Below are 203323 nucleotides of genomic sequence, written 5' to 3' on the forward strand. Positions count from 1 at the left end.
ACAAGAAGAGGCAGTAGACGGAACATATTTACAGCAGAGCAGTGGGCAACGGTTACAAATCACTAGTGCAGAGAGTAAAAGGCTCCATTATGGAAATGTGTCTGTGGTCTTTCTCAATCATAATGATGTCATGTCAAATGAGGTTAACCAGGAAATTAAGTGACCACACACATTAATACAACACAACCACATGCACGGTAAAGGGTTGGATACAAGCAGCGGGAGCACTGAAATGCTCCACGTTTAAGTAGCACTATATTTTACCAGGGTTTCTGCAGGTTTAGTTAAATTTTTGATTTTTTAATACCCTTTTTTAGGCCCTAATCAATAAAATTAGATATCAAGGAATATCAGAGTCATAGAATTACTCACATTTCCCAATAACTGAAGATAGAGTGAAGCAGCCGAGTAGAGAATTACCCTGGAAACACCACATTATCTTTAAAACCACAGGCAGAGACAATAGGAATCCATAGTCTGTCCCACAGCCGAGCTGAGAGCAGTCGTCAGTTCCACATTGGTCTAGGAGACAGTTCACTTCAAAAAACTAATTTTAAAGGACAACAGGTAGCTTTAAAGGCTTAAATAATGAAGACCTGCCTAAAAGTACATAATATTTAAACACTTTTCCAGACTTTTTAAGACCCTTTGATGGGCCGATACCAGGTGTGTAGTTGCTTGGTAGATGAAAAGGTGTCTTGTTGTGATTACTTCTCATAAAGAGGACTTACTCCACACACAACATGAGAATGAAGCAGACCAGGTGCTGAAGTGAAACCAGAGGAGTGTCAGCGGAGATAACGGCTTCAAAGTTCTTGTGGGTCAAAAAGGTCAGTGACTGACTGATTTATTTGGTCTGAGGTGAAAATGCTCTGGACCCTGCTGTGAAGAGAGGAAACGAACTCTGAACAGAGCTGGAGCACGACGACCCAAATGTGTAGCGAGTGTTTGCAAGGAAATAACCCCGCTGCTAAAACTGTCTCAAGCATCGAAGTTTCAGTAACAAGTGCAGGGATATTATGTCAGAATCCAGTTTGATTTGTCTTTAATCAAACTGTCTTAAATTAAAAAAACTTGACGGCGACACTTGGCATATCTGCCAGCATACAGAGCATTTACCAGCATAGAGCAAAGCAATACAAGAGTCAGGCTAGTGATGATGTCAGTCTGAGCTCAGCACAGGATGGACCATTAGCACTAGCAGCTTGTGCCCCCTAGGGGACTGTTTATGTTTCTATGTGCACTACACTCATAATCCCATCAAATCTCACTCACATTATCTGTGTCCTCCAGGAATCCAAACCCTGATGTAACGGTAATTGACGGATGATAAATGCCAGAAATGCCTCTGAAACTGTGCTCGTCATTACTTTATATTTTAAAGACACCTTTTATGGCCCTGTAAAGCACTTTGTGACTCTTGTATGTGAAAACAGCAATAACAATAAACTTTACTTACTTCTATTCTGTTAGTGATTGTGTCTTAATGTTATTACAGCTGCATTAACAGTCCTGATTATTTAAAAACATTTTATTCACCCATGTTTGGGGTTTTGTAACTTTATAACTACAATCATTAGCAGTACTTCACGTTTGTAAAAATGTTATAATGTACAGCCAAAGCTAAGTATATGTTAGAAGCTGTTAGAACAGATTCAAAGGCTCAGTTGTCCCTCCTGTCACTGGCTTTTTAAATGAATCTATGTGATTTATTTATTGTATTTATTTGCATTTATTGATTGTCTGTTGTCATCCACTTGTTGCTGGCTTTACAACAAATGAAGTTGTACTTTCTACTGTTCCAAATGAACTGCTCCCCTGCCACATGGAATAAAAACAATAACTTTTATCCTGATTAGAGTAAACACTGTACATATTACTTACATGTAGCCCCACAGTAAAGCATCATATTGATCATTTAAAAATTGTACATTATCAAGTAATTATATATTTGCCATTAGTTACCATGATTGTGTTACCTCGAGACTCTGCTCAGAATTAGTTCAAGAATGACAGTAGCCACAGACAGTATAGCTTTATTTCTAAATTGAGAACTTACAATATTCTTTACTGTAACTTGTGTATTATAATGAGCAATAAATATAGTATACAATATCCTGCTATATCTTCTGTTGGTCTTATTAATGTCTATTAAATCAGAAAAGTCATGGCACAGTAGAAATACAAATTGAACAAATCCCCAAACATCCAATAACTAATACCTTACAATCATGTACAAAATAAATTTGATAAAGAAAAGTTGGATGGGAGAGGAATGTGTGTATATGGCATACAAATATAACATTAGCCCTGAAAGAAACACTTTTCTCGGTACAAAGAAACAGAACAAAGTCAAAATTGGACAGAAGGCTCAGAGGTCCAGTATGCAGGATTTCGGGGGATCTCTTAGGAGACATGGCGTCTGTCATGTAGCACCACCATGGTACGACAGGACAGAGGACCTCTTGCATTTATATGTCACCTGAAGGCCACCGTAGATCTTTAAACACAGTATGATAGGCTGACAAAGGGAGGGTGAAATGAGAGGTCGGGGTTGCAATATGCAACTTCACCTTTAGATGCCACTGAATCCAACTCAACCTTCAGCTAGGTGTCATGTGCTTGTCTCAGTACTGTTGTCTCCTTTACCAATTACTCAGTGCACAACTCTGCACCAGTGCCCCCCCCCCCCCCCCCCCACAGCACCTCATTTCCTCACTGACTGGGATCAGGGGCAGCCTCAGGTTCAGGGCTGAGGTCAGGATCAACACCACAGCAAGAGTTGTGGTCAAAGCCAACGATGCCATGATGACATTCGTCCTCCGAACTAGACGTCTGGTTTGTTTCTGAGGTTTCCTCAGAGACCTGTCTGCCCCTCGATCCTTAGCCTCCTGCGGCTGATCTTCTTCTGCAGCTGTAGCTTGCTGGTGAAGAAGATTTCGCGCCAGCCCTCCTCAAGAGCCAGGGACTCCACGTCAACTGGAACAGTGTTGCAGCACCGCCGCACCGCCTGCTCCCAAAACTCCTCTGACCCACATAGCTGGTGAGCAAAATAAGAACAAGAACAAAAGACCAGATTTTGTTGCATTGAAGAATACACACTACTTTAGATATAATAAAAATGATGTATTCACAGGAGACAGGGGTAAAATAAAAAATGTGCAGGAATGAAACCTTAAATAATAGACTTTCTTATCTCAGGATACAATTTACTTCTAGTAGCATTTGTTTTGTGTCTCCATAAACTCACCTTCCTGAACCTACGTGACGTTCGTGCGAGCTGACCCACATCCTCTAGTTCAAGATAATTTATTATCCGCAGAAGCAAGGAGTCGGGCAGCTTGTCCAGATAATCAAAATGGCCTTGGCACAAAGCCTTGGTGTACTGAAGGATCGGACGGCCGAAAACCAAACCGACCTCACCTGGGAAGAAGCCCGTTATTTTAGCTGTCATTCTTACACAAGGATTTGATTTGATCTGACATAAATTAATGACAAGTCTACAAATATAATCGGAATATAGAACACTATAAACCTAAAACACTGAATAATAAAAAGCATTGATTTCTGTACATTTCTACTGCAAACAGAACTTGCTAAAATGATGCTATGTATATTGTACTAGGCTTATTAAAGTCCAGGGTTATTAGAAACTAGACGATATGTATTTAGGAATAAATTATAGGCCATGTGCACTCTTGGCTAAGAACTAACTGATACACCTTTTTCACAGCAGATGTTTAGAATTTCCATATTTTAGGAAAAGCTAATAACATTACCAGTCTGTTAATTACTAATCTACAACCATGCACAGATGCAAATTGGGAGATTTGTGGGATGTAGTGAAAACACAGCTCAGACTGTTCCCTGAGGTCCTTACTCTGCAGCCAAGTGTTGTCCAGGAACTGCTGGTGAGACTCCCTCAGCTCCCCAGGCTTGGCGTACCTGTCCACAGCTCGCAGAGATATCGTCCACCATCTCCATTTCACCTGGAAATGACAAGACGAAGTGTACAGTCAGAAATAATTGAACAAGCTATGAAAAACCCACGGCAACCCAACAGTGTTCAGGTATACTGTTGTGAAAATAAATCCACACACAAGACCAGTTAGCATACTTAATGGGATTGGTTACAATCATTATAGGAGGTTGTCCTTATTGTAATGACGGGAAAAGCGTATTCACAGTGGTAACAGTTATCAGGGATCAAACTCTTTTTGAGAAATCATCTTCCAGGACATTTTGCACCATGTGAACATATTGTCCTGAAGATACCCACTGTAGCTGGAACCACAACTGTGTGTGTGTGTGTGTGTGTGTGTGTGTGTGTGTGTGTACTTGTACTTCTTTCTTTGTGACGATCATTTTGAGTATAGATCTTTCAACGTGAGGACGTTTTTGCCAGTCCTCACTTTTTCAAAGGCCTGTTGGAGGTCTTGCTTTTAAGGGTTAGGGCTAAAATTAGATTTAGACTAGATATTCCATGGTGATGGTTAAGATTAGGGCAAGGGGCCAGTCCAGTATAATATAAATAATATATAAATAATTAGTCATAAAGGTTAGGGGTGAGATTTTGGTTAGACTGTCCACAATGAATGAAAGTCAATGCAGTGTCCTAACAGGAAGTGTGTGTGTGTGTGTGTGTGTGTGTGTGTGTGTGTGTGTAGCTTCTATCCTCCAACTTAAAGTCGAGCTAACCAAGTTCACGCTAACCTTAACCCTGCTATGACTGTAGCAAGTACAGCTAACGTCAGTTGAGTTATAGTGTAAACGTCCTTCAGTGGCGCCACGTCCGCTGCACCAGATATAAAGATCACGTGTTTCCCTCCATCAATACTCACATCGGACTTGGTGACAGTTAAATAGTAGAAGTTCTTATTGGGAGCAGGTCCTCGGCCACAGATTTCCAGCAGAGGGTCCGTAAGAAGGGACGCCATGTTGAAGTCTGGGCGTTGTCATGGCAACAGGGCTTTCTCAGTCAAGAAGTCGGAAAGAAAGTTGGCATCTTTTTTTAAAGTCAAAATTAAAGTAAACAAATAAAACTATGTTTAAAAACACAACTTAAAAGCTTTTGAATGAATCTCCATGGTTTCATGATATAACTTCTATATATAAATAAAGATAAGGGAATACAGTTTTTTATTAATTGCACAATAAAAGTACTGCAGAGGATTACAGTGCTTTTTAAAAATATGTTCATATTGAAAGATTACTTTGAGTTATTGCTCAGTTTGTGGCATAGTGTTAAACTATATATTCTTTATTCTACACTCTTTAATAGAAATTACATTAAGAAGATATGGATAACACACTTAAAGGGGATTTAAGGTAACTTTCATTGAAAACACATTTTAAAAAATACTTTTAATAAAGGGAATTGATCAGTTTTTTTATCATTCTGAATGATTAAGAAAGTCACTTTAATAACAAGATATACAAAGTCATCAGTGTAGTTAAAAATCTTTTAATTTATTTATACATATATTTATATATGTACACATTTACTTACCTATTCTTGTAAAGACAAGAAACACATTGTCAAATTTATTGTTAGTCATTGGTGGCACAGTTAAGACCCGAGTTCTCCAGAGACACAGGAGGAACCAGTTAAGTAATAATCCATAGAATGAATCCGTTCTTTTCCTTTGCCTCATTTAAAGCAAACTGACAGGAGACCAATGTTTCTCCTCATTCTGTTCCTCTCTCCAAAGGCTTTTCAATGAGAAGGCAAAGAAGAAGACTGATTATCACAGGATTGTGGTGAATACAACATAACGTACATCCCGTAAGTGTCTTATCTTCAAATGTTGCACTTGTTTTTGTCTCAACAAAAACTTGTTTTAAGGGAAGAAACACCCACAACCCTGACGCTTTCCTTAAAAAAAAAAAAAGATTCCCCTTCACCTTTACCAAACTATTGAAATAAGAGTGAAAACTGGATATCTGCTCCTCTGACATCTTCAAACAGCAGCAGAGAGATCACTGAACAATCGTATCAATGTTTTAGAGAAATAAGTAGCAGGACAAAGAAATACTCATCTCAGCTTCTGGGCTTCATTCCTCTGTTTGTGCTCTAATAGACGCGTCTGTCCACATTCCCTGGTGGGCAGAGCATGTGATGCCTCTGCTACCTTCAAATTCAAAGAGCTGTCCCATTTTTTCACAATTTCATCAATATCTAAAAAGATGTCTACCATAATAGTCCAGGATTGCTTGGAGTCATATGAAGCTCTCTGAATCGGTAAGTTAATAAAAAAGGACAGTTTTGCACCTTAAGGCCAATATAGTAGCAATTACGCTAAAATAACAAATATAAATCCCTTTTTGATGATAAAATGCTTGGATCATCATTGCTGCTTCAAACAACAGATCATGGATTTGGATGGAACCCTGTTAATTATCTTAAAAGTGTATACCCTTACATAGCTTGTAGTGGTTTTTGTCTTCCACAAGGTGTGTGTATACTCACCTTTTTTAACTCTGTTATACGTAACATCTACTTAATTGCGATTACAAATGATATGCACAGAGCTTACAGTCATAAACAAAAATAAAAAGCATATAATGTATATAGTCCAAACAATAAACCCCGCATAACAGTCCATTAGGCTTCAATATAGTCCTTTGTACTCCTTCATAGTGTTGTAAACGTTTTTATGAGTCTTTTTTTTAAGAAATGTACTGCCACTATTGGTGTGGAACGGTGAGTTGAGTATGTGCTGCATGCTGCCCTCTGGTGGCGAGATCCTGGGGCTGTGCTACAGGAAAGGATTGGTGGATGAACCCCCTGAAGGAAATGCCCCTGGAGCTCCCGCCTGAAATAAGATTTAAAAAAAACACAAATGTTATAAGAAAATTATTACTTACAATCAAGTGTTATGATTAACAAAGTTTTCATTGTAATTCGTCAGTTCAGTTGTTTTCTTATGTTGATAAAGTTGCTTTACACAGTCTCGTCGTTTCATTTTCTCCTTTAACATTCTTGAAAAAGTTGGGAAAACAAAAGATCATGCGCGCTCACCATGAAGGGGTTATTGGACATGCCAGGGCCAGCCATGGGCTGCCCAAAGGGCATCATGGAGGGCTTGTTCTGACTGTAGACTGGGAATGCAGGGCCTAGGGGGGACGGAGGAAGACGGATTTGTAACAGGTTGGTTGTGTTCTCTCCAGCAGTTCAGTTATGTGTAATGAGAATGTGTAATTTTTTGTATTTCATTGCAACTTTATCTATCAACATGGTATGAAGAGAAGACCATAGAGATAAACAGTCATTTTACAGTAATTTATATTGAGTAATAGTTATTATTTTCTATTTGAATGTAAAGAGGAAAAATCAAATTTAGGGAATCAAGCCCCAGTGTCAGCTTACATTCAGAGGTCAGATTTTTTCATTGTTTTATTTGTGCTTTGTACAGAGCAGAGCCCCAAGGCTTTCTACCCTAAATGCAAACTTGTATCACTGTGCAGTAACTGCCATTGAAAGGTCACACTTTAAATTTACTGCAGCCAGACTGAAAATCATTTCACAGTGCAGAGGGTCATTGTCTAGATCTAAAAATGTTTATAAAATTCTTGCCGAGGGAGAAGCAGATGATCTTAAATCACTGACAGGTACTGCACAGGTGGAACATGGTATGAGAAAAGAGGGGTGTGGGAGGCCACTAACCATTAGACTGAGGATGGTAGGCCCCCGGTTGAGGGTAAGGGATGGGGACCTGGCCGGGGAATTGCTGCTGGAAGTTTCCACTGAAACTGGTCGGGAGGCAGTAGGAAGACGCATTCCCAAAGCCGGCGGGCATGCTCATAGAGCCAGTACCAAACGAGGCTACGAGACACACAGAGCATGTGTGTACAGTGAATGCATGCACATACACACACACCCACAAGATACACACAAGGGAGTACATTCTAAATACTAAAAAAAAAATCACAAGGCAACATGTCAATGTAACTTAGTTACATTAAAGCAACAGAAATCTCTGAGAAATAAAACTTGTCTTGTAGAAAAAAACTAATTTATGCACACCCACCCACCCCCACCCACCCACCCACCCACCCACCCACCCACCCACCCACACACACACACACACACACACACACACACACACACACACACACACACACACACACACACACACACACACACACACACACACACACACACACACACACACACACACACACACACACACACACACACACACACACACACCTGCAGCTGGAGCTCTGCCATTGGTCTGGAAAGGGTTGGTGGCCATCTCCGGGGCAACAGCTGCAGCAACAAAGGGATTTGTGGATGGGATGGCTGGATGAAATAAAGGAGGAAGTAAGAAAATGAGTCTTGGAACTAAATGAGCAAATGTTTTCATTACATTCTGTATGCATCACGTTCGGAGTATTCATTATTACCACCTCCAAAGCCAGGCTGCAGCGTGGGTAACACAGGTGCATTCTGGGCTGGCGATGAACCAAGCACCGGTCCAAAAATGTTCCTGTAAAGACAAAACCCAGATTAAATGTTTTTACATCCTTGGTAAATGTGCAGTACTTTAATAAATGATTCACTGACACGTTTCAGTGGAATTTGCTGACTGGATTGGAGAATTTTAGTTGTAATTTACGTTCATGCACAAGTAATATGATCAAACACCATCTCGCCCTGTGAATGTTATTCAAAAACACTGTGCATTCAGTTAATCAAATCAATCTAGTGTCTGCACATTAGATGCAGAGGAACCTCATGTGGGAAATAAACTGTCTCTGATGAACTGTCTCTCACCCACTGCCTGAGGACACAGAGGAGCCGAGCTTGTTGTCTAACTCAGCCAGAGCAGCATAGCGGTCCTCTGAGCAACTCCCTGTGTGGGACTGAGTAGGGACGGCACTAGACACTGATGGGATTGGCACACCTCCGCCTATCGACAGTTAAAAAAAAAAAAGGATACTCTATCAGAGCCGTAAACACAAACACAGGCACACTCAAATAATAAAAAGAGCAAATAACTGATGACTTAGAGAAAATGTATTTTGTAACATACTGTATTTGTCTAGATCCAAGGTTCCGAACTAAATGTCCACTGAGTGTCTCCCATCACAGTATTTCAGAATTTTTTTTTTTTCAAAGTGATTCAAGCTGAAAAGATGAAAGCAAAAACCTCTACATTTCTTAATTGCTCTTAAAACCTTTAAAATATCCATGGGAAATGTGCTCCAATCAACTTTTCAACAGTTATTTAGCTACAGCAGTATTGATGACCAGTACATGCTTGGAGTATCAGTACAGGGTTTCTCGATACAGAGAGGTTGTTCCCCAGTGGACACTGTGGAAACAAAATGGATACGAAAAATACCACGCTGAAGGTGAGTGTGTGTGGAGAAGGTGGAGTGAAGACAATGGGAGGGAGGGGGTACCTGATGAAAAGGACTTTGAGGGGGGTGACGTGCTCAGATGGGATGGAATTTCAGTGTTTCCAAATGCATCAAAGTTGGCAAAGTTGGTGTCTGAATTACCCTGAGGTGCTGCAGCCACACACAAGGAAAAATTACCACAGGCAATGGATGTGGAAATAATAACAATGGCAGGACAACGCATGGGATGATGACAAACCAAAGAGCACATACTGCTAAATATTAATACTGATCTATATTAGTCTGAGTGGAATTTTGAACGTTTTGGGACGTTTGAGAGAAATATTTTCTTACCTGACTGGCTTGGAAAATGTGCAAAGTTGGCAAAGTTTGTAGAGCTGGCATTTTGAGTGGGTGGAGCAGCGAAGATGTCTCCTCCCAGATCTGAGAGCAAGTCAAACTTCTTCTCCTGAGCGGCACTGTGAGCTTGCGAACGACTTAGCCCTGGAGACTGTGCGGCAATAGAAGTAGAAATAAAGGTTTCTGAACTCTTCTCCAACCAATTTCCCCCCAAAATATTAAAGGTGATATTAAATGGGCAGTTAAAAAAGGCTCATTGGGCACTCATGTTACCTGGCGTAGAGGTGTCTTGTTGAGCTGCAGGGTTTTGAGGGGTTTCACTTCTGGGGTGCTGCCAGTGCTGCTGGCCGAGGAGCCGGACACAGAGCCCTGGACGCTTGCTACTGCTCTTGCCTGGTCTGGAGGAACATACCTGGATGTTCAGGAAAGAGCATCGGCACAAATGTACAAACATAATTAGTCAAAAAAAAGATCAAGCTTTTGTGACATGATCTCACTAGGGCGGCTTTCAGACATGAACTGAACTCAAGAACTTCTCTGCATTTTCTCGGTGGCGTTACGAGCCGACAGCAGTGTGCTGTAAACAAAATCACATGATCTCCGCAGCAGAATTACTACGTTACTTCCTGGCTCTGCACCCAGCTGCACCTCGCCTGAAGAATGTAAAGGATTTGTTACTGTGAACGCGCCGGAGCAGAGCATTCTGCTGCATGAGTGAAATGCAAACCGCAGAAAAGTCTGGAGCATTGGGACAGGTCATGTCGGAAATCGGCTAAGGTGAATTAATTGCAAGATACACACTTTTTGGGTGTTTGTATTGATTTAACTAATGCTAGTTTCAATCTGATCAAATTGTACCTTCCTTTAAAAATAGAAGTGTTTAAAAGTTGTGCTTTTTTCCCTCCAACACTGCTCTCACAGGAAAGTGACACGCGAGCATAAAGAGTCCCAATGAAGAGCACGCTATCAAACTGAAAACATATGGTTAACCAAGTCCATAACTGCTAAATGTTTTTTGGCAGATGTGACACTTCGCTCTCAGAACTCTTTCCCGCTGCATCAAAGCTAATCGTAACACGCCAACTCAACTGGATGAAAAGATTTGACCTGCAGACGTTTTGTGACGTTGTCTTTTTAGTACTGGTTAGGAATTTATTACCTTTCCAACTGAATTATTTAAAGCAATGTGCACCCAAGTAAAAATAGGACTTAAATAAACCATATAGCCAATAATACAATGTGTCTCCATAGTATGAAGAACTGGAATAAGTGCAGTCATGAATGCTGATCGTGATTTGTACATTTAACATTGGGTTTTACTTTTGACAAAACTTATCTATCAAACAAACAAAAATATGTTACCATCTTTTCTTTTCGTATTTTTCCTGAAGGAACTCTTTTACTTTCTGTGGTTCTCGGAAATCTGGAACAACTGATGTCCTGTCGTCATAGAGGCCTAACCAGATGTGTTTACAGACCTACAGGGGGGCAAAGGAATGAGGAGAGTGGGTGGTAAGGAAGAGATTGGGGTGGGGGGTGGTAGAGAGAGGTGAGAGAAAGTGAAGGGGAAGGGGGGAGGGGATGACAAGAAATTGGAGAGAGAAAAAAGGGGAGAGAGGTATGCCAATAAAGTTGACTAAGCAGGACTGAAAAATGCCAAGATGCAAATTCTGAATAAAAGACAGACAGCTGTGAAAATAATGTTTCTCAAAGAGTCATTTCTTGGTAAAGGGTTCATGATACCTCATTGCTGTGTTTCTGTAGGAACTCAATTTCCTGCTGTGTGAATGTGGTCATAGAGATGGACTTCACTCTGTGTGGAGGATTCAGTCCTCGCCTGTAGGTAGAGGAGGCAAATGTTAGCTAAAAAACAAGAGAGGCAGGATGAAACAGTGATCCTCATATGACACATTTTCTTTTCAGAGTGAATACATGTATGACAAATTCATGTTTGGGGCACAGCCATTGTCTGCTAATACGAGCATTTCACAGACATCTGAAATATACAACAACCAACAGACACATTGAAAGTCACAAGTTTTTAGGCGGAATCTACATGTAACATATGTGAATTCATTTAATTCCACATAATCAAAATAAAAAAGCATTTCTACAATTTGAGAAAATATAACACTAAAATGATTTAAACTGTTTCAACAAAAACTCACATTATAGGTCATGGAGGTTGGATTTATTAAGGGGCTGTTGTGTTACACTGAATTACTTCTGTTAGATGTACCTAATAAACTGATCGGGGAAAATGAAAACCAAATCTCTACAGATTAATCTTTTTTTAATTACAGTTGTTAAACACTATTGGGAATGTAGTGTTCAAAACATGGAGCTACAGAGTTGCCCGATTGCAAACAACCAACAAGTGTTATTTCACCAGTTTATGGTAGATTGATTAAATCAAAACTGCGGCTGAGAAAGCAAACCTCATCCTATCAGGGTTAGTGCCAGAACAGGATGTGGGCAACTAAGAAAAAAAGTTAAATAAAGTTCCATGGTCTGATGAGATCAACACACACCATCCTCTGGAGTAGAGGATAAAATGAATTTAGATCAGTAAAGAGAAATCCTGGAGGAAAACCTGCTGCAATCTGTAACAGGAAAAAGGCTGAAAATGTCCTGGAGTGACCAATGGAGAATTTGTGGTAGTGCTATTCACTGCAACTTGAGAGTTTTAACAGTTTTACAAAGGAGAATGAAGAAAAACTAGAGTGTCCAGATGTGTAAAGCTGATAAAGACTATGTAGAACTGTTACCAAATGTGCTTCTATTAATACAAACTTTAAGAAGGGGAATACTCATACTCAATCATGTTTAAATTATACTTATATGTGTGATGTTTAAGTGGCACATTTGTTGATCAGTGTCAAAAAGGCCCATTTAATGCACTGTGATCTAATGTGGCAAAACAATACAATAAGGAAAAAGGTCCAATGGGATATTAACACTTTCTTATAAGCACTGTTAGGGAATTCATAAGGTACAACTTGTGCAATAACGTCCGTTTCTTAAAACACGTTTAACATACTCATGGCAAGATCAGCAGAATCGTTACCGTCCATGTGATCAACTGAGTGGACGTGAGTCATGAGGATATTGCATCAATCAGATTCCTTGCCTAAATCCTGGTTATGATTTCACAACAATCGGCGTTTCTTAGGAAGAAGTGGTTTCATCAGACGGCAGCTACAGCATGAGCCACTGCTCCCGCCTCTGCCTCTCAACTACCACCACCAAACTAAAGATATAAAGTATTACAGAAAAAACGAACTACACTGTAAATTAGGTTTGAAGTTTTCATTTAGAATCGTATATGTACTTGTACTATGTATGTATTGTGGCATGGAACTTGTGCTGGCGTAGTGAAACATCGAAACTCCCTTCTTTACATGGCTGATGGTGGAAGGATGGACTTTCAATTCTAAGGACCTTGCTCTGCTTGACATTCCTGCGATGACTGTGCGCTGGCAGAAGCGTTCCAAAGGGCCTTTGGGGTTTTAACTAGCTAAATAGTTGCAAATGCCCACCACCATCCCAGCCACATCACACACATGCAATTAGACATTCTTGTCTTCAATCGAAGCTCTGAAATGATAAAGATTTGGTTGAAAGCTAGTAGCATGGGGCCTTGTTAGGGGGTTTCTGATTACGGTGTCATTGCAGCCTCCTGTACATAGCGGATCAAAGACATTGAGAGGGATCTCACGAAATCGCCATTGCTGCGGACAAATGTAATCAGCCGTTCTCAGGGGCCCCACGCAATTTGCAACACCACTGCACACTGGGAAATGACACCTTTGGCCCTGTGGGGGTCTGACAATCTTGTAGTTGCTGTTTGTGACCAGCCCAAGGCACACACACAATGGTGCAATAGTCACGCTGTGTAAATACGCATCATGATATGCCACACCTCTCAGGTGGATCTGGTCAAACGAAGAAGTGCTCACTTGGACGAACAGAATCCCAGAGAAATCCACCTTTGAGTTCTTTAAAAAGTCTAAGATTTTGTTTCCCCTCAAATCAAAAGAGGAAAAACAATAGTGTTTAATTTATGTTTTAGTTCAATACACTTCCAAAGAATAGCCCCACCCTGCCACTGCTTATCTGGAGGTATGTGTGTTTGCGACATGCCTTTCCAGTTAAAGTTCAAACAGGAGGTCCCCCAGTGACATGTTTTGAAACAAGGTGATCAAATATTTGACAGGACGGTATATGAAGCGGACCTCGACCACACAGGCAACAACACGACTGAGACCCACACTGACAGACGCTGTTACATTATATGGAAACCCTGAAAATAGGTGAGGAGAAAGGGGCTCGTGTGGGCTGATGGAGGGTTCGATGAGAGTAGAAGTGTATCTGTAGTCCCAGTGACCTCCAGCCCCATCATCAGAACACCATGAGGGCACATCTCCCTCAGTCACACACTGACTGGAGGCTGCTGTGGGGGCTCCACACCTCACTAGCACACTTCATGTTGGTTTTCCCTTCAATGTTTCACCCGTCTGTGGGACATCTTATCGCACCGAGGTCAAACCTGTAAACAAAGCGAACTGCTGACACCACGGAGCCCAGCCCAGCGGCCTGGGGCTGAACCGGCTGCCGGGTCTACCTGTCCCGACTCGAACGCTAGCTAACGAGCTAACGGTACCGCGGGGTCAGAAATGGACCGGGACACCTCCGCGAAGCGACCGCGGCGCCTTGTCGCTCCCCGGCGGACACGGCGAGCGATACATACGACACTTTACCCCCAGGTTGTAACTCACAGGATGCCGGAGCAGGTGGTGCAGACGAAGGAGCCCACCGTCATGTTGACATAGGTCGGGCCGCGCTGGTCGCAGTCGAAGCATTTCCTATTCGCGGGCAGGCTGGTCATCTCCCGGAGCATCTTCAGATGAGTCTCCTCCTGCTTTCGCTTCGCGCTCGTCGCCATGGCCGAACACAGCGGGCCGAGAACACCAGGGGGTCGGGAAAGTTTTGGTCGAGGTACCCGGGGAAGGGAGGGTGTCTTCTGGGCAGACTTGCCGCGGTGGTGACCAGACACCTTCTATCAGAGGGAACTGACTGCTTCTTCTACACGGAGAAAGCGAGGAGCAGAGCAGCTCCACAGCCTCCTGCGCCACCTCTTGGTCTGGAGTGATAGCTCGAATTTTGATTGGAAATATTAGACGTAAAAATTGTTTTTCTTTATCTGAAAACATTTGACTGATTATTTTGTGTCTTCATCCAATTTTACTTTCAATAAAACACCTCACACAACTAAAAACACTTCAATGTTATTTTAATTAAAAGGGCAAACAGCATATGCAGATATCTTCTTAGAAAACATAATAACATATGATCTGTGTATACCAAGTCTTTTCAAAATAAAGCAAAACTATCTTCTTTTTGTGGATTTAAACATCTCACCATCTCTTTTTTCACACGTGATTCCACATTAGTGCATGTTTTAAAATTCTGGTCCCTGCCTTGGCATCCTTTGCAGAACAGGTGCTCATTGAATATCTAGTGATGAGACATCCCCCTGTCTCCAGTTTTGGCTCAGGGGAAGTCCTCCCTGACAGTGACCGCACTGTTCTCTTTCATTGCTGTCTGCCGCCTGCTCTGGCTTTTCAGGAAACTGCTGGATTCACTGAGGCTCTGCTCAGTGAACTACATTGTCGCAAACACTGCTGTTCAGACAAGATCAGATTATTGTATTGTCCGTGGAGGTAATTCTCCCATGGAGTGACATGAGTCTTGAAGTCAGTGTCTTGCAAGATGCTGGTTCTGGCTTCTTCTAACTGAACTAAAAGGGCACTTGGAAAAGCACATAATCCGACATAAGCGTAAACTGAAACAGTTGTGCTTTAAATTAAAACTGGTGCTGGATTTCCCTAAGCACAGGAATGTAGCATGATAGTATTTTAGTATAGTATAAAAACGATTTGCGAACCGTCTGTAAACTTGGAAAATAATTCTTGGAGAGATCTGGACATGGAGATGAATGAAAAATGTCCTTCCTTTGTCGGTGGAGACAAGCGGCAGCATTCTTATGTTGTCTTTGGTCTCTTTCTGTTGCTTTTTGAAGATTCTGCAGCTTCCACAGGCTGGAGGAAGAGAGACAGAGCAACTATTCAGACAGGTCCACACACCAGATATAAAACCACTGAAAAGTTTGTCTGGAATATAAATTATGATTAATCCAAACATTGTAATAGTCATTTTAATTTATCAAATTTACTCATCAGTTTTCAAGTCTTGAATTAAAATATTATTTTAAACGATGATCATTATGGTCACCTTGTCCCTCTTTCTGGTAACTCTAAAGAAGTCCTCCATTTGGGTTTGCCTGCTACGTCCTGCTGCTGTTTCCTTTTTCCGTTCCTCTCGCTTGCTTTCCCGTGTCTGACGGAACTTTTCCATTCGACGACGCACCCTCTCCTCCCTAAAAATATGAATACTTACTATTCATTCTAGTCTGTGACAGACAGAGAAGCATGAAAAAGTGGAAGCTGGGTTTGAGAAAAAAAACATGATGTGCACATACTTTACATGTTTGACTTGACAGAGAAACCCAACCAAGGCTTCCTCGTCTGGCTCCATCCAGACCAGTTCAGGAGCTACAGTCGCTGGTGCATCCAAAAATACTTTACGTGCTTCTTTGTACTTCCAGAAATGTGGAACAGGATGAGTCTGACGGGAAGCTGGTATCAGTATCTCTTTAGATCTTAATTTTTTTGGCAAAGCAATGCACAGAAAGAAAAAGAAAGACCACTTAAAATCCATTGAGTACCTGTCTGTTGATATGCAAGACCACATTCTCAATGGTACGGTGCTTCTGGATCAGTGTCAGAGCTCTTCTAGGACCCAAACCGGTTATCTTGTCACAGTAGTCACAGCCCAACAAAATACAGAGGTCAACAAACTGCGGGGAAATAAGAAAAAGAAGGAAAGTCAAAGTACCCGTTTGCGTAGAGTGCTTCCACGAGGTATGATGTTATATTCATCTCAAAGAATGTTTCAGTCTCACCTCTTCATGACTGATTTGGAGTTTTTCTAACAGCTTGGGTAAAGAATATTCAGTTACGTCACTGTAAAGAATTAGAAATGCAAAAATAGTGTTAAAAAAACAACCCAGTGCAACCTTCAATTCAGTTAAGAGATTAGATTTTTCTATCAAGAACTAAAAAGGCATGAAGGTAAAAATATTTACCAACCTAAATGTCTACAACGTGCACTGAAAAATTGCCAACATCAACATGCAATGGACAGTTGCTACCTGTCCTTCTTGGCGTTCAGCTGGCGAATTACAGTATTGGCTCCAAACGGCAGCGTGTCCATGTCCTCTGATGCCACCGCGTCCGCAGTCCCGTCTCTCACCAGCCGGGCGCACAGTGCCTCAGCGTCCCCTGGAGCCTGGAACCCATCAAAGAACAAGAGAGGGGTAAAAAATGAAAAGTGCAAGACAGAAAGGCAGAGACGAAAAGATAAACATGAATGAATATATACTGTATAGTCTATGTTTAACAGATAATACCTGGATGGACGGTACTCCAAGAAGCTTCAGGAGATGAAGACAATCATTGGTCTGGGCTGATGCTTCATTTAGCACAAAGGAGTCAAGATTTACTTAAAATAATATTTGCAGTTCACATGACATAACTCAGAACTGTAGGGAGGACTGTGACCAAGATTAAAGAACTTTTATACCTTTTCCTGTGCAGTTGGGAAATTTCCTACCAGAGGCTTCAGCTCGCTTCTCAAGCTGCAGGAAAGACAGGAGCTTGGATCAGTTGGGTCACTCTAATCCATCTGCATCACTCTACAGGTGCCTCTGTAGAGTACTGAACTGTATAATCACTTCCTTCTTTTTGATACTTTCTTCTGACAACACTTTAAGGACGACCAGTTCAATTGGTCGTATGAGCACAGAGAACAATTAGGATAAATCTCTCTCGGACCAGTGACCGTCTCACACACACCAGGAGGATATGTTCAGTATTAGGTTGGGTTAAAAAAAATACAGTGTCACTTACAACAGGTTTCTTTTCCTCAGGAGGCTTTCCATCGAACACAAAGACTGGTTTAATGTCGTGCTCCAGGAAGGTGAGTGTGCGGAAGAATAGACCGGTCAGTGGGCTAGAGAGGAAATAACGTTTTTTTTTTTTTTTACATAGAATGAGCAGATAAGTGACAAAAAGACCTGACAGAAATCCCTGTAAATCATAAGAAAACTGTGAAACGTTATTTTCCTTGTTTATGCAAGAGAAGGCTGGATTCGACTGTGTAGTGGAGTTGTGTTATATTACATTATTTGATAGCCTGTTTCTAATATTTACAATATTAACAGCACCACAGAAGCTTAAGAAGAGTGGATCATCCAGGAGCTCACCTTAGTGTTGGTGTCGCTGCACGAAACTGGTTCACCACAATCGAGGTATCCAGAGCGATTACTTTTCCTGTGGAGTGGAGCATATCATCAGCATTATAAGCACACACTTTTAATTAGGGATAAATGGCTTGTTAATGAAATCTATTCATGCTCATCGTGTCCACCTGAATGTTGACACCCAGGAACACTCCTCAAATAGATCTACACTCTGAAATACAGTTGCTTCTTTCAAACAGCTTGACCCCACTGTATTTCAGGGGGAAATATTAATATGTAGGCATCAGTCAAGTACATAAATACAAAACTAAGGTCACAATGCTTCATTTACAAGGCAGCAGATAGTCAGTTCAAATGACTTGAGCTCTTGTATCTTCTTACAATGATTGTAGCGGCAGTATAAAGTGCTTTAATTGTATTATTTTAAAACCAGTGTCAAGAGTATGCATGCGGAGTGGATGTTTTTTCAAAGAGTTTAAATGTTTTAGATACCGTTTCATTATTGTTATTAATGAAGCTGATCGAGGCGATGTTGACGTTAACTTATTTCCGTAGTTTTCCTCTTCTAAAGCTGATTATGATTTGTACGTAAAATCTATCAAAAGTCACGTGTATCAAGTTATTAATTGAAGTAGAAGTAGGAAGAAACAGACGCTAAATACAGCAACAAAATACATCAACACTATACTATTGTGCAGTTCTTAAATAAACAAGCTTTCACTACAGTAATGGTTCTGCTAAAACTACTCATACTAATAGTAATTTTACTTGAGTAGTGATACTTTTAATCAAGCTTGGTTTCAAGTAGCATAATTACCCTGAACATCAATGTTAGCTCCCGAAGCTATCAAGTGGCTGTATGCTAACGTTAGCAATTAGCCACAACCACTGTTGAGCATAACAAAAACAAACCGTGCGGATAAAACAAACACACAGGAAGCCAGTTACCTGTGTAGTCACTGATATCTTTGTGAGAAATGGCCCCAGGAGCATCGAGGCGGATCAAATCTGCCAGTTTCGTGATGCCCATCGTGTCGCACCACTGTTTTCCCCTGTTAGCAACACTTCCGGTGGACGAAGATGTAAACAACGATCAGATGTAAGGTTTCATCAGTTGCATTCTCTGGATGATGTTTGTTTTATAAACGACTTCCTGTCGGAGCTTCAACCACAACTATCTGCGATTAAAAAGGGGCTGGAGCAGCTTCCGTTGTTGCACATGAGCCAACACAACAGCAGGGGGCAGTGTTGTACAGAGACATGGGTCAACATCCATCATTTATTACAGCAAAAATATTTACAATGAATGTGTTCATATATTACAAAGAAAGTAAACAATAATAACTTAAAACTCCAGCTTCATGTGATAAGTACAGCGCGTGATAGAAAGAAATGGTCACTGCAACACTTTGCCGGTGCCTCTGCATCATGTGTGAGAAATACAAAATAAAAATAACACCACATTGTTCTTCAAAAATAATGACATCAATATCTCATATACATATTCGTCTATTACACATGATCTTACATTAGCTCTAAGATTTACATCACACTGTATGATGATAAAACCACAAAGTCCATGCTCTTGTTTTTAGTCTTGTAGGTAACTTAGTGGAAAACAAGGAGAGGTCAAATTCTCAGGAAAAACAAAGTCAAACTTTATAAACAGAATGGAAATACATAAATAATACACTGATAACTACCACCTCCAGTGCCCTGCCCTGAAGTTCTGCTGCCACTTCATAAAGCTCAGATGACAATCTCTGGGCACGGCACGGCCACAGAGGAGAATAATAAATAATGATTTCCAAGACTACAACGTTGCAACAATAGGCTATTCAAGTACTGTACACAAATGTTTTGGATAACAAGAAGGTCATGGGGCATTCAGGGTCAATGTTATGGCACCTCTAGATTTAGACATTTTATTTTGACACTTTGAGAATCATCACTTTTTTGACCAAACTGATGAACTTCAGGTCACGTGTGAGGTTTGGTCCTGTAACTCGGGGCTTGGTTCCCAAAATACTTGTTCCGCTCTAATCGTTCTTGTCCTAAAAAGACTCATGTCTGTTTGTTTGTTAACCGATTGGTTGGATTGTCTGTTTGTAAGCAAGATTACAGAAAAACTACTGAACGGATTTGCGAGAAAGTTGATGGAGGGATGGGATATTGTCCGAAAAACTCTTTACATTTGACGCAGATCCAGGGATATTTTTCCCACTTTCTTTACCAGTGTGAGATAGCTTTTTAAAAAAAATATTTTCACTGATTTCCCACAGATTAATTCATGTAGCTTGATGAACATTTTTTGGGAGCATATTTAGGAAACTGATATCTATGAGTGTGTGCAATTTGGTGCAGCTTGATTCAATTCAAGGGGATTGTTGGGCCTCGGCGGAGGTATGTGCTCTACCGAGTGCATACTACTCTCACAAAGATGGTAAGCATCACTGTAACACCTGTTGTTGCAGTATAAAGGGTTTATCAAGTTCAGACGTTGCCCATCACTTTACACAAAATCTCGAATAAATCGGTAAAGGTTTGTAATTTCTGCTGATTCATGTCAGACACTCCTTTTCCACTTTAGACCAATAACAAATAGTCTCCATATGACCTGTGTGACATTTAGTTTCTATTAAACACACGTGAACATCATAGATGTTCAGATCATCATCTTCAGATTCAGGGGTTGACATTCTCTTCAGCAGACAACAGTGTTGTAACAAAGTATATCTTACTACATCAGAGCAGATGCAGATGCAAACATTTTGGAGACTGTCAGTTGTTGTGTCATTGTCCTTGGTTTTACTCGTCCTTTACCAGTTTATACGGGAGTGAAATACAGAGACTTTACACTCTAAAGTTAAGTTTGTTCCCTGTGCTGTGGCAACAGTCTGTAGTTCCAGTCCGGCATTGTAAAATTTTGTAACATTGAGTAGATATAGTAAACATTGTTACATGCGCTGGCTCAGGTTTTATCTTGACAGTGTTCAGCTTGAATTTCAATATGGAATTTGCTATACAAACATACAGGGTTGTGGTTCAGGACATTACCAATGTTTATATAGTTTCCTGTGGTTACCTTTAAATTCTAGTAGCCCCCCTTGTTTTAATGGCTTCCAGTGTTTTGGGAGGCTCACCCTTGTTCTACCTCAGCGACGGAACCAGATCCAGGTGTTTATGAGCCAGAACGCCACAGTAGCAGAGTAGAGGATCACCTCTCGCTTGGAGCGCTCTTTGTTTTCTTCCTCAAGAAGCTGCAGACGCCGGTTCAGCTTCACAATCTGATTGATCACACAAAAATAAAGATGTTTTCTCAGTGTACAAGTGATGTTACTGTGTCCATGCTGGAGCTGGGTAAGATATGATTAAGTTTCTATCTATGATTGATGTTATTTAGGATTCAATTTAAATTCCAAGTATGAAACAATACACATTTTTCATGGGACTATCTGTTCTCAGATCAATTTATAACAAACCGCACAAGTACAAGAGTTAATGCTGTGGACTTTCTTCCCAGCCCATGATGTGAGAAGTTATCGTATTTTTTTGTTTACAGTCAAGTGTCTGAAAATGCCAACTGTCACTGATCTGCCACTATTCCTCCAAAGCAGCCTGACATGGGATTCATCAGCATACCAACACTGTCTGCACCCTCACAGTTGTAAAGAATAGACCTAACACAACACGAGAAAATACTCACAATGGAAACATTACCCACACCAAAGGAGTAGGGAAGGACAGCACATGTCACCTAAAGCAGACATTTCAGCCCATGAGACGAATTACCTGTCGTCGTAGTGAGGAGGCGTCCACTAAGCCAGACTCATCAGGGTTTATATCCAGGGCCAGGTCCAGGTGTGTCCTTTAGAGATAAACATATTTCAGTTTAAAATATCTCAACTTCATGAATTTCAACCACAGTAAGCAGCTCTTTTTTTCTGAGAAGCTTCGTGATCACAGCGAGTTCAGAGAATTTCAGTGACAAAGAACAGACACCTGCGGTGGCTGTCATCCAGGACCTCAAGGACCTGCTGGTACGCCCGGCGTGTTGTTGACTGGATGTAAGACAGGACCCCAGCAGCTGTGAACAGGTTGATGCTTGCATCCTCGGGGGAACAGAGGGGGGGACATAAGCGGACTGGGGGAACAGAGGTGGACGGGGTGACACTGGCAGTGAAGTGAGTGGGGGCAGAAAGATACAGAAATTAGATATTTTTTAAACTAACAAAGAGTGAAGGGGAAAAGTAACAGACAAGAAATTTTGAATGGAAATTGATCAGCATGGCCTCGTAACATTTCAGATGTAGAAGTTTTCTTACCTTATATCACTTCTGCTGGCCTGAACGCTATGGCGGCCAGATATGTGCTCACTCGCACTACGCTCCCTTCGAGAGCGAGCGTGAATGTGGCCCTGTGATTGATACAAACATTTAAAATTATGTCAGAATCAGGTTAAATGTTGACAAATTAAAACCGTATGCGTTAACAAGTAACTCCATGTCATAGCAGGATAGGTGACACACACGTGCAGCACAATCAGCTAGAACAAGTTAAAGCAGATTTTCTGGATTCTTAAATGCTGAATACCTTTCCACCAAAAACAAAAATAAATTATTTTCTCTGACCTACTGTTTCAGTTTTGTAAGCTGTCTTTCTTTAAACAGAAGTTTACTCATAAGTATAAGGCATGTTTTGAGATGTGATTCTATGTTCCCTTGACCAATCGATCGTGAAGACACTTTGGGAACCTGCTAATTGGCTCATTATGTTCACCTAAAAAGAGAGGAGGGCCAGAAGTGTGTAACATCCTTCTGTGTTTCCCATCATCCACTTTGTTTTGTGCACCTCCCGACCAGCAGACAAATTCTATTCACGTGTGTGATTTTTTTAAGAGAAAAACTTAAATGTCAGATGACTGTCACTTTACAAACCAACTTGATCTCCTCTTGTAACTAAAGCCCAGCACTTTTGCAGCAGGTATTTGTGCTTTTATATGATACCATAAAGAAAAGAGGTCAATAATTAAACTAATTTAAGGACACATCAATTTAGTACATACAACAATGCCTATTTGTATTTTTAAATACAATTTCCATATTGTTTTTTTATTGTCATCTTCAAAACAACTTTCTGCTCTGACTGCCTTACACACATCTCCACCTAATCTGATGAATTTCTAAATGTTATTATGTCTACAATATTTTAATGGACAAACTTACAGATGTGATTAATTAGTGACATTACAGAACAATACTATATACTATATATTTTGTAGTAGTGCACCACAATTTGCTCAAGTACAGTCAATTAAAGATGAGAAGTATAAGGAACATTGTAAAGAAGCCTTGACGTGAGCCTTACCATCTGGCTGGGATTGTTCTGTGAGGAGGCAGATTGCTCAGTCTCCAGAGAGTCCAGTGACTGCTCTGTGAGGGTGAGGACTCGCGGCGGGGCCTTCATGTTCAGGAGGTCCACAGGAGGGATGGACTGAATCAGGTCTAAATCTCTTGGACGAGAAAATCGAGGGTCAGCATCGTCACCTGTGGATGAAGTGACAAGGACATGCGATCACAGTTCCAGCTTTCAACGGGTGATAGTGGCTTAGTTGTGTGCTTGTTCTGGATTTAGTATTTAGCCCAGCACCAGGTCAAGATGCATTTTCAGGTGTGTTATTATGGAGAGATTATTTCTGATATGGAGCTAACATGTCCAGAACATTTATGTGCTTTATCCAGCACAATATATGGTGATGCATACATGGCCGAATATCACAAACTGTATTTCTACTATGGACCCTGTTACTGACGTCCTGTCTCTGGTCCTCACCTGCAACAATAATCCTCTCAGGAACCTGCATCATAGTTGTGTGAGTGAGCATGGGCAGCTCAAGCGGGAAGGACCCTGTCTGGTTCTCTGAGGCCACCTTCAGCGTGTCAGGGATCCGCATGCGCTGGCTGATGCCTTCTGTGTACTCCAGCTCATAGTGGATACGGTTTATCTCAGCCACCTCTGCAGAGGGGGGGGCGAAGTTTGGCCCACTCATCCAGCCTGTGAGGATATGGAAAAACACTTGAAATACACTAGAGATGGTGCTGTCACAGTGGCAGGTGTAAAAAAGAAGAAAAAAAAATCACAATAAGCTCATAAGTGTGAGATCTGCAGGTTTGCAGTATCTCTGGATTTATGTTTTCACTCATCACAACAAAGCAGTGTAACTGTGTTTAATTTAAAATTTACAAACATGCCGAATGTATTCCTTTCCAAATGGCTCAGTGGCAGGTGGTGCTGTCCACAACACGATCTCTGGCTCGTGTTGTAGGGCACTTCCCATAAATAACCGAGTAAGCCTGAGGACAGGAGGTTTGTGGTGCAGCAGCCAAAGCAAGTCAATGATATAAGAAATAACATTACAGGTTGTATTGCAATAAATCACATGACGCTGACATGAGGTGAGGCAGGTGTTGTCTCGTGGCTTTAATGTCACTGAATGAAATCCCACAGACAGAAGACGCCATGTCTAAGCATGTACGTTAGCTAATATCAAGCTAATGTTACTAGTCTGGTGTCTGAGAAGCGTTAGCTGCTACGATTAGCAGATGTTGACTTTACCACAACACGTTAGCTAGGCTGTCTGTAGTAGCAGGCGGGCTAACCACAGCTATTTACGGCTTTACTCGGCTTTAGCTTCTGCGGCTACTTACCGTTAGGGTTTTAACAGCAGGGTTTAAAATGTCATGTGTCAAAAGGTCGTTTATTCTGTAAAATTAGCGGCATTAACCGGGAAGTAGGACGAGCGACACGGAAACACGCACCGCTCCGGGCCAGTGTGAGGAGCTTCTGCCAACAAACACCCCGTGTGTCCGTAGGGGCGGAGGTTATGAGCTACGTAGTCAGTAAAAGGGAGGGACACCCCACAGGGACCGCTCGGGTTAAAAAACGAGCGCACATGAATGAAACGCTGAAACGAGTTTAAATAAACCTTTATTGATCACATTGCACGTGTCAAACAATTTCACAATAAAAATAAACTTTGGTTAACACACATATTTGCTGTTTTATGGCCTTGTTGTTGTTACAGGATTTAACCCTTTTAAATACTCTTTAAGATCTTCATGGAAAACAGATTTGACAGATTTTTGACTAGAACATTTGCATTTGTAACCTATATAGATTTTTGCAATGATAATTAATACATTTATGATAAAAAAAAAGCTTCTTCCTCAATGTTCAGTCATAGTTCAAGAACCCAAATATACCATGTTCATAAAATAAAGTAAAATCTTTGTACAAAGTTCAATACTACTTTTTTAGAATAAGGACAATACAAAAATATTAGTTTTAGTAGTTCCACAGACATTTAATGTAATTGAAATAATTACAAAGATATTACATTGGACTTTTTTGTTTATGTTTTTACTTTTATTATATATATTATCCATTATTTTTTATTTAAATATTTGCTTGTTGTGAAGCACGTTGTAACTGTGTTCTGACAAGTGCTATATAAATAAAGTTTATTGTTATTATTATTAAATAAGTAAATATTTGGTCGAAAATATCAGTAGCTGCAAACACATGAAGAAGAAATCTTGAGTTGGAGGCGCCTCATCGGAGATGTCAGTCTGGAAATACAACTCCCACAATCCTAACGTGTGCGCATGCGTCGTGCGTCTGGGCCATTATTTTGTCCTCCTCAAGCTTCAAATGAACAACAGGCGAAGCGTTCCTTGAAATGAATTAAATATTAATACGCGGAAGGAGCTTTCTTTCCTCCTCGTTCACCACCGCGGACGTTCATGGAGTCTCTCGGTCAGTAGCTCGCCGTGTCGCCGGGCTGTTCGCTCCTCGGTCGGACTCGAGGCCGAAAACAGTGCTCGGAGTGACAGCCCCGTTAAAGGCAGCAGATTGGGTGTTTATCTGGTTGACTAGCCACCTAGCTAGCTCCGTAGACAGCTAAGAAGGGGAGGAAGAGCCCGAGAGGAGCAGCAGGACACTTGAGGAGACAGAAGAGCTGTGGCTGACCCTGTTCCAACCTGCTGAGGGGATGGCTCACCTTCGAGACATGCAGAACCAGGTACACTAACCCTCTTTATACTGTCACCTCCCTTCCTCTGCTCCCAGACAGGGCGAGCCCCCATCACCGTCAGCTTTTCCATGAATAGGTGGGTGGGGGTCTGAGCCATCAAGTGAACATCCTTCTCATTACCAATATGAATTCATTTCACTGTTTTATCTTCCTGCCATTGTCAGCATCAACATTGGAAAAACACATGAGAAACTGTATATTTCATAGCATCACACATTTAAAGAGCCTCCATTGCTTTAGAGTTACAGTTGTCACATGCAGCTATGTATATATATATATATATATATATTGTGTGCTTCATACTCAGTGAAATCACGACTGATTTCCTGCTGGTCTAGAGACAGAAAACCACTTAACTTTCAAGTGTAATGCCTCTTGCATTACATCTCATCGCATTGGATCGAGAGTCCACATAATTATATGAGTAATTATGCGGACTCTCGACTGAATCATGGGCATTGACACAGTTAAGAAAGGTTAATCATCCAACATCTTTATATATCAGCAGTGGACTACAATATAATGTAGGACAACAGCTAGATCTAACTCCCAATTCAAAGTAAACTTTATACTAAGCAATCATATGTGAAACAAGTTGTTTCTGTGCTGTTTAAATGTTCAGCAACACTCTTACCTACAAGTCATACTACAAGAGATGTCCTCATGATATGCATTCTTTTCTGTCTCTGATCCAGAATACCCGGTTGGACCCTGAGGAGTACTTCACAAAGCAAGAGCGGATTGGGAAAGGCTCCTTTGGAGAGGTCTACAAAGGCATCAACAACCGCACAAAGGAAGTGGTGGCGATTAAAATCATAGACCTGGAGGAGGCCGAGGACGAGATCGAAGACATCCAGCAGGAGATCACAGTGCTGAGCCAGTGTGACAGTCCTTTTGTTACCAAGTATTATGGATCATACCTGAAGGTGGGTTGATAACACGAGTACTGGAGCGATGCATACGCAGGTTATCACAGCTACGACATGAAGAGACACACACAGTGCTGTACAAGTCTTTAATCAAATCTTTTTGTTCCCTCTCAGGGGACCAAGTTGTGGATTATCATGGAATATTTAGGTGGAGGATCTGCTCTGGATCTGGTACGAGGCTTCTTCATTTATTTGCTGCTTACAATGTTTTGTACAAATTTCACAGTAGTAGAAGCAAAATCTGACCTGCTCTTGTCATTGTCTCCCGATATATTTTGTGCCTTTATCACTCTAGCTCCGTCCAGGGCCTCTTGAAGAAACGTACATTGCAACAATACTGAGGGAAATACTAAAGGGGCTTGAGTATCTGCACTCTGAGAGGAAGATTCACAGAGATATTAAAGGTAATAAGCACTCTCTTCATGCATTGATGACTACACAGAAGTTACGACATATACACAAACATTCAGGTGGAAATAGTCACTAGCTGTCTCCTCTTTATCATCAGTTTATTTTGTTTTACAGTCTCATCCTTGTACAAAGCCTTAATGCAGAGCTAATTTGGAGTTTGCAGTATTGAGTATAGAGAGACTTAAACTTAACTTTAAAATGCCTTTAATAACCTGTATCAGCAAGTACAGATAATGCTGCACTATAGGGTGACTGAGCAATAGCATGAAGCAATGATCAAAGCTGCTGTGTAACAGTATGCACATCCAGTTTAACCAGATGCTGGACACACAGAATACGTCCACACATAGAAATATGCTAACAAGCTGCAAAAAAATGGTGTGTGTGTGTGTGTGTGTGTGTGTGTGTGTGTGTGTGTGTGTGTGTGTGTGTGTGTGTGTGTGTGTGTGTGTGTGTGTGTGTGTGTGTGTGTGTGTGTGTGTGTGTGTGTGTGTGTGTGTGTGTGTGTTTACATTTTACAAAAAAGAGAATTTGATGTTGATTTATGTTAAATATTAGAGAATCACAAAAGTAAAGCTGTCAAGTTGGCAGATCAACAAAGATAAATAATAAAACAGTGTGTGATGTATTATCCATAGAGAGTGAATGTGGTGTTTGCTACAATGAAACTAGAGAGAGTACTCTGTCATGTGTGTGTGTGTATATATAAGTATTCTGAGTCCATCTGTTCATCCATCTGCTACATGTAATGTGCTGAAAGCGGCTGATTACATTTTAAAAACACTTAATGAAGGATTTTCTGAAATTACACTTGATTGGCCTTAAAGCACCAACAAGGAGTTTTGAACCGGGATTTGAAACAGTCTTATTTTAATATTGCTGCCTCTTTATGGCCTACAAAATCAAATGAGACAATCAGGGAGAAAATTGCCTTTTTCTATAAACTACCCCTTCTGTCCACAGAGATGCCAAAATCAATGAAAATGAAAAGTTACTTGTAGGAGATTTAATAAGCAACAGCACCTTAAATACTGTTTATCATCCCATAATATTATCATCCCAAATGGGAGTACATTGTTTTTGAGCGGCCCGACAAGTTTATTGATGCTGTGTGTTTAACAAATCTAGTGAAACAAACACAGAAAACAAGCCTGTACTGATTCTTATTTGTTCTTGCCTTTTGACTTTTGCCTCTTTCTTTTTCTGCCTTTCTCCAAGCTGCCAATGTGCTCTTGTCGGAGCAGGGCGAAGTGAAGCTGGCAGATTTCGGGGTGGCAGGACAGCTGACAGACACCCAGATTAAAAGGAACACGTTTGTGGGCACACCTTTCTGGATGGCTCCAGAGGTTATCAAACAGTCGGCTTACGACTTCAAGGTGAGACCGCAGTGGACAAGAGACGACAGACAGTTTAACTGTACTTTGCTTAGGTTGTTAAAAGATGATTCACTTAAGCCAAGTTCACAATACAAGACTTGCTGTCTTGCGATCAGGAGTCACGCAGTCATTGAGAGTTCATGCTACATGCAGACTGACATCAGGGGGTCACACACTACACAATATTTCACCAGGAGAAACCCCCGACTAATATGACTGGTCTCTAAAGTATTTTTGATCATGAAAACACATGTGAGAGTCCGACTGATCCTTCTGCTTTTCAGTGACATCCTGCCCATTATGACACATCCAGCTGCAGGAGGTGAAACACTTCACTGGACGTCACCGTCGTCTCGTGCAGTCGGCTCACGTTTTTTCTGTCCGAACCCTTATTAGTCCAATGCAGTAAATGTGAGCTGCACTGAGTTTGTGTTACCCTGTCCCTCACACACATGTTTATTGTTTGTTTTCTTCAATCACAGACATGTGCAGTGTAAAAGGTCAGGGGGCATCTCATCAGTACATTTACCTTCACCCCGTCCAAGTCTAGTCAGAGTCTGTGATGTGCCGGCAAGCCCCTCAAGTCACGTCTTTGGAGATTTCACAGAGAGCGATTGGCGACAGCCGATTGAATGACGATTTGCCCCCGATGTGGGGCTTTTGTCAGTGAGTGGAAAATCTGGCTAAAAATGAACAAGGCTTTTCACTTTGGATTTCACTTTGGTAGAACATCAGGTGATAAGGTCTTGTCATTGGTGGTGGCACTGATGAGAAATTTTACGCATGGGGAAGAATGATTTGATACACATTTGAACTTCTATATTTTAAGGTCCTTTCACAACATCCAGTGTATATGAACTCACACCTTACTATCACATTTTCTCTCCCACTCAGGCTGACATCTGGTCCTTGGGCATCACTGCCATTGAGTTGGCCAAAGGGGAACCTCCCAACTCGGACCTACACCCCATGAGGGTCCTCTTCCTCATCCCCAAAAACACTCCTCCCACCCTGGAGGGGCCTTACAGCAAACCTTTCAAAGAGTTTGTGGAGGCTTGTCTAAATAAAGACCCACGTTTTGTAAGTAAAAACCTTGTGCAGGCGTTCAGACATGTTTGTTTGGGCTAAATGAAATTAGAAAATTGGAAAATAATTCCAGATTTGCACTGCTGTTCTGGTGTAAGTCCTACCACACTTTTTGTGATTTAGATTAGTTTGTCCAAGCTTTAATTGGAATAAGAATTTGTTCTGTACTTTTCCAAATATTCAAACAGGATCAAAATCACATTCTAGTAATGTTCTAATATGTTAAATCCAATTTATGTGATGGCAGACTTGCTCACTTCGCTTATGATGTAAATACTAGACAACTGATTCCAGCTAATTCTTCTTCCAGTCACAGAACCTACTGATGACACTCTCACTGAATGTTCATTTTTCTCTATTCTTCCTTCTCGGCAGAGGCCAACCGCCAAAGAGCTTGTGAAGCACAAGTTCATCACACGTTACACAAAGAAGACGGCCTACCTGACAGAGCTGATTGACCGCTACCGACGCTGGAAGTCAGAGGGACACGGGGAGGAATCCAGCTCTGATGACTCAGATATGTGAGTCTCAAGAAACCCACATTCTATATACATTCACTCTTTTTCAAGTATCTGTTCACACACAAGCAGTGTATATCATGTTTGACCGGTGAGTCTATACATGTGTTCCAGTGACTGTTAAAGGTGAAGTTATGGCTTTCTCATCATTCATGTAGACAGGAGGAAAAACATTCTTGGTCATGTGACCTCACAAAACATGTTTTTGGTCATAACAAAGTTCAAACCCTAGCTGTGACACAACACAAATGTCTAATCTGAAATTATGACATGACAACAGTTCAACTTCAGTGTGACATTATAATGTGACTTTCTGGCCATTATTAAACTCAAAAATATAAGCAGAGATTGTGATCATATTTCCTGCAATGTGATTGTTTGAGGTGAACAACCACGCCTTCAGCAAAGAAGAGACGATAATACACATGCGTATGAATACATATTGTCCGATATAGATACATTTTCTTAGTGGCTTGTTGATTCATTATATGTGAGATCATGTTGGTGCTGCTCATGTATGTAAATATTTGTGTCTCCTGTTAATTCCCCACCCTCACATCTTTTAGGGATGCTGATGGTGACGTGGATACATGTCCCATGTGGACCTTCCCCACGGTCAGACCCAACTCTATGAACAAGTTACAGAAGGGCTACACACACACAGATTCCGATGTAAGACACATCCAGCACATACATACATACACAGATTCATATCTATTGTTTAGTTTTTTTCCTAACACCCTTTTCTCCCCTTTGCAGTCAGGAGACTCAGTGAAACGACAACCTAAGTCACAATGCTTGTCTGCTTTGGTAACTCCCATTTTCAGAGAGGTATGTGTGAGTCTCGGCGGTGTGGATAATAAAATATTAAATGTAGTCATTTAATTGTATTTCTGCTGATTAACAGATAAACACATTGCAGCTTTAAGCTATCAGAACTTCACATTTCATCCTGGTGCATTAATAAAATGCATTAATAACTAGAACATCACTTTATAGATTTTAAATATCCGGCAATAATGGGAAATCGCTTAAAACGTAAAAAATCTCACATTGTTAAAGTAAGTGGTAAAGACTTCCTGGATCGGCCCTTTTGTTCTGGATCCAAGCCAAAATTTAATGTGTTCTTTCATCCACCAAGTTTTGTGGAAATCCATTTTGTAGTTATTGCATAAACCTGCTGACAATCAAACCAACAGACAGGGGTGAAAACATAACCTCCTTGGCAAAGGTAACAATGTGCGTCTGGGCTGCAACAGTGATTTGATCTGCACTGCATTTTTTTTTATCACGTGAAAACCATCACCGAGTTTTATCAGATTTACTGAGAGGCTTACTGATGTCATTACATGTCTGACTGGTTGGGTTTGTTGCTAATTTAGCTTTATTTGCTTCCAGAATGAATCTTTCTGCTCCTTCAGGAAACAAGTGAAGTTTCTTCAAGACTGTTTTCAAAACCACGTGTTTATTATACAAACTCAAAACCAGATCTTCATGATAAAAAAACGGGAACAAAACAGTTTACATTTGTATTCAACAGTAAAATTAAAACAGAAAAGAGAAGAGGAGCATGTAATTCTGAAGACAAATACAAACGTCACTTATTTACTCTGTACAATCCTTTCTACTTGATCTGTCTTGAACAACAGTTGAAGGAGAAGCGGCGGGCAAGTGGCGGAGGTGTAGGAGCTATCGAGGAGTTGGAGAACGCCTTCAACCTCGCGGAGGAGTCCTGTCCGGGCATCTCCGACCGCCTCGTCACACATATGATGGAGAGAGTGTGCAGGTGATTTGACAGCAGCTCTCACAGCCGTCAGATTTGGACGTTCACTAGGCGACAGAGAACGTGTCTTCATTATATTCTAACCATCTGCTTCCTGTCGTTCTTTCAGGTTTTCTTTAAATGGTAACACCACCCCGTCTTCGCGGTGAAACCCCCAGCTGGATGTAACTTAAACCTGTCACCCCTTTTTTCTGTCTCCCAGACCCCCCCCAATGTCTCAGATAAGGACCACAGAAGAACACCCCCCCCCCTCCACACACACCCTCCTCACTACCTTTTGCTCCCTTCCTAGTCCTGTCCCTGAAGAGATCTTTTAATTAGTTATAATTAAATATTTTTACAGTTTTTTCTTTAAGAGCGGAGAGTATTTAAGACAAAAAAAGCCACAACATTTAGAGCGTTGTGTATACCTGTTAGGTTGAGAAGAAAAAAAACTATAATAAAGTTTATGGAAAATGTCTCGTTGTCTTCAATGTGCTGTTTTAAAGGTCACTCAGACCAGAGCGCCACATTTTTCAGTCCCAACCCAACCTGAGCCCAATGCAGTTAATATAAGCTGCAGAGTTTATGTGACCCTGTCCCTGACACATGCATTTTTTCCTCTTATCACAGACTCGTGCAGTGTAAAAAAAAATCAGCCAAGCCAATGTGACTGACCCGACATCATCTCAAAATGTATGTCCTCACTCTAGTTCAGACATGTGAGTTTCATTATTATTCTGTAAAATGCAATGGTCAGTAATTAATACCTGGAGAAATAATTCATGTTAATAACTAGAATGGCCCTTAGTAGAGCACACACCTCCTCCAAGTCCCAACAGTCATTACATTCAATCAAGCTGCACCAAATTTCAGTTCCCTACATGTTTTTATTATTTTTTAATGTAATCTTGCTCACAAACCGACCAACAGACAGAGGAGAAATCCTAACCTCCTTGCTGGAGGCAATTTTGATATTCATGTAGCCAACAATTATAGAAGTTAAATCTGTCGAATTGTTCCTTTTTTTTTGGTGATTGTGAAACTATCATGTATTATATACATTTCTAAAAATAATGTGTGGTTTTTGTCTGTCTGAGGAAATCTCACTCTCACACACACACTCACACACTCACACACACACACACAGCTGATCTGTGTACACTCCCATGTGTTGAGCAGCTTCAGGCACTAATAACATTACCACTCCATCAAGAACAGCGTGTAACAAGACAATTTATTACAGGATTACGATGGAGCTTGAATTAACACACTGTCTCAGAATGTGTATAAGAAGGTAGATTAATGGTTATTAAAATTTTATTTACTGAGAAATCATAAAATTAACATTTTCTGGAAAGACTGTTCAAGTTTAATAAAACCTTTATTACAATATATGTATCAAGAACAATATTTGGTACTTTAATATTGGATAAAAACAGCACAAAGAGGAATGTCAAGAACATATCTTGGCTGGTGAGGGGGAAACCATTGGCTACATTGACCTCGTCGGGTCACCATTAACCTCTGTGGCCATGGAAACCACAAAGTAATCAGCAGTCGGGACACATGAAAGTTGATACTTCGTAAATCTCAATGAAACAAAATGCTCCCTGGCACAGGACTTCACTTTACAATAGAGAGGAGATATTAAGTAAATACATCCGATTCAAAGATGCACCAAACAGAGGTGTGTCACAGTAAAAAAAAAAAAACACCTCATTTGTCTGTCCTTCATTGGTCAGTTCTACAGGAAGACTAAGAGGTCAAGGGTTACAGGTTCTTTCAGATCAAACTCAACCAGAGCTTAACAACACTTCAGGGCAGTTGTACTTCATGACACTGATCTGAGAACTGCACTCGAGGGTAAAATAAGGGAGGAGCCGAGAGAGTTGCATGCATACGAGTGAGATAACATAACGCTGAGCAGAGTGAACCCTATATGATGGGAAGCTTGTGTGGTTATCTTAAAATCATGTTTGACAAAATGAATGTTGAAACAATGAAATGAAAAGCTGCTTCTGCTATGAGTTTTCACCATAGTTGTGTCTCCCAATGAAGCGCTCTCACAGCTAATGCTACTTAGCATGAGATGATTTTGGACTAAACGCACTGAATCCAAGCACCAATACTTTGGTTTTTCTCAATAGCAAAAAATAGGTAAGGACAAACTGGAGAAGTAACAGAAGATCCCAATGGATTTGTATTAAAAAATATACTTCACAATTTTTTTAAGATGGGTCACATGACTTCATTTGAGTAACTGGCATAAGTTTTAAAAAAACAAACAACAAAACATAAAAAAAAAAAGAAATAGAACCGTGTGTAAATATATAACCATAACACTGTTTGAATATATTTTACTGTATGTATATTTTTTTTTAAAACTCCAGATCCCATGTGGGACTGAATGAAGATAGTGGCAATCAGTACGAGTCAATCCTCTCTGGTCAGACATGAGCAGTGGCTCAAACACCTACAGTGGAAAAGAGAAAGAACTACAAATTATCTTTCAAATTTGTGAATATATTTTAACACTTTCGTTTAGATATTTAAGTCAAAAACGTAAGAAATGAGGCGTCCAATTGTTCAGGGAACACAGTGTAATTTGCAATGTCTGCATTAGGCCTAGTTCATGCTTGTTGTTCCTGCCCTTGAGCACCAATCCAAACATAACCACAGCTTTAATCTCAATGCTGAGCGTACACATGGATTAGGTTCCTACCATGGACTGTTCACACGTCCCCCTCGCCGTCTCCCTGCTTCTGCATCTGGGCCTGCATCTTGGCGATCATCTCCTGCATCCGTCTCAACTGTGGGAGAACATCACCGTTTATCACAGAGGGAAAAACAACTGCACTTAAAACAAGACCCATTCACTTAGACAGCTAATAGTTTCTTTAATTAATTTGATCTGTCAGTCTGGCTGAATGTACCATCACTAATATCTGTCTGCCAGTTGTAAATTATTGATTACAAACAACTGCTCCTCATTGACTGCTTGGACAGAAACCAACTGTGAACATGAATTATTTAGCAGCTTCACAGTATTGTGAGTTACAAAAATAAAACAGAAATCTTGTACTTGTTTGACAACAGCCAGCAGCCAGTTAGCTTGGCTTAGCATAAACAGGGAGAAACAGATGTTCAAAAAGTCTTCATACTAATCTACTTTATATTTATTATAGATGTCAAACTATTCCCTTCAGGAAACCTGGACAACTGAGGAAGATGAGGAGAAATGCATTTCTCAATACTAGCGTAGTGTCTGAAATGTCTCACCTCAGCCTCCTTCTCCTGCAGGATCATATCCTTGTCCATTTCCTCCGGCTCCGGTCCGTTTCTGTATCGATGGAACAAGTAATTACTTTCATGTTACCGTTTGTTGTAATATTTCTATAGAATAACTGCCAATTAATGAATCATTACAAGTCGGTTAAATGCACAACGAGAGAGGTTATAGCTGTGTATCTGTGTGTGTAGGCGTTAAAGCCTTATTAATCTAATCATTAGGCAAACTTGACAAAAGCCACATGGAGAAAGTGGAAGAAAAGGGTCAGTGGGTTAGTGGAGTTTTTCTTTGCAGGAAGAAGTAAGAAGTAAGAAAGTGGGCATCTACAACGAGTAACTACAGAGAGATGAATGCGGAAGATTCAAGAGAGAAACAGCTAGTGCAAGAGTCAGAGGAACAGTGTTACCTCCCCCAGAATGAAAACAAACAGTACCTCCAACAGTCCACTCATGGGATTGGACAAATCAAGACCAGCCATCGTTGGACAGATGGCGAGGCAATGTGAAGACAGTAAAACCACTCCCTTATCCTGGGTTGGCTTTGGAGGAAAAGTCTAAAAGAACCTTTTTGGTCTACTTGGGGGGGTTAAGTGATGATGTATCCACACTATGTTAAATGAAACATATAGAAATCCTGTTTACAATATCTACGTATCTCAAACTACACGTGCTACCGACTAACCAGGTAAAACCACAACCCACCACTACCCAAATACCACAACCTAACTGGTGTGGTTAACATGCAAACTGATGAGTTAGAGCTACTGCACTACAGAACCGACACAAGGTCAATATTATATGAATCAAATAAGGAAATGAATGACCGGAGATCCAATCATTATTCATCACTAAATGTTTAATGTAAATGTTTCTGTGGTGTGTGTGTGTGTGTGTGTGTGTGTGTGTGTGTGTGTGTGTGTGTGTGTGTGTGTGTGTGTGTGTGTGTGTGTGTGTGTGAGACTAGGCTTTTTCAATGCGTCTCTAACTAACTGTATTGGAAATATTATCATTTCTTATCTGAGGTTTGCTGTTTGAGCTAGAGGGGGGAGGTGCAGAGAAGCAAGCTGACAGACAAGTACGTACGCAGGAGACAGAGGCAGAATATAACCATGGGAGGACAACCTGCCACCCCGCTTGAGGCGGTCTGAGCGGAAGTTCTCATAGTGCAGGTCCTGGGTCACTTCCTGTAGGTCCTGCATGTGGGTTCTGTTGGGATGTGGAAAATTCAACAACTATTACATACTTGTGCACAGACGTTTTCGAAAACTGCAGACGTGGGGAATAGAGGCGGTCTGGTTATGGAGTTCACGTGAATTTTCAGGATAGTATTTATATTACCCAAGATTTTCTGAACCACATAATAATGCTAATGTTGGTAGACATTTGGACATGTGTGTTGCATCACTTTGGATATTACGTAATGTTTTATCCTTTCTTGCCTTAACTGCAGCGCAACTTAAAAGCTAAGATAGAACTTTACTAATCCCCAAGGAAACTCTTGTGCCAGATCTTGCTCCAAAGTTAAAAGTACAAAGAATAATATAACAATATCAACAAATAAGTTAAGTAACATAAAAGCTAGTGGCAGAGGTAGAATTTTTGTTATTGTGGATAATAAATACATTCTGGCAAAGCGTATTAATAATTTCACCTAACTAGCTCTTTCTTCTTCACACAGAATGTTTAGGAAAACAGAAAACACTTCAATTTCACAGAGTAAGGAAAAACTTGAGCCTCCTCTCGCTCCTGGACCACTCACATCAGCATGGTCCGCAGCTTGAGGAAGTCATTGTGTTCTGGGTTCTCCACCTCCACCACTCCCCAGGGGTACAGGCGGCCCCTCACCTTCTTCCCTTTGGCCTCAATCTGCTGGTTGGATCCTACAACTGCGAACGGGATGCTGGCCTGGAGAAGAGGAGAATCTCATGCGTCTTTTCCCACGGATGAACCGCCCACATAAATATTTATCATAATCAAATCACAAGAGTAATGGCCCTAATTGAATGGAACTCTATGGGAGGATACAGAACTGCTTATATTTCTGTGGCAACAAAAACATCAACTTATCTTTAGAGAGTTTACCTTCAGGATCCTAGTTTGCTCTTTGAAGTCTTCATCCTCATCCGACTCAGCATCAGGAAGGTGGTAAATCTTAATACCATGTTCATCGATCTCATCCAGAATCTTGCAAAGAAAACAGTGAAAAACACGGATTATCAGGACAAATAACCTATTCTTCTCTTTTTAGTGAAGACATCAGAGATATTACTAAAGACAACATAGTTAAGCTGCTTTCAGACATGTACTAAACTCCAGTCTTTTTCCAGAGGTCAAGTCATGTCTTGCCCCCTGCATGCTCTACCTATATGCCCCCCCTCGTCTGACAGTTCCGCACATTTTACCACAATTTCCTGCTGCGTTCTTCATATATTAAAAAGGTAAAGTCTGGAAAATGTCCAGCCCAATTTTCTGGAGAGTTCATGTCTGAAAATGGCTTTAATGTTATCACTGGAGTTGTACCTACAATACAGTATACAGTGAGCTACTGTTCATCTCAAAATGGAAACCCCCCTCAACAATGGACAGCTCATATTCTCACCCTGCGCTTGAGCCTCTCCCTCTCTCTGAGGGTCAGAGTGTCGGCCTTGGCGATGACAGGAACCACATTAACCTTGTTGTGAATGGCCTTCATGAACTGGACGTCCAGGGGCTTCAGGCTGCTCAGACAGGAAACAGACAGATGGAGGGTCAAAGAGAGACAATGGAATTTAAGTAAGGATTTAATGAAAAGCAGAGAGTGGAACTTCAGTGTATGAACTGAACTGTATTCAGTTTATGTGCGAGTTGTGGGGTAGGACTCACCCGTGGCCGAGCGGGGAGATGAAATAGAAGCAGCAGTGAACTCTATTGTCAACAATGTGTCTACGATTCAGACCGCTCTCGTCATGGAGGTAGCGTTCAAACTGGTCATCGATGTAGCTGATAATAGTGCTGAAACTGGACGAAAAAAATATATAGATCACATTAAATACACAGTATATCACAATGAACTCTACCAATAATATCTCAAAAGCCCAGATGGAGAAAACATTCTCCTCCTGCTATAATTTACAACATTAAACTTTTATTACTATTATTACTTTTATTACTATTTAAAAAAAACTGACAGAGATTGCAGCTGTGAAAAATACACTGACAGTGAGAACTTCATCTCTTCATCAGCCTACGGTCAAAAATGATTTCATACCAGTCCTGGCTGTTGATAGCATCTCCGTATCCTGGTGTGTCTACCACCGTGAGACGGAGCTTCACTCCTCGCTCCTCAATTTCTACAGTCGACGCCTCGATCTGAACCGTCCTTTCTATCTTTTCTGTTAGAAGGAAAATAGATAACAAAATATAAGAACACGGTACAGGATTTCTTACTAAATTGTTTGACCTTGTTCATTTTGTATTTTTAATACAAGTTGTTTACAGAAAACTCAAATAAGGCTGCAAATAAGGAGCATTTGGATAAAATAAAATCATCATTAAATCATCCATACACTGCAAGAAACAAAGCCTAGCATGGGTTTGTGCATAAATCAAATGTGTGAGGGTGTGTTTTACCTGCAGCTCCAGGTATGACCCTCTCGGGGTAAAGGTCAGTGAGAAAGAGGCTGTTGATCAGGGTGGATTTTCCAAGTCCAGACTCACCTTTTGACAACAGAGGACATTTTTTTTAAAGAACCATCACACAATAAACATCAGTCTGAGAAATCAGGATTAAAATCAGAGAAACTTAAAAAATATATATATTTATCTATTTTGAGATAACTTCTTCAAAATACAGATTTCAGTTTCAACCCCAAAAAAGAACAAAAACATCAGTTCGCTGCAGGAAACGAGACGTCAGCTTGACACGCACACTCGGCCTCTCACTGCACAGAACATTTGTATCAACATAGAACTGTTGGGACCTAGTTGAACAATAGACAACTAAATCTGACTTCACCATTATTCTTTAAAGAATAATGTCAGGTGGACGTTGATAATCAGCCAGTAGCAGAGAAAAGAGGAAGACGACTGCTTAGTTTCACTCATGTTAAAATGAACAGTGAGTACTTTGAGACTGATTATATTTGAATGTCTCTGCTGATATTTTCTGATTGTGAATGACCGAAACAAATCGTGACTGGCTGCACTCAAAAATCTTGAAAAATTTGGATATGACAATAAAAATAAAGGAAGATAAAAATCTCCAGAGTTTGTGAGTTGATGCTCATGAACACAAAAGGATAATTGTCCCACATTCAAGAGTGTCTTTAAAGTCATGATACTGCAGATACCTTAAAATTAGTTTTAGTCTTACAGTACAAATACTTTCTGCATAGAGAAGTCCTATTTTAGAACATAGGACATATCCCTTGTAAATTTGAAAGTCTTCCACACAAATTAAGTTACCAACTACCAGAGATGTTAGCAGGTGTCAGCGGCCAGCAGCAGATGTTCATATCTTCAGTTGGGTACCTTAGAGTCATCAGGTGTTCCGGGCTTTTAAACGCAGCAGCGTAACAAGCCGAACCTGAGGGTACGCTGAGGCTAAAGGTAAATCTGACTGGCTACTGGCTGGCAGTACTATCAAAGCCATGTGAACCGCTCAGTAGATAAAACATCATTACCTCTATGCCTTTTTAAACTGAACACCTACTGGCACAGTCAGCAGAGTCAAAAGCTGTCCCATTTGAAAACATAGGACAAGATGGAGAATATCCCCTTTCTGTTCTACTTCTCTAATTAACTCGGACTACAGCAGCGATGTAGCCCAAGCAACAGCAAACAGGAAACTAAAATGCAAAACATTGAAGGAAATATGTTCCTCAATTCTCATGCTCATGTTACAGATGCTAAATAATCTGCCTAAAGCTTGTGTGCTCTACCCAGGAATGCTGCTACTGTGATTCCCACCAGAGCCGTGGCAAAAGATTTACCGAAGTTTTTGGCAATTTGCCTAAGATGATGGAAAATCAAAGTTGACATATATTTATCACCCTACAGGAAGAAATCTTCATTTGTACATCATTTGTGTGTGTGTGTGTGGGGGGGGGGGGGGGGGGGGGGGGGGGGGGCTGCCACTATCTGAGTATGCAAGAAAACACTTATTTAAGAACATAGTAACAACAGGGACAGACAGAAGGTTTAGAAACACTCAATGAGTGTTCTTGCAGCAGCTGGACGAGCAGGCCTAGTCCACACTGTATGAATCAGTCCCTCGAGGCCCACAGGCCACATTCCACTCTGGTTTATTTTAAAGCAAAAGGATGAGCAGCGTTCAGGGGGCGCTCCTACCCTCCCCCCTATCAACAAGCACAGAGGTTCACACAGTCGCAGCACTCCCATCCAGCAGTTTACACTGCTGCTGTGCTGACAGCAGCTGAGCAACTACACTGATGTGACATCTGCCATTTTACACTGCCCACAATGCCTCTGTGCACAAGATACAGCTGAGTATTACTGAACACACCTTTAAAGACAGTACCACCAATGCGCTCTCAATATACAAATAAAAGCAGTTACAGAGGTGAAAGATTTTTTATTTAAACTAATGTAGAGGCCACTGCATAAAGAACAACCGCATACTGTATGTTCCACCTTAAATTCTTCCCAAATACAGATTCAAACGAGCCAAAGAAAGCGTTTCTCAGATGTCAAAGTTTACTGCAGATATCGAGCTTGAAACGTGTTATCACAGAGCAACACTATCTTTATATTATCCAAATATTCATAGTACCACAGAGTGTCACATAGTACCAAGAAGATTAGGACAAAATTAGTAATGGTAATAAAAACAGCAATCACCCACTCACCTACAACCATCAACGTAAACTCGAATCCTTTTTTTACTGACTTGCGATGAACCTGGTTAGGCAGGTTGGCGAATCCAACGTACCCTGGGGTCTCAGGGTTGGTGAACTGGCCCTGCTGTAGAAGGACACGTCGAGCACAAAGACATACGAGTAAAAATATAGTCATAATGTTTGATGACATTAAAAGTTCAGATAAAATACTGCACATAATTATTACTTCAGCCGAACATTGTTCTGATAATATCATAACTAATTATAGGTGCTGGAGTAGAGATCACTGAGGAGACATCTGTTCATGAACAACCATTTAGGGAGGGAAACAGTGACCTCTCTGCCGTCTGTTTGCCAAAGACCTTCCACCAATCACTCCAGTGTTTATGGCTATTTACTACAGACAGCGACTCAACAGACCCTGTGACTCTGCTACACAATGTGAAATTCAATCACAGACGTACCTGCTCCATGGTTAAGCTTGCTCGTTTTAAACCATACCGTTTTGTATTATTTATAAACCTTCCTTTCAGCAAAGGTCATGACTAATAAGACAGATAAGCACTGTGTTCCTGTTTTGCTTTTAGCCATTTCGACTCGCATGACGCCACATCAGTAAGTCATGTGGAGGAAGAGCAGCTCCACCAAGTAACTAATATTTGTGGTTGGAGCAAAGCAGAGAGAAGCAGCGAGGCACGGAATGTCCCAGTGAACCGAGCGGCAGCGTTGAGTTTCGAGAAGAAATCCTGGACTGAATCAAAAAGAGACATTCAGAGCAAAATCTTTACACCTCAAATTAAGTTTTAATCCCGAGAAAAGTGGCAAAACAGTAACACACCACCGTACTTTCTCGTCATTGTCAACGCTGAGCTGTTAAACTGGAAACACAGTCACTGAATCAGACACAGGAAGTTCAGATGAAGCATCTGTTTTGTCTGTTTCCCAGCACTCACCTTCATTTTGTCGGCCTGAGACATTTTGTTCTCCTTGTTCAACCTTAAAAGAAAACAGACGACATCAGAAACGGAGAAAAACACACAACAGCAGAGCAACAATCATCTTCATTTTACTACAATCCTCTCCTGTGTGAACCTTTTGTTTAAAGCCGGTAGTTCATGCAGCCACACACTCGCAGGCCTGACTGTGGGAGACAGGAAGTCTGGTTTTGTGTCACACATTCGATCTCACCACTGAACAAAAAAAAAAACTGCCTTGCTTTTCCTGCTTGCTGCATCACAGCTGTACAACACTATGATGTGAGGATTAGAGATTAAAAGATGTCTATGCCATTAATCCCAGCGTCTACACACTGGTGTCATATGTTTGCTGCTTTGTTACTAGTTGGTGTGTTGTGTGTGTGTGTGATTTTAAGTGTCTTCGATTCAAACACCCTGATTCACTGAAACTAGCACAAACACACCCACAGCAACTCACGGGTGTTACAATGAAAGAGACAATATAAACTGTTCTTACACAGGATGTGTCCCAGTTACTTTAGAAGCCAGTTTGAGGTAATTCGAGACGTACTGCTAACCCAGATCATCCAGGAAAATGTGAATGCTAACTGAAACTGACGCTGCTAATGTCCTTCCGTTCACTGGTATTGAAATGTAGACCAACCGGTTAATTAGCATCGGCTATTTTCATAACGGTAACAAGCCCGAGGGCGTAAAATTGGCTGATGCTACAGCAGTCAGGCGGAAAAAAAGACACTTCAGTTGTGATTTAGTTGTGGAAAAGCTAACAGAACTAGCTCAAATGCAAGCTACCACAGCAGCTAACAGCTAGCTGCTCAGAAACTTGGTATTAGCTTAGCGTTAACCACTAACTAGCCGAGTAGCTTCTCTTCCTGCAGGATGTTCACTTCAACGGAGCTAACGTTAGCGAGCCACACGCAACTCGGTGATGAATAAGAGATGAGCCAGAGGAGTCGGCGGCGTTACCTTTGCAGTCCCGACGGTGCACAGAGCTACAGACAGTCTGGAAGTTGTCGGTGAGCAGCAGAGACTTGGCGGACACCTCGAATTCTTCAGATTCCGCTGCTGCAGCTTCCTTTAGCTCACAGACCACAATGCACTGGGCGAGAAGAGGAGCAGCAGCAGCAGCTCAGCACTGACACCGATCTCTCACTGATATCACTATATCTGCAACTAAAACTTCACTGAAACACACTGATATCATTATAACTGCAACTGAAACACACTGTTTTCCTTATATCTGCAACTAAAACTCACTAAAACAGATTGTTATCATTATGTCAACTCTCTGTAACTCCAGGAAAAGCTGTTTACATCAATATATCAAATGGTGAGGATCACAGACAGAAGTGTCATTTCTACACACATAAAGTCTACGTTAAATCACACGTTTCTGTTTGTGAGGTGAAACTGTGGAATTATGCTGACAATGCTTTATAATGTTGCTCAAACAACATTCAATTAAAACAAATTTATAAAGAAAAATAAGGAAAAAGTATAATGAAGGCTAGTGAGAGAAAAGTAGATGACCAGGTGTGTTTATGTGAAAGGGGCAGGGACCAGTTTGGAACAGTAAATAAATTAGTTGTACATAATATGATATAATATAATCATCCACACATCACAATATGTCTTCTTTTTTTTTCTACATGCTCGTGCAATCATCCTGTGCCACTGCACTTTTCTTTATAACATTTCTATATACAAACCACTACAGTGGAAGGTGTATATTATCTACATACTCTGATTTTTTTAAATTTTATTCTTTTGCCTTTTTATATGTTTATTCTCTTGTCTACCTCATTCTGACCTGCTTGCTGCTGAAACAACTGAATTGTCCTGGTGTGTGGATCAAAAAAAGTGTTGTCTTATATTATATTCTTATAACACAATATAATATAATAATTTTTTTTCCTGTGTGTATTGATTGTTTTTGATTACACTGAAATTAACAATCTTTACTAAACTAAAGTAGACAAAAAAGGTAAAAAGAAAATGGGATACACAGCCAGTCCAAACTATGATATAAACCTTAAAATAACAATAATAAACCTTATTATCAAAATCTGGGTCATATTAACAACAGTGGTGTTTGAGGGGAATAGTGGAAGTTCTCAAAAAGCCTGCAACTCAAACTTTATCTTCATTTATCATTTAAATTTTTTGATGACTTCAGTGTTAGAATAGTTTGTAGTAGGGCTTGTGATGTGGCCGAAAATGGTATTAAGATAAAACATTTTCATATCATGCTGTATTGATGAATATAAGGATAAATGTCTCACTCTTATTTCTTCTAACAAACACTTTACAAATCTGTGGTCAATCAATTATGTGTTGTAACGCCTCACTGTGCTTCCACAATGCATAAGCATTATATCATTCTATTTCTTATGTCTCACTAACATGGACACATGTGCTCTCATGGCTATTAAAACACCCAATTAACTTCAATTACCTGCCATAATATGCTGTCCTAAAGTGTCCTCTTAGTATTTATTTACCATGAATACATAAAAAATGTAATACTCATACAGCAACACGATTACAATAGATGTGATTAAATGTTAATAATGACAGTTATTTAACACTGCAGTCTTAAAATAAAACAGACCATATCCTATATCAAGTAATAGTAAAGACCAGAGTATCATTTAAATATATAAATGTTGGTTCATTTTAACCTGCATTGATGATAAACGACCAGAAGAGGGTGCTAAGGCTCCTTGTGAAAGATTCAGGACGATTCCTTTGAACAATGTTAAAACAAATAAACCACCAGTGGGACCGCTGCTGTTCTGGGATAGCAACGAGATGAAGGCAGGTATGTTTACTACAGCTGGGCCCTTTGCTATTTTAAGCTAATTGAAAGCTGACAGGAACTTCCCCGTGCAGATTAAGCTAATGCTAGCTCTGACTAGACTAGCTAGCTAGAACTGCTAGTGAGGGAAATGCTCTCTACTCTGTCTTTCTGTTTAGAAATCCCTGCAGTCAATAAAAATATTGCTGGCCAGCGTTATATCGACTACATTTTGGACTACATGCATGTGGCTCGTTGGTCTAGGGGTATGATTCTCGCTTTGGGTGCGAGAGGTCCCGGGTTCAAATCCCGGACGAGCCCAATACTTTTCCACTTCTTCACCATGTGTATATCTTTTCTCTGGAGCTCTCCTGGGAGGTAGTTGCAATTTTGCTTTAATAACAATCAGAAATGATTGACCGAGCAATCTCCTCTGGACTTGCGGCAGCACTACAATTAGAAGATACTGTTTATTTTTTTAATATTTCTAGCTATACATGCTATTTTGTGCACAAGGGACATTTCCATGTACACTGCACAGATTAGGTCGTCTCTTAAATTCAAAAGTGAGCTTGAGTACGGTGTCCCACTTCTTAAAGTAGAAATATAGTGTCAGTGAGGTGCAGTTTGCCTGAGTACACGTTACCAGTTTGGATAAAAAATAGAAAAATAGTTCCTCAGCATCACCTGCGCTGAAGGGCAACTCATCCGAAATCCAAGAGCTGAAGAAACATGCTTACACATGTATTCAGTCATATGTTGTGGCTCTTAAGCATCTGCCTATCCTTATTATTCAGTACACAGGCTCACTCTCCAGCGGTGGCGGGGGAACATCAGACGACTTAAAAAATATGCTCACTTAATGCCTTTCTGTCTTCACCCAGTTGGGGCTTATCTGAGCTTGCTGTTGTGACAGCATCTCTGCCTCCCTCCCTCCAGTCTGGCTCAGGACGGCCACTGCTCTGCTTAACACGGGACCGGCAGATATCTCCGTAAATACCAGTCTCTTTCCCTTTCTGTTGCCGCAAGCATATCATCGCCCCAGGAGCTACACTACTCCCATTATTTCCATAAGCCTCTTAGTGGCACCACGCTCTGTCATTTGTAGAGGCTTCATACTATGAAGTGTGCAAGTTTCTATATATGTTAAAGGGCTTCTTTCCTGTACCCACGCTCTTAATATGGCAAAAGGGGCTCCTGTTCTGCTATGAATGAGAATAGTGGTTTTTGATCATTCCCAGTTTATTAAATGGATGCTGTAATCCTGTTTGTCAGAGAGAAGAAGCAAGGGAGAGTGATAACACTCCAGGACCATACCAGTGTTTTTTTTTAATGTCTTTTCGTGTTATTTCCACTTTCTGTGAAACCACATTTCTTTTCATTTCACACGCTACATTATAAGCGTCAACCGGAAGAAATTGCTGGCGGAAATTGGAAACATGCATGTGAATCAAGACCATACTCTGCCTTTATTTTATTATTCTCTTATTTTTTATGGGTCAATGCATTTACGATATAAACAGTTAAACCACACACAGATGGTGCATATGTGTAGAGGGTTTTTTAAAGGCTTGTTGCTAATGGTTTAAATTGTAAGTGCTCACCTTGTACTTCACTGAGAACTCAGTGGTCTCTTGTTAAAGTGCTTCAAGAGCTCTTATATAAGGCCCTGTAGAATCCTTTATTTCTTCTTTTTTTTTCAATAACAGCTTGGTCAAAGAAGATTCCAATCAAATTTCATGTCTCTGCAAAGTAAGAAACTCAAGAAAATGACGTAAATACTACAGCTGGCTTTGAAAAGAGTTAGATTGAATATGTGCAAAGACAATTCTATTAAACGTGGAGCTTGACAAGAGAGAGATGAGGGAGGGAAGAAAGGAATGAAGGAATAAAAGATGATAAAGGTTTGAGCTGTCACTGATTACTCAAGTAAAGCTAAATACTTGTTTATTTTGAAGATCAGTAATTAGCTTTTTCATAGATAAAAACACACACTGAGCTCCCAGCTTATGAGAACACACGTACAGTAAATTCCCAGAAATTTTGTGTTTCAGTTACAATTATGTTGTTGTGGTTATTATTATCATTATTATGTCAAAACCTTGTTTTTTTCTTGCTGTTTGTTTTTCTTTCCTGGTTTCTTCGCTGTGTTTTTTTGACTGTGCCATGGCTTCCAGTTCAATCATCTCTGGCCAATTCTCCCACACAACGAGGCTGACAACTATTTATCAAGACCTTGAAGACCCTGAAGTATATAAAGGTCTGTTCAATCACCAGGACTCAGATTAATGTTCCTCTTTGAGGTAGAAAACCTTGAGCTGACCTCTCTGCCTTTTATTTTTGGGGCAGAAGAGTTGACTTCCTGTCCGCCTGCAACTGACCTCTGTTGTCTTTCACCTGCGTCACTCAGCCATCCTCTACTGCCACACTTTCATGTTGAAACACCTACCTGCCTTTATGGTGTTGTTCTGTTTGAAACCTCTTCACTGCCACAACCTGTGACTCAGAACCATTTCTGTCAACGAACTTTAACATTAAACCCTTTTAAATCTACTCGAGCACAGCCACACTCAGAAACCCTACCACTTCTTACCCGGGTTCAGTTCCCCGCTGCCTCCATCACCACGCCATCATCACCCCGTCTGTCATTTAAAGTAAGCGGCCGCCTGCTTAGCCGGCACCTTTCACTTCTCCAGCAGCACTTAATTTACTGCAGGACATTTTAAATCTCCTGCCTCTGTCGCACTGAGTCGCTGACAAATGCCTGGTTGCAAATGTATCTCATTGACTGCTGACTCGGTTGTATCACAAGCTGGCTGATAATGTGCTCCTCAGGTTTTATCCTCAGATGTTGGAGGAAGTGTATTAATTTAGCCTAGATGGGGCCTTATGAAAGTGTAGAGGCAGGCAGAGACTAGCAGATCCCCCCCCCCCTCTCTCTCTCTCTCTCTCTCTCTCTCTCTCTCTCTCCCTCCCTCCCTCCCTCTCTTGCTCAGCTTCTCAGGATTGAAGCTATCTGCCACAGAGCCGCAGCATATTCCACCATCAATGTGTCAAGAGGAAAGCTATTAAAACTGCTTAACTTTTCCTAAGTATCACGAGAATAAGCACAAGATTTAGTGAAATCCCCCCGGAGCAATGAAAATCTCGGGGATTTTCCCCCTGAAATGTCTCCTAATGGAGTGTCAGAGACTCTTGTCAGACTTCAATGCGGGTTTTGGATTTCAGTGAATTTATTTGGAGCTGAAATGACAAAATTTGAAGTGTGAGTGCATCTGAACTTTCCACATAATCAGATAGAAAGCCATTCACCAGTTTATTATACAATAGCACAACTCCAGTGTAGACTTGGGGGTGGGAGAAGTTAGGTCGCTCAAATCAAAGTTCATGAGTAATTTAAAAAGGTATAATACATTCTGAATTCACGCTGGGATTTACCATGATGTGCAGAAAAGCCCAACATGCCAACCTGAGCCAGGGGCCACCATGAGGACCTGGGCCTCAGACTGGTACCGTGAACTTTTGTGACAGTTATGAGACTGTGACAAGTTTAAATTTATGTGTTGATATAGTTGATGCATTTTTTTTCTCACTCCTAGACTTGAATGAATATAGTAAACCAATATGTGGCTTTGCTTTGTTGTAAATGTGGGACATCTAATGAATATAGGACAACAATTTGATTTAATTTTTAACATTTTAAAAGCAAGACAATTTGAATATAAATGTATTTTATTTCACCATGACAATCTACTTAGGGTCAATATCACTTTCCAGAGATTCCTGGATTCCTGGATTATTTATTTATGTTAAAATGATCCACTCATGTCCATCTGAGAGGATGTAGATTGCTTCACATGTAGACCAGCTGAATGCACATAGTGGCGACATAATTAGGCAAGAACCCATGAAAAATGATTATGTTTACAATGACAGAGTTTCTAGTAATTCTTTTCTATGCATATTAAAATGCTAAATACTGTTTTTTTTTTACTATTTATTGTTTGGTCTATGAATTGTCATAAAATGGAGAAAAATAACCACAAGTGAGGAGCTGAAACTTATGTTTGTCTTTAGAATATTATGATTAAATAGAATATAAACCAATTTCTCCTGATGGACTAATCATTTCAGTTGGAGGCCGACTGGGCCTGTTCTGCAGCCTCCTCTGCTATACACCTAAAACAGCCAGTGTAACGTGGAGTCTTTTGTTGAGGTCTTTTGCATCGATGTAAGATGATATGCATATATTATCTATCTGTGATCTGCTCTAAGTGAGTTTTAATAATGGACACTGCTGCAGAGCTGACATCAAATCTAATATAACCTGAGTCCCTTTTACAGCAGTACACCTCAGCCATTTATAGAAAGAAAAGCCAATTCTAAAGATTAAGAGATGTAATCAGTAATTATATTTATCAATAATTATTCGGTTAATCAATGCAGTAAATGAGTAGGAACCATCAGCGTTTTTTTTTGTCTCCAGCATGTAGTAGATTCTTTTCTTGTCAAACGCTGGCACACTCCCCTGGCCTGAGCGACCGGTCTGCCTCTCTGTGTCATCTTTCATTTCCTTTTCACCCCCAGGTCTTTCTGTACCTGTCAATTTCTTTCTACAGTGTGACTCCTTAATCCACCTGAGTGCATGGAGGACAGTTTTGACATAAGAAGAAAAGATAGTCTCCTAAGGAGAGGACCAGTATCTTTAGAGCCCGGGGGATAACCGGATTACGACAGCCATTTTGTGCTGCTGGCAGTTTTTCTTATTACCCGTTTCTCCCCTCCCTCATCTCTCCAGAGTTGAAATGCTGCCCTTTCTTAGAAGTCAAACCAAACACTGACTAGTACACAAAAAAACACACATACCCTCTGTGCTTTCTCCTCAGCTAAATGGAAACAGCTAAAGTTTTTGTGCAATATGAAACAATAAATCTTGACAAAGGCAACAAGGAAACAGATCATTTCTCCAAATTGACCTTCATGTCCTCCACCTCTTGTGTTGTTGTTCTCAGACAGTTTTTCTCCTCACTGTTGAAAACTCTCTAGAACATGGTCCCTCTGTGGAAGTAATCATTGTCTCTGTGTGGTGGTGGGGGCCTCCTGTGTGCCAGGCCTGAACCTACAGCACAGGAGATAACAGCACAGCCACGAGGAGACAGATCAACTGTCTGACCCCTGCTGCCACTCACTTTATCCCTCCAGCCCGTCTGCTCTTAGGAAACCTGCAGAAAAAAACATTCTCTGAAAACGTCTTATCAGCGCCATCAATGACGCGGCGCGCGCCACTGGATCTTCAGTGTCCATTTATTTTGCCTTTGAAGAGGCCCACTGTGCCTTTGATTGTGGGGGGCAAATGAAATAAAGGCCTCCTCCGTGGCTGATATCTGAGTTTATCACCGCTACCAAAACATAAAAACCTATAAACCCGGGGCTTCAACCAACCGCCACAGGTCTTGTCTGCGAAGAAACACATCATGCTTCTGTCATGGTAATAATCCTTTTTGCAGAAGCCATTTTGGGTGCCTTTGAGGCAGCCTGGAAGCTCCCACTTAGACACCCAGAGAGTCGGTATTGAATTCCTCCTTGTAAAATGAGCTTCCTGTGTATATACTCCATAGAGTAATCCCCTCTTATTACCTATAAGCGCCTACATTTTCCACTGAGTACACACACACACACACACACACACACACACACACACACACACACACACACACACACACATAGTATACTGTATATAGTTCGTACTTAAGTTATTGCTCCGGCATTTCTCCATCAATGTCATTTCAATAACAGATGAGATGGCTAAAGCATATGTTTGATCAGATAAGGTTTAGTAATTATGAAAACTGTAACAATCAATGCAGTCAGCCGGGCCAGTGAATTATGGCTGTGATTAATATTGATTTTGTCGACTATGGAGGAGGGCGAGGTGAGACACTTGTGCACATATTAATATATAAGACACCTGCATGGCATCATGGGAAAGAATTTAAATTAGGCAATTTTGAAGGCAAGTTTTTAGATAGCAAGAGTGAAAACTGAGGAAGCCGAGCTTACACACACACCCACTGACCCGTGAACGTTTTCATTTAACTTTGTTTTAATGTAGAGACATGGTGTCTTCTGGGAATTTGGGAGTTTTAGCAACTGTGTGTGAGTTACATTCTGCAACCAAAAGCGTGAGAGGATTTTTTAGCCTGAGTCCATGATGCTTTTGCGTCCATTTTTCCACCAGGAGTTTAAATTCTTGTGGCCTGGAGAAAGCTTTGAAAACAACATTTGGGTGTAAACATTGGGGAATAACACTTTATTTTGCCGATCTGTAATTCCAAATAAAGATTCCAGGACTGTACTATATCGAAAATCCAATCTGAGACAGTTATTTTACCCCAGCGTGGTTGGGTTTCAGAGTATTTTCCTTGAAAGAATTATTTTATTTTAATAAACTTTTAGAATTATTACTAACTGAGAAAAATCTAAATAAAAACAAAAATGTATAGGCACATAACTAGGTGGCTGTAATGAATGTACATCAGCACTGTATTTCTATAACACTCTGTGCAGCCCTGCTGTAATTAGATGGTTTTAAATGTGTTAAACAGCAACTTTCTCTGAGTTCGTCTGAAATAGACTTCATTATTGAGCAAATGAGCCATGTAGGACTTCATAGGTCTCTGAGCAGCTGCAGTTAAAAATACCCTCCATGCTGCCCTATCCCAAAACCTTTTAATTTGTAGTTTTCTGCTTATGTTATGCAGCAGATTGCTTTCTCCCCTGGTTTCCTTGCTGCCTGTCTCAGCGGAGCTTTGGAGGGACTAAACTGTTTGGAGAGGAGGGAGTCCCTCAGAAATGTTGTACAGTCACTTTTTTGTGAGGGGATTACTCTGCTCCCTCTCATTCCCATTGGCTTGGCTCGCCGTGACAGTGGTGTGGTGATGAGTGGTTGACATGCCCAGCATCATCCATAACAAGCTTCCAACTTGGTCCCGTGTGACTCCCATTCATGCGCCCAGGCTTTGCGCCTTGTGCAGTTTTCAGTTCCACCTGGTGCAAAAGCGTCGGTCTGTTTGGAATTATAGTTTCAACTTTACAAAGAAACAGAAAATAATTCTCCAGTCAAATAATCTTTGATACTTCTTCCTTTTTACGCACGGGAGGAGCATGCGCTTTTTGGACAGGTGACTTATTTAAGAGCAGTAGGATCTGAGTGAACTTTTTAATTAATTAATGTGTCAACTCCTGAAATGGCAAAACCTTTAGATCACATCAAGAGACCCATGAACGCCTTCATGGTGTGGTCCAGAGGCCAGAGGAGAAAGATGGCCCAGGAGAACCCGAAGATGCACAACTCCGAGATCAGCAAGAGACTCGGCGCGGAGTGGAAGCTGCTCTCCGACTCCGAGAAACGTCCGTACATCGACGAGGCCAAGAGGCTGCGGGCTCAGCACATGAAGGAGCACCCGGACTACAAGTACAGACCCCGGCGCAAATCCAAGAGCCTCCTGAAGAGGGACCGCTTCCTGTTCCCGCTGCCGTCTTTACTCGGGGAGGCAGCGGAGCACCTGAAGGGATTTGCCATGGACTCCTTCCTCGTCCCCGGGGACAAAGCCCGGGCTCTCTTCGCGCCCGCCTGCTCCTCCTCCTCCTCCTCCTTCTCCCTGCTGGAGCCGGTGGCGCAGTTCAGCACCGGAGCTGTCCAGCGGGTGGCGGAGATCCCGCACTCTCTGGCCGCGGGCGCTCTGCCCTACGGCGCGCACACCTTCGGCTACCAGACCGGCGGGATTGGGGGACTGGCGTGTCCCGGACAGCACACCCACACCCACCCGTCACCCTCCAGCCCGGGATACGTGCTGCCGTGTAACTGTAGTGCCTGGTCTGCGGCCAGTTTACACCCTCAGGTGGCGTATATTCTCTTCCCCGGAGGGATGACCAAGAGCGGCATGGACTCGTATCCTTCCCCCGGCTCCAGCGTGCAGACTGGGTAGGAAGACGCACGTACACGACGGGGAACGTTTTACGCACAGGACCTTCCCATGCAATGCAACAGACGAGAAAGAACTGGGCTATAATAACACGTGTTTTCTATCTAATAAATATAACAGGAAAACTGTTGACATTTATTTGACATGCCATTGGAATATTCGAGTGTTTCCACAGCAATTAAAAACATTTCTAAAGGCCTGCTGTTTAATTAGCTCAGAGCTGTGCTATTTACCCTGTACGTTTCCATGTCAATACAGGGTAAAGATTATGGTGTGAAGATGCTGTTTTGTTACTCTTTTGACTAGAATATAAATTCAAAAGTGCTGCACTAGGCCCACGTATAACGGTTCAAACTGAGTCAGACGAACATCCAGCTGTTGTGGAAATAAGGGATATATGAGAGCCACTGTGGTTCATCTGTTTATCCAGGCCCCAAAACAACAGTAAGTCTAATATTGTATTTTTTAATGAATACATTCTTATATTTGGACAGTAACACCTGTATGTATGTCAGTATGTAGGTCTGCCTATATACTGTAGTCTGCAGCCTGTTTTGTTGTTGTTGTTGAAATACAGGTTTAAATAAAGTCTTATAATTGCAGTCTTATGTTTTTTTCAATGGAATTTCACAAATCTTTTTTTTTTAAACTATCTACATTTAAGAGTCAGTTGCTATTCAAGGAACAATATCGATGAGAAGTTGGACATTTAATTGACAGTACAGTTTGTTTTAAGGACGATCCGGACCACGACATGTTTCTACTGTCGCTGAGATGTCATCAGACATCAGCTGTAATAAAAAGTTACCAGGAATCAATAAAGATAATCTGGAGGAGGTTTATATGTTTTCATGTTTCTGACTGCTTGAGCTCTCTAACTTAATTCAACCACCTTAAAGTCTCCTGATGAGATGCATATAAGACTTAAGAAAAGATAAACACATTAATATGATGCAAAGAGCACAAGTCCAAAGAAAGTGGATGAACGTAACAGTTCTAAACTGACTTCCATCATCGTGTGAGGTGGCTACTGCGTGAGTTAGTAGTGTGTGTCCACTTGTGTGTTGGTGAGTGAGAGCGAGTCAGGCTGATGATAAGGGAAGAATAGAAACCAGCACAGTTGTTGACAAAGTGATAAGGTGAAAAACTGAATCATGGACATCATGAGGCACTGTTTGTTTCGGGAAATGAGTCTTCACACTGAAACTATTCATTCTCAGTGTGCGACAATTGGAATCAAACTAGTACTGACCCGACTGCTGTTTATGTATTTTACACCTTTTAACCTTCTCACAGAAGAATTCAACAAGTGTCACTGGCTGAACATAAATTGTGGATGTTGTAATCACATCAGCGTTCTATTCATCCTTGGTTTCCACTGGGCACTCTGCAGCTCCGGAAAAGAGACTGAAGGACGAACTGTCAAGTTTAAAGTCATCGGGTTGTTGAGATTTCATCTTCTTTCCGTGTCGTTGAGCAAAACACCAAATCTTTACCAGAGAAAAGTTGAATGTTGCTTGTTTCGCTTCAAATGTCTTATTCAGGATCATGGCCTGATTGAGAATCTGCTGTAATCATGTGCTGTTTTCAGTCCTGTGTATGTCATCCATTATTTATAAAGTGACACATTTGGTGATGCATCAGTTTTAGTTTGTGTTTGAGGGTCAGCGCGGCAAATCAGCATCAACTCACTGACCAACAGTTATCAGCTCTCTGAAAGCCCTACATGGAGTCGATGATTCAGTTTCCCGTATTTACATTAAAACGGTTAGTTCTCATTTAGGTGCCAGGTGCGCCTATCACCACTGTGTCCACACGTCTCAACACAAGGTAGCCCTGCCCATACACGGCTGTATCACCCACTGGGTGAAACCCAACCGCCTCCACCCACCAACACCACCGTGACTACAAAGCGCCCCTTTGCCCAGTTTCATTCTTTATCCGCACGCGACATACCTGCTCACTTTTGGCTCGTTCGCTAAATGCATTCACATAAATAGCTATACTTTAAGTATTAGGATTTCTATCTTTTAAACCAAACACAAACCTACACTGCACACACTCGCTGTGCCAGGTATATTTTCTGATTTCTGAAGGAGAAGACCACAATGGCGCCTTCGGTTCTGCAGAACGGTGGATTCGTTTTGGGCCTGATCGGGGCCGCAGCCCTGATCGCAGCCACAGCCATGAACAAGTGGAGTGTGAAGGACAGGCAGGGGGAGGTGGTGACATCTCTTTACACCTACAAGGGTCTGTGGCAGGACTGTGAGACGGCCTCCTCTGGACTCACCGAATGTCGTCCGCTCTACGGCCTCCTGGGCTTCTCAGGTAAGACAAGACTCCTCTATGTATCCAACAGTAGTTTCATTTCCTTGATGTCCTACCAATGGAACTGATTCAACCTGGGTCTCCTTCACTGTCAAGGCCACGAACTCATGACATTTCCTTACTTACAGTCTGGACTCTCCCTTATGAGATCTCGTTGGATGTGATTCTCTGATCACACTAACAATGACGCAGTGACAACATTTTATAAAGTAATAGCTGAACCGTTTAAAACATTTTGCAGTTTTGCAAAAAGAAGGAAGTAGGAGCAAGTTCTCTCACTTCCTGGTAAGATTCAAGATGGCCTAAACTATTGTTCTTCTGAAATGACGAGGCAGGAGGAATTTAAGGCGCCAAGATGTGTCTCATTCAGGTTCATGATGACAACTTCTAGAACATACTAATATGTTATATTGTCATGAAGGGTTGACGTATTTTAAGATTTGAGTCTAAAAGGTTAATTAAACACTTTGATTTGGTGCATCAGGCAAATTGAGGCTAATGGTGTTAAAAAGATCAAAAGGAAAATTAGAAAGAACAGGAAGTGACCTTACAGGACACAAGAGATAACTCTGATGATGTCAGACAACATGTAAAGTGCATCAGATTTCTCCTTTTTCAAATTTTTTTAAACAGATGTTGTATTTAAATAATTACTCAGTTACTCTGAGTTTCTGTTGCCATCATACAAACTCTTGTTCCTAAGTCAAGTCCACTCCTATCAGTGTTTGCTCTGCTCCGCAGTGCATTCTGGACCGTGTAATGGACGGCCAGGCCGAGAGTCGGTCAATACAGTTATCAGAAAGAGAACAAACAAAATGCAAAGGGCAGGTTCCTACAACACACCTACTGCAGGAGCATACTCACCACATTATTAAGACATTATTAAGAATATGAGGTTTCAAATGAATACACAGGTCAGAGTGCAGGTTATCACACAACAGTACAAAACGCATTATCAAGGCGTCTTTTCAAATGAGGACCTGACAGAAAATGTATGAATATTTATTTTTGCTAAAGTTGGACATTAATTGATTCTGGGGGGGGGGGGGGATTTATACTCAACAATAAAAAATAATAGATTCGGATTTTTATTTAGTATTTTAGTCTTTTAGTATTTTAGTAGACACAAATTTATTTAAATGTTAGGACTTTTAGGATACCAGAAAATAAATATGACATTTTTACCCCACAGAGCTTCATTTTTGGCCAAGTGTGAAATGAAGATTACGGAACATTGAATTAAACTCTAAAGAGTATTAATATGATGTGAGAAATTAGTATAATTTTGATGATTAGTTAAATTTTTGGAGAATTTAGAGTCATGACCTCTGTATTTCTAAATTCCTGGGTATTGCCTCTGCACCTTGAATCTACCAACGCGTGCGTTGTAAATAAAATGACCTTGCTTTGCCTCAATAACATCCATCTTAAATGTACAACTGTAAAGTCTCTGATTCTGAGTTTTCTGTCATCTGCAGGGGCCTTCCAGGCTGTGCGGGCCCTGATGATAGTGGGCGTGGTGCTGAGTATACTCGGGGCGGTGATATCAGTTTTCTCCCTCACCTGCCTCACGATGACCAGCATGGAGGACACCACCAAGGCCAAGATGAGCCTCACCGCTGGCATCATGTTCATCATCGCGGGTACGGGCACAATGTGGATGAACATGAGTCAAGCTGAAGAGGAATATGTGTAAAAGAAATCACCGACATGAATCTCTTCATTTCACTTGTGTCATTCTGTGCCCTCTTTCAGCTGTGTGCGGCATTGCAGGTGCATCCATCTACGCCAACCAGATCGTGGCCAGTTTCCGGATGGCCACCTACCCCAGCTATGGTGGAGGAGGAATGATGGGGGGAGGGATGGGAAACGGTGCAATGGGAGGAATGGGAGGAGGAATGCCAACGTAGGATATTAAGTTTATTATTTTCGCTTCTGTTCCCACAATAATCCATATTGTTCACATGTTGGACCTATACATACTTTGTGTTATCTGTATTTCCCAGATACACGTTTGGCCCTGCACTGTTTATCGCCTGGATTGGAGGCGGCGTGCTGCTTATTGGCGGCGTCCTGAAGTCACTGGCTTTCAGGGAAATGGTGAAAGATGAAAAACCCCAGTGAGTCCAACACAGATTTATATTAGTAGTAAATGATAAGCCTCTTAAATTCTGTATATCTGAATGATTTATCATGTCTGTGAATTTGTTTTGGACCAAATTCTATTATGATGTTATCAGTTATATGCTCACTTGTGACTTATTTTAGTCGTTTCCATGTGTTTTGACAGCAGATACACCTTTACAACAGTTACCTTAATGCTATGTGTGTTGTCGCTTGTCTTTCAGCTACCCAGGGGTTGTTTACAAACCTCAGTCCCGCACCAAAACCGACCCGGGTGATCATCACTCAGAGGACGGCAAGAAAACCCAATATGTGTGACTTTAAGCAGCCTCAGCACTGACAAGTGGTTTATGCTCAGATTTGTGCTTTTCAGCCTTCGTGCAGCAGGCTTTGTGTGATTTTTTTTATTTTCATATACACATTTAATACTGCATCTTATTGTCTGGTGATGGTCTATCATGCCTCACATCCAAACAGAAGTCCAACAGGTGTAATAATAATTTTAAAAAAGAAGGCATTATTGGCAAATTATGTAGTTTTCACATGCACATCTAGTGGTTATGAGATATTTATAAATGTGGGGGTACACTGTGTAATTGAAGCTTTTTTTTTACTTGAGTTTTGTTAAATCACTTTATTTTTATGTTTGAAAATAAAACACTGATTTCTGATATATGGTGTTCCAGTTTCTCTGAAAGTGTCGTTAATGACGGAATGTGAATGTGACATCATTTCCTGAGCACTGACAGGAAATCATGGGTGGATTTAGGACTCAAGTGAGAACAAGGCCTTTCTAACAGCACGTATCCATCTGCCAACGTACTTCATGTGTGCAGCAATGATCAAATGCATTTAAACAGCTTATAACACTTGTTAGATAGGATCTGTCAACATGGAGAATAAAATCGGAATAGTCTGGATGTTTGACTTTGCTTATGGAGGCGTGTTGCTGTAAGAACAGGCTGACAAACCCTACGGATGTTGAAGCTTTGCCCATGTGTCTCTTAAGGCGATTCAGTGGTTTTATTGTGTATCCTGTATTTTCATGCTGTACATTTACTGCGAAAGAAAAATCTGATGGTTTTTACTTTAGCTGGAAGAGAAATACATGACTGATCTATATTGTTGCAAATTAAAATATAACAGGATCTTTAATAAAGGAAGAATTTCAAAAGCTTTACGTTATTGTTATTTTAAAGAGAACAGGGGTTTCAGAAAGCTAACAGCCACTTTTTTCACTAATCTCAAGACTTGTACACATAAGGTATATCTATGACCTAGTTTTAGAAATGTGATTTGAAATTTAAGTTCACCCTCCCTGAGAAACATGCTTTCCTTATTGTTACTTCACTTGGATCTTTCACCTCCAATTTACATAATGATGTGAAACTCCGAGTTATGTGTGGGAGGTTCTGTTTTTAGTTTTTAGATACAATATAGAGAACTTGAAATAACTAATTCTTAGGTCCTTTTCTGCAGAGGCAATACCCTTAGTAACCACTAGATGCCAGCAAATTCATGTCTTCAGCCCAGTCTGAAGCCAGGCACTCCCCCGGCAGTTATTGAATAATAACGGTGATTAAAACACACACTATTGGCAGATAAACCTCCAGAGACTTTATTTATTGTTGCATATTTCAACCTCCACCTCAAAAAACAATAAACATCCAAAATAAATCCAGTTTCTCTCCGAAGCAAAAGATGCAGAAAAACACAAAAGGTACATCAGAGCTCACAACCCAACACTGGTTTACTGTGAGCTCTTCACAAACATGTGCCTCTACATAAGACATCTGCATTTGGAAAAGCAACTGGGATTAATTCAGTCATGTTGAGCGTTATAAAAAATTATTATACAAGAATATCAGACAGACAGGGACAACGAAACAGGTCCTGATGTACGAATGTCTTCTCAAACCAAAGAAAGAAAATATCATTTATGATTTATCTGGGATTTAGATCATTATTTCAGGGTGTGCTGCTCCTCTGGACTCTGTGATATCGTTTCACACACTCATAGAAGATATTTGGTCAAATTTAGACAAGATATTCATTCTTCAGATACAAAAACTGTCATATAACAGTTATTCAACAACCATCTATCAAGGCCCAGTTCAGTACAAATTGGTAGATAATTACGTTCGGATCCCTCAAAGTACAAGAAAGCTTTTCCAACTTGCTCCTTTAGTCTCAAACCAAGCAGATACATTTTCCATTTAATTTGCTCAAGCTTTTAAAGATCTGTCTCTTTATTACATTTATGGCCGCAGAGATTTCCAGAAACTGTTTCTCTGCTTCTCAGTTTTCATTTGGACCATTTTATTTAGTATAAATTAGTTCAAATGAATGCTGCTGACAGGGCGGGAGGTGGTTGATCAGCAGTAATCAGGAGACAGCTTCAGCAAAGACGAGTTGCTGGTGAATATTTTAGATGTACCTTTTCTGCCCTGTGAGCGCCACAAACAAAATTTCATTCGACCCGAGCAGAAGAGGCACAAACTTACAGCCTCAGCACATAAAAGACAAACTATCTGCAGTTTTATAAAAGAGCAAGTAGTGAAATATGTTTTTCTTTGTACTTTGGAGGATTTCCTTTCACTCAAGACTTCAAATTAAAAAAGAAAGTTGGAGTTGTGTCTATATCCGGTCTAATTTCTCACTTAGGAACTCCTCCACGCTGTCTGTGTTCCACTTGAGGATGCTGAGTTCTTCAGCGATGTTCCCATTATCGTCCAAAAGCTTTAGTACAGGATCTGAGCCTCTGACATACTGCAGAGAAGGAGGGAGTGAAAAAGAGTGTTAGAGAAATGTTTATGACTCATCTGATTAATATAACCTGATTTCTTACAAATTACTTTCCCCCTCCAGATGACGTTTATTGTGTCTAATCATGATGATGCTGGTGTGTACATAATCAACACAACGCATAATCCCTACCTTGATCTGAAGACCCTTGAACATCTTTGGCTTATCGCTCCTGACAAAAGCTGTGAAGATTAAAAAAACAGTGGTGAGACAAATGTCGGGGTAATGACTCAGCCTTTCTATTTCAGTCCCGACGCCTGTAATTAGCGACAACTGTGAAACCGCCTGAGAAGGCGGCGTTAATGGTGGAGGAGACAGTTGAGAACACAAGGCCGCTACAGCTGAAGTAAACAAACAGCAGCCATATGGCACAGACAGGGCTCCAGACGTCTCGCCCCACACTGAGGCGAGCGGCAATAAGTCCATCAACGTAACCCGACACCAAATTATCCAAATGGTACGCTGAGCAGAGATGGGAGGTCTGCTCCCAAGACGCAGGGGAAGAAACACGAAAAACTTCAAAAGCTTGTTTGAAAACCGGCCCCGCAGGCACTTTAGACCACCTACTGCAAAAAGTGATTTTACAAGGAAATATTTTACACTCTTCCGCACTGATTAAGACACAGAATTAGAAAGACAGGTGAATTTTTGAAAATAAGGTAACTATCAGAGTATAATCATGTCGAGAGAAAACTCACCTTGGACTTGGGGGAACCTCCCCAATTTTCATCCACACACCTCGAGGATGGCTCCAGCGTAAAGCTGTGTGCAAAGAAACACAGCTTAAGGATCCCACCACACACAGAGAAAGAGAATAGACTGAGGCCCTGCTGGTGTTAGGACGCCTGCCTGGCCTGGAGCAGTAATTTGATTCAGGCAGACTGATTCATAAACGTATCTGTGCGACTCCTTGGGGGTCATTAAACTGTGAGCCTGTGCATATGGATCAGGGCTGATGGATGGTGGTTTGTGCAGATCTCACTTGTAATCAAACCTCCAGCACCAATATACAATAAGTTAGAGGAAATTGGAGTGTCACAGCAGTATCTCAAGACCATGCTCCGCTCGCCGGCTTCAGTGGGGAGGAGGGAGCAATGGTAAATGTCCTGCTCGGCTGGCTCACACAGCAAATTAAATTAAGCATGCAAAGCTAAGATCCTCTCTTCCTTCTCTTGCTCGCTTCCACCCGTGAGTTTCTCTAAACAATCTGGCACTGCTGAATTTTAATTTCCATGCTTTTCATTTTATCGCACACAGCAGATCAGGGACAAGTCACATCTCTGTTGAGAACTGGGAGCTTGGAAGGAAACGATAGGACGACTCAACTTTGACTCATTTGAGAATTTAGACAATGCGAATGAATGAATGAATGAATTATCTGGTCATCCAGTCCATCAGTGATTTCAATACAAAATACATTCATTAGAAGGAGGACTTTTCACTTTCACAAATCCATCCATGTATCATCTTAATCTGTCTGGTTCTCTGCCAAGCTTGCACACAGAGGCAGAGATCAACTACAGCCTGAAATGATCAAACAGAAATGATGTTGTATTGTCAATGAAAGAATTAGACAAAAGGTCGACAAGAATCAAAATGTGATTGCAAAATATGATCAGCAGCTTTTGCCCTGTAAAGCCTGTAATAATTAAGACAGGTATGCACTGCAGTCCACTGTTTCATTTATAGTTTGTAGATGCATACTGTTTCAAATAGCCTGCAGCCACATCTTTAAAAAAAATCATGTATATGATACAATAATATCCTTTTTAAAGGAAACTGAGTTTTAAGTATTTCAAGAATAAGACCTACGGATACCCTGTAAAACTGTTCTTACAGCTGGGAACAGTGTGACTCAGAAGTAAATGGTGCATTTTGTAAAGACGCTTTTCAGATGCAGAGCTGTTTCTCGATAGTGTTGTTTTTTTTTTTATATAAAAAACAAAAAAGAGGAGCTCAACAGCACAGACAAATAAGACACTGGGCTTTAGCCCCACAGACAACACTTGTTAGTATGTCTTTTCGTGGGGTTTGTCAGACTGATCCGGACTTAAAGACCTGCAATGTAGGTTTCTCATGTTATTGTCATTAGCAGTATGGTTGTTCTGCTGTATAGAGACGCACTGTCTAGTGACACCCAAGGGAGCTGAGGTGCTGCTTTGTGCGGGTGTTCTGCAGAGAGGCACACGTTTCAAAATGAGTATCTCAAATGCCCTCCATGCTCAGTGAATCTTGCTAATCGACTGGGCTGCAGAATTAGCCATTTCTCAAAGGGTTTAATGACTTGGCACTAATGTCAATTGCGAGACTCAAAGAATTCTTAGGGCAGATAATTGTTCCCGTCTGAGGAGAAAATGTGCTTAGAGACACGGCCATTTCTACTGGTCCGCAATTGGTCTTCTACGTGACATTTTCACTCAAATCGCGAGCAGCAGGTCTACGAGCCTGTCTGTCTGAAACACACTTATCATCGAGAGGTGTAATGAGGTGTGCGCTACACTTTTCCAAGGTGCTGTTGCTAGGATACTACCCACACGTTCTAGGGGCTTTGCTTATTAAAGGAAAATTACATTGTTTTTCCACCATCGCTTCAGTCTGTGTTTATCCATCACTGAGCACAGCAGGGGCTCCTTTTGAATGTCCTGTAATCACTGGAAACACAAGCGCCTGACAACGCATCCGAACAGGTTACAGAGAGGTTGTTACTGCATAACTTGACATTTTGACCCCATGGGGAGTGTCGAGCTGGGGTTAAGGAGCCTCGACTCTGAACATCACACAGACAAATTGAGACGGACAGCGAGTGACAGAGCTTGTGGGTGGAGGCTCAGATCTGATGCACAGCTGCAAACAGTGTCAACAGACCCAGCAACAGGGAGACTAAAACTAGGTTGTTTTTATTAGCACACCAAACGCTGAGGGATGTGATCATCACACGTTCTGACTCAGAGGTTCCCAGAGTGCTAATACTATCCACTGGGTAGCCCACTGCTTCTGCAAAACTATAGTGAATCACAAATGACAACATACGCATCAGCTCCAGACTCCACAATTAATGAACGATCTGTTGCACATCATCAGATTTAACTGTCTCAGTCCTCCATCACAAACAGTCAGTACATTTCATTTATGATTCCACTGCAGGAACTTTAGCTCACCCTCATTACACTTCTATTTTGACTGAGTCCCCCTTTGAGATTTTAGCAACCCGTTCCATGTCGTGACTGAACCTAAACAGACAATCGCTTTATGTTTTGTCTGTTTCGGGAGCTCGTTGTTCCCTTTACCTTGCGCGCTTCCATCTGGGCCTCCTGCTGGCAGCACTGTTGGCAGTCAGGCTGGAGCTTGGTGAGGCTGAACTCCCCGAGCAGGTCACAGGAGCTGCACAGCAGGTTGCTGGAGAAGCCCAGCTCCCTGCATCCCTCTGACGACAGGTCGGCCCCGTACGCCGACACCTGGGGAGGGGAGAGAGGAGATTAAGAGGATTCGAATGGAAGGGAAACGAAAAAGGCTATGTTTTAGTAAAGTGCTTGCTTGGGTGTTAGACACAAAAGCACAGCACTAAAGCAAAATTAAGATGAAGGAGTTTGAAATTAAAGATGAATATAGTCTATAGTTTTGTTTTTACAAGTGCAATAAAACAGTTTGTAAACAGTGCATAAAAGTTAAAACAAACAGCCAAGAAAACAACAATGATATATTGAATAAATAAATAAAACACATAACATAGTAAAGTAACATAAAACAACATAAATAGAAGCATCAACTTGTTTTAAAAGCCATGAGTAAAAATTGGTTTTCAGGCCAGTATAATGTCAAGGGATCATGAGATCATAATGCAGCTACTGCAAAAACCTGATCTCCTAAATCCAATCTGGACTAAAACGTGCATCTTATTTTGTTAAGTGGCCTAACGGGCAGTGACGCTGCAACTACAATATCATAATCTATCAAACTATCTGATTTAGTATTCTTTTAATAAAAACAGTCATCTTGAACAAACAAGTGGCACAATTCACTGAATCTCTCACCTGTTTAAAAGGTTCTTTTGATTGATTTGATTGATTGATTGATTGATTTGGCCCACAACCACAAGGAAGTAAATATTCATTTGATTTAAAATAGTGGGGAAAAACACACGTGATGCTTTTCAAATATACATACAATGGTGGTATTTGGTTGATGATGCATCAATAGTTTCAGTCTTTAAGTAACTTTTGCTGTTGGACTATAAATCAGTGAATTCAACCCAATTAATTGGTACGGTGGCATTAATTAAGTTGACTGGCTCGTGGGCAAACAGGAAGAGCATCTACCCGGATGGCTGTGGTGTGTTCATCCTCTTTGCTACTGACCCACAAAGCGTAAAGCTGCTTTTAACATCGATCCGAATGACAACAGAGGACCCAGCTTTCCACTGACGCATGACTATAAAGATGCTAACAGGCAACGCTAATGTTTAAGCCCAGTTTCGCTTTTCAGGATTCAGGAAATAAGTTCTCAGTTACGAATGGGCCCAATAAGAATCTCCATGATACAGCTAATCTATGGCTGCCGCTTTGTGGGCAAGTAGTATCCACACGACAGGAGTTTAAGGTCCACTTAGCTGAACAGGTTTTCACAGGAATGAATAAAGTCGGTTTCTTGGGGACAACCCGGGAAGGCTTCACTTCCATCACGGCTCAGGTTGAGCCACGTCATTTAGAGGCAGCGGGAGCAGCAGGATGCGGTTCACAAAACTGCGGCTAACAACTAACACCAACTAACGTCAGTGAGGCTAACACGGGACCACTGACCGCGTCGTTACCCGTTTGTGTTTCTCACTAAACACTCGAAGAAGCGGCGACAACATTTCCAGTGTGGATAAACTCACCGTTTTTAGGAGCGAGAGGAGCCACAGGAGATACACCTCCCCCGACATTTTGGATCCTGCTTTGTGAGCGAAACTCACTCACAGGACCCCTGTGCTTAATGAAGGGCAGCCCTGCCGCGCCTGAACGTTAAACTTAGAAATTTACGTATTTAAAAAATGTTAAATAGCAAGTGCTGTTGAAATAAATCACGTATGTTGTCCTAAAAACACGCGTTTACGGACATGTTAAAGATTGGGATACGTTTAATTTATTTGTCATGTTTCTTGAATGTTGGCACATGCAGAGGTCGACTTGTGATTTCTTCCTCGCCTTTGATGTCGGTCCTGGCTGCAGAGAGAACAGCGACACCTGCCGGCTTTGTTCAGGAGCGTTTGTTGAACGGGTCCAATCGGCGTTGAACAGGCAGTGAGCAGACAGCCAATAGGAAGGCTCGGCTTCCTGGTGGACTGCTCACCCGTCCAATGGGCGGAGCGGTAGTAGCCGTGTGTCCGTACGGCGATCACACTGGATGGGACAGTACAGCGCTACATGGGGGACGCAGGCGACAGCGGCTGGTACCACCGCTCCGACACCCCGGGGGCTCAGACCCGCGCTCTGGAGACATCTGTAGGGCTTCACGACGCTCCGCTGGCGGGGATCCACCTGATCGAATAACCGAGCCGAGTATGAACACTTCGCATTTGAGGTAACCAGAAGATTTGAGTTCCAGACACTGGGAGATCCACACACACAGAGAGAGAGAGAGAGAGAGAGAGAGAGAGAGAGAGAGGGCCATGCACACACACTCAGCCGCTTTGTAATCACCGTCGTCCCTACGTGTGTGTGTGTGTGTGTGTGTGTGTGTGTGTGTGTGTTTTCAGTGTCTCCTCCTCCTCCTCCGGGCATGGACTGACCGAATCCCTCTCCGGATGATTTGATGGGGCTGCTCAGAGTCATGATGCCGCCCAAGTTGCAGCTGCTGGCGCTGCTGGCGTTCGCAGTGGCCATGTTCTTCCTGGAGAACCAGATCCAGAAGCTGGAGGAGTCCCGGGGAAAGCTCGGTAAGTGCGTGGCGAACCCCCCCACCCCCCCCTATAAGCCTCCCCGCATCCAGACAGGAGCACACCGCAGAGTGTGTCAGATCTCTGGTCACCCCCCCCACCCCCGTTGTTGTGCACTTGGGTCAATAGTAAGTGGCGGTGTGCAGAGAGAGCAGCTCCTCATCCACTACACATGCCTCATCACGTTGATCAGAGACAATGGCACACACACACACACACACACACACGGGCATGACATGTGGGAGCTGCGTTTCTGAACTTTGCACGACTGTGGAGAGACTGAGATGTTCCCAGTTATTGAATACCTACAGACAGCATCTGCCTCTCAGCCTGAGCTGTGCAAAGCAGTGTGAGATTGAGGAGGTGCTGCTGCCTTCAGTCTGTGTGGGAGTGTTACTGTAGTGTGTGTGTGATTTATTTTCAGACAGAAACAAAGGATTTTCTGGATGAAATACAGGTTAATGTAAACCGGAGGTTTCTAAAGATCAGTGTGATCTCATCAGATGTCTTGGTTTCTCATAGATAGATGGATAGATACTTTTTTGATCTTGAGGAAAATTTAGGAATCAAAATCTCCAGCTGAGATTGAGGAATATTTTGCATTTTTACTTAAATGTCTTGAACCATTAACTGAACCACCTAACAGGTTCAGCTTGCAAATGAAATGAGCTAATGTAGAAATGTATAAGATTAAGTGGGGCAGGGTCAGGGTGGAGATTCTTGAGTGGGACTGTAAGGTGGGACGGTCGGTGGAGAATACATTGCAGTAGAAAGCACCTTTTTTTGTTGTTGCTCAGAGTCATTTTTAGCAGTATCCTCTATCCTGCGGGATGGGGACACCATGCTGCTGCAAATCCCCGTCTGCCCCTTTCCCAAACTCTTTCCTCTGGGTGAAACGTGGCCGACGCTGTGTGTTCAAATATCGTTGCTGAGCTCCCATCAGGGGCTCAGTCCCAATAAAGATCTGGGACATTGTAGGATTATCTCCCCGGTGCCTCCACCACGGTGGGGATTTTTTTTAAGGAACAGCAAAGTGAAGCCGGGCACCCTGAGGGTGCAGCCCCTGCACCGCAGGGGTTCACACACCACCCCCTGTTTGATTTTATGAGAGTGAGAGACTGGCACTAAAGAGAGGACAGCTGATAGACTCTGTGCACAGCCGATAGTTTGACATGGTAAAACAGGAAAAGCACAGGTGGTGATTAATAACATGAACAATGGCTGCAGTAAATTCCATTTAGGTGAAGCAGTCCCAGGGTCCTGCTGTTATGTGCACTGGTCCGCTCACATGGTTTACAGGGACACAGAAATCATCAGTGCAGAAAATGACTTGGGAACTATTTTGATAATCAAGTAATTGTTCTTGTAAATATATTTGCTTCTTATCTTCCCCTTCCATGATAGTAAATATTTGAAAACATATTCTGGGACTGTTGGTTGCACCAGAAAATGAATTTAAATGCCAGCCTTACTTGCTAAATTTGTATTTTTTACTATTTTTTGACATTGTGTGGACAAATTGAATAATTATTGGTTTAAAACCATCAATCCTGTGGCTTGTAGATAGGCGATCAATAGACGGACTTTGTCAGATGACTCAGACATGAGGCTGTGTGGTGTCCAGAGCAGTTTGTGAATTAAATGATGAACAGTCGTCTTAATTGAATAAAGTTTCCCTGCTGAGTTCTCATGTGTTGGAACAGGAGTCCTGTATAGATGGCTATATTGGCCTGTGACAGGGTTTACTGCTGCTGTAAAGGGCTATACTTTACACTCAGTGAAAACCCAAACTGTGCACACACACACACACACCCACAAAGAAAGAGAACCTGAGAGGCCTTTCCCCCGACTGCCCACCACCACGAGAATCTGTTGACTTGGCAGAAAGCGCTGTGATGGATGGATGACCGGGCTGAGCAGACGTCTGTATACTGGAGCTCTGAATTATGTGCTGCATAGCCAAATAGTTGTGACTGAGGCTTTCACGGGCACGATGCTGACAGACCGCCGCAGGGCTGGTCACATTACCAGGTATACGCCTGCTGCAGGTCCATCTGTGCCACAATAAACAATCAGCATGACGACCACAGATGGTGTCCACCATCCAAATCGAGATATCAAGAATAACTCTGATGTGATAATTAGGAGAACCACTTATAGGAGATGCAGTGTGATGCGTCACTTTCCTCTATCATGTTTTCACATGTTCCCAATTAACTTCATGTGAGCTGAAAGGACCAGGGCGGCACCGTCTCCTCACAGTGTGGGATCTCTATTGCCCGACACGCAGGTTGAATTATTTCCCCCCATTAGGCACCTCCCACAGTGCAGACAAGCTGTGATTTGCTTCCAAGCTAATCGTCATCCCAAGGTTTCACTGAGAAGTCTCCTGCATTACAATCATGCAGCGATGCAGCTGTGTGTCCTACTGGGGGCCTAATCCATTATTCTGACAGTATTTCTCTCCGGCTGCTCACTGGCACTGCTGCCGGCTGGGTCAACAGTAATGTAGTCTGCGGAGGGACGGGAGGATGGATAGATGGATGGAAATGAAGTTCCGTTAATAAAGAGCCAGGAACGGGGGATTCAAGGCCACTTTTCATGTCAGAGCTGCCATTAACTCTCCCTCTTGCTCAGTTCTGATAATTTCAGACCCTCACCTTGAAGAATCTCATGCTACTTTATAATAAAGTCAGAGAATTGACATTCCAGCATATTGCTTCACTGACATCGAACATGAGACAATCGCCTGTATTAGAGCAGCAGCAATAAGATCTTCTTAACCAGTCGAGAAAATCTGATCTGTTGGTTAAATGTGAAGTCACCACAGATGTTAAAACAGGACTGGACAGTTGAAAACAGCGATCATATCAAAGTAAAAGCCTGTCTCTTTCAATTTGTACAAAAAAGATCAACATCATGTAAAATATGTGTTTTCTTTGTTTGCAGATTGATTTGTCACTGATTCTTTTTTTTATGTACAAAGCTTATGGACTCAGACAAAAATGTCCCTTCTCCAAAACTGCTATAAAGCACCATATAAATCATATTTTTCACTTTCAATGACATCAGTTCTGGTCTCAATAACCCTTTAAATGACAGTTTTTATAACATAATTCCGTTAAAATGTTGTAAATCCCCCGAGAAGAAGCTCAATAAAACAAGGACGTGAAAGCTTGAGACAGATGAACAACAAAGATGAACAGATACCAGCACCTTCTCACACTAGTGGATTTTTGTTTCCAGTTTTTTTTCCTGCCTGACAGCACATTTATTACACAGCCCAGTGCCTCACTATTTGTATTACACCTGTCCTTGCTACCTGCTTTTATAGATTCAAGCTATGCTGAAATTATTTCCTCAGGGAAAAACCTTACTTTCTTTTGAGGTGTCTCAGCTTTTCTGACGCTTTAAAAACCAATTTCCAAATAGAGCTTGTACTAATAGAGTAAAAGTAAATTTCCCAATTACTTTTCAGAGAACACTTAATATTTTTTGCCTGGAATCAGGCCGACCAGCGACGAGATTAATCGTGACTATAAAACATTTGATTCGGAACAAAAATGTAATATTGGAAAACGGGAAAAAAAAGGTTCAAAACTCTACATAATTATATTAAGAGTGAAGGAACTACGACTTCCCCTACACCATTGCACATGATCCCTTTCCAATGCCTCCCAGCGTGCCTCTTCTTGAATTTAACCGTGTAGTCATTTTCACCTTCTCGGTTGTTTGACTTTTTGGATTGTGGGTAGTGGAGTATTTCTCCCTGACATCGCAAATGAAACATGTGTTTATCATATGGACTTGTGGCTTCCACAGGAGCAGTAACACTGTTTCACATTCTCGTAGCTTCTGGTAAGTCTACCCTGGACGGTTAACATATAACATATTATGGCTGATCATCAGAGTCCATATTCAGAAAGTGAATTTTGGAGTGATGGTATATAGAGAGCTGTGTAAATAGACATTGCTTATAAAAATGTCACCTCGTGGCCCCTTTGCAACAGGAGAAAATGACCTCTTCACCTTTTCCCCCCCGCCGACCATGTGAGGGCTGCGTGTCGCCCAGCAGGACTCGCATTCAGAGACTTTCCCCCCCTCTCGGCAACATCATCGTCTTTTAATCTCCTGGTAGTTATTCAGGCTGATTAAAGGAATTCAATTTCCATCTGTTGCACGGTGATATTTAGTTCCAGACACATGCTGCCCTGTGATGAGCTCTGAAAGAGAAGAGGAGAGATGCTGTTGAATGCAGAAGAAGGAGGAGATGCGTGTGCTTTGCAGTGTTTGCTGAGCTGACCCAAGGATTCATTTATTACTTCTCCACAGGCCTGCGTTTTTTGAATTTGATTTAAATTGTCATGCCAGACACTCGCAGCCTCTCGTCTGCCAGTCTCGCTGCCGTCAATGGACCTCGGGATCTGGTCCGGAATTTGCTCTTGAAAGGAAATCCATCAGCCATCGCCACGTGTGGACTTTTGCCCACTTTATACCTTGCAGCTTCCCCCGATGCTGCTCAGGCCCCCGCTGCACATCTTTCATCCTGTCGCCGATGAGGCCTGAGCTGCAGTTGTGTTTTGAATTTTTACTTTACCGTTGATCCAAGCATCTACCTGGTCTCTTTAGCTGCTTTCAGACATGCAGATCCTCCATATTCTCTCTGGAGGAGGTGCATGTGTGAACGCAAAAGTCCAAGTCAGAGGCTCCGGATTATCTGCGGACTTTCTCCACCTGGCACCGTACTAGAAAGCCAGGAGAATTCAATGTGTTAAGGTCCACAGCAGGGGACCCCCCCCCCCCGCAGGATTCACAGTGAGTGAGTTTTGGGGTTGATGATGCTTCTAACACATGACAGATGCAAAAATTCAAAAACAAATATCTCCCGGTGAAAAGGCAGTGACACACACAAAGAAGACACAGACGGAGATGTGAAGAGAGCTTGTGGTAATCAGAGCTGACGACGGTGTCGGTGCTGTAAACATGATCACTTGATCTGCTCCACCTCTCGCCTGAATAACATTTTATGCTGCTGTGACGCATCTGTGCAGGAGACCTCCTGCGGTGTTGGAGGGTACAGTCTGCACCCAATTCTCCGGATTTTAGCTGCAGGTCAAATTTGAAAACAGCTTTTTGAGTCATATGTATTTGTCAAGTGAGTGTCAACTGGTGTCTGTGCCTGCGGCTGCAGCACCAAATGGTGGCTTTCGTTACAAGGTAATTGGTGACACATTGGAAGCACTCGACTTAACTGAGTCCTATTTCTTTCCAACTGCACATCTCAACCTCCTGGTGTGAAACCGCCAGCGTTTCCTCTTCTCGTTGTAGTTCTCTTTTCCTATCTATTGACACCGTACTCAGATTCACTCTGAACTCTTTGCGCTTCCCCAAGGAACATAAAGGATGCATGAGCCATTTGCTTTCACTCTGCACGTTGGCATCTGCTAATGTAAACAGCCGGTAGCATCTATCGCCTGGACCAGTCCCTCTCTGAAACATGCCATTTGAGTGGCTAATGAAGGGGAGCCCACTGCGGAGATGGGCGTAGGTGTTGGTGAAGGGATTTGTGGTGGGAGGTGGGAAGGCAGAGTGCTAATGGTCATACAGGGCTTTCAGTGTGTTGTTAGAAACAGGCTCTTGATTGGGACTGAGGATTTATGGCCCTGGACACAAACTTTGTCTGACATGTTCCTGCAAAGGTGGCAACTGGAGCCAGCTATGCACATTTGCTGCTGTAGCAGGATGACAGACGGGCTAATCAGGGTGTTATGGAGGGTTTCACACCCTGGATGTAATTGGAGGATGTTCTAGAAGAACACCCGGCTCCAAAACCCCCTCAGCTAATCTCTATAAACAGATTCTGCCTGTGCATTTGCTAAATCTGTAGGCGGGGGTCAAGATTTTGGGGCTGGAAGCTTTCTTGTTTCCATTTCTAGTTGGAGCAGACTTTGGTTGCCCACAGTTAAACAGTCTGTGTGGAGAACACAAGAGGCAAAGCACACTGTTATTGGCTTTTTAATTGATCTGCATTCATATGCAGCTGTTAAATAGCTGTTAATAGATTTTAATAAAATGTTGCCTGGACCTAAAACGCCTTAAACATTGGACTTGGAATAGTCTTGGCCTGGATATTCACTCTCTACACCGGAAGCCCTAAAATATTGTCTGTTGCCCTTAGAGTCTAATTCATCATCAGAGGGTTGCCAATGGGCTCCGAGGTTGCCCCTAAGATGGCAACTCCTCAATATTCCCACCCTGGCTTCACACAGACACACTTTGCCCTCCTCGCTATCTCCTCTCCATCTTCATCTCCTGCCACGTTAGAGAAGTTCGCTCACTCAACTCAAAGAAATGGTCTGCAACGATCACGTGGCACCGAATTCCTGCAGAACCGAGGATATTGACTGAATTGGTGGGGGAGCTCTGGACAGCTCATGATATATTTGCTAAGTGATAAATCACAAGCAGGTAAACAAACTGTCCTGCAGATCCGCTCTGGGTGCTGGGCCTATGTGACTTTTCATACCTGCACTTTAAGAAAGAGATAAATAGTCTTTCATTCTCCGTGCTCCATTTTAATGATCACACAAGCAACACGCTCAAATTTAGACTCTCTGGGGCCCACACGTCGCCATTCCTGCTTAAAGGCTGTGGGTTTTTGACACGTATAGTGCCGTGTGTGGTTTTAAATACGCGACAGCAGGTGTCTTCCCATAGTGCTACCTCTGCTCTGCAGAATTACCCGTCTCCTCCCTCTGACAGCGGCTGATAAACCTCTGTCGTGATAATCAGTTAAAATGACAGTACCCTCATCCAGCTCCTTCCGGATCAATTGTTGTAAACAGCTTCTTTATTTGTGTGCACAGTCTCCTTTGTGATATCCAAATCCTTCTTGTGTTGTCACTAACCCCATTGGATGAGCGCCTGAAAGGAGAATATCCGCCGCTGGCTTTTCGGAAATAAGGGGCTAACGAAAGGAGGAGGAAACGTGGGGGGAGGAGGGGGGTGTTAGTGGAGAAGTAAAGAAATGAAAGAGATGATTTAATTTTCCTTGCGACACAGAAATATTTAAAGCCCCGGCTGGTTAAAATCATCTGCTCTTATACAGGAGGGAAAAAACGGGAATGAGGAGAGCACGCCTGCAGCAATTTTACAACCAATTTCATCAGTGCACAGAGGGATAAAGAAATGAGGAAGAGCGCTGGCCTTCTTCCTCAGCCCCTGGTTCAACTTTGGCTCCTGTTCATCGTAGAGTTGGCTTAAAACTGCCTAGACCTCGTTTTCCTGTAACATGGTGAGCAGCCCGTGCCCTCAGGGATGAACTCTTCACATGGGAATCCTACACTGTTATCAGTCAGGCCTCTACATCTCTTCTATCCATGTCTGTGCTTCTCTTTCTTTATTTCTTTCTATTCTTTGGTTTCTCCCTCTCTTTCCTCGGTGCAATGAATAGTGTGAGCAGCCTTGCCAGATCGCCTGAAATTCAGCCTGTAGTTAATTAGACAGAATACAAATAGGTTCATTGCAAACACCTGTGTGTGTGTGCATGTGTGTGCGTGCGTGCATGCACTTCATTAAAGAGGTATCTGGGTTGCTGAATATTCAGCTCCCACGCTCAGACCGTCTCCTGCTGAGTGTGGATCAGTAAATCTGCATCTCTTTCTGTGGCGTTCATGTTTGTTTCCTCAAACGCTTTCTATCGACCTCTGCTCTGTCAGTATTTATCAGGTTTCCCACCGTTCTCCCTCCGGAGACACACAAGGTTTTATACAACTGTTATTCACATACTGTTTATGCAGTAGTCATCCCCAAAACCTGTTAAAAGACTTCAGTGGGAAAACAGATGAAATATCCTTTAATATTGCTGTGGCTGTGATGTAGATGCAGCGTATCAAACATATCTTTATCACCTCAGAGTCTCTCTCCTCTGGATTATTTGTGGCAAGAGAATAAGAGTCACATTTTTACGAGTAAATCAATTTGAAACTGGTTCGTTCTGACAGCCTCACGTGACCTTACACACAGAGGAATCATCCAAATCCAATATCACGTCGTAAAACTTCATCCATACATCCATTATACTGCTTATCCTTTGAGGTTTGCTGGGGGGCAGGAGCTAATCCAAGCTGACATTGGGTGAGAGGCAGCATACACCCTGGACTGGACATTATGGGTTGTTTTTTTTTTTGTCCGAACCCGAACCCGACCCCAGCCCGACGTTGTCACAGATTACAGGCACGTGTAAAAAAAAAAGAAAGTACATAGTCCAGCCCATGTGATCGAACCTGACCCAGGCCCAAATTTCATTTCAATATGTTTGTCCTGCCTGACAAAACATCCAGGCTCAAATCGTTCGTATTCAGGATATTTTGATTTCATTTCAGGGAGGGAAGGGGAGACGTGTCGACCATCTTTATTTATAGTCTGTGGTTCAAACCCAGAACCTTCTTGCTGTAAAAGTACAAAACACTGTACCACCATGCCACGCCATTTTAGCACTTACAGATTTTAAACTGGAAAACTCGGTATCGACTAAGACGATTCTGTATTGAAATGTTGGTATCTGGGGAGTAAAAGTGGGGCCTGTTCATCCTACATAGTACAACGTCCTCGCCGGATAGAGAGCCTGCAGATGACAAATATAATTCAGATGAAAGAGGAGAACAAGGAGATGAAGGAGGCTGATAATCCTGCAGAGATGAGGAGAAGTGATAAGTTGAGCGGAGTGGAGATTGCCCCCCCCCCCCCACTTATCATTAAACATATGAATAGCTGTCGTCTGCTCTGTCTAATAGAGTGTGGAGTTTTCCCCGGACTCCCATACATGCATTATTAATTATCTGTTACAGGGCCCAGAGACACAGAGGGAGAGCCTACATCAGATATCTGGGTTGTAACTTGCAACCAGATCTGCACTATTACACAAACATTGTTGTGGGGATGCGATGAGCAGAAGTGAGTCATATTTCCTGGTGGATCCATATGCATTCAGCTACAGTTTCACTTGCCTCTCACAGATTTGATTGCAGCGTTTTCCAGGCTGTGACAGCGACGGACACTTTTCCTGCTCTGGTTTCTCTTCCTCCTTCTTCTTCTGCACGACCAGACTTGTGCAGATTTTTCCCCCTTCGTTTGAAGTGCAAAATGCCTCTGAAAAGCTAATTCCCACTGCTTAGTCATTGACAATCTGTGCCAAGATGAGATCTGTTCCAATCAAACGCCTCCCCTCCCCTCCCCTCCGCAACCTGCCAGACACGCCTTTACTTAACAAGGCAGGGGAATGATGGGATCTGCCATCTGTGTAAATTGTGCCATAATCTCGTCTGACTGGCTGTTTTTGATGAAGCAGACCGTACGTAGCCCCCTTTTTTTAACTCTCTGTTTCTTCCAGACATTATTGCTCACCTGTCAGACGGCACTCCGCTTTCGATCGCACAAAAAAGACATATTAGGGGAGAAAGTGGCAGCTTGAACCATGATGATTATCACCTCCATCTACCCCTGATTGTTATCATTAGCACAGAGACGTGGCTTGCATTTAGATTTAGTCGGGGAATTATAAATGGGCTGCGTGTGGCTGGATCTTATACTGTACTCTAACAGCTTGTGTTTTATCTATAGTTCATGAACTCCTGAAAGCAAAAAGCTGCACCAGCCTCAGCTGTGGCTGACACACTTTCTGTGTCTCTCCTCCAAAAAAAAGATCTTGTGTTAACATCTTGCTTCTCTATATGACGCTCAATGGAGTAATTCTGGTCTCAAGACCCGTACCCCCAACCACTTAACCACTTTAAACTGTCTCTGCTCTGTGTTGCCCTGGTAAGCACTGACAGACAAGTTTTGTCTTCTCCTTATAACTGAGGAATGCTTTGTCGGCATTCTCGGACAAAAACACACTTGTTTTCAACTGGTTTCTCTGTCACGGAGGAAAGAAATGATTTCCAGGCTTGAGGATGTCATTCGCGTTGCGTGGAAATCCAGCTCATGACCTTAGCAACATGCCTTCCCCCCCTCAGTACTTTCCTCACCTTCCTACCTCCTCTCCGCACCTTATTGTAAAAAACACACCTCCAATGAAAAACTCTTTATGATTTATGGAGCCTAGCAAAGCCGCGCTGCCAAGTTCAGAGCAGGAAATATCACATCGCTGTGCAAACGTTTTATTTATTAGGATCTGCAGCGCAGCCCGACATTTTATTTTCTCTAATTCACCTCACCGGGTGCATCTGTTGATTTGAATTTTAACGGTGGAGCCTTTTGTTGCTCGTGTCTGACTTTGATACAGCACCGTTCCCCATGAGCTTGTCCTCCTTTTATGATAAATTTAAAGGAGAAAACAAAATAGAAGCTATTTACATATTACTGCAGACATTTTTTAATGCTCCTGTTCTGTGCTGTTTGTTGTTACTCACTTTATTCAGGTGGATTAACACTAGGAGCCAAAAAGGTCCAGTTGACCTGAATAGAAAATTAAATGAATTGGTCTCTTAAAAGGTCTAAGAAACAATTATTTTAATTATTGTTTAATCCATTTTCCTTGACGTATGTTAGTGTCTCAAAATGCTGTGAAAACACTACGATAGGATGTCGTAATGTGATGTCTTCATAATCCAACTACTCCACATGTCTTAATTTTATTTTATGCTCATTCAGAGTATGACCTTACTCTGGTTAAAGGTAATCAGAAAATGTTGTTTTAAATGGCAGTGTCTGATTCAGTATATTCTCTTAATATAGTTAATATCAGAATATTGGTTTCCATTTAAACATCTCTAATTTCCCAGTTTAAAATATTAGTAAACAGAGGAAAGAGAAACGTTCTCAGATGTAAGAAGCTGGAAATGTGTGTTTGGACCCGGTGTCAAAACCTAGTTTTAAGAGCTGTAGTATATTGGAGTCTATTGGGGAAAGTATTGGCACCGGTGCTGATCTTAGTGAGCGGATCTGGTGTTCTGCCACAATGTGATAAATCAACTTTAAATACAGTTTGATGAAGAATAATCTTCTGCACAGATGTCTGACGAGAGATGATTTTGTAGTCTGTGTTCGCAGTGATGAAGTAAATGATTCACTTGATGAGCCTCAGTTGTCAACACTTGAACATATGATTTGACCACAACACAGATCTGTAGACAGAGAAGCACAATGGAAACATCTCAGTATTCTACCATAAGGGAGGGAGCAGATAACTAGTCTGGGTCGTAACAAGACCACTATTATTTCCTTCAGAATGGAGAGTGTCTCAGGGTTCATCTTATCCCAAAGCCAGACAGGATGGTGACTCCTTGCACAAATCGTAAAACATCTAATCCTTTTCACTTATTAATGTTTCTCAAACACAGTATTAAAGGTATTAAAATATGTATTAGCTGCTTATTCCCTGACACAGTTTCCTCGACAATGTCTTTATGAAATTCAGTCTTTCCACTAGTTGCATTAGTATTTTTCCCACAACATTCCCAGGCCTCTCTTATGACTCACATAGAAATGATCCAAGTGAGCTCCAGACAGAATGATGTAACAACATTAAATGTGCACTGGTAGTGGTATCAAATGTGTACTCTGTGTTGGCAGACATCTTGAATGGAGGTATGGAAATAAGCATCAGGAGAGAAAAAGTTGGATTGGTGCTTAGCTATAAATATTAAAAAGTGTTAAAGAGGCTAGGTGGTGTTATTCTGGCATTTAGGATACATGTTAATAATGATTAATGCTAATAATGAAGCTGCTGTGTATTGCCAGATGTGTCAGAGTCAAAGTTAAATATTTAGTTTAAAACTTTTACCCCAGACCCCAGGTTAACACTGCCTTGCTCCAGCTCTTCTAAACAGTCCTCATCACTTCCCATCTGAACTCAGACCTGTCTGGTCCTCGTCCCCCTCTTCTTCTTCTTCTTCCTCTCCCTCCACTCCCCCACCCTCTCCCCTCTCTCTCCCAGCTGTACTGGTGATTGAATGAGACCTTTCATTGAGCGTCAATGTCACACTTGTGTGTCAAAGCCAGTGGGGAAAAAATGCCTCAGCTTTAGCCATGACTCCTCCTTTCCAAAAATGACTCACCTCAACAATTGCACTTTGGATCAAATCAAATGTGTTTCCATCTTCCTCTTGAACAAGTGTGAATGGGAAATACTGCATGCAGCTGGGAAGTGCATGAATGTCTAGTGAAAAGTTTAAGGAGTGTTGCCTTGTATCTGGAGGTGTATGTCTGTTCTTTTACACTGAGCTTGTTTGAAAGCTCTGAGAAGGTTTTTAAATGTACCAGACACCTTCAGAATCACATCATGAAAGCGCTCTCGTTTATCTGTCTCCTTCCTCAGTTCTCTGCAGCTGCCAGCAGCGCTTAAAAGATTCCTCGCACAGGATGTTTCCTATTCCTTGTCATCGCCTAAATGACAATGTTAATGCAAGTTCTGCTCTGTGAAGTCTGGCCCAAAACTTCCCGTCAGCCTGACTTTCATCCGTTTCCTCCGATGATCCACTCTCAGATAAACGAATCCAAAGACTGAATTACAATAATTAGAAATATGATGGTGTACAGTCCGTACAAATGTTCGGTTAGTGCTGCAGTGGTCACATAACTGTCCCCCTCGGAAACTTGGCACAGCAAAACAGCGAGCGTCCAAGACTATATAGAGAGAAGAGGCAGAAGCAGCAGACAAACTCGATTTTCATACAGCAACAACCTAGATCTCCTCCCTGTCATCCTTCATTGATTTTGCAATCCAGTGGCATCCAAGCAGAACCATACAAGCCGTACACCTCAGTCTGCCACTGATAGCCAATCTCTATCACTCACCTAGGCCAAGGCTTTGGTTCGAGGGGCTAGCCCTCTCAGGGGAAGCCGAGAGAAAGGCGAGAGCTCCTACTGGCGGATCGGAGCAATGATGGATTTATGAGCTGCTTGGAGAACGGATCATCCCCCCCCCCCCCCCCCCCCCCCTCGCTTTTATTATCCCATCAGATCTGACGTGATGGCAATAATACACGACGGCCTGTCACATTTTGCAGATCTGGCAGTGAATATGAATGATGATTTCGAATGCTTGCGTCTAATCAGCCGCGAAATTGCTTCAGTAAATATGTTGAACTACCAGTGCTCTGTCTTCCTGCTGTCTCTCACTCTGAATGGAACTCGGAGTAATAGGCTTGTAGTTGTCACAATGTTTAAGACCCGTGTTGGCTTCACGGTTCATAATTAGCTTTTAATGCACAGAGACAGCTAGAGGGGAGAAAACCGACGGAAATGAGGAATGAAAAGAGGCTTGTTGTGTGGCCATAGTAATTCAGGTTTTTGTTCTCTAATTAAATGACCTCATAAGGGAGCGCTAGCTTAAGTTTGTATGTGTGGCGCCCTCTGATATGGAGGTTTGTGCCAAGAGTGTTCAGTGCCGCAATGAATAGGGCGTCCCCTACAAAGCCTAAGAAGCCCTCTCTGTGCCCGCTCGGCCTCCTTGTTGGTTGTTGGAAATTTGGCACATAACACCATGTCTTTAACAAGTGGTTTCTGGGCCCCTTCGCATAGTTCAGGACGTTGTAGTTAAGGACACGGTAGCTCCCGGTCTTTTCTCACTCCCTCCCACCTGTTTGAAAAGAAATTGAAAGACTGGCAGTCTTCTTTGAAAGCTGCTCCGCACTAAAGATTACTTATTGTGTTTATGCCACAGTAAAACAAAAGAAATACATGAGGATGTTTGGTGCTATATAGATGTCAGCTTTTTCAAAAATGAACACACCACTAGACGAGTATTTTTTATTTTTATACCTTAATATAAGATATAATATTAAAATCACTCAAAGTTGAACCTTATTAATTGAGGTTTAATGGTAGTTCTCCATTTCCAGAACTGGCAGAAAATGTTGTGTTGCTCTAAGACCCTATCGCTCACAGTGAGAAGAACCTGATTGAGGGTCTTTAAGAGCCTGTTCTCAACACACCTGCCACTACATACCAGACCAAAGGCACCCAGTATTTATGACCTGCATTGTCGCGGGTTGCAGTCGGCTCTTTTCTCTTGTCTGCCACTGTACTCCATCATAAAAATAATCCTGAAAGGACATTTGAGCTGAGGCGATAAAGTTCCAACATAGCAACTGTTATTGCTGTTGTTGTTGGCTAATGCATGCTTCGGATGGACGCGCAAAGGCATGTCTCCATTACAGTTGTCCTGCATGCTGACAGCCTGCGCTTATTACAGCCACATGGCACGTCTCCACTCCATCAGTCCGGAGCAGCAGGCGCGAGCGTGGGGAAGCGGCAGGGCCCTGTCCGTAACCAGATCCAGCTTTGATGACTGGAACATTAACAGCTGCTCAGGAGAGTGTAAGAGAGGGAGGGGGGAGAGGGGGGGGGGCAATGAGAGTACTTCTGTGAGAGTGTTGTTGTGTGGATGCCCCGTGTTCGCACAAATGAAAGAGAAGGCGGCAGAATCACAGATGACATCTTAATTGGCCTGTGGTGCCAGATGCCAGGCTCTAAATCCAGGCCAGGCTAGGCCAGGCTAGGCCAGGCCAGGCTGAAACAGTGTCTCAGTAGCCTGGCAGGGCTTTCAGCAGGGTTTTAGGAGCCCGCTGGCTTCGCTGAGAGCTCCCACGGGTATTAGGTGCTCTAGTGTTGTGCTGCCTCCCGTCTTCAATCTCTCTCTCTCACACACACACACACACACACACACACACACACACACACACACACACCCTTCTTCCTGCGGAGCGCTCTGAGGCATTGTCAATCTGAGGCAAATTCAGACGAAGAAAAAGCCAGAGGGCGACAAAAGGCTGGGGCGTCTTTGTGTTTGAATCTATTCTTCACACTGAGGTCTGGCGCTCTCTGCAGCTTCACGCAGGGTTTGGATTGAGATGCCCCCCACCCCACCCCCCCACCCCCCAACCACTAACACAGCCCTCCGCCCTCCTCATTTATAGCGTATTGAAGTAAATGCCCCTCTGAGCTATCAAATAACTGTTGCCTTCTAACTACCGACCTCTAACCCCCCAAGCCTGTCACCTCTCACTCTTCACCTTCTCGCCCCCTTTGACACATGATTCTTTTCCCCCAGAGGAGCAGAAAACCAGGTTAGATTATAAATCATCCCACATAATATCTGGAGGCACAGAGGACGTGAACTCGCCCACTTGATGGTACATTTGATTCAAGACACTCTGTAGTCAGAATAAGGAGAGGCAAAGTAAAGTTTGGGGGCTGATATTAAAGCTGAATCTGATTAGCGAACAAGAGATGTGGTACCGCAGCGTGAAATAGGCTGCTCGCGAGATGATTAACTAATATTCCTGTTTGACATTATTCTTTATCTTGGATGTGAAGCGGGAAAAGAGTTTTAGCTTTCCGCTCTTCAAAAAAGAGATGAAATGTACATCGATTTATAATGAAGTTACAGTCGAGTCTCTCATGGCGGCGTTTCCTCTGACAAGGACGAAATGATAAGATTCAAGGTCTAAGTGGATGAAGGTTTAAGTCTAAGAGTCTTCGTAGCAGGTTTCAAATATGCAGCTGAGTGGTACTGGAACATAGTTATGAGACATGTTAAAGGTGGAGATGGTCGTGCTCTAGCTTTGAAAACCCCTGCGACACCTAAGAATTTAACTTTCTTGCCATCCTTCTTCAGTTTAATATTAGTATGGAATATTTTACAGCAGTTTTTTTATTCCCTTATTCTCCAGGGAGGTCGGAGGTCATATTCAGCACTCCTGGAGCTGGTTGGCACCCAACTCCCTGAAGGACGTTTCAGCTTCCTCTTCTTTATCGCAGCCAACTCTCTTAAAAACCTCATGCCGTGTGTCCTGAACTCACCTGTATCTGATTTCCTGTTGTCCCCTTCCAGAACGAGCCATCGCAAGACACGAGGTACGAGAGATCGAGCAGCGGCACACGCAGGACAACCTGCGGGAACGGGACTCGTCGGCCTCGTCGCAATCAGCCGTCAATGAAGACGATTTGGTCATCATCTACAACCGCGTGCCCAAGACGGCCAGCACCTCCTTCACCAACATCGCCTACGACCTGTGCGGGAAGAACCACTACCACGTGCTGCACATCAACACGACCAAGAACAACCCGGTCATGTCCATACAGGACCAGGTCAGAGCAATTTCTGGCTCTTACACACTTCTTTTTACAAGATAAAAATGAATCCCCCCCTCCATTATAATATATAATTCTCAATTATTTTCACTCTTTGATAAACTGTGTGTATTGAGTTATGATTATTTTCATTTGTTCAGGTACGGTTTGTAAAGAATGTGACTGAATGGAGGGAAATGAAACCGGCCTTCTACCACGGACATGTCTCTTTCCTGGACTTCACCAAGTAAAGACATATTTATTAAACATGTTTATACTTTAAATGGCTTTGTGCAGTTGACTCCATCTTGTGGTCATTTAATGCTCTTCACTTGCACGGTGTAATGTTAGGATCAGAGTGCAGGATTATGTTTAACATTGCTGTCACTGAAAGTCAGAATGTTTCAATATTTACAGCCATTTATTAGAATTATTATTAAACCTGTTATCTGTGTGTTGATTGTTTTTTCTCACCCAATCCCGTTGATTTCAGGTTTGGGGTGAAGAGGAAGCCGATCTATATAAACGTGATCCGGGACCCCATTGAAAGGCTGGTGTCCTATTATTACTTCTTACGTTTCGGGGACGACTACCGCCCCGGCCTGAGACGCAGGAAACAAGGAGACAAGAAGGTTAAAACCCATAAATAATCATTTTCTTTGATTCTGTCTATAATATATAGTCAGTGCCCATGTGAGCAGTGATACTTGACATTATGAGATCCCTTCTTAAAACACTGTCAATGTAACTGATGCGGGACAAAATCTACTGTCTGTTTTATGTCTTCAAATATTGACACAAAGATGGAATTTCTCACTCAAGCACTGAAACTGAAGAAGAGGCTCCCTTGATTTGAATAACACAGAATACTGGAGGCTCATCTTGGCTCCAAGTAAACTTTGCAATACATAGTTTCTACAAAACAAGGACTGTAGATCTTGTTCACCATCTCATCAAGGATAGATAGAAGAGTCCAGAAAGAGAGTCTCTTAATATGAACATTATCCCAGCAAGCAAAACCCTTATCAGTGTTCACAAAGGAAGCCCCGACTATTTTATTCAGGCAGCCTTGAATCTTTGAACCTTTAATTCATTCTGCAATTTAATGTTTTCTTCAAATGCACTGCCTTTTCCTTTCAGACATTTGATGAATGTGTATCGGCCGGCGGCTCAGACTGTGCCCCCGAGAAGCTCTGGCTCCAGATTCCTTTTTTCTGCGGTCACTACTCTGAATGCTGGTGCGTACTGAAACACCTCACCCTCATTCACATTCACACAGTGTGTTGAACAGGCACATTACAACCAGGCACATCACATTTCTTTTATTGAAATTTGAATTAAAGAAGGAAACCTTGATCCATCTTCACTCAGGTTTCCTCCTATGTTTAAAGGATTAGTCTTGTGATATTTCAACCAAAACCAACAATGAATAGATCCTAGTAATTTCTATGTAACCAAGGCCTGATGTCCAGTAACTTATATCTCCGTGCCAACAGCTCACTAAACTAAAAAGAAATGTACACTATGAACCACATTGTTGCGCTGGCTGACTTAGTGCATGAGTCAAGGATTCACTTGTTAATTTTCACATCGTTTTCTTGTAATATTTCCATTTTGAGTTGTACCTTTTTAGATTTTATAATAATAAAAGTAAAGTAATCATACATGGATGAATATTTCTTTATTGATTAGGTTATTTCAGCCCTTTTTCTGGTCAGTAAACAGGCTCATTTACTCAGTTGAGCTGTAAAACAGGAATCGAGATGAGCTGTGGAGTCATACGGTTTTAATACGCATCATCTCATGTTTAGTTACATATCGTAGAAGTGTCAGTGGATTTCTCCTGCTTGTGACCCGGACTGAGCAATACAACAATAATAATTATTAATTATCGCCATATATTTGTTATTATATTTTATTTGACAATTATCAATATTGACTGATATGAATTTTTGTATCTTTTTAGTTTGACCACATTGCCCAGCCCTACTTGTGACATGTGTAGAATAAAAGTTGTTCTATATTTTCAAACTTAACAATGGAAGCAGAATAAAAGTTATTATGGAACTTAAATTTATATTTCCATGACATTTTTATGGTTTTACATTTTAAGTCTAAATTAATAGTGAGCAATGGGTTTAGTACCACAAGTTGGTTGCATTGGAATAACACTTTGGTTTTGGTCTTTCAATGGGATTGTTGACAATAACCTATAGATAAAATATATATATTATCATATATAGTATCATCATTTCCTGCCTTCAGGCGGTTAAAACAGGAGGACTTCTGTATTAGTTTAGTTTCACAGTGTGGCACGTTAAATCTCGTACTCCTCTTCTATCCCTTCTGCTTCACATCCTCTCAAGGTCTCTGATATCTCTTGGCCATGATCTGTTCTCTCTACATGATGATCTGTATCAATCTCTCACTCTCTGCCTTTACTCATCCCTCTCACCCTCCTTCACGTCTCCTCGACTCTGCCCTCCGTCTTTTAACCAGCCGCCCTTCTGAAGCAGGGGACTGACAGATAGTACTGAGTGTAAAGCAGCAGCGGACGTACCTTGAAAACATTAAATAAATACTGAAGACACTGGATGAAGGTGCTGCCAGTCTCCTAATGCTTTGCCAAAAACTTTACTTTATAGGTTTACATAATCCCCTTCCTCCCTTATTTTCTGATCATGACAACACCTGCCACCTCCTTTCCATTGTTTTCTTTCCCATATCACCCTGCCGTTCTGCTCGGTCCTCTGCTCTGCTCTGTTTCTCCTGGACACAGTTCACAACGCACATCTAACTCAACCTTTCTGTTTTTGTTCCTTTCAGCTCCTTTGCTACTCCTCTGCTCCTCTCTAGAGCCATTCCTTCCCCCCATTTCTGCTCTTTCAAAGTGCTGTAAGCAGAATACCAAGAAAGATAACGGCTTACAACGTCCATTGTCTCTTTGCAGGAACGTGGGCAGCCAGTGGGCTCTGGAGCAGGCGAAATACAACCTGGTGAACGAGTACATGCTGGTCGGCGTGACGGAGGAGCTGGAGGACTTTGTCATGATGCTGGAGGCTGCGCTGCCACGCTTCTTCAGAGGAGCCACTGACCTGTACAAAACAGGTGCCATGTCCGCTAAATGGATATAAACTAGTTTGTTGTTGCCCTGTTTATTCTGCTTCCCCTCAGCAATATTGTATACGCTGCAAGGCAACATAATGACTCACTCACTTGGAAAGCGTGCGTGCGTGCGTGCGTGCGTGTGTGTGTGTGTGTGTTAATTGCTCCACTGAGGATTGAATTGTGATCAATACACAGTCATCCCTCTGTCTGATTAGGATACAGATTAGTCACAGTGAGTGCAGCCGGGATGAATAATGGATGGAAAAGAAGAATTAAATCCTGACTGTAATATACGCAGATGTACTATGACTCAACTACAAGATTCGTAATCTTTAGCAGCAGATGAGCTGAAAGACTGAAATTAATCTGGTGTTTTTTTAATGAATCTGATAACTGAATTTCAGAAGTCAAGTCTGCTCTTTCTTAACCCCTCCAAAAAACAAGAGGAAAAAGAAATTAGAACTCTAATCTTCATAGTCGGACTTGTACCTTTGCAGGGGCATAGTTGATGTTTACCGATTACTTATTTATTAGCAGGGAAGTCAGGTTGCTGAGTGTTCTCTCACTGCAAGTTTTAAGAGATGCTCTTGCCTTTTAATTTGAAGATAAATCGGAAGAGACATAAATACACTGTGGACCCCATCAGACAGGATTTATGTAGTGGATTTTATTCCACTACATACATGAGTGGATATCTGTAATTTCTACTCTTCTATATAAAATTCTATGTTTTTACATTGCACTGTATGACATGTTCACATTGATTACTTTCATATTCTTAAAAGTAAACTAACGACGGGGGAATTTATGATCCAATCAGAGAGGGCAGGTAACATTAGACCCCGCCTCCTGCAGCACCAGCAGCATCACTGGTGAAAAAAGACATAAAATGGAGACTCAATTATTAAATAAAATTACAATACAAGTGTTTTCAGTAACATCCCCTGCAGCATTTTTTTTATTAATGTGACAGTCTGTATTATTCTATTAAACCAAGTATACAGTAGGCACAGTGAATGGTATAGTAGTCTGTTGCATTAGGAAATAAGCTGCTCTCAGCAGGTTCTTTACTTTCAGTATATTTAAAAGCAAGTACTTACTTACTGTAACTCAAGTAGGTAAGTTATTGTGGTATTCGTACTTTTACTTATTAACATGTGGTTAGTTTTTTTTATGATGCTACAATGACAGGTCCTTGTTGTTGATTTATATCAGGTTAACCTAATAACTTCAATAATTTATTGATCAGGGCTCATATTGTAAAGAATCAATCAATTTCAAGGTATGCTGTGAAAAGTGTCAATGACATTTTTAACAATATATAATATAACAATGCCATTATAATATCCTCAGTAATATTAAACCTTTTTGATCATATGTGCTTATACATGTTACCGGAAAACCTTTAACCTCCCTCTCTCCTCATCACAGGAAAGAAATCCCACCTGAGGAAGACCAGTGAAAAGAAGGCGCCCACGAGGGAGTCCATCGCCAAGCTGCAGCAGTCGGCCATCTGGAAGATGGAGAACGAGTTCTATGAGTTTGCACTGGAGCAGTTCCAGTTTGTCCGGGCACATGCTGTCAGAGAAAAGGACGGGGAACTCTACCTGCTGGCACAAAACTTCTTCTATGAGAAAATCTACCCCAAAAACTAAGAGACATACGTCAAACAGAGGATCTAAGGAGAAGGACAGATTCTTTGTGCAGACTCAGATGTTCAGTCTGGGACTAAAGAGAAGAAGGAAAGTGAGAGTGAGTGTAACAGACTACTGATGAGTAATGTGGCTGGTTTGTGTGTGACTGAGCTGCAGGAACAGGCTGCCTGTGACGCAGCGATCGGACAGCTCTGTTTTTTCACATCTGTGCCAGCAAACTGGATGAAGAGCTCGCGTCTCGTCAGCAGGTGGTGTTCCCAGAAGTCCGCGGGCCTCCAATCCCTTTCACTTCCATGTCAAAGGTCATCCAAGCAGAGGGGCCTCTGCTGGCACGTGGTCATGGGGGACGTTTTCGCGCTCAGCTGATCGGATGTCGACTACGTTTGGCTTCACCACTCTGATCCTGACGAACATTTTCATTGGCTCTGTTGTGTTTAGTTGTATTTTAACACTTTACTATGGTCGTCTTTTGTATGTAAAGACATTTTTCAAGGTGAAACTTCATCGTCATGCCTCACCACCACCACCACTACTAACTTAAAGAGATTTTCAGTGTAAGAAACTGACTACTGTGCTGTATTATTGGACTTGAATGAGACATTTTGAGGTTTTTATGAAATAAAAATCCTGTGACCATGGACTACTCATTGAGGCAAGTGTGTGTTTTGTTAGATGACTCTTGTTGTGTTGTCAATATTTGCCTTTTCCTGGGCTACGTGGAAGCTTTTCTCTTAATATTATTGACGTGTGTAAGAACACAAAGTTGAAGATGCTGCTGCTGTAAATATTTACTACAGTTTAATTTCCAAGTTGATTGCTCACACTACTATATTTTAACCTTTTTTTTCTTACTTCAAACACCTTATTCGAGGTAACATTTGGCGTATTTTCAGTTTGTAAATATCTCTCAGCTCCTTCGTTTCACTTTTTGTTTGCATTTCATTCAGTTTTTTCCTTTTATTGTAAAACCAGACAAACATGGTTGTCCACCAATATAATTCTATCCTGCTTTAAGGATTAGTTATTATGGAAAATATGTGTATTTACTTTCTTGCCGAGAGTGCGATGCAAAGTTCTCATATTAGTCTTTTGAGTATAACGTTATAAGCATTAACTCTTTAGCTGAGCTAACGGCCTGCAGCATTAATACCTACGCCATGGAGGTTAAGTTTTCACTCCTGTCCATTTGTTCGTTAGTTAGCAGCATTACACAGAAACATCCTTCCATGAAACTTGGTGGAATAATGTGGTATAGGTCTGAGAAGATCCCTTTAAATTTTGGTGCAGAGAACAATCTTTGTTGATGAAAGAACATCAAACACATTTAGGAACTCATGTTTACAAGTGTATGAAATTTGGGACAGCTTGATTGAATTTAAGGGGACTTTTTGGCCTTGGCAGAGGAATACGCTCTACTCGGTGCCACTCTATATTGTAGTGCATCAACCAAATATCAATTTCTCCCAAAATGTCCAACTATTCCTTTTAAATCTGTGCTTTTGTCTTAGCAGTTGTCCACATAATAGGAGTTGGCAAGGTTATTTATAACTTGCTTTTGAAGTTTTCATCTCCTTTTTTTTGTAAGGTTGGGTTTATCTTCGATTTTTATCCATAACACTGGAAAAAGTCACCTGTCTGATCATTAATGTTGAATGGTGTGAAGGCAGAAGTACTTGTTCATGTGGAGGAGCTGCTCTGACTTTCACACCACAGTATTTTCACAAACCGATAAATATATCCTCAGTTTCCTCTGAGAACATGCTGTAGATTATACTGTAGTTTACTGCTTAGTTGTGTGCCTTCTCTATGCCCAATTCTACTTGTGTTGTGGCTCTGTTTGATGGAACCATGGCTGTTGTCCTCCATTGATTGCCAAACAAATATACAGAAAATTGAAAAAACATCTGTCACAGCAGCGTGTGTGTTTCTTAACTCAATGCAAATGTTTGTGCATCTTCACCATCACCAGGTAGAAGGGAGCTGGGAATGGTAAAGTCAGATAAAACTGTTTCAGTGAAAATTCAAGCTGGATTATTTCAGCGCTGGCATCCTGCAGAGGGAGATAAAGAGCTGCCAGGTCCTGCTACCTCTGACTGAGTGAGAGTGTTTATCCATTTCCACATCCTTTCCTCTCCGCATCCTCCCACAGCATCTTTTCACTGTTTGATAAAATGATTACAGAGCCACGTGTTTATTACTTCGTATAAAAGATCAAAAATGTTTTCATATATTTTAGCCACTCTAAAACATATATTATCAACATGTTCTCCTGTTGTGGTCGTCCCTACGTGGCTCCTGAGGAAGATAAATGGAGGAATACAGTGAGGTGATGTGAGAGTAGTCACCAGAGGCCAGAGAAAGTTTATATGAGTCAATGGTGCCACTCAGTTACTTATCACTGCTCTCACATAATCCCTGGACAGCCTCATCCCCATTAATCTCAAAACATTTTTCCACTTACAGCTTCCTGGTTTTGGCCCTTTGACCCAGATAAACATGGAGGGATTCACTCCCTCTCCTCTGGATCCTCACTCACAGGCCTCCTTTTTAAAGTCTCACATTAGGGTTTAGGACTGAGCATTAACCCCTCGGAGGCCTTTTATGAGGTAATAACAGGGAACATCCAACATGGCTGCTGCAGAAAACTGTCTGAACACCCACACTCCACATTTAAAAATCTCAGCATACTTTACATCTCTTGGAGGTTATTTATAAATATGTGGCTTCCATTATATATTTGTATAATTAGCTCTTATTCCGTTAGGTAGAATGTCATGAGCTAGTAAACTGCCCAAAATTATTTCCCAGCAAAACTGGCATCCACCCTCTGAATGTGTAAAACTACCTGGGAACAAATTATATGATACTTTTACAGTATCAAAGTACTTAAACAGTAAACACCCACTCCTGTGGATCCCTTGAATGTGTGTGGGGTTGTGAAACCTTAGATCTGGTTAAATTCTGCTAAACCTCACATCACCCACTACTCTGATTGTTTTTTTCTTCACTTGGATGTTTGACCTTGACTGTGCACAATGATGTATGTGCTGAGGTTGACACTTTCACATTCATCTGCTGCAGGGTTCTTTGCTTGTCCGTTCAACGTGTTCACTGTGTTTGTGAAGTGGATGGTGCCACATCACAGATCATTTGAAAGACAATTGTGATTCAATATATAAGGTAATTAATCTTTCTTGGGAAACGGTATCAGACACAAAATGTTCACTGAATAGTAATTTTATTTGTGTTAAAACATGCCATCAAGTAGTTTAGTGTGTCTATTGTGGGTAATCATATACCCACAGATCAATATAGTGTTTACTCAACTGAAATAGAACAGGGAAAAGAGAAAGATAACACTGATGTGAATGTCTCTGATAAAGTCAGACATTAACAGATCATCTCCATGACTTCTTCCCACACCACTACACCCATCCAGTACAGGCTGTGAATGTTGTTGACAGGCTGCACTGATCTACATTTGAAACTCAGCACCATAACATCTTGTCTGAAGCACCTGTCCTCTGTCAGTCTCTGGAGGACGTCACCTTGGGGACAGAAAAAACAAAGTGGTTCTCCTCATGGATTTTAACAGGAGCACATCATTCATTAATGTTTCTCAACAAGGCCTCTGCGACTCTCAAGTGGACAATGCTCGGTTTAGGAATGTGGAGCTAGTGTTGTCGTGCACACCGATAAATATCTGAGACATGTCCTTGTGGGTTATGTAACGCAGCAGTAAGTCTTCTGACTGAGATGTGACATGTTGTGCACCAGTCCCACTGGAGAAGTGTTTGCCTTCATAACACAGCTCCTCCCTCCCGATCTGCCTGGATTGGCCACTCAAAGTAAACTCTTTTATTTAGAGTGGCAGCGTAACGTGTTTGCTCTGCAGCTCTGGTGGTCAACACGTTTTCACAGCATCTGCATGATACTTTTGATTTTAATGACCCTCTCTTATACAGCTTAATGATCAGTATAGGATACTAAATTGTTGAGCGTCTTCCTGGGGTGTACCTTCCGCCAAGTAACTACAAGTTCAACTCAACTCAACTTGTGCTTCATTTGAGTTTTTCTACTTTATGCCACTTTATAAATTTCAGAAGCACAATTGTAATTTTTACTCCACTGCATATGTTTCACAGCTAAAGTTGTCAGATCAAAATATATGAGTAATTTATAATGATCAGCTACATTATTAAAAGAGATCTTCATAGACCTGAGATTCGACTGTAAATAAAGATGGACGACATGACAGCTGTCCAAAAGTGAAGCCAAAACCTCTCAATCTCCACCCGGTGGCTGGCTACAGTATAGGACATAAATCCCATCTCCTCCTTTTGATGTTATAAAAACATGATTGACAGCTGAGACTGACTCGTGATTGGAACTCACAGCTCCATCCCCCAATCGCTACTGTACAGACTCTTGCTCCAAATGTGCAAGATGCCAGCTTTCCTATCAGGAGTATTTCAGCTTCACATCTGGATAGTGGGAACAAGTGGAGAATGAGATGTGTCCTTATTCTTTTTATGCAGTCCATGGATCTGAAACATTAAAGTTAACTAACCAGTGATGGTGAGTATGCTTAAAACTCAAACTTTTTACAGTGACTTCTGTGGTTTGCTATAATAAACCAAATGATGTAATTATAACACAAAGTCTATGTTACAAGCTGAGGGCATTGAGTTGATAAGGTGCTGAGCATTTACCAGGTGGATTATGGGAAATGTAGGATCTTGGCACTAAGGAAATTTCGCCCTTGGCTGCTTTGCTTTTAAATGTTATGTTTGTAATCTCTGAACACATATGGAAGCACAGTAACAACTCACTGGAGTACCATCGTAAAATGTGTTTACGTGCATTCTGTAGATTCCCATGATTCTTTCAAGATTTTTCTTTATTGTCATATTCTCATGCACAAGCGTAAAGTCAAAAATGAAACATGGTTCCTCCTCAGCCAACAGTTTCACATAAATAAGAAGAGAATGAAAGAGAATCTAACTAAGAAACATTAAGCCCAAAAAAACGGCACAGTGCAAAAAACACAGAACACGTATGCATCTGTAATAATAATAAACATAAACGGGAACGGCGAATAGATTTACAAATGTTTTGTACCTAAGTACAATTGTGAGGTACACGCACTTTGTTTGTGTATTTTACTGTTGTTATAAGTACACTGCGCAAAATGAAACAAGGGAAATATTGTACTTTTTACTTGATTGCATTAATTTAAGTCTTTGTCTGAAGTATAGTTTCTTGTCAATTTGAAGACTTCGATTTTTACATTCATTCAAATAACGATTGCTTATTGTACATGATTGTGATGCTGCACTTTAACTTGTCACTAGATAATGTCACGGTGTGGTGTTGTTGATCTTGCAGGAGGCCAGCCCACATAATGATCGCTTTGATGCCCTAATGACCCTGTGGCTGCGAGCTGTGACACATGTCAGGATGATTCCATGTTGTTAGTATGAGCCTGTGTGCAGAAGTTGGGAGTCACATGTGTTGTTGGCGCTAAGAGTCCCAGCGCCGAGCAGCAGGAGCAGCTGTGTGCCTGCAGCTCCTCTGGGCGGACACCTCCACTGTAACCACCGCCTCTTTCTCCAACTGCACTGGGACAGATTTATGCCTCGGCTTTTCTTTTCTTTTTTTTTATTAATATAATTTATGACCGCCAGTCCACCCTCCAGGACCCCTCCGGGACTGTGTGGCCGCGTCGGAGAAGCGTGAAGACGACATGGGAAGCCCCGGGTGTCCGCGACGAGCGACGCTTTGGTGGAAGTAGATCCCGTCTTCGAGCCGCCGGAGAGGGAAACTTTAAAACGAGGCTTGTTTTCGGAGCTCCTGCCTCCGCTCCCCTCCTCTCTCTCCCCGTAGGATTTGATTCAAAGGCGAAAACCAAGATGGCCGCCGACTCCGTGCAGGTAGGAAAAGTTGACAACGGCTGCGGGAAAGTGCGCAAACTTGCTCCGAACTTGCTCCTCAGAAGTTAGCAAGCACTTTTGTATTAACTTGATAAAAGTTGCGTCCGCTGCGGGTGTGCGGCGTTGTGTGGAAGTGAAGGGGCCTGTGCTGGGAGCCCACAGGCTTGTCTGGGAATCATCCATGGATCGAGGCCTGGGAAACAATTATCCAAAGTTAACTTCTCCTGAATGATCCCAGTTTCTCCCCGGTGCTGTGGTGCGGAGGCTGCGGGGCTTTGATGAAGGCAGCGGCCATTGTAGGGAACGTGTTTAACGTCAGGGTTTGTTTTTAATTCACGTTAAATGAAGCTTCTGAAACTTCTTGTAGCCTCACGTAAAGTTAACCTGAGTTACTGCTGGGAAATAAACAGTCTTCCGCGTATTCACACACAGACACACACACACACACAACTATTCTTTAGTTGTATTACGTGCCTCGGTAATGTGTAATGAAACTGTAAAGTATCACTCATCTTATGTTGTGTTAGCTCGTTGTCTTGACGTAAAGTTTTTATCAAACCGGATGATGTTCAAACTATGTCACCAACAAAGTAGGATACTCAGGAAAATGCCTATCATAACATTCACATGCACAATTTTGAACGTTACGAAGGAGTGTAAGTTGAAGTTAGCCTCCCAGTCAGGTCCCATTATTGTCCATGAGCAGTCATGACTCATTGATTAATGTGGTTTCACTTGAGTGACGTCAGACTTGAAATAGATTCAAATATATTGTGCAAGTGTTTCAGCTCATCCACAACTTTCATCTTGATCGAAAGTGCAGTCAGGCGTCACTGCAGCAATATCCTCCTACATGTTGATCACCCACACTGTTATTCATCTCTATGGAGAGCAGGGAGGAGGTTACAGCTGATAACAAAGCTGACACCTCATTGAAAAGGAAGTCTTTTTTTTTTTATTAATAATGTTTCCCAGGGTTGGTGCAGACTGAAACTGATCACTGAAGCAACAGGTGGCGATGACCTGCAGCCATGTCACTGATGCTGCTTTATTCATAAGCATTAGCATTCATTTTATTCACTCGCCATAGGTGTTTGCTCTATGGCGTTGCGTTATTAGTAACGTGGATGGATGACCTGGGCTTGGGTTTATGAAATTAAATTGCCATACTCGCCCATATTAAACTGTCTGAAAACAGTAATGGAAGCAGGGGTGTAGGCTTGATCCACCAGTTTCCTCCTGAGTTTGAGCACATAAATGGATAAATACGTCGTTTTTTGGGGGAGCTCATCATAAAAGTGATTATGATATTTAAGTTAATCACCAAGCCAGACTGGAGGATGTAAGCTAAACAATTTTACCATTATAGATGTTTGTGATGTTTGAGTTGGTTGCAAACTTGCATTTATATCTAGAATGGCACTTAGTAGAGAACGTTGCTCTGCCAAGGCCTAATAGTCCCCTAATGAAACCACATTTTATATTCACTAGATTCAAATAGTTATTCTGATCTTCAAATTATTCAGTCATAAATATCAGTCCCCGACACGTGCCTGACTTTTTCCCTCATCAAGATCCATGAATTAGTCTCAGAGAAAATAACAAAAACTCTATCTCACAATTTTAACAAGAGTGTTAAGATATTCATAGATTTGCCCCCTGATCTGGATCCACACTAATATTCATCGCATCCTTCCACCAAGTTTCATGAAAATCTGGTCAGTGGTTTTTGTGTAATTTTGCCTACAAACATACAAACAAGCGCACAGGCTTCAGTGAAGAAATTTGTTGACTTAAAAAAAAAGTACAATTTGCAATAGGATTTTATAAAACATTTGCACAATGTGATCATTATATTATTTGTTTAGTGAAATCATGGCATCATTTCACCCAAAGTTGTTCAAGATAAAAAAAATATTGTTCAGTCCTTATCACAATACCCGAGGAGAACCTTCTGTGTATAATATTTATTTAGGTGCAAAAAGGATCATTTATTACTTACATTCTATTTTTCAGTTAATATTTATAGTATGGACTAATCTGAAATACTTGTCCCTCTATGGATCTTTATTTAATGTTAAAAAAGGAAATGTATGTGAAGTTAACACCCATCCATTTGTTTTTGATCTACCTGTCAGTTTCAGCTGACGTACTCAATACGTAACGACTAGCAAAATCAAACTGACAGTGTTTGGTCTGTCAGGATTATCATTCGTCAGTGACAGTTTGTCAGTGACAGATGATAAATTACTCACCAACACACACAATAACACAAGCCCGGACTTGTGTTATGTTCCTAAAGATTGTTGTTAAGTTTGCATATTTCTAAAGTTAAAAAAAGATACCAAAACTACATCTGGAAGTCATGTTTTCACTGTTAAAAGACGTCTCTATGTTTTAACCAGGGTACACCAAACCAGCTTAACAACATATATAACTGTTGTGGTTTAAATGGAGTGCATCCAGATCACCTCAACACAGCAAACAGTGCTTTAGTAGTTTGTTCTCCTTTTGTTACATTGCAGCATCCCAGAATAAATCTTTTGTCTGCCCAGCTCAGGAATGACCATTAACATTGACCTGATGGTGTGAAATGTTACCCACAGTTGACGTGCGTGGGACGCGTGTGCGACTCATGCAAAAGCTGCATTTGTAGATCTACGTTTATTAGCCTGTGTTGCTATTTCTGGTTGCAGCAGGGCACCAGGCTGTGGCCAGTTCTCTGCCAGCCATCTGTGGGGTAAGACTGCCGGGTGTCAGGTTGTAGGCTGAGATGGCAAGGGCTTGATTTTTTTTTTGGTCTTTACTTTAAAAAAAACAAAAAAACACAGGCGAGTCTGAATAGTGGCCTCAACTTTTCCATTGTCCTATTGTCTGAATGGAGCTCCTGTTTTAGGACTTGGAGCTTTCAGGCTTAAATACTAAGTTGACCTGCTTACACTTGAGGTTTAGACCTAATGTTTGCTTTTACCTCACAGTTTCCTTTCATGTCGTGTACTGAAAGAGTTCCTAAAAGGTTTAGCATGAGTAGCTATCAACTGTAGGTAACCTTTGTAAGAATATTATCAACTGACTATTTAATCAGTTGATAATAAGTCTTAGATAGGCAGTCTGTTAGCAATACATGTAATAGTTTTTATATGCAGATTAACATCCCTTATTTTGCCTTTTATATAAGTTAAGCAGTCCTTTTGGATTCCTTACATGTTTGAGATTGTCTTTTCATTTGTTGCGAGCCTTGAACATTACACAGAGCAGCGAGCAGTGCCACACTGACGAGAACAAGTTTCCTCCATCCATCATAATCCCTGTGCATTGTGCTATGTGTGGAAACCTTTGCTTACAATTCCTGCTTTACTTGTCTTTGATCCAAAAAAGTCCATAGTCCCCTGAGTAGCGTCATTGACCCCCCGACTAGGTGATACATTCAAGCAGCGAGAAATGATAAGGCTGTACAGGTAAAAGAACAACTCGAGGAAGTATTTCAGTAACAGAGAAACCAGAGGTGAAACCAATCCTGCAAATGAGCGCCCACTCGCTTTCTTTGAATATAGTTTCTTTTGTTTGATCTCAAATTCAAACGCAGCCCCTGTGGGTGCACTAGCTGATTTATTTCCACCTTATCTGATTGGCCTTTCATGGATTTCCTTGTATTGTTGCACAGTGAAATAGGCCCTTTTGGGTGTCCTCATGCTGTCCTCACACCACATTAGTTTCGCAGGGTAGTGAGCTGAAGAAGAGAGCAGATTATTAACTATTAATATTTTTTACTCCACACTCCATTCTTCCACTTCCAGGAGTTGTGACCTCCATTTTACCTATGAGTCATCAAGGAGGCTCTGGACCGGGATATGTGAAAACTATAGCTTCCTCTAAAGTGAGCACCTATAGAAAGGAGAGCGGGGGGGGGGTTTCTTGAGGGCTTGGTGAGTGACTCAGCCAATGGAAATCTCTTCTCACTAAATATGATGTAATTTCCCAACATAAACCTGTCAGTCAGAAGTAGAGGAGATACTATGAGGGTTTCCTTCAGGTAACTGTTAAGCTGAGGTAGTTTTCCACCTAGGTGCTGATGCAACTCATCTTATGATCAATTGAATTCGTAGATGACAGTTCAAATAATATCCAAACTAAATCTGAAAGCCTTTGCTGTGTTAAATTTGGCCTCTTCTCTTGGAGAGGAAGTGTAGGTGGTCTTTGATTGACGCTAGGTGGCCAACCTCCAAAATACCTGGATGCTTTGTGAAACTGTAGCATGCATAAAAGATAATGCATCCTATATGGTGCGCTACCGACATGTGTCTTAAAGGGATAGCAATAGCGGTAAATAACAATTCACTCATTATCTGCCCTAGTGGGAACCTTTTGGAGTCTCAGGGGTAAACAGTGTTGCAGCCAAATCCAATACAATTGAAGAAATTAGTGAACTATCTTCAGACGTAACAGAACAACAGAAAAAAACATAACATGCCTCCATACTGTGTGTGTGTGGTGTCATTAAATTGTCCGGAAGCACGACATTCAAATTCGACTCGAAACGCCGTCATTTACACAAAGTTTTAAGCCGAAATTTCCGCTGATATCATCTGACCAGGTGCATTCAGGGACCGTCGGAAATGCTGTTGTCTGCTAGCTTATCCATTTCTGGTGGACTTTTAGGCTTAAAACACAGTGGAAATGAACTCGTTTAGAGTGGAATATGAATGTCGTGGCTTGTGGACACTTTGATGACACCACACGAGCAGCATGTTATGTTTTTTCTGTTGATAGGTCTGATAGGTCACTAATGTCTTCAATTGTATTGGATTCGGCTGCCTCACTGTTTACCCCTAAAACTCCTGAAGTGTTTTGTGGACTCAAACACTTCCCCCACCCCTCCATCGGCATAGGGGTGAGTAGATAATGAGTGAATTTTCATTTCTGGGTGAACTATCCCTTTAAGCTACTTTAAGGCATTCACTGATCCCAGGACATTTTCCCGGAAATTTTCAGAGGGGCTGTAAGTGAGAACGCAAATGTCTGATTTAGATTCTCTGGAAATTTTCTTGAACATTTCCTGCCAGGCAGCCACCCAGTAAAATGTGTGAAATATGTATGAATGAGCCCATGTGAAAATACATCAGGACAGTGTCTAGAAAATTCACAGCGAGCTGGCGTGTAGGTGACATTTTGAACACATGATGGACTGAAAGAAAACAAATTTCTCAGGATGAAAAAGAAGTGCCATAAAGTCCAGAGTTTGTCTGAATATGGCTTTACAGTGACAATAATTGATTTGTGTGTATATTTAAGTCTTGTTTTCACTGCTCGACAAAAAGCACCATCAAACCATTTTTATCTCTAATTACAATAGCTTGAAGAGGAGACGTCATTGTGCTGGTTTCGCATGTTTACACTGATCTAAACCAAGCCAGCATAATGCCCTGCCAGTGTTATTTTAGATAGCAGAGACATGACGTATAACAGAACAGCGTCTGCGCTTGTCCTGCAGGATTTCCTCTTCACACACACACACACACACACACACACACACACACACACACACACACACACACACACACACACACACACACACACACACACACACACACACACACACACACGTCAATCAGCCTCTGAAACTATCTCCACTGCCGGCTTATTGCCAGAACGACAATGTGTTGTGTTCTTAAGTTCAAGACCTGAACTCTTTACAGTACTTGGCACCTTCTTGTAGTTGTTGCGGTGTCGTTACAGAGCCTCTCCTCCGCTACACAAGTTGCTTTCCAGGGGAGTTGAGGCCACAATGGACAGCCAGCATTATGTTTTTAACTGGAGTTAATTTTAGACACAGTCCTCTCCCTGGAGTGAGATTAGGTCCCTTCTGGGCTGCTCTGACCTCACAGAGTGAGACACTAAGAGGGATTTGGCTGTCGCTGCTCAGACAGTTTATCTTCGCTGTTGATGTCAATGGGTTGGGTGAGAAAGAGAGCGTAAAATGAGTGAGCTGGAGAAAATTGCGTCGTAGCAGAGTGAATGAGCGTGGCTCTCAGCAGAGCCCCTATCAGTTATGGTGTAGCTTAACCTCTGTGACCGAGGATAGTACTGCTCCAACATGGCAACAGAACGTCGGTGGAGTTTGTGTGCTGATAGTGTAGCTGGTCAGGAGAACATGCATGGACTGGATTGTTCAACTGATCTAGAGATGGAGTTGAATGAAACCGATGAAGTTATGGTAAGGCACAAGGATTAGTAAAACCTCGAGTTTTTGAATCAGTCCCATCTGTTTCCCCGTAGGTAGCTGTGATTTAACATTAAATGGAAGCAAATAGCACTAAGCCTAAATATATGAATATGTGGATGAAAATATGTGTTTTTCTTTTTTCGTATCAGAATCATGACGAGTTAAATGCAACAAGAAGATCTCGTGATAGTCAGTGTGATGATGCTGTTTTTCACGTCCCTGTATGCCCTCGTTTTATGAATGGAATAAGTTCATTTTCTCACACTTGCAGCAAACTTGGCACAATTTCAGAGACTTTAGACTTTCCGAGTTCTGGTATAACTTTTACAATATATACATTGAGGGCAGGGAGTTGTTTCTGTTATCTGGAACAATGTGTATGCTTAACTAATGTAGCGATTCTAATTTCCAGAGTGAGGGCAGGGTTCATATCATGGTTTGTAATCTGGCTCGTTAAAGCTATGGTGACTCATAGGTTAAAGTTAAGTGTTGGTAATTTCATAGTTGTGACATGTAACTAAATTAACACCTCATGTTGTCAATATTAAATAATAAGTTAGAAGATATTTTTAAACCGAACAACTTAGATTGATGAACTGTATAATGAAATGGAATAAACAGACTATTTACAATCCTCAGATAGTCACAGAAATATTCTGTGATTAGTAAGTGGAGCTTCACCAGTGCAACACTAAATTCATCACGACCTTTAAAGCCATTCAGGAAGTAACTTTTAATCCCGCTTTAGTTAAGGTGACGGCTTTGAGGATGCAGGTCAATGGTGACTGACGGCAGCAGTGAAAACACAGCATACAGAGGCTAGCTGAAGTTCAAACCACACCATTACACTGGGTTGACCTCAGATCGCACAGGTTGAGCAACCAGTTTAAAATCCCTGATCATCAGAAATTAATATTCAGTGGATTTCAATCATTAGAACAATGAAATGCATTAGTTAGATGATTGTTCATTGAAAATGAGTAATAGTAGAAAAATGTTATTGATCAATTCAAATCACAATCGGATCACACAGGTTTTGAATTAAATTCACTGGTTATTATGAGAAACTCAGTGGCCTCTGAGGTGAAACTGTCTGAAGCTCTTCTTCTCTTATCACTTCTTTACTGGTGGAAATGCATGCTGCTGAAATATTGCAAGTTGGTGCATCGTTTTAGTCAACACTCTATATTGATATGGTCTGTTGGTTTAATGCAACACAGAAAATGCCAGTGTGCAAAGAAGTTGTTGACGTATCCACTGACCTCCCTATGTCCTCTCCTCCTCTTTCTCTGGCATCCCATTTTCCTCTGCCTCCTTCTTTTCCTCCCTCATTGACCTCTAAATCACATTCCACATCTTCCTCCTATCGCCTCTTCTTCCTTGTCCTCCACTCCTGTCCTCCAGGGGGATGCCAGGGGCCAGCTGGTGGCGGAGCGACTGGGTCTGGGACATAACCTGGACTTATCCGACACCATGGTCCAACAAAAACTAGACGAGATCAAGGAGCAGATCCGCCGTGAGATCCGCAAGGAGCTGAAGATCAAGGAGGGTGCAGAGAACCTGCGCAAGGTAAAACCACAGATGTTGTTTGATAGTGGACAGGCTTTATGTCAAAGGGGTAATCCAGTGATTTAGTTTTGCACGTCTATGACAATAGAGGCGAAGTCAGCTGAAATGTATGACAGTAGAGCAGGTCAAGCTTCAGAAATACTCTCCGATACTCTTGTCAAAATCAAATCCACATCTTCATCAGATTCTCTTTGTCAGGGAAATGCACACGTCTTTCAAACTCCACCAATACAAAGTGTCTCCAGAACCTGAGAAAGCATGGTTTTCTCTTACTCTGCACCCCTTGCTGTGACTAATAAACTGACTGTTATGATTAAAAAGTTGTGGAATTTCCTTATTATTTGAGAAAACTGTCTTAATTCTTTTCTGTCTCCTCCACTCTCCTCTCCTCAGGTCACCACAGACAAGAAGAGTTTGGCCTATGTGGATAACATGCTGAAAAAATCGAATAAGAAGGTTGAGGAGCTTCACCAGGAGCTACAAGAGCTTAACGCCCACATTGTGGTCAAAGATCCTGAAGAACTGCTAGGTAACAGCAGAAGCACCACACTGAAACACCGCAAGAGGATTTACTAAACATTAACCAAGTAGTCAAGACAGTAAACACAAATTAATTCTACACCATTACATTGTTATGAACCATGTGCTTTTGTTTTGTGGTTAGATTGCCAAGTCATTTGTCAAGCAAGACAACATTTAATGGTTTCAGCTTATCAGTGTGCTTTGGTTTGGTAATTTGTCATATACCAAACAAGTAATGGAATAATTGAGAAAATTATCAGCGGATTAAACATAATGCAAAGTTCCAGCCATAATGGAAACCAAAACAAAAAATTGTTTTGCTAAATGGGTGCATTTACACAGGGAACATATGCTTTAGAGGAACAGGGTCATTTAGAGACATGTAATGTGTTTACAGTACATGGTCAACTTTTCCAGTATTTCAGGTATTGTTCATGTTGTGATCTGAAGATATAAAGGTCAATTCTCCATAGTCTGACTCTGAACTGTACAGACTGAGTTGCAGTCCAGTTTGCAGGTTTGACTGCAGCCATTTCCATTTGATGACTTTCTTGCTAGCAGCACAAACTATTTCATTTTTAAGACTATTTCACAGAACAATATCAACTTCTGAGTGTTTCATATCTTTAACAACTTCCTACCCAGATACTGTTTTTATTATAACTGCAAAGTATCACTGAGTAAATAATTTTGGCAGTGTTGTGTTAGAGCAACACCTTTATAAACACACACACACACACACACACACACACACACACACACACACACACACACAGAGCACATTGCTGGTTTGGAGGTGACTCACTCTCCAGAGGCTGACATTGTTGCATTCCACATTCCAGCGACAGTTACAATGAGCTGCCGATTGTTCCCCTTCGAGGCTGTTGAAAGCCTGCTCCTGTGTGTTTTTCGACAACAATGGAATTTGTAGAGGGTTTACCACAAGAGTGATGTGCGCTCAGCATGGTTTTGTTACACTGGTTGCTTTACGGAGTTTTTTGCTGGTGGCGAGTGTTCGGGTGAACTCGGGAAGAGTAGGAACTGCATTTGTCTGCCTGTTGCCATCATGTCCCCTGGTACAATTGACATTAGGAAGTAGATGAGGAGGGGTGTGTGAGTGTTTGGGGAGGGAAGGGAAGGGAGGTTGTCTTGGTAAATGGTTATCTTAAGTGCTAACAAATTTAGCCTGACTCTGCGACCCTGTATCTGATGAACGAGGGCTTTCTTTTTTAGTGATGCGACGCCAGAGGAATGTTGCTGGCAGTTGCTAAATGATGGAGAGGGACTGAGTGTAGCATGAGGCAACGTCTTCAAGTATGTTGAGCTCCTGAATCTGCGAGAGACGGTACTTGTTTCCTCTGAATTCATTGGAAGGACTTGCTCAACCTCTGCAAGCAGTCCAGAATGTGTTTTTGTTCCAGGAGAGATTTAAGGGGGCTCTGGATATTCTCAGCTGAGTCTAGAAATGGACCAACTCTCTCTCAGGTACTGTCTGTGAGCAGCAGCAGCCGCTCAGACACAGGGTCACCATTCCCTCTGTCACATACTGTATGATATCATTCTCATGATCTCATTCTCATCTCGTAAAGAGACCTGCCCCAAGATCAGCAGTTTACTCCCTGAATACAAGCTCAGTCAGTTTTCCTTCTAGTCATCATATTACATCTCGCATGACAACCAGGTTTTTTTTTTAGGTCAGTTTCAAGTCCAGTTCTCCAAGTCATGATGTAATTGTTTAGAGCGTTTTGTTAACATGTTTCCCATTAGACACAGATGGGGTTAATCTGAGGGCGGGTTCCCCTTGTCAGCTGTCCAGCAGTGACATCAGCTATTCAGTAGCTGGCTGTCTTGTCCTCCGGCCCCCGCGTGGGTTGCACCACGCTCAGGAGGAGGGGTGGGGTGTAGGGGTCCTTGAATTCTTGGCTCGATGTGAACTTGACCAAGCCCCGATAGTAGACTGGTTGACATACGCAGCACTTTTTCACATCTGTTTCTGAGCATGCATTTGTCATTTTCACTAACAGCTTTCACATGACACTACAGACCCTCATTATGCAATGTGAATTTTCAGTTTCGCCCCGAGCCCCTGTTCAATTCTCATTGTGTTTCTGCAGACATGTGGTTTGGAAGAGAAGCGGCAAGTGCTCACTCCATTTTTCCTATCTTACCCTGCCTCTTGGTGAATGGGAGGGTTGCCCCATAGAGGCTAATGTCCTTCCCTCCTGCACGCTAACAGAAACCTCTGCAGTGACGCTCTCTCAGCTTGTTAAGGATCATTAGATGACTCATTTTCAGGCTTTCATGCTTCCCTTTTTCCATTTCCCACAGGTGTTCAAAACTCATTAGACAGTGTTTTGATGAAAAATTCTGAGTGAATGAATCACAGAGCTGCCTGCTGGTCATTGTTATCTGTGTTTGGCATCGTCTGCGAGAATTACTGATGTTGCCAGTCGGGTCCACTTGAATGGACTCAACACCTTCAGTGAAATCAGATTTTTATTTGCAGTCACATTTCTAAGATGAGCTCCTTTATGACACCATAAATGAAACTTGCAAGTCAAGTCAGGAGAAGTCAGGCAGGTTTTTTGCCCACCTCACATGTGTGTGAGAATGTTTTGCTTTGTGCAGCAGAGATTAGTCTGGGGAGGGGTTTACTCCTCACCTTTCGAGTCCAGACATGAAAAAAAAAACACAACAAACCAGTGAGCTCATGACACAAAACTGTGGGGAGGAGGTACCTGTTTTTGTTTTCTCTTCATCATGAATATATTATTCTTATTTGCATACACTGTAATGTCACAATGGTATTGGCCACGGACACCACTATTCTGGTATTAACACAAGTAGGACAATAGTCTGATTAAGTCATTGCCATGTAATAGTGCTGCATGGTATACAGATACTAGAAACATAACGTGATACTCAGCCGTTAAAAACAAATTTGTATTAGTATCGGTACTTTGCGAATGAGACCCGGAGCACACCAGCTGCGGAACGGCTGCTCCGAGGAACGGCTGCTCCGAGGAACGGCTGCTGGAAGCGGTTGTCAGTTGTTCACACTGGCTGTGGTTCGGCCTCGGTTCTACAGCCAAGCCGCTACTGTCAAAGCTGTTTTTACACGGGGTTTATACTGAGTGAGTGAGTGAGTGTGTGTGTGTGTGTGTGAGAGAGAGACTACTGCCCATCGCTTGAAGTTCATTAACTTTTAATATAACTACAGCCTTTCTGAGGTTTCTTGTATAACTACAGTATTTCCTTGTTTAAAAGTAGTCCTGTGTGCTCAAACAAATCCCAGTGCTCTACAGTATGAAGCCATGAATCTTCCGCTCATGCAAATATTTCACATAAAACTTAAAAGAAATTCAGTCAACAGAAACGCTGGACTGCTTTTATTTTGAAAAGGTTAGGCTACAGGAAGTGTTGTGTGACATATTGGACAGATAAATATTGAGACTGTGCCGCAGAACACAGGAAAAAATTGTTGAGGAGAGCACCTCTGAACAGCAGCTGTTCCAGGACCTTTCCGCAGCCGTTGTGCTCCTGGTGACAGTGTTTCAATAAGGCGTGCTGAGTGCCCCCCTTTAGACATGCGGTTTTTCTCTCTCACTGCAGCAGCTGTCACACATGTCACATGTGCGTCTATAATAAGACTTTGTTATTAAAGATAACAAGTTATGATCTTGATCTTTACAATAACCCACATTTTATATAGCCTAATGCGATAAAAAGTAAGGCTATTTATCCATTTTCAAACCCCACCAATATGCATTAATACAAACAAACAAGAAAACACTTAACAGATAAATTACAACTTTATTGAGAATGGAAATAATGAGCATAAATGACATTGTAAGTCTGGCATTTCATGGAGATGAAGCGCAAACCCAGGATTAGCTTTCACACTACTGGTAGCCTCACAAACTACTTTGGCCCTAAATTTAAATTTATCATTTTTCTAACCCTTTTTGTTGTACTTCAGAAGTCTGGTGCCACTGGCTCAGATAGAGCAACTCTGTCTTTTAATGAAAAGTATCGAAAAAGTATTAAAATTCATTATTTGGTATCGAAACCAACATTTTGGTATCGTGACAACACTACCATGTAAACAGTATTTTCTGACCTTACCTTTACCTGAATAAGGTCATACTATGAGAATAAGCAATAAACGTATTAAGACATAGATTAGTCTGGCTGTAGTCACATAATGTAGACGTCATTTTGCGACACCGACATACGGCATTTACCAACTGCTTGACGACGCATGCCCTGGGTTCGAGTGTAATGTCCATGTGAGTTGGAACAGAGAAGAGAGCCAATTACTTTTTCTTCTTCTTTGTTCAGTTTATTGGCGTTTGGCAACCAACGTCAAGGTGCATTACCGCCATCTACTGTGTTCATCTCCTCAGCCCTAATTCTTCTTCCTCCTCTCTGTTAGGTCCAGTCAAATGGAGTCTTGTGCTAACAAATCTCATTAAATTATAAACAGCAGCTCTCTGTAGATGCACTATGTGACAGCTGAAGTTGCTACCTGATGTGTTTTTAGTTTGCAAAGCTCTAGGTCACTTTCCAGAGCTGGCAGGACTGTTTAGCTAACTTCAAAATGGCTGACAGCCAAAAATAGCACTTGCGTGTGAGTTTCTATTTACAGTGAGTGTATATTTGTGGCAGACTCCAGCAGCACATAGTCATATATCTGTGAACCATAAGGTGTTAACTTGTATTTTCTTTCCCATCTTTACCCAGAATGCCCTCTGACCCCAGACACCCCTAACAGTGAGGCCAGAATGCACACAAGCAGTAGCCGCCTCGCCGCCCTGAAGAGACAGAACGACATTGAGCTCAAGGTCAAACAGGGCGCAGAGAACATGATTCAGATGTACTCCAACGGCCCCTCCAAGGTAAGGATTCAACAGGAGAAGGGCGGATTCACCTGACATTCAGGTTTTCGCTGCTTCATGTCAGGCAGCCAAGTGTGTGAAGTCACACACATCACTTATACTGTTTCTAATCTCGCTTGTTTAGTTTTCATTGTGTTCTATTAACATTGGACTCAACTAAAGCATGTGGAATCATCACCCATAAATTCACACAAGACACAAGCAGTCAGATGATCGAAAAGGTTCTGAACATAAGCATCATTAACATGTTAGCTCAGCTTAAAGGTGAACAGTAAAATCCCTAAATAAATATCCATCTGTTTACAGTCACAGTCTACAAATCAATTGCATGGTTCAACTTTGAACTGTTGTATTTGCATTAGTTGTGTGCACACAGTTTACTGTACAGAAAGTGATTATTGGCAACATTTCAAGAAAGCGCTCACTTTCCGTTGTAAATCCAAATACAATGTTTTAGTGTTGCCCAAACTTTAGGGTTGTGATCACATTCAAACACAGTAACCCACTGGTTGTGACCAGTTTAAGCAAAAATAGTGTTTTTACATGAGGTAATTGAAGCTGTAAAAATATCCAGAAATTATTGCGGGAAAACAATTGACTGGATAAGAAAATAATATGAATTTGCATAGCAAAAATGTGTTCTTTTTTTTCTGGGTTACTCATTAACTGACCTCTTAGATGTACTGTACTGTACTTTCAACACCGAGTTGGGCATCCTGACCCACAGGTGGGAGCCACTGATTATTAAAGTATCTTTTTCACAAGCTGACAGCTCGTGTTTCTCCCCCTCGTGGTCCCTATTATAGCGATTGTATCGTTTTCCCATAACCCATAGAAATGATGCTAAAGACTCAATACGGAATAAACCAGAATTATCACTGATGTGAGCTTTTTTTTTTTCCCATCAAGAGTCAGAGAAACCAAGACCACATCACTTCATCAGGTTTTATTTACCTACGAGATTCTACATGACATACTAGATTTATTTTAACAGCTCAAAAGTAAGCTTGCCATTAAATGTCCAGTTGCTACACTGAATTTACGATCGCCACTACTTCTGGAAATACTTTTACTTAAATACTTCTTTATCATGCGGTTCTTACTACTTCACTAATGTCACTTCAGGCTGTCTTGCTAATTAGACCTGGTACATGTGTTGCGCTTTTGCAAAACACCACTGAGGACAAACACACAAGCTACATGACTGAGTTGTATCATGAACCATAGACTGAATGATTTCTAGACTCATCATCACCAGAACTGAGCTTTTGAAACTTGAGGTAGCAGAAGTGGGTTATTTATTTATTTATGAAGGTGCCATGGTCATTATCATTTCCAGTTTGAAAGCCAGCCTCTACTCTTGAAGATGGCTGAATGATACATGGCAGGTTTGCGTTTACAGCTTCACTGTAGGGGAGGAGGAAACTGACAAGGAGCTGACACACACTGTGTCATACATAGTGTTTGTGAACAAACACAGGGGTAAAAAATAACCCTTGGGTCACTGAGTGGAAAGAAAAAGGAGTTTCCCTAAGGTAGAGACTGCTTTTTGAGGAGGAATTAAAATAGTTTTTGTTTGGGTGAGATATTCAGTTGTGATGTTTTGTGTTGACTAATGTGAACTGCTTCCTGAAGTACATTTGGCTTCATCAATAGTAATAGAAGCCACTTTGTAGTAGACAGTTCAGTATAGTGTAAGGTTTCAGTGGTGTCATCTCTACTTGACTGGTGATATAATTCTGTGTAATTTAATACCGCATCCATTTGTCATATTTGTGATGCCTTGAAAGTTCTTTTTTAAAGGAGCGGTTTAACATTTTGGGAAATATGCTCATTTGATTTCAAGCTGAGAGGGTCAGTGGGTGACTGATGCCACCCTCTAGTCTGTATGGTAACTAAGAAGCTGCAGGTGATTAGTTCATCTTAGCAGTGGAAACAAGGGGAAACCTTTAGCCTGGCTCTGTCCAGACTGTCCCTACGAAGCTCTGCCTACCAGCACCTTGAACACTCCCTCATTATGTGCACATCTGTTTCTCGACGGCATCCAAGAAATGGTCCAGGGAGCCTCTGTGCCTGGCCAAGTATTAGTCCTGCACATGAACCCCCCCCCCCCCCCATTTAACAAAAACACTGCTTTGACAGATTTCTTGCTCTGAAAGTGTTTTATTTTAAAGAATCATAACTCTTGTGTATGTGTGCACTTTCTAAATTTAACTTCACACGCTCAATTTCTGTGTAATGGAAATTTGTGCTGAATTGTAAAAAAAAAGAAGCAATCAGACATTACTACTTGAATTACACCTAGCCAGACCCTGAAGGCCTTTGGTTTCAGTACTTTGTGCAAGTGAGTTTGGTTTAAAAAGAGTAGGCACCTGCAGAGCCTTTGTCTGTAACTGTAGTACAGTAATAAGGGCTGAAAACTGCCACACCACCCCGACCGTCTGTCTGGCCGGGGGAGGTCAGTGTTTTATGTGACCTTCCCCCCCGGTCAGACAGACTGAGAGAGGCACCTTCCAGCTGGAAATAGTCTTGTCCTGATGTCACAGAGGAAATGCCTGCTGGACAGAGGTCTTTCCTGTGCGCGCCGCCATCAACAACTAGGATTTTCACTTCAGAGGAATTCTGGGTGGAGTTTGATAACTGCACTCTGTGTGTATGTGTGTGCACGTTTGCATGTATGAGAAGCAATTACAACACAATGAGATTCCACTTTCTGTTTTGTGAATAAAATGTTCCATGTGGTCACTAGTACTTTGACTCCAATTTAGGGCATAATCTGGCTTCCTGGCTGTTTGTGTTAAGTGCTCACAACAACATAACACAATCATCAAGTGATGATAGATGTGGAGCATTTGTCCTGATGTTGAAAGTTATTTGAAGAGAAGAGAAAACATTATTAGAACTTTTGAGACAGTCATTAGTTTACATAATGTGGCAATATTAACGGTTTCCTCTTCACTCATAGGATCGTAAGTTGCTAGCGACAGCCCAGCAGATGCTTCAGGACAGCAAGACGAAGATAGAGTTCATCAGGATGCAGATCCTTAAAGCCAGCCAGACCAGCGAGTTGAGCTTTGAGAACAATGATATGATGGGTGAGTCATTGCTTTCCTTCTGTCATTGATTACAGCAGCAAGGCCTCTGAGGAGAGATGCCCATAGTATATTAATACAGAAAGATTCATCAAAATAAAGAATTAACATCCGTCCTTGTCCTCCAGAAAAGCCCATCATCAGCCCGTTAGACCTGCGGGTGGAGGAGCTGTGTCACCACGCCAGGATAGAGTCTGCTGTCGCAGAGGGAGCCAAGAATGTCATGAAACTTCTGGGTTCAGGAAAAGTCACAGAAAAAAAAGCGCATTCAGAGGTAAGTCTGCGTGCACGCGTGTTTGTGTACTTATTTAAAACAAGAACACGCAAAAAAGCTTCTCTTCACTGTTGTGTTGACTTCAAATTAAACTGATCCCTGCACTGCTGGTTTGCGCCAATAAAGTAAAATGGACCATGTAATTGATGTTTTTCTCTCTTTGTATCCTTCCTTCAACTTACCCCACACCCCTCTTTCTTTTTCTCTCACCAGGCCCAGGCTCGTTTTAATGAATCCAATCAAAAACTGGACCTCCTGCGATACTCCTTGGAGCAACGCCTCAATGAGTTACCTAAAAATCACCCCCGCAGCAGCAGCATCCTAGAGGAGTTGTCCCTGCTGTCGTCACCGGCCCTCAGTCCCAGATCTAGCCTCATCTCCACACAGAACCAGTACAGCACAGTCACCAAGCCCGCTGCACTCACAGGTGACTGGACCAAGGACATAATAATGGTTGCTGTTAACATTGTTCTGAACACAATATAACAGATGTTATTAGGTTTGGGTATTGAAAAACAAACTTGTTTTGCAGTCATAATTACTTCAGTGTTAATTTTGGCTCAATTTGCACGGTGATATAACACAGACATTTCATTCGTCATCCTGTTTTGTCTGATGTGTGCTTGACTCCAGAACACAAGTTTAATTTAAGCCAACAGACTTTGTTTGTGTAACGTTCCTTTAGTCACAAAGGAACAAACAGCCTTATTGGACGATGATAAATACTTCCTGTAAATTAGATTTAACAGTGGATTAGTTGTGCTAAATTGTCTAGTTTTATCCTCTTAAGCAGGACTGATTCGCCATGAATTCTGATACTTTTTCAGACCAAAAACAAGGCTCATTTTCTGCTGAGCTTTTTCAGCTCCATTTCATCCTTTTGAAAAGACGTGAATAGTATATTTTAATGGGTTTAACGTGTCTCTTTTAAAACTCTTCCTGTCTCACTGGTTTTCATACATTGTTGGCAGGTAGAGGACACGTATCATTCATAATTATCCTCATATAAACAGGTCTTAGGTCTGAGATGGTCTGTAAGTATGGTGGCCTAAGATAAGTTATTCTTTATATTTTAAACCTGAATCAGACTAGTCTAACAGAAGAACTTTGTAATCAACATATCTTAATGAAAGCAACCACAAGTAGCTTCTCCTGATAAAGTTTGAAAGTATTTCAGGAGCAGTTACAATGTGGGACAACTGATCTTGGTGACAGATTGTGTGACTAACGGAATGTTTGTCATCCTGCCTGACTTCCAGGCACGTTAGACGTCAGGCTCATGGGCTGTCAGGACCTTCTGGAAAATGTCCCGGGTCGTTCCAAAGCTGCGTCTGTCCCGCTGCCCGGCTGGAGCCCCAGCGAGACGCGCTCCTCCTTCATCAGCAGAGCAAATCGAAACCGCGGCGTGAGCTCAAGGAACCTGACAAAGAGCGAGGAGCTCTCCAGTAAGTCGGCCGCACGTCATACTCTTTCTGAAAACCATGAACGTTGATGAAAAGTAATTCTGTGATTCCATGAAACTTCACAAGTAACCAGTGAACATTAAGATTGGCCAGAAGAGTAACCTTATCTGTGATACCAGCTCGATTACACTCTCAAATCCCACATTGTTAATACACTTGTGTTTAACAAATGGAGCCTGTGTGTGTTGTGTTAGATGAGATCAGCGCAGTGTTGAAGCTGGACAACACGGTAGTCGGTCAGACAAGCTGGAGGCCAGCCAGCAACCAGGCCTGGGACCAGAAGTTTACATTGGAATTGGACCGGGTAAAACACACACATACACATCTGCCCTTGACCCGCATCTGTGCTGTTGACTCAGTGTTGTGTTTGTGCAGCAGAGTCTAATTTTCACATCTGTTTGATGTTATGTGTGTGTGTTTGTGTGGCTCTGTTGTGTAGTCTCGTGAGCTGGAGATCTCCGTGTACTGGCGTGACTGGCGATCGCTCTGTGCCGTCAAGTTCCTTCGGCTGGAAGACTTCCTGGACAATCAGCGTCATGGGATGTGTCTGTACCTTGAGCCACAAGGGATGCTGTTTGCTGAGGTACACACACACACCCACACACACACACTAGGTAGTTCCATATAAGGATACACCTTGTGTCATTAAAACAACATACAGCCTCTGGTGGGCTGATACTTTTGATACAGTGAGTGAGTAAAATCAAAAACAAACATGGTGAAATATCTTGTTATTGGTAGTTCTCCTTATTGATCTTTTGACAATCTCTTATCATTTCCTATTTTGACAAGAGCAAGGGAAATTTGTCCTCTATAAAAAGAAACATTTTCATTGGTCCTGTGAGTTTCATTGTAACATTTTGCTGCACGTGTCATGATCATATCTCAAACGTCCTATGAAATTGGATCATTTTTTAGCTGCATTTCTCACCTGAATGGAACTCCATTCATTCTAGTTCATTTTAGTTCAAGGTTAGTCTCTTATCTTTCTTATTTATGACATTTTATTGATGCACCAAAGTCTCATCAGTGTCTCATGCATTTCTTCATCCACATTATCTGTGCAATATTAAACTGTAATCCCTTAACTATATATATATATATATATATATATATATATATATATACACACATACATCCACACACATATACACACACAAATGTCTGCAGCTTTTCACTGTTCTCATGATTTTGTTTTGTTTAGGTAACATTTTTCAACCCCGTCATTGAGAGACGACCAAAGTTACAAAGACAGAAGAAGATTTTCTCGAAGCAGCAAGGTGAGACATTGCTGTCAGCACATCACACTTTATCAAGGTGCACTCTTGTTATTCTCAGACATCAGTGATTAGATTTGTTAAAACAGGGATGGGTAGTTATTAAATATGGTCTAACTACCGTGTTATTTTTCCTGTTTTTACCACAAATCAGTTGTTAGGTAGCTAAAAGAAAGAAGAGATTTTTTGGGTTATTCAGAGACACCACTCTTTTCGTAGTTGTTGTTCTACTGTTTTTCACTGCTCCGGAGAAACATCATGACCTTTTGTCTCTTTCACTTTGTCTTTGTCAGGTAAAACGTTCCTGCGAGCCCCTCAGATGAACATCAACATTGCCACCTGGGGCCGCCTGGTGAGAAGAGCCATACCAACTGTCAGCACAAACTCCTTCAGCCCGCATGCCGCTGAGACTGGACACAGCAGTCTGCCTGGTTCACCTACACCTTGCAGGTACAAGAAACACACATGCACACAGATGTGGACAGTGCAAAGATGTTTTTAACTCATTGTAAAACTAGAAGGGCCCTCAGAAGAGCATATGCCTTAAATTCCATCAAGCTGCACCAAATTGCACACACTCATAGATCTAAGTTCTCTAAATGTGCCTTATTTTTTCATGTGTATCCATAAATTATTCCCATGGAGATAGGAAACAATTTCTAAAAACAATGTTAAAGATGAAACAATTCCTGGATCCGCCCCTTTGTCCAGATCCACGCCAAAATGTATTCTACCCATCCTTCCATGTTCCATCCTTTTAGTTTTTGTGTTATCCTGTTGACGAACAGAAATGGACAGGGGTGAAAACTTAGCCTCCTTGAATAAAAAATATATATTCAGCAACACTTACTATCTCTGAGCTGTTACTAAATTAACTCACACACTGTGGTTTCAAGAGCAAATGTGTGTGGCCGTCTTATTTTCTATAGGAAGTTGAAAAGGACAAAAAGTATTTAAGTGCCGCAGTCTCAGTAGCATTGGTGTCTGTACTAAACTGTACCTCTGTCCTGTCACAGTGACCCACTGGTGACCAAACTGGACTTTGACAAAGATCCCACACCGGTACCCAAACACTACCCAGTGCCCGATGACATCAGAGAACCACTGGTGCAGGACAAGATGCCCGACAAGGAGGAGGTACAGGTACAGGTACAACCAGTAGTGTTGATAAGGCAGCGAAGAACTGATGTAAACACAGACTAAAATGACAACCGAAGCAGCAGCTGAGCTCGTTTTCTGTTAAAAACAGAGCTTCACTCCTGTAGAGGTATCTTCTCTAATGCTTCACACTGAGCCCTGGAAGATGAGAAAAACCTGAGTAGTGATTCTGTAGCATCAACGACCAGATTCTCAAATAAAGTCAGTTAATGCAAAAGGAGACAAAACACATTTTTCAGGTACTGTTCACATTACCATCTCTATTGTCTGTGAACATCTGTCAGGCTTTGACTAAAGAAGTCGAGTAATAATGTCGAGAGTTAACAAGATTTACATTGTTTCTTCAAAATAGTTATGTCCCTGCAGATGAACACTGCATCTCTCATATAGATGTATAGATCTTTTATTATAACAATATTAACTTTATTTGTATAGTGTATATATAGTATATTACATAAGAACATAGTTTTAGTTCTCAGTTATCATTTTTTGTTGACCAAAAGCCCAATTAAATTAGTCTATTTTATCTACTCTTATCTATTTTCCCCATATCTCTCACATTTATTTCTGTTCTCCTGTTTAATTTCTTCTGTGCAGGATGCGCTCGCCTCATTTGACTTCTTGAACAAGAGAAACAGTATGGTGGTGAAGGGAGATCTGGATGGAGGGGTGGAGCAGGACATCCAGCACCCGGACCTGGAGCTCACGGCCTTCCAGAAGGACCCAGAGATAAGGTGAGAGAGACACATGCCTGGTGGGTTTGTGTTACTTGTAAAGCGTCAAGGGAATTTCATACGAAACAGGAATAAGGAACTATTTCCAATAATATTGCTTTTAGCATCAGTGTTGGTCTGTTAATGATTTACAGACTCTAAGAATCAGGAAACAATAATGTGACACAGAAAGATCGTTAATGCTCACACTTTTTCGGGAACCTGCCTCTAGGTTTTCTACTGTACAGTTTTATTTTCATGCTGTGGACCTTGCAGATATAAAAAAGTAACCATTGAAATAGTTGCATGAGGAGAAACGCTGCCCTCTGGCTTTGACTTATTGTTGTTATTTTTTGTATTTTTACTTTTCATGCTGCAGTAAAAAAAATGACTTGTGTTGTCTGCTGCAGCCTGTTTCCTTTTATTCTAAACACCATCTTTATGCAGGTGAGTCTACACTGGATTCTTTATTCTTCTTCTTTACTGATGTTAACACTTATTTCTTCCAGGGAAGAAGAGCAGTTCCACTTCAGCCTCCAAGACTTTAAATGCGTGGCGGTCCTCGGACGTGGTCACTTTGGAAAGGTACATTTCATTTGATCATCAACAGAGGGCTGCAGCCAACGATCATGTTTAATGTTGACTGATCTGTTCTGTTTCTGTGAAGTATTGAAAAAGCTGAGGTGAAGGGGCATATTTATATTTAAATCACATTTACATGTTTGCTGAGTTTTTAATCTTATATGACAAATCCTCATGTTTTAAGAAGTTGGAACTGGAAAATGTTGTTTCAGAATGTATCGAAATAGTTGATTCATCTTCTGTTGGTTGCCATTCGGATTCATGTTCTGATCCTTTAAGCTCTAACACAGCAAAGTAAGGATTAAACATAAGATGTTAATGTCTGTTCTCTGCAGGTGTTGTTAGCAGAGTATAAAAGCACCGGTGAGATGTTCGCCATTAAAGCTCTGAAGAAAGGGGACATTGTGGCTCGCGATGAGGTGGACAGGTAAATATTTCAAATTGATGCTCAAACTCCAAAATAGGAGGTTGAAAGACGTTCTTTTCTTAAGTTACACATTTCATCCCCCTCTGCTGCTGCAACTTCTCACGCGATCTTTCCATCTTTTTCTAGTCTCATGTGTGAGAAGAGGATTTTCGAAACGGTCAACAGCGTCCGCCACCCGTTCCTGGTCAACCTGTTTGCGTGCTTCCAGACACAGGAACATGTCTGTTTTGTCATGGAGTACGCGGCGGGAGGCGACCTGATGATGCACATCCACGCCGATGTGTTCTCTGAGCCCCGGGCTGTGTGAGTTACCAGAGCTCTAACTACGTAGTGGACAAGTTCTCACTGTAAATGATCCTAAAGTGAAGTGTAAATGATTCATGATTGTCTCTGTACATGTATCATGTATCAGATTGGCTCATGGGTGCCTTCGTCGTTTATGGGCAGTAATATAGTTTTTACTTTGTATATGTGATTTTAAAGTTAGACCTGCATATGACCTGCATCCACATACTGTAAGGAGCATTTTAATGTAAATTCTGAGCCAAAATACCTTTTGCATTTCCTGTTTAAACTTGCACACTTAGCTTGGTTCCCTCAGTTTAAAAATATCTTTCAGTAAAGCTCATGTAATAAAAGTTTGATTCGATTTCCTCTGTACTACACTAAATCTGGGATATCACTCCTGCGAGGCCTGACATCCCATACTTTATGTGTTTGTACCTCGTTCCTCTCCTTCGGGGAATATTAAATAGAAGTCATAACATTTTGTTCTGTCCCTTAACAGATTCTATGCAGCCTGCGTTGTTCTCGGATTACAGTTCTTACATGAACACAAGATTGTCTACAGGTAACAGTTTGCATCATTTTTAATAAACTATTTATTTCTATAAGACGCATTCAAGTCTCATAAATAATGTTGGTTCTTGCTTGTTTAAATTTGCAGAGATTTGAAGCTGGACAACCTGCTCCTGGACACAGAGGGCTACGTGAAGATCGCCGACTTTGGACTTTGCAAAGAAGGTAAATGTGGAGAAGACGCAGAATTGAAAAGATTCAGACTGTTGTTGTTGAATTGAATCCAGAGGCTCCAGATGTTTTATTTTCATCGATTTTAAAGAGGAACATTTCTGAACATTAGCAGTTGGTCATCTGTATCTCTATTAAAGATGAAATTGTAAAACCTATCAAAAAGACATTGAGATCAATATTATGACTTTTATTACGATTGTATTGTATTATCACTAAAAGACACGTTTAACAATTCTAAATTATATTCTAAGTACTGTCAACATATGTTATTAAAGTGACCACACCAGGGTCAAAGGCCAGATGACAGAGGACAGATTATTCTTTTGTCTTAGCTGAGTAGGGTTTGTTGTTAAACTGCGTTTGTGTTGTGTTCAGGAATGGGTTTCAGGGACCGCACCAGCACCTTCTGTGGCACCCCCGAGTTTTTAGCCCCTGAGGTTTTGACTGAAACATCGTACACCCGCGCTGTGGACTGGTGGGGACTGGGCGTCCTCATCTTTGAGATGCTGGTTGGAGAGGTGAGTCCATTCTTTCCTTATTAGACACTGAATATTAATGTCCTACTACTCCGCCCTTTGACCCACACAATCCCCTGAGATAACGGTGATTCATCTTTTTCATTTCGCCACGTCTCGTTCAGTCGCCTTTCCCCGGCGACGATGAGGAGGAGGTGTTTGACAGCATCGTCAACGATGAAGTCCGCTACCCACGATTCCTCTCAACTGAGGCCATCTCCATCATGAGGAGGGTGGGTAGATACGACTGTGAATGATTTCTAATGAATATTTTTTTATAGTGCAAGAGGATTCACATAGTAAATAACCAATACGTGTGTTTTCCCGGGAGTTAATCAGTTTTAATATGGTTTATTCTTCTTGTGTTCAGCTTTTGAGGAGGAGTCCAGAGCGACGCCTGGGAGCAGGAGAAAAGGACGCAGAGGAGGTTAAGAAACATCTATTCTTCAGGGTAAGAGACAAAGAAATGAAATGCTCTGCTTTGGTTTTTTCCATTTTTTATGTTGTAGGAATAGTTTGACATTTTAATTTGAAGAGATCTAGGCTATATGTTCCTCCCTTTTCCAGTCTTAATGCTGAGCTGAACTAAACAGTTGCTGCTACTTTGTGTCTCTTGGCAGCACATGGATTGGAACGGACTGCTGGCAAAGAAGGTGAAACCGCCGTTCGTGCCGACCATCCAGGGCTCTAGCGACGTCAGCAACTTCGACGATGAATTTACCTCAGAGGCTCCGATCTTAACCCCCCCCAGGGAACCCAGAGTGCTGCGCTCTGAGGAGCAGAACATGTTCTCTGACTTTGATTACATTGCTGACTGGTGTTAGCTTCACATGACTCCTCTCTCTCCACACACACACACACACACACACACACACACGCACACTGTGAACCAACCAACACAGCAGTGACTGTAGCTCATGTGTTTTTAAAACTCTTCCTCCTCCTCCTCCCTGCCCAAAACGTTGAGGAGGAGCAGCGGACATGGCTCCTCGAGCCTTCGGGCAAAAACCTTGTGCCATTGAGAAGAAAATTAAGTTGCCTCCTGAGGACCCCCACTTATTTTTTTAATCCACATGAAGAACTTTTTTTTAAAAGAAACAAGAACAAAAGAAACTCTGTTGTTGGAGAGTGAAGGAGGAGGGATGCTGTGTCCGTTGTCTGACCACTGAGAATGTTTTTCATATGAACTCTGAGAAGACGACAACAAATCACAATCCTGTTATTCAGTGTCACTGTCTTCAGTTTGTTTTGTTTTTTTTGATCTGTACAGATTATATTCAGTCGTATATTTTATTGTCATGTCTTGTTTTATTTGCAAAGCCCTCGCCGTAGCTTTAGGACATTTTTCTCTCACTGTAAAGTTTGACATTTCTGCCGCCATCATGTGTGAGACTGGTGTTCAGTGAATTTTTCAAAAGTGCTCAAAGCATCATCGCTGAACTGCAACAAGCATCTTGACTACTACTGCTGCTCCTCGACTTGAAAACGAAGTAAACACTTCATTTCCCTGTGGCCCGGCCCTTGTTCACAAACCAGTTTAACACCTGGTTTTCTCACTTTGCAAGTTTGCATGTGTGCTGAGAAGATCCCACACAATAATAATAATACTCTAATGTAAAACAGCAGTCATGCTTCCTAAGCTGTTCAATAAGTGACCGTCACAGAGTTTCATTTGGAAACGATAAACACTCTGAACCTTTGGGCCAGAACAAACAATGCAGAATATTTAAATGTCTCTGACGCCCTCTAGTGGCTCTTCAGCTGAACTCAGTTCTAAAGATGCAAGTACCTCATTGGATCTCAGCACCTTTGAGGAATAAAAATCCAAACTTGATATTAGATTAATAATTCTTTGTCAGAACTGAGTTCAGCCGGCTCCTGTTTTTTTCTTTCCTTCCACATCGAAAGGTCAGGTGTGGATCTCAAATCATTTTTTTTCTCATTACCTCATTAGTGAACGTGAGTCTCATCGTTACAGCTACATGACCAAATCCCTCCTGTTCCTTTTACAGCAGCAAACAAAATCTTTGATCGACTGAAAGTGAACCTTTTGACAGATTATTTCTTTGGCCGGGGGCGGCACAGATTAAAGTTGATTTAGGTCTAAACGCCATTTAAATGCTCCCCTGACTGTTTCTGTGACATTTTTTTAAGCTGGAACAGTGAAACCAGCAGACGACTCTTGTCAGTTTGCATGTTGAATATGAATTGACTCTAATGTTGCAGACCTGTTGATATGAAACACTACAGGGAAGGGCAGGGTATATTATATATACATACTGTATGTACACAATTAAGCTGAAAGCACTAATTTTATCAATAGTTTTAATTATCTACGTTTCTTAATGATGAAAATAGATTGTACAAAGTTTTTTCCTTTTTTAAAAAATTCTTTGCTTGTGCTCGCCAGAGCGGAACCCTATGGATGGTACACACCGATACCTGAGTCACAACAGTCGCTGTTCACCCTGGTGTAAAATAGGCATTTTCGCAGTCTGTTGCCTATCATGAATGCACAAATTAAACATTTGTAATAGTTCCTTCGCTTCTATTTGTAGTCAAAACTCCTAACACATCCTGTGTTTACATTGAGTATTTACTTTTTACGATCTTATGTCAGATGTTTTCTTTCCTGCGGCGACACTTAATCGATTAAGTGAAAGATTTTATGTAAAGACATTTATTTAAACCATGAGCGGATTACCATGCTTTACTGAAAAACCTTTTTAATGATTTTTTTATTATTTAGAACAATTCAAACAAACTAACAAAATAGAGACTGGTCCTTTTTCTACAGAAACATTATTTTTATGTATACAGTATGAAACCAGCCTAAAATTTGCAAGCATCAAGTTACACATTCCCACTTGGACATATATACAGTACAGTATATACACACAAATGAAATACTGTAAGTGCAGTCTGCAAGCTAGTTTCTTTCAGCACTGGAATGTGTCCGTTTTATTCCTGTGAGAGCGCCTCGATAAAGGGCCTGAAGTCTTTAGAAGAGACAAAGAGAAATCGCCCAAATTCAACACAAATAGGATTTTCTTTTTTTAAAGCATGAAAAAAACAGTGTAGGCAGCGTCTTCACAGCTGGGGCAGCGTCTTCACAGCTGGGGCAGCTTGTCCACGGGCGTGTCGAATTTGAAGTCTGCAGGGAAAAGTTCGGCAGCTCGCGGGTAGATGAGTCGGTACGACTGTCTGATTGTGACGTCTGCGACCCCGGCGATATCTCCGATTTCTGTGGAAAGTTCAGAGACAAAGCTGAAATGTTTGAACAGCAGGAAATCTACTGACATCTAATGCATTTCCAACGATAAATAAGTGGAGAAGCATCATTTAGAGCTAGGGTCTGGATCTTCTTATAACCTCACACAGTTACCAATGCCCACAACTTTCTTTCTTATTAACAATAACATGTACTTACATATACTTTACAGTGTTTCCTGAACCTGTTCACCCTTTATTTGGACCATTCCCACTTTCAGGCTGGGACCAACCTTTTATTTGATCTATGAATTGTACAGATATGTCTGTTCCACCTCTAGTCTAAACTCAGATCATCAATCACCTTTCTGGGTCTTCTTCTCTGCGGAGGCCTGGGAGGCCATGTAAATAGCTGCCGCGGCCACAGAGATCGGGCTCCTGCCGGGCACCAGGTCCAGCTCCACGGCCTTCCTGGCGATATAGGTGGCCGCCATCTGCACATGCTTGGGCAGCCCGAGGTTTGAGCAGAAGCGGGACATGAAGTCTCCCGTGGTGATTAGGTCCACGCTGGTCTCCAGCGCCTTCAGGATCAGCTTGAAGCATCTACCGATCTCCTTCTTGGAGATTCTAGAGACGGCGCAGATCTCTGTATAGAGGAAACGAGGAGATCGGGGGAAGAGAATTTAAAGTTAGAAGATTATTAAATTCTCAAGCATCTTTTAGAATTGTGGAGACCTGTTTACATACATGAAGTAGAAGCAGAATTTATTCTAGTGTTGAGAAATGTCATTCTTCAAGAGCAGCTGGGACTTTAACAATCTAACCGATGTTACAGGAAATCAAAACAATGATTCTGACCTTTAAAAGTTCTTGGTACGCCTTCTTGTCTGCAGGCGATGTAGAGACAGGCCGAAGCAATGGCATCGTTGGCTCGTCCCTTCAGACTCTTCTGTTCATACACTTGCTTGAATAAGTTGTTGGTTCTGTCCTGCAGAGCAAGAAGATTATTAACAGCAAACTCATTACTAGCAATTATTGGCAAAAGCCGTAACGACAATCTTCTTGTATTCAATTGTGTTTTCTTATGAAACCCAAAATAAGAATTTCAATCGAGCAAAAACAGTCACGATATCACAACATGCGTCTCTACACATATCCACTTGTCTTTTTTATTTCAATTTAAAATCACAATATCCTTCACATCATTAATGTATATTTTTTTACATTATATATGTAAACCCGGAGACTTACACCCCAGAACACACATATGAGAATAAACCCTTCATGAGACACGAACCCCAGATTAAACTGTTTTTGTCACTTCCAGCAGAGACTCCAGTCTGCAGTGCGTGTATACACATACATTCCTTCACAGATTTACATAATAACCACGAGTTTCTGTTTCATTTCTCTTGTTCGCCATGTTTCTTCCAGGTGGCTTTCGTTTCTCTCTCTAGCTGCTTTGTAAGACATACACTTAAGTCGGGGGATGCCCCAGGGGATTCACCGCGAGCTAGTGTTGTTGGTTGTTGACGCTTCCGACGCCCGACTGCAGCAAACATGAAAACCAATAGATCCCAGTGAAATAGCATACAGGTAGAAGACACAGATATACTGACTCTTTCTGCTGCAGCCGGCTGCTCCACCTCTCGCCTGAATAATGCAGACGATTTGCCGCTGACCTTGAACATGCCTGTCGCTAACAGAGACGTGTGTTGTGGTATCGTCTGAACCAAACCAGGTAGAGAGAACAGTGACATGAACTTACTATGATGTTTCTTGGAAGGTTGATGCGATCTGCCATGGTGCTGATCTCTTTAAAGGCGTTGAGCATGGCCCGGTCTGAGCTGCTCATGGTTCGCCGGTTCTGGTACTTTGAGTTTCCAAACTCATCAAAACTAGCTGCACCAGTTCCCTGGGGTGGAAACAAAGAAAGTTACAAAAATGTTTCACAGCTAGGAGACTTGAGTCCTGTAATTAAAATCACTGGACATTTTCTCACATCCTTCCAATGATTAAACTTGCAAACTTGTTATATAGTGTATATACCTCTTAGTGTATTTTTACTACTTCCCTCCTGCCATAATGAAAAATGTTATCACTGGTCTCAAATAATTGGCTGTACATATGAACATAGTGTATATACCTATAGATTGTTTATATTTAACTGTTCCTGTATCCAACCCATTCGTTCTTAACTGCTCCCATATCTTAACCTTCCCATTGCACTTCTTATTTACTGTTATATGTATTATATATGTATAAAATTACTGATTGCACGTCTGGTTAGACCCACCTAATTTGGTTGCATTGTGCCTGGCCTGTGTAATGACAATAAAGTGAATCTAATCTAATCTAAACACAGAGGTCATGGAGCAACTGGAACTGGAACTCTCACCTTGCTGATCATGGTGGTTAGGTCTCCTCCATTGAGCAGTGGGTTCTGGGCGTCTCCCACTCTGGAGGGGTCTTTAAGGGCTTTCTCATTCGAAAACGTCCGCCACTCTGAGCCCACATCAATTACACGGTCACCTGAGGAGGAACAATTTGGTCAGATGAAATAAAAGAATAAGAATAAGATCACAAGAATAAGAATTCTGAAGTTTAAGGAGGCACAAGTTAAATGTAAACCTGAATTCTAAGCAGCTTTGATTTGCAGATTTGCTGGATGATTATAATGAAAGTGTGACAATTATGAGTGACATTTTAGTTCTGTAATAATATCCAGAAACATCTTCACTCTGGATTAACACATTTTCCCTTTGCAAACACTATCCTGAGTCTTTAATACATCAGTACTTGACTTTGGGTTAAACACAAAACGTCAGTCTTGTTTGTCTCCTTTCAGTCTTTTGTATCGATGGCTACGGTGTTGATCAGAAACTGATACTTTTTTTTTCCCTTGATGAAAACAAGGGATGAGGTTTCAACTTCACAGATGGAACAAGGTAACTGATGAAAAGAACAGATTGTGTTCAAGTTCCACAAAACACTGGCACAATTCCCTTCTGTGAATAGGTGAGCAGTGGTCCGAGGTCTCAAAAGCTCTAAATACTGTGTCGATCCTCCTGTATTCTGTCTTCTGCTCGTTTCACTACAATGCTGTTTACACGTTAAAACTGTATCACACATGCACACCACCCTCTTCTTTCTCAATTCTCTTATCACGGTCTGTCGTTGGATCTAAGCAAATGTTTATTCAAAGGAAAAAGGGGCGGCACAGACCGGACACACTCTCTGAACGGGGCCAATATTTTCTCTCACTTATCATGACTGTCTGTTCCTGGAACCATGTAGCAGGGTTGAGGATTAGATTTGATATTTTATTCCTGTTTTACAATTCATCAGTCTTTCTAACATCTAGAGGCAAAGTAACATTCATCTCCTTAGCGATAGAGCTATGGGAGCAGGAACAGTACAGAGGGCACTTAAGCTCTCATAAGAGAGAAGCTGGCGTCTCTCGATTCCCCGTCTGACCTGGTCTGTGCTCAGGGGGCTCGTTAGAGGGGAGCTGTGTTCCCTACAGCCTCGTCTTCAGTCTACATCACATGTTCAAAGATTTTTATATGCTGTACCTTTCATGCAAGTTCATGCCTTGATGGTAAATTTATTAATTCAAATTCATAGCTTTTGTTGGATCTCAGTGTTTTTCTGCTCTTACATGTAGAAGTGTTTCTTCACATTACGTTTAAAAAAATATTCTCGCCTCTGGTTTAAGTGACACATTACATCGTCAGATCACTTATATTGCAAAGAACTTTTTACTCTAAATGTGACAGAAGATTAAACAAAATGTCAATAATGATGTGCATTTATTATCCAAAATAATGTTAACGTTCTCTCTTAGAGAAGACACTACTGTTGAGTTTTCGCTGCTTTGAAATTAAACAAATATGTAGAGGAAGACTGACTTGTCTTGATTTGTCTATGACAGACAGGAAGTAGTTGAGTACAGGAAATCAAAATGGAAGGGAAGGAGGTGTTACGCTGAGCGCTCTCTGATTCAAATACAAACGTGCATGAGGTCAACACTGACCTACTACAAGGCCGCATTCGGGGCATATCATGTCCCCTGCTCTGTAGTCCTCCACCAGGATGGCATCAGGGTGGTTAGGACACTGAACTCTGGGAAGGGCCAGAGCGTCTCCGCTGGAGGAGGAACACAAACAAAAATCTCTCAATGTAAGAAAAATACACGAAATAGTGGAAAATGAAAGGATGTGGTAGAGAAAGATTACTGATAAGAGAAAAACTAAAGTAAAACCACCATGGTAGTTTTGATTAACCACAAGAGGGTAAATTCAAAGTGTTGAAATGTCCAGATGTGTTTCACTTTCCTTTTCCCTTTTTCTTACTGATAACAAATGTGTGAATATGCATCACCAACCACCCTTTACAAAACCACTGCTTTATAACATAATCAAACATATAAACATATATTTACAACTGTCTAATTCGACTCCTTGTACATACAGATTTTTACATATATTTCAATAGCTTCTATTTCGTGCTTTATCCTTCACTTTATTGAAAATGTGTGTGTGTTACCTAATTAAGCATTTATAGGCTTGATCCACACCCAATTTCATTGTTCCTTTACAGTGACAAGAAAGATATCTTGAATAATGAGTCTATTGGAACAGCTCATGGTCTGAAGCTGGAATGAGAATCCAGATCTAAAGGAAAGTGTTATAATAATAAATAATAATTCCTTTCTGGATCAATATATCCTAGATAAACATGTGAAAGTGCAACAAAGCCTTAAAATCAGATTAGAAGACAAACTCCCATCAATACAATATACATCAACATATCTAAGATGCTCATTAGTGTTTCTAACAACTTTGAACTACAAAGATATAAAATGAAATACACAAATCCTCACAATACATAAGCCGATGAGAAAATATTGAGACTTTAACCTTTAACAACTACTTAAAATAAAATCTCTAATAATTAGCTGCCGATGGACGGATCGATTTATCAACTAATCGCTTGATGTATAATCCTGATGTGGTAATAGAGACTAAATTCAACAATAACAGATGATGTCACTATTTAACGTCAAACTAAGGACATCCCGACATTATTTCCTCTCCTTGATAATTAATAATTAGAGACTCATTGACAGTAAGTTGGTGGCAACATAAAACAACATGACATGTAAACATAATTAGTTATTGTATATAATTAAAGTCAGAGTCTCCACAGAGGACTGACGTTGACGACACGTAAACAAAGTGCCCAGATCCAGAGGAAGCTAATGTCGCTGGTACCGTTATTTCATACGTTTCCGCTTCAAACTCCATTAGCTTGACATGCTAAAGAGCAACATTACGTTGGAATAGAAGAGGCTATGAAGCCACTGGACGTTCTGGGGATGATACAGTGAAGCTATTGTTAGCCGGGGCAGAGCAGTGAGGATGTGACGGTGGACACACACAGTGATTTCTGGCAACATCTCACCGGCTGGCTAAGCTAACTAGCTGCTAGCTGCTACCTATCACAATACACCAAGTGACCGAGCGTGTGGATTTCACGAGCAACGCTAGTGACTCTCCTTCTGTCATAAACAACAGAGTGAGGGCCGCGGACAAACACAGCGGGAGCTTTGTGATTGAGAAACGTTGCTACTCACCGACTTGTCGACGCCATGTCACTGCTCACTGCGTCTGTGTGGTAGAGAAACAAATGACTGTGGTACCCCTATATATAACTTTCTCTGGTCACGTGTCTGACAGAGTACGGGAAGCCAAGGAGACCAAACTACACGCCATGCGCTTCAGTGCTTTGTTTCCAGTTCATTGTTGTAAAAGCAGGATGTTAAATGACAGGAACACATCACTTGTGGTAAACATAGTTATTGGTTGATATAATTACACGAGGGATTGATACATAGTGGTATTGTGACATATATTTATGGATTCATGCTGATTTAAATGTGTCTGTGTCCAAAACACCTGAGGCTGCACAGACAACAAAAGATTAACAATGAAACACATCAATTCATACACGATGACGCACAATAGAACAAATAAATACAATAATAATTTGTAACATAAATAAAATATACACCTTCTATACACATACAAATTTATTTGCTAAATTATCAGCTGTACTGTTTTTACAGTATATTTAAATTTCTTCTACCTCATATACACTTTCTTATTGCACCTTTTTACATTTTTATGCTGTTTTTTAATTTATATTATGCACCTTAAAGGTTGCTGCTAAATTGCTTGGTGGACTGTGCAATGACAATAATAGGATTCTATTCTATTCTATTCTATTCTATATAAATGAGTACATTTGCATCAATTATGTCAGTAATGACCGAGTAATGATCATTGATGAAAAAGAAAACTTCCATAAATAAAAGCAACTACACCCAACTGGAGTCATTCGTAATCATTTATTTATTATTTCAAACTGAACTTTAATTATGTTTTGAATTGTATGTGTGAAAAGAGACATGGTTCACAATTTTTCATGTTCCGTTGACCTGCTGTACAATGACTGAAAGAATCTCTGGTTACAGTAACAATCAATAGAAATTACATTAATATTGACTGACATGAACCAATTGTTATTTCTAGGAAAAAATGTTAAGTAGCAATTTGCAAATAACAGACCTGTAAAAGAAAGTGTTAACTGCCAATCAAAGCAGAACTTTGCAAGTACAAACCTTAATGTGTATTGTCAGTGTGGTTACCGCATAGCTACTAGGGAACACCCGACCATGATCAGCTGACAATATTACAAAGTGCTGCACAAAAGAATAAACAACCAAAGACAGGATTTAGGGGCAGTGACAGATCTAAGAACGTCTGCACTGCAGCATGGAATCTCTAAACTGGACAGATTCACACCCAAACAGGCCAACTGACATAACAGACTTGTGGTGTTGCTGTCTGACTGTGCCAGCCTGTGTCTGACTCTGTACCAGTCTCTGACTGCACTGCTCCTCGGCTCCACACTGAGGGTCTGTGAGAAAAACCACCGGTGCCACAAACAGCAGCTTGACTTGGTCACCAGAACATCAAATCCACATCTGTCTGTAAATGAAATATCAATAACATAAACTACTTGCTTTGTGTGGCAACATGAATGCATTCAATAAGATTTTTTCAAAAATCCATGCTCTGTTTTGGAAACTGACTTAAATGACTGTAATACATTTTAACAATAGTATCAGTCAAATGGGAAAGTACAGCAAGACAACAGCAGGTGGAGCCGAATAAAAGAGTGCACTAGGTTTGGATAACACTTTACTTGCCCTGCAGCAATACTCATTGGCATTTATGGACAAATAACTAATTCATGTTATAACCATCAACTTTAAGATTATATTTATTGAATAGTAAAACTAAATTACATCTGAGCTGAACAACTCATCCAGCATATGGCAAGTGTTGGCAGCTCATGGGGAAGTGGATGTCTGAGTCCAACGTGAAACATTGTGATTTTACAGCCTTGATATGACCTTGAATGTGCAACAACCAAATGAATACCCAGCACATCCAACAGATGCTCCATGTGATGAGATACAGAGTATTTGAAGTCCAAGTCAACAGCTTGAACTCTTTGTCATGTTGCTCTGACCATTCAGACACATTTTTATCTGGGCATGCGACAAGGCCTCCGTCTTCCATCACTCCATGGTCCAGTTGTGATGCCTATATTCCCCCATTGCAGGTGTTTTCGGTGGTGGACATGGGACAGCATTAACACTCAGACCCCACACGTTGCAATGCACTGTGTATTCTGACACATTTCTGTTTATAACCAGCATTAATTTGCTTTTTAGCAAATTGTGCTACTGTAGCTCTACTGCCACTGGTCACCTAGTTGTCCTTCCTTGTATCACTTTTGGTAGATACTGACCACTACACACTGGGCACGTCCCATAGGATCTACAGTTGTAGAGATACTTTGACCCAGTTGTACAGCCATCACAATTTGTCACTCTTTTGCCCATTTTCCTGCTCTCAACGCGTTGACTTCAAGAACTGACTGTCGCTCTAACATGAATACATGGCAATGTTTGACAGATGCCAGTGTAACAAGATGATCAACAGTGTTTACTTCATCTGTAAGTGGTTTTAACTGGTTTATACCTGAGAATCTTCTATTGAGTACATTCAATCCCTCGTCCTCTCCTCCACACGCCCAACACTAATCCTAATTTAATCCTGAGTTTCCAAACCCATTGTGTTGGTGGGTGAGAGACCTCTGTGTTTACCATGCATAGAGTTAATTAGTTACCATAGAAACTGGTTTATTTGTGTGTGTTTGTGTAGACAATCTGAATTGACTTTGCTACCTCAAAACTTAATTTGTGTGATTGTGAGGCACAGTTCAACCACTTGACTTTATGACTGCCATACTGCCCAGTGCATTCTTTGCAAATCAGTGAGGGAGACCCATATTAAATAATTTACACCTCACCGAGCCAATTATGCACACACTGAACTGGTTGCCATGGCAATCTGGGCCCCTCAGCTGTCGGCCCCATTACCTTCACCGACAGGAAACCCAATACTGCCCGACCATTGTCCCCACTGCCACCCAGTATGACAACGCAGTCCATTGGGATATCTTTCAACTCTTTTCCTCACCCTTACCACACAAACCAAATGCATGGAGATACAGTGTGACGTAGACAAGACAGTGTGTTCCACAGCCAGGGTCATTATGGGTCAGTGCACAAATTTATATCACGTATCACATGTCTGATTTTAGTGGAAATCACCAAAGACTGTATGAAAATAATTTATACGATGAAAGCCAGAATGTGTAGTGAGTTTACACACAAACACACACACACATATCTTTGTCTTTGTATTGGGACTTTTTAAAGGTCCATGCACTATAACTATCACAAGACTCCACTCTGAGCAAACATCAGGCCCCATGACATAAACAGGACACCTGATATATTGTGCTGCTTGCATTTTACCTGCTGTCTGCTGACTAAATCAATCATCGGTGTTACCAGTCTACGCGTGTCTATGTTCTGTCTACACACGTGATTTTGTAACCTGACAGGCTTACTTCACGCCCCAGTGGCTGCTTGTCTTTCTTTTCTTTTTCTTTTTTCCTTTCTTACATACAAAGTACAGGAACAGCATGAGTGAGAGCAGAGTGGCAGCAGCCGGCAGCCAGCAGCCCAGGACCGGTTAAAACCTGTATGGATTGCAAGTGAGGAGACACTTCCTCCACCCAGTGCATCATGCGAGCTGTAAAGTGATGTTCAGCATTCTGGGTCCTATCGACTGTTGAGTTTTCCAGTTCCTGAAGCACATGTAGATTTAGATATAGATAGCAGAACAAAGACCAAACAGTACTGCCATGTGCATGTTTGTTTTAATAAGAGTTTAAGTTTGAGCGTTACGACACAGTGTAGCGTGCCAGAGATGTGTCCAGTCGACAAAAGGAACATGTGAGAGGTTTTAATTAGTCAGCAAAGTTATTTCAGACCACACCAAGAAGCACTTTGTGGTGTCTGGGCCTGAAAGACAGAGGGGGAAGCTGGTGTAACATTCAAGTTGCGTTGGAAATATGGTTCACACTTGGTGTCCTTATAAAAACGGAATTTAAACACTCATCTCCACTTCTCAGTCTGTAAAATATATACTTAGTTGTGGTTTTTTTCATTTGCTGAATACCCACAGAATTTATTATAGGTAACTATAGCTATATTGACTACATACTCTTGTTGGAGTAGGAGCTAATAACAGTGGCCATGCAAAAAAACATTCTCACTATGAAACTGAACTGAATAGTGAAGTTGTGGTGCAGGCAGTTACCTTTAGGGCTGGATAATAGAACAATAACAATAATCATCGCACTATAATTTTCATCAGCAGCAATGTAACAAAGGTCCAGTGTGTATCAGTTTATTGCTCTTGCATTGTGCAAACCTAAAACCACAACCTTCACTCAGGAGCATTAAACTTAAAAGAAAAAATAATGTGACATTTCTTGCGATAATAATCGATATCGATGGATAGGGAAATCTTTATTTTGATAACTTCTTTGGCCTGTATCGCCCTGTGGTTAAAACAATGAGCGAATCTTCAGTATAAACGGAGCTACACACTAAGGTGATAACTCTCTGTAGGTTCATCACCCTTTGTAGAATTGTCTTACATCATCTCTATAAGTGTGAAAAAGATTTGAATGTCTCGAATGTAAATGTGAACTTTGACACCGGCGCCTTGCCATTTGTTTCCCCCACACGCAGTGAACGCAGCAGGAGATAAAGTGGCAGGCGGTGTCTTGGGGAGTTCGCCGTTATGTCATCCTCCAATCAGAGGCGGCGGCTGCGGCCACAACAATAGGTCAGTGCGGCGCCATATTGGATATTCCTCCTCTTACTGGTTCTCCCCGGACGTCTGCCTGCTCCTTTCGTCCAGCCTCCGGCAGGCTCTGCTCCGCGGACTCAGGTATGAGGGATGTTAGCGACGCAACGCGCTGTCACCGACGTACGCTCCGCACCGCTTTGTTCCTCAGGGCAGCGGCACCTCGTTACCGGGCGGAGGAATCCGGTTAGAGACGCACCTGAGGAGCGGAGGTGAGGAAGTGGCATGCAGGTTGAGGAAGAAATAATTGGATTGAGATAAACTCCACCGAGGCAGTGAGTATATTTCTCTTACTTGTGTCTTAGAGGATGTAACAAAGCACATCAACAACTTTGACTTTGTGTGTGTGGTTCTCGTGGCTGAGTGGGGGGGTTACAAGTGATCACCTGGTGTGGACGTTTAACGCGGGGACACATGATAATTCTCAGTTTCACGTGTTTCGCTGGTAAACTGACTCCCACACCACCGGACCAGTCACTGCGCAAGAGCTCCGCGAGGAAAACAGTGTAATGTTTCACCATGCTGCGGTACACATGTTGTCCTCCTACTGTACACTGCGTGTCCCCCACAGTCTGTGGCTCGTCTCCTCCCTGTGTGTTTACTCCAAACTGCCTGTTACCCTTCTTCGAAACTACTGTCGTGTTTATCTAAGCCTGAAACTTAACATTCAGCACAGTACAGCGTGTAGATGTGTTACTATACAGTCTTAGTCTACAGTAATATCTACTATTCAGTAATATGTATCTATGTCTTGCTATGAAGTAAAACTATACAGTAATATATAGATGTGTTACTTTTTAGTAATATATACTGTTTGCCTTGCTATATAGTAATAAACTATACAGTAATATATAGATGTCCTACAACAGTGTTATTATGCAGTAATGTATAAATGTCTTGCTATACAGTAATATATGTATTAATTTATATAAATAAAATACACAGCATATTAAAGATATCTTACTACATGGTAATATACAATACAGTAATATATAGAAGTCTTACTAAATAGTAATATACAATACAGTAATATATATATCCAACTATAAAGTAATATGTATAGATGTGTTACTCTACTGTAGTATACACGCAGTACAGTGGCTTTTATCATGTGGTTCAGTTCTTTAATCCACTGTCAGAGGAACAGCGCTATATACTCATGACACTGTCCCTGCTGCCTGGGCCCTCCCCTGTGGCTCTGGGCCCCTCCCTGTCCTGGGGCCTTCCAAAGCACAAAGGCCTTTATGGCTCCATGTTGCCGGCAGCTGTGGTCGGAGGTGTCGGCAATCCCATCCTCCTGAAGGTGTTAGCTCATTAGCACCTTGATGAAAATTCTCCAAATTTCACTTGGAACCCATTGTAATTAAGCAGTCAAACGTCAGTGGTCTCACAGATCACAGTTTTGGCCAGGGGTCAAGCATGTATGTGTTAATTAGGACCAACTTTCACACAAATGTCTAATTGGATATTTTTGGGATTCATTTTATATCTAAAAGTCAAAGGTCCACTTTACTCCAGAACTCCAGAACAGAAGGGGAGACTACGGCCATGCCACTTAAATGGTTGACAGTATAGAAGGAGGCCCTCCAAAGCAAAATTCAACTGCAAAACGTTCAAGAAGCCCAGCGATGCAAACCCATGATTTGAGGAGGAGCAGTATCAACCACTCTTGACTGATAAAATCTAGCCGGCGGTTTGGGCCGTCTTCATGGCAGACAGTCTGTTACAAGAGGAAAGGCACAGGTTGTTAATAATAACATTAGCAATGACTCAGTTCTATTCAGGTGTCCCTGTAAGCCCTGACAACTGGACAGTGAGCCAGCCTGAACAACACCAGGAGTCAGAAACTGAAGCAGCCTCATGGAATTCAGCCATTGTTCATTTTATTATTTACACCCGTGCCTTCCCCACTGTGACATGTCCGATGTCTTCTTAGAAAAATGCCTGTTGTATACTATTTCTGAACTATGAGAATATTATATTTAGTAATATATAGATGTGTTAATAGACAGGGAAATAGCAGTTTTCAGGGCTTAACTAAAGGATACTTGTGTGTGCCAAACATCTAGGTGAGTGAGAACAGTTGGTGGACTCACACTCAGCCTGCACTGTTCCAGTAACAACAGGTTGTTGTAAGTCTTAATATAGCACAGTCTTGGCTCAGTGCTTAAACCAAATTAAAATCTAACTGAATGAAACTAGACAGGAAAGTAAGGGGAAGTGAGAGCTGACTTTAGTACACCATGTAAAAAATGATGGTGCACACTCAGCTGTGCCCTCACAAAGTTACACATTCACATTTTGTACAGCTGGGGGTTGAACAGGTTACTCCAACTGCTTTAGCAGGGTAGTATGACATGGATCTCCACTTTAGGCTGGTTGCTTTTGGATGTGTCATAGAAAGTTAGACTTCCTGGTGTAAGTTTGTGATCCAGAGGGTTGAGTTGTTATTTGTACAACATCTTTTTTTTGTTTCCTGAAATTCTATCCACTGCAAAAGGTCACAGTGTTGAAAGTAATCACAAAGGAATGTTTATGTCTCGATGTTAACAGTCTAAATAGAGGACTTAACAACAAAGTAAAATATGGTTGCATTTAACCATTATGAATACAGATAAATTATTTGTATATTTGTTTGTTCTGTAAAATGTCATAAAACTGAGAAAAATTTCCAACCAACCATGTAAAACAATGTGAGGATATTCCATCTAAAGGGAGATAAAACAGAGAAAATGTTTGTAATTATACGGTAAAATAATTACTTCGACGATTGATTTATTATTTTGCATGTTAATGTAATATACAGTTAATTTAAGTGCAGAATGCTCATACTACATTAACTGACCTCACTCTGTGTGTTGTAGAGATGTTCACGCTCACGGAGGTTGCGTCCTTGAATGACATTCAGCCGACGTACCGCATCCTAAAGCCATGGTGGGACGTCTTCATGGACTACCTGGGACTGGTCATGCTCATGCTTGCCATATTCGCCATGACCATGCAGATCACTAAGGACCAGGTGGCGTGCCTTCCTTGTCTGGAGGACCCAGACGAGACGCCAGGAGCTAAACCTGGCTCGTTCGCCCAGCAGCCCGGACAAGAAACAGCCTCAACTGCATCCACCGGGGCCCCAGTGATGTCATCCAATCCCTATATTACCAAGGATTTACCGGACGAAGTAGCCCACGAGATCCACGTCACACAACAACACACTGCAGCGTTGAAAGAGAATTATGTCAATCAACCTCAACCAACTGGAATCAAGACCAATCTGGACTATCAACAGTATATCTTCGTCAACCAAATATGTTACCACGTTGCCTTGCCCTGGTACTCCAAGTACTTTCCATACCTCACTCTCATCCACACTCTTGTTCTCATGGTCAGTAGCAACTTCTGGTTCAAATACCCCAAAACAAGCTCGAAGATCGAGCATTTTGTTTCCATTCTAGGCAGATGCTTTGAGTCTCCCTGGACAACCAAGGCTTTGTCTGAAACCGCTTGTGAGGACTCTGAGGAGAACAAGCAGAGGCTGACCGGCACCTCCTCAGTACCAAAACAGGTATCTTTAGAGGGGAAGGACGAGAGCGTCACCTCGTCCACCCCCATGCTTGGGGTGAAGTTTTCCGCAGATAAGCCCATAGGGGAGGTCCCTAGTAGTATGACAATCCTGGACAAAAAAGATGGGGAGCAGGCCAAAGCCTTATTTGAGAAAGTGAGAAAATTCAGAGCTCACGTGGAGGACAGCGATTTCATCTACAAGCTTTATGTAGCACAGACCATTGTCAAAACTGTCAAGTTTATTTTGATATTGTCCTACACTTCAACCTTTATGGCTAAGATCAATTTTAAGCACAGTTGTGAGCCTGATATCAAACAGCTCACAGGATACAGAATGTTCTTCTGTACACACAACATGGCGTTCATGCTGAACAAGCTGCTGATCAGCTACATGGCTTTGATTTTGATATATGGCATGGCGTGCTTGTACTCACTCTTCTGGGTGTTTCGGCGACCCCTGAAAGAGTACTCGTTCGAGAAGGTCAGGGAGGAGAGCAGCTTTAGTGACATTCCTGATGTCAAGAACGACTTTGCATTCCTCTTACACATGGTTGACCAGTATGACCAACTCTACTCCAAGCGCTTCGGTGTCTTCTTGTCTGAAGTCAGTGAAAACAAGCTGAGGGAGATCAGCCTCAATCATGAGTGGACCTTTGAAAAGTTGAGGCAGCTTGTGAGCCGTAACACACAGGACCAGCAGGAGCTGTACCTTTTCATGATCTCCGGACTCCCCAACGCGGTGTTTGACCTCACCGACTTGGAGGTTCTTAAACTGGAGCTGATTCCTGAGGTGCGGTTCACGGCAAAAGTCTCTCAGATGACCAGCCTGCAGGAGCTGCATCTCTGCCACTGTCCCGCCAAAGTAGAGCAGACAGGCTTCGCTTTCCTCCGCGACCATCTTCGCTGCCTTCACGTCAAGTTCACCGATGTTGCAGAGATCCCAGCTTGGGTGTATCTGCTAAGGAGTTTGAGGGAGCTAAACCTCATCGGCAACTTGAGCTCGGAAAATAATAAAATGATCGGTCTTGAGTCCATGCGAGATTTGAGGCATTTAAAGACATTATGCCTGAAGAGCAACCTCTCTAAAATGCCCACAAACATCACAGAGCTTTCGCCACACTTAATTAAATTAGTCGTGCACAACGATGGTACGAAACTGCTTGTACTCAATAGTCTGAAAAAGATGACAAATCTGATTGAACTGGAGCTGCACAGCTGCGAACTAGAGAGGATTCCCCACGCTATTTTCAGCCTGACCAACTTGCAGGAGCTTGACCTGAAGTCTAACAACATCCGCACCATTGAGGAGATCATCAGCTTCCAGCACATCAAGAGGCTGACGTGCCTGAAACTGTGGCACAACAAAATAATCACCATCCCATCCTCAATCGTGCAGGTCAAATCCCTGGAGTCTCTCCACCTCTCGCACAATAAGCTGGAGTCTTTGCCTCCGGCCTTGTTCTTACTACCCAAACTGCGGCACGTGGATGTCAGCCACAACTCCATCTCGGTGCTGCCTCCAGATGTCGGCCTCCTCCACAACCTCCAGCACCTGGCCATCAACTCCAACAAGCTGGAGGTGCTGCCCAAGCCTCTGTTCAGGTGCACCAAGCTAAAGGTGCTATGTCTGGGGCAAAACGCGCTCACCGTGCTGCCGGAGACTGTGGGTCAGCTGGTGCAGCTCACGCAGCTGGAGCTCAGAGGGAACTGTCTGGACAGGCTGCCCGCCCTGCTCGGAAACTGCCGCCTGCTGCGCAAAAACGGCCTGGTTGTGGAGGACCACCTCTTTGACACACTGCCTGTGGAAGTCAAGGAGAGCATCAGCCGAGAGACCAACGTGTCCTTCACGAGCGGCTTATAGCACAGAAACACAGACAGGCCTGCAGCTCTCGTGGTTCTTAAAATGTCTGTGTAACGGAAAGAAAATACTTTTTATCATTGTAACATCAACCCAAATTAATGCATTTTCTTGATTGTTTTTAATGGGTTGTATTTGCTTATGTAGAACAATACAAATTCCATTTTTTTGTTGCTGAGTATGTGTTTAATTCAGCAGTTTGTTTTTGCCTTTAGCTTTTTCATAGCATTAATAGAAGATTTGAAATTTAGCTCCTTTATAGACCAAAACTGTTGGCTCCAGTGACACAGTATGTAGACGTATCATTGTTTTAGGTACTCAGGTATAATTGTTACCATGGGGAACAATCTTTTGCCTTACCTGCTGCTACACACGCTTAAGGCCAAATAGAAATATTTCATTTTTCTTAGTTGTTTTTTTTCCATATAACAATTTCTTTATGTTGGGGAAGCAGACACAATGCAGTGGTCTTTTCTTGGTTTCATATAACCTTTGTTGAATTGATACAACCTTTATTTTCCTTGATGTCTTATAGCGAATTGAATGAGCATAGAGTTATAAACCTCAGGTGGAGACTAAGCACCAGAAATTAACCTTTACTGATGTAGAGATTGTATACTAAGGCCTGTAGCACAACAAAATAATCACCCTCCCGTCCTCCATCGGGCAGGTCAAGTCCCTGGAGTCTCTCCACCGCTCCCACAATAAGCTGGAGTCTTTGCCTCCGGCCTTGTTCACTCTGCCCAAACTGCGGCACTTGGATGTCAGCCACAACTCCATCTCGGTGCTGCCTCAAGATACCGGCCTCCTCCACAACCTCCAGCCCCTGGCCATTAGGTGCACCAAGCTAAAGGTGCTGTGTCTGGGGCACAACGCGCTCACCGTGCTGCAAGAGACTGGGTCAGCTGGTGCAGCTCACGCAGCTGGAGCTCAGAGGGAACTGTCTGGACAGGCTGCCCGCCCTGCTCGGAAACTGCCCCCTGCTGCGCAAAACGGCCTGGTTGTGGGGGACCACCTCTTTGACACACTGCCTGTGGAAGTCAAGGAGAGCATCAGCCGAGAGACCAACGTGTCCTTCACGAGCGGCTTATAGCACAGAAACACAGACAGGCCTGCAGCTCTGAAGGTTCTTAACATGTCTGTGTAATGGATAGAAAATACTTTTTATTATTGTAATATCAACCCAAATTAATGCATTTTCTTGATGTTTTAATTGGTTGTATTTGCTTATGTAGAACAATACAAATTCCATATTTTTGTTGCTGATACTGTATTAGGGCTTGGCGATATGACTTCAAATAAATATCACGATATTTCAAACTTTTACCTCAATTACGATTAATGAACGATTATTTAACCCCCATTAGGCGAATTACTCTGCCCCAGTCAACAAATGCTTCTGCACGGAATGTAGCGGTACCTGATAGTTAATGACCGAATTAACCGACAGAAGCAAAATTACGTCGGTTAGAGGTTATAAATGTTTGTTTGGATACATTTTCGGTTAATTGCCCAGCCCTAGTATGTGTCTAATTCAGCAGTTTGTTTTTGCATTTAGCTTTTTCATAGCTTTAATCGAAAATTTGAAATTTTGCTCCTTTATAGACCAAAACTGTTCGCTCCAGTGACACAGTATATAGACGTATCTTTGTTTTAGGTACTCAGGTATAATTGTTACCATGGGGAACAATCTTTTGCCTTAACTGCTGCTATTTTGTAAAGTGAAAGCTTTCACACACTTAAGGCCAAATAGAAATATTTCATTTCATTCTTGTCAATTTTTATCCACATTATAATTTCTTTATGTTGTGGAAGCAGACATAATGCAGTGGTCTTTTCTTGGTTTTATTTAACTTTTGTTGAATTGATACAACCTTTATTTTCCGTGATGTCTTATAGCGAATAGAATGAGCTTAGAGTTGTAAACCTCAGGTGGAGACTAAGCACCAGAAATGAACCTTTACAGTTGTAGAGATTGTATACTAAGGCCTGTAGTACTTTTTTTGCCCAATGAGAACACGATGATTTAAAGATCAGTGACTTTCTTTTGTGAACAGGTTCTACGACCAATGTCAGCTGATTAAAGGGAAATCTGTAAACCACCTTTTGATGCTTTAAAATTTGAAATGTGAGACAAAACCACTCACTGGCATGTCTGACTATCCCACATGTCAGAAGTGTGTAATTACAATAAACATGTCTGCCTTCTTTCTTCACAATGTATTTCTGTGTAGGCTTACATATGTGCTCCTCTGAGCTGCTGTACCACCTCGGTGATCCTTTACTCAAAGTTCACAAGTTTATGGCACAATAAAACAAGATTTCAGATGAACGTCTAATCATTATTCATCCACTTCAAGCGCACGCCACCGAAAAATACTGGTTAGCATCATGCTGCTAACCTGCTAATTACCTCTGCCAAGTTTCTTTGTTTGTCTGTTAGCCAGCAGCATTGCACTAAAACCACTGGACAGATTACCATGAAACTTAGTGGAAGGATGGGACAAGAGAGAACATATAACATTTTTGCGAGGATTCGATTAAGGGGGTTCGATTAATTTTCCCAGATTTCCCAGAGAATAACTCGTGTTCTATATGGTCCTAGATCTACAATGTTAGTTAAACCAGTCCATATAATGTATTTCAAGTTCTCTGATCGTAAAGACGCCTTAGTCTTTATCTTGATCTTCTGGTTTGTGAGACTTAACCCACATGATCCATAATCTTTTGCACCAGATGTGCTCTGAGTTCATCCATCCGTATATGATCCTATAGATTCTGAAGTTTAAGAATTCCATTAGACCAGTCAGTTCTCCAATACGTGTGTTGGATTTGACCAGGAACTCGTGATGTTCCTGTGCAAACCAGTGGCACTGTTTATGTGAGTGAGGGAAAATATCCTCATTGTTACTGAGTAGTTATTGACCAGGTCAGAGAGGTCATGCCTGTGTCACTGTGTGTGTAGCCTTCTGTTCGACACTCTAACTGATGACCTTGCAGAAATATTCGGAATAATTGAACTTTTCAGAGATTTTGCATCACAATGTGGTCGTTCTTAGTGATATCCTACTCTGGCTCTAGAGGTGTCAGCACATACTGTGGCTTATTCTGTCTGACTGTTTACACTCATTCACTTTGTTATCAGCAGTTTGTGAAATTATACTTTAAACATTCAGGTGTGTGCCTTTATTAAGCAATAGTCCGTTTATTTATAGATTTTAACATAATAGTGCATTTTTGTTCTAACTGGGCATGTATAATACTTCATTTGCAGTCGTTTCCAAAGCTGGGTCAGTGTCAGCTTGGCCAGGAATGAATCTGTTATCCATGGTTGGATCAACCCTCTGGGGGGTCAAGGGTAAAAAAACAACAACCCCAGCAACAGCTGTTCAAGATCATTTAGAGAAGCGCAAATGTATTTAGGAAAATGCAAATGTGACACAAGTTGTCAAGATACAGAAGTCACTTTAAGGCCTTTGTACTTTTGTATTTTTAAACCTTGTCAATAAAATGACCCAATACCAACAGACTGACGATCAATGAAGAGCCCGAGGCCCAGGGTTACAGCAAGCAAGCCAGCAAGCCTCACTCTTATCCCACTAAGAGCATGGTAGCATGTATGTTTATAAAGTTCTGAATACAGTGTGATTACACATAGAATGGACATTTTTATCCTGTCCATTCTTTAAGGAATACAAAATTCTGATTGTCACTGCTTTGGGTGTGTTCATGCTACAGTCAGGGCCGGATAATAAGGATAGCTGTGCAAACCTGTGTGTAAGTGTGTGTTAAATGTAGCTGCTAAAAGACCTCCCAAAATAATTCAGATCACATGTGTCCTTAGTGGCCCTGACCACAGTCCAGTTTCAATTAATTATTAATGAATTATCAATTATTAATTTCAGCCCTACTCTAAAATAACTAACTACATAAACTATGTAATAAGGGGAAACCCTGCTATTATTGCACTGAAGTGACATTTATAGACTTGGAAACCAGTGATGTTATTTAGTCATTGACTGTAAAATAAAGTGAGTATCAGTCTGTAGTGTCCACACAGGGGGTGTGGTCCCCCATGTGCTGCAGAGTGCTGCCACCTGCCGGCAGGTGTGAGTATCCGTTCAGCAGCTTCACTAGCTTCACTCCACACACATGCTAACCCCTGAGCTGCTGGAACGCTGCTAAACGATGAACCGTCACAGCAATGTCCCGTTCAGCGGCTCCGCGGCTCCTCCAGCAGCTGCTCCACCACCCAAACACAAGCCCGGAAGGTAAATGTCTAAGCTCTGCGCACTCGTTCACTCGTGTCAACTCTCTCTTTGGCCAGCTAGGTAGCTACAGCTAATAGCAAAACATAGTCAAGCTAGGTCCGTGTGCTTTGCTGTTAGCACAGATAAAGCAACATTGTGTCTTTGTTCGGCCCATCTGATGTTTGTTTTTCTGTGGAGAACAGAATACCCAAAGACTTCATGGAGGCTATGAAACGTGTCCCGGTGAAGGCAGCAGACAATTCAAACATCAGGCCGCCGCCTAACGAGGCTGCTGAGACGCAACCGACCAAGAAAAGAGCAGGTAAATAAACATTTTAAAGAACCAGGCTCCTGTGTTATCTCCCCTGTCCAAGGCATCCCCACACTTCCGTTATTTCTGTGGGATGTGAAGGTTTATTCTTTGCAGACAGTTATCCAACAAACCTGTTATTTATTTTAGAATCTCAGTACATTTTTTGACTTTATTAGAAAGTTAGCAGTAGAAAGATGACAGGAGAGACGTGCAACAAAGATAACCCCCTGGACTACAATCAGATCCTGCAGTTCATTTTCTGCACCTGAGGCCCAAGTCTGTGTTATCTGCAAAGTCTAAGTTCCAACATTGCTGAAAGATAATATTGTGAAGTCTATACGGATCAGGAGGAAAGACCCCAACTGGGCCACAAGATGTTAGGGACACACACCCAGGGTCTGATCAATCTGTGGTGGGCCCCCCGTAGAAGAGGTGGTCTTGTCTTGGCCAAAACAAGTCTCAAGTCTATTTATGTCATTCCAGGTGTATCTGCAAAACATACAGTGGAAGAAAATGGCGTTTCTCGGGACCCGTGTGTGTATGAACAGTTAAAGGACAATACAAAAGAAGCAGCAACGTATGATAATCATAAAGTGCAATCAAGTACCTGTTAAATGATTTTAATATGCGTAATAAATGCTGGGCAAATACAGAGAGAGTTAAGCAATCTTTTGACCTGTGGGAAGAATCTGTTGAAACACCCGATGATTAAAAACCCAAGCTGCTTTAGCATGCAACAATAATGTAATGCTGTAAAGAATAATACAGTTTTCACTTAGCAAGTTTCACGAGTCTGCTGACTGAGTTTGACTACCCAAAGAAATCAAAGTAAATGTATCTCCTCCTAAAACTAGAGGCAAAATCTGTTTATGTTTTCATTGTTCCAGATCAGTATTAGGTATTATTGTATTAATTGTTGTCATAGTAACTTATAAAGACAAAAGAAAATAACCAAACACAACCTGCTACGCTGCATTGTTAGTACATAATTACTTTAGATTCCATATCTAAATGTATTAAGTTTGTGATTTGTATTGCACAGGAAAACCTTCTGGCTTCAAATGGAAGTCTTCATTCACACCATTAGGAGGAGAAGAAGAAGAAGAAGAGGACTGCTCTCCAGACAAAAGCACAACCAATTCAGAAATGTAAGTCAGGATTTCTGGAGTCTTTCAGTGGCGACACTACCGCCCTCTAGAGGCTCGACATCTCTCACTCACTGACCTCATGAGCCTCTAAATCCATAGTTGTGGGATCTTCTTCCAGTTCTACAGAAGCCTCTGACAAAGGCTCAGGTAGTGAGTAACGTCTGTTGCCGTCACAATCCAGGACGTCCCACAGTCGAGCCTTAAAACGTTAAAAGCTGTTTGAAGATGACGATAAAATGCTAACAATTAAAATTGCAATATAATTTCCTTTAATGGCTATATAACAAATGTTCAATACACAATGATATCATGTTAATGGGTTTTGGCGAGCACGGTGAGAGGTATAACATGAATAATTATTTTGAGTGTTCTACTTCAGATTTGTGAAATATTTCACTGTTAAGCAGGTGTCATTTTCTGCCCAAAAAGAACCACAATTACCGTTGTTTTTTTTTTCACTTAGAAAAAATTATGATTTATCATGATAATTATTGATATCGACTGAAATGGACATTTTTATTTGAATATTTTTGTCCTACCTCCTTGTATATTCTACCTGGACTTATGAGGTAAAAGAATAGATGCCTGTCTAAATGACTGCTTAAACTAACGGACTGATTTCACTAAATGTACAAAGCATCTAAATTGCATGTAACACTCAGAGTGATCCTTCTTCCTTCTCCCTCAGGGTTGAGCTTTACGACCCTTATGAACCTGGCTTTTCAGACTCTGAATTCGAGTTGGCACAGAGCAAAGCTCAACATCACTCCTCACTCGATCAGGACGACAACATGGAAAGCCAACGTTTGTCTCCAGGTAGAGGCTGCCGTGACAAAGGGCGCTGGGACTCGCCCTACCATAAGTCAGGGAACCGACTCTTTGACAGACCTGAGTTCATACCCGATGACAATGAAGGTCTCGGTTCTCACTCACTGCCTGAGCAAGAAGCTTATAGCCCGCACAGTGAACCATTTGACCAACAGGAGTATGACTCCATAAGCAGTCCCCTGGACCACAGGGTGTGCAGCCCTGAGAGGATCATTGTCAGATCCTCCAGCCAAGAGTTCCCTGCATCTTATGGAGGACAGGAGAGCAATGGGGAGGAGAGGATGAGAATGCCAGAACACAGGAGAGAGGTACTATCAATAAAAGTCGAAGTGTGACGGTTGAACTTCACTCTCTTAATCATAGTCACAGTCTAAAATCCTGTCAAACAGTATGTGATTCAAAGGAAAGAAAGATAATGTCGGGTTAGTTGTTACATTCAATCTTGAGTTGTAGACTTTAGCAGGATAACGAGCCTGGATATAGAAAAGACTTAGTTGTTTTGCAATGTATTGACATGTATGTGTCTGTAAATTAGGGATGCCTTGTAATCCCGAAAAGGGGATTTGCCCAATGCATTGGCATGTTTTCTTTTTTTATGTAAAGTGACAACACAGCTTTCTCTCTCCTATAGATGACCACTACTGTCAGATTATCCCCGCCCAAGTTACGGCAAAATTCTAAACATCATTCGGGGCATATGGAAAAAGGTATGTTGGTGTATTCATGATGTAATGACAGCTTTCTTTCTATTCAAAAAATCGAACATGACTGCATGCACAACACACCTGATAATATCGTTTGAAAGGGTAAATATCAACAAACCACTGTGCGCTTGTGTATTTCCACTGTGGACCTAAGTTATCCTGTGTATAATGTTCTGCAGATCTGGACCCAATCATGCCTGTCAAAGAAAGGACAAGAAACAGGACCAAAATGGTTATAATGGACAAGTAAGCACCGGCCATACTGATGCCCCATTATTTAAAGATGTAGAGTATAAATCAGATTCTATGTGATAATGTAGTAAAGTTATTATAGCAATGAAAAGGAATCACATGTTCCTGTTGTGATACAGTATAGCTACGATTGTGCAGAATCAACTAATATAGAAAGTCACGAACTAGATGTGCAGCATTAACGGTTCTGTTTTTTTTAAGATACTAAAGTCTGGAGTTATTCATCATGAAGTGCTCAGAAGAAATTATTAACACAAGAGGAAGTTACATGATTATCATTTGCTATCATTGGCTAAGCTGCCTTCAGTATACAGCCTTCTGTATACATTCATGTTAACTCTCTGCAGTCGCTACAAAGGAGCCACAGGTTGTGAGTTGCGGTGGGAACAATTATCAAATAACACTAACAAGCTCTTAAGTAAAAAAAAAACATTGGAAAAGTGCACTTGAACGCACATTTACCTTTTTACCATATGTAACGCGAAGAAAATCACCCAATGAACCACTTCTCAGAAATAGTTTATTTCAAACACAGCTTTTAGGCCAAAAACCATCAATAAGGATGTTTTAACTTCACTCTTGTGACTCTAATGTCAGAGTCTGTGTTGATCTGTATTAAGACGTCACTTTAACCCCATATGAAGACCGTAAGCTGTTAAAAGCTCTGCTATTTACCCCTTAGTTGATGAATATTCTGCAACACTCAATATCTCAACATTTCTCTGGTAGGGAACCCATCACCTGTGACCTTTGTGATGTGGAGCTCGCCAATGGGCAGGAGCTGGAGGATCACTTGGACAGCAGAGGCCACTGGGGGACACTGGAGTACATTCAACAGAATAATAATTACGATGATCTGGAGATAGCTTTCCTGCAGGTAAGACAATACATTGTATGGCTCAGTACGTCCTATTGATTCTCTGCAATTAAAAACCTCTTCCTATTTTTTTGATTGTATAACCATGATGTATATTAGATACATAATCAAATGTTTGTTTGTTTGTTTGTGTGTTGTAATTGACCTACAGGACGTCATGCTGTACAAAAGCCGCCAGTGTAGCCGAGCCATAGAGCAAAGCGTTGTTTTTGGTAACTGACTTTTAATATTCACAAATTGGGGATGGTGTAAGTAACCTCGTCTAAATGCAGTGTGACTGTTGCAGCTCTGCAGGAAAACGACCACATGGCAAAGGTGGAAATGTTCCACTGTGCAGCCTGCGACGTCTTTGTATCCACATCTGCGTCCTCGGTGCAGACCCACATTACCTCTCTGGACCACCTCTCCAACATAAAGGTAACACTGCTGCGAGGCTATTTAACGCAAATAAATGAATACATATTGGGTTTGCTGTACATGGATTCAAAACTGGTCCTTGAAGGAACGAGCTGCAGTGGTGACTGATTGATTTCTTTCCTGAAGGAGTTTGAAGTGCACCAGAGACGTAGCTGCCTCGACAAAGCAGGAACTATAATGAATGCGCTGAAACCTCAGTTTGCACACTTCGTCAAGGTATCTGCTTATACTTCAACAACGTGATGTGTGTGATTCCTGACGGCATAAAGCTGTGGAATCTTGTGATAACCTGTGGGTAATAGTTGCTATGTGAAGATAGAATTTACTAAAAGAAACTGAATAAACTGGTTACCAACTGACTCGCTTGGCTAAAACAAATAAAAAGCTACGTGCCTTTGGCCAAACACATCAATCATAAAAGCAAGCGTCATAAAATAATCAGATTCTATCAAGTAATTGGCTGTGAAAGTATGAAGCTGTTATGTAGGTTGTAAATCAACATTTTCAACACAAGCAGTCGCGTTCATAAAGAAATGCAATATTTCATCTTCTGAGAAAAGTATTGTATACATTATACCACGTAAATGAATTTATTTTAACTGAGGAGACATTGCATTACTTTTTGTCTTTAGCCTGATTGTGATTAATAGCTCAAGCAAAAAAATTATTATAATAATCACTACTATTTGTTTCTGTTGATGTTCATACGCAGCTATGAGGATACCCAACTGATTCTTCTCTTTCAGGGTGACAGCACGTTTTAATGACCGAGTCTTCAAAAATCCTGGAAACAGATAACGTTCACTTCAGATGAGGAGAAATGGACCTGAAACAGCAGCTCACTTTGAACCACAACCACATAAATGCTGCATCAATTCTCCCCTCAGCTTTTTGCTCAGAGAACTCACTCTTCATGTACTCGATGGATATTTTTTCACACGTTCTTTCACATTTTGTACATGTTAAATACAAAACTCCAATCATCACCATGTGGTCACTTAAAGAAGATGAAGCATGTGATTTTTTTTTTTCACATTCACACAACAGTTTATCGTTTCTGTGCAAAAAAAAAGAAGGTAGACAGTCAACTTGTTTCTTTGCATTTTTTTTATTTAGAACACAAATGTTTTTAAGCTTTGTATCTGTGTGATATAGTACATTTAAAATTAAATTATTTCAAAACAGTATATTTAAACATTAAATATAGGTGACATGTATGAAGGGCATTGCCAGCACAGGCTGTGCATGATAGGTCTTTTTCTTCACCACCTTTACTTTTAATTTCATCTTTGTATTAGAAACAATGCAGTTACTGAAATTCTATAAAACACTTTCTATGCATAACAAGTTTGCAGACATTTCTCTTTTTTGTTCTTGAGAAGCAGATCACTTCTTCCACTTGTGATTCTTGGAACTGTCTTTAGAGAGAACGTTTCATCTCAGTAACTCTATGGCCTGAAAACAGTGAGGGCTTGGATTTCATCATTTTGTTGTACAAAAGAAACATGATTATATGCATCTTACGAATGTGAATATTGATATAGGAGAGGTGTGCTCTCAAACTTTGACAAAAACAGACTCAAACCATGAGAAATCTGAGGTAAAAGTTGTTTTCATTAGAAATGGATTTCCACACAACATTACTGCATAAACAAGAAAACAGTCCATCCATTTGGAATTGTTTTCCAACAATGGACTAAGTAAAAACAGAAAAAGGTAACAATATCCAAAATAATTAGATTTCATCGGTCCAAATGTCCAGACATGTACAACACCTCCAGCACTGAGCAGTATTGTACTTTTGGCCAGTATTTCATTGACTAAAAAAAAGTGACGGAACATCCAATGCACATACACATACAGTCTAGTGAAATCTAAAAGGATCCCCAGTGACTTCATGAGGCAGCATGTGTGGCTGTCAAAGAGCTGTCGAGGGCTTGGGGGTCCTTGGGCAGCGAGGTGATCTCGACCATGCTCAGCCCAGTGTGGGGGACACTAGTGTTCATAATGTGTCTCTGTAAATGTTTAATCCAGTCCTCCTGGACCGACAAGGGACCCTGGAAGACGAGGTCGCAGAACCTGTAAAGAGATGGAAAGACTGATGAAGATACAGCAACACAAAGTGTGTTAAACAAAAGTCGCACATTTCCACTTTAAACTTGTTAATTTGTAAAAACAAATACATTAACAATAAACTTGAGGTGCATCATGGTGTTAAGCTCCTTACCATTGGTGCACTTGAATAAAATTGCTTATTAAAAAAAATAAAAATAAACCAACAGGAAATGAATCACAATTTTGATAAATGATTAATTATTTAATTTCTGAGCATAAAAGCCAAATATTGGCTGTTTCCACCTTCTAAAAAGGGATGATTTACTTGAATGTGGACTGTTGGTCGGACAAAAGACATCAGATGTCTTCATCTCTATTCTTATTTGTTTTTTTATTGATAGATCTTCATTGATCTCAGTGTTGCCATGCCTGTCCAGGGGTCTCATTTATAAAACAGTGCGTGGGATTCATACTAAAAGTGTGCGTGCGCACAAAAGCCAGAAATGGCGTACGCAAAAGAAAATTGTGATTTATAAAACCATGCGCCTGAACACCTGAACGCAATGTTCACTTTATAAATCACAATCCACCTGGAAACGTTCGTATGTGGATCTGCCTTCAAGTCCGCCCTCCACACGCCCACTTTCAACCATAAATGGTCAATGCAAAGCACCTCATGAATATTAAATTATGCTGCTGACCAATGGGTTTCCACGGTGAGTCATGACAGAGTCACGGCATCAAGCGATGAGAAGAGGAAGTGAAACGGACATCGAGGCGTTTGTTAGTGAGGTGGAGGGGAAGAGTGATTTTATGGGAAAGCAGTGACGTGACTAATAAAGAAAATACACTGATACTCTGCTGCTGCTGTGGATAACACAATGTGTGAGAGTGAGGACGATAGAAAGAACTGAGCCTGAAATTAAAAAAGATCCAATCCAAAGGTGGAGGCGAAAAAAACACACAATCAGAATCTCATGTTCCTATTTTAAATCATCCAAAACTGCAGGATTATTAAATTCAGAGACAGCTGTGATGTCCTCAATCTATAGAATTTAACAGAATTATTATTATATGCTCGTGTTTGTTCTGGGATGGTTCGGTTCCGTCGGTCGATCTGTGTGATACTGGACTCAGTTCAGCAAAAAGATCACCGATCACAGATCAATAGAATCTCTATCAGCTGATCAGACATCGCTGAACCCTCGTTTCCTCCTCATCCTTCAATTCGCGTGCACCCATCACGCAGCAGTGTCACGGCATTATTTATATATTTAGAGCAACTGGACCGATTACCTCACATCCTGGATCCTAACCTCCACTCTGGGATATTATTTGGGAAGTGAATAGTTTTTCTTCATTTCTTGTAAGAGATCTCCTGTGCGCTCTGTGCGCCTGATGGCACAGTCACGTTCACTGCAGCGATTTGATGATACACGCACAGTGTTAGAAGATATTGTTAAAAACTGTTAATGACTCGGCTCTGTAACTCCACTGTTTAATGGAATCTGAATGTAGTTTGCTGTAAGGTGTTCTATATATTTTTCAATTAAAAGGTTTGTGTGGAACAGATATGTAGCGCGAGCAAAGCTGTTGGTTTTAATGTAAATGATGAAGCGGATCAATAATCTGGCTTCAGTTCACCACCTCACGTCTGCGTCGCCACTTTCCCGTCTCCAAAATGTTCGTACGCATGGGTCAGAGTTTGCGTGGAAATACTCGAATTTTCCCGTCAAGTTTGTTTTTTTATGGATCCCAACATTTGCGTGAGAAGTGGCGTACGTTTTTTTTACAGACCAAATTTAAGAAATCCTTTCAAAAATGGTTGTTGCATCATTTTTTTCTGACATTTGGTAAAATGCAAATACCGGCTGATTTATTATTATTAAATCTTCAAACAACTAGTCTGATGATACTGAATTCAACAAAACACTAAAGCATTCCACTTCCTGCTTAACCTATGTGGTGACTACTATCTGAAATGTGCTTACCGCATATTGAGTTTGGCAGTGAGTCTGAAGTGTGCTCACTGTTTGAACAAAGCGTTGTGTTTTTTGACATCTGATTGGATCCCCTTAGTCTGCCGTCTTCCTGACACTTTCTCTTCTTCAGGATTCCTATCAAGGCAGTTGTGCCTTGGAGTGAATTTTTAACATCCCACTTTGACTCTAGTTGACTTTCTTCAGACTCCATTTCCGCTAAAGAAAACGTTTTATGGATCCCAACATTTGCGTGAGAAGTGGCGTACGTACGTTTCAGGCCCCGTTTTGTGCGTACGCAACGGTTATAAATGAGACCCCCTGGTTATTCTACAAAGCTGGATTTTGTATTGTGATTTATCAGTCCCGTTATTTTTTTGGAGCACATCAATGACAACACATCTCGTTCATCGGAGCAGATTTACTGACAGAAGCCAAACAGACCACAAAAAATGATCAATGGCCCAAATTTGGTTGCCTGGGGCAACTGAACAGCTGCAGCCTTTTGAACTGCAAATGTAATGATTTCTTTTGTTTCAAGAGTGTAACAGTGTGTGCTCATTAAATATGAAAACAAACTACAGTACCTGCAGGTGAGTCTGTACATTTCCTCTGGAGTTTGTGTGTGTAAGGGCAGTATCTTCTTCTTGGAGCCAGGCCTCGAGCGCTGCCTCCTCACTTTACAGTCAAATGCTAAAAAAAAAGCAGACATTACTTTTCACACTTACAGCACTATCTTTGAGATTACATCACCGCCTTGCTAAGTAAACATTTTAAAGGATAAAAGTCCATCATAACTACCGACTAGTTTTAATCTTGTTTAGTGATATTCAACGATACCATTAGTTTGGTAAATCGAGACATGTGCCACAAAACAGTCCAGTTAGAATTTCACAGCTAGTTATGGATAATCTGCTGGGACTCTCAGGTCAAATCGACACGTAGAATGTATTTACTGTCCACCTGATCTGATTAAAATTCCTTATCACATAGAGCAAGTGAGGCTAAAGGTATTCCTCATTTGTTCAGATTGTAATAAAAATACTGATGTAATGATAAGCATGTTTATATATTATATATATAAATAATAATGCCAGTTGTATAATGTGTTGTGCCTAAAAGCTGGTCTATATGCATTTCACACTGTCACACAGATTTTTCCAGTCTGAGAAGAATTTGGGTCAACGGACTGTTTTGAAAACTCCTTATTGCGAGAGCATTGATCCTTTTTAATGCAAGGAAGTACGAACCAGTATGACTTGCTAGTTCAGCGACATGTATGTATATTGATAAATAATTGTAACAAGCTGAAATCAACTAATAAAAACACTTGTAGGAGAATGTATATTCCAGGCGGTTACTTTGCCCTTGGAGGGGATATTTTCTCTTTGTTTAGTCACTTACCGCTTCCCTCGAGTAAGGCATTCCTCTTTCGTTTTGCATAAGCCCGCAGGTGATTGGACAAGCTGACTCCACTGTGGAAAGTTGCATTGCAATGCTCACACACCTTCCTGTTGAATTCACCTTTCTCTGCAACCAGACAAAATAATACATAGACATATGTGAAAACATAAATGCGAGTATATTTTTGTTAGCAGTAAGAAGGAACAGGTCATAATAAACAACTGGTTTCCTTTCTGAAATGAGCCACTATACATTACTTTGAAAGTGGATTATTCAAACCATTGAATAGTTTAATTGAAGTATATGTTATATTAGGAATTTAGTTAGATTAGGAAACAAGTTCTTAGCAGTGAAGGAAGAGAGCTATTACAGTGACTACATACTGTAATTTCCTGTTAAGAGCTAGGGTCAATTAATCCAATTAAAATTTATTAAAGAGTTAATTTGGAGTCTTAAATGTAAGGTGTACCGGTCATTTCTTCAAAACATGAGGCTTTACATTTGATATGTTTTTCTAACTTCGGTTTTTTTTTTACAAACCAAATTGAAGATATCCCTTCACAAATGTTTGTTGCATCATTTTTTTCTGACTTGTGGTAAAATGAAAATACTGGCTGATTTATTATTATTATTATCAAACAACTAGTCTGATGATACTGAATTCAACAAAACACTATAGCATTCCACTTCCTGTTTAACCTATGTGGTGACTACTATCTGAAATGTGCTTACCGCATATTGAGTTTGGCAGTGAGTCTGAAGTGTGCTCACTGTTTGAACAAAGCGTGGTGTTTTTTGACATCTGATTGGATCCCCTTAGTCTGCCGTCTTCCTGACACTTTCTCTTCTTCAGGATTCCTATCAAGGCAGTTGTGCCTTGGAGTGAATTTTTAACATCCCACTTTGACTCTAGTGGACTTTCTTCAGACTCCATTTCCGCTAAAGAAAACGTGGACATCAGTGGTTCGGCATCATTGCAAACTCTTGGAATAGAATGACTTTTTGGGAATCCAATGGGGGGTGGCGTGAGACGATCATCACTGGACAGCTTTGGCGAAGCACCATATTGGTAATGGATCCGTCTCTTTCCCAAAATTTGAATTGCCCGCTGGAATTCCTTCTTGTCACGCATCAACTCCCGGAGTAAAATTAAAGGGGATTTGGTCTTTGATGAAAAGCTTCTACCAAGCTTTTTGAGGTGGCCTCTTATGTGGTTGGACTGCCCAGTCCTGTTATCAAATGAATCTCCACATAATGGACAGGAGTGAATACTCCTCACAGTCCCAGAATCCGACTCCATCTGTAATGCTGAAATAATAATACAAAAAATGTCATGAATATAGTACAATATGATAAATGTATACATTGGAAGTACATAAAAAGTAGGAAATATAAAGTATTACATATAGGTAAACATAATGGAAAACTATAGTTTAAACCCAGTTCGAAACATGTTTAACTGGATCTACCAGTTGTGAGAAAACGGAATTCACCAAAAAATAAATCCAGAGATCTTGGTGGTAGATGCATTTCTACAATAGGCCTAAACAAGGCGAATAAATAAGCTAACATTTCCCCCCAGAGTAGTTGCAAAGAGAAAAAAAAAAGACATCCGATTATGAAAATGTATATATACCGAAGCCATCTAATACATGATTTCTTGTGTGGGCCTAGGCTGACGCATTGACTGCACTGCATGATGGACATGACATACTGATATACTGTAGAGAGTGGTTTGCACTCTGAAAATCACTGTTTGGAAATACTTCAGTTTTTGGTCAGTTGACGGAAAACTTGTGGATGGTCGTTCAGTTAACCTGTGTTTAAAGCACCAGCAACCAGAGGGCACATCTCCAAAATAAGCACCAAAATGAGCATGGCTTGATGTCCGTTACAGAAAGCCATGTCATGACTAATTTTTGAGCACTGATGCAACTTTTGTGTCTGTTTCCAAGGAAATAATTGTGTAAGTGCATGCAACTGTTACTATTTTCTGTTCGTTTTCAACAGAAATTTGACTAATCTCTTGTTTTTTTACAAGGATGACCAACTGAGCCCTTATTTTGAGTTGCCCCAGAGGATTTTCCTCAGCAGTGGTACCACATTCCAAGATCTCAGCAAGCTCAAGGCTTTACAAAAACCGATTCAGAGCCACAAAATAAAAGCTGAATTGTTATAAAAACCAATGATTTCTTACAATAGAAGAAGAACATGTAATAAGTATGGAATTACCCTTTTTCAATCTCCGGAATGCTGTGATCTTCCGTCGAATTCGTGGCCTCCTATCTTGAGAAGCCACCTGCTCAGGGGGCACTACATGGCGTGCATTGTAGGTCAATCCAACCCTATGCAGATGTCCTCTGACATGATTGGATAATCCAACACCTGACTCAAAGACAGCGGGACAGTATGGACAATTCTTTTGGTCCGATTCCGACTCTGATAAATCTTCTGAGAAGGATTCACTCAGTGGTATTTGGTGGGATTCAAAGGTTTCTTCACATACTTCTGTTTCTATGCATTCTTCTTTGATTTCAGGGTCCGTTTGGTCTTGCTCCTCAGTCTTTATTTTTTCAAACAACCTTTTAGATGCCTGCAGAGCACCCCTCATGGACATTCTTCTGCTATAGGTATAAATGATGTTTTGTTTTTCTTCCTTGCCAACATTGTCAAAGGAGTTCATGTCGTTGTCATTAAACTGGAGAATGTCGAAGTCGTCATATTCGTCGTCTTCTTCTTCTTGGTTTATATTGTTGGGACTCTGCAATGGTTTTGGTAAGATGAAGCACGAGTCTTGATCTGAGGTGTTGCGATATGGGGTGGACATCTTCCGCTTTGATGGTGACCTTCTCATAGTTGAATGATGCACATTCAATTTGGGTTCACGCATGCTTTGGAAGTGCTTTTCAGCTGCACCTGATGGCAAACTATGTCCATTTGGGGATAAAGACGAATCTTCAACCTTGACAGTGAATGTTTCTGGAAACTGATCAGAGTCATCGTTGCTGCAATTATTGGTTTCCTCATTTTGCTCAGCGGACTTCTTTCCACGTTGCTGTCTGGACAGGAGAACGTTAATGGATTTGTCAAGCTTTGATTCCATCAGTTGAGACTTGAGACCTCTCTTAATCTTGCTATTTTTGAATAGGTCTGAAATGTCATTGGATTCACTCGGTGAACAGGCTCTTCTAGAAGAGATCCGATTTTTTATTGAGATTTTAGACATGAATTCAGCATCTTCTACAGGACTTTTACGAGTGGGCACATACTGCTCCTTCGATGGTTGCCCGTTTTTTTGACTCAGCTGTATAGCTTCATATTCCTCAAAAGTTTGTTGATGACGTCGCAGAAGGTGATTCTTCATTACATTTTTGCTAAAAGCTCTGTAAGAACAAATGTTACAGGAGTACGTTTCAGAGTCATGATTCTGGATCTGTGAATATTTCTCACAAGGCTGTGTAGCTTCGTATTCCTGTGCACTTGTCTGAATAGGCTGTGTAGCTTTGTATTCCTCAAAGGTTTGTTGATGACGCCGCAGAAGGTGATTCTTAAAAATATTTTTGCTAAAAGCTCTGTAAGAACAAATGTTACAGGAAAATGAGTCAGGGTCATGATTCTGGATCTGTTTTCTAACCGTTATAACAGTGTGCTGCATAACATTATGTCTCCTAAGATCATTCTCATTGAAAGTCCTGAAGCTACATTTGTCACATCGAAACTTTCTCTTGTCTTTCTCATGTGTTTTCGCATGTTGAACAAACGTGTTTGGGTAGTATGCTACAAATGGGCACTGAGGGCAGAAAAGCTTTTTCATTTCAACATTTTTATCCTCTTTCTTCTTATAATTTGTGCCTCTGATCTCTTCAGTGAGTCTTGCTCTCTTACCCTGGTGGATGGACATGTGCTCAATAAGTGAACCACTTTTTCTGAAGGAGAGTCCACATTCACGGCATATAAAAGGCTTTTGCGAAATATTCGACTGTGATTTGGAGAGCTTCCTTCCCTCAGATGACGTTTGGCTCAGATCAGGGTAAAGGTCTTCTGAGGGATCCACCATGACAACCATGTCCATTTTCCGCTTCCTTCTCCTTTGGCTGTTATTCGGAAGGACATCAGCTTTCGCCTCCTCATCTGAAGAATCACCATTGTTTTCCCACAGAAACTGCATAAACTCTTTGTGAGGGTCCCAATGAAGATCACCGGCACCGCTAAAACTATCCAACGAGTTCTCAGGTGAGTCTGAGTCAAAACCCCAAATTCCTGCAGAGTCAATTTCCTGGACAGTTTTTAATGGGGTGATGCTCTTTTCTTCCTCTTTCTCTGTGGAAATGCTATTGAGTTCATTGGCTTGAGTAGCCTGATGCGAAGAAGGTCCATTTCCCAGGCCAACTGGAGACAACATATCTGTGTTTGATAGAACATCTAGGACACTGTTCTGTTTTAGAGAAAGCTTGCCAAAAGAATCAGAGGAAGAGGCTGACTCTTGGGCCATTCTTACAGGCTCTTGCAGTAGTGAGAGGGCATTGATCTCAGGTTCGGCATCTTTGTCATCTTCATCAACACCTGTCAGACATGACATTTCTGCTGCCATGACCTGAAAAAGACAAGTAAAGCCTTTTAGATATTCCAGGGTCACATTCCATGCTTTTTTATATATTTTTTTTGGGGGGGGGGGTGTATTGCCTCTATTGTATAGGACAGAGAGTAAGCTTGTGAAGGGGGGACAGAGAGAGAGTGGGGGAGGACATGCATAAATGCCAGCAGGCTGGAATCAAAACTTTGGCCTCTGCGGGTTGAGGCCTTGCCTCGTTGGGGCGGCAGCTCTACCAGGTGAGCTATAACATTATCCTTTACTGGTGACTATGTTTGATCTGTACGGATCAACTCCCATGGTTCGGAAACACATGTGGACCACCAATTAATTGTAAAATTTACATATTAGTGTAACTTTTAGGTTTACTATTGGGTCACCTTTTTCAGTAATAATTGTATACATTTCAATCCAAAAAGAAGCCATGGCAAATGGAGGAGTGGAAGAATTGGAGCCTACCACATCATTTAAGGATCTGTCCATACTACTACTTTTTCACTTGAAAACACATCAACTCTGCTCCAGATATGCTGGCATCCAAACTACTCTGGAGTTTTAGAGCCGCTAAAACCGAGAGGTCTAGAAACGCTGCTGGCCCTGTTTGAGTTTGAAAACTATAGGGCAGGATTTTAGTCTGGACGGGTGGAAACAGAGTTGTTTGGAAACTATGACATCAACCGCTTGCTGATTGGGTCTTTTCAGTCATGCCTGCTGATTCGTCAGGCTCCTATAGCATGACCACATTCTGGTAAGAAACAACCGGCATTAGCCGTGGCTACCACTGTATAGTACAACATGGATAATCCAATAATCCAAAACAATTGTTGCTGACCCGGTTGTCTTTGCTAACAGCTGTATTTAACAATGCTACAACTGCTTACATGCATAGATAAAATAAACTAAATAAAATACTTTAGTTTAAATCTTTATTTAAACATTGAACACTTGGAAAGTTGTAAAAATTCATTTTTTAGAATTTTTTTTAAAGTTCTTTGATAAATAGAAAGCAAAGATATATTTGTCTCCCTTCTTTTGCTTAACCTGAAAAATCATCAGATTTGTGACTGAACACCGTCGTCTGATCTGAACCATGGGTGTTGGGATCGGTTGCACCTCTACCATCAGTTGGTTACATTCAAACTACTATGTTTTAGTTTTAAAATTAATCACTGATGCTACATTTGTGCCTGTTATCCAAACTACTCCAGAGTTTGAGGGCCTGGAAGTTTTGAAACGCTTCTGCCCCTGTTTTAGTTTGAAACTCCAGGGTTGCGATGTAGTATTGGTAAGCAGAAACTGAGACATTTGGAAATGATGATGTTGTTACCCGCATTAGCTTCCTGATTGGTTCTTATCAGTCGAAGCTCAACTACCACCAGTGAAGGCAAAACATTGTAAACACTTACAGTTCCACCACATCATTGGTTTAAATCCTTCGTCTTACTTTTCACCTCTGTCGTTTCTCGTTTGTAGCATTTTCTCGAAGTAAGCAACCACTTGCAGAGTTGAAAATCTGCTTCCTGCCTGTGCGCTTGTTACAGATGTGTAAATAGTAGCCACTACAGTATAACAAAACAACAACAAATCCTGCACAAACAAAACACATGGAATGTTGGAGCACGCAACGGAAAATTTGATCTAAAACAGCCCTGTTAGAACAGAACAAAGGGCCGCAACAATGAGGGTTGACCAGTGAGACTGTAAAATACAACAAGTCTAGCTGGAGTCTAGCTTTAGCTTTGCCTCTCTGGAAAGTTGATTCATTGTTCGGCTCAGTATGTAACCCCTTCATTTTTGCATTTCCTAATTGTGTTGTAATCATATTTGCCTTTTACAGTCCTGGTAAAATGAAGGTTTGTACTTTAAGTAGCTTTGCTGGATAACAAAAGACAATAGCTAGCTACAAAAAGAAGCTCATTGCATTGGGCAAAATGCAATAGGAACTAGAAATCACAAAAAAATAAATTTGTCTAGTTCCACATTTCTCGTGATTATCAAGAACAGTTCTTCAAGTCTCCACGTAGGCCTGGTGGTGACGACATTGAGGCTACATTCATTCTTCAGCTCTGGTATGGATACGCCTGGAATCCACAATACTCCAGAGTTTTAGAGCAGCTAAAACAGAGTGTGGAAACGCTGCTGGATCTGTTTTAGTTTGAAAACTCCTGGGCAGCATTTTAGTCTAGACAGGTAGAAACAGAGATGTTTGGAAACTGTGACGTGGACACTCATAAGTACTTGCTGATTGTGTCTTTTCGGTCACAACGTAGCCTTCGCTCATTCGTCGGGCTCCTATCACATGACGCCCTTCCATAAGAAAACAACCAGCATTAGCCTCGGCTACAAGTGTAGAACACAACATGGATAATCAATCACAAGCAAAGCTGACCCTATTCTCTTGGCTTACAGATGCAGTGTAGTTAAATTCTATATTTTAACACTACAACTGCTTACATACGAGATGAGCTATTGTTCGAGGTAACTGTGTACACCGGCATGTGCATGCTAGTGGTCACCTGACATGCGTTTTCAGGCGTGTTAGTTGGGACAGGAATTGAGACTGATACTGAGTCACAGCTCTCATGTGGAGAGAGAGGATTTTAGTTTTAAAACACAATTTTTAAACTAAAACACAGTAGTAAGGACGTAGCCGTAGTCAAAATTTGGAGTCGATACTAGCTGACGATTACTATTTACACTAAATGAACAATGCAGCCAGTAGGAGGTGCTACAATGGCTTAAACATTTGAGTCATACTTAAAATGCAAATAGTGCTAAAACGATTAGTCGATTGCCAGAAATTACTATGCAGCTTTTTTAAGGGAATGTTTAAGTCTCTTCTGGAGATCGTTAGGTTTAGGGTTCTACTTTTTTGTCTTGATTGTAGCCTTAGATATTGTATTGTTCTGTACGTGATTTCATGGATTTAGGACATTTAAACGATTATCTTTCATATTTCATACATTAGTTACGTCAGAAATCAATTGGTAGATAATTCCATAGTGAAAATAAACACGCAGTCGTAAATGCAAATCTAAAGCAGCGATGGTTACGCGTATTTGTACGTCTGGTTCGGTTGGTCAATACTTTTGGAAACCTTTGCCAAATGTCAGCGTAGTAAGACTCATTCAGAATTTTACAAATCTAATACTTAACCTTGTGTTTTACTAATTTAAAGTTAAGTGTGTGGAATTTAGTGACATCTAGTGGTAAAGTTGCAGGTGGCAGCTGAATATCCCTCACCTCACCCTCCCCCTCCAAACATGAAAGTGAACCTGTGGTATCCTTCAGTTGTCATAAAAACTCAAACAGTGTTTAGTCTGTCCAGTTTGGATGACTGTAAAAAACATGGCGGCCTCCGTAGAGAGGAACCGCGACAGATGTAATTATAAAAGGTTTTAGGATAGAGAAAACACAATTTGTACAATTTGGATGATTACACACAAGTGAAATCACCACTAGGATTATTTTATACTCCATTTCTGCTAATAGATCCCTTTCACCTAAATCTTACACACTGAACCTTTAAGTTTTCCACAATAGTCTCGCTTGTTCCAATGTGCTTCTGTGATGTGAAAAGTAAACAGTATGGCTACTTGCAGGGACACCACAGTTACATCCCCGACGCGATCGACACAAAAACAAATATGGCTTAATACAAAATATACCTGACATTGCGCTCGGGTGATTAATTGTGGCCATTAACAACGCCACAAGGTCGCAGGGGTGAGATCACTCGCATTTGAAGGGCAATAGAAGTGTCACACCAGGTGATCGCTGCTGTGGCGAAAGGTGTTTGTCACATCTACACAGCGGCAGCGAAACTGCACAGGGATGAACCTCGTAACAAGGCTTTCGATGAGCGGCGCTGGCTTTTGTACAGAGCCCAAACTTTGCGCACAGTTGTCCGGCAATAAGCCATCCAACAGTAGTTTGAACGGGATTCCAAAGGGTACCTACTTTCACAGCAGATCGGGGTTATTCGCACTTGGTCCCGCGCGGATCTCGTTGCATTTCCTCGGCGTTTGTATCACGCTGGCTCGCTGGATGCTGCTTGCAGGAGCTGCAGACCATTCTGTTCCAGACCCAAGCCTATTCCTCAGGCTAAACTATCGCCGGTGACAGCCATTACTCGCTGCTCGCGACGCGGATATCGGTGAAACGACGATGAACCACCGACTTTACCTCCGAGCGGCGCGGATGGTGACGGGGCGCAATTTGTACGCTGCATTGAATAATTTCTTACTTTCGTCTTCCATCTATTTCTCAGTCGCCATTTTCCGTGGTGGTCTGGTGAGGGACGGAGCATTTCCTATTGTAAGGGTAACCGCGCTGACATTTTGCTCTTCCGTGACAGAGCAAAAACAAATTCCCCGATAATTATATCATATTACACACTGGATATATTAACAGTTACAGGTGATTAGGCTGTTTTAAGTTATTGTCTCGCATAATTCCGGAACGTAATGTTACAAGTCGGCGCCGCGTCCCCCCCTGCGAAAGGTTCCCAATGGTTCAGTCCAGATAGGAGGCATAAAAAAACCTGAGTGAATGACCATTTCTTTTGGGTAGTAGTTTTTTTTTAGATGGATGGCGGCTAATCACCGTTTTAATTGATCAAATGAATCTAAACTCTAGTTATCGTTTGGTTTGTGTTCTTTAAAAAAAAGAACTCGCTTGTCTCTGCTGCTCAAAGTTGTCCCTGCCGCACAGAGCAGGTTTGTGCGGCAGCAGAGGAGAGATGTGACCATCTATCCCCCCACGGTTGTCTCCTCTCAGCTCTTTGTTACTCCCCGAGCCGCTGATTAGCCGCTTCACTCATTCACAGCCTCCGTCCATGTTAAAGAGAAAACACACTGGGCCCGATCACCCAAAGTAAGGAAATGAATTAACACAGGGATCGTGTGTCCGAGCTGCCCTACTTTACATCTGAGGATATTTAGCCGTAGCTTTTTTTTTTTACTATGAATAATTAAGTCTCACTTACAGTCCTGGTAGTGTTGATGATGAACGTGCCATGTTATGGGACCTGACTAAACCTAGTCTTAATATGTGTAGGGTACGTGTATTCATTATTAGAAGTGGGTACACAATGATAAAATAGTGCATTTAACTTAGAAAACAACACATTTTCTTGCTAATTACACAGCTAATGCTAACTGATAGCTTGTTTTTGAATGTTGCTAGCTTGTTTTGTCCACTCTGCTAAAGCTAGCAAAGCCTAGTTAACTCTGAAAATGGCCTCCTAATTTAGTATTTTACAAGGAGACTCTTAACTGTATTCCACGTAATGTAGAAAAAAAAACATTTAACATCGTGCAGCAGGTGGATATTTAGAAAATATTCAGTTCTGTCATGTTTTGTGTATTAATAATGAAGCCAAATTGGCAGCCACATCGCTAAACACATAGCTATTGCAGTATTTTCATTATTTCTGTCCCAAATTGTCATGTACGTATGATTTTCACTTCATTTACTCCAATGGTTTGAATCCATACACTTGTTTATGAACTAAAAATGGCACCGAAGACAGCGTGTATGTCCGCCAAGGCCCAACATTCCCCTTAAATTCAATCAAGCTCCTCCATAGATATCAGTCCCTTAAATATGACTGATTGCTTTAATTAAGATCCACAAATTATTGCCAGGGGAAATTGGTAATAATATAAGAAAAAGATAAGGCCTTATTTCACAATGTCAAAGAAAGTGGTTTGTCCCCTTTGTCCAGATCAGTGCCAACGTTTAATGGGTTCTTTCTTGGCCCACGTCCCATCCTTCCACCAAGTTTCAATAAAATTGGTAGTAGTTGTTGTGTAATCATGCGTACAAACAAACCAACCAATGAACAAACAGACAGGGGTGAAAACAACCTCCTTGGCGGAGGTAATTATGATGTAACTAGCTGCATGATTAGGATGCTTGACTTTTGCATTCTAGGACATATGATTGAAAAATGAAAAGATGGTTAGCTAACCCCTTGTTGCCACAGGCCAAAGCTGATCTAGGATGAACCCCTCAAGTTGGATAAAGATGGATGTCCCCAATTAAAATCCATCCATCCATGATCCGATGAGATGTTGGACTCCAGTGACTGCCCCTTGTCCCTGGACAATCTGTTTTTTGAGAAACCCATTGTCCACAAAGTGTGAGTGCAAATAGATACCACACACACCCTCCCCCCCGCTTGTTTCTCTCTTAGCAGCTCATCAATGTTCTTCCCTCTGGTTTGTATTCAACAGAAAGCCTCTGCACCAGGAGACAAGTCCATGGCACCTGGATGTGCCTCCATCCCTTTCTCAGATTCCAGCTACGCATGATATGCAGGAGGAGGCAGAGTCACTCCCTACCCGATACAGTATGTTGTAAAGGGTGAATTCCTTTTCACTTGACTTGAGTAAACTGCTCAGTATCTAGCCTATTGAAGCCCTACTAAATTTAACTTTGTGACTCACAGACACGATAGCTCACAAGCTTTCCAAATTTCCCTTGACTTGTGCAAACAAACTGGGATCTGGGTCATATGATATATTCTCATAGTTATTTGTGTCAGTGGAATGGTAAATTTCCTGCTGTAAATTCTTTAATATTTTCTGCTTTTCTTCTCATCTTTCCAAATCCTTGTCAAATCATTGCAGAATCTACAAAATAATTTACAGCCACCAACAGCTTGATTTGAGGAAAAAATCTCTGTCTCTTCTTTATTTCTCACAGGTTTCTCAGTGAAACCTGTTCCGGCCTCAAGGTCCCTTCCTCCTTTTAAAGTAACAGCTGGCCTTAAAGTCTTATCACAAATCAACAGCTCTTATGGTTTCAACCATGACGAAAAAGAGTTTGAGGAGACTCAGTGTGGCAGCAACAGTAACAGCATCAGCAGATGTGATGGCCTTTGGGGAGGTGAAGGGTTCAGGGATTACTCTCAGGGTGCCTGTCAGAGTGGCAGAGGTGGAGATGAAACCCTGCAGGACTCTGGTCATGTGGCCGTCAGCAGGAGGTGTTTTTCTCTGGACTGCAGCAAAAGCCCACTTCTACGGAGAAGGCAAGTGTCAAGACAGCATTTACATGATTGGATTAAAGAGTCCCTGCACATTGTTTTCAAAGTCTACATGTTTTGAAAGATGTGAAAATCTACACTAGGGGACAGAAATGTTTTTTTAAATTTTACAGCATTTTACTGCTTAAGTTTGACATGTGGCCTGAAGTACAAAATGGTAAGAAGTTAAGGCAGTCAAAATCAGGTCAGCAAAGTCAGCAAGAGGTGGATGCAGAGCTTGATATGAAAAACCATTTAGATCAGGATTTATGTTATCCGCTGTCCAAATATGTAATGTCGCACTGATTCACTCTTTAATCCCCGAAAATGTTGGAACATGTGATTTGCTTAGTTAAAATTTGTATCATAGCGAATCACAAGGAGCCTTGATTTTTGAATCGATGGACAGTTCATAACAAGAACATGAAAAGATGCTTAACCATCCCCCATCTTCGCCTTGTTGCCACAGGCCAGAATGTCTAGCTTCCTCACACAAGCCTCCAACCTTCATATCCTTCCCTTCATTCCACAACAGCTTGTTCAAGGTTCAGGTGTCGAACAGTGGAGGTGACTCGTCACACACAGACGACCTCAGTATCCGCGGCAGCAGCAGCCAGACAGCTTCCAGACCTCAAACTTTTCTCAGTCAGGTTGCCATGGCGACAGTACCTCCTCCTCTTCAGCCGCCATGGGCGACAGTTTGCAAAGCAGCTCCTCCTTTCCCTCCAAAGCCCCTCTTTTCACCCCCTCTCCTGGGCTCATCTGCAGCAAGTGGCCGACCCCCACAGCAGGCAACACACTCAGAGATGCCGGACAGGGCCACAAAGAGAGCCTTCGTTCCGCCCATGACGCCTCAGCCGCTCTGCATACAAGGTGCTGCACTGCGCTGACACAGTCTCAGACAGGCGTGTACTCGTTGTCTATGACTGGTTTACCAAACACCACTCATATAGCTTATGTAAAATGTTGCAGCTAATGAGTATGCTTCCGCCTAGCAGTGGCAGCAGCTGCCACAGTGTGTTAGGGTGTGATGAGGTAAAATGAGGTGAGCTCTCCCCATTGACCGCTCCAGTGTAATGACACATGCTGGTCACTAGGTGGCTGATAGAGGCAGGAGGCAGTAAAAGTAGAAGCCATTTTTGAAGTTTTGTTTTAAGCAGAAAACACAATTCCTTACTGTTATACCTCAAATAAAGACTTAAATTGAATATCATAAAACGGGCAAGCGGTCAGAAAGAATGTGAGGGAAAATAAACATTTGATTGTGTTTGAACTCTGCACATTTTAGGTTCTTCTGGGTCTGAACTTTTGCGACCTGTCTCTGAAATCCGTATCCTTTTTTCTTATGCTTGTAATGTAGTTTGACGTCTGATGTTTTTCCTAAAATTCTTAAATTCCTTAACAATGCAAACACAGCATCAAAGTTCAGATCCGTCTTCAGCGAATTCCCATTTTTCAACTACGTTCAGTCCAAAGCGCTGGATGACGTAAGCTTTACTTGAAAGCCTTTATAAACAGTGTACTGAGGATTAAGAATAACGTGACACTCTTCATTATGTTGTCGCAGCCTGTGAACATGTGACTGGGTGGGTCTCCTGGAGTGTGATTATGTTTGCTTTGTTCGCAGGTTCTTTACACAGGTAAAAACTTTGTGGCATGTGCACCCACTGGATCTGGTAAGACAGTGCTGTTTGAGCTGGCAATCATCCGCATGCTAATGGGGACGTCAGAGCCCTGGAGAGATGTCAAAGCTGTCTATAGTGAGTGCAGCTAAGGCCACAACCCGAGGAGACACAACATAGTAGTTCTAGTTGAAAAGTTGTATTTTCTATTCACAGTTTTTTGGAAACTTTCTCCTCCTCGGGGAAGTTCGTTTGTTTTATGTCGTGTCACTTACAACTGATTTAAAACACAGATCTGATTTGATTTATTGTTTAAACCCCATGTCCACGTAAACAAAGCTTGTGATGATACATACTGACAGCTCTTTGTATCAACAGCTGGAAGTAAGTAAAAATGATATGCACAATAAATCCGAATTTATTAAGGGACATTGTTTTGACACAATACACCTGACTTCACACACTGGGGCTTTAAAACATTTTTTCCCGACTCACTGTGTGTACATATATCTCCAGTGTTTTGTTTTTTAATTCTGTCATTGATTGTTTTTGCCAGTTGCACCCATCAAAGCTCTGTGCAGTCAGTGCTTCGAGAGCTGGAGGAAGAAGTTTGGTCCTCTGGGTGTGATCTGTAAGGAGCTTACAGGCGACACAGAGATTGATGACTTCTTTGAGATTCAGGACTCACACATCATCCTGACCACGCCCGTGTGTGACACTACACTGCATTTCAACTGAACCATTGCAATATAAGTGGAACGGGTATACAGATCGGTGCTACCTGAATATATAATGTTGCATTTATCACTCTTTCAGGAAAAATGGGACAGCATGACAAGAAAATGGAAGGATAACTGTCTGCTGCAGCTCGTCAGGCTCCTCCTTATCGATGAGGTCAGTGTGTTTGTCAGATATTTCTTTCAACGGCCCATTAATCAGTTTTAATAGTATCTCAAAGTCAGCCTGGATTAATGTGGATGCTCACCGTGCACTGAGGTGACAGAAGATGTGCTGTTCACATAGTGTTTTATTTTGCCACTATGCATGATCAGTACCCTCAGCCCTCAGCGCTGTATCTCACTTGAGATTAATAATAATACTACATTTTATTTATAGGGGCCTTTCAGAGCACTCAAGGTCACCTTACACAGCAGAGATAAAAACACAACAAAAAACAATGTCATAATCAATTCAATAAATAAAATTAACAGAGAATGAAACATGTAGTTTTGAAAAAATGGAACACAATCAAACTGAATAATAATAGATATATATAAGTAATAATAGATTAGCCATTTAAAAGTTATAGCACATCATGTTCTGGGCCTGTGTGTGATGAAAGTGCTCACAACCTGTCTAATGCTTCTAGAAATCCCTTATCTTAATAATAGAAAACAACGATCAAGAATTTATTTTATCAATATAACATTTTATTTTATTTTTCCTTTATTCCAACACCCCCTTTGAACCTCTGAGATGTTTCTGAAATCGACTGTAAGATGAAACATTTCTATCCTTCAGGTGCATGTGGTGAAAGATAAGACCCGTGGTGCCACGTTGGAAGTGGTGGTGAGCAGGATGAAGGCAGTGAACACATACAGGACAGCTCAGAATCCAGAGTCGGGCCTCTCAATCAGGTTTATGGCTGTTTCAGCCACCATACCCAACATATCTGATGTAAGTGGCTGACACAAACATCCTGTATATGTTTGCTCTGTATCTGCTTTATAAATCAGTAGCCTGTGACTAATTCTTGAACTGCCTGTTGTTAGATAGCAGACTGGCTGTCGAATGAGAGCGGTCCAGCCACATATCTGGAAATGGATGAAAGCCATCGTCCAGTGAAGCTCAGGAGGGTGGTGCTGGGATTCCCCTGCAACCAAAACCAAACAGAGTTTAAGTTTGATCTGTCACTCAACTACAAGATGGCCAACATCATTCAGACTTACTCTGACCAGAAGCCTGCTTTAGTGGTGAGTAGGAAAATGGGGGAAACTGTCTTGCATGTATTTGGTGTGCCTTTTCATTTCTGATTTGTTTAATACAAAATGTCTCCGTAGTTTTGCTCTACCAGGAAAGGAGCCCAGCAGTCAGCTGCAGTTCTGGCCAAGGACGCTCGGTTCATCATGAGCATTGAGCACAAGCAGAGGTATGTTGCCGCCTTTTTTACATTAAAATGTTCATATGCAACTCTTCATCAATATATTTTCTCATTGTTCATTTTCGTTCATTTCACTGAAAGCTTGATCTTCTGCACTCTCTAGGTTGTTAAAATATGCAAACTCTATTCTGGATTCCAAACTGAGAGGTGAGTCTTTATAGCAGCCCATAAGCCCCATTTGAAATCGTAATATTTAGATCCCACCTGCTACAGACTCTGAAACCGTTTCAATCCAGACAAAGTAGGAAAGCATGTGTTCATTTAAGTGTGCATCTAACTATCAGCTGTTTAACACATAACCTTGTTTGTGGTCCAGAACTGGTGATGTTTGGAGTTGGTTTCCACCATGCAGGAGTTGAACTGTCTGACAGGAAGTTGATAGAAGAGGCCTTCACTCTGGGAGACCTGCCTGTCCTCTGTGAGTCTTTGTCCCCGTACACAGTTTTATCCTGTACTGTGAACTGATATGACACAATAGAAGTATGCCACATGATCCTGTGTTTTTTATCTGAAAAAAAAACAAAGTGTCACGTTGCAACACCTGAGTTCCTATCCACAGAGATGTCAAATTTAAATCTAAATGCCTTTTTAATGGTGAGGTAATATGTTATATTAAAATGACCTATACTTGTATGTTTTTAAATGAATAAGAATATCAATCAATCAATATCTAATATTTCTTAAGAAAACATAAGTAACAAATGAGTCTGTGAAACTTGAATTCAGTTTTTAATTTATGAGATACTTATGAGAGACAAACAATAAAACTGGCATTTCCACTTATCACGCACCATTAATTAAACATATACCAGGAACCACACACCAAATAATCAGAGTATTGGTGCAAAACAGTCAGGTTCTTTCGGGACTTGCTGGTGTGGTTTTATTGTATCTCCCTGGCACTGAATTTAAATCTGAGTTCCTAACTCTTATTATTTCCCAGTTACCACCAGGACTCTGGCCATGGGGGTGAACCTGCCAGCTCATCTGGTGGTGATCAAATCCACCATGCAGTACGTTGCAGGCTCCTGTGAAGAGTGCAGCGAGGCTGACCTGCTGCAGATGATAGGCCGAGCTGGAAGACCACAGGTAACCACAGAACGATACATTTCTTTTAACCACTATTTGGGCAAATGTTTCAACTTTTATACAATAACATTAGCTGCATTTTTAGATCCCTTTATTTTAATTTTTCCTTTCTAGTTTGACACATCAGCGACTGCAGTGATCATGACCAAAGTTCAGACCAGAGACAAGTATATGAAGCTTATGAATGGGATGGAAATCATTGAGAGCAGGTATTATGGATTGTAGCTGTGTCACTTACTCCTCTCAGTTCTTCAGTCTTTCTGTCATTCTCTCTCACATGAATACATAGAGGAGTTAGCTCATGCAGTAGAAGTTGTCGAAGTAACAGTGTCTCTTATTTCCCCAGCCTACACGGTCACCTGGTGGAGCACCTGAATGCTGAGATTGTTCTCCAAACCATCAGTGATGTCAACATGGCTCTCGACTGGATACGCTCCACCTTCCTCTACATCCGAGCCCTCAAGAACCCCGCGCACTACGGTGAGAGCTCAAAGCACAAATAAAAATAATGTGACAGGATCATTGTCCAACTTCTTTGTTCTTATTGTAAATTAAACCATTTCAGGGTTTTCTGCCGGCTTAGACAGACATGGAATTGAAGCAAAATTGCAAGGTGGGAGAAAACTATTACTACTCTAACTGATTATTTAGTTGATGAATTTAAACCACTATACTGAAGCCACCTTTAGTTCCAGCTGTCTTTAACTGGGTAAATTGCATTCACAAGTAAACCTACTCCACTATTGTAGTTTTAAGGGGACAACTGTTTCTCATCTCCTCTTTAGCTCTGTGCCTGAAGAACCTCACCTCTCTGTCCTCCATCGGTCTGATTGACATGGATGAAGATATCAATATCAAACCAACAGGTAGAGAGAACATTTGGCATCAAAATGTTTAATGTTTTCCTCTTTAATATCTTTTAGGTTATTATCAGTGGCATCCAGGTCATTTACATTTGACTACACTCTTCTTTTTCAATTATATTATATAAAATACCTTGTTAAGTAGTTTTTTTTTGTTCTTCACAGAGGCCGGCAGGTTGATGGCGAGGTACTGTGTTGCTTTTGACACTATGACACAGTTCTGCAAAGTGGCTGGCACCGAGAACCTGTCTGACCTGGTAGGTTTCCTGATAAGCAGGTGGTGTTAAGCAGGTGGTGTTAAACAGGTTTCCTGCAAAAGGAACCTGTGTATTGCATGGCATTGCAAAAGCATAGTATTTAGATCTAAAGTGCTTGTATGTACAGATCGAGCTGTTGTCAAAGAGCAGAGAGTTCAGTGACATTCAGTTGAGAGTGAATGAGAAGAGGCCCCTGAACACTTTGAACAGGGACAAGAACAGGATCACCATCAGGTTAGCAACAATTATGGAACAGTTGCATTTACAGTCTCATAATCTCTATTTTCTTTGTGCATCATATTTTAACTTTTGGTTGGGAAAGACATACGGATGGAGGTAGACACCAGCCATAATAAACGAGTTCTTTATGTATGTTGCTAGGTTTCCCATTGAGGGAAAGATCAAAACCAGTGAGATGAAAGTGAACTGGTACGTTTTCTCATTCCATTCTCTCCCTGTGGAAAAGCATTGTTGAATAAAAAATGAATAATGGTTCATGATTTATTTTTGTCTTAATCCATTTATCTTGCATTCGTCGGCTTGGTTTCAGCTTGATTCAGGCTCAGCTTGGTTCTATTTCAATTCAAGAGTTTGGACTCACACAGGACACAGCAAAGATCTTCAGGAATGGGATGCGTATCAGCAAATGTATGTTGCTTAAATCAGGGTAGACAAAAAAATCTAAATGTCTGCCAACATTTGATTTTTAAACATTTGTTTTTTGATCTTCATCAGGTCTGACAGAGTTTCTGAGTCAGCGATCTAAAGCAGGTTTCTCTGCTCTGCTCAACTCCCTGATTCTGGCCAAGTGCTTCAGATCAAAGCTTTGGGAGAACTCGCCCTATGTTTCCAGACAGATGGAGAAGATAGGTGGGTTCTTTGCTATGTCAATGTGCTATATATAGTGTATTAATGTTTATTTATTTGATCGGGACAGTACTCATTAATCAGACAAAACACTGTAAATGAGCCAGAGTTAGCTGTTCAATCTAATTAGTATGTTTTCCCTTTCCGGTTCTTTCAAGTCAACCTGAAATTAAATAAAACCTGTCTTATATAATTCATGGATAATTCATGTGTGTTATGCATACCATAGACTGATACAAACAAGCAATTAATAATAATTTATCTAAGCAATGTAAATATGGTAATGAAGAATAGCTATATACATGGTTCTTAAACATATACTGGTATATTTCAGACCAAACTTACTCTGCCACTGTTGCTTTCTATTAAATGTAAAGGTAATTTCCTAACATGTGATACTACCTGTGTGTTTCAGGTCAGACTCTGTCGACTGCCATGGTGAACGCTGGACTCACCACTTTGAGCAAAATCGAGCAAATCAACCCAAGAGAGCTTGAGCTGGTCTGTCTGTGAAATATTTAAAATTAAAAAACGCTTCCTGATAATTGCAAGCATTTGATGTAACTTAATTTCTCCCGTTCAGATTCTCAACAGACATCCACCATTTGGAAACCAGATCAGAGAATCTGTCATAAATCTTCCAAAGTATGAAGTTACTTTGGAGCAGGTAAACAACGCAGCAGAACGATATTATCACAGGGTCAAGTGCACTAGATTCAATAATTTTTTTTTTACTAGATAGTTCTGTTATTCTTCAATGTCTTTCTTTTAAGTTGTTGTTGTGTTTCATAGCTTCCCAGATACAGCTGTGCTACAGCAGAGATTGTGGTGAAGGTGAACCTAAAAAACCAGGCACAGCTGCTGTCCAGGAGAACAGCTCCAGACCACCACTACGTCTCAATGATCATCGGAGACTCTGACAACAATGTGGTCTCCATACAGAAACTCACGTAAGAAAAAAATATTTACATAACAAACTTCACTTTGTTTGACTTGTCCTCTTTTGTCTCCAAATCAAAAAACACAGACCTTTCACCATTATGTAAAAAAAAACTAAACTTGTTTTAAAACTTTGCAATTGATTTTCAGCAGGTAACCTCCATCTTTGTTTTTCCAGGGACTTGGTGCTGTTGCGGTGCGGTAGCTGGTCGAAGAAGATTGAGGTGGCAAAGGCCTCGAAAGGAGAGGAGATCAGTGTCAATCTCATCAGCTCAGAATATGGTAACTAAGACAGTGGAATTATTATATAGTGTGGGAATATAAATTTACAGTTTCATTTACCGTAATCATCAGTTTATTTTATTGTATAATATTTTTGAAATATGCAATTGAAATATTATAAAGGGGAGTAACAATATCTCCTGTTGTACAGTACAAGATTAATTTGTTATGCAGAGTATACGCTGTGATACCTCTCAGGTTGTTTTATATTTTACAGCACTAGTTTTTTTATATATCTTTTGAAAAACAAGTTTACATATTTCAAGCTAAATTATATAGTCATTCAATTGTTATGTTTTTGTAAAGGTGAAAATTGTAATAGATTTAAAATCTAGACATTTGTCATTTTTTGTCGAAACATTCAAATTCCTCAAATCAAACCATAGATTCTGCAGCGGTTGTACATCATGTCTAGTGTCTTGCACTGTCTAAGTACTTACTTCCTTTTCCTGTCTTGTAGTGGGCTTCGACATCCAGCAGAAGTTCAACGTGTACTTCTCTGGAGCCAGGAGCTTTGGTACTGATAATCCATGTCACATATCGTATGATCCTACGGGACACAGAGCGCAGCACTCTGCTCTGAAACCACAGTCAGCTGATCCGGCTACACATCAGAGGGAAAATACCACATCTGTGACAGACCGAGGCACGACACTGTAGCTTTCTTACTCATGATTTTGATGATGCTGAAATATGAAATGGTTTATTTATTTGTAGTTTTGTTTCTCTGTTAAAATGTGACAACTTTGTAATCAGACTCAGGCAACAAAAGACAGTGCAACCACTTCTGCAAGAATAAGGATCTCTGTGGCCACGACTGCTGTGAGTACAATCACAGAAGGGATTTAGGGTCTTTTTGTTTATTTATGTATTGACCTGTGCATAACTTTGTTTGCCTGTCAAGATCCTTCAGTCTGTCATATGTGCACATGTGTCCCTCCCCCTAAGGTAAAGTAGGAGTAAATGTGGCAAAGAAGAGGTCAACAAATCAAGAATATGGTTTCTCTTCCCATTTGAAAGACCTCAGGAGCAGATGTGACACACTGCCACAGACTCCTGTCAAACGACTCAAGGTGAGGAAGACAACAGATATGATTTATAACAATAGAACAGAAGGGCACATATTCAAAATCATGAAGATCTTGTGTGAAAGAAAGTGAAAGAAATATGTCCCTTTGTCTGGATCTGCGCCAAAATGTAATAGTTTCTTTCCTTGCCCATGTCCCATCCTCCCATCAAGTTTTGTGGAAATCCATTTAGTAGTTTTTGCGTAATACTGCCGATCAAACAAACAGACAGGGTCCAGGACATAACCTATTAAGCAGATCTTTCAGTATGAATAAGCTGAATAAGTTTGTGTTTGCTGTTCTGTTGTATTTCCTCAGATGAAAATGAGTGAGGAGTCTGTGTCTGTCAACATGCAGAGCTTTGCTTACAAACCCAAAGAGAGCCTTCCAACCGTTTCCTGGTATTCACAGTTACACAGTTTAGAGTTTGAATGGGTCCCAACACAATTGCTGCAATTTAGATTGTTGAAAAGTGTGACAGTAAAATGTGTGAGACCAATTGGGACTGATTATTCATTATTTAAATCTTTTGTGATCTGAAGGTATGGAGTAAATGACTATGGAGCCTCAGAGAGACCTCACACTGAGACCGTGGATCTGACAGGAGAAGACCGCACTGAACTCACAGACACGATTCATCTGGACGATTTTGACAGTGGTACATGACATAAAGACGATGACTCTGAACTCTACACCTTTCCATTGATTCCATCATTGAATCATCACATGATCTGTGACAGTGTGTTTCTCTGCCTCTCCTACTTAGATTATAACGACTACGTTGGGGACATGTACATGGAAGAGACAGTCCGAACCCCTGCTGCATCTCATACCCACAATCAAAGTATCGTAACAAAAACAATTCACTCAAACCCTTTAGTAGACTAGTGTAGCTCATTAACTACAAATCTCATTTACTTTACATACTGCCAGTCACTTATCAGTGCATACTACATAGGTTTAGGTTTTCCAGCTTCATTTCAGTTTATAAGCAGTAAATCATGGAATTAACATTCACAGCGCAGTACAGTTCAGTGTTCTCAGATGAACAGATACAGACATTGATTAAAGGATATGTGGTTAATGGAAAAGGCTCTTTGGCTGCAGACTTTTATCTTTGGGGGCCAGAGCCTCCATGGATGCAATAACAAAGAGAGTGCATTTGAATAAGATGAAAATAGTCTTAGGGTGTTAATATTATACTGACAAGAGGTGAAATCAGAAGCTGTCTAGAAGACCAGATAGTCAGTTAGAACATCACAGTACAAAGTGTTAATGGTTATGTGGAACTTTTGGGCAAATTGATAAATGTATTTATGTATTTATTTCTTCTATACAGATATTTGTCCGTATGAAAATAACAACTTTGCACAATCATGGGTTTTCTTCATTTCAGTATTTCAGTACTCACAAACAATCCTGCTTCTCCACACATTATGGACTGAACACTGAAGGATGCAAGCCTAAACAAAAAATAAGCAGAGAGAAAAATGCAAATTGTGTTTTCCATTAACATTTATTTAAAATTAAAAATGTGTGTCAACACAGTTTTTTCATTTTTCAGTATTTAAGTATTTAGAATTTATCATTTGCCCAGGATAATCGTTTACCACTGACAACTTTGAAGAACTTGGTTATTAAAAAAATGAATGTTGGAGAACATGCAAAGCGCCAATGTGGTCTTTACGAAAACAAAACAAATCTGACACAGCCACTTTTTTCAGACTGAATAAAAATCTCTATAGCACAGAAACAATTAATGGTGTTGTCCGCTGTGTGCAGGTTCCTCAGTGTGGATGAACCCAGGAACAAGTGTTTGGAGTCAGAACTCTAAACTGCATCTAAACCGGACCAATACAACCACCTCAGCTCATTCTGAGAGGCCCACTGCGGTAACAAGCCAAGGCTCATACTGTGAAACTGCTTTATCCGCACAAATACCAACTGTCACCTTTGACCTCGGAAATGAATGGGACGACTTTGATGATGAGCACTTGGTGCATGCCAGCGAGACGTCATTTGCTTCGTGCACAACTAATGCTAAACCTCAAACCCAGCAGCCTGTTGAGTGCAACACGCCAGGTAAAGTCCAAGTTTCATTAGCTCAGGAGATGTGATAATAATGACACTTGTTTTGTGTATTTTTCAGCTGTATATACATCTCATTTATATGTCATCATAACATGTTTTAATCATCTTAGAATAAACTACAACATCATTGCACCACCATTGTTATGTCTTTGATATCAGTACATATATTTCATGTTTAGGCTTTGGGGCTACATCAGCACCTCCACTCTTCTTCAGTCCCTCACAAGTCAAACCCTGTACAACCCCTGCCAAGACACCACTGAGGTAAAGCCAGCCCCTAATTAAGTCTTATTTTCTGTTTCATACACGACTAATCAAATAATATCCAATTATGTAAAATATCTCAGGAGATACAGAGGTTTTATGTGATATTTAAGACAGTATTTTTGTGTTTCAGATTGATTTCACCCAATCTAAGTTCTGAAATCAGAAAACCAGGACCCTCACTAGTCACAGTCAGGCCACAGAATCGAGTCACACTTGACTTTAATAAAAAGGTGAATGTGTGTGTATACAAAGATCTGTGAATGTGATGCTTTTGCCTTTAGATGGCCACATTTACAAAACACAGGTAGTTGGCACTTATGACATTTGCCTCTTACTCCTATTTGCGCAGAGACCAGGCATCTTCAGTGAAGAGATCCGAGTAAAAACACCGGAAAATCTCCCAAAACAGAAGCAGTCGGCCCCGGAGACCAGAAGGTTTGATTTCTTCTCAACAGTGAGAGTCCAAACCAACACCAGCACCAGCTCATCTATCAACAGAAGGTACCGGCTTTTATTTTGACTAATGTTATCCTTCAATAAATAATGAAACTAATCTAAATGGAATTCACTTTTATTGAAGTAAACCTAATTAATAAATACTCTTTCCCTCTTTTACTACATACTGCATCTTCAGCATCAACAGCCAAGAGGAGGAAGCTTACATTGGGATATTTGATGGCATATTTTAGAAGTCGTTGATGTGTTTGTGTTCATCTTTATTTAACATGTGAGTTACCGACTGTTTCAAAGTCGTGTTATTATACATTCACGTTGTAACTGAAACAAGTTCTTCCTGTGAGTTCCGACTGTTACAGATGTAATTTATTTATTGATGTGTTTATTTAATAAAGTCTGTTCATTGGTTGATACAGTGCAGTGTCTGTCAATTCTCAACGTGTAAATCAGCTTATTTTTTTGTGTTATAAATATGTTTGTGACAGTTGATAGATGTTGGTAAGTTATTAAAACTACCCATCTCTTACAGTTATGGGTCTATTACCATTAATATTACCAAAGATATTCATTTCAGCTGCACTCATGTGGCGATCAGCTTCAGTAAAGCACAGACTAAGAGCATCATCAGACAGAGGTTGAAGGAAAGGTGGAAGAAGCAATGGGAGGAAGACAGGAAAACCATTGTCCTGATGGTTTTACCAAATTCAAAGGAAAGTGGGAGAAATGAGACGGGCAATAATAATATCAAGACTCAGATTTGGACACAGGACTAAAGAGTACTTTGCAAAAAATAGGAAAACATGATACAGGACAATGCGATTATTGTGGGCAAGAGGAAACAGTTCATCATGTCATAGTACACTGTGCGAAATATGAGCAAGAAAGAATGCAGCTAATTGTAAACCTTGGCAAGATTAAAGTACATTTTGATTTAATAAAGCAGCTTCATAAAGCCAGTGTTATGGAATACTGTTTGATTATCTTAGAAAAAACCAATATATTTTTTTAATCAATACAATAGATTATATAAGACATTCTGATCCACACTCCAACCGCCAATAAAACAAAAGAAGAAGAAGAAGAAGAAGAAGAAGAAGAAGAAGAAGAAGAAGAAAGAGGCAGGTTTGAGATCACATGATACCACGTGACTTGTGCTGCAGTCACCGCGAGACTCTGACGTCACTTTTAGCGCGGAGTTTGTTGTAGGCGGAAAAGCTTCAGTGTTGAAGTCTCCTTGTTGAAGTCTGCTTGTTGAAGTCTCCTTGTTGAGTTGTTTTACGGAGTCAGTGCCACTTGGTGACTGTTTCACGGCTGGAACATTGACTTGACACGACATTGCGCTTCTATAACATGCTCCTCTGAGAAACTACGAGCAACTGAAGCGGTGAGTTCCTGTTGGTTTCCACACGGACTGTACTCGGCTAGCTTGACAGATGGTAGCTAGCAACATGCTAGCTCAGTTGTATTGACAACACAAACAGCGCGTAGCTAGTTTAGCATCAGCTGTATTTACATTTTAATCTGCCTGACAGTTCAACCAGATAGTTTGCTAATAAATAACCACAGGTTTTATGAAGTGGATGCAGTTCTTCAGAGTTTGCTTTAACTCTTAAAGCTAGTGTGACAGGGGCAGTCTAATCCAGTTGTTCTTAAATGAGGGGGTCCATGAAAAGTTTCCAGATTAATAAATACATTAAAAGTGTTCTGATACATGTGTGTTGACTCGGTGGAAATGTTTTTAATCTCTCTAAGACATTCTTCATGTGTTGCTCTTTCACATAACTTTGAAGAAATGTGGGAGAATGCGTTATGTTATATTATTTGTACACGATGGGCTCCTTGGAAGTATTTCTTGTCCCATAGAAGGTCCTTTGCTGAGGAAAAATTGAGAATATCTAATCCAACCGTATGGTAACAATGAAAAACATTTCCAGCCTATTAAAGCTTCTGTCCATTGTCTTTCAGATGGAGCTGTCTCCTGTGTGCACTGAAGGCCTCAGCACAGACGGATGTATCATCAAGTCTGACAGAGCTCAGAGGAAAAGCAAAGTCCCAAGTGAGTTTGACGCTTTATGACATAACTGTGATATGAACGAAAAAAGATTATGCGCATTTGATTGTAGATACTCCAGTATATTAACATTTTGGCTAATATCAGTTTGAAAAGCAATATTGTTGGTCCAAGATGATTATATCTACTGCCAGTATTTGTCAAGCTGCCACTTTGTTCAGATGTTACAGTCAAAATATAAAAATATAGCCCTTTTCTTAAAATAAGACCTATTACAAAGGTATCCATGTAACGTTTGCCCTTGTACACCAACACACACTGTTCATGACTTATCTGAAACTTGTGAATGTATGAATGTAAACATTTTGTGTGTTATTTTTCCAGGAGATGTGGAGGTGGACATTGAGTTCCTCTATAAAGCCGTTCCTCAGCTGGCCAAGGTTTTCCGCATCGTAGACAAAATTGGAGAAGGTACATGCTCTAGATAACCGTATCTATGCTCTTGGAATGTATATACTGTCTGCTGAATACAAACTTGTGTTAGAGATTCATAGTCAGTTGTTATGCCCACTGGATTTATTTCTCATGACGTGTGTATATCTGTGCACCAGGAACCTTCAGCTCCGTGTACCTGGGTGAGGCTCAGATGCGTGACGGAAGGAAAGAGAGGTTTGCTCTGAAGCACCTCATTCCAACCAGCCATCCTACACGCATTGCTGCTGAGCTTCAGTGTCTCACGGTTGCTGGGTGAGTCTGAATTGATGATTTGTACTCTGAACAAGGACTGGTGATTAGAATCAATAACAAAACAGAAAAACATATCTCCACTACAACTTTCCTTAAAGCCATAGCAATTTGGTGTGTGGTTTGGTTTCCTCATTTATCTAGCGTTGCGTGATTTAGCAGAACCTAAGCATGTTAATATATGTAATTGCTGGTTCGGTCGGATGCAGCAGAAAGAGCACTGATTTGAATATAGGGGTTTGCAATCATCCGTGTTTTTTGGGGGAATTTTTGAAGTAACAGGTAAAGATTCACGTCATCACTTGTAGAGAAGTCTCAGAAATAGCCTCTGTAATCTCACTGTCCCTTTTTCTGTTTTCAGAGGCAAAGAGAATGTGATGGGGGCGTCTTACTGCTTCAGGAAGGAGGACCATGTTGTGATTGTCATGCCGTATATGGAGCATCAAGCTATTGTGGTATATATATTTGTTTTGAGCACATGGCGACTACTTTTCAGCGACATACTGATTCTTGCATGGGAACAATCTGTAGTATATCTACCAAACTTTAATCAGGTATTATTCTTTTTAGTTCTTGTCATGTAGATTAAAACTTTTGATCCAATCCCAATGTATTTATCAGGACATCATCAGCTCACTGACCTTCGAAGAGGTTCGTCTGTACATCTATCACCTGTTGAAATCCCTGAAACACATCCACCAGTTTGGAATCATTCACAGAGACATCAAACCAAACAACTTCCTCTACAACAGGAACAGCAAAATGTGAGTAGTTGCACTTCTCTATGTAATTAAAGGAAGTGCTGATGATTCTACAAGCGACTGTGTCTATTTTAGCTACTTATTTGGCATTTCATCCATTAATGTGGACATTTTTGAGTACCCTGGTTAGTTGGGATGTGGGATGGAATGTATGGGGGTTCCAGGGTCAGCTGTCTTGCAGTACAGACACAGCACATGAAACACTCATATGAAATGTGTATTTGTGTGTGTAGGTATGCTCTGGTGGACTTTGGCCTGGCTCAGGGAACAGCGGACACACAGATTGAGCTGTTGAAGGTGGTGAGGCAGAGGCCAACACAAAAAGGTGGAGGGTCCACGGGGAAACAAGACACCACACAGCGGAGCAAAGCACAATCCAGACTCCATCCAAAAAGCACAGCAAACACCACAGCCTCAACCTCACTACCTGTGCCCCCAAGGCAATCCACGGCCCTGCCACCTTCCTCCTCCTCTTCTTCAACTACCACTACCACACCTTCCTCAGCCTCTCGGAGAGCACTTGTTAAAAAAGCACGTTCTGTCACCACCACCGTCACCACCTCCACACCTCGCACAAAGCACACAAAGGTGCACATTTACTGGTCTCTTCTCTGAGTCGTTTCTTTGTTCTCTAAGGGGATACTTGTTCTGTATGTTTGTATGATCAAAATTAACTGGGTATTGGGCTGAGGAATTTCCTGGATAGAAGTATCTGCACTTGTTTGTGATCCGTTTCTGCACTGATGTGTTAGTTTTTGCTAAACTCTGGCATCCGTGTTTGTTTTTCTCCAGGATTTGACAAGACTGAGCAAAGTGCCACGGCCGGTTTTTGGGGAGAAGAACCTCAACAGCTGCCTTCCAGCTTCCTCCTCCACCAAACAGGCTGCCATTATGACAGAGGTAAGCAAGATGCAAATAAAATGTTTTACATCTTTTCAGTAATGGCTGATGGAAGTGGACAGATCACAGCAAACACGACAGTACTCATTCAACATTTCTCTGACATGCATTTAAAAATGAAAACGTTTTTAGTAATTTAGCCCAAACAAGTGTCTATTACATATCACATATCAGTTTTAAGATCAACATTTATTCATAGGTGCTGCTTTTCTCATTTTAGTCATGTATTTTTCCTCTATAAAATCTCACTTTCCATTTTTGTTTTTGTTTAGCTGGTAAAACCCATCAAAACAGAGGACCCTGCCAGCAGGAGGTACTCCTCAGCCATCCGTGGGCCCCTGGCTGTCAGGAGCCAGACCCAGAAGCCTCAGAGGACTTTACAGCAGGGCCTCACCTGTAACTGCTACCTGACCGACCGCGTCTGCAACATCTGCCTGTCCAGGTAACAACAAACATATCAAAACACTGAAGCACTCTTTATTTAAGATAGAACAGCAATAGAGCTCAACCTCAGGCCCTCCTTTCACCACTGGTCATATTTAGGTCCGCAATTTAAATGATGTAGCATCTATGTTCAACTTCAAGTTTCATTGTCAGCTATAAAGGAGCCGTCAGGAATCTATAAAATGAAATTGTCAAAACTTCAAAACCTTATAAATCCTTGTTCTGACCATAAATGTCTCTTTAATGTCCCTGTTGTGACTGAAGGAAGCAGCAGGTGGCAGCCAGGGCTGGAACTCCAGGCTTCAGGGCACCAGAAGTCCTCACTAAGTGTCCCAACCAAGGGACAGGTCGGTATCACAAACCATTATTGATATATGTAAACTCAACTTTTCTCGTGCCCCCATTCATACTCCTACTACTATTTTTTTCCCCCTCACAAGGGAGGAATTTGACTCTCACTAATATTTATAATCACACCCTCTCCTGTCTTTTTATCCATTATGCATTGTAGCCATAGACGTGTGGTCAGCTGGTGTGATTCTGCTCTCGCTGCTCAGTGGTCGTTACCCGTTCTTCAAAGCCAGCGATGACCTGATTGCTCTCACTCAGATTATGACCATACGAGGCTCCAGGGAGACCGTACAGGCTGCCAAGTCGTTTGGTGAGTATTAGAAACAGAGGCCTCTGCTTCTATATTGTGAATTATCCAGTAGCATCATTTATCACCATAGTTAAGTTAACAATTCAGCTGTACTGTGTTGATTATAAACTTGTCTTGGTTTGAACAGGTAAGGCGGTTGTGTGCAGTAAGGACCTACCAAGGCAGGATCTCAGAACCCTGTGTGAGACATTGAGAGGACGAAGACCATCACCTGGTGATGAAGTCACACCCCTCAATGGAGCAAGTAAAGACGCTGCTCACCATCCAAAGACCCCAGATGATACACCTACACATCGTCCCACTGAGGGAACATTGAAGCAACATGAAAGTGGAGTAGGTCAAACTCTCCCAAACCATCCTGAGCACTCAGGCAGCAAAGACGCCTCCCCCCTCCTTGATAAACAGACGTCAGAGGTGGAGAGCAGTGAGCGAGGCTGGGACAGAGTCCCCGACGAAGCCTACAACTTGCTGGACCGGCTGATGGATCTGAACCCCACCACCAGGATCACAGCTGCACAGGCACTGCAGCACCCGCTGTTCAAAGACTTGTGACGGAACCTGAAACGGGACTTCAGCATATGAGTCAGATGTAGAAAAGAGTGAAATCGACTGGAACAAAGTTCAAATCCTTTTGTGGAGGCATTATCTTAACAAAATGAGATGTGGTTAATCTGTTTCTGTGTGTCTCCACACAGATTAAATATTAATGCTGGTTTGACGTTGGGGGTCACAGGCCTGTATTTAAGAGTTAGCATGAGTTATATTCATGGCAGCTACTGTGTAGACGAGGGAATTGTGAGGATTCAGTATTGACTGGAGGAAATACATTAGCTGTTGTGTGAATGGACGAACAATTTTAAATTTAGAGAACGGATATCTAATATTCTTTGTCTCTTGTCTTGTAAAGGGAATTGTCAGTATGTTGTTTACTCTTGTTACTGCCTAAGACCACTGTATGAGCTGAGTGTTCCTTAGGTATGAATGTGTCTTAATTTGAAGGTGTTCAGTGTCCATCAGTATTTTATATATGAATGATGTTTATTTATACCACTGAACACTGTAGTCTGCCTCATTGTACTTTTTAAATAAAGACAAACAAAGTGATTGTCATTTGGAGATTTGTCTATTACAAATTTAAAATGGCAGTAAACCAATGAAATAGAATACACACATACATGGAAATTGTCAATAGCAACAAAGTTTGCAAAACCCCTAAAAACGGATGTATTAATTAGGAGAGTCGTTACTTGTTAAGATGTATAGCACTTCTGTTTACTTAGAACTTTGCAGTTGTTACGAAGTAAATTTAATTAATGACCAACTAAATATCAATGTTAACACTTTATGCCAAATTGAGCTGGAGCTGCCATCTCCAGAATTACAGCAAATCACAACTTTAGAGTTTTTTACCGTAGAAAATGTTGCACTTAGAATAAAGAGTACAGAAGTTTATTTAACCTTTTTGCATGAATACAAAAGTTTGAATACATATAACAGACGGAATAAAACCTTCCTGTCTATTTGGTTTGTTTTAGAAACAGAGTTTGAGACACTTTACCGTTACATTTCCAAATACCCAGCAGACCTGCTGACAACTTGAAACATTTGGATGGTTTAACACTTTCAAATAATTCATCCATTTAATTTAAACAAAGTAAATCAACAGGAGAATTGACAGGTTGACGATGTTGTAGCGGTTGAACCTGGACGCTACAGATTTTCCCTCGGATCGACGAGTTCCTCTATCCGCACCAACACGCTCTCGATCATGTCAAACGTGTGCAGTGCCGAGTGCAGAGCCTGAGAGGACACAGTAACATTAGAACTGTACAAACACAATCAAATGCTATTTATATATGTGATATATATGAAACCGTTGCTGACCTGAATCTGGGACTCTGACGTCATGTTTGGCAGCTTCTCGTCACCAACACTCACAGAGAGCTTCGACTCCTCTGTGGAAAACATGACATGAAGAACATTATTTCTCATTTATGATGGATGTGTATTTCGTACAGGTGGATTGAAAAACAATGACCAAGGTTATATTGTTTTAGGGCAGAATATGTGGGGAAAAAAGCCACCTTTAAGACCATGAAATATGAGGCAGCAATATTTTCTGTCCTCATGCATGTGCGTAGTTTTTAAGAAAAAGCGGAGAAGTAGTTTGAGAAAGGTGGATCTGATAAAGACATCAGTATGAATGAGGAAACCCTGGTCTGACCTTTGGCCCTGCTCTTCTTGGTGTCCGTGGTGTGCAGCTCCCTCTCATAGTGAGCTCTCGACATGTTCACACCAACACGCAGAGGCTTCAGGAACGTGTCCTCGATTTTATACAGTTCTGTCCAGATCCCCGTCTGCAACAACACAAGATCATCATGAGAGTAGTTCATGTAAAACTCCATCCACCTGGTGCTGATACACACTTGGAATCATAATTATGTTAGTGAATAAATGTGAAAGGCTGAAAAAATCTCTTTTTGGTTGTTCAGTGTCCAGTTATACTTTTCTCTTTGCATCCCTTTGTGTGCATCTATTTTTGTTTTGATGCTTGGTTGATTTGCATCTCTTTTTTCTGTCCATTTAAATCTATTTCCATTTTGTTTTGCATCTGTGGTGTTTTTGCAGATCAGAATCAGAAGGATTTATTGCCTGAAATAGTCATTGCATGAAATAGTACAACAGAATTTGCTGTGCATCACCTAAAAATCTATTTATTCATACATACATAATACACACACACACATCTGTCCACATTCATTAATAAAAAGAGTAAAAAAGATACATTGGAGTCATATTGTGTGTATCCTCATTTTTTGTCTATTTTTTTTAAAAACTTGTTTTAGTCTCCTTTTAATAATTTTGTGTTTTGTTGTAGTTTTCTGTCTAGTTTAACTGATTTTGTGTCGCTTTTTGATAATTTTGCGTAATTCGTTTTTTCATTGTGCTAGTTTTCCATCTCTTTATAGTCATTTCAAAAAGAACTGTTATCATACAGAGGTTCTGATCCCTGTTTCTGTGCCCAGCAGATTAATTCAGATATCCATCCATGACCATAAGATCCTGCAAATCAACCATCAGCCCTATCTGTGACTCAGGTGTGAAACAGATCCACTCTCTTGTTCTCACCTGGTTCTCAGTCACTTTATCTCTGATGACCAGGTAACGCAGCAGGTTCAGAGACTCCATGACTCTGAAGAGAACAACGAGAATAAGACGAGCAAGAAAGTTAATACGAGAACCAAAACTGAATCCTCTGCTGTTTCATTCTGAAGCAACATCCTTCAAAACATGAGCATTATGGAAACGTTAGAGTTGTGTCTATCTCATTAAACATAGTACAGTTCACATTTCAGTGATTCAATTAATCAAATAACATTATCTTCCATTTTTACTTTCTTGCAGTAGAGAGAAACACACTAACTCGCAGCAAACGCTTATTATTTCACCTGCCTCTTGCCCAGTGCATGCTGGGACAGGCTCCATCTACCTGTGCAGTTTATAAAACAGACGAGGAGTGTTAGAGTGTGTGTGTGTGTGTGTGTGCTGACCTGTCCAGGTACTGCAGGAGGTCGGTCTCTGGTCCGTCTGGGAGAATGAGGACCTTACGCAGCAGAGGGAGCAGGTGATCCCCCTGAAACCAGGTGTTACTGTTTCCCGGCTGAGGACAGAGACAAAGACAGACGTCACCGGGACTGACCACACTGACGTTTAGCTCAGAGTTACTGCACCAAACCAATCTAACAGACACCATCACATCTAAAGTGGCTGAACTCACCTGCAGGGCGAAGTCTATCTGGTTCTTGATGTTTTTGATGATGTAGCCTTCGAGTCCTGAGTGTTTACTGGTCTTCAGCATGTACCTGAGAAAACATTACCGGTTAAAGTCTTTATATCGAGGGGTGGAACAGAGAGAGACTTCACTGATGAGTTCAAAGGAGGGAAGGTGGACACTTACTGGAAGAAATTATACTTGGCTTCAGTGTCAAATTTATCAATGCTCAGCTGTAACACCTTAAGACCTTTAGTTCTCTGTCGACAAGAAGGAAAAATGAATATATCGATTTTCAAAGAGGGCTTAAATTACATTTAATACACAAGTAGAAAAAAAGGGTCACTGTTAAAACCAATATCTGCAGTTACAAATGTTAAGACTTACCAAATCGTTCCTTGGACATATTGTCATAACCTTCAACAAGTTCTGAAAATGAAAACTGAAGTTAATAACGCACACAATACTAATCGCATCAGAGCAGAAGCTGAGGTTTGAATGAGTGATGTGAGTGGACAACTGTGTTCACCTGAGGGACTGTGAGGAAGGATTTGATCTCCAGCAGATCAGCAGACAAGCTGCTGTCCTCTACCCGCACCAGAGTCTTCTCATACAGCTCCTGCGTGACAGGAAACACACTTGATTCAAACTCACACTTCCAACACTGATGACTGACGTCCTCCTACTCACTGTACAGAGGACGGAGTCTTTTGATACAGATAAAACGTGGCCTTCATTCTGTTTCCACCCTCAGTGGTAAAGGTCAAGGAACAACACATTCTCTATCCACTTCTTTTCTATCCATTGATTCTCACCGATGCTGTACTAGCATTACAGCCTTGTGAGGCGGCTGCTGAGGCCACGTGTTCTGAACAACACAAAAACAGCTGGAAAGGTATGTAGGATGCTACAAGATACTTTTAACCTCTGCCAAGGTTTTCTTTTTCATTTCCATTGTCGTTTGTACATTTGTTTGTGTGTCTGTTAGCAGGATTACACAAAAGCTACCCAGCCCATTTTCTTGAAACCTGGTGAAGGTCGGGTAAGAACCAAGAAATCATTAACTTTTGGGGCGGATTTGATTAAGGGGGCAGATCCATGACATTTTTTCATGTTCAACATTGCAAGACATCTTTATGAAAAAACAGGCATGTGTAGAGTGCTAATATCTATGAACGGTGCAGATCCGGATGCATCTGATCTCAATACATGTACTCTATGTGCAAATGGTGATAATGTTACTTTCCTAAAACTTGGAAACCACAGAGAGTTCGAGAAATGTCGCACCACTGAAAACAAAAAACAACAACCCTCATCTTTGATTCAGTGTTTCAGGTTGACTCACCAGTCCTTTCTGAATCCTGGTCTCCTCAGTTCTGACACAAAAAAAACATAAAAAATGTTCATGTCTATTTATTTAGAAGGGACTTAAATAACACGTGTACTTAAGTTAGATTTAGCGATGCAGGCTAGTTTTCATCCGCAGTCCCTGGCAGATTTATGGTTAAGAAAAAAACATACAAATAATAATACACATAAAAAAACTAAACAGAATCACATACACAGACACTTAATAATCAATGTCATCAAAACAGATTATACTGTGTCAATCTCCAGGAAACAAATCTCCTACTTCAAACACGTATAAATGTAGTAACTCAGTATAGCAGTCATAGTCTGTATTCTATATATGTAGATATATTGTAAATGTTATATTTAAAATCTGAGATTTGATATGGTTGTGAGTCGTAGTTACATTTTTGTCATCTGTCACATAATGGTGTTTCTAAGGACATTTCAACGTGTAAAGGAAACTAAATTTGAGAGAAATTCTTTGTCTAACTTTATTCCTGTGACCAGTTTTTGCTAAATTATGGCATTGTACAGATATAATGTAACAATATGTCATAATATAAATTATATTCACCTGGACAAGAGGAGGCAGATGTGCTCCATGTTGCACCGAAGAGAGAACACGGGACTGGAGAGACACAGAGGGAGTTAGGAAACAATCCATCCACTCACACAGTGTGAACTTTCATCTGTGTTGTCCAGCCCGACTTTTCAGCCAAGTCTGAAGAAACTAATACATTCACCAACTTACCTGAAGACACAGGGGAACGTATCTGCAGCCAGGTGATGGACGAACACCAGGTGAGTGAGGCTCGCCAAAGACTCTTTAGGATAACACACCTCCTCCTCCAGAAAACCCAGAACCTGTTTCCTCCTCAGCAGAGGCTGGTACACGAGGCTGGATAGGGGCTCTCCGATAGCACTGAGGGTGTTCTGCACAAAACACACACACGTGACCCGTCGCACCATTTACACTGAAGTGACAGAACGACGTCAACTCTTTCCAGAGTATTATAGTAAATATGTTTTCGGTTCATGTGATGTTTTATACCATAATCTCTGAGGCAAAACTCCTGAGAGGAGACACGGGCAGAGTGTCAGGATCCTTGAGTTGTGCCTCCAACAACGGGTGACTCAGACTCTTCATGCAGCTGCAGAGCAGAAAAACACATTTATTTAACCTGGACACCATTATGATATTTATGCACCTTCTTATAATGTATTTTGAGATAATGTATTTTCTTTGAAAGTCTGAATGTGTGAAACATTTCAAATTTCTCCCTCACAACTTCAGAAGCTCTGTGCGCAGCTCGTCTTCTTTATCGGTGTCTTGCCCGATCGTCAGCTTGTTCGTGCTCTCGCTCAGCTCGTCGTTCAACAGGTTTTGTTTGGCCTCGAGGACAAAGGGTCTGACAAAGGCTGTCAGGTCGGTGCAGCAGCGGCAAAGCGAGAAGACGTCATCCTCCTCCTGCTCCTTGGTGTGAGGTATAGGCAGTTTGGCCACCTGGTCCAGCACAGAGGACAGGGTCATGCCCAGGGACGAGGCCTTACGGTCGCCCAGGCACAGCAGCACTAAGAAGAAGGGAGGTGGAGGTGGTGGATCCATGAAATTGATTCCGTACGAGCTGACGTTTGATCACATGTATATTGAAGTGTATATCTAAAGAAATGTTTCCTACCTTTCTGTAGAGGGGTCAGCAGCAGATGGAGACTTTCTGCAATGGTGACAGGATCGTCCTGCTCCAGCAGCTCCAATAGACCAATCAGTAGCTCCTTGGGTCTGCAAGTCTGTTAAATCAAAGAGAATGTAAACTCAACACTCAAGACATTAGAGGGCTCATATGTTCATCGCTGTTTGTCAACGTTTTCAAAGCCTTTATTTAGCACGTAAATCTGCTACTATCAAAAACATGGATATCTTACTTTCTACAATATGTGACCATAACACATCTACACACTCATTGTTTTGTCTGTGTTTTAGAGATAAGCAGACCTCCAGCAGGTGGTTGAAAATGGCGAGGCATTGAGGAAGGTTCCGGTCGTCTTTATTCAGGAATACTTGAACCAGGGGAGGCAGCAGATTCCAGCCCATACATCTCACTATCTCCTACAGAAACAAGGGAAAAGAGTAATGTAGAGCTACACATTTATAAACAAGCACTGGTGCTGAAATGTTTATCTCTGAGCAACGTACCTGATTCTGTTCGTCCAGGACAATGCTGAGGACCTGTGCAGTGTTTCCCTCCTCGATGCAGGTTCGCCCAGCAACAGTGAAGACGTTATGGTCCTCAGTGGTGTAGCTATCATCAGGTAGTGCTTGCTGTGAAAAAAGAAAAAATATATATTAGCAATGAAAAAATTCCAATCGATTATCCACGGTCACTTTTTAAGAGAAAAGCCAAATATTTACTGGTCCTAGCTGGTTTATATCATTGCATATTAAAATACCTTAAAGGTTCTGGACTGTTGATGCAACAGAAACATTTGTCACTATTTTCTGATATTTTATAAATATAACTCCTTCTATGATGAAATAAACTGCAGCAGTCAGTGAAATATCAATTAAGACCTCAAGGTTAATTTAGGACCTTGAGTAGCTGTTTTGGAGCTACGAGAGAAAAAATAAAGAGTATAAAGCTGCAATGACATTTTATTAAGTCAACTACTGTTTCCAAGGTCAAGAATGAACTTTTGATCTCAGAATATGAATCAGATTTACAGAGAGGTAGCTTTTCAATATACAAAGAGTTTGCTTTGGTGAAAAGATAAATGGGGAAAGATAACGCAAATTAACAAGCGAGTAGTGTCGTTCAATGAGGAAGAATGAAGACGGGAACATAAAGTACAAGAGAAATAAGTAAAAAGCAAAACAATAAAATGAAAAGTATAAAAATAAAAAAATGTTACAGGTTGTGCAAAAGATGTGCAAGTAGTCAATGGCGTGTGCATTAATGTAACACATAATATCCATAAGGGCGGGGTCAGTGTCAGAGGCACTGTTCTTTTGCATGAGGTTTGTATGTATTTGTGTGTAAATGGTCTTTTAATGTTGTGTATTTACATCACGCTTGTCTAGACTCAGTCATTCTTGGACTTTCTTATTTCTATTTGATTCCTAAATGAATGGAGCAGGTATTGCTCGGTGAACAAATGCATTCAGATCTCTTCTATCTCTTGAATGAAATGACTCCACTGATTCAGAGGGGCATGTGTGGAGTGCACCCTGGACAGATGGAGGGATGTGTGCTGATGGGTGGATGGATGAGTGGGTGGTGCACTCACACATCTCTGGACCACATCGCTGAGCTGCTCCAGAGCCATCCCTGCGGTCTCCAGGTGGGTTTGTCTTCACACAGCGATCCTCCTGAACAAACACACAAACCACACGTCAGAGTCAAAACACACCCGATCGTTATCTAATGGCTGAATCAGCAGTAATCTGTGTGAGTGAAGTTCGGATCCAGGTCAGATGAGCCTGAGTTTGTTCTACAGTATAAACACAGGAGGAGATGACAGAATGCTAGTTTCAATTAACCACCATTAGCTTCGCTGTTAGCATGGAAACAAAGCTGAGTCACGCTAACATGATGAGCCAAACACAGTCGCTAACAGTAAACACTGTCATCACATATAATAATGTTTCACGTGACAACAGACACCCACCGACACTGCATGTCACAGACGAACCACAACGCTAACTCACTCCAGTGCTAACCGGTGCTAAGGGCCGGGTTGTCCCTTCGCGCTTTCCGTAGAGGGAAATAAACGTCACGGGTCAAAGTTGAAGAACAGAGACAACATGGAGACGGAGCAGAGGAGGAAAGCTCACAAAACCTCCAAAAATGGTCTGTTTCCACTCATCAGTTCTTCTTTTTACAAGAGTATTTAGCTTTATAAACATATAATTCATGCTAAGGCTAAATAAGTTTTAATATCGTCCTAAAGCTGTTCGTGTTGTAGCTCAAACACAAAGTGACTTGTCCTCAACATGTGAGCGTTTCACTGTGTGGCAGGTGGGAAACGCGAGAAAGCGATGACTGTTGAAGAAGAAGCAAGAAGGTGAGGAACCTTTTATTTTACTGTCTAATACACAATCCATTCAGATTGGAGTATAGTTGTACACTGTTCAATTAATAATCGATATCCTAGAGATGACTGTCATGAAAGTAACCAATAAGGAATACTAACATTTGTTTCAATGAACGTGATGTGTGTTGATGTCAGGAGGGAGGTAGTGACGGAGAAGCTGAGGCAGAGGCTGGATCTGGAGCAAAGAGCCCTGAAGGTGGTGGAGCGTCTCCTTGACGACAGTGTGGCTGAAGACTTCCTGGTTGACTGTGTACGTTTCACCCGAGTTCAGTATTTCTCTATGAAGGAGGTCCAGGATTAATCCAAACACGCATCTAACCCGTATACACCTGCCAGACGGGGCACAAGCTCTGAGACAGACTTCAGTGTCTCTAAGTCCTGCAGAGTGATGTCTCTCATTCTGGGATTAAAGTCAAAGAAACAAGTGACAGTGATTTGAAATATGCTTCCCATGTTGTTTATTATTCATACCTGTACTGATCAGGCGCTAGTTAGTGAAAACGGGCCATGTTATGACCGATTAAACTGGGGTTGGCACTAAATCAATAGCAGTAATTATCGTAATATAATTTTCATCAAAAGCAATATAATATCCAATGTAATGTCCAATATATGTCAACATTATGCTTATTTGAACTTTCTCATCTTGATATAGTTTTTGGCCACATCATCCAGCCCTAGATTAAACAACAGTGAGCTGATAACTGCTCTAACTTCCTCCCAACTCCAATCCAATTCCACATTGTAGATTTATCTTCATCTTCAATTTTTTACACTTCATCAGGTTCATCTTTAAAGTGACATAGTTGTTGTGTTCAGAAATATTTTTTTAAGTCTCCTTTCTTCACAGGCCAAATTCATCACTTCAGCTAATTACAAAGACGCTATCGAGGAGAGAGGGATTGCTAAACTGTGTGGTTATCCCATATGTCCAAATAAACTGGGCAAGGTAAGAGCCTTTGAATTAGTCTTTGTAATCCTAATAGCTTTATTGTGTTTCATGTGTTTAATATCTGTTTTCTACTGTTCACTTAGATCCCAACTCAACAGTATAAAATTTGTACTAAGACCAATAAAGTGTACGACATTACAGAGCGCAAGGTAAGTGCTGCTATATGTGTGTAAAATATATATACATATATATATATATATATCTCGCTGAAGAAATTATTTTCCCCCTTTCTATTTGTGTTTAGTGTTATTGCAGTAACTTCTGTTACAAAGCCTCCAAGGAGTTTGAACTACAAATATCAAACACTCCTCTTTGGCTCAGGCAGCATGAGAGGTACGTTGCTTTGTCTCTTCCCTAAAACACAACTATGAACTGATTGTTACATATTCCATCTATAGATATAGGTTTTATAATATAGTATTTTAATTTACTCTAATTTTATTGTATTTTAACTTCACAAGTTAATGTGTCTACCTTATTCGCACTATCTACTCCTGTGACAAGTGAATTTCCTTGACGTTGGATCAATAAATTTGATCTTAATTTATCGTATCATATATCAATTTCTGTATAATAAGGTCATGTGTTCATTTCCCTTATTCCTGACAGCGATCAAGAAATTAAACTGCTGAAGAAAGGAGATGGGTATGTTTCAGCTCCAGTGTTTACATTCCATTGTAAAGAGTATTGTAAATGCCAATACATATATATGAGATTTGTTGCAGATCTGATTCTACTAATGAGAAATATAATTTTTAGATGTTTCTAAGTGTTATTAAGACTTTATTACGTGTGTGTTCAGTGGGAGCTCTGGAGAGGTGGTGATTCTGTCAGACAGGCGTCTCCAAGAGGAGGACGTTGAGAATCTGCTGACCGCTGAGCCCGGGCAGCCTGACAGCTCCCAACAAGGTTGTGCTGCAGGTGCCCACAGCGACACCAGTGACGTGGAACAAGAACAGGACTTTGTCTCCAGCGTTGTGTCGCAGCGGCACGGTCGCAGGGTGCACTGGGGTGCCCTGCCTAAACGCACAGATGAAGATGAGGAAGGAAAACGAGGGAAGATGGAGAGGAGAGAGAAACAGAGCAGAGAGGGGGATAAGGAGGAGATCGAGCATCCTCAAAGTCAGAAAGCAGAGAAGGGAACAATTAAAGAAGATGAGCAAGGAAAAGAGTCTCATGCACTGAAAACAGAGAATAGAACTGATGCAGAAAAGCTGCATGCAAGAAATACTGACCCGGCAGAGGAAGAAGACTCGCCAAAGCAACCCAGTGTGGAAGAGGTTACAGCTAAGATTGATCTGTGCAGTTTGTCTGAAGGAGTCACTCACACTGTTTCCCTGTGTGTGGACTCAACACCTGCACAGGCAGAACCTGTAACACTGCTCATCTCTCCTCCACTTACTGACTCTCAATCCCCGGCAGGAAACAAACCCCTCTCCTCTTCAACACTAACCAGCCACAGCACAACATTGCCCCCCCAGCGAGGACTCGGCATCACCCAGGTGGGTATGAGTAAGAAAGGGGCAGCGGGGTTACGAGATCTACTCAAGAACCACACGGCTGCACCCAAACCCTACTCTGCCCGGCTGAATCTCCTCGAGTGTTTGAGAAGAACCTTGAAGGAATGGAGCACGGACGAGACCTTGAAATTCCTGTACGGTGCTGACCATTCAAAAGGCTCTCCTTTCGCTGATCTAAAAAGTGAGAAGGATGACGGAGAGGAGGAGCTGGATGAAGATGACATTGAGGATGAGATTCCTGTAGAGGTTGTTGAAGTGGCTGATGCAGCAGCAGCTCTATACTATAAGAACCTGAGGGAGGAGAGCCAGCAGCTGGAGCTCAGAGTAAAGGAGTTTTATAAAGGGATGTGGCCTGAGGGGATAGAGGTGCCAAATGACAACAAGGTTAGTGGAAGAAAAAGAGGAATGAGAGGAGGGTTGTGAATGGTGGTCCTTTTTGTAAGACTCTGGTCTCATGGAGGCACTATATTGAAAACATAATGAGTAAACAGTTGATCTGTTATCCCCAATATATAAAATAACTGCATTATAAGTGATTATAGCAGTTTTAAAATTGGTCAGATTTTAGAGTTTCATGTTTTGGTCTTTGGTTTCTATGTTTTTGTTGAGACATCATTACTTATCGGAAGTGGCAGCCCATTACTAACTCCTCACAATGTGTACTTTGCTGATGGGTTCTCAGCTCACTGGATAGTGTCTTCAAAGAAATATACAACACGGTGGAATCATGTTTCATTAAATTTCACTAAAATCTGTGACGTGTGGACCAGACGTGAGGCAATTTGACAAGAAATGACCCCGGACTGAGTCTTAACATGTTGTTTTCTTCCACCAGGTGACAGTCCAGGACCAGGACACAACAGACCCAGCTCTGCCACTTGTTGACTCTCAAGCTCAGCACCTCATCCAGAAACAAATCGCAGTGGAGAAGCTAACCAATTGGTGTGTATCTTTGTGTTTCTTTTCTCTTGTGTTTCTTTCGCCTATGTGCATTTACTGCATTTCTTTCCATATGTTTTATGTGCTTTTATTTTGCGGACACCTATATTCATCCAAAAATCCATGGCAGTGTATTGATGTGCTTTCTCAGCTTTGAACCATCATTAATTTTGGTCATATTTCTATCTTGACTGGTAATTCATATCTCTGTCCATTAGGAGATACCAGGTTCAAACATGTCACAATATATTTATAAAGTTATGCACTTGTTAACATATATGAGTGAAGTGTTTAGCACTTTGGAAAGTGTCTTCACCTTCAGAGGCCCCATCAGTTACTGGACAGTGCATTTAGTTAATGAACAGCAGACAAAGGAACTTGAAATCACATTCACACTAAAATCGCATTTTTTTATGTTGTTTTTTCTCTTTGTTCTTCGTGTGTGTGTGTGTGTGTGTGTGTGTGTGTGTGTGTGTGTGTGTGTGTGTGTGTGTGTGTGTGTGTGTGTGTGTGTGTGTGTGTGTGTGTGTGTGTGTGTGTGTGTGTGTGGTGCAGTCTCAGAAACATTGTGGGTCCGCTGCATCTCACCATGAGTGACGTCTCTGCTGACCTGAACAACCTGGTCAAGACGTTCAGGTCAGTACAGCGAACCACAGACTCCAGTACACTCTGTTCCCTGCCAGTCTACCAGAACTAGGAAACACATTAACTGTCCTTACACACATTTGTTTTTAGTCCTATAGGTTTTTCTTACTTACTATACTTTGCTTTTTAACTGTAATTTTCAACATCTGCAGAAGACAGATCATCATGGTTCACATCAGCTCCATTACAAATCAAAGAACTTGTAGCTACGCCTGATTTCTGTGGGACGGTCTGTCTGCAGGCCTCCACTGTAGGGCTGTTCTGCTTACTGTTTCACTGCTGTGACATGTGAGATATTAAAGTATCAATTTAATTTAAAGTGCATCTTTACAGGTTCATAATTTTCATTTAGTTGTCTACCAGAATATATTTATATGATGTATTTTTTAAATGATTATTTGTCTTAAACTGTACACTGCAAGGCACATCGTCACGCTCTATCTGAAAAGCTCCATTTTAACTCTCTACCCACCTCACAAACAGCCCCGACTGCTCTGATTGGTCAGCTAACTCATGCACATGTGTCATCGTGGTTACTTGTAACTCTAAACACAGCCATAGGTAGCAATGGCATTGTTCCTGCAGTACCGGAATGGGATATTAAAAGTTAGGATGAACCTTCCCCTTTGCATCAAGACACGAGGAGGATGTTTTACTGGGTTAAATTTTTATCTTGTGGCTGTCTTGCATTTCTTGTGTAACATTATTATCTGTTTAATCTCTGCATCATGGTAAACACTGTATGTGGGTGAACCAGTTAGGTGGTGAAACTTTGTTGAAAAACTAAATAATACAAACAAGGAGTATCAGGCCCATCAAGAAAACAATGATTTCACGTTGCAGCAGACTAAACTTTACTGAAAGGCAATAAGCCTAAAATGGGCTCTTAAAATTCCTAAGCACTGTGGGACGACTTGAAAAACTCCGGTGCCCCCTACAGGTCTGAATGAACAACGACAACAAAAGGAGTCATCAACTGGTTGTGAGCCTTCTCATGCTTCTGCAGTGGCCAGAGGCACAATGTTTTCAGGTTGTCCGTACGTCCGTCCCATTCCTGTGAACGTGATACCTCAAGAATGCCTAACTCAATTGATTTTGGTAGACAAAGGCCAAGGTCACGCTGGCCTCACAAATCTTAAACGTGATATCCTAAACAAGAATAAAGTGAAAATTCTTTCTCGCCTCTTCAGATTCTTTTTTAAATTAATATTTTGTAGGAGGACGTTATGGATGCCCTAATTAAAATTAAGCTGACTTTCCCTTTTAATTTTTTTCCAAATTTCTACTGTAATAGAACTTGAAACGTGACATACAGATAGTGAGGCTCATCCTGAACAAGAGTGAAAATTCTTCCTCACCACTCAAGGATTTCTTAAAAATGTATATTTCATAGGAAGAAGTTATGGATGCCATAATTCAAAAACTTAGCCGACTTTCTCAAACTTTCTACAGTAGAATGACTTGAAACTTGACACACAGATAGTGGGGGTCACCCTGAACATCTATGAAACAAATTGTGATTTGTGAATATGGGCTATACAAATACAATTAGATTAATTGATTGATAATATTTTCATCATGTACATAACTTTTTATAGTAGTCAGTATAGTGCTTTATTAAAGTAGGAATCAAATAATAAAAAAAACTTGAACATTTCCTGCCGTAACCATACTGCATACTCCCATCGGCTGGTTCGGATGTTTTCAACAGGATCGCTGTTGATTTAAATCTCTGTCAGTGATTTAAAAGCTGTACGAGCAGCAGAGTTAACACCTCCGAGGTGCTGCTTCCTGGAATTCTCTCTGAGGCCCCGCTGACAAGAGGCTGAAGCCATAGAATACACACAGAGCTGTCACAGCAGCATACATCACTGAAGTATTGCAGGCCATGTTTGTGGGGTTTGTTTGGGCCTCATGCACATTTTTTTCCCCATGTTTATTTAACACCAGAATTGGGTCATTTTTTGTCACCCGTCCCAAAAAAGGTTGCTCAAATCCAGTTTTGTATTTTCACACACCTCCTCTTTAAAATGACATAAATCTGATATTATGTTATGACTGGCAGTTTACTCTCCAGCGCTGACCTGTTGCTTCTTCCTTCAACGCCACAGGTTCAGCAACACAAACATCATCCACAAAACTCCAGAGTGGACCCTCATTGCTGTGATGCTTCTACATCTGTAAGTATACTGTGTGTGTGTGTGTGTGTGTGTGTGTGTGTGTGTGTGTGTGTGTGTGTGTGTGTGTGTGTGTGTGTGTGTGTGTGTGTGTGTGTGTGTGTGTTACTCCAGTATTAGGAGGGTGCTCCATGACAGCTGGACAGCCTCCTGCTCAACTGCCCGAGTCGTAGAAGAAGTTGCGAGGCCGAGGAAAAAAAGAATTCCAAGGAAATCAAGCCATATGCTGTGTGTCTGTGTGTGTTAGGTTTTGCTGATAGTTCATGGACAGTTCCGTGCTGCTCCCGTCTTGAGTACACACAGACACTTCAGAGCCTTATCTCCACCTGATTGCCCCTCTCTAGATCCGTGATGCAGGACAGACGGCACACACAAGCAGCCTTGTGCACTAACTAGTTAAATACAAACACACACACACATGCACACACACACACACACACACATTCAAGCAAAATGGATATTTTAAATTGCCCGGGTGGGAAAACTTTCACCTGATGCTCAGCTCTCTCTGATTTATGACTCCCTCAGTGGCCCTTGGTCAATTTACATCAGAATCATAATTTACATTGTGGTCTCTCCTGAACAAAACAATACACCTTAACTGTTGTGCAGCTGGAGTTCCAGTAGGTAACACAAATATATCACTCTTAAAGCCAAGGAGTCCTGTGGTGGCATAGGACTGCATTATATAAAAATTAATAGGCTGCAAAAGAGAGCTCTGGTAATGGACTTTGAAATGAATGTGGACAAACTGTGACTGGGTTAATACAAAATTTTGCTGTGATTGAAAATTTCTGAAAAGTGGAGTGGTTTGTGTTGTATAAATCATTTTTTGGGTCACAAGTAGAAATGATTTTACATAATAATCTCTAACACTCTGTAATGTTCAGGGAATACATTAAGAAAAAAAACAGAATAGTTTGAGACTTGTTATCTGTGCTTTGTGACTTTAACCTGATTGTAGGTGTTTTATAACTGTTGATGAGAGAGAAATGTTTACCACTGTATTTCAGATTAAGTTTTATCCAACCACTTAACTAACTGTATTTGTTACATGTTTAGCTGTTGTCAGTGGCAAGAGGAGAAGCCATGTGACGGCTTCATATCAGTTCGCTTCCAATTTATACGTCTGAGATATTTAACTCCTTTGGAAACATGTATTCTCTTCGTCACATGTCCCATTGGTACTCAATGATTTCATTAGTTCCTATTTAACTTCAAGCTTCTCCGTCCTTCCATTCCTCCATCATGAATAATTTGGTGTGCTGTCTTATCTGTCTGCTGCATGGCAGCTGTGGAGCTAGTCTTTTGTCCAGGCCAGCTGAATAATGGATACCCCCACTGCAACACTAGACCCCAGGGTGAACCGGAGATTATCCAGCAGTGCACCTCCACAGAGGTAGACAGAGCAGGTAGAGGGGGAGGAGGGGTGGGGGAGGAAGGATGAGGAGAGTGATGATCAGCTAGAGGGTAACAAACTGGATTTAATCCTGGAGGTAAACAACAATCGAGAGGGGTTGATTTAGTTGAGAGGAGGAGTCGATGCAAGTTGTTGTTTAGAGAGGGGTTATTTATTTTTGTCTTGACCTTTTACAGTAAAGAAATAAGGCAGACGCAAAAATGGAATTATCCACATTACAATTCAACTGTCCAGTTCACTTTGAGCCTCAGAAAACAGGGGGACTAAAATGACGGAAATATCTGAATGGGTAATGTTATATATTTAGCTGTTTTGGTTCATGGACAGTTCCGTGCTGCTCCCGTCTTGAGTACACACGGACACCTCACAGCCTTATCTCCACCTGAGAGCCTTGTGCACTTACTAGTTAAATACACAAACACACGCAGTAGTTCCTCTGTATACATTCAAGGAAAATGGGTATTTTCCCCCGGGTGGGAAAACTTTCACCTGATGCTCAGCTCTCTCTGATTTATGACTCCCTCAGTGGCCCCTGGTCAATTTACATCAGAATCATAATTTACATTGTGGTCTCTCCTGAACAAAACAATACACTTTAAGTGTTGTGCGGCTGGAGTTCCAGTAGGTAACACAAATCTATCACTCTTAAAGCCAAGGAGTCCTGTGATGGCATAGGACTGCATTATATAAAAATGAATGGGAACAGACGTCCTGGTAATGGACTTTGAAATTAATGTGAACAAACTGTGAAAAAAAAGAAGAGTTTGACTTTTAATAAATCTCTTCTCAATGTTATATTGAGTGTTATATGAAATGTTATATATTCTTAAACCCCTTGATTTAATTTAATTCAACTTTGAACTGAAAGCTGACATTTTTTAAACCTAACCGGATGGCTTCATTTCAAATCCATTCAGGTGGTGCACAGACCCAAAACTAGAGCACATACTTCAGCCAAGGCCCAACAGCCCTTTTAAATTCAATCAAGCTGCACCAAATATCAAACACTCAAAGATATCTCTTCCCTAAATAAACCAGATTTTTTTTTTTCATCAAGATCCATGAATGAGTCCCTTTTGGAAAAGACTGAAAAGCGCCCTAACTCACAATGTTAAACAAAGTGTTTTATGACTCTGAAAACCTTTCTTTTACAACAACATGAGCCCTGGTCAGCACTCGTGTCTCTGCTGATTGGATCCTGTGGTGGAACTTGTTGATTGAAAGTGTGAATTTTAAGTCTGTGTCCTTGTTTGTTCATCATCTATATTGTTTATCATTAATACACACATTGATGCTCAGTGCGTAGTTGTGTATAACTTATTGTGTTTTGTGTTCCAGGTTGTCAGATGTGTCTCTGGTGGTGAGAGAGGCCTTTGAGATGACGGCATCAGCGGCGTATTTGAACACGATGATGGAAGAGCTCGGTCTCCAACAGCAGGATCTGTTGAACTTAGTCCGGCTGTTTAAAACCCCAGCACACTGACACACACACACACACGCATACACACACACATGGACAGATTAATAATTAATCGTCATGTCAGAGTTCCAACTGAATTCTGTAAATGTGTTTTCCAGACGTTTTGCTGAAATGTTTATTTTTCATAAATAAATTTGGTTGTAAAAACTGTAAAGACGAAAGTTTTGTGTCCTTTTGTTCCATGTGTTCTTTATCCAACATGAATATGACACAAAGTCCGTCTCGCCACAATCTGATCTAGGATGTAGGAGTGGAGTCTGTTGATATTGCGGTTCAACATTATTGTATGTACACAATCTGTCAAGAGATATGAGCAAATCAGATCCCAGACTTCCCTGAGCAAGGCCAAATAAATCACACCCAGCGTTCCGCCAGTGAAACCGTCATGTGGACCCACTGCTGCTCGTTGCTGTGCTGGAAGAAACTTCTGCTGCAATAAACGTGACGCTATTTCTGCAGACTTCCTTCACATGAGGGTTTATGGCACCATAATGCCATTTGTTATATGGGTATGCGTCTGGAAATATTTGGTTTGGACCAGGTGGCGCACGCAACAAAACGTTTTTTCTCTTCCCATTCAACAGTGGAGATAGAAGTTTGAGCTGTCAGGCAGATTGTGGATGTGATTGATGGCCCTGCATGGCTGAACACAGCTTCTCGTTTTTTACAGTGAACAAACAATCAGAGGAGGGAGACAGAAGGATTTTGGATAAATGTATTCAGTTTTTTTAATGTGTTACTGTCGGTCGAAACTTAAAAACTATTAAATTATGATAAACATTTTCTTCAAATTGAGTTAAACTGAAACAAACTAACAACTCAGCTTCAGAAGTTAATTTTCAATTTCTCAACATACATTGACAACATTTAAACAGCTTAATTCTTAATTTTAAATAATCTGGACATTTAAAACTATTCTACTTTTTAATATTAATAATTTAAAAACACTCGATAAATAAAGTTAATTTCCATAAAACCAATCAGAATATCTCAGGCTAAATAATGAACATTTTTTAAGGAAAAGGGGAAAATGCAACAAACAGAATAGAATAAAATAAATCAGGATAATCCATTTGTATGGTCAATATATTAAAAGTGCAGGATTTGATAAAGCGTCGACATGAGTTCATTTCAGTCCGTGCTGCGTCTCCTTGTGTCTCCTCAGGTCCACTTTCCTCTGGAAGCCTTTCCCGCACAAGTCACAGCCGAACGGTTTGAAGCCCGTGTGTTTCCTGCTGTGCGTGATCAGGTTGGAGCTCTGACTGAAGGCCTTCCCGCACACCTGGCACTTGTGCGGCTTCTCTCCTGCAGCGGGAACAAAACGGCACAAGGTCACATGGAGGCTGGTTTTTACGCATCACGCATTACGCACGGCCAGGCCTTTAAACGTGAAACTTACGAGGACTTTGGGTGCGCAGTATCTCACCTGTGTGGATGAAAGTGTGTTTTTTCATGTCTGACTTCTGGTGGAACCTCTTCCCGCAGTACTGGCACGGGTAAGGCCGCGTGTCCGAGTGGATGAGCAGGTGCGTGGACAGTGTGGAGGAGCGCTTGAAGCTTTTGCCGCAGATTTTACAGCTGAAGCTTCTCTCCTGACAAAAAAGATTTAAAACATTAAGTTTAACCGCAGAAATGACCTAAAAACAGACTTTTATTTATTTGAACTTCCAGATGGCAGAACTGTCATCCAGAGGCTTCGCGTCAGGATGTGCGGCCCTGAGGCCTTTGAGCAGCTTCCAGTTCGGGGCCTACCTGGGAGTGAACCGCTCTGTGCTGATCCAGGCTCACCGCGTGGCCGAAGGTTTTCCCGCAGATCCCGCACTCAAACGGCCGCGTCCCGCTGTGCGACCGCCGCACATGAACCTCCAAACCGTGAGGTGTGGAGAACACCTATAGGGAAATGAACATGAATTACATTTACACTTACAATAAATGTTTCAACCAAAAAAATGGAAATAAATATATTGTAATAACACAATTTAGCTAAAGAAGATTATCCACAAATAAATGTTGTAATAATAATATCATTTCTTGATAATCAATAATACAAGATCATCAACATCTCTGAAGTGAAGCTCAATGAACGAACCTTGTAACATTTAATGCACTTGTATGATCCATCGGACTCGAAGTGGGCGCAGATTAACTCGTTCTCAGACTTGATCTCCGCACTTGGGGGCTTCTGCTTTACATCCACATACAGCTCCTCTGTGTCCCGCATCCTGCGGATGTGTTGGGCCGTTGAGGGATAATCCTGGTAGCATCCGGCCACAGGACCTCGCTGTGCGTAAAGCTGCTCGGTGCCGCTGTCCTCTGGTTCATAGATGCTGACGGGTGAGTTCGGCTCTCTGTGGCCCTGGTGGTGGTGGTAGGGTCTCTGGACCAGGTGCCGCAGCTCGGAGCCGGTGTATGCCGACCAGGAGTAAGGGAAGAGGGGGATGTTGAAGTGGTGACCGTCCTCCGCTGCTGGAGTGGAGCACTTCTCTGAATCTGGGGGTTAATGTCGACGTAGTGTAAGTTTACATGCAAACTGAAGAGTTGCAGTTTATGTCTTAAAATGTATCATTTACAATCTGCACCGAGCCTTACGTGACATAGTACATTTATTTGATTAAAACCCTCAAATCTCTGCATCAAAATGTTGCACCTTACAAACGTTGTTTCAAATAGTTTTGTAGGGGGGGCATGCTATAAATGATGATTAACAAGATACTTGGCCTGAAATGAATTATTCAATTGGGATTAAAAAACAAATTAGGCCCATCAATCAACAATGGACTCACGGATCTTAAAATTAACAAGTTTAATCTTTGTTTTCCTTCATTAGAATCAAAACTATGCCATAATGAAAATATTTTACACACTCATTGGATGTGGTTTAACTGCAATTGAAAACTAAAGGGTTCTTAATAATTATGACATTAACAGGCTTCTAGAAAAGTTTGCTGAGTTGTTCTGACTCTTCTAAAATAGCAAAAGTCTAAATGAAACATATATTTGAACAGACCTGGTGACGAGGATGGAGACGGGGGACGCCAGAAATCACAGTCGGGGGATCGGTCACACACGCTGCCTTCACAGCTCAGCGGGGAGCTGGAGGACAGCGACCCCGGAGACAGCAGCCGGGACCCGGGGGACAGACTGTCTGCGCCGGCGCTCACATCCTCATGCGGCTCCAAGTTCTCCGCCTGAGATTTGGTCTCTGGTGAAAACAGAGAACAAGTTGACTGACTCGTCTTAAGCAACAACTTTTTTTTTTAAACTTTGATGTTGAATTAAATCATTTTTATGAAGTCAAATCGCTCTTTCATTTGCACAATTCAACCAATTTTCGTGCGTAATTACGCACAGACGAACTTACCCACGCACGCTTGAGCCAGGATCGAATCCAGCCCACTGCAGACATCGTCCAGGTAGCGGGGCTGGTGGTAGCTGTGGGCCCGTTTACTCTTCACCAGAAAAGACCTCGGCATGTTTGTTCTCCTTCAGTCGGTGTGAGCTGCTGATCGGGTCTGAAATCCTCCACTTCACTCCACCCGTCTGCGCCCGGCTCTGACTTTAACTCCGGACAGATTGGGACACTATTGGTTGACAAGAGAGAGACGGGCGTTGGGATTTTTGGCAGCTCATTACGCATGTGCAAAGACGCGGTGCCGTTTACCAGGTGTCGCGGTGCAGGTGGTCGAAAGCAGGACCTCCTATTAATCCACTCTGAGGGTCCCGGCAAATATGGGATTGAGGAGAGGATATTGAATGTCTTTAATGGTGCTCTCAGAGTTGTAGACTCAATTAAACAGGGACACTTTGTAAGCAGTAGAGTTGACTTTGGTAAATCTTTAGGATCTTAGTTAATAAGATGCAGTGGGTTAAGTAATGATTCCTCGATCTACTAGTACTTGTACTAGCTTCTATTCCTGAATTTAGTGTTTCTAATGTGCGCATATCAATTTCTAAGCAGATGGCACAGTTAGAAAAGTTACATCAACATTATAGGACATTGAGAAAAATTATAAATAAGCATGGATTTGTGCGCCGGCCAGTCTGTTACACATATTGAAAATACCACCGCGACATTGGACATGTTGGAGTCTCATCAAACCATATGCGATTGTAAAGACTACACAATGAGATGTTGAGTGCGTGTGTCTGTGCTCGTGCGGGCTGTGGTGCTGCAGGCTGTGATGGATAATGACCTGTTTGTTTGACGCTTGTAAAATGATCCTGTTAATGAGACGCGCGCGGCCGCTGCGCACAACAGCCTGCCGGTGGAGAGCTGGAGTATCTCTTTACAGTTACACTGCTTCAGTTTACCCGCTGACTGCAGCCTGTACTGCTTTACATCATTAATACCCCCCCCCCCCCCCCCCCCCCACACACACACACACACACACACACACACACACAGTCCACTTAAAGAAATGCAGAAGAAACAATATGTGTATAAGAAAACAGTTGCCAGTAGAAATCTGTCAAAGAACAAATCATAGCGCAGGTTTTGGTTCTCTGGGTGTTCAAGGTCGCACTGAAGCAGAGTGACATCGATTTTTTTTTTTTTTGTTGTCACATGTGGGAACAGAGTTTGTTTGATGCAGCTGCAGTAAGTTTAGAAACCTGCAAGCAAAGCGCAGAGAGATAGTGCGAGGTGTAAAGCTTTAAACACATGTCCCATACTCACACACACGGATATATCCTGTAGCTCTGAGGACACACACACACACACACACACACACACACACACACACACACACACACACACACACACACACACACACACACACACACACACACACACACACACACACACACGCACACACACATCTGTACACATGGAGTCTGAAAGTCTAAACACCATGCACAGGTTGAAGAGAGAGACAACACAAACCCTCCTCTCTCTTTCTCTCTCTCTCTCTCTCTCTCTCTCTCTCTTTAAGTCTCTTTCCTCCCCTCTCTCTCTTAAGAAATTCATTTCCATGTCAGTCAGCCATGACAGGCAAACAAAACCACTGATTCTTGTCTTGATAAGATTCCAGTCCGGTGCCACAATCTTTACACATTTGAATAAAGCAACAGTAAATCAGTGAAATTGCCTGTTAGGATTAATTTCATTTCCTCATCTGAAGGCTTTCACCCCCACTTAAAGTCACACATTTTTTAAACTACTATTTTTATAGTATTTTAAATGCAGACTTATTATGACTTAGGACCACATTTTATATCTTCGATCACAATTCACTGATATAATTCCAATCCCTTTGGAGCTTTAACTCTGATGTTGATGCATTTTCTTACTGAAAAGGGTCAAAAATAATAATCAGCCCTTAAAATTTGGCAAGCACTGGAATTTTTAAGGTGAACTACCAGGTCTCTCCTCCTCAAAGTTTCTGAGCAAAGACACTATCAAACTTAAGGTTTCCTGTTAAAAAAAACAGACAGGCAGACTCAAACTTATCTAACACATATCTTAAAGTTTAACTTTAGTTCATCTCAAAATCGCTCCAACCTGGGTCAGCCTACAGCACGGAGAGAGAATCAAATTCACCCTTCGGTCTAGTGCTCAGTTGCTCACTCTAATAAAAGACTTAACCACGTATTAATTTTAGCTACGTCGTCATAAAGTCCTCTTAATTGTGCCATGGACTTTTGTGTGAAGCACTTTGTAACCTTGTTTAGATAAGTGCTATGCAAATAAAGTTATTATTATTATTGTTATAAATAGGACATGTCTGAGGTCTATAGCTGCTGTCTGACATTGACTGCATTCTGATAATAAGAAAAAAAAAGCTGAAGTGAGACACAGTGTTGATGTGACAAC

General features: G+C 41.3%; 20 protein-coding genes, 1 long non-coding RNA gene and 1 other non-coding gene across 42 annotated transcripts; 12 read left to right on the plus strand and 10 right to left on the minus strand.

The window, feature by feature from the left end:
* Positions 1-2648: 2648 nt before the first annotated feature.
* On the minus strand, positions 2649-4974 carry fbxo36b (F-box protein 36b). The gene is given in 5 exon segments (XM_034613373.1): positions 2649-2869; positions 2871-3040; positions 3251-3423; positions 3881-3989; positions 4842-4974. Coding segments are annotated over 5 exon segments (702 nt in total). The 5' UTR covers positions 4938-4974; the 3' UTR covers positions 2649-2715.
* A 474-nt stretch (positions 4975-5448) lies between these two features.
* agfg1b (ArfGAP with FG repeats 1b) lies at positions 5449-14791 on the minus strand. 3 transcript variants are annotated; one of them, XM_034613367.1, is made up of 12 exons: positions 14487-14653; positions 11452-11545; positions 11071-11186; positions 9982-10120; positions 9703-9859; positions 9412-9519; positions 8780-8915; positions 8413-8492; positions 8213-8296; positions 7667-7825; positions 7022-7116; positions 5449-6815 (listed from the first exon to the last, which is right to left on the minus strand). In XM_034613367.1, exons 1-12 carry the CDS (start codon positions 14651-14653, stop codon positions 6759-6761), a joined length of 1392 nt encoding a protein of 463 aa, XP_034469258.1. In that variant the 3' UTR covers positions 5449-6758. The 3 variants fall into 3 exon arrangements, with proteins under 3 accessions (XP_034469258.1, XP_034469257.1, XP_034469259.1); XM_034613366.1 differs by having other exon boundaries at positions 8213-8305; XM_034613368.1 differs by lacking the exon at positions 9412-9519 and having other exon boundaries at positions 5539-6815; positions 8213-8305; positions 14487-14791.
* Positions 14792-14984: 193 nt separating this feature from the next.
* Positions 14985-19260, minus strand: zgc:110269 (probable flap endonuclease 1 homolog). Its single transcript, XM_034613370.1, has 11 exons — positions 19040-19260; positions 18095-18161; positions 17739-17841; positions 17413-17467; positions 17240-17301; positions 16982-17118; positions 16733-16793; positions 16496-16627; positions 16250-16395; positions 16003-16147; positions 14985-15809 (listed from the first exon to the last, which is right to left on the minus strand). The coding sequence occupies exons 1-11, from the start codon at positions 19119-19121 to the stop codon at positions 15753-15755; spliced, it is 1047 nt and encodes a 348-aa protein (XP_034469261.1). The 5' UTR covers positions 19122-19260; the 3' UTR covers positions 14985-15752.
* Positions 19261-19356: 96 nt separating this feature from the next.
* On the minus strand, positions 19357-24969 carry LOC117778102 (mitochondrial fission factor homolog A-like). 2 transcript variants are annotated; one of them, XM_034613372.1, is made up of 7 exons: positions 24799-24969; positions 23924-24145; positions 23459-23637; positions 22417-22508; positions 22094-22264; positions 21884-21959; positions 19357-21378 (listed from the first exon to the last, which is right to left on the minus strand). In XM_034613372.1, the coding sequence occupies exons 2-7, from the start codon at positions 24138-24140 to the stop codon at positions 21247-21249; spliced, it is 867 nt and encodes a 288-aa protein (XP_034469263.1). In that variant the 5' UTR covers positions 24141-24145; positions 24799-24969; the 3' UTR covers positions 19357-21246. The 2 variants fall into 2 exon arrangements, with proteins under 2 accessions (XP_034469263.1, XP_034469262.1); XM_034613371.1 differs by having other exon boundaries at positions 22417-22514.
* Positions 24970-25747: 778 nt separating this feature from the next.
* Positions 25748-32744, plus strand: stk25b (serine/threonine kinase 25b). Its single transcript, XM_034613544.1, has 11 exons — positions 25748-26171; positions 26879-27109; positions 27227-27283; positions 27408-27516; positions 28742-28899; positions 29794-29979; positions 30361-30506; positions 31070-31175; positions 31263-31334; positions 32153-32289; positions 32396-32744. Exons 1-11 carry the CDS (start codon positions 26142-26144, stop codon positions 32433-32435), a joined length of 1272 nt encoding a protein of 423 aa, XP_034469435.1. The 5' UTR covers positions 25748-26141; the 3' UTR covers positions 32436-32744.
* A 739-nt stretch (positions 32745-33483) lies between these two features.
* On the minus strand, positions 33484-43485 carry sept2 (septin 2). 4 transcript variants are annotated; one of them, XM_034613548.1, is made up of 13 exons: positions 43337-43485; positions 42347-42389; positions 41403-41517; positions 39166-39252; positions 38804-38927; positions 38419-38553; positions 38156-38273; positions 37639-37740; positions 37316-37461; positions 36640-36762; positions 35548-35608; positions 34991-35078; positions 33484-34741 (listed from the first exon to the last, which is right to left on the minus strand). In XM_034613548.1, the coding sequence occupies exons 2-12, from the start codon at positions 42368-42370 to the stop codon at positions 35001-35003; spliced, it is 1113 nt and encodes a 370-aa protein (XP_034469439.1). In that variant the 5' UTR covers positions 42371-42389; positions 43337-43485; the 3' UTR covers positions 33484-34741; positions 34991-35000. The 4 variants fall into 4 exon arrangements, with proteins under 4 accessions (XP_034469439.1, XP_034469440.1, XP_034469437.1 ...); XM_034613549.1 differs by having other exon boundaries at positions 36679-36762; positions 43337-43484; XM_034613546.1 differs by lacking the exon at positions 43337-43485 and adding an exon at positions 42486-42586 and having other exon boundaries at positions 36679-36762.
* A 1931-nt stretch (positions 43486-45416) lies between these two features.
* On the plus strand, positions 45417-45488 carry trnap-ugg. Its single transcript has one exon. It is a non-coding gene; the product is annotated as a tRNA-Pro (tRNA).
* A 6689-nt stretch (positions 45489-52177) lies between these two features.
* Positions 52178-53725, plus strand: LOC117778194 (transcription factor Sox-14). The gene has a single exon (XM_034613556.1). The coding sequence runs from the start codon at positions 52415-52417 to the stop codon at positions 53153-53155; it is 741 nt and encodes a 246-aa protein (XP_034469447.1). The 5' UTR covers positions 52178-52414; the 3' UTR covers positions 53156-53725.
* Positions 53726-55186: 1461 nt separating this feature from the next.
* Positions 55187-57604, plus strand: cldn18 (claudin 18). Its single transcript, XM_034613756.1, has 4 exons — positions 55187-55480; positions 56959-57123; positions 57236-57386; positions 57487-57604. The coding sequence occupies exons 1-4, from the start codon at positions 55261-55263 to the stop codon at positions 57602-57604; spliced, it is 654 nt and encodes a 217-aa protein (XP_034469647.1). The 5' UTR covers positions 55187-55260.
* Positions 57605-59198: 1594 nt separating this feature from the next.
* On the minus strand, positions 59199-65432 carry selenof (selenoprotein F). Its single transcript, XM_034613527.1, has 5 exons — positions 65283-65432; positions 63697-63864; positions 61108-61171; positions 60542-60591; positions 59199-60373 (listed from the first exon to the last, which is right to left on the minus strand). Exons 1-5 carry the CDS (start codon positions 65328-65330, stop codon positions 60242-60244), a joined length of 462 nt encoding a protein of 153 aa, XP_034469418.1. The 5' UTR covers positions 65331-65432; the 3' UTR covers positions 59199-60241.
* LOC117778175 lies at positions 61346-62333 on the plus strand. The gene is made up of 2 exons (XR_004616751.1): positions 61346-62066; positions 62099-62333. It is a non-coding gene; the product is annotated as an uncharacterized LOC117778175 (long non-coding RNA).
* Positions 65433-65766: 334 nt separating the features above from the next.
* On the plus strand, positions 65767-87803 carry hs2st1a (heparan sulfate 2-O-sulfotransferase 1a). Of its 2 annotated transcripts, XR_004616750.1 has the most exons (9): positions 65769-65968; positions 66144-66323; positions 82162-82418; positions 82562-82647; positions 82894-83032; positions 83541-83638; positions 85351-85508; positions 86940-87218; positions 87294-87803. XR_004616750.1 is itself a non-coding variant. In XM_034613526.1 (8 exons), the coding sequence occupies exons 2-8, from the start codon at positions 66200-66202 to the stop codon at positions 87161-87163; spliced, it is 1086 nt and encodes a 361-aa protein (XP_034469417.1). In that variant the 5' UTR covers positions 65767-65968; positions 66144-66199; the 3' UTR covers positions 87164-87803. The 2 variants fall into 2 exon arrangements, 1 of the variants encoding a protein (XP_034469417.1); XM_034613526.1 differs by having other exon boundaries at positions 65767-65968; positions 86940-87803.
* A 4789-nt stretch (positions 87804-92592) lies between these two features.
* Positions 92593-119380, plus strand: pkn2 (protein kinase N2). Its single transcript, XM_034613674.1, has 23 exons — positions 92593-93096; positions 100724-100888; positions 101282-101417; positions 106154-106308; positions 109274-109403; positions 109529-109674; positions 109888-110101; positions 110934-111119; positions 111332-111441; positions 111577-111720; positions 112342-112417; positions 112708-112864; positions 113431-113557; positions 114170-114306; positions 114795-114870; positions 115203-115294; positions 115421-115597; positions 116082-116144; positions 116241-116317; positions 116702-116844; positions 116967-117074; positions 117212-117292; positions 117462-119380. Exons 1-23 carry the CDS (start codon positions 93076-93078, stop codon positions 117663-117665), a joined length of 2925 nt encoding a protein of 974 aa, XP_034469565.1. The 5' UTR covers positions 92593-93075; the 3' UTR covers positions 117666-119380.
* On the minus strand, positions 119230-125802 carry gtf2b (general transcription factor IIB). Its single transcript, XM_034613693.1, has 7 exons — positions 125690-125802; positions 124088-124200; positions 122450-122583; positions 121820-121966; positions 120910-121039; positions 120416-120697; positions 119230-120085 (listed from the first exon to the last, which is right to left on the minus strand). Exons 1-7 carry the CDS (start codon positions 125704-125706, stop codon positions 119952-119954), a joined length of 957 nt encoding a protein of 318 aa, XP_034469584.1. The 5' UTR covers positions 125707-125802; the 3' UTR covers positions 119230-119951.
* A 4521-nt stretch (positions 125803-130323) lies between these two features.
* Positions 130324-136661, plus strand: lrrc8da (leucine rich repeat containing 8 VRAC subunit Da). Of its 3 annotated transcripts, XM_034613677.1 has the most exons (3): positions 130324-130690; positions 133280-135476; positions 135688-136661. In XM_034613677.1, the coding sequence occupies exons 2-3, from the start codon at positions 133282-133284 to the stop codon at positions 135947-135949; spliced, it is 2457 nt and encodes an 818-aa protein (XP_034469568.1). In that variant the 5' UTR covers positions 130324-130690; positions 133280-133281; the 3' UTR covers positions 135950-136661. The 3 variants fall into 3 exon arrangements, with proteins under 3 accessions (XP_034469568.1, XP_034469566.1, XP_034469567.1); XM_034613675.1 differs by having other exon boundaries at positions 130326-130690; positions 133280-136661; XM_034613676.1 differs by having other exon boundaries at positions 130326-130627; positions 133280-136661.
* Positions 136662-139869: 3208 nt separating this feature from the next.
* LOC117778249 lies at positions 139870-145967 on the plus strand. The gene is made up of 12 exons (XM_034613688.1): positions 139870-140105; positions 140288-140406; positions 141440-141545; positions 142234-142681; positions 143005-143080; positions 143257-143323; positions 144059-144206; positions 144358-144418; positions 144493-144623; positions 144750-144839; positions 145370-145485; positions 145540-145967. Exons 1-11 carry the CDS (start codon positions 140023-140025, stop codon positions 145385-145387), a joined length of 1347 nt encoding a protein of 448 aa, XP_034469579.1. The 5' UTR covers positions 139870-140022; the 3' UTR covers positions 145388-145485; positions 145540-145967.
* On the minus strand, positions 145713-159133 carry znf644a (zinc finger protein 644a). Of its 3 annotated transcripts, none has more exons than XM_034613670.1 (6): positions 158899-159133; positions 152294-154655; positions 150794-151369; positions 150062-150187; positions 149245-149350; positions 145713-146702 (listed from the first exon to the last, which is right to left on the minus strand). In XM_034613670.1, the coding sequence occupies exons 1-6, from the start codon at positions 158959-158961 to the stop codon at positions 146519-146521; spliced, it is 3417 nt and encodes a 1138-aa protein (XP_034469561.1). In that variant the 5' UTR covers positions 158962-159133; the 3' UTR covers positions 145713-146518. The 3 variants fall into 3 exon arrangements, with proteins under 3 accessions (XP_034469561.1, XP_034469562.1, XP_034469564.1); XM_034613671.1 differs by having other exon boundaries at positions 145990-146702; positions 158613-158941; XM_034613673.1 differs by lacking the exon at positions 158899-159133 and having other exon boundaries at positions 145990-146702; positions 152294-153633; positions 153947-154067.
* Positions 159134-159254: 121 nt separating this feature from the next.
* On the plus strand, positions 159255-174054 carry hfm1 (helicase for meiosis 1). 4 transcript variants are annotated; one of them, XM_034613669.1, is made up of 40 exons: positions 159255-159527; positions 160642-160797; positions 160892-161007; positions 161364-161688; positions 162218-162555; positions 162971-163012; positions 163099-163169; positions 163310-163442; positions 163861-164012; positions 164121-164198; positions 164826-164981; positions 165077-165277; positions 165365-165453; positions 165569-165612; positions 165782-165883; positions 166409-166554; positions 166669-166763; positions 166901-167034; positions 167120-167167; positions 167340-167420; positions 167583-167674; positions 167802-167908; positions 168056-168103; positions 168225-168322; positions 168410-168544; positions 168957-169042; positions 169125-169208; positions 169334-169491; positions 169659-169762; positions 170223-170408; positions 170519-170584; positions 170783-170835; positions 171148-171230; positions 171372-171487; positions 171596-171673; positions 172612-172911; positions 173100-173184; positions 173318-173417; positions 173537-173688; positions 173822-174054. In XM_034613669.1, the coding sequence occupies exons 2-40, from the start codon at positions 160727-160729 to the stop codon at positions 173874-173876; spliced, it is 4608 nt and encodes a 1535-aa protein (XP_034469560.1). In that variant the 5' UTR covers positions 159255-159527; positions 160642-160726; the 3' UTR covers positions 173877-174054. The 4 variants fall into 4 exon arrangements, with proteins under 4 accessions (XP_034469560.1, XP_034469557.1, XP_034469559.1 ...); XM_034613666.1 differs by having other exon boundaries at positions 159256-159527; positions 170711-170835; XM_034613668.1 differs by having other exon boundaries at positions 159260-159370; positions 170711-170835.
* Positions 174055-174878: 824 nt separating this feature from the next.
* cdc7 (cell division cycle 7 homolog (S. cerevisiae)) lies at positions 174879-180268 on the plus strand. Of its 4 annotated transcripts, none has more exons than XM_034613681.1 (12): positions 174879-175027; positions 175609-175699; positions 176039-176125; positions 176266-176401; positions 176760-176853; positions 177020-177162; positions 177393-177747; positions 177952-178059; positions 178332-178501; positions 178768-178850; positions 179015-179164; positions 179292-180268. In XM_034613681.1, the coding sequence occupies exons 2-12, from the start codon at positions 175609-175611 to the stop codon at positions 179714-179716; spliced, it is 1842 nt and encodes a 613-aa protein (XP_034469572.1). In that variant the 5' UTR covers positions 174879-175027; the 3' UTR covers positions 179717-180268. The 4 variants fall into 4 exon arrangements, with proteins under 4 accessions (XP_034469572.1, XP_034469574.1, XP_034469575.1 ...); XM_034613683.1 differs by having other exon boundaries at positions 177393-177459; XM_034613684.1 differs by having other exon boundaries at positions 177393-177456.
* A 329-nt stretch (positions 180269-180597) lies between these two features.
* glmna (glomulin, FKBP associated protein a) lies at positions 180598-188042 on the minus strand. Of its 3 annotated transcripts, none has more exons than XM_034613687.1 (19): positions 187953-188042; positions 187572-187653; positions 186484-186609; positions 186283-186396; positions 185969-186077; positions 185576-185861; positions 185341-185440; positions 185041-185222; positions 184864-184917; positions 184282-184312; positions 183466-183555; positions 183324-183365; positions 183123-183196; positions 182943-183027; positions 182716-182825; positions 182294-182357; positions 181389-181521; positions 181049-181119; positions 180598-180964 (listed from the first exon to the last, which is right to left on the minus strand). In XM_034613687.1, the coding sequence occupies exons 2-19, from the start codon at positions 187608-187610 to the stop codon at positions 180875-180877; spliced, it is 1800 nt and encodes a 599-aa protein (XP_034469578.1). In that variant the 5' UTR covers positions 187611-187653; positions 187953-188042; the 3' UTR covers positions 180598-180874. The 3 variants fall into 3 exon arrangements, with proteins under 3 accessions (XP_034469578.1, XP_034469577.1, XP_034469576.1); XM_034613686.1 differs by having other exon boundaries at positions 187572-187670; positions 187953-188032; XM_034613685.1 differs by lacking the exon at positions 187953-188042 and having other exon boundaries at positions 187572-187946.
* rpap2 (RNA polymerase II associated protein 2) lies at positions 188006-197661 on the plus strand. The gene is made up of 12 exons (XM_034613678.1): positions 188006-188134; positions 188303-188348; positions 188514-188628; positions 189229-189327; positions 189414-189479; positions 189575-189663; positions 189940-189975; positions 190133-191234; positions 191686-191792; positions 192345-192425; positions 194546-194614; positions 197370-197661. The coding sequence occupies exons 1-12, from the start codon at positions 188089-188091 to the stop codon at positions 197512-197514; spliced, it is 2001 nt and encodes a 666-aa protein (XP_034469569.1). The 5' UTR covers positions 188006-188088; the 3' UTR covers positions 197515-197661.
* A 582-nt stretch (positions 197662-198243) lies between these two features.
* Positions 198244-202222, minus strand: gfi1aa (growth factor independent 1A transcription repressor a). 2 transcript variants are annotated; one of them, XM_034613692.1, is made up of 7 exons: positions 202187-202222; positions 200873-201092; positions 200519-200713; positions 199601-200001; positions 199264-199401; positions 198938-199103; positions 198244-198816 (listed from the first exon to the last, which is right to left on the minus strand). In XM_034613692.1, exons 2-7 carry the CDS (start codon positions 200982-200984, stop codon positions 198638-198640), a joined length of 1191 nt encoding a protein of 396 aa, XP_034469583.1. In that variant the 5' UTR covers positions 200985-201092; positions 202187-202222; the 3' UTR covers positions 198244-198637. The 2 variants fall into 2 exon arrangements, with proteins under 2 accessions (XP_034469583.1, XP_034469582.1); XM_034613691.1 differs by lacking the exon at positions 202187-202222 and adding an exon at positions 201705-201851.
* Positions 202223-203323: the final 1101 nt, after the last annotated feature.

This window comes from Hippoglossus hippoglossus, chromosome 17, assembly GCF_009819705.1.
Source record: "Hippoglossus hippoglossus isolate fHipHip1 chromosome 17, fHipHip1.pri, whole genome shotgun sequence".
Taxonomy (NCBI): domain Eukaryota; kingdom Metazoa; phylum Chordata; class Actinopteri; order Pleuronectiformes; family Pleuronectidae; genus Hippoglossus; species Hippoglossus hippoglossus.

Bases quoted from the DNA above. Each gene is read 5' to 3' on its own strand.
- zgc:110269 (XM_034613370.1), bottom strand. From the start codon at position 19,121: ATGGGCATCACGAAACTGGCAGATTTGATCCGCCTCGATGCTCCTGGG. The intron at 16,396-16,495 runs GTACTCAATGGA...GCTTCCCGTCAG, and splicing joins TCTTGCATATCAACAGACAG to ACTCATCCTGTTCCACATTT. The intron at 16,148-16,249 runs GTATGTGCACAT...TCATATTTTTAG, and splicing joins TGTCAAGTCAAACATGTAAA to GGAGGAGAGGGTGCGTCGTC.
- LOC117778194 (XM_034613556.1), top strand. From the start codon at position 52,415: ATGGCAAAACCTTTAGATCACATCAAGAGACCCATGAACGCCTTCATG.
- cdc7 (XM_034613681.1), top strand. From the start codon at position 175,609: ATGGAGCTGTCTCCTGTGTGCACTGAAGGCCTCAGCACAGACGGATGT. The intron at 176,402-176,759 runs GTGAGTCTGAAT...TTCTGTTTTCAG, and splicing joins CAGTGTCTCACGGTTGCTGG to AGGCAAAGAGAATGTGATGG. The intron at 177,748-177,951 runs GTGCACATTTAC...GTTTTTCTCCAG, and splicing joins CTCGCACAAAGCACACAAAG to GATTTGACAAGACTGAGCAA.
- znf644a (XM_034613670.1), bottom strand. From the start codon at position 158,961: ATGCTCCGTCCCTCACCAGACCACCACGGAAAATGGCGACTGAGAAAT. The intron at 154,656-158,898 runs GTAAGAAATTAT...TGTCTTTTTCAG, and splicing joins GAAATAGATGGAAGACGAAA to GTCATGGCAGCAGAAATGTC. The intron at 150,188-150,793 runs GTAAGCACATTT...GTCTGGTTGCAG, and splicing joins ACTGCCAAACTCAATATGCG to AGAAAGGTGAATTCAACAGG.
- stk25b (XM_034613544.1), top strand. From the start codon at position 26,142: ATGGCTCACCTTCGAGACATGCAGAACCAG. The intron at 26,172-26,878 runs GTACACTAACCC...TCTCTGATCCAG, and splicing joins TTCGAGACATGCAGAACCAG to AATACCCGGTTGGACCCTGA. The intron at 27,517-28,741 runs GTAATAAGCACT...CCTTTCTCCAAG, and splicing joins GATTCACAGAGATATTAAAG to CTGCCAATGTGCTCTTGTCG.
- hfm1 (XM_034613666.1), top strand. From the start codon at position 160,727: ATGTTGGACTCCAGTGACTGCCCCTTGTCCCTGGACAATCTGTTTTTT. The intron at 163,013-163,098 runs GTATCCTTTTTT...ATGCAAACACAG, and splicing joins GCGACCTGTCTCTGAAATCC to CATCAAAGTTCAGATCCGTC. The intron at 166,555-166,668 runs GTAACCACAGAA...TTTCCTTTCTAG, and splicing joins GCCGAGCTGGAAGACCACAG to TTTGACACATCAGCGACTGC.
- LOC117778102 (XM_034613371.1), bottom strand. From the start codon at position 24,140: ATGAGTGGGCCAAACTTCGCCCCCCCCTCTGCAGAGGTGGCTGAGATA. The intron at 22,515-23,458 runs GTAAGGCTCACG...TGTTTGTATCAA, and splicing joins AGAACAATCCCAGCCAGATG to TCACAGGGCCACATTCACGC. The intron at 21,960-22,093 runs GTGTCTGTTCTT...TTATCTCTAAAG, and splicing joins CTGGATGACAGCCACCGCAG to GACACACCTGGACCTGGCCC.
- pkn2 (XM_034613674.1), top strand. From the start codon at position 93,076: ATGGCCGCCGACTCCGTGCAG. The intron at 111,721-112,341 runs GTACACACACAC...TGTTTTGTTTAG, and splicing joins AAGGGATGCTGTTTGCTGAG to GTAACATTTTTCAACCCCGT. The intron at 115,295-115,420 runs GTAAATATTTCA...ATCTTTTTCTAG, and splicing joins GCTCGCGATGAGGTGGACAG to TCTCATGTGTGAGAAGAGGA.
- sept2 (XM_034613545.1), bottom strand. From the start codon at position 42,571: ATGTGTGACACAAAACCAGACTTCCTGTCTCCCACAGTCAGGCCTGCG. The intron at 38,554-38,803 runs GTATGAAATCAT...TTTTTCGTCCAG, and splicing joins GCTATCAACAGCCAGGACTG to TTTCAGCACTATTATCAGCT. The intron at 37,462-37,638 runs GTAAACTCTCTA...CCTCTTCTCCAG, and splicing joins AGCAAACTAGGATCCTGAAG to GCCAGCATCCCGTTCGCAGT.
- agfg1b (XM_034613366.1), bottom strand. From the start codon at position 14,653: ATGGCGACGAGCGCGAAGCGAAAGCAGGAGGAGACTCATCTGAAGATG. The intron at 9,860-9,981 runs GTAACATGAGTG...ATTGCCGCACAG, and splicing joins ACAAGACACCTCTACGCCAG to TCTCCAGGGCTAAGTCGTTC. The intron at 8,916-9,411 runs GTACCCCCTCCC...AACTGTCGATAG, and splicing joins CTCAAAGTCCTTTTCATCAG to GCGGAGGTGTGCCAATCCCA.
- gfi1aa (XM_034613692.1), bottom strand. From the start codon at position 200,984: ATGCCGAGGTCTTTTCTGGTGAAGAGTAAACGGGCCCACAGCTACCAC. The intron at 200,714-200,872 runs GTAAGTTCGTCT...TGTTTTCACCAG, and splicing joins CCTGGCTCAAGCGTGCGTGG to AGACCAAATCTCAGGCGGAG. The intron at 199,104-199,263 runs GTAGGCCCCGAA...CTTTTTTGTCAG, and splicing joins ACAGAGCGGTTCACTCCCAG to GAGAGAAGCTTCAGCTGTAA.
- lrrc8da (XM_034613675.1), top strand. From the start codon at position 133,282: ATGTTCACGCTCACGGAGGTTGCGTCCTTGAATGACATTCAGCCGACG.
- LOC117778249 (XM_034613688.1), top strand. From the start codon at position 140,023: ATGAACCGTCACAGCAATGTCCCGTTCAGCGGCTCCGCGGCTCCTCCA. The intron at 143,081-143,256 runs GTATGTTGGTGT...AATGTTCTGCAG, and splicing joins TTCGGGGCATATGGAAAAAG to ATCTGGACCCAATCATGCCT. The intron at 144,624-144,749 runs GTAACACTGCTG...TCTTTCCTGAAG, and splicing joins ACCACCTCTCCAACATAAAG to GAGTTTGAAGTGCACCAGAG.
- glmna (XM_034613687.1), bottom strand. From the start codon at position 187,610: ATGGCTCTGGAGCAGCTCAGCGATGTGGTCCAGAGATGT. The intron at 183,556-184,281 runs GTGAGTCAACCT...CCTGTCACGCAG, and splicing joins CCAGGATTCAGAAAGGACTG to GAGCTGTATGAGAAGACTCT. The intron at 183,028-183,122 runs GTAAGTGTCCAC...ATGTTTTCTCAG, and splicing joins GCCAAGTATAATTTCTTCCA to GTACATGCTGAAGACCAGTA.
- gtf2b (XM_034613693.1), bottom strand. The intron at 122,584-124,087 runs GTCAGTGTTGAC...GTTCCTCCTCAG, and splicing joins CGAATGCGGCCTTGTAGTAG to GTGACCGTGTAATTGATGTG. The intron at 120,086-120,415 runs GTGATTGATGAT...AACTTTCCACAG, and splicing joins AGAGAAGAAGACCCAGAAAG to AAATCGGAGATATCGCCGGG.
- hs2st1a (XM_034613526.1), top strand. From the start codon at position 66,200: ATGGGGCTGCTCAGAGTCATGATGCCGCCCAAGTTGCAGCTGCTGGCG. The intron at 82,648-82,893 runs GTAAAGACATAT...CGTTGATTTCAG, and splicing joins TCTTTCCTGGACTTCACCAA to GTTTGGGGTGAAGAGGAAGC. The intron at 83,033-83,540 runs GTTAAAACCCAT...TTTTCCTTTCAG, and splicing joins GGAAACAAGGAGACAAGAAG to ACATTTGATGAATGTGTATC.
- rpap2 (XM_034613678.1), top strand. From the start codon at position 188,089: ATGGAGACGGAGCAGAGGAGGAAAGCTCACAAAACCTCCAAAAATG. The intron at 189,664-189,939 runs GTACGTTGCTTT...TATTCCTGACAG, and splicing joins TGGCTCAGGCAGCATGAGAG to CGATCAAGAAATTAAACTGC. The intron at 192,426-194,545 runs GTCAGTACAGCG...TCAACGCCACAG, and splicing joins AACCTGGTCAAGACGTTCAG to GTTCAGCAACACAAACATCA.
- cldn18 (XM_034613756.1), top strand. From the start codon at position 55,261: ATGGCGCCTTCGGTTCTGCAGAACGGTGGATTCGTTTTGGGCCTGATC. The intron at 55,481-56,958 runs GTAAGACAAGAC...TGTCATCTGCAG, and splicing joins CGGCCTCCTGGGCTTCTCAG to GGGCCTTCCAGGCTGTGCGG. The intron at 57,124-57,235 runs GTACGGGCACAA...GCCCTCTTTCAG, and splicing joins CATCATGTTCATCATCGCGG to CTGTGTGCGGCATTGCAGGT.